Source organism: Tachyglossus aculeatus, chromosome X1, assembly GCF_015852505.1.
Source record: "Tachyglossus aculeatus isolate mTacAcu1 chromosome X1, mTacAcu1.pri, whole genome shotgun sequence".
In the NCBI taxonomy this organism is placed as follows: domain Eukaryota; kingdom Metazoa; phylum Chordata; class Mammalia; order Monotremata; family Tachyglossidae; genus Tachyglossus; species Tachyglossus aculeatus.
Genome location: NC_052101.1, coordinates 121,033,278 through 121,303,413, shown reverse-complemented (window position 1 = coordinate 121,303,413; position 270,136 = coordinate 121,033,278). Strand labels below are relative to the sequence as shown.

General features: G+C 49.3%; 5 protein-coding genes and 1 pseudogene across 13 annotated transcripts; 3 read left to right on the top strand and 3 right to left on the bottom strand.

The window, feature by feature from the left end:
• Nucleotides 1–23,223: 23,223 nt before the first annotated feature.
• CERS1 (ceramide synthase 1) lies at nt 23,224–32,283 on the top strand. 2 transcript variants are annotated; one of them, XM_038740662.1, is made up of 8 exons: nt 23,224–23,508; nt 28,005–28,164; nt 28,416–28,596; nt 28,915–29,076; nt 29,291–29,438; nt 30,070–30,206; nt 30,327–31,130; nt 31,447–32,283. In XM_038740662.1, the coding sequence occupies exons 1-7, from the start codon at nt 23,284–23,286 to the stop codon at nt 30,367–30,369; spliced, it is 1,056 nt and encodes a 351-aa protein (XP_038596590.1). In that variant the 5' UTR covers nt 23,224–23,283; the 3' UTR covers nt 30,370–31,130; nt 31,447–32,283. The 2 variants fall into 2 exon arrangements, with proteins under 2 accessions (XP_038596590.1, XP_038596588.1); XM_038740660.1 differs by having other exon boundaries at nt 30,327–31,593; nt 32,024–32,283.
• A 115-nt stretch (nt 32,284–32,398) lies between these two features.
• Nucleotides 32,399–32,970, top strand: LOC119919754 (annotated as a pseudogene).
• A 1,545-nt stretch (nt 32,971–34,515) lies between these two features.
• LOC119949948 (embryonic growth/differentiation factor 1-like) lies at nt 34,516–37,592 on the bottom strand. The gene is made up of 3 exons (XM_038771805.1): nt 37,542–37,592; nt 36,107–36,547; nt 34,516–35,421 (listed from the first exon to the last, which is right to left on the bottom strand). Exons 1-3 carry the CDS (start codon nt 37,590–37,592, stop codon nt 34,516–34,518), a joined length of 1,398 nt encoding a protein of 465 aa, XP_038627733.1.
• A 5,843-nt stretch (nt 37,593–43,435) lies between these two features.
• On the bottom strand, nt 43,436–77,107 carry UPF1 (UPF1 RNA helicase and ATPase). The gene is made up of 24 exons (XM_038740588.1): nt 76,687–77,107; nt 63,743–63,885; nt 61,784–61,873; nt 59,375–59,542; nt 58,503–58,683; nt 57,671–57,832; nt 56,613–56,697; nt 56,302–56,400; nt 55,033–55,141; nt 54,607–54,766; nt 54,363–54,481; nt 53,223–53,387; nt 52,926–53,040; nt 52,117–52,260; nt 51,488–51,701; nt 50,966–51,083; nt 50,511–50,667; nt 49,974–50,116; nt 48,475–48,649; nt 46,778–46,859; nt 46,384–46,545; nt 45,859–46,073; nt 45,079–45,198; nt 43,436–43,496 (listed from the first exon to the last, which is right to left on the bottom strand). The coding sequence occupies exons 1-23, from the start codon at nt 76,903–76,905 to the stop codon at nt 45,082–45,084; spliced, it is 3,342 nt and encodes a 1,113-aa protein (XP_038596516.1). The 5' UTR covers nt 76,906–77,107; the 3' UTR covers nt 43,436–43,496; nt 45,079–45,081.
• Nucleotides 77,108–142,167: 65,060 nt separating this feature from the next.
• On the top strand, nt 142,168–155,883 carry LOC119950049 (cartilage oligomeric matrix protein). The gene is made up of 19 exons (XM_038771971.1): nt 142,168–142,445; nt 144,069–144,154; nt 144,392–144,443; nt 144,657–144,829; nt 144,956–145,093; nt 145,656–145,730; nt 145,982–146,140; nt 146,894–146,998; nt 150,815–150,922; nt 151,209–151,368; nt 151,656–151,774; nt 151,943–151,995; nt 152,358–152,551; nt 153,470–153,648; nt 153,847–153,895; nt 154,058–154,254; nt 154,539–154,711; nt 155,013–155,152; nt 155,372–155,883. Exons 1-19 carry the CDS (start codon nt 142,376–142,378, stop codon nt 155,416–155,418), a joined length of 2,277 nt encoding a protein of 758 aa, XP_038627899.1. The 5' UTR covers nt 142,168–142,375; the 3' UTR covers nt 155,419–155,883.
• CRTC1 (CREB regulated transcription coactivator 1) lies at nt 154,249–256,587 on the bottom strand. Of its 8 annotated transcripts, none has more exons than XR_005457331.1 (16): nt 256,447–256,587; nt 208,424–208,540; nt 206,857–206,904; nt 204,413–204,550; nt 203,392–203,453; nt 202,398–202,492; nt 199,826–199,911; nt 197,769–197,812; nt 196,190–196,410; nt 188,009–188,145; nt 186,119–186,391; nt 183,251–183,352; nt 173,745–173,831; nt 172,213–172,393; nt 156,880–157,096; nt 154,249–154,313 (listed from the first exon to the last, which is right to left on the bottom strand). XR_005457331.1 is itself a non-coding variant. In XM_038771972.1 (15 exons), the coding sequence occupies exons 1-15, from the start codon at nt 256,570–256,572 to the stop codon at nt 168,956–168,958; spliced, it is 1,929 nt and encodes a 642-aa protein (XP_038627900.1). In that variant the 5' UTR covers nt 256,573–256,587; the 3' UTR covers nt 168,778–168,955. The 8 variants fall into 8 exon arrangements, 6 of the variants coding, with proteins under 6 accessions (XP_038627900.1, XP_038627904.1, XP_038627901.1 ...); XR_005457330.1 differs by lacking the exon at nt 154,249–154,313 and adding an exon at nt 155,706–155,767; XM_038771972.1 differs by lacking the exons at nt 154,249–154,313; nt 156,880–157,096 and adding an exon at nt 168,778–169,167.
• Nucleotides 256,588–270,136: the final 13,549 nt, after the last annotated feature.

The following is a 270,136-nucleotide window of genomic DNA, read 5'->3' as shown; positions in this document are numbered from 1 at the left end:
ATTCCATCGATTGACTGACAGGTTATGGGCCTGGGATGCTGGTTGCTGGTGGGAAGGGGGGCTCCGCGTCCTGGAGATCCAGGGCTCCCCGGGCTCTGAGCGAACTGAGCACCTCAGGTAGGAGGCTGCAACTCCTGGCAAAGTACCACTCGTGGAGTTTTTATTGGCCTGTCGACTGGGTGAACTCAAGGAAACGAGGCAGCCGAGCGGTGGGGCACGCTCTCCTTGCCAAAAAGTCAACCCAGAAAGAGGAGCGGTGTCTGCGACTGGGCCTGCCATTAGCCGCTCTGTGCCACAGGCCTCAGCTGGGCCATTATGGAACGAAAGTGCTTTTGTGAGAGAACACCACGGGGGAGAGGGTGCTTCCTGCTTCTCGGATGGAACTGCATATTAGCCGAGGTGCCCATTTAAAGCTACTGGTTGGGCAGGGGGGTGCCGGGCGGGATACAGTAAGGGAGCACTGCTCTCCCCCAGAACCCGGCCTTGGCAAACATTTCCTTTCACGATAGCCTCCGGCAGCGATAGCCACAACGCCACTCGCTGGGTTGTTGCCGCACTGTTTATGGCAAATAAGTCTTTCGCAGTCCAGTGGGGTTTGAGGCTCTGTCCTCAGTGAATGTTTGGCTTTGTGAGGTTGCCCGAGGGGGATGTGAAAGAGGCTAGTGTGGCGGAAGCATCCATCACTGACCGTCCGGCCCCGGGAGAGAAGGCCAGCTCGCAGAAACACAAAAAGCCCATGGACCCAGGCCTCCTTAAAGCCAAGAAAGCCGGGACATCCTGGGTCGGGGGCCAGAACGAGACGCCACCGTTCCTTGAAAGATCAACTGGCTACGGTGAAGCTGAAAAGCAGAAATTGCACATCTTGCCCACTCGGGACCAAAGTCTCTCTGCTCAATCACCTTTGCTCTGGGCCGTTCGGACCTCACTGTCCTGCAAAGCGAGTCGAGCTGTCACCCACGGCTAGCGGGTCCCCAGAGAGTCGGTTTTCCGCTTCCTCCAGATGCAGGAGGGAGGCTGCCGTTCCGACAGGCCCGGATCAGGAACGGTCGGAGCTGGCTAAATAGAAATTTGAGGAGAACCTGCTTGACCCCACTCTGGTTACCAGTTAGAGTCCCAATGATCAGATATAGGGAGGCCATTCATTCACCGCTAAGGCAACACTACTTGCACAACTCTGGGGAATGGGTCTGGCAGGGGGTGGGGCTCCATCTGCACCTGGGAAAGACCCACTCAATTATAGGGCTAAAATGAGGGAAATGGAACAAAAGCTTAAGGGACGATGCTCTGATGCAAAACGGGGAAAGAGAGAATGAGAATGTGTGTCACTTTTAAAAGATAAGCCCACTGACCCCATTCTCCCCACCTTCAAAGCCTTATTAAGGTCACATCTCCAAGAGACCTTTCCCGATTAAGCCCTCTTTTTCCCAGCTCCTCTCCCTTCTGTGTCATCTGTGCAACTGCACACAGTGCTCTGCACACAGTAAGCGCTCAATAAATACGATTGATGAAATACGATTGATGATCTGTGCAATTGGATCTGTGACCTTTGGGCATTTGATATTTGCCCTACCTTCAACCCCACAGCTCTTAGGTACATATTTATATTAATGTCTGTCTCCCCCTCTAGACTGAAAGCTCACTGTGGGCACGGAATGGGTTTACCAAGGGAAGCAACGTGGCCTAGTGGATAGAGCACAGGCTTGGGAGTCAGAAGGATCTGGGCTCTGATCCCAGTTCCGCCACTTGCTTGCTGTGTGACCTTCGGCAAGTCACGTCACTTCTCTGTGCCTCAGCTCCCTCATCTGTAAACTGGGGATTAAGACTGAGCCGTATGTGGGACATGGACTGTGTCCAACCTGATTGGCTTGTTTCTACCCCAGTGCTTAGTACAGTGCCTGGCACATAGTAAGCACTTAACAAATACCGTAAAAAAAACAACAAAAACCCCCTGTTGTACTCTCCCAAGCACTTAGTACAATGTTCTGCACACAGTAAGTGCTCAATAAATACCATTGATGATTGGTATTGGTATCCTTTTGTCTTCGAGACATCTCTAGTTGGATGTCCTCCCATCACCTCAAGCTTAACATGTCCAAACAGAACTCAATCAATCAATCAATCAATCAATCGTATTTATTGAGCGCTTACTATGTGCAGAGCACTGTACTAAGTGCTTGGGAAGTAAAAATTGGCAACACATAGAGACAGTCCCTACCCAACAGTGGGCTCACAGTCTAAAAGGGGGAGACAGAGAACAAAACCAAACATACCAACAAAATAAAATAAATAGGATAGAAATGTACAAGTAAAATAAATAAATAAATAAATAAATAGAGTAATAAATATGTACAACCATATATACATATATACAGGTGCTGTGGGGAAGGGAAGGAGGTACCCTAACCCTAACCCTAACTCCTTATCTTCCCACCCAAACCTGGCCCTCTGGTGACTTTCCAATTACTGTAGACGGTACCACCATCCTTCCTGTCTCACAAGCCTGTAACCTTGGCATTATTTTTGACTCTTCCCATTCAACCCACAAATTCAATCCATCACTAGATCCTGTCGATCCCACCTTCGCAACATCGCTAAAATTGCCCTTTCCTCTCCATCCAAACTGCTACCACATTAATACAGTCACTCATCCTATCCCTCCTGGATTACTGCATCAGCCTCCTTGCTGACCTCCCAGCCTCCTGTCTCTCCCCACTCCAGTCCATACTTCATTCTGCTGCCCGGATCATTTTTCTTCAACAACGTTCAGGACACGTCTCCCCACTCCTCAAACACCTCCAGTGGTTGCCCATCCACCTCAGCATCAAAAACTCCTCACCTTAAAGTACTCCATCACCTTGCCCCCTCCTACTTCATCTTGCTTCGCTACAACCCAGCCTGCACACTTCGCCCCTCTAATGCCAACCTTCTCACTGTGCCTCGATCTCATTTATATCGCCGCCAACCCCTCACCCGCGTCCTGCCTCTGGCCTGGAATGTCCTCCCTCCTCTCATCCTGCAGACAATTACTTTCCCCCAACCTTCAAAGCCTTATTGAAGGCACATCTCCAAGAGGCCTTCCCAGACTAAGCCCCCCTTTCCTTTTCTCCCACTTCCTTTTGTGTTGCCCTGACTTGCTCCCTTTTCTCTTCCCCCAGCCCAGCCCCACAGTACTTATATACTTATCTGTAATTTATTTATATTAATGTCTGTCCCCGTCACCCCTCCCACCCCGTAGACTGAAAACTCGTGGTCAGGGAATGTGTCCATCTATTGTTGTACTCTCCCAAGCTCCTTCCCCTCCCCAGAGCACCCATATATGTGTATATATGTTTGTACATATTTATTACTCTATTTATTTTACTTGTACATATTCTATTTATTTTACTTTGTTAATGTGTTTTATTTTGTTGTCTGTCTCCCCCTTCTAGACTGTGAGCCCGCTGTTGGGTAGGGACTGTCTCTATATGTTGCCAACTTGTACTTCCCAAGCGCTTAGCACAGTGCTCTGCACACAGTAAGCGCTCAATAAATATGATTGAATGAATGAATGAATGAATAGTAACAGTCCTCTGCATGCAGTAAGCGCTCAATAAATACGATCGAATGAATGAATGATGATGATGATGATAATAAAAGGGCCTGGTTTGGCTCTGCTTCCATGGTGGCGAATTGCTTGGGATGGTGCCATCCACCTCCAATAACACACTGTGGATTATTCGCAGCAGGGTGTCAATCAGTCAAATCATGTATATACTGAGTGCCTTTTGCGGGCAGATCTTGGGTGGACTCAGCGCTTGGGACTGTATAATACAATTAGAAGGCATAGTTCCTGTCCTCAAAGAATGTACAATCTAGCAGGAAAGATGCAAAAATAGATTCAAGTTGAGGAGCAGCGTGGCTCAGTGGAAAGAGCCCAGGCTTTGGAGGCAGAGGTCATGGGTTCAAATCCCAGCTCCGCCAATTGTCAGCTGTGTGACTTTGGGCAAGTCACTTCTCTGTGCCTCAGTTACCTCATCTGTAAAATGAGGATTAAGACTGTGACCCCCCCGTGGGACAACCTGATCACCTTGTAACCTCCCCAGCGCTTAGAACAATGCTTTGCACATAGTAAGCACTTAATAAATGCCATTATTATTATTATTATTAAGGAAAAGGCGGCACGTATTTGAGAAGCAGCACGGCATAGTGGATAGAGCATGGGCCTGAGAATCAGAAGGTCATGGGTTCTAATACCGGCTCGGCCACTTGTCTGCTGTGTGACCTTGGGCAAGTCACTTCATTTCTCTGGGCCTCAGTTACCTCATCTGTAAAATGGCGATTGAGACTAAGCCCCACATGGGACAGTGCTCTGCACACAGTAAGCATTCAATAAATACGATTGATTGATTGATTGACAGGGACTGTGTCCAGCCCGATTTGCTTGTATCAACCCCAGCGCTTAGTACAGTACCTGGCACATAGTTAAACGCTTAACAAATACCATCATTCTTATATGAGTTTGTGCTTAAGAAGTAGGGCAAGTTATTTACAAAAGTTTTACAAAAGGGTGTAGTAGTAATAATAGTATTTATTAAGCACTTAATCTGTGAAGAGCACTGTACTAAGGAAAGAAGACAGGTTGCAATTCCTTATCCTTCAGAATTCCTTATCTTCCCACTCAAACACTGTCCTCCCCTTGACTTTCCCATCGCTGTTGACAGTACCACCATCCTTCCATCTCACAATCCCATAACTTTGGTGTTATCCTCGACTCATCTCTCTCATTCAACCAGTATATTCAATCTGTCACTAACTCCTGCGGGTTCAACCTTCACAACATCACTAAAATCCACCCTTTCCTCCCCATCCAAACTGCTCTCCTGTTAATCCAAGCACTTATCCAGCGTGGCTCAGTGGAAAGAGCCCGGGCTTTGGAGTCAGAGGTCATGGGTTCAAATCCCGGCTCCGCCGCTTGTCTGCTGTGTGACTTTGGGCAAGTCACTTCTCTGCGCCTCAGTTACCTCATCTGTAAAATGGGGATTAAGTCTGTGAGCCCCACGTGGGACAACTTGATTACCTTGTATCCACTCCAGCACCTAGAACAGTGCTTTGCACATAGTAAGCACTTAATAAATGCCATCATTCCAGCGCTTGGAACAGTGCTTTGCACATAGTAAGCACTTAATAAATGCCATCATTATTATTATTATTATCCTGCCCCGCCTTGGTTAATGTGTCAGCCTCCTTGCTGACCTCCCTGCTTCCTGCCTTTCCCCACTCTAGTCCATACTTCATTCTGCTGCCCGGCTCATTTTTCTTCAAAAATGTCGAGTCCATGTTTCCCCACTCCTTAAGAACCTCCAGTGGTTGCCCGTCCACCTCCTCATCAAACAAAAACTCCTCACCATTGGCTCGTGGCTCAGTGAGAAGAGCCCGGACTTTGGAGTCAGAGGTCATGGGTTCCAATCCCAGCTCCGCCACTTGTCAGCTGTGTGACTTTGGGCAAGTCACTTCACTTCTCTATGCCTCAGCTCCCTCGTCTGTAAAATGGGGATGAAGACTGTGAGCCCCCCGTGGGACAACCTGATCACCTTGTAACCTCCCCAGCGTTTAGAACAGTGCTTTGCACATAGTAAGTGCTTAATAAATGCCATTATTTTTTTTTTTTAAAGCAGTGATGACCTTGCCCCTTCCTACCTCACCTCTCTACTCTCCTACTACAACCCAGTCCACACACTTGGTTCTTCTAACTCCAGCCTTCTCACTGTACCTTGATCTCATCTATCTCGTCACCGACCTCTTGCCCACGTCCTGCCTCTGGCCTGGAACACCCTCCCTCTTCATATCTGACAGATGATCACTCTCCCCACCTTCAAAGCCTTACCGAAGACACATCTCCTCCAGGAAGCCTTCCCCGATTAAGCCCTCATTTCCTCTTCTCCCACTCCCTTCTGCACCACCCTTGCACTTGGACTTGCTCCCTTTCTTCATCCCTCCCCCAGCCCCGTGGCACTTATGTACATATCCGTAATTCATTTATATTTTAATGTCTATCTTCCCTCTAGACTGTAACCTCGGTGTGGGCAAGGAACATGTCTACCATCTCTGTTATATTGTACTTTCAAGTGCTTAGTACAGTGCTGTGCACACAGTAAGCGCTCAATAAATACAATTGATTGATTAATTGATTAGACATGGTCCTTGGCCCTCAGGGCTCTCAATCAATCAATCAATGGTATTTATTGAGTGCTATGTGCAGAGCACTGTACTAAGCACTTCATTCAATGGTATTTACTGAGCACTTACAGAGCTCTGAACTAAGCACGTGGGAGAGTACAATATAATAATAGACACACTCCCTGCCCACAGTGAGCTTACAATCTAGATGGGGGAGACAGACATTAATATAAAGAAATAAATTACAGATATGCATAAGTGCTGTGGGGCTGGGAGGGGGTACAAATAAAGGGAGCAAGTCAGGGCAACGCAGAAAGGAGTGGGAGAAGAGGAAAGGAGGGTTTAGTCAGGGAAGGCCTCTTGGAGGAGATGTGCCTTCAGTAAGGCTTTGAAGCGGGGAGAGTCATTGTCTTGGGACAATTGTACTATTGTGCTCTTACTTGGGAGAATTAGAATTAGCGATACAACAGAAGTAGCAGAAACGTTCCTCGTCCGTAACTTGCTTACAGTCTAGAGGAGGAGACAGACATTAATATAAATATAAAATAAATAATTTAGAATGCATAATGTAAGGATATACAAATAAGAATAAAATAAAATAAAAATAAGAAGGGGAAGACAGACAAGTTACAGAAGGAGAGGTATATGTTTGTACAGATTTATTACTCTATTTTACTTGTACATATTTACTATTCTATTTATTTTGTTAATGATGTGCATCTAGCTTTACTTCTATTTATTCTGATGACTTGAAGCCTGTCCACACGTTTTGTTTTGTTGTCTGTCTCCCCCTTCTAGACTGTGAGCCCGTTGTTGGGTAGGGACCGTCTCTATATGTTGCCAACTTGTACTTCCCGAGCGCTTAGTACAGTGCTCTGCACACAGTAAGCGCTCAATAAATATGATTGAGTGAATGAATGAATACTGAAGTGACGAAGAGGCAGTAGGGAAGATTAGAAATGAATCAAGGAAGGCCTCCTGGAGGAGATGTGATTTCAAAAGGGCTTTGAAACTGGGAAGAGTCGTAGCCTGCTGAATTTGAGAGGCGAGGGAGCTCCAGGCAGAGTGAGAGGGGTATAAGTAAGGAGCTGAAGATGAGAGATGAGAACAAGGCCCAGTGAGTAGATGAACTTGAGAGGAATGGACAGTGTGAGCTGGGGCAAAGTGAGAGAAGGGAGTGGATCAGTAGGAGGGAGAGTGCTGATTAGGTACCCTAAAGCTGATGGGCAGAAGTTTCTGCAGAGGCTAACACAGATTTTTGAGGAATGGGGAAGATGTGCGCCAAACAACTTTTGAGAAAAATGATCCAGGTAGCAGAGTGAAGTAGGGACTAGAGGGAGAGACTAGAGTTGGAGAGACCAGGGAAGAGATTGATATGAGAGTCAAGCCAAGGCATGCCAAGCTCCTGGACCAGTGCGGTGGCTGTTTGGATGGAGAGGAAGGGTCAGATTCTGGAAATGTTGCCGAGGAAAAAATCAACAGGATTTCATAACAGACTGAATGTAGGGATGGAGAGAGAAGGAGGAGCCAAGGATAACACCTTGGTTAAGGACATAAGAGATGGTGGTAGTGGTGTCAGCTGTAATGGGAAAGTTAGGAAGAGAAGATTTGGGAGGGAAGATGAGTTCAGTTTTGGACCTATTGACCTTGGGGTGTCGGTGGAGATGTCCCAGAGGTGCGAAATTGCAGAGAAGAGAGGCCCCGGGCTGGCGTGGTAGATTTAAGAAGCAGCAGTGTGGCTTCGTGGAAAGAGCCCGGGCTTGGGAGTCAGAGGTCATGGGTTCTAATCCCGGCTCTGCCACTTGTCAGCTGTGTGACTTTGGGCAAGGCACTTAACTTCTCTGGGCCTCAGTTACCTCATCTGTAAAATGGGGATTAAGACTACGAGCCCCATGTAGGACAACCTGATCACCTTGTATCCCCCCAGCGCTTAGAACTGTGCTTCACATGTAGTAAGCGCTTAACAAATGCCATTATTATTATTATTATTATGAGTCAACCATGTAGAGAGATACAGTGGTTGTCACGAGAGTGTATGAGCTCCCCAAAGATGTAAGCAAGAAAAGGAGAGCAAGGAGCCTCCTCTCCTCACCCTGAAAGCCTCATTAAAAATCACATCTCCTCCAAAAGGCCTGCCCTGACTAAGCCCTCATTTCCCCTACTGTCTCTCTCTCTCTCGCACTTGAATACCTCATCTTCAGCCCCGCAGTCCTTATAAACATATCCATAATTTATTTATTTGTATTCATGTCTGTCTCCCCCTCTAGACTGTAAGCTCATTGTGGGCAGGGGAAGTGTCTACCAATTCTGTTGTACTCTCCCAAGCACTTAGTACAGTGCTCTGTACCCAGCAAGTGCTCAATAAATACCATTGATTGATTGCCCTCCAACCTTATCCTCCACAGTCCACAACAGCAGTCCCGGCTAGGCTGTAATATTTTAGACAAGCCCCATCGATCCAGGACCCATTCTCCTGTCACTAGCCAGATCCTAGGATGGTCCACCCCAACCCTCCCAACCTTCCCTGTTGTTTAATCTACCCTGATGAGAGGACAGGTAGGTATCCCTGTGCTATAGATGGGTTGCCAATCAGTGGTATTTATTGAATGCTTTCTGTGGACAGAGCACTCTACTAAGCCCTTGGGAGGCTACACAGTACAATAGAGTTGGTAGACCAGATCCCTGCCCTTCAGGAGTTTCCAGTCTAGTGAGAGTCTGAGTGTGGGGGAGGCCAGAAGAGACCCAAGGCAGTCTCCTTCCAGTCACTCCTGAGTGGCAAAGGCAGGTGAGCCAAGGCAGATTTTTCAGGAAGCCTTGTTTTTCACGGAGTGGCGGTGGAAACTCTCCAACTTGGTCCCCCCCACAGCTGGCTAAGCTGATTTGAGTTAATGACCTTAAAATGGTGCATTTAGCCAAGTCCCTGCAAGCTAGATTACCTCCTCTGGTTTAAATACAACTCTGCATTTCCTTGGGTAATCATCTGCTATTCTGGAGCCCTCAATAACTTAATTGCTCCTTTCAGCGTGCTGGTTTGGCTGGACCTCCTTTCAGTTCCCGGGGAGGTTTGGGAGCCATAGATTTCGCCTGATTTCCCTTTAATAACTTCTCAGCTGCTGCCCATTAGTCGTGGGTAAACACGCCTTTGTCTCTTACCAGAGATCTTTGCCTAGATAACTGCTGAAGACAAAATCCCTGGGCAAATGTCCCTTTATTTCCCTGCAGCTTGAACCCTACAGGCAAAGCACCTTAGACCGTGAGCCCCATGTGGGACAGGGACTGTGTCCGACCGGATTATTTTGTATCCTTCTCAGCTCTTGGTTCTGTGCTTGGCACACAGTACGTGCTTAAGAAATACCATCATCATCATCATCACGTTTTGACAGTTGCCCATCTCATTTCCATCTCTGGGGGACTGAGATTGGAAGTCAGAGCTCCTGAATCCCTGGTCTGTTGTAGCCCCTCACAACCACACTACCTGCCTCTCCTGCCCTCTGGAATTCTGTACCCCTCTATCCAGCAGAAGACGCCGGATACATTGTGTCCTGGCTGCCCTTGGAAGTTTGACTTTGTTTTCTCCTGGCTACTCTTGGGTTGTAGTCATTGTAGCAAGCCCCTTTACTGAGCACCCACTGAGTGTGAAGCATTGTAAGAAGCACTTAAGAACAATAATTATGGTATTTGTTGAGCACTTACTATGTGTCAAGCACTATTCTAAGGCTGAGGTAGATATAAGGGAGTCAGATTGGACAGAGTTCACGTTCCACATGGGGCTCACAATCTAAGTCGGAGGGAGGGGGATTTAATCCCCATTTTATGGATGAGGTAACCGAGTCACAGAAAAGTGACTTGCCCAAAGTCACTCAGCAGACAAGTAGCAGAGCTAGAATTAGAACTCAGGTCCTCCGGCTCCCAGGCCCGTGCCCTTTTCACTAGGCCCCCTTTCACAAAATCTATTTACAAAATAGATTTTGTACATATCTATTCTATTTTGTACATATCTATTCTATTTATTTTGTTTTGTTAGTACGTTTGGTTTTGTTCTCTGTCTCCCCCTTTTAGACTGTGAGCCCACTGTTGGGTAGGGACCGTCTCTATATGTTGCCAACTTGTACTTCCCAAGTGCTTAGTACAGTGCTCTGCACACAGTAAGCGCTCAATAAATACGATTGATTGATTGATTGATTGATAGGCCCCGCTACTTCCTGTACAAAAGTATAAAATAAAGAAGTAAAATGTTCCCTGGCCACAAAGAGCTGACACTGGAATGGGGGAGACAGGTAGAGTAGGATTTATAGAGTTATCAAAATGAGTGAACGTGTCTGTTATATTGTACTCTCCCAAGCGCTTAGTACAGTGCTCTGCAAACAGTAAATGCTCAATAAATATGATTGATTGATTGAATAATTGAATGTTCAGCTAAGAGAAGCAGCGTGGCTTAGTGGAAAGAGCACGGGCTTGGGAGTCAGAGGTCGTGGGTTCTAATGCCGGCTCCGCCATTTGTCAGCTGTGTGACTTTGGGCAAGTCACTTAACTTCTCTGGGACTCAGTTCCCTCATCTGTAAAATGGGGATTAAGACTGTGAGCCCCACGTGGGACAACCTAATGACCTGGTATCTACCCCAGCGCTTAGAACAGTGCTTGGCACATAGTAAGCGCTTAACAAATACCGACATTATTATTAATAAATGAAGATATATAAGGGCTGAGGATGGGTATAAAGAAATAGGGAAGTGCTAGGGGATGGCTGAGGGGTTTATGTGACTTGGGGTGCTGGGAATTCATCAAGGAAAACTTGGCGAAGGATTACCCTCTTGGTAAATTCTTCTATGTCCGTCTCCCCAGTAAGAGTGGAAGCTCCTTGTGGGCAGGAAATGTGTCCCTTGCTTGATTTGTACTTCCCAAACAGTGCATTGCACCTAGTGGGTGCTCATTGAATGCTACTACTGCAGAGAAGCTGCAGGGAAGCAGCGTGGCTCAGTGGAAAGAGCCCGGGCTTTGGAGTCAGTGGTCATGGGTTCAAATCCCGGCTCCGCCAATTGTCAGTTGTGTGACTTTGGGCAAGTCACTTAACTTCTCTGTGCCTCAGTTACCTCATCTGTAAAATGGGGATTTACTGTGAGCCCCCCATGGGACAAACTGATCACCTTGTATCCCCCCAGCGCTTAGAACAGTGCTTTGCAAATAGTAAGCGCTTAATAAATGCCATCAAATTAAATTAAATTAAATTAATTACTACTGCTATTACGAGAGGGTTTAGAAGCAGCATAGCATAGCGGCTAAAGCACGGGCATGGGAGTCAAAAGGTCATGGGTTCTAATCCCAGCTACACCACTTGTCTGCTTGGATAAGTTGCTTCACTTCTCAGTGCCTCAGTTACCTCATCTGGAAAATGGGGCTTGAGATTGTGAGCCGCAAGTGGGACAGGGACTGTGTCCAACCCAATTAGTTTGCATCCATCCCAGCGCTTAGTATGGTGTCTAGCACACAGTAAGAGCTTAACAAATACCATAACTACCACTAGAGAAGCAGCGTGGCTCAGTGGAAAGAGCATGGGCTTTGGAGTCAGAGGTCATGGGTTCAAATCCTGGCTCCGGCTCTGCCACTTGTCAGCTGTGTGACTTTGGGCAAGTCACTTAACTTCCCTGGGCCTCCGTTCCCTCATCTGTAAAATGGGGATGAAGACTGTGAGCCCCACATGGGGCAACCTGATCACCTTGTAACCTCCCCAGCGCTTAGAACTGTGCTTTGCACATAGTAAGTGCATAATAAATGCCATTATTAAATACCATAATCACTATTATTTTCAGAAGGCTGGTGAATATGGGGAGGGCTGTGCGGTGTCAGACTCGGGGAGGGACGGAGTTCCAAGCTGAAGGAACAAAGTGATGGAGGGGGTGGAGGGGGGAGAGGGGAGAGTGAGGTACAGCTAGAAGGTAGGCTTGGGAAGAGCAAAGCAAGGAGGTTGGGGAATTGTAAGCAGGGGAAGAGACCAGATCTGTAAGGTGAGGTGAGTTGGGGGAGACCCTTGAAGTCAATTTTGAGGGGCTTTGGCTTGATGTAGAGGGACACGGGAAGCCAGCGAGGATTTTGAGGAGAGGAGGGAGAGATGGGGGCCAAGAGATGCTTCAAGAAGATGACCTTTGCAGCAGCTGGGTGCAGTATAGATTGAAACGGGGAGAGGCTGGAGGTTAGGGGGACCAATGGAGGAGGTTGACACAACAGTCTAGTCACGTTATGACCAGAGCTTGTACCTGAGTGGTAACCGCTGTCTGGGAGGAGAGGCAGGGATAGGATCCAGGAGAGGACGCATAGAAAGAACCGGCAGGATTTGGCAGTAGATCGATCATGGGTGTCGAAGGAGATTGAGGCATCAGTGATGGCACCCGGGCTTCTGGGACAGGGAAGATGGTTACTCAACCTCTCTGACCCAACTAAACCCTCCTCTGGCTATTTCCCAGTAGGGTCTATACAGTTCACGTGACCAAAAATTCCGAGTTTCTGCTGGTCAGGATGCTTGTTCCAAGGAGAAGCAGCGTGGCTCAGTGGAAAGAGCCTGGGCTTTGGAGTCGGAGGTCAGGGGTTCAAATCCCGGCTCCGCCACTTGTCAGCTGTGTGACTTTGGGCAAGTCACTTAACTTCTCTGGGCCTCAGTTACCTCATCTGTAAAATGGGGATTAAGACTGTGAGCCCCCCGTGGGACAACCTGATCACCTTGTATCCCCCCAGCGCTTAGAACAGTGCTTTGCACATAGTAAGCGCTTAATAAGCGCCATTATTATAATAAGGGAAATGGCATCAGCCAGTCTTGGTTCTCACCATGGTTGGTTAGTGTGCTTTAAGATCTAGAACGAAGTAGGAAGAGGAGATGAAGGAGGAAGAGGAGGAGTAATAGTAGATGAAGAAGCAGTAATAGTGTTTGTTGAGTGTCCACTACATTCCACGTACAGTTGGGAAGCCGCACATCCTAGTGGAAAGAGCAGGGCCCTGGGTGTCACAGGACCTGGATTCTAATCCCACCTCTGCCACTTGTCTACTGTGTGACCTTGGGTAAATCCCTCAGTTTCTGTAAAATGGGAAATAAATATCTGTTGTCCCTCTTCTTTAGACTGCGGGTCCCAGGTGGTACGGGATCTATGCCCAACCTGATTATCTTGTAACTACCCCAGTGCTCGGCACGTAGTAAGCGCTTAACAAATACCACCATTATTGTATTATTACAGAACAAACAACTGCTATATTCCCTGTCCAAAGGGGCTTACGCTCTACTGGGGGAGACAGACAAACGTGTATTTACTAACAAGGTAATCAAATAAATAATTGACCGTACACTTGAATAAGCATATGTAAATGCTGAGTAGAAGTACAGAATTGTTAGCCCATTCCTCACCCCCTGGAGACTTTCTGGGGCTGAAGCGGCTTGGCACATAGATGGCTGACTAAACCAGGCCGCCTCTTCCATTCAACCGAATAACACGTCTTAGTGATGTGCCGTTTGAGTGATTAGAACTGACTGCAGCAGCGTCATTCAGGCCGTACCACATGGTCTGAGCACAGGAAACAGAAACTAAATTAACAATTTGCAACTATATTTTTCTTGGCCCTCACCAGAGTAACACAACAGTGGTAACTACATTTTCTTTAGACTATCATGGCAGGGGGAGGCAAGAGGAGAAAAGGTTCCAAGAGTAGCAAAGGTCAAGCTAAAAATGACTTTAGAGCCCAAACAAGAAGTAAAAGGTGAATCGTGTTCTGCAGGGTGACAGGTCGTTTCTGTGGCAGATAGGAAGCCCTTAACAAATACCACGATTAATTACGTGCCAGGCACTGTACGAAGCACTGGGGTAGATCCCAGCTAATCAGGTTGGACACTGAGAGGCTCACAGTCTAAGAGGGAGGGAGAACAGTTGGTAGTTAATCCCCATTTTATGGATGGAGAAACTGAGGCACAGAGAATTGAAGTGACTTGCCCAAGATCACACAGCAGGCAGGTGGCAGAGCCATGACCAGGACCCAGGTCCTCTGATTCTCACGCCCGGGCTCGGTACGGTCGTGGACCAGTTCGGGACGGGCAGATGTGAGATTTTCTTCTCAGAGCTCTCATTCAATTTACAAATTCCACACTCGGAGGCATTAAAAGGACCGTCTGAGGAAAGTAGCTGCTCTCCTTCGGTCTAAGTGTTTTAATGGCTTTTGTGGTGAGGGAGTAACCCTCCACTTAATTCCAACAAGGTGCATTCTGTAAGGGGGAGGGAATCTCACAGGCGCGGGAGGCATTATCCCTATCTTCTGAGTTTTCCTTAAGTTGGGTCTCAGATCCCCGAACCTAATGCACCTTCTCGCTAAGCCTATTCTTAGGAGCGGGAAGGAAGCTGTGGTAGATATTTCCTCTCCAACAAGTCTGAAGTCTACGGGCTCTTTAAAAAACGATTCCTCTTCAGCAGCGGCCTTTCCCAAAGGAGTGAGGTGGAACTAGTTGTATTCCTGGTCTGGCCCTGTCCAGCACAAGGTCCTTAACCTCTTCGCTCTGCCAGGGACAATCCCTAGATGATGATCAATCAATCAATCAATCAATCGTATTTATTGAGCGCTTACTGTGTGCAGAGCACCATACTAAGCGCTTGGGAAGTACAAGTTGGCAACATATAGAGACAGTCCCTACCCAACAGTGGGCTCACAGTCTAAAAGGGGGAGACAGAGAACAAAACCAAACATACTAACAAAATAAAATAAATAGAATAGATATGTACAAGTAAAATAAATAAATAAATAGAGTAATAAATATGTACAAACATATATACATATATACAGGTGCTGTGGGGAAGGGAAGGAGGTAAGATGAGGGGGATGGAGAGGGGTACGAGGGGGAGAGGAAGGAAGGGGCTCAGTCTGGGAAGGCCTCCTGGAGGAGGTGAGCTCTCAGTAGGGCCTTGAAGGGAGGAAGAGAGCTAGCTTGGGTCTCAGATGATGATGATGATAACGGTAATCGAGTGCCCCAAGCACGGTCCTCAGCGCTGGGGTAGATACGAGATAATCGGGTCGGACCCAGACCCTGTTCCTCATGGGGCTCACAGTCTAAGGGGGAGGTTGAACAGCAATTTAAATCTCATTTTACAGCTGAGGAAACTGAGGCCCAGAGCGGTTAAATGAGGATGGAGTTGCCGCTGCCGGACCCTGGGGGGAATCCGCCCGTGTGCCAATCAATCAATCAATCAATCGTATTTATTGAGCGCTTACTGTGTGCAGAGCACTGTACTAAGCGCTTGGGAAGTCCAAGTTGGCAACATATAGAGATGGTCCCTACCCAACAGTGGGCTCACAGTCTAAAAGGGGGAGACAGATCACAAAACCAAACATACCCCCCCTCCCGCAGCCGGGGCAGAGGCCGTGGCTAGCGGGACTGTGAAGGGCGAGTGTTATAGCCCTGCCTCTGCCCATCCGCCAAGCTAGCTCTCTTCCTCCCTTCACGGCCCTAATGAAAGCTCACCTCCTCCAGGAGGCCTCCCCAGACTGAGCCCCTTCCTTCCTCTCCCCCTCTCCATCCCCCCCATCTTACCTCCTTCCCTTCCCCACAGCACCTGTATATATGTATATATGTCTGTACATATTTATTACTCTATTTATTTACTTTACTTGTACATATCTATTCTTTTTATTTTATTTTGTTAGTATGTTTGGTTTCATTCTCTGTCTCCCCCTTTTAGACTGTGAGCCCGCTGGTGGGTAGGGACTGTCTCTATATGCTGCCAGCTTGTACTTCCCAAGTGCTCAATAAATACGATTGATTGATTGATTGATTGATAGGAGGCCGGGCTCCCCGCCCAGGCCACAGTCCCCCCCGGGACGGCAGCCGGGCCCGCCAAGACGCTTCCCAGGCGACTGGAGGCTTTTCGCCGAAATACCTGCATTGAATCTTTTCAATGACTTTTAGACTGTGAGCCCGCTGTTGGGTAGGGACTGTCTCTATATGTTGCCAATTTGTACTTCCCAAGCGCTTAGTCCAGTGCTCTGCACACAGTAAGCGCTCAATAAATACGATTGATGATGATGTATGTATATGTATATATGTTTGTACATATTTATGACTCTGTTTATTTATTTATTTATTTATTTTACTTGTCCATATCTATTCTATTTATTTTATTTTGTTAGTATGTTTGGTTTTGTTCTCTGTCTCCCCCTTTTAGACTGTGAGCCCACTGTTGGGTAGGGACTGTCTCTATATGTTGCCAATTTGTACTTCCCAAGCGCTTAGTCCAGTGCTCTGCACACAGTAAGCGCTCAATAAATACGATTGATGATGATGTATGTATATGTATATATGTTTGTACATATTTATTACTCTATTTATTTATTTATTTATTTATTTTACTTGTCCATATCTATTCTATTTATTTGATTTTGTTAGTATATTTGGTTTTGTTCTCCGTCTCCCCCTTTGAGACTGTGAGCCCACTGTTGGGTATGTTTGGTTTTGTTCTCTGTCTCCCCCTTTTAGACTGTGAGCCCACTGTTGGGTAGGGACTGTCTCTATATGTTGCCAATTTGTATTTCCCAAGCGCTTAGTACAGTGCTGTGCACATAGTAAGCGCTCAATAAATACGATTGATTGATTGATTGATTGACTGTCTCTATATGTTGCCAACTTGTACTTCCCAAGCGCTTAGTCCAGTGCTCTGCACACAGTAAGCGCTCAATAAATACGATTGATGATGATGCATGTATATGTATATGTTTGTACATATTTATTACTCCATTTATTTATTTTACTTGTCCATATCTATTCTATTTATTTTATTTTGTTAGCATGTTTGGTTTTGTTCTCCGTCTCCCCCTTTTAGACTGTGAGCCCACTGTTGGGTAGGGACCATCTCTATATGTTGCCAATTTGTACTTCCCAAGCGCTTAGTCCAGTGCTCTGCACACAGTAAGCGCTCAATAAATACGATTGATGATGATGTATGTATATGTATATATGTTTGTACATATTTATTACTCTATTATTTATTTATTTATTTTCCTTGTCCATACCTATTCTATTTATTTTATTTTGTTAGTACGTTTGGTTTTGTTCTCCGTCTCCCCCTTTTAGACTGTGAGCCCACTGGTGGGTAGGGACCGTCTCTATACGTTGCCAACTTGGACTTCCCAAGCGCTTAGTCCAGTGCTCAGAGCACAGTAAGCGCTCAATAAATACAATTGATGATGACGATGATGATGATCCCCCCGGGCCTGGAATGCCCTCCCTCTGCCCATCCGCCAAGCTAGCTCTCTTCCTCCCTTCAAGGCCCTGCTGAGAGCTCACCTCCTCCAGGAGGCCTTCCCAGACTGAGCCCCTTCCTTCCTCTCCCCCTCGTCCCTCTCTCCATCCCCCCATCTTACCCCCTTCCCTTCCCCACAGCACCTGTGTATATGTATATATGTTTGTACATATTTATTACTCTATTTATTTTACTTGTACATATCTATTCTATTTATTTTATTTTGTTAGTATGTTTGGTTTTGTTCTCCGTCTCCCCCTTTTAGAATGCGAGCCCACTGGTGGGTAGGGACTGTCTCTATATGTTGCCAACTTGGACTTCCCAAGCGCTTAGTCCAGTGCTCTGCGCACAGTAAGCACTCAATAAATACGATTGATGATGATGTATGTATATATGTTTGTACATATTTATTACTCTATTTTACTTGTACCTATCTATTCTATTTATTTGATTTTGTTAGTATGTTTGGTTTTGTTCTCCGTCTCCCCCTTTGAGACTGTGAGCCCACTGGTGGGTAGGGACTGTCTCTAGATGTTGCCAACTTGGACTTCCCAAGCGCTTAGTCCAGTGCTCTGCACACAGTAAGCGCTCAATCAATACGATTGATGATGATGATGATGATGATGATGATGGGCCACTGCTGGGTAGGGACTGTCTCTATATGTTGCCCATTTGTACTTCCCAAGCGCTTAGTCCGGTGCTCTGCACATAGCAAGCGCTCAATCAATACGATTGATGATGATGATGATGATGATGGGCCACTGCTGGGTAGGGACTGTCTCTATATGCTGCCAACTTGGACTTCCCAAGCGCTTAGTCCAGTGCTCTGCACATAGCAAGCGCTCAATCAATACGATTGATGATGATGATGATGATGATGATGGGCCACTGCTGGGTAGGGACTGTCTCTATATGCTGCCAACTTGGACTTCCCAAGCGCTTAGTCCAGGGCTCTGCACATAGCAAGCGCTCAATCAATGCGATTGATGATGATGATGATGGGCCACTGCTGGGTAGGGACTGTCTCTATATGTTGCCAACTTGTACTTCCCAAGCGCTTAGTCCGGTGCTCTGCGCACAGTAAGCGCTCAATCAATACGATTGATGATGATGATGATGATGGGCCACTGCTGGGTAGGGACTGTCTCTATATGTTGCCAACTTGTACTTCCCAAGCGCTTAGTTCAGTGCTCTGCACATAGTAAGCGCTCAATCAGTGTGATTGATTATGATGATGATGATGATGATGGGCCACTGCTGGGTAGGGACTGTCTCTATATGTTGCCAACTTGTACTTCCCAAGCGCTTAGTCCAGTGCTCTGCACATAGTAAGTGCTCAATCAGTGTGATTGATGATGATGATGATGATGGGCCACTGCTGGGTAGGGACTGTCTCTATATGTTGCCAACTTGTACTTCCCAAGCGCTTAGTCCAGTGCTCTGCACATAGTAAGCGCTCAATCAATCCGATTGATGATGATGATGATGGGCCACTGCTGGGTAGGGACTGTCTCTATATGCTGCCAACTTGTACTTCCCAAGCGCTTAGTCCAGTGCTCTGCACATAGCAAGCGCTCAATCAATACGATTGATGATGATGGGCCACTGCTGGGTAGGGACTGTCTCTATATGTTGCCAACTTGTACTTCCCAAGCGCTTAGTCCGGTGCTCTGTGCTACCTCCCAAGCGCTCAATCAATGCGATTGATGATGATGATGATGGGCCACTACTGGGTAGGGATTGTCTCTATATGTTGCCAACTTGTACTTCCCAAGCGCTTAGTCCGGTGCTCTGCACACAGTAAGCGCTCAATCAATGCGATTGATGATGATGATGATGATGATGATGGGCCACTGCTGGGTAGGGGTCATCTCTATATGCTGCCAACTTGTACTTCCCAAGCGCTTAGTCCAGTGCTCTGCACATAGCAAGCGCTCAATCAATACGATTGATGATGATGATGATGGGCCACTGCTGGGAAGGGACTGTCTCTATATGCTGCCAACTTGTACTTCCCAAGCGCTTAGTCCAGTGCTCTGTGCATAGCAAGCACTCAATCAATGCGACTGATGATGATGATGAGCCACTGCTGGGTAGGGACCGCCTCTATATGTTGCCAATTTGTACTTCCCAAGTGCTTAGTCCAGTGCTCTGCACATAGCAAGCGCTCAATCAATACGATTGATGATGATGATGATGGGCCACTGTTGGGTAGGGACTGTCTCTATATGTTGCCAACTTGTACTTCCCAAGCGCTTAGTCCAGTGCTCTGCACATAGCAAGCGCTCAATCAATACGATTGATGATGATGGGCCACTGCTGGGTAGGGACTGTCTCTATATGTTGCCAACTTGTACTTCCCAAGCGCTTAGTCCGGTGCTCTGTGCTACCTCCCAAGCGCTCAATCAATGCGATTGATGATGATGATGATGGGCCACTACTGGGTAGGGATTGTCTCTATATGTTGCCAACTTGTACTTCCCAAGCGCTTAGTCCGGTGCTCTGCACACAGTAAGCGCTCAATCAATGCGATTGATGATGATGATGATGATGATGATGGGCCACTGCTGGGTAGGGGTCATCTCTATATGCTGCCAATTTGTACTTCCCAAGCGCTTAGTCCAGTGCTCTGCACATAGCAAGCGCTCAATCAATACGATTGATGATGATGATGATGGGCCACTGCTGGGAAGGGACTGTCTCTATATGCTGCCAACTTGTACTTCCCAAGCGCTTAGTCCAGTGCTCTGTGCATAGCAAGCACTCAATCAATGCGACTGATGATGATGATGAGCCACTGCTGGGTAGGGACCGCCTCTATATGTTGCCAATTTGTACTTCCCAAGTGCTTAGTCCAGTGCTCTGCACATAGCAAGCGCTCAATCAATACGATTGATGATGATGATGATGGGCCACTGTTGGGTAGGGACTGTCTCTATATGTTGCCAACTTGGACTTCCCAAGCGCTTAGTCCAGTGCTCTGCGCATAGTAAGTGCTCAACCAATGCGATTGATGATGATGATGATGATGGGCCACTGCTGGGTAGGGACTGTCTCTATATGTTGCCAACTTGTACTTCCCAAGCACTTAGTCTGGTGCTCTGCGCACAGTAAGCACTCAATAAATACGATTGATTATGATGATGATGATGATGATGGGCCACTGCTGGGTAGGGACGGTCTCTATATGTTGCCAACTTGTACTTCCCAAGCGCTTAGTCCAGTGCTCTGCACATAGTAAGCACTCAATCAATACGATTGATGATGATGATGATGATGGGCCACTGCTGGGTAGGGACTGTCTCTATATGTTGCCAATTTATACTTCCCAAGCGCTTAGTCCAGTGCTCTGCACATAGTAAGCGCTCAATCAATGTGATTGATGATGATGATGATGATGATGGGCCACTGCTGGGTAGGGACTGTCTCTATATGTTGCCAACTTGTACTTCCCAAGCGCTTAGTCCGGTGCTCTGTACATAGCAAGTGCTCAATCAATACGATTGATGACGATGATGATGATGATGGGCCACTGCTGGGTAGGGACTCTATATGCTGCCAACTTGGACTTCCCAAGCGCTTAGTACAGTGCTCTGCACACAGTAAGCGCTCAATCAATACGATTGATGATGATGGGCCACTGCTGGGTAGGGACTGTCTCTATATGTTGCCAACTTGGACTTCCCAAGCGCTTAGTCCGGTGCTCTGCACATAGCAAGCGCTCAATCAATACGATTGATGATGATGATGATGATGGGCCACTGCTGGGTAGGGACTGTCTCTATATGTTGCCCATTTGTACTTCCCAAGCGCTTAGTCCAGTGCTCTGCACATAGCAAGCGCTCAATCAATGCGATTGATGATGATGATGATGGGCCACTGCTGGGTAGGGACTGTCTCTATATGTTGCCAACTTGGACTTCCCAAGCGCTTAGTCCAGTGCTCTGCACATAGCAAGCGCTCAATCAATGCGATTGATGATGATGATGATGATGATGATGGGCCACTGCTGGGTAGGGACTGTCTCTATATGTTGCCAACTTGTACTTCCCAAGTGCTTAGTCCAGTGCTCTGCACATAGCAAGTGCTCAATCAATACGATTGATGATGATGATGATGGGCCACTGCTGGGTAGGGACTGTCTCTATATGTTGCCAACTTGGACTTCCCAAGCACTTAGTCCAGTGCTCTGCACATAGCAAGCGCTCAATCAATACGATTGATGATGATGATGATGATGGGCCACTGCTGGGTAGGGACCGTCTCTATATGCTGCCAACTTGGACTTCCCAAGCGCTTAGTCCAGTGCTGTGCACATAGCAAGCGCTCAATCAATACAATTGATGATGATGGGCCACTGCTGGGTAGGGACTGTCTCTATATGTTGCCAACTTGTACTTCCCAAGCGCTCAGTCCGGTGCTCTGCACATAGCAAGCGCTCAATCAATACGATTGATGATGATGATGATGATGGGCCACTGCTGGGTAGGGACTGTCTCTATATGTTGCCAACTTGTACTTCCCAAGCGCTTAGTCCGGTGCTCTGCACATAGCAAGCGCTCAATCAATACGATTGATGATGATGATGATGGGCCACTGCTGGGTAGGGACTGTCGCTATATGTTGCCAACTTGTACTTCCCAAGCGCTTAGTCCAGTGCTCTGCACATAGCAAGCGCTCAATCAGTACGATTGATGATGATGATGATGATGGGCCACTGCTGGGTAGGGACTGTCTCTATATGCTGCCAACTTGGACTTCCCAAGCGCTTAGTCCAGTGCTCTGCACATAGTAAGCGCTCAATCAATACGATTGATGATGATGATGATGGGCCACTGCTGGGTAGGGACCGTCTCTATATGTTGCCAACTTGTACTTCCCAAGTGCTTAGTCCGGTGCTCTGCACATAGCAAGCGCTCAATCAATAGGATTGATGATGATGGGCCACTGCTGGGTAGGGACTGTCTCTATATGTTGCCAACTTGTACTTCCCAAGCGCTTAGTCCGGTGCTCTGCACACAGTAAGCACTCAATCAATAGGATTGATGATGATGGGCCACTGCTGGGTAGGGACTGTCTCTATATGTTGCCAACTTGTACTTCCCAAGCGCTTAGTCCGGTGCTCTGCACACAGTAAGCACTCAATCAATACGATTGATGATGATGGGCCACTGCTGGGTAGGGACTGTCTCTATATGTTGCCAACTTGTACTTCCCAAGCGCTTAGTCCAGTGCTCTGTGCATAGTAAGCGCTCAATCAATGCGATTGATGATGATGATGATGATGATGATGGGCCACTGCTGGGTAGGGACTGTCTCTATATGTTGCCAACTTGTACTTCCCAAGTGCTTAGGCCAGTGCTGTGCACATAGCAAGCGCTCAATCAATACGATTGATGATGATGGGCCACTGCTGGGTAGGGACTGTCTCTATATGCTGCCAACTTGTACTTCCCAAGCGCTTAGTCCAGGGCTCTGCGCATAGCAAGCGCTCAATCAATGCGATTGATGATGATGATGATGGGCCACTGCTGGGTAGGGACTGTCGCTATATGTTGCCAACTTGGACTTCCCAAGCGCTTAGTCCGGTGCTCTGCGCACAGTAAGCGCTCAATCAATACGATTGACGATGATGATGATGCTGCTGCTGAATCTGGGCTAGGGGGTGGGGTCAAGTCCCCCTCCGCGCCCCGCCCCGCCCTTCTGTCGTCCCATTTCTCCCGCCCCCGTCCTCCCTCCAGCTGCGGCGGGTGACGCCGGCGCGGGGACCTCCGCAGCTGGAGCGGAGAGGAGGGGAAAAAGCGGGGGGGGGACCGGCCCCCTCCATGCCCGGCTGAAGGCGGAGAGGAGGAGGAGGAGCAGCGGCGGGATGGCGGGGCGGCCGGAGCCCATGCCGGGCTACGCGCAGCTGGTGCGGCTGAGCTACCGGAGCCTGGTGGAGGCTGTGCGGGGCTGCGCGGACTGCGGCTGGGAGCGGGCCCGCCGGACCTGGGCCGAACAGGCAAACCTGGCCGGGCCCGAGCTGCTGCTCTTCGCGCTCGCCGTGCTGGGCTGGACCGCGCTGCGCCGGGCCGCCTCCGCCTGCCTCTTTCGGGTCAGTGGCCGGGCCGCGGGGCGCGGGGGGGGGGGGGGGCACCGGGGAGCCTGGCCCTGCGCGGGGGCTGCCGCACCCCCCCCGCAACACAGCTGAAGGTGACCGCGACCGGAGCCGCCGCAGAAGGGGCTTCGACCCCATCGGGGGAGGGGGAGGCCTTCCCAGACTGACCCCCTTCCTTCCTCTCCCCCTCTCCATCCCCCCATCTTACCTCCCTCCCTTCCCCACAGCACCTGTTTATATGTTTGTTATTTGTACGTATCTATTTCTTTGATTTTGTTAGTATGTTTGGTTTTGGTCTCCGTCTCCCCCTTTTAGACTGGGAGCCCACCGGTGGGTAGGGACTGTCTCTAGATGTTGCCAATTTGGACTTCCCAAGCGCTTAGTCCGGTGCTCTGCACATAGTAAGCGCTCAGTAAATAGGATTGATGATGATGATGGTCCCCCGCCCCCCCGCGCTGGAGCCCTTAGAGCATCGCCTAAAACGGGGGCGGCTAGGAAGAGGAAGGAAGGAAGGAAGAGGGGCATCGGCACCATCCCTCTTCCCTCCCACCCCCCCAAAGATGGACCTGCCTGGGGGGCGTCCCCTCTCTAGAGTTGGGGTCTTCTGGAGGCTGCCCGTTCTGCCACCTCAAGGCACTCCTGACCTTGAAAGACATCCTTCCCCTCCCCAGGCTCGGCTTCCCTTCCTTCACCCCTTGGGCCTAGACCAGGCAGGAGGGACTAGAGAAAGTTCCCGGGGTTCTAGTGCCCAGACCGTGGGCTTATTCGGGAGCCTTGAGGTGGGCCCACTCTGTTCAGCGTCAGAGCCCCCACCCACTTGGAAGGGCAGGACTCGCCCCTTCCCTCCCGCCCGACCAAGGTGATACCCGTTTGTGCCAGCTTCATGAGATGGCAGCCCACTGTTGGGTAGGGACTGTCTCTATATGTTGCCAATTTGTACTTCCCAAGCACGTAGCACAGTGCTCTGCACATAGTAAGCGCTCAATAAATACAATTGATGATGATGATGATGGTGGCAGAGAAGGGAAGGCCTGGGAAGGGGCCTACGGAATCCTAGACCGGGGTACCCTGAGCCACTTGCCGAGATGTTTCCCCCTCCCACTGTCTTGTTGACTTCCCACCCTGGCTGGCAGGACCCCTGGGGCGGTGGTGCTTCGGTGCCCAGCTCTGGAACGGGCTAGGGGGAGGGGGCTCCGGGAAGAGAGAGAGAGGCCCCAACAATGAATCCTTTCTCAGAAGGGAAGAGACTGTCCTTGTGTTCCCGGGACACATCAGTGTCACCCGGCTGGTGAGTGTAGCTGGGGGATGGGGAGAGGGTTGGGTGAGCTGCTCTGTGAGCTTCCCCCAGAGGTGGGGCTTCCGGGTCCATCCGTACCCCCTCCCTCCACAACCCCTCCAGCAACACCCTGCCAAGCCTAAGGGACTCAGCCTCCAAACCTTAGGCCCCTGGTAGGAATGGGGAGGGAAGGAGGTGGGGGAAGAGCCAGTGGATTCCGATGATGGAAATAATGATTTCACTCTCCCCCAGTTTACAATGCAGGGGTCTCTATCAACCCAGGCCCCTACTTGGGGGAAAAAAAAAAAGAAAAAAAAAGATCTGGCTCCTTCTGGGAATTCTGTGGCCATAGGATTCCTGGGGAAATCCACAGCTTCATTTATGGGCAGGAGTTCCCACCTCCATCCCTGCTAAACTTTGGTCCGGGACTGCTCCCAAGCAGCATATCCTGCACCTGCCCAACTCTTGGAAGAGAGGAGGAGCAACAGGAGGCCTGGATAATCTACACTGGACAATGGACACTGGATTGTTTCCAGAGCAGTGTAGGATGGCTGGCTTCAGGGTTAGGTCCTCTTGCCCCTGCCCCCAATTCCGCGCAAGACACCCCCCCCTCCGCCCCCACAATGGGGGGCCAGACCGGGCCCTCAGAGCTGGACAAAGCCCTTGCTCAGCCCTGGTGTGTTGACAAGGTGATGACTGAATTAAACACAGCCTGGGCCACATCCTCTGAGGCCCAGAATAATCAGGATGAGGGACTAGGATGATGGTCTGGGTGACCTTTCCAGTAGCTAGAGGTGCCAATTTTCCCTGGGGGTACAGACTCACCCAGCCCCACCCCTACCCCCTAAAGGCCTAGTGGGTAGCTAATGTCCCTGCTGGGTCTGATTGGGCCCTGGGGAGAGAGGGATAGCCCCCATGGGAGTGGAAGAGTAAACTGCTGCTCCCGTCAGTACCCCCAGTGCCCAGCTAAGCTTCAGAAGCGGGGCAGGGTGCCCCACAGTTTCAGGTTGAGCTTGGCAAAGTTCTAACTGTGCTGGTTTTCTGTGCGGCTGGTGTCTTCCTTGTCTGGTCTAGGAGGCTCCTGGTCCCTAGGGGGCATCTCCTTCTTTCTCCCCTGGCCAATCCCGGGGGTGATGCCCCATTTACCAGATGGGGAAACTGAGGCCCAGAGAGGGGAAGCTCCAGAGAATGGAACCCTGGTGCCCCAGCCTCCAAGGCTGGGCCCTGCTTTGGGTCATTTTTCTCTGTGGGGCCATCTTCCTCTGGACCTCTCCCCTCCCTGTAGGTGGTGGGGTGGATTGGTGGTTGCCCCTCCCAAAGCAGTGGAATTGGGGGCATTGTGACATCTCCCCCAGGCAGACGCCTGTGGCCACTGCTAGACTCACCAAACAAACAGCGCTTAGGTCCTCAACAGGTCCTCGCCCACCAGCCTGGGCCAGGGTTCTGGTGGGCTGGCCCTTGCCCCAGTCCTGGCCGCCCTTTTGGCCTGGGTCAGAGGCCAAGCCCCTCATCTCTTCCCTTGGGGTGAGGCCCAGGCAGGAGAGGAACAGGTGGTGCTGAGGGAACCAAGGCTAGAGGAAGTTGGTGGAATCTGCTGGTGTCTAGGGAAAGACGCTAGGCAGGAGGGGAGAGGCAGGGGAGGCCTGGCAAGGCCTGAGGGCCAGGCTCGGGGGTGGGGGATGTATGTGGCCGAGCGCAGGCCAGTTCAAAGGCCTTTGAGGACACCCCCACCCAACCCTGCACCCCGCCAGTTGGAGAGGGAGCCAGGCTCCTAGCAGAAGCTAGAAGGGGGAATGAGGCGGGTGGGAGCTGGCTGTTCCTAGAGCACCCCCATCCTGGGCATTCAGTTCCACAAATTGAACCCCCCACCCCCACCCAAGGTTTTCAGGAAGTGGGGGAGTCCCTCCTGAGGAGATGGTCTCTCCCTCAGCCAGAGCCAGCTTAGCATATAGCCCCAGTTACTATTGGCAACCGTGGGGAGTCACTCTGCAATTGCCATGGTAACAGTTGCTGGCTTCAGGCTTTAGTCCCGTTTCCTTCCCCCCACTCCCATATCTTTCTGGAAAGGAGAAAAGAGAAGTAGGGGGTGGATAGGAAAAGCAAGGAGGAGAGAAGCTGGGTTGGCAGGGGTTGGCAGCACTGCCCCTGTCCTGGGGGGGAGATGAATTATTCAAGGGACTGCAGAGTGCCTCTCTCCCTCCTTCAGTCTCCTCTCCCTGCAGGCCTGCCCTCCTGCCCTTCCAATCTTTCTAAGAACTGGAGCTGGCTCTCACTGGGAAGGAGCCACTGGGCAGGGCTGGGACAAAGCTCAACCTTCCAAGTACAGGAAAAGGGGGGAATTAGGGTCAGCGTCCCCGAAGGGGCTCTTGACCCCCTTACCAGGGCCTGCAGCTGCCTCCAATCAGACAGAACAGAGTTGGACTCTTCCTTCCAGCTGCTGCCTCCTCCTCACGTTCCCTCTCCGCTTCCCACCCTGTCACTTCTTCCCACTCAGCCCTGGTGACTGAGTTTCTGAGAAGGGTGAGCAGTGACAACCCCCCCCCCCCCATTGCTCCTTCTTCCCATCCCCCCCACCCCCTCTTGAAACCCCAGATAGACAGAGAACCCTGGCCCCTCCCCCTTGCCGGGGAGCCCAGTCAGACAGCTGGGGGCTAAGTTTAGCCCAGTGGGAACTGAGGGGCTAGGCGGGGGTCGGAAAGTGCTGAGTTCAGAGGGCTCTGGTTACTGCTCTGGAGTTTGGTTCTCCAGGGCTCGCCATCCCGCCTGCCCGCCCCCTCCCGCCCCCCTCCCCCCCCCACCGGCCCTCCCTGATGGCGTGTCAGGAGATGGGCAGAGGAAGGAGCCCCAGGGAGGTCCACCTCACAACCTCCCACCTTCCTCTGGACACACAAGGAAGGGACATCAGAGTCCAACCAAATCACCCCCTGGGTGTGTTATATATGTGTGTGAGACACCCAGACACACCCTCCCTGTGCCACAAAGCTTCTGTGCTCCCTCCGGTTTTCCCTGCCTCAGGCTCAGGGCTGCCTCCTGGCCTAAGAGCCGTGCTATCTTGGCTCTCCCCAGGATAGCACCGTCCAGACGCCTCGAACCACGCCACCAGCCTGGCCCAGCCTGGGGTGTAGTCGACTTGATACCCCTCTCCCTCTCCCAGAGGGGCAGGGTCATGGAGGAGCCTGGGGCTCTCTACCAGCCTTGCCATCTTTTCCCTCCGCAGCCCCTAGCTCAGTGGTGCCAGCTGCAGCCCAAGGATGCTGCCAAAATGCCCGAGAGCGCTTGGAAGTTTCTCTTCTACTCGACCGCCTGGTGCTACAGCGCCTACCTGCTCTTCGGCACCGACTACCCTTTCTTCCATGACCCGCCGTCTGTCTTCTACGGTAGGGGCGGGGCCAGGGCAGCCTGTGCCTTCCTGGACATGTGGGACCAGGGCCACAGACGTGGCTCACTGGTAGTCTCAGGACCTCAAGAGTCAATCACATGGGAAGAGGCTCGGGGGTAGGGAGGGGCAACTGGGCAGTAGCCACTGCCAGGGCTCAGGGTTTCCCTGCATGGCTTGAGGGAATGAGGAAAGGGGTGTGGGTTTACGTGGGCATCCCCCCCCCCCCCCCCAACTCCCTCATCCTCCCAGACTGGAAGACAGGCATGGCAGTGCCCAGGGACATCGCAGTGGCCTACCTACTGCAGGGCAGTTTCTACGGGCACTCGATCTATGCCACGCTCTACATGGACTCCTGGCGCAAGGACTCGGTGGTGATGCTGGTCCACCACGTGGTCACCCTTGTTCTCATCGTCTTCTCCTATGCCTTCCGGTGAGCCTGAGGGAGGAGAGAGCCAGGCTCCGCACTGACCGCCGCCGACTCTACCCCCTCCCCGGCCAACCCCGTTGGCCCCTTCCTGCCCAAATTCTCACTCCTCTCCAGGGGACTGACTCCCCTTGGTCCCTTTCTGAGACCACAGCCTCATCCTAACACTAACCCCCTGCGTCCCCAATACTGACCCCTCTGCTCCCATCCCATCCCGCCCCCCACGTCCCCGCTCTCTCCTGACCCTCCATCCCCAACCTGTTCTCTTCCTGCCAATCCCATGTGTACCCTTCCTCCCCCACCCCGCCCCTCGGCCTGGCCTAGGTACCACAATGTGGGCATCCTGGTACTCTTCCTCCATGACATCAACGACGTCCAGCTGGAGTTCACCAAGCTCAACGTCTACTTCAAGCTCCGAGGTGGCGTCTACCACCGGCTCAATGACCTCATCTCTGACCTCGGCTGCCTCAGCTTTAGCTTCAGCTGGTGGGCGCTCGGTCTCTCTCCCTCGCCCCTCTCCCTGGCCTGGCCCCTCCGTGCCCTCTCCAGCAGGGCCGTTCTCCTTGCTCCTGTCCTCTCTGCTTTGGGCTCCTTGAGGAATGAGGGGTGGTGGGGGGGTAGGGGGAGCAGGAAGGAGGCTCCAGGGGCTCCTGGGACTCTGTAACCCGCTTTCCTCTGCCTCCTCCCCTCGCTCTGGCAGGTTCTGGTTTCGCTTGTATTGGTTTCCACTCAAAGTCCTCTATGCCACCTGCTACTCCAGCCTGCGCTCCGTCCCCAACATCCCCTTCTACTTCTTCTTCAACACCCTGCTGCTTGCCCTCACTCTGATGAATATCTACTGGTTCCTGGTGAGTAAGCAGAGGAGGAGGCGGTGGCTTCCAGGGTGGGGCCTGTGTCCCACGTCCCCACAAGCCTCCCTGCCTCCCGGAGAGCCCGGGGCTGGGGCTGACACAGGTCCAAGGGGCTGGCTACTGCGACCGGGCCTTGCTCGGTCTGCCTCCTGATCGGGAGTGCCGGTGGATCTGTCTGTAAGAGTGAGAGGGTGTATGTGAGGGAGAGCATGTAAAGGGTGAGTGTGTCTGGGTGAGTTTGAGTGAGAGTCGGGTGGGGGGGGAGGGCGTGTCTGGGTGTGAGAGGGCAGTCCAGGGCTTCTTCTGGGGAAGAGGTATCGGCAGAGAGGCTTTCTGTGACCTTTATGGGTAATCTGTACTCCAGCCTGCGCCCCCACCTCCATCCTTCCCAGCAAAGAGCTTGCAGAAGGGCCTGCTCTCTTGTGACCTTTGCCCAGTCTTTTATGACTATTGCCCTATCTCCTCTGAGCTCTTTGCCCTGGCTTCTCTGTGATCTTTGCCATGCCCTAAGCCCATAGTTCTTGTTCTGGGAGGGGGAGAGGGCAGAGAGGGGCGAGTCAAAGCTCCAACTGGGAGGGCAGTGAGTACCAGGGTCCTCATCCTCTCCCTCTCCCCTCACCCCACCCAGTACATTGTCGTGTTCGTGGCCAAGGTGTTGACGGGGCAGGTGCAGGAGGTCAATGACGTACGAGAGTACGACGTGGATGAGAGCCCCCCAGCCCTGTCCCTCAGGAAAGAGGGCAGGCTCAAGACCTGGAAAGAAGAGTGAGTGGGAAAGGGATTGAGGGGAAGGGAAGGTAGAAGTTGGAATGTCTCTTCCAGCAGACTGGGCGGGGGGGTTGGCGGCGGCGATGATCCCCTCTCACTGCTTCCCTTCTGCTCCAGGAAACCTCTGAGGAACGGGCTGCTGAAGGAGAAGCACTTCTGAGGGGCTCTGACTCCGTTCCCCCTCCCCACCAGGTCCCCAGGCTCCGCTGGATCCCTTCCGCCAGGACACCTGGCTGGAGCTGGGGACTGGGGGAGTCGATACCGTCCTCAGCATTTCCCACTCCCGGCCCCGGACTGTGCCCTCCCAGTTCTCCTCAGTCCCCACTGCCCACCCCTTCTTCCAGGCCCCCTTCCCTCCCCAGCCCCACTGGACGGGACAGCTTTTCTGGCTTCTGGGGCAGGATTCCCCTGAGCCCCATCTGCCTTCGGGGCTCTGAGGCCCAGATTGGGGATGCAAGAGGAGCCAGAGAAGACCCTGGCTTTTCCTGTGGGAAAGGGGACTGACACTTTGGCTGCCCCCACTTCCCTTCCCCCGGTAGCCAGAGCTATGGCCAAATCAAGAGGGCACCCCGTGGGAGGGGCCTGAGTGGGGGCGGGGGAGGGAAGCGACCTGGGATGGGTCCCCAAAATAACCAGCTCAGAGCAGGGGGCTGGCTCCCCTCACTCTATGAGCCCGGCCCAGCTGAGAGGCAGAGAGAGGGGAGTGAAGATCTTCCCACGGATCCCGCCCACACGTGTCCCACATTCCTGTCCCCATCCTCACCCTTTCTGTAACAGAGCTGGGGACAAACCCAAGAACCTCTATCACCACCGACCCCCCCAACTCCTCCCCAACACCACACAAACACAGCTGGACCAGAGTGGGTGGGGAAGGAGCCTGGGATTGAAGACCATCTCCAGACTGGGGCAAACAGACCTTCGGTCAGTAAAATATTAAGGAGGGAAGGGGGCCCAGACTGGTAAGGGAGGGGGATCACTCTGATCCCTCCCTGCTTCCAACCACCCCCAACACTCCCCAATTAGGGGTGTGTGTGTGTGTGTGATGTATGGAGTATGCACCTTGAGGGCAGGAATCGAGTCTACAAACTCTATTGTATTGTACTCTCCCAAGGGCTTAGTCCAGTGCTCTACACACAGTCAGTGCTCAATAAACACTATTGATTGATGGATTGATTGATTAAAGTAGCTGCTCAGTCCCTGGGAGACTCTCAGGTGCATGGACCCTCCTGCTCCTCAGTTGCCGCCTTCTCGTGACACTGGGTAGCAGCCCCGTCCCCTCCCCCTGCTGCCCCAGCAGAGCGGGCCCCGCCATGGAGAGAGCATCAGCTGAAGCCCTGACCCAGGGAGCTGCTGGGTGTGCCCAGCCTCATCACCTGGCACTGTGGTAACCTTGGTGGCGGGTACGGGCTGAGGGGGAGGAAGTGGAGACAAATCCTCAAATACAATTGCCCCCAGATTCTCAGACAAATAGGCTGGGCCGGCAGACTGAGATAGCCTGGGACACTGTCCTCTGCCACCATCTAAAGCTGAATATAAACTGGGTTCCTGGAAGGCTGGGGTCTGGGACCGAGCGAAAGAGTCCCCGCTCCACCCTAATACTAGGTGGCTTCCTGGGGAGGGGGCGAGAAACGGGCTTTTGGGAAGCAGGGGAAGGCCCCCCCCCCCCCCCCCGGGGTTAGAAGGAGAGAGGCCTGCTGGCCTCAGAGTCGGGGTCCCTGCCGCAGCCCCAGGCCCGTGGACCCCCAAGGCACCGGCTAAGCCCCGGCTGACTGGTAACCGGCCCCCATGGGCCCTGTGTCTCCCTTTCCCCCCAGGTGGCTCGGTTCAGTTCGAGGAGCCGGCCCTGGCCTCCCTGTGCGTGGAGAAGCCCCTCTTCTTCAATCTGTCGACCCTGGCCCCCCAGGAGCAGCCGACCCTGGTCCGGCTGGAGCTGGCCGGCGCCCGGGGACCCCCAGGGCCAGGCTGGGAGTTCAGCCTGTCCCTAGCCCTGGAGTCCCAGCTGTGGGGCCGGCAGGCCCACTGGCACCACCGCCAGCTCCTCCTGAAGCAGCCCCTGCCCCCGGGCCAGGACACCATCCACCTGGACCTGGGGCTCGTGGGGCCTTCTGCCCTCCTGCACAACCTGAGCTTGGTCCTGGAGATCCTGGCTGGCGGCAGGGGCGACGGCAACGGTATGGAGGTGGCCTGCACCAGCCTGGGCCGCTCCCTGGAGGCCTCCCTGCTGGTGGTGACTCTCCACCCCCAGCAGTGCCGGCCTTTGGCCCGGAGGCGGCGGACCGTGGCCCCGGCTGCCCCGGCCCCCGACCGCATCTGCAGGCCCCACCGGCTGTACGTCAGCTTCCGGGATGTGGGCTGGCACGACTGGATCATCACCCTGCGCGGCTTCATGGCCAACTACTGCCGGGGCTCCTGCCCCTTCCCCTTGGCCACCCAGCTCAACAGTGTCAACCACGCCATCCTGCAGTCCCTGATGCACTCCGTGGCCCCTGCCTAGACCGCCCCTCTCCTGCTGCATCCTCCTCGGTCTCTCGCCCATCTCTGTGCTCTTCTACTCAAAGGCGACAACGTGGTCCTGAGGCACTACGAGCATATGGTGGTGGACGCATATGGTGGTGGACGAGTGTGGGTGCAGGTGAGCCCTGGAAGAGAAGGGGGATGGGGGCGGGGGTGCCTTGGCCTGCTCTTGCCGGAGGCAAACTGTAGGTGTAAGCTCTCATGACACAGACCCTGACTAATAAAACGGCTGTTTTGTTTTTTCCTCTGTCGCCTCCACCTGAAATGTTGTTCTTTTATGGAACCCATGTCTTACACCCCCCCCCCCTTCCGGGCCGTATACTGGGCAAGTTCACAGCAGCATAGGGAGCCACACGAACCCCACGGTCAAAGGCTCCCCCCAGGAGTCAGGGGGTTGGAGGGAGAGGAAAAAAATCCATAATTCATAGAGCAGCAGAAGAAACCCTGGCACTGGGGGGACTGGGAGGACTGGAGAGGGGTGGGGGTGATCCATCCCTGCCCCCGGCCCTGATTTTTGAGCAGGTAGGAGCTCTCTTTACCCTCCTGACCCTCCCCTCTCCTGTACTGTCCCCTGCAGGCCCTCAGCCCCAAAGCAGCCAGGATTTTATCTCAATTGAATGGGTGGGTAGATGGGCGGGGTGGTGGGCAGTGGGCAGAGTGACTGTATGAGGGCAGAGAGGGCTGAGGGGAAGAAAGGGCTCAGTGGTCACAATTGAGGGTGAAGTTCAAGTGGCCAAAAGTCAGCCTGGTGCCTACATTTCCACCCGCAACTCTAGGGCAGGATGGAGGAGCTGCGGTACCTCAGGATTAGAGACATTCTGGGCCCCCATTCCCTCCCAGCCCACTCACGTGCTCCTCTCCTGATGGGCCAGGAACTCTATAGCAGGAACTTGCTCCAGACCTATCTCCCTAAGCCATCAAGCCACAGCATCGGAGACTAGGTTTGCTGGAGTGAGGCCTGGATGTTTATTAATATTTTAGGGATGGCCAACAGTTTTGGACACATTTTTAAGCAATCAAAGGAAACACTGGTAGGCACCGATGTTCTCCAAGGAATTGCTACAAAGCAAAAAGCATTAAAAAGACAGTGCACCCCAACCAGTGAAATAAAAAGGGACGAGGCATATCCCGTTGACACACAGGGAAAAGGATTAAGAACCCCTTGATTCCTTTTTCTGTAGCATGTTTATTTTCCAACTGATTTAGTCTTACAAGCCTGGGAGGTAGGAAAAGGCAGGGTTATCAACCTCATTTTACAGATGAGGCAACGGAGGGTCAGAGAGGGGGTCACCCAGTGGACCAGTGGCAGGAGTAAAACTCTTAGCTTCAGATTCCCAGTTCTTTCACTTTACACAGAGGCAGTTTAAAAGGTTTCCCTTCTTTGAAGGGCTTAGAAGGCAAAAGCGCTGGAGGCCTTTTTGAATAGGAAGGTGGAGGCATTGCTTTCTTGAGCTTTGGGAGTGCGGGGCGGGTAGGCCTCTGTATTTTGCAGAACTTGAAAACAAATCAGCTGAAGGATTAGACCAAAAACTAAGGTGGAGTGAGCAATCCTGTGGTTGGGGCAGGGGCCCCCTGAGTATATTGAAGGGTGGGGGGAATAGATAAGCTACTTGAAGCATTGGCGCCGCCCTCAAGCCTTGCCCCCAGCCTAAATCAGCATCCACAACCAGTCACAAACACCTGCCTCTGGAGTGTGGCATCACACAACCTCACACATCCGATGCATGGACATCTACGAGAGAGCGGGCCGGCCTGGGCCCCACCCCCTTTCCGGAGGCCCTGGCCCACCCGCTCACCTGCACCCGCACTCGTCCACCACCATGTCCTCATAGTGCCGCAGGACCACGTTGTCGCCGTTGTCGTAGAAGAGCACAGAGATGGGCGAGAGCCTGACGGGGATGCAGCAGGGGAGGGGGGTCTGGGCAGGGGCCACGGAGTGCATCAGTGACTGCAGGATGGCATGGTTGACGCTGTTGAGCTGGGTGGCCAGGGGGAAGGGGCAGGAGCCCCGGCAGTAGTTGGCCATGAAGCCGCGCGGGGCGATGATCCAGTCGTGCCAACCCACGTCCCGGAAGCTGACGTACAGCTGGTGGGGCCTGCAGATGCGGTCGGGGGCCGGGGCCGCCGGGGCCACGGTCCGCCGCCTCCGGGCCAAAGGCCGGCACTGCTGGGGGTGGAGGGTCACCACCAGCAGGGAGGCCTCCAAGGAGCGGCCCAGGCTGGTGCAGGCCGCCTCTGTGCCGTTGCCGTCGCCCCCGCCGCCAGCCAGGATCTCCAGGACCAAGCTCAGGTTGCGCGGGAGGGCGGAAGGCCCCACGAGCCCCAGGTCCAGCAGGTCCAGGTGGATGGTGTCCTGGCCCGGGAGCAGGGGCTGCGTCAGGAGGAGCTGGCGGTGGTGCCAGTGGGCCTGCCAGCCCCACAGCTGGGGCCCTGGGGCTAGGGACAGGCTGAGCTCCCAGCCTGGCCCTGGGGCCCCCCGGGCGCAGGCCAGCTCCAGCCGGACCAGGGTCGGCTGCTCCTGGGGGGCCAGGGCTGAGAGGTTGAAGAAGAGGGGCTTCTCCACACACAGGGGGGCCAGGGCCGGCTCCTCGAACTGAACCGAGCCACCTGGGGGGAAAGGGAGACACGGGGCCCGGGGGGGGCGGGTTACTGGTCGGCTGGGGTTTAGCCGGTGTCTCGGGGGTCCACGGGCTTGGGGCTGCGGCAGGGACCCCGACTCTCTGAGGCCAGCTGGTCTCTCACCTCCTCCCCAGGAAGCTGCCTAGTGTTAGGGTGGGGTGGGGACTATGACTCAGCCCAGGAACCCCCCCCCGCCCCCCCACCAGAACTGGCTAGACGGGACACCCACAGAGCCAGGTTCAGTAGCTGGTCAGGGGATTTCCCAGCCAACACTGGGATGAACCTAGGGATTTGGCTAAGGTTTTCGACCACTGATGATGTTGGTATTTGTTAAATGCTTACTATGTGCCAAGCACTGTTCTAAGCGCTGGGGGTTACAAGATACAGTGGCAAAGTGGGCAAAGCTCTGGATGAAGGGGGGGACTATGCCTCAGTCAGTTCTGGAAGGAGAGGTGGAACAGCAAGCAACACCGCCCTAGGGTCGGGCAGGAGGGAGAGGGAGAGGAGGGAGAGAGACAATAGTCACTGATTCTCAGCAGGAGATAGACCAGAGCCCCCTGGGGTCCAGCCGGCCATGGCGGGGAAGCCACCAAGGCTCATGGAACGGGTCGAGGAGGAGAGGGGTGAGGAGGGAAGTGGGGGAGCCGCTTCTCTCCTCCCGGGCCCAGGAGCAACTCGCCCCCGTCCCTGCCACGGCCGGGTTTCAGGCGTTGGGGGGAAGGGGGTGATTTGACCCCCCACCCCCGAGCTTTAGTAGGATGCACTGAGTCCGCCCCTCCCCCAGCTCGGGATCCCGACAGCAGCTTCCCCTGGTTCCTCAGTTTACCACGGTCTGGGACAAGCCGGACGATATTTCCGGGGACTCCCAGCTCCTCCACGCGGCAGGGCTGGGCCTGCTGCTCGGGCCCCTGGGGCTCTTGGGTCTCCTTGGCGGCCGCCAGCTTCTCCTGGCTCTTGCGGAAGAGCCGCCAGAGCAGCGGGGGGACGGGTCGGGGTTGCCGAGGCGCTGGGGGTTCGCTCAGCCCCAGGGCTCGGAGCAGGGCCACAGCCTGGGGTGAAAGCGGCCCCGGCTGGGCTCGGCCGAGCCCTGGGGTCAGGGGCAGCAGCAGCAGCAGCAAGAGCAGCAGGCGGAGGGAAAGCATCGTTCCTGAGGTCACCGGGTAGAACCGGGACCGGATGGGGGTCGCAGGGGTCCCTCGGTGGGCCTTATATCCGAGGGTGACCCGGCAGGGGTCACCCCGCGGGTCCCGGCCATTGGGTAGAGAGGTGTGAGACACCCCCCCCTCCCAACACACATATACACCCCGAGGCAGCAGCGCTTCTCCTTGTAACCCTTCGCTTCCCGGTTTAGCTGTAACCCTCCCCTCCGTTCCCCACCCCTACCTACAAACTCATCATCATCATCAATCGTATTTATTGAGTGCTTACTATGTGCAGAGCACTGTACTGTGTGCTTGGGAAGTACAAATTGGCAACATATAGAGACAGTCCTTACTCAACAGTGGGCTCACAGTCTAAAAACTGTGAGCCCCCCTGCCCTAGGCCTCCAGGCCGCGCTTCCCTCCCCGCACTTCAATCAATCGTATTTATTGAGCGCTTACTGTGTGCGGAGCGCTGTACTAAGCGCTTGGGAAGTACAAGTCGGCAACACATAGAGACAGTCCCTACCCAACAGCGGGCTCACAGTTCTACCGGACCAGCTGGGATCGGGAGACCCTTTTGTCGCGAAGAGATCCTCGCTCCCGAGGGCAGGATTTCTCTGAGAAGCCAACTTACTTTGGGGCCCCCAGGCCAACTTGGAGGGGCATCATCATCATCATCAATCGTATTTATTGAGCGCTTACTGTGTGCAGAGCACTGGACTAAGCGCTTGGGAAGTCCAAGTTGGCAACATATAGAGACAGTCCCTACCCAACAGTGGGCTCACAGCCTAAAAGGGGCAGGGAGATGGGCGAGCCAGAGGGGATCTCTCCTTCTCCCCCTGGCTACTAGGAGCGGACGCCTTGCCCGGGGCTTGAGGAAGGGGTGCCCACCCTCCCGCCTCCCCTGAAACCGGTGTCATGGCCCGAATGCCCACCATCACACCGCATGGACCCCGCTGCTCCCGGAAGGCTCATCTCCTCAGAGCGCCAGAGAGGCCCGCCATAGACGCCCGGGACTCCGTTCCCGATTGGCCCGCCCTTCCGCCCGCCATGATACCGCGTGGCCCCCACTGCTCCCGGAAGGATCCGCTTCTCCGAGCATCGCCATAGACGCCCCCTGCTTCCATTCCCCCCCTCCCACTTAAGCGACCTTCCTTATAGTGCCCCGACAATGTCGGGAAGTAACTTGTACTTCCCAAGCGCTTAGTACAGTGCTCTGCACACAGTAAGTGCTCAATAAATACGATTGATGATGATGCCCCCCAACCCCCCTTCCCGGTCGGTCCTGACTGACTCTTCCCCCCCCCCCCCCCACGCCGGGAAAAAGGCCCTTGTTATCACCAAGTTACATTAACGACAACCTCATTCGCACCTACTCAGCCCTCCTGTCCCGCCATCGACCCCCGGCCCACGTCCTCTCCCGGGCCTGGAATGGCCTCCCTCTGCCCATCCGCCAAGCTAGCTCTCTTCCTCCCTTCAAGGCCCTACTGAGAGCTCACCTCCTCCAGGAGGCCTTCCCAGACTGAGCCCCTTCCTTCCTCTCCCCCTCGTCCCCCTCTCCATCCCCCGCATCTTACCTCCTTCCCTTCCCCACAGCACCTGTATATATGTTTGTACATATTTATTACTCTATTTTACTTGTACCTATCTATTCAGTTTATTTTGTTAGTATGTTTTGTTTTGTTCACTGTCTCCCCCTTCTAGACTGTGAGCCCACTGTTGGGTAGGGACTGTCTCTATATGTTGCCAACTTGTACTTCGCAAGCACTTAGTACTGTGCTCTGCACACAGTAAGCACTCAATAAATACGATTGATGATGATGACTGTCTCTAATGTTGTCAGCTTGTACTTCCCAAGCGCTTACTACAGTGCTCTGCACACAGTAAGCGCTCAATAAGTACGATTGGTTGATTGATTGAATGGTCATGGTGGAGGGGGGAGGTGAGAGGCCACGGTGGGCGTATTTCGGCTCGCCCACTCGCGGGCTTAAATCCCCGGGTGGCTCGGTGACTCGGCGCCCCCAGCTTGGGCCAGGGCCTCACTGATCTTTGAGGTCGCTCGGCTCCCTTCCCCCTGCCCCCCGCCCCCCACGCCCCCCCAATAACCCAGCGGGAGTTTCCCCCAGCCGGGGCTCCGAGGATGAACAGCCAGCTTCTCACTTCAAAGGCTTCTTCCTGTGACTCCAAATTCTTGCATTTTAGGCAGTTCTGGGCTAAATTCTTAACCCACCCCCCATCAAACTGGCTGCATCTAAAGAACCCAACCTTCGGCAGCGCGGCTTACTGGAAAGCACTCGGGCTTGGGAGGCAGAGGTTGTGGGTTCTAATTTCGGCTGCCATCAAGTCACAACTTCTGTGCCTCAGTTAGCTCATCTGTAAAATGGGGATTAAGACTGTGAGCCCCACGTGGAACGACCTGATTACCTTATATCCTCCCCCAGCGCTTAGAACAGTGCTTGACACTATATATAGTAATCGCTTAACAAATACCATCATTATTATTTGAGCTCAAGTAAACTCATTCAAGGCCTCAGCTCATATTTTGGAGAAGCAGCATGGCTCAATGGAAAGAGCCCGGGCTTTGGAGTCAGAGGTCACGGGTTCAAAACCCAGCTCTGCCAATTATCAGCTGTGTGACTTTGGGCAAGTCACTTAACTTCTCTGGGCCTCAGTTCCCTCATCTGTAAAGTGGGGATTAAGACTGTGAGCCCCCCGTGGGACAACCTGATCACCTTGTAACCTCCCCAGCGCTTAGAACAGTGCTTTGCACATAGTAAGTGCCTATTAAATGCCATTATTATTATTAGAGCTGGAAAGGGGCCCAGAAGCTCTTCCCCCGGTTACCCCCCGGGCCCCGAACGGGCAGCAAGTCCCCACACAATCAGGGCTAGGATCTCGGAGGTCCCGGGAACCGTGGAAGAATTTTTTGGGAGGTGGGGGCGGGGGGGGGGGGGGGAAGAGAGAGAGGAGCAGATTGTTATCATCCTCACAACCTTGAGGCCGATTTGTTTGTTCAGCCAGCTCTAGATCCGCAGTCCTATCCTTGTTGAAGGCCTTATTGTCTTTCCCACTTTCTCCCTCTCCTAAACTTTGGGGGAGGGCGCGCCTTATGCCGAGAATCACAGCACTTTAGGGGAGCCGGGAATGAAGTGGAGGTTGAGGTTGCCCAACAACGTTTCCTCGGTCTCCGGGAACGCTAGTGCAGTTTGGCTTTGAAGAGAGGGGCCCTGGCACTAGCGTGATTGTGGTGGCCTACCTTGAACATGCCAAACTCTTTCCATGTCATCTCGTGGAAAGGAGGGGGACAAAGCCCTCAGGATCTTCCTCTCCTTTGTACCTTCTCCCCTCACTCGGACCACTTCGTGCCACCTCCCAGAAGTGGGGAGGTGTGTATGGCAGAGGGGATGGCTTAGAACAGTGCTTTGCACATAGTGAGTGCTTAACAAATGCCATTCTTCTTCTTCTTGGGAGCAGCCGCAACTATGAGACGCCTGGGCTGGGCTGAAAGACAACTGGACGCTTCTCACCGGAAAGCAGAGCGTTGAGGAAGGGGTAGTTGGAGGGCATGAAGGGGGCCATAGAAGTCCCGCCAAGAGCGAGCCAAGGAAGCCACGTCTGTTGGAAAGCCCTTGGCTTACTACCTCATACCACAGCTGGGCTTAAAGGCTGGGAGGAGGAAAAAAAAAAAAAAAAAAAAGCAGGTTCTTTCCTCCTTTCCTTCCCTCCTGAAATCGAGAGAATCTGCCTCCCCGAGCCTGGCAGGTTTTGTTTCAGAGCAGCCGACCTCCTCCCTGTCCCTTCCTTTTAAGGTCGCAGCAGATTTCCGAGAACCTGTCCCCAAATCCTGCCGTGTTCTTTGTTCCCAGCCTGGCGGTGAGAACAATGGGGGAGGGGAGGGCTGAAGGAAAGACTGCTAGACGGGGCAGATTGCAAAATGCAGAGTTTGTCACGATCACAATAATGGGCCCTCACAGGAGGGAATCTGGGAGAGTTTACAGAGAGGTCAGAGACAGGAGGGACACCAGTCTAGAAGGGCCTGGGAGCCTCTCTCGCTTCGGGAAAGGTTCCTATTGCCACATGAAGGTTCTCATCCGGGCCCAAAAACAACCAAGCTCAGATAATGTGGGACAGTGATGAGGGAAGGAAGCACCTGGAATACATTTGCCACATAACGCACAAACAGCAAGTCGGTATCCATGTTGGGGTGGGGCTGGCTTGTCTTCAAAAAGGTTGGAGGTGGCAGGAAAATGCAGGGTCAGTGTGAATGCAAGAGCTGTTTATTAATATTTTGATGACAGTTTAAAACAAATTGACAAAAAACTTAAAGTAACACCAAGCTGGTATTGATGTTCATGGATTTATAAATCTCTGAATAACTGCAACAAAGGAAAAACAATAAAACAGCACAAAGCAGAGGCAAAAGCATTCCAACCAGTGAAATATAGGGGCAGATTGGAGGGGAGAGGAGGGGGGAGCAGGGAGAAGAGGGATGGGGGGAGGAAGGAGAGGAGGGAGAGGAGGGAGAGGAGGGAGAAGAGGGGGAGGAGGGGGAGGAGGGGGAGGAGGGGGAGGAGGGAGAGGAGGGGGAGGAGGGGGGAGGAGGGGGAGGAGGGGGAGGAGGGGGAGGAGGGGGAGGAGGGGGAGGAGGGGGAGGAGGGGGAGGGGGCAGAGGGGCATTACTCAATGGATTGCATTGCACAAAGGATTACAGCTTAAACCTATTTCAAAACTCTGCAACTAGGCAGCCTACCCAGAAGGAAAAATTAAAAAAGCCCTTCGGCAATGTTAATAAATAAAACAGTCCATCTTACAGGAAAGAAGGTGGCCTGCGTGTCCCCATTCTTGGTACATTTTAGAAGGTGAAATTCTGGAGGATTTTTAGATTAGGAGGGCTGATGTCTTTGCTTTCTCAAGATTTATGGGGCAAACTGTGTTTTGCAGAACTTGAAATAAAAATTGACAAGCTGAAGGATCGGACAAAAACCTAATGCAGAGTGACCAGCTCTGTCATGAAGTCAAAGTATATCTGTATCTACCTACCCACCCCCATCTCTAAGAGAGAGGAAAAAAAGAAAAGGAAAGAATAAATCAAGTAAAACTGAACCGAAATGCAGGTTTTCTAAGTGGGTGGGCAATTTAGAGGATGGTCTGAAATCAAAGGGGTTTTCAAATGGACTAAAAACAAACATTGCAGTTTGGGCCTTCCTAGTACATTGTGTGAGAGGTAAAGTCTGAGTTCCTCAAAATAACAAATACAAATTTAAAACAAAAACAAACACCCTCCCACACTAGAAATACTTGAAGCCCTTTGATCTTACAGGTAACAGAAAAGTTTAAAAGATATCTACGCTAGCAAATCACACTCTGCTCAACTTAGCCAATTAGAGGCAGAAGTTAGAGTATTTCAAATTTAGGGATCTGATAAAACAGGCAGCTAAGAATGTGAGGTTCTCGATCTCTCTGGATCTCGGCACTCAAGAGTGCTCCTACGAAGGTCTAAAGAACTGTGTCCTCAGTATTCCTGTCTTCTTGCGTCATCCCTTAAGACACGCGGACACCTTGTAAAGATTGGATGGCTCACTTTGAATGTGCTCTTTAACTTCTACCTTTAGTATCTATTTTTCAAATCAACATGAATGCTGATGTGGTGGTCTGTACCCGAAAGGAATCTTCAGGCTTTTCTAGGCTTTGTTTCTTTTTTAAAAATAAAAATAATTAAAAAAAAAAAGACTTCTCCAGCTACCCGCAGTGAGTCCCCAAAGAAGTCACCTAAAAGCCACTCTTTTCTCTCATCGGACCCGCTTGATGGCCACCTTCCAACTGCCTGCTTTGCTGTAATTCGTTTAGCCTGCTTCAGTATTGTTGTAGAGTCTTTACTTCAAATCCATTATAATCCCCAGTGGCCACTACTTCTCCCCAACATTGGCGGGAGTGAATGAAGCAGGTGTACTAGCATCTTTTCCTCCAGGGCTGAAAAGCACAGGAACCCAGCCAGCCCCCTTTTAAGCGCACAATTGATGTGACAGAAAGGCTTGTTTTTGCAGAGTAGAGTCCAGACAGTAGCCAATTAAAGCATATAGAAAACACTTTTAACCCTCCTCCTGCACCAGCACCCGTTCCCCCTCATTAACTGCTATCCATTGTAGGAAGAAGAGGCTGAATGCTACAGCTTTAAAATTCATTTGACATTCTCTTCATTGGTGGTAATTCTAATTTAAGGTTTGCCTGCTTTAAATGTGTGCTTAAGCACCTCATCTTCCAAGTCCACCACTAAGATTCCAGAGACATAACTTCTAAAAGAAAATTTCAGTGCTCCTTTGACTGAACTAACATCTTTAAAACCACCTTTGAAACATAGGCAACATGAGAACACGTAGGGCTCGGAGCCCGTGTGGACAAACGGCATCTCAGAGTGGAGCTCTGGCCATATGCTGCTGGCACCATCCGTGGCTGGATCTGCAGACTTGAAAGTAGGAAGTAGGAATCTCTCCTCTGCTGCTAAAATTTGAACAGTTTCCTGCTAAAATGTCGTACCCTTTAAAAGAACTCTGAGATGAGGGTTTCCCTTCCCTCCTGCTCTGGAAAGCGAGGCCCTGTTCCCAAACAGAAGCATGGAATGAAGTGAGCCCTGCTGAAGGCCCTTCTCTCTAGCACATGGGGCTGGGGGAGCAGGGACTCAGCTGACTATTCATTCGTTCATTTTTGCTGGTTGCGCGAGACCTGAACCCCGCCTTCCCTTTGGGCCGCAGCCAGTACTCTGCTTCTCTCTCCTCTTCGGACATTCTCCTTGTCTCAGTGTGCTAGCAGTGGTCGCTCACTCGCTCCTTCCTCTCTTCTCTCCCCATTGATTGGTTTCCCTCTCTTTCCTCTCTCTCTCCTGTTGCTCTCACACAGTGGTGCTTCAGTTTTAGCAGTGGAAAACAGGTATCCATTTTATTTTATTTTTTTTTATTACCCAGAATAAGATGCTGATGGACTAAGCTCCACATAAGCTTAGCTCTTCTTCCTCAACCTAAGGGAGAGAGGAGGTAGGGAAAGAAGGGGTGGGAGAAAAGATTAAGAGTGATGTTAGGGGGTGGAAAAAAAAAAAAATAAAGGCTTCTCTGTGACCTGACCACCTCATTTTGGGCCAAGGGCCACAGGGGACAAAGTGCCACCACTCAAGAGAGACATTTGCCCTCGTGCATGACCTACTCTCCCACCCTTCCAGCTCCCCAGAAGTGAGTTATAATTGGGGAACCTAAACATCTGGGGCTCAGCTAGGCTCAAGCCCCAAACTTTCCATCAGGTCAAGGATCTATCCCATGCCATAATCTCCACCCTGGTGGGGTCTTGTACAATATGTATGCACGAAGGCTAAAATAAACTCTCAAGCCAAAAGTAGTTCTACCCTGCACAAAACTGGACTTTTTTTTTTTTAACAACTCCCACCACCCCACTCAAAAACTCTCTTCAGGGCCAGGAGTACTTCTGGCCTCTTGCCCGAGGGTATGGATATCGCGTGGCATTATTGAAAGATAGTCCTTCATGAGCACCACCACATATCAAAGCGACTCCCCCTGCAAACTCCAGGGGACCCAGTGGAGATCAGGGTCAAACATTTTTGCCAGAGGGCCCTGCCACATGAATTGGCAACACAGAGCCATATTGTGCCTTTGAATCCAAAGGAAAAAAACAACAACAAAAAAAAAAAACCTTGAAAAAGGTTAGTGAGGCCCTTCCTGGATAAGGAGCACCCTAAAGAACAGGAGAGAATAAAACAGTCAGGCATGTCACATGAAGCACTCCCAAGATTTCCCTCAGATTCCAACTTGGAGATTAAAAAATCCCTGACTTTCCAAGGAGCTCTCCAGGGGGAGTGTACACACGTGGGTGCTAATTTCCTCCTAGGGAAAATTTCATAAAGGAAGTGATTGGGAAACACCAGAAAACTGTCAATGGAATTTACTAAGCGCTTACTGTATGCAAAGCACTGTGCTAAGAGCTTGGGAGAGTACAGAGTTGGCAGACAATTCTCACCATAAGGAGTTTGCAGTCTACAAACATCCGATCGGAAATGAGACAGACCTCCATCAGAATGCCCAGGAATCCAAAGGCTCAGCAAATTAAAGCTTCAATGCATAAAAATGTATTTTAAAAAGTGTTTTAAAGTACTTATTCTTCCAAGTTTCACTGGCTGAATATATTTTGTCTGCCCCCTCCATTATATTGCAAGTTTAAGAGCAGGGATCATGTGCCTCACTCCTGTTGTACTCTCTCAAATGCTACAATGCCTTACACTCTGGAAACACTCAATAAATGCTACTGATAGATTGAAAATAGAAAAATCTGCACCTGAAAGGAGCTTCCCCAAGTGGGAACAGAAAACTAAAAGGCTCCCTGGCACTATTACAGAGTTTTGGATTGGGCAGCCTGTCAGAGGAGGATTCACCTCTGTAATTAAAAGTAGCAGGAATTAGCTTTGTGAAGTCACAGTTGGCGCTCTGAGAGTTGTCTCACAAAGACAAAAATTCCCTGCTTCCACATTATGCGGCCTGGGAAGCCTAAGAGATGAAACAGCAGTCACCATCAAAGCAAAAAACAAGGTGCCTTACACTCTAATACTGTGACAGTCCAGTCACGCCGTGCTGATATGCCCGTTCACCCTGGTATGTAGAATCCTGCGACAGAGCCACATCGATCTGCGATTTAAACTCATCACCAAGGTAACTGTCCTGAAATGAGAAAGTTGCTTTCTTTAATTCCAGCGTGAAGATTTGTACGGTTTGTTTTCCAGAGATGGATTTCCCCCGTCCGTGCCCCACCCCCAATCCTTAATTTCATGCAACTAACTGGATCCAAGTAACACCCAATATGGATTTACACATTCAAACCTCTCACTCCCTCTTTAGGAGCCACAGTGGAATTGCTAGGTGTTTGTACGGCATTCCCAAGCCCCCTCAGCAGAAACACCACCATCGTTCACTTCAAGGGCTTTTCTTGTTAAGCAGTGATTAATTAATTACTCCAGTTATAAATCCAGGTTGCAACTGTGTAGAAAGGCCCTCAAGTTACACAACTAGGGCCACATGTTGCCTGGCAAGAATTCTGACTGGACTGCCAACAGCTTCTTCCAATTTTTCTCCATGGAAATCTGTCAAGGCTAGGAGCTTTCACAGTAACATGCTGGAGAGCCTTAAATGCTGACAGGAAGGAAGGAAGGACGGAAACCGGGACATTTTGCTGCTGGATAGAGGGTGCCTTCTACTGAGGAGCAGGATCACCCTTGTGCGGGGGTGGGGGCAGCTCTCCACACCCCTTCCCCTCCTGCTTTTTTTACGTGACCGGGCTGCAGCAACAGGTTATCAAAAAACAAGGAGGAAAGGTTCTGGTACCTGTGATAATTCTGGTTGGGAGAGTCCTGGCTGACTCATCTGCGATGGTTGACTCATGGAAATATAGCCCTGAGTCAACGGACCCTGGGAGAACGGCTGAGACACCACATCCTGACTCGCTTGACTATTTGGAAGATTCGAACTTGTCCCGGGAATACCAAAACGATTTTTCTGGCGTCCACCACGGCCTGTCTTCCCCTTGGGGGTCCCCCGGCCTGAAGGAGGAGAAGGGAAGGAAAAACGTCATTTCCCACAGAGTGCACAACTAAGGCTCCCCAGCCCCCGGGGCTGCCCATCACGCCCAAGCTTTTTGCAACTGAAGGCTGGCTCCTGGTCCCAGTCAGCCGACTCATCACAGTCGCCGGACTGTGGTCTGGGGGCAGAGGGGGGCAGCTGTGAAGCAATGTGAAGCGCTCGCTCGCCTTTTGAGGTTCAAGCTTTCGATCCTGGCCCACATTGGGCACGGGGGCAAACCCAGTACCATGGGGATTCTTTTTTTCAGGGAGTTTGCAAAGGGCTAGATACCTGCAGCTGGTCCATTAGCTTGTCCGAAATAACCTGGAGGTGGCATCGGTGGCATCATAAGGTTGAATGGGATAGGAATGTTCATAGCAGCGACGTGGCTGGGTCCAGCACTAATCATCCCAATCTGATCATGGGTTTGGAAATACAGATTTGAGGGACGGCCTACGAAAGTTAAAGTTAGATTATTACTCCAGGTATGAAAGCAGCTGGGGCAAAGAATAATCAAGCGCACCTCAACCGATTCTAAGGAAAATTACACACATCCCAAAGCTCCTCCTTATACAACCACTCAGTAATTAAAATGTTCCCAACTATATGGATCATGTGATCCAGAACCACCCAAGTTAATTCCTTTTTACAAGAAGAATCCTTCATGGCTTATATTTAATTTTACCTTGACTACTTCGATCGTAAACAGATCCTGGGATAATAGCTTCACGGGCATCATACATGGCCGTAGTCATGAATCGAGCTCCCTGGAAATACAACAGAAAAATAGGGGGGGAAGTGGGTTGGTGGGGATGGATGGATGGATCGTACTGCCCCACAGACATAGGACTGATATCATCCCAGAGGTTCAGGGGATAATTTCAACTGCTAACACAAAACTGCCACGGTACTGTTAAACCCCACGAGAACAGAAGGAAGTAAAGGAGTCAGTTTTGGCATCACCCAAACCACTTTATTAATCCAATTCCCCTTTTGCATTTTCATGCAGTTTGCTTGGCATTTTCAAGTTTGATTGGAAATGCACAATGGCTAACTGTACTAGGCCTGCAGAGATGATTTTAATCGAACTTAATGCTAATAATCAGATACCAGAAATCTGCTTTGTCCAGATACAAAATTACCACTTCAGAAGGTGGCAAACCTGTGTCAGTACTTCCTAAATGACATTTTAGCTGCTTAATACTAGAACCCTCCGAACTCATTCTTCCTAAGAGGGCCTCCCAAGGCCCAAGAGCAGTAATTACTAGGGGAAAAAAAAGATAGAGAGGAAGGTATAGTTGCATGGGACTGGACCAAGAAGCCTGCCTAAAGACTCCTGACCTGTTCCTCTGAAGAAATGAGTTGGGGTCATGGAAAGGTTTGTATGGAACCAACCCATCTATATCTTGCATTTGAGGAAAAGTGTTGGAGCTAAGATCCCAGAGCTGAAAAGCCTTGGATTCAGAGACATGCTTCTTTATCCTCTGTTTGGATAGGACATTCAAACCACACATTCAATCTGTCACCAAATCCTGTCAGTTCTACCTTCACAGCTCTAGAATCTGTCCTTTCCTCTCCATCTAAACTGCTACCACACTGATCCAAGCACGTCTCCTAACCCTCCTTGACTACTGCAACAGCCTCCACACTGACCTTCCCGCTTCCTGTCTCTCTCCACTCCGGTTCATACTTCACTCTGATGCCCAGATCATTTTTCTGAAAAAATGTTAAGTCCATATCTTCCCCCACTCCTCAAATACCTCCAACAGCTGCCCATTCACTTCTGCATTAAACAGAAACTCCTCAACACTGGCTCTAAGGCACGCAATCAGCTTTCTCCCTCTTACCTTACACCTCACTGATTTCCTACTACAATCCAACCTGCACACTCCGCTCTAAACACCAACCTGTACCTCAATTTTATCTATCCTGCCACCAACCCTGTGCACAGTCTTCCTTGGGCTTAAAACTCCCTCCTACTTCATATCTGACAGTCCACAACTCTCCCTACCTTCTAAACCTTCTTAAAAATCACATCTCCAAGAGGCCTTCCCAGACAAAGCCTTTATTTCCCGTCTGCCCTCCTCCCGACATCGACTGCGGACTTGGCTGTGTACCCCTTAAGCAGTTTAATACCCTACAATTTCTCCTATCCCAAATCTATTTTACTGCCTGTCCTCCTGAAGACTGTAAGCTCCGTGTGGGCAGGGATTGTGCCTCCCCTTTCTATTGTATTGCACTTCAGCAAGTGCTTAGTCCAGTGCTCTGCACACAGTGAACACTCAATGCCTTCTAGAGAGAGAAGAGACAGGCCCCAACTCAACTGACGCTTTTCATCCCTCACACATTTTGCTCAATTGCGTCAAACGAGCGATTGCTTACGGGGTTGATGGTATTGACGAGTTTGCGGGGCTTGCTGAACTGCATTAGGCTCTCGCGGAGGTTGTTCAGGGGCCCCTCTACCAGCACTTTCTGTTCCTTGTAGTAGTTCAATAGGTGATTCCACAGTGGCTGCTTGGACAGGGCCTTTGGGTTGCCAACAATAATTACTCCATATCTGCAAAGTATGGTTGAGAACTCATTTGCTTAGATCAGAGAAGATGAACTTACAGAGCTATTTTCAAACAAACAGACCCATAGTTTGAACACAGAGCTACCCCTGAACAGGTGGCAACACCTTGAATAAATAAAGAGAGTCAGCACAACAGGGCCTTGGGAGTCAGTGGACCTGGGTTCTAATCCTGGCTCTGCCATTTGCTTCTGCTGTACGACCTGGGACAAGTCACTTCACTGGGCCTCGGTTTCCACATCTGAAAAATGGAGATTCGGTACCTGTTCTCCTCTTGACAGACTGTAAACCCCCTGCGGGACAGGGACTGTGCCTGACCTGATTTACCTTGTATCTATTCTAGTGCTTAGAACAGTGCTTGGCACATAGCATTTAAATACCACAATTACTAGGGCACAATTTCTCCAGATCCTGTATAACACCAATTCCCACTATCTTAAGGAAAACAGCACACACCCTTCCACCAACTAAGCGTCTCCAGTTAAAACCCTGGCCTTTGTGATTTCTGCAAAGGATGGCTCTCCATTTAAAATGCAGAATATGTATCTGATTGCAACCTCAGGAATCTAGGGGTTTCGCTCCGGATAGGAACAGGTTGGTATGGCCTCATTTGCTGCCAACAAATAAAAAACATTCTCCCAGAGCAGCGTCCCATTACCTTCTCAACAAACACAGAGGTCCAGAAGAATGACTATTCACTGTATCATTACCAGAAAACGGTGATCTGATTGGCTGAGAGAGCAGAAAGTCGCAGCCACTCGATTTAACTGTAAAAAGCACGGGGTTTGACATGCACTACCCTCTTAACAGAGGTCCCTGCTTTCCGAATACAATTTTTACTTCAAGGGGGAACAGAATTTGGCCAGAATTTCCATTTTCGGTTAATTGAAAACAAGCCCATTAGATTCATGGAAATAAATGTTAAGAGTCAAGGAAGCTATAAATGAGAATCACCTAAGAAATAAGTGATTGTAAACCCCTAGAGACCAATGGTTCAAAGGAATGAGCTGACTGTCTCTGGCTAGGCTTCTAGCTCTTGGCTAGCCATGAATCTTTCTCACCAAAAAAGAAAATGAACCAGCAATATGACCAATTCAATTGCCAGGAAAAGTTTTGGGAAGAATTAACTCCACCTAAGTCAACAAAGGAGCTCCACACTTCTTAAAGCTTCTATGAGCACAAGGGTGAAATCCACTCTCGAGGTTGTGTTAAGGATTTTTTTTTTTGGAAGAAAAGACCCTATTTGATGGCTGAGTCCATTCAACTATAAGTATTGTGCCAATAATACAAAGATTTACAGTTTCTCCAGTACCTCGCTCTGGTGAGAGCCACATTGAGACGCCTGGGATCATTTAAAAAGCCAATTCCTTGATGTTCGTTGGCTCTTACACAAGACAGAATGATAAAGTCCTTTTCTCGACCCTGGAACGCATCAACACTCGCTATTTCCACTTCCTGAAAATGAAAGTCACAATTCGGTCAGCAACTTGATTTTCCGATCCATAATACAAAGAACAGGATAAAACAGCCTGGAATGTCCATCCAATTAAACCCTAGCATTTGCAGCTCATAGCACAACGCTGTCTCCTCTGGGGAGCTCCAAAACACAGAGAAGGAAAACCCCAATCAATGTGCATCTTCAAAATGAGTTTTGTGGTTTATCGTTAGTGTGCTGTGGAAATCTGCTTCATTAATTTCATTCTAATTTTCATGGCACTTGAAAGCAACCCCATCTGTTCAGACTTGAATTTGTTATTCACAAGCACGACTGGAGATGCTCTATGTTCTAGCCATGCGAGGTAATTACATTAGGAGATTCTAATAAAAACTGCACCTCTCAACTCCATACCTGATAGAGCTTTGTATGCAGCGAACCACTGAACTGCATGTACTGCACCAGGTAAGATCGCTGACCTTCATATGGAGTAATAATACCAATTTGATCTGGCTTGGCACCTGCCTTTAACAGCTTTGTAGTTATTTTTTCCACATTTGCAGCTTCAGTCCTGAGAAGAGAAGTTTTAGTTAGTCCACCTTTAGCACACAATACCCATGATTGTCTGTCTCCCTCTCTAGACTGTAAACTCATTATGGGCATGGAACACGTCTGCTAATTCTGTTGTATTATACTTTACCTAGTGCTTAGTAGTGCTCTGCACATAGTAAGCGCTCAATAAACAGAATTGATTGAATAACACCCTCCCACTCTCCATGCTAGGATCTGTTGCATATTTTTAATTTTGAATAAAGTCCATTCCAGAGATCCCCTAGGCCCCAAAGTGTCCTGATGGCGTATTTATTTACCTGTTGAGATAAGAGGTGCCTGAGCTGGCAATTTCTTCTTGGCCCTGAGTCACATAGAAGAACATTGGTTTATCAGGCTGGGGCCACTGGAAATCAAATCCCTTTTTCACACGATCCGCTTTCATTAAAAAACAAAAAGAAAAAACCACACTTTAAAGTCACAGTTACAACTGGAGTCTGTTACTACTAAGGTTACACTAAAAAAAAAACAACAACAAAAAAAACACTGCCTGGAGAATTTACTCGGGATCAATCTATTATGCTGTTAAAGACTCTCCTTCACCATTACCAGCTGTTTTTAAAATGCCATACACAACTGCACTTAAAGAAATTTAGAAAGCAGCACAAACACTAGGTTAGAAGTCTGAACTGACTGTGTGTGTGGATCCTGCGAGATAAGAAGAAAAGGAAACCAAGGGGGAAAAAAAGGAGTATTCTCTAAGGACAAACATATTCTGTAGGATTAAAGAAATCTTCCCCGGCCCCATTCCAATATCTACTATATACAAGGCCCTACTTTACCTGCAGTAACGCCATTTTGAAGTGATCCTTCATAGAAAATGTTGGACGGAAAAGCGCTAAGAGCAGGATGCATACGATACTGCACTTGCAGGCGGATGGGACGGATCCCCAGCACCACGAGCCTCTCAAACAGTGACTGAGATAACCCTGCCTTTGCAGCTTTCTTGCACATCACCACTGGGCCCAGCTGGCAATGATCTCCTACAAGGATCAACTGGGGGGGCGGGGAGGAGAAGAGAAAAACAAAACAAAAAAACACAATGATTTTACAGCTAGGCTTCCTAATGTGTGGGGATATCATTTAACCTATATTAAGGAAGACTTGGCCTGTAGTTCTTACGGCATCCATGCCACAAGCATACAGGTGAGCTCTTTCTTCTAACCCGGTGGCATCCTGGACCCAAGGGGGCTTCCCCGATTAGCCCATGTTCCCCAATGACATTCTAGCTAAAAGGTGTTGCACAAACACAATCTGACAGAATTGGGCACTCTCAAGAATCCAAGTGGGCCATGCTTCTCAAATGCCAAAATATTTCTCAATTCTTGGCATAAGAGCCGGACACATTAAACCGGGCTTGGTTCGAAAATTTTAAGAGCCAGTCTATGGTTGACGCAGAATTTCAGGTTACCTGTTTGGCTCCAAGAACAACTGGTACCATACACTCCGGCTCAGTTGCCTGGGTACTTTCATCAATTAAAATGGAACGAAACTGCATCTTGGCAAGTCTTGGATCACCAGCTCCCACACAGGTGCAGCAGATCACATCGGCATTCTATAAAACGAGAACAAGCTTTTTGACGGCTCTGTATGTTTTTTGGTGCACCTCTGATATCAAGGCCACTAGGACCTGAAAGCTATCTCCTCGCAGTTATGCCCTATTAGTTTTTAAGCTTCAAAATACTTTTCAAAAATCCATTATGCCTCGTGTGAATACAGGTAGCACTATTCCTATGAGAAATTAGTACCAAAAAGCTGGTGCCAGAACCAACTTTCAGACTTTGTTCTCTGAGACCTTTCCCAAGTTCAAAATCACAGCCAGCTCTTCCTTTCTGTGGAACTGAATGCACAGCTGAAAAGGAGGCAGCAGGCACTGGTCGGCTAAGCTACACCCATCTCTTCACATGTTCAACTGTTCAAGTGACTTCCCCCAAATGACATTTCCTGGAGTATGAACTTTCATGTTACCCATGAACTCACAACACAAAGGGTCAAGACACCTGCTAATTCTTTTCTCACTAAATTTGGCTTTTTAAAACATGTCTTGGTAAACAGTAAAATAAGCGTAGCACAGTAACCTAAGAATAAAAGAGTTGCGGAAGCTAAATTTGTTTGGCTTCTCTATGATTTATATCCAGACAATGATAGTCCGAAAAGCTGCCCAAACCCTTCCACTTGGACAAGACAAACAATCCAAAAAAAGTCAAAGACAGCACTTACCATAAGCAGTTCTCGCTCTGCTGTTCGTTTCAATGCACGATATCTCTTTTCATCAGCTGAAGACAGTTCTCCAGTTTCATCTTTCAGCTGTTGTAATTTTTGGAGCTCAGGCATACTGCAAGATAAAACAGTAAGGTTTCCAACAACTCCTTTCCTCAACAACCTCAGCCCCAAATGAGCCCTCGCATGGCCTAAGCAACCCATTAATGGGAAACGGTTTTCCCATTAACGGTTTTCGGAAAGACCAAGGTCTATTAGGGGTGCTGCACTATGCAGTCCATTTGGGCCATTCCTTACCTATCCATGTTTCTGATCTGGTTGTGCAATGCCAGGAAAGACACTGGAGAGTCAATTGCCTCACGACTCTTAGCACACAGACGAACCACTTTCAGCCCAGTTTGATCAATCTTCTCAGTTAACTGATCCACAGCTATGTTACTTGGGGCACAAACTAGCACAGGCCTTAAAAACAACAAAAATCTCAAGGTTCTGAAAGGAATGAGGTGATATTAAAACAGCCTCAGGAATCAATATTCACCGTTCAATATAACCTACATAACCCACTAAAGTGACTCCAAAAAAGCCAGGGGTGGCAGAACAGATGATGGTGAATCAAACCTAGAGAACTGAAAAATCTCACTTAACAGGTTTCAATCACCTTCAGCGTGGCCTAGTGGAAACACGACAAGACCGGGAGTCAGGAGACCTAGCTTCTAGTCCTGGCTCTACCATGTGACCTGGTGTGTGCCCTTGGGCAAGTCATGTAACTTTTCTGTGCTTCAATTTCCTCACTTGCAAAATGGGGATAAAATACCTATTCTCCCTACCCCTTAGGTTCAAGCCCCATGTGGGGCAGGGACTGTACCTGGCCTATAGATGCACACACCTACATTATTTATATCTATCCCAGTATTTAGCACCTCCACCACCATTATTTACTACCCACTCTTCCAGGGACGTCTTATGAGAAGCAAAGTTGATTTAAATTCACTTCTTCCCTCTCACCTCCCCACCGCTGGAGTACAAATGAGTGGTGCAATGAACAAAACCAGAAGAAGATAAGAACACACAACATCTGGTGGAAAAGCTGAGGACTGAAGTACAGAAGCAAAGGCACACTCTACTTTTATCATTTAAAAATTAGCCTGCCTCCTCCCACATGACTTCCAATGAATTCCCAGAATCCCAGGCCATATGAACCCAGTCGCCACCTCTAGCACTTATGTACTTATTTATATCCACCCTCGGCACTTACTGTTATTGCAACTACTAGAACGGTGAAGATCCACAGTAAAAACAATATTTACTTACCAGAGGGTCCCAGATATAATTCTAAATTTCATAAACACACACGCTAATACTCAATAACATCATTTCATACGTTCCATTAGCACAGTATCATTTTACGTTCATATGAATTTAAGCTAAAGCACATACCCATTCCCTTGCCTAGCTAAATGATAGACAATTGTAGCTGATGTTACGGTTTTCCCTGTTCCAGGGGGTCCTTGGATAAGGCTCAGGGGCCGCTGCAGAACAGTCTTTACTGCATAGACCTAAGAGAAGAAGGAAAGATGCTATTAAAATCAGGCAGAAAGCAAGAATTCTACTACATTTTAAATCCTGCCTGGAATGCAGGTATATCAATAATGAATTAAGTTTTTAGTTGGAAAATAGGGACCTGAGAATGATTGAGGTCAGGGAGACCTTGGGCTGTAAATAGTTTTGGCAGCTGACATTTAACAATCACATCTTCTACTTCATGACCCAACAGTTTGTGATAAATATAGCCAGACACTGAAGTTTCATCCACAGCAAATGTTTTTAATGAACTCTGCATTCTAAAGAGAGAAGACACTGAGGATTAGTAGACACATAATGGTTTTGTGTGTGTGTGTGTGTGTGTGTGTGTGTGTGTGTGTGTGTGTGTGTGTGTGTGTGTGTGTGTGTTTAATAGAAGTGGGTGAAGTTACCAGGGCACTAGACCCCAGGCCAAACATCTGATGGTGAGGGGAGTCATTAGCATGGCTGTAAGCTAGAGCACACCAAACCCAGCGCAAATGTATTTTGTGTTGAGAAAAAAAATACCACCTGAAAGCTAACATACCGGTCAAATGAAGTAGACTTCCACACAAAATCCACTTGAAAATTATGAGTAACTTCTACAGGTGCTCCAACACTACTCCTCAATTCAATTGCAATTTCATCGCCGTAATCTGCAAAACTGAGTTAAGCAATTATCCATACCAAATTCTCAAAAAGGAAGAATTTCAGTCAGCGACTACCCTCAATTATCTCCCAAGTGTCTGAACATCTGCATGCAGAGCACTGTACTAGGCCCTTGGGGTGGGGGCACACTGAAGATACATATGACCCCTACCCTCAAGGAGTTTACCACCTAAAGGCTTATAACAGAATGGCTGTCACCAAATCCCGTTGGTTTTTCTTCCACCACATCTCCAAGACTCACCCCTTCCTCTCTATCCAAGCCACCACACTGGTCCAGGCACTTGCCAAAACATAGCTTGACTACTGCATCAGCCTCTTTGCTGACCTCCCCATCTCCAGTCTCTCTTCTCTACTACCCAGATTATTTTTTTCCCCCAAATCGCCATCCTGCACATTTCCCCACACCTCAAAATTCTCAGAGGGTTGTTTATTCCTCTCTGCACCGAACAGAAACTCTTGGCCACTAAGGCATTCCATCCACTCTCTCCCTCCACTTCATCCTGGTTCGCACTTTCAGTTCCTCTTAAGCTAACCTACTCACTGAGTCTATCTCCCCAGCCTAGAAATTTTGCCCCCTTTAAATTGGAAAAACCCCAGCTCTGTTTTCACAGCCTTTCTGAAATTAATCTCTTCACCAGAAGGCACACCAATTCATTTCCAATCTCTTGTTTAAAACCCCTCCTACCACCAGCCATAGCACTTTTGGACATATCTTACATACCTAATTCTCAAATACTAACTCACATACATAACCCCCTTTCCTTCTTCCTGCTAGCTGTAATTTACTCTTTCCTTGCCCCCAAGACTGAACACTCCGTGGCACAGATTATATTTATTGAATTCTCCCAGGTGCTCTGCACACAGTTAGGTGCTCAATAAATACTATCAAACATTAATGGGGCCTTGTTCATTTTTATAGTAACACTAATAATCAAAAAGAAAATCATGCCTTCTCCTCAACATCTATCTCTAATCATTTCTTCTGGGATAAGGCAGGACTGACCATAATATGTACTAAAGTCCTGCAAGTGAAACAAACTGGCCTATTCTCTCAGCCTAGCATTCAACATTTTCAGGTCTAATTCGCTTCTCACTTTTTATAGAGAATTGAGAGAAACTGACCTACGGCTCTGAAAGCAAAGGATACTATCAGGGACTTTAATAACGTGACCAATTCCTTTCCATAGAGGTGCAAGGTCTCCTTTATATCGCAGGCATATCTCATCTCCCTGCATAAGACGCATATCTTAGAAAAGAAAAAAGGGAAAAGATATAGGGAAATTAAAAGCAGTTAATTTTTATACACGGCACACTATCTACCCTGCATTTGCTAAGTCAACTATATTTCAATGGTCCAAACTAGATCTCATTTATGTACATTTCACAACTACGTACAGTAAACAAAAATTTTAAACTCAAAATCACCTCTCAACCAAATTATGACTAAATCCTCATTACCAGAGTCAGTCTTCGGCAAGGTGAAGTAAGCAATTCTCTTCTTGTTGAGGCCCAGGTCCCATCTCACTGTGATGTTATCTTGGGTCTGGTTTCAAAAAGAAAATGATCCTCTATTAACTTTATAATGCCAAACGGGCACCACTGGAACAACCCATTCAGCCCCGTGAATTAGCACAAGGCTAGGACTAAGAAGAAACATGTTTATTTCTCAAAGAGCTCCATTTTAGCACCCTGTTTCTTAGGCATCTGGATTTACGGGGAATTCAGTGCATTTGCTGTAGGCAAATGCTTAAGACGGCCCCGCTAACGATGGCAGGATGGTGTACATTTGGGGTTTCTAGAGATTTAAACAAAAAAACCCAAAACAAAACAAAACTAAGCCAGCATCTCATGTTGTTCCCTTCCTTCTGAAATGCTACTCTGAAAAGCCCCAAAACACCTTATGTTCTCACATGAGCCTGGTGTTTATATGCAGCCCACTAAAACCTGCTGGCTATCCTGGGGTGCCCTGAGCCTTAAAACTTTTCTGAAATGAAATAACAATAATGATAATTGTGATATTTAAGTGCTTACTATGTGCCAGGCACTGTACTAAGCACTGAGACAGATACAAGCTAATCAGGTTGGGCACAGTCCCTGTCCCACATAGGGCTCTCAGTCTTAATCCCCATTTTACAGATGAGGTAACAAGCACACAGATTTACTTGCCACACCACACAGGTCACACAGCAGACAAGTGGTAGGAGCCGGGATTAGAACCCAGGTCCTCTGACTCCCAAGGCCTATGCTCTTTCCACTAGGCCATGCTGCTTCTCACTGCCTGGATGACAATTAGCTCTGAATAAAACAAAGGACCTTGAAGGTTGCTTATGGTAGGTCACTGTAATCTACTCCTCTCTGTGTGTCTCAAAACCTCTAAACATTCTTTACTCTAGGCCCATGGTAGGCCCTTTTGCCTATCACAAAAGGCAGGGTGAGGCCATTATCTACTCCTCCCAACACCAATACCCGCTCTCTCATGCTACACTAACTCACAACACTTCAGAAAGACAAATTACCTGGGATTCTCTGAGTTTCTTATCATAATCTGACTCAAGTTTGACAAGGGGTCCAAATATATTTAGATATTGGTGCGCATCCTCATGTCTGAGTAGGACATGTTGCGGCTCTTCATCAACACCAGCATTTTCAAGATCTTCCAAAGTTCCTAAGGGATTTTCCTTGAAGAAGTTAACAAACCATTAGGTAAATTTTCCCCAGTTCAGATTTTAAGCAACAGTTTTAGAGATTACGAGGCTATCAATCAGTATACCACTGGCAGAACAGGCTTTTGGCTTATATGCCTTTACTCCGAAGTAGAACAGACCATTTCCAAGCCAGGGCAACTGTTTGCTTACTTTACAACATTCCTCGCTTGGACCCCATGCTAATTTTGCCAGTAGCAAATAGCAAGGCATGGACATTTGCCAGTAAGGATTCTGCGGAAGTTAGGGAACAGCTGTCAGGGAGTGATGACCTTTGGCCATCTTCAGCCACTGCCAAATTCATCAAGTGACACCACACCTAATGAATTACAAGACTTTCAGGTTTATGTGAAGCCACTTTAGATCTCATCACTATCCACAGTGGATACAAAAATGTCAAAACCTCACACTTAGGTTGACATTAATCTGCTTCTTTCCTCAAAATTTCATTTTATTGTATTCTTGGTTTTCTCTCAGCAAAAGACTACCAGTGCTATCTGACACTGCACAAAGGCAAACTGAAAATTCACATTAAAAGGCTTACCCCCCGACACTGAATCTAATTGATTTTTCCTCAATATGTAACGTGTACACTCGCGCGCACGCGCACACACACACACACACACACACACAGACACACAGATACCTTCCAGAGCTCTTCCAATTTGTTAATTTGCTGAGCTGTAATCTGACGTGCTCTTAATTGCTCCTGTTCAGAAGGAATCTTTACCAGCCAGGAGAGAAAGCAGCGGTCTTGGATAAGGGGCTGCCACTGTGAGCTGTCCCAATTGATATCCTTTAAACTACTCTGACTGGCACAAGGCTGCCTGCAAAATCCAAAAAGCAGAAAATAAACGTTTACTTGGGTTGATTTTTAATGGGCCAAACACAATAGATGTTTATCCATTTGAGATTTTTGTGCTTTGACCAAAGTTGAACTGATGATTTCCTGGGTTCTATAGAACAGAAAATTTAACAGTAATTCACTCACTAATTGACTAAAAATACATTTCACCCTGAATCTGCAGAATTCATGAGATTTTAGGACATGGGTACATTAGAGAAGTTTTGTGTAGCAGCCTAGAATATATCTAGAATACCTGCTTCTGTTGCTCAGAAAAGGGAGAACAAAAGAATAGTTGTTCGCACCAGAATAAAGCCAGATTAGGTTTCATTTCATTGGCTAAGAGACTTAAAAACAATTATTTGCATGAGTGACAAATGTAAAGCAAAAACAATTTGACACCGCACTAAGCTAAACTCTTGCACTCTTTACAAGGAGTACATTTTAACAGTTCTGGGGGTCCCAGAAGTAGCAATAAAACATCCTAAGCCACCAAAACTGCAGTGAAGTTGGTAAGAAATGCCTGACCCTCACCACCACCCATAAAGAGTCCCAAAAGAATCACAATATTGGCTACTCATATTTCCAGTTAAAGAGAAGTAGAAATTAAGAAAAAAGAACACCCCCAAAGCCCAAGTCTTCCAAAACATTGGAGGTGTTAGTTATTTTCTCACCTGCACAGCAGTACGACTACTGAGTCAGCCTTGGCAGGAATAAAGCCAAGAAGGAACACATTACGGCATCCACAGTTGTAACACTCCAAAACAGTTTCTCCCAGGGGCCCATCTTTGTGGAGGGTCACCTCTTTGCATTTTGCTCGTACCAGATGATTTACAATATGGCTGAAAGAAATAATAATAAAAACAGTTAACCAAACTGAAAATATGGCCTCCTTTCAATAATTCAGTTATGCCAACTTCAATTAGTACAAATACTCGCTACCTAGGTTTACTTCACTGACAAAATTATAAACACATATTTCCTCTACAGAAGTTGGGGATCAATACTTCAAAAGCAAGGTTGTTCAGGTGGGTGGCTACTTTAGAATTTCTTGTTGCCTGAGTCATTTTGAGAGAAAGATATCTGACTGAGAAGAAATCTTTGTTCTGCTGAGAACTCTGGTTTATCAGAGAGAAAAGTTGGGGATGTTAGAAGGTCTATCTATGAGGATGCATGAAAAAGAGGGCAGCCTGCATTGCTCCTCTAAACAGATACAGAGTGTAGATGGGGGAGAATCATTCACCTAACATATCCCGCAACATTTTCTGATCTAACTTCAGGAGTTTTACTCTAACTTGACATTCTGGAGGTGGCTTCTTGCTACCCCAAACCAATACAATCATAACCGCTGCTACTCAACAGGGGATGGATGTGTTTTGGTTATAACTATGGATACCTTTTTTTGAAATCTAGCTCAGATTAATATTTGGTGGCAATACTACATACCAACAAACATTAACTGGTGATGCCTATAAGGGACAAGCCAATTTTTGAAGGATATTTTTTGGTTCAATGATCTACCTGGAATTCAAATCTGCATGGTGATACGCCTACTACTAAGTGTCATTCTAACAACAGTGGGAGAATTGAGCCCTGCAGCCATCCAGACAAGTCTAATAATCGGGGGGGGGGGGGGGGGGGCACAGCTTAGTACAGTGCTCTGCACACAGTAAGTGATCAATAAATACGGCTGAATGAATGAATACATTATTAGTCCCATCTCCACGTCTTCCCTGGAAACTAACATCAGTGGGACCATACAATTAATAGACTCAATTTCAAGTTTCTCCCCAGGTACACCTCTCCCTTTCCCCACCCACTCCTACCCTGCTGCAACTCTCGGTGACCCCAAGGCAGCTGTCAATTGAGTAGGCTTCCAGGCCAATTCAGAGGCACAGGTGAGAACAATCTCAACTGGCTGGCTGGACTCCATTTAAGGTTTCTCAGCCCTTCCATGAAGTTTTGCCTCATAAGAGTCACTGCCCTTGGGAGAAGTGTTTCCTTAGCATAACGGTAGGAACAGGATTTGAAGCTAAAATCCAGAAATTCATCCCTTGAAAAACTAGAATGAGTAAAATTAAAGTCACATGTACTTTATACGCAATTACTAAAGAACAGACAAAAGAAAATATGAATGCACCACACACCAATAAAGCCCATCAAGTGTGTGTGTTTGTGTGTGTGTGTGGGGGGGAGTGGTGGAAGAAGGAAAAGTCAGGCTTGTCAGGCTGATTTTTATATATCTAGCTCTCCTAGAATGTGGAGATTATACTCCTGAAGAGCCTCACACTAGGAAACCCTGTGTTGTAGTACATATCCTGTGCCTGACACTGTATCCATACAGACGTGTTGTATGAAGAACACTCAGTTCTGCCATCTACCCAAAAACGTGTAGTGAAAACACATGTTCTGGCAGAACCAAGTATACCATGCCATTTGCTCAACAGTTCCACAATTCTCACAAATTCAATCATGCCACTTCGATTTGGATTACGGCCTAGGGGGTAGAGCCGTCTCTAGGGACTGTAGGTAGGGACTGTATATGTTGCCAACTTGTACTTCCCAAGCGCTTAGTACAGTGCTCTGCACACAGTAAGCGCTCAATAAACACAATTGATTGATTACTATTCTATTTATTTTATTTTGTTAATATATTTTGTTTTGTTGTCTGTCTCCCCCTTCTAGACTGTGAGCCCGTTGTTGGGCAGGCACCATCTATATATGTTGCCAACTTGTACTTCCCAAGCGCTTAGTACAGTGCTCTGCACACAGTAAGCGCTCAATAAATGTGATTGAATGAATGAATGAGCGAGCCTGGGACTGGGAGTCAGGAGGACCTGGGTTCTAATCCCAGCTCTGCCACTTGTCTGCTGTGTGATCTTGGGCAAGTCACTTAACTTCTCGGTGCCTCAGTTTCCTCATCTGTAAAATGGGGATTAAGACTGTGAGCCCCATGTAGGACATGGACTGGATCCAAACTGATTATCTTATATCTACCCCAGCACTTAGTACGCTGCATGGCACACAGTAAGCGATTAACAAATACCATTCAAAAAAAAAAAAAAAAAGATCAGGCCACCTACCTGCCAGAAGTATTTCCACGTCCATTACAGAACCACTTCTTGCTGGTGTTGCAGTAAACAACACAAGCTGGGTCATGGATACCACAGTAACTAAAATAAAGGAGAGAAGTCCAAAAGTTAACCAATTTGACCTTTATGGAATGTAAAATTATTTCCTCTTCAAACCTCTCCCATTAAAGACAATCGAACAGATCAATCCCAGCAACAGTGACTCTAAAAATTGAAGGAGAACACTAGTACAGCAATACCACATTTAGCCATTTCCCACAGAACCATGCTTGGCCACAGTGCTCTAGCTCTCCCAAACCCAGACTTCTCCTGCCAGGGGTCCAAGCCCCCACTTCCCGGTCCATCGCTGGTCTCCTCTCTACTGGGTACAAAGGAGGAAGAGGGTTTCCAAGTCCCTGACTTCCAGAATCAAGCAGCAGGTGTCCAGTGGTCAGAAGCGTGTCTCCAATGTGGACAATGATTCTGCACAGAGCTGCTTTTGTTAGCGCTCCCTTTTCCAGGAATGCATCCTGAGCACTGAGGTATTGTTATCGGTGTATTCTTGGGAGTAATTCTGCAGCGGATGCACTGGCCAAGTAGCTGGGCTATGTATAAATCTAAACCCCAGCCAACTGAGACCGACAGGATTGTGGGTGAATGCCAGCTAAGCCATTACTGCCTTTTCTGAATTCACTTTAGCAAATACACTGCCATTAAACTCAAAAGCTTTATACCCCAAGGCAGTTTTGGAGGCTATCATTTTTCTTTTAAGGTTTTGCTTATTGGAAGTCAGCCAATAGCAGGGAGTCTTCAGTGTTATGCAGAGACTGTAAGGATTTTCTTTATGTATACATAATCACACCAGAGGGCACTGTATTACTAGCAATGATGCTTTACTAAAGCACTGTGTTGGTAGAGAACAGAATTAAGATACACTACACTGCTCATTTGTTTGAATAGCGTGGCCTAGTGGTACAAGTACAGGTCAGGAACTCAGAGGACCAGGGTTCTAATCCCAGCCCCACCATTTGCCTGTTGCGAGGCTTTGGGCAAATCACTTCTCTGTGCCTCCGTTTCCTCAACTATAAAATGGGAACGAAACACCAGTTCTTTCTTCTTTAGACTATGTGACCATCCCTCTAGACCATATGCTCCTTGTGGGCAGGAAACATCTACCAACTGTTGTGCTGCACTCTCCCAAGAGCTTAGTACAGTGCTCTGCACACTAAGTGCACAATATAGTTATCTTATGTTGACCCTAGTGCTTAATATAATACTTCTCATCGAGTGTTTAATACATTACCATCGATAATTATTGTAGTTAATTGCACCTTTAGTCTGTTACTGCAAACAATCACACCCCAGTCCAAAATGCAGCAATGGTTCTCACTACATACAAGGGAATTAGACACTTTGCTTCAACACAAAACTTAAGGAAATTAGCTCTCAATTTTGAATTGTTCCTTAGCGAGGAACCCTGAAAAGCATCCATCACTTCACTCAGCAACAGAAAGGAGAAACTAGACTGGGCTAAGGAAAATGAAGTCAATAGATGAAGGCAGGGGAAAAAAAATGGCAATGCTTTCCTGAAAAGGCAACCACCTGCAGTTTCCTCTGAAGCTACTTTCCAGAGTCAAAATGTCTTTCCCATATTAGGAGGCTTAGCATAACTTATTTTTCTTCTTCCAAGAATGATGGGATGCCTGGCAAGCATAGCTTACACCCCAGAGAAGTCTCACAGCCCAACATCTCAAATCAGCCTTTAAAAACTAATACTGCAAAAGTATGATTAGGGAAAGATTTTAATACTGTGATGATCACCCTAGATATCCTCTTCACCAGTACCAGTAATGGTATTTTACTGAGTGCCTGCTGAAGGCAACACCTTGTACAAGCACTTTTCACCAGTTTCTATCACCCTAACCATGGGCTTTAAAAATGAATTTTTTTTTTTTTTTTTTTTTTTTTTACCTGCAAGCATGTACAGGAAGATCCTTTGTGTAGTAGGCATCTTCTTCGTCTTCCTCAAAGTTCAATTCTGCCAAGAGCTGGCTAGTTTTGGCTACACTGTTATCTACAGCACCATTCTGTAGGATACCATCAGGCCCATTAACCTAAGGAGGAAAGTTAATGGAGAGTTTAACATTACCTAAGACTCAATTAACGAATACTGTTGGATAATGGGAAATTACTATCCCAAAACAAGCTATCCCAGCTGAATCGATAAATTAAAATGAAAAATGTTCTGCTCTGAAACAACACTGCTTGTGTCAGTTTGTTTTTTCATACATTAGTCTTTACTAATAAGTCTATTTGACTCAAAACAGAATCTTAACTGCTTAGGTCATTTACTCTTGTTGCTCGTTTCTCACAACAAGGGCTAATCCTCTGTCTGGACACCATAATCATTCCCACAGCATACTGTGTTGTTTCGAACACAAAGTTATTAGTTCATGTGAAAAACACTTTAAAAACTGGGGAAAACAGAAAAGGGAAAAAAATAGATTTGAGGTAGACCTAGAACTGAACTATTTGCATCATTGACTCTTCAAAGCTAAAGGCTTGCTTAACTGGACATTACAATGCAGCAAAATATAGACGAATAAAAAAAATGAAAAAAAAAAATCAAATCCCAGTTAAGGTACAGGCCTCTTTCCCCTTTAAGGGAAGGACTGGGTAAAATACATTTTTTAGCCATTATTAAAGTTGAATGAAAAATTTGCCTTCACAACTAAACCTAAATTTTAACTGTGATGGCAGGGGATGTGTCTGCTTATTGTTATATTGTACTCTTCCACACTCTTAGTACAGTGCTTTGCACACAGTAAATGCTCAATAAATACGAGTGATTAAACAGAAGCTGGGTCTACTACTGTTCCACAGAGCACCTAACAATACTCAAATACAAATATTTAACAGTCACCTGTGGGCTGAATTCCCATTGTACTAAATTTTAGAAGAGGACTTTTCGTTGAGGATTAGAGAAGTCTCTCACCCTCAACTTCTACAACCCTTACAGATGTTGATTTCTGCTACAGGTTGACCCTACTTCATAAAACCTGTCCAATTACCACTCCCCACCCTACCACAATGCTAACAGCAGCAATGTGCTCATTCTCAGTGTCTCTCGTGGGCTTCTATCCTCTGCCTCCCATTCCCTAACTGTGGGAGTCCCTCAAGGTTCAGTTCTGGGTCTCCTATTCTCCATCTACACCCCTTTGGAGAACTCACTTGCCCCATGGCTTCAACTACCACCTCTATGTGGATGATTCCCAAATCTACAACTCCAGCCCTGATCTCTCACCCTCTCTGCAGTCTCACACTTCCTCCTGCCTTCAAGATATCTCTATTTGGAGGTCCCACCAACACAAACTTAAAATGTCCAAAACAGAACTCCGTATCTTCCCACACCCTGATTTTCCCATCACCGTAGACAGCACCACCATCCTTCCTGTCTTTCAAGCCCACAACCCTGGTGTTATCCTTGACTCTTCTCTCATTCAATCACTAAATCCCATCGGTTCAACCTTCACATCACTAACATCTGCCCTTTCTTCTCCATCCAAACTGCTACCACATTAATCCAAGCACTTATCCTATCCCACCTTGATTACTGTATCATCCTCCTTGCTGACCTCCCTGTCTCCTGTCTCTCCCCTCTCTAGTCCATACTTAACTCTGCTGCCCATATTTTTCTACAAAAATGCTCAATCCATGATTCTCCACTCAAGAACTTCCAGTGGTTGCCCATCCTACTCCACATCAAACTTCTTTAAAGCACTATTCCGAATTCAAATTCGAAAGCTCTATTAACTCAGCTCACACACTTTGCTCCTCTAATGCCAACCTACTCACTGTACCTTGATCTCGTCTACCTCACTGCTGACCTCTTGCCCATATCCTGCTTCTGGCCTGGAACACTATCCCTCCTCATAACCAACAGACAATTACTCTCCCCACTTTCAAAGCCTTACTGAAGACATCTCCTTCAAGAGGCCTTCCCTGACTCAACCTCTCCCCTCTCCTTCAGCCCCACAGCACTTTTGTACATATCTGTAATATACTTATTGATATTAATGTCTGTCAACCCCCCCCCCCCCCCCTTACACTGTGTACTCTGGGCAGGGAACATATCTACCAATTCTGTTATACTGCACCCTCTCAAAGTGCTCGGCAGTGTTCTGCACACAGTAAGCACTCAGTAAATACGACCGATTGATTAGCAGCCTGACCTAGCTCTTCCACTCAGATCCACTCAGCCCACCAACTTCCTCAGCAGTATTCCTTAGGGCTGCAGAGGGAAGGAAGGAGAGAGGCCATCAACTCAGACATCCTGTTTCTTAATGTCAGATTTCCCTTTCTCTAGATCCCACATTGCTACATGGAAAACATAAAAGAGCTGAGGTTAGGAAAACCATGCATGTCTAGTTAATCTAAAAATTAGCACACGCTGGTTCCAAAGGGAAGCCTAGTGAAGGCAGGCAGACTAACATTCTGTATTTGAGGATGTTTTATCAGCAACACTTAAAGGTTTCAAACCTCAAATTAGGTTTACATAGATTACACTGTACTTGGCCAAATTTGGGGGGGGGGGGGGGGGGAATCAGCAACAAAGTTGAACTTATCTTAAATTCTAGTGGTAGTGACACAGTATGAAATATCATGGGGGGGGGGGGGGGAGTAAAATAAAAAACTGGACTTAGGGTCTCTCCAGAACCTGAAAACTCAATGTGCCAAAATTCTCCTTGTGGGCAGGGAATGTGTCTACCAACTGTTTTGCTTTACTCTCCCAAGCTCTTAATACAACGCTCTGTACACAATAATTGCTCAAAAAATAATTGCTTGATTTACCCACCCCTTCACCTAACTTTCCCATCATGGTTGATAATATTAACCAGCCCCCTTGTAACAATAATAATAATTATGGTACTTGTTAAGTCCTGTTCTAAGGGCTGGAATAGATACAAGTTAATCAGGTTGGACACAGTCCCTGTCCCACATGGGGGCTCACACTCAAACCCCATTTGGCCAAGAGAAGCCAAGTGACTTGCCCAAGGTCAAACAGCAGACACGTGGTGGAGCTGGAATTAGATGACCTTCTGATTCCCAGGAGAAGCAGCATGGCTCAGTGGGAAGAGCCCGGGCTTGGGAGTCAGTGGTTATGGGTTCGAATCCCAGCTCTGCCACATGTCTGCTGTGTGACCTTGGACAAGTCACTTAACTTCTTTGAGCCTCAGTTACCTCATCTGTAAAATGGGGATTAAGATTGTGAGCCCCATGTGGGACAATCAGATCACCCTGTATCCCCCCAGCGCTTAGAACACTGCTCTGCACACAGTAAGCACTTAATAAATGCCATCATTATTATTATTAAGCCACACTGCTTCTCTCCAAGGCTTGCAACCATGGTTCTATCCCTCTTTCAACTGTCAAATTCGGTCTGTCCCAAAATCCTTTTTTGCTTTTCACAAGTCCCTGTCCATATTTCACTCCACTGCTCAAATCATTTTTCTAAAACAGCATTCTGCAAATATCTCTCAATTTCTCAAAAGCCTTCAACAGTTGCCCATTCCATTCCATATAAAGCAGAACAGCTTGACCATTGGTTTTAAGGCTTTTTAATCAGCTCCCTCTTCCTTACCTACTGTCTTCTCCCCCTCCACTCCAGGTAGCACTCTGCCTCCCAAGCTCACCAACTATCCCGCCTCCACCCCTCTTGCTCATACCCTTCCTTCTGCCTGGAATCCTGCTTTCACATCTTCCAATCCTATCTCCTCCAGGAAGCATTCTCCAATTAGCTTTTCTCCTCCCTAGGCCACATCCTCACAATTATCCAATTATCTCAGCACTTGTATCTGCATAATCACCCGATGTACTTATAAACCTATCAATTTATATGACCTATTTAAGCACTTGCATTTCCACAAATCCTTCTTTCTAATCTGTACACTATTTTGTGCATCTTCCCCATTAGACTGTAACCTTCTCGGGGGCAGGGGTAGTGTCTTCTATTGCTAATGTATTCTCCCAAACACTTAGGACAGTGCTCTGTAACACATTTGAGAGATTTTTAATGCTCCAATGTACAGGCAGGCTACAGGCACAGATTCTATGCTAAAGGTGATCTACATGCAATTTGTGGTTATTTTTTGCTAGCAATTTTCCCTAAGAGCTTCAAATGATCATATTCATCATGAGGTACTCATAATAGCTAGATAAGCAGAAAAACTGGAGACCTCGAATTCACCACTAGACCAGGTTCTGCTAAGAATATATAATACTTTAACCATAACAAATTAGATCAATAAAATTCAGACTACCACAACTTCAACTAGAAAGATAAATTATTCAATTTGTATTACCTGAAAACATGCTATATACTTTACTCACATAAAACTGCACTCTTGACTCTTTTCTTAAACCAAACTAATCTTTAACACATTTTAAACAGCACTGATAAGATCAAGTGTTCATCTGGACACAACTAATTTTGACCACGAAACAAAAACAAGACTATCTTCAAACCTCCCACAGCTTATGAATCACCTTATTAAAAATGCTCTCCTCGACCCCTTTCTAAACTGACTCTCCCTTTATACTAAATATGCTCACGAATATGCTCTATCTAGAATATGCTCTTCTAGACTGTGAGCCCACTGTTGGGTAGGGACCGTCTGTATATGTTCCCAACTTGTACTTCCCAAGCGCTTAGTACAGTGCTCTGCACACAGTAAGCGCTCAATAAATATGATTGAATGAATGAAGGTTTGCAATTTCTTCCCCCTTAACTCTTCACCACTTGTCATGAAAGACAATTTTCCTTTCACTGCACTTTATAAAAAAAAGTCACTAGTCATGCTTAACACCCTCAGAAATGTGCGGAAAATCATTTCTTCTAGAGGTCTGACAACCTGACCCAAGCACAGTTGTCAATATGCTTAACAGGTTCCAGAGATGAGGTTAGTGCTAGTCTAACCACATTCAACTTCAATGGCCCCTTAGGAAGCAGAAACCAGGGCCAGGTTCTTACCAGTCTGCTAAATCTTTCAAGCTATCAAGAGTATTCAGGGTCTTCACTTACTTCTTTGATCAACTCTCTCTTGGATTTGCTTTAGAACCTCCCCCCTCAAGGCCATCTATAAGGATAAGGTGTTTTCTTTCCCAGCAGATAATCTTCTTACACTTAGAAACTCTCCCTACCAAGCAACCTTGATTCCATTCCTAGCCTACTCCTTCCTCCCTAAATCCACAGTAAGCTGAACCTTCAGCCAGATTTTCATGTACATCATTTCACCACTGTACACTGAAAACAGAGTGTAGTGTAGGGTGGCCTGCAAGCTAGCCCAAACTAAACACTGGTGCTTTAGGTGAGGAGGCTGGTTTGCTTTAGGACCAATGGCTGTTGCTGCACCAAAATGAATCAGGTGCAGCCACAATCACCAGCCAAAGAGCAAGCCAGTTTCAAGTGGGGGCTGAGAGCAACCTTGGCTACTTCAAGGCTATGCCAATGTTGGAATGAGGTACCTGTCTTAGGAGGAGAGAGGCAGGCAAGTTGGCAGATTGGGGCCAAAAGAGCCCCTAAGGGAGATTTAGAAGAGAGGGGAGGCAGAGGGGCAGGGGATGGGATGAGGGCAGAATGATGATAAGCCAGTGGGTAGGTTGTCCACAGGGCTTCTTCCCCACCAATGTGGTCCACAGATCCAACTCTGTGCCACAGAGTTCACCGCCATAAAACTGCAGTAGTGCTTGTCCCTATAGGGATGTTGTGGAAAAAAATACACACGACCACTCTCCTGAAGGGAGCTAGGAAAAATAAATAAAAAATAAGAGAAAAATGTGTTATCTCCACAGGCCCACTGCCAGAGGCAACCTCTTGGCAAACAAATGAGGAGTCCTGTAACGACGGATGAACTTCAGTCCAGTCTCAAAGACTTGGGGACCAAGAACCTGTGAGAAGGAACTGATTACAGCGCTAAGTGCCTTATTCAGTGCCACCTGCGCTCACTCTTCCGTGCCAGACATGCTCCCACTGGGGCATGATGTACAATGAGTGGGCAGAAGTGCAGCACATTGTGAAGTGCACACAAGGATTTTAGCTACGAACCCATTTGTAGCCAATGGGACTGCAGGATAATGCTGATACTGGGCCAAAGCGCCAAAGACCAGCAGGCAGTTTCTTCGGTAACCGCTGCCATCTTCGCTGCATATTAGCCAGCTATTTTCACACAAGCAAATTCTATTCATTTAATATGTAAAGCAAAAAAATCAAGTCTTAAAACTCTCTACACTTATCATTTTATCACCTGGTTATGAAGAGACACATTTGGATTTGTGCTTCTATTATAGCTCGTCTCCAATATTTCTTGAGGAGCACCCGCCTGCCTTGTAGTTAAATAGCTGAAGACCTGTCAGAAGAATTAGCAAGCAGGAAATACTCAATGTACTAGCAATATTGAACACCACTCTCTAGTTGAGAATTCCGTGATACTGATGAGCTGTGAAGAAATCCCGGTTCTGCTCTCCACAACCAGAGGACGGTGTAGCCCACACTTCTGCTGGTGGAAATGGTTAACACATCAAACACTGGAGAAAATGGTGAATGGTTGTCAGAACTGTCCTCTGATTTCTTTTTTTATACGCAATGGAGCTTCAGTTGTAGGACAGTATATCTCCGGAAGAAGCTCACAGCAATATAGCATCGGGCTTCAGACCTCAAACCTTCTACGTGGCTCAGAGTCCTGAACCCACCACAAATGCCATTCGTGATTCCTCAAAAGAGGCCGCCAGCAACCTTTACGGGTCATACTCAACATCAAGTGGAAAGAGGATCAAGAGCAGTCAGGTGTTGGAACCAAGTCAGTATCCTAGCATGGAAGCTCTACTCACCTCAACCCACTTCAATGCATGGGACACGTGAGAAGATTAAATGACAGTAAGATACTCGAACAGTGATGGGTGGGCTGAAACACTGCAACCAAAGGGGTTGCGAGGGCAGAGGAAATGTTTTCAGGACATACTAAAAGCAAAGCCTCAGATGATATGACACCACAGCTAAAAAAGCTGGGTGTCAACTGTAGGAAAGAGCCTGGCATGGTACACTGCAACCAAGAACAGGATGGCTCTTTTTGAGCAGAAGCTTCAAGAGGATTTTGAGACGGGGGCAAAATGAAAACTCTAGGCGTTGCAAACTAAAACAGCACAAAGTACAATCTTTGTGTGCACACGTTGTGGTCAAAACTGTCAGCAGCACATTGGCCTTTTCCACCTTGTTCGTGTTCATAGGTAAACTTGACCGTAAGTGGTGTGCTCTTCAAGTATGAAGGATGTGTGTGTGTGTGTGTGTGTGTGTGTGTGTGTACACACATATTTTATATATATATATATATGTACACACACACACACGTAATATATGAATAAAAAATCTTCATTAGCAACTTAAGAGCTCTCACATTTTATCATTTCTGGTGCTAGCCTGCAAAAAGAGATTTTGCATTTTGGGATCCAGGTCTCCTTCAGCTTAATTTCTACACTCTACAGCAAATATAATTTTCAAATTTACCTTCGTATACCTGTTAGACATCCCAAACGGGCTTGGTTCTTCAGCTCAAAAAACACAGCCTTGTGACAATGTATTTTCTCATATAGTCTGCTATCTTACATATGCTACAGGCACTGTCCAACAGTGCTGCTGGAGTAGACAGCATATAAAAAGGGTATGTGTACATGAATTAGTTGCTACATAAAAAATACTAAAGTCTTAGAAGTTTGCCATTCAGGTATGTAATTTTACACAATCTCAAGATGATAATTTGTACAGCCACTACTAGTTTAATATCAAAAGCTTTATATATATACCTCTCCTTTTCTCTGCTCCAATCTGAGCTCTAAATGCCATTAAAAATAAACAGGATGTACCACTTGTACTTCCAAACTTTAACAACAAAAATCACCTATAATATAGCTTTCACCCCTGAAAAGACTAGAGCTTAGAATTTCAGGTTTGGCCTGAAAGACCTCATAACCAACCAAAAAAAAAAAAAAAAATGCCACCACCTTCCTCTGTTTTGAGGGATTAATGCAGTCAAAGACTATTTGAAAGAAATCCAAGAAACCCAACTCGGGTATTGGCAGGAATAAAAATGACTTATCTGCTTTAAAAATGTAATTTAAATCACTATTTATAGAACTTTGAGGCATTAGACTTGTTTTTAGAAGCTGTATTATTTGCTGTTTAATAAGTGCCAAGTTTCACAACTCCACAGCAGAAGATAGTAAGAAAATTCTGGCACCATGTTTGACTGACCTCAGCATTCTTAGCTTTTTCTTGGAGGGGGTGGGGGGGCAAAAATGAAAGATCAGCAAATGAAGCTAGGGGAGTTCTATAACAAATTAGTGCCAGACTGATTAACAAAAATAGTGTTGATTAAACTTTTTCTAGCAAAAAACCATTTTTAGATGCTGACACCTTTCTGATAAGCACACATTTCATTTTGCATGAAGTACTTTACTGCTATTGGCAGGAAGTAGTTTACTGCTATTGGCAGAAAGTACAGAGGGGCGATATTTATTCTGTTTCTAGAAGGCAATGTCTACCACTGCCTGGCAACCCCTGGGAATTGGTAGATACACAGGCATTATTAATACAGCAGCAACCAGTTCTAACTATCAAGCTGGTGTCATGCTAACAGCATACGTTCTAAGAATCCTTTCCCTACTGTGGGTCCCTTTGATTCTCACATAAATTTAATTTCAGGGAGTGGGATTATTCACTGAAGGCCCAGCCCAAGGACAGAGGCATAATAGGATTTACTCCCCATGCCGGGAAATGATTTGAAAAGCAGTAGCATTACTCGCGCTTGTACCTTAAAGGCTACAAACCTGGAGCAGTGGTCAGGCACACCACCTGAACCGGGTGCTAAAGATTCAGAGAGCAAACTGCCAACGGGAGACGAGTTAAGAGAAAGGCAGTCAATTATCAAAGAATAGGAAAGGTCAAATAAATAAACTGGAAGGGTGACTAAGAAAAAATGCTCTCCATTATGAACACCCAGGTCTTTCTAGCCAAATAAAGTAGCACATGTTGAGGAGACCACCCCCCCCCCAAAAAAAAGGAAAAAACAACAACAAAAAAAACACAAAACCCCAAACTGAAAAACCATAGGAAGTGGCAAAAGCAATAGGGGAAGACCAAGTTACCTCACACAGCCTAATAAAATTAATTGGGGCATAACCTTGTTTTAAAAGTTATGATCCCCTTTTCAGTCACTGGTAAGATTCTAAAGAAACTATACTAGTACATTAAACATTAGGGGGGGGAAAAATCTTGTACAAACTGAATATAGACAATATACTTTCCCAAGAGTTAACCCAAAGTTTAACAGTCTTTTAAGACACTTAAAAAAGTATACAAAATTGCAGTTGCACAATATGGCAGTAAATGCAGTAGAAAAATATTTCAAGACAACAGCATCAACAGTATTTATTGAGCACCTACTATATGCAAAGCTTCTAGGCGCTGAGGGAATTTACAAAGGAAGAAAAGACAGGGTCCCTGACTTCGAGGAGCTTAGAATCTAATGGGGGAGACAAGAAAACATAAGATGAACATACAATTAGAGTGCCCGAGCATAAACAAAAGTAACAGAAATTTATGCATAAAATGATCGATGAGAAAGTGGTTGTGGATGGTGTGGCCTGGGGTTGCAAAGAGGTTAACAGGGAAAGAAATTTGAAAATATAAATACCCACCATTTGCAGGCCAATTGTGAACATCTTAAGTTATTCTCTCACAAAAGAAAAAAAAACACATAAGCCTGTATCACCTAAATCAAAACAGATTATACATCAATTATAGAGCCCACTGATTTGTTATCATAGAGGAGGCAGTTTTCCACATGAATCCTAGGTTTCTGAGATGACATCAACAGCCCTTTACCTGTTCTGAAGTCTACATAGCAATTGTGAGCCTGTATCACCTAAATCAAAACAGATTATACATCAATTATAGAGCCCACTGATTTGTTATCATAGAGGAGGCAGTTTTCCACATGAATCCTAGGTTTCTGAGATGACGTCAACAGCCCTTTACCTGTTCTGAAGTCTACATAGCAATTGTGACATCGACAAAATTCTTACAAAACCGATTGAGAGTATCCAAGCAATGTTTTTGCAATAAACCCAACGTTTTCATTGTTGCTTTATTGTGATTCAAATGATCTTTATCTCAAATGGGATCTGGAAAGAGACACCTGTGAGGTTTTAAAAGAAAAGCACATGGCTAAAGGGAGTTTACGTAGGAGTCAAAAACAAGTAAACCTCAGGAGCGTTAAATTGGCAAAGATAATACACACCATTAGTAAACGCCTAAACATTTTTGAATTTTCGTTGAACATCTCTTGAAAGGAAAACACATTAGCAGGCACAGTAAGAGAAAAATAGCACCCAAGTAAACCAAATTATTTGTATCAGATATTTTACACACTAACTTTAAAAAGAAGAAAAATTTCAAAGTAGAGAAACCATTTCTACTGCGTCTTTCTGATGCACTCCTATGGAAGTTTTATCCAAGAGTACCAAGTAATTTAATTACAATAGGTACCGTTTTGAGGAGGAAATAGGGAAGAAACATAGAGGCTATGTTTCATCAATCCTTCCAGATCTCAAATCATTAAAAAAAAAAAATAATCCACGCCAGTTCTTGGATAATTATCTAAAAGAACTGGCCTACACCTGTCTTTCCTGCCTTACAGTTTATTATATTACAATCCTATAATTCAAATATGGAGAATAGCTCTCAGATGTTTGAGGTGCCTGATGGTATCATCTGCTACAGGAGAAATACTGATTATTTGTGTTAGGTCACATTTTTTCTGTTTTCTCTTGCAGTGAGGAAACAAAGCCCCCAACCCCACCAATGTAACTATTACCGCTAATCAGTCAAAATTTAGAACAAAAGAGCTTTTGCATAGGTCAACTGATAAAGACAATTCCTATAAAATGTGCTCGACTAACTTAAGAAAAAAATTAAATAACGACAAATCAGTCTAGTTTACTTTATGGTTACCAGAACAGTGAAATCCCTTGCTTTACACTCATATCTCAGTTGCTTGTGGGGTACTCAGGAATATGGAAACAGACAATTCAGCTAAAGAATGGCAGATAGCTGATCACAAACCAAACAGGAGCTTTCAATGCAACCGCAGTAATATGCAGCAGGAACTTGGACAAAGCTGTCACCAAAAAGTTTCCTCTCATATTCGGAGCAGTAAAGTCTAGGTAAAGAAGGTTCATGTTATGCAAGGTAATTAATTTCTATAGGCATTGGCAATATTTTGACCTCAAGCATTCAGGCATCATTACATACAATATCCTTCTGTGCTTTACATAAACATTAAATCTTCACAATTCCTCACAGGAAGTCAAAACATCGATTTCATTACCTGTAGAAAGAGCCCCACTGCACGAACAGTAGGCAACAAATCTTATTTCCCGAAATTAATAAGTGTGATGAGCCTGCTACCCGTGAAGATTTTTTTTAATGGCCTAGCTCATTTGATTCTAAAAAACACTGAACCTATCATTATAACTTTGTCCACCCATATCACCTCTCCCTTTTCTTTCCCATTTCCTTCAACCTCTGTAAAACCCGGAAAATGTTTGCTATGTACACACCTGTTTTCACTCATTTTTCACCCCCCCCCTCCCCCCCCAGCATGTCACATGTAAAGGAACAATGATAGGGTCAAACATCTCAACTGTTTCTTGGCCAGCGATTATGAAAGATCAGAGGTGAGAGAACAGACAGAAATACTCAGCAAGGAAGTCCTTTAATTTCAAGCTTCCTCAGAGTTTCGCAAACTTGAGAAAAATCAGACAGGAGAGGTTTACTGTGTGTGTTGTAACCAAAAGTGAAAGTTAAAGTAGCAGTCACTTCAAGTTTTAAGTGTAAAAAGAGTTAAACGTGGCGGTTAATAAGTAAAATGCAATAGACCGGCTTCATCCCTGCAATAGATTTATGCAGGGATAATAAATTTCCATCTTCAATTTAAAATGCATCACGCTGTCTCATTATCAGAGTTTCAGCAACTAACTTGATCCTGTACTGTCCGGAATTCAAAACAAAACAAAAAGGAACCATTGAGGTTTTAGCTCTTAACTGCGTATCTTTCCACATTCCTCTTTTGTATCTGAGGTCTGGTGAAATTTAATTTCCTGTGAGACGGAGTAACGAGGTCTGGAGCGAAGCCAGCACACTTGCTGGGCTACCATTGCGAAGGGCAACAGCTCCTACAGGTGGGATGGCTGGACAGGTGGGGGGGGGGGGAGGAGGGGACAGGGGCAGGAAGCTGATAATTAACAGTCCGTGCGGCCAGCTTTTTCAGGAGAAAAACGCGAGCTTTACCTCTTGCCTAGGAAGCCCTCATGCCAGCTTTCGCTTCCTTATGGTGTCGTTTTAAAGGCCTGGAATGGGGCGCTCCAATTCCCCCAGTCCCCAGTTTGAACAGGGAGAAGGGCTGAACTCGGAGGCCAGCCTCACAAATGTCTTCCTTTTTGTGTGTGTGTGTGGGGGGGGAGGGGGAGAGAAAGGGTGAGCGGGCGGGGGATTCTGTGGGGGGGGGGGGGAGCAGGGAGAAGAGTAACTGCGGTTGAGGCCTTCTTCGCTGTGGCGAGCCCTGGCTATTGAGTGGGCAGTTTGGAGCCCGCCCGCCCCCCCCCATCAAGACTCATCTTCCTCCCCGCCACCGCCCCCCCCCCCCCCCCCCCCCCCCCCCCCCCCCCCGTCCAGGCCTCCTTCTCCACTGCCGGGATTCCCCCTCCCCATGAGGCCCGCAGGCCGCGCCCGTGGGGCCCGGCGGGGCGGCCGAGCTAGGCGCCCGTTGGGCCTTCCCTCAGCCAACCCCCTCAGCCCCCCTCACCTGAATATCGAGTTGCCCGGGGGGCCCCCCGACGCCCGGGCCTCCGGGCCCGCCGGGGACGATTCCGAGCGCCCCGGGAGGAGTCTGGGTCTGACTGGGAAGGGTGAAGTCAGTGAACTCGAACTCGGATCCCTGGGTGTCGGCTCCAAGTAGCTCGGCCTCCTCGGTGTCGAGGAAGGTGAGAGTCTGCGAACTGGGCCCGTACGCCTCCACACTCATGGCGGCGGGGAGCGGCCTGTTCTGCCTGCCCGGCCTCGCCTCACGGGCCCCGGCCTCGCCTCGCACCCGAGACCCCGGCTCCGGCCGCACGCCTAAGGCCTGGCCGCCCCACTTACTCGACCGAAGCGCACTCAACCTCGCCGCCACAGACAGTAACGAGACCCCTGCTCTTCCCCGTCGCCTCTTCTAGAAGCACACACTACCACAGCCGCCGCCGCGCGCCCAACCGCCACTCGCTCCCTCCGCTCGCGCCCTCCCCTCGCCAGACGTCGGCGACGTGCTGACGAGGCACGTACGACGCACGGACGACGCACGTACGGCGCACGAGGCGCTGCGCGCGGCCGCGGAGAGGGGCGGGGCGACGAAGGAGAAGGAGAAGGAGAAGGAGAAGGAGAAGGAGGAAGGGCGGGGCCTCCCTGAGCAGGGCCGCCACCGACTTCTTTCCCTAACTGCTGGCTCGCCAGACTCCCTTTAATAATCATAATAATAATAATAATGTTGGTATTGGGCAAGTCACTTAACTTCTCTGGACCTCAGTTACCACATCTGTAAAATGGGGATTAAGGCTGTGAGCCCCACATGGGACAACCTGATCACCCTGTATCCTCCCCAGCGCTTAGAACGGTGCTTTGCACATAGTAAGCGCTTAACAAATGCCAATTATTATTATTATTATTGTTATTATTATTATTATTAAGCACTTACTATGTGCAAAGCACTGTTCTAAGCGCTTTAACTGCCCCCACGATCAGTCAAGACTATTTATTGAACGCTTACTATGTACTATGTCACTTAACTTCTCTGGGCCTCAGTTACCTCATCTGTAAAATGGGGATTCAGATTGGGAGCCCCACGTGGGACAACCTGATCACTTTGTATCCTCCCCAGCGCTTAGAACAGTGCTTTGCACATAGTAAGCGCTTAACAAATGCCAATTATTATTATTATTATTATTATTATTATTTGTTAAGCACTTACTATGGGCAAAGCACTGTTCTAAGCGCTTTAACTGCCCCTACGATCAGTCAAGACTATTGAACGCTCTGGACCTCAGTTACCTCATCTGTAAAATGGGGATTCAGATTGGGAGCCCCACGTGGGACAACCTGATCACTTTGTATCCTCCCCAGCGCTTAGAACAGTGCTTTGCACATAGTAAGCGCTTAACAAATACCAAAATTATTATTATTATTACCGGACATCGCACTAAGCACTTGGGAGAGTACAATACAACAGCATTCATTCATTCATTCAATCATATTTATTGAGCGCTTACTGTGTGCAGAGCACTGTACTAAGCGCTTGGGACAGTTACCTCATCTGTAAAATGGGGATTCAGATTGTGAGCCCCACGTGGGACAACCTCATCACTTTGTATCCTCCCCAGCGCTTAGAACAGTGCTTTGCACATAGTAAGCGCTTAACAAATACCAAAATTATTATTATTATTACCGGACACTGCACTAAGCACTTGGGAGAGTACAGTACAACAGCATTCATTCATTCATTCAATCGTATTTATTGAGCACTTACTGTGTGCAGAGCACTGTACTAAGCGCTTGGGACAGTTACCTCATCTGCAAAATGGGGATTCAGATTGTGAGCCCCACATGGGACAACCTGATCACTTTGTATCCTCCCCAGCTCTTAGAACAGTGCTTTGCACATAGTAAGCGCTTAACAAATACCAAAATTATTGTTATTACCGGACACTGCACTAAGCACTTGGGAAAGTACAGTACAACAGCATTCATTCAATCGTATTTATTGAGCGCTTACTGTGTGCAGAGCACTGTACTAAGCGATTGGGACAGTTACCTCATCTGTAAAATGGAGATTCAGATTGTGAGCCCCACGTGGGACAACCTGATCACTTTGTATCCTCCCCAGCGCTTAGAACAGTGCTTTGCACATAGTAAGCGCTTAACAAATACCAAAATTATTATTATTATTACCAGACACTGCACTAAGCACTTGGGAGAGTACAATACAACAGCATTCATTCAATCGTATTTATTGAGCACTTACTGTGTGCAGAGCACTGTACTAAGCGCTTGGGACAGTTACCTCATCTGTAAAATGGGGATTCAGATTGGGAGCCCCACATGGGACAACCTGATCACTTTGTATCCTCCCCAGCGCTTAGAACAGTGCTTTTGCGCTTAACAAATACCAAAATTATTATTATTATTACCGGACACTGCACTAAGCACTTGGGAGAGTACAGTACAACAGCATTCATTCAATCGTATTTATTGAGCGCTTACTGTGTGCAGAGCACTGTACTAAGCGCTTGGGACAGTTACCTCATCTGTAAAATGGGGATTCAGATTGTGAGCCCCCCGTGGGACAACCTGATCACTTTGTATCCTCCCCAGCGCTTAGAACAGTGCTTTGCACATAGTAAGCGCTTAACAAATACCAAAATTATTATTGTTATTACCGGACACTGCACTAAGCACTTGGGAGAGTACAGTACAACAGCATTCATTCAATCGTATTTATTGAGCGCTTACTGTGTGCAGAGCACTGTACTAAGTGCTTGGGACAGTTACCTCATCTGTAAAATGGGGATTCAGATTGGGAACCCCACGTGGGACAACCTGATCACTTTGTATCCTCCCCAGCGCTTAGAACAGTGCTTTGCACATAGTAAGCGCTTAACAAATACCAAAATTATTATTATTATTACCGGACACTGCACTAAGCACTTGGGAGAGTACAGTACAACAGCATTCATTCATTCATTCAATCGTATTTATTGAGCACTTACTGTGTGCAGAGCACTGTACTAAGCGCTTGGGAAGTACAAGCTGGCAACTGGCAACATATAGAGATGGTTCCTACCCAACAGCGGGCTCACAGTCTACAAGGGGGAGACAGACAACAAAACAAGATGTATTAACAAAATAAAATAAATAGAATAGTAAATATGTACAAATAAAATAGAGTAATAAATCTGTCCAAACATCTATACAGGTGCTGTGGGCAGGGGAAGGAGCACTAGCGGACACGTCCTTTCCCCACAACGAGCTTACAGTCTAGGAGCGACAGACGTTAATCCAAAGAAATAAGTTGTAATATATAATTTAAAGATACGTGCGTAAGTGCGGGTCTCCTCCAGGGACGAAATGCACAACGTTTCGTACCCCCATACCCTGACTCCTAGGGAAACTGATTTAGACTGTGAGCCCACTGTTGGGTAGGGACTGTATATGTTGCCAACTTGTACTTCCCAAGTGCTTAGTACAGTGCTCTGCACACAGTAAGCGCTCAATAAATACGACTGATTGATTAATTCATTCCTAATTCTTTAAAGAGTTGATGAGCCTAGTCGAACACAAGCCTAATGAATTAGCGAAATAGTACTGTGGTTTTAAAAAAGCCACCCTGATTCCAGAAGGCATTATCAGGAGCAGCATGCCTAGTGGAAAGCAGGGGCCTGCGAGTCAGAATACGGGTTTTAATTACCTCTCGGCCGATTGCTAGCTCTGTGACCTTAGGCAAGTCGCTTAACTTCTCTGTGCTTCAGTTACCTCATCTGTAAAATGGGGATTAAAATTCTACTCCCTCCAATTTAGACTGTGAGCCCCATGTGGAGCCTGTTAAACTTGCATTTACCCCAGTGCTTAGAATAATGCTGGACACATAGTAGGCACTTAAATACCATTAAATAAAATCAAGTCCATTAGCTATATTCTGCACTGGCCCACCCTATATCAGTGACCTGGGGCACTGCACTTTAAAAGAATTTGGAGAAGCAAAAGGGTCCAGGAAAGTGACAAAAGTGATGAAAGAGATGGAAAAAATCAAGTCTTATGAGGAAAGGTTAAAGGAAAAAGGGTTATTTGTCTCAGAGAAGAGTACAGGTGATTCTTGATTTAAGACATTTCACATTTCAGAGGGCATAATGTTGCTACGTTTACTCCCTATTTCAACTTTACAACCCATGGGGTTTGACTTTGTAAAGTGTAGTTTTTATGGTACTAATCCATTCATCAATCAGTCAATCAGTGATAGTTAATCAGCACTTACTGTGCACAGAGCATTGTACTAAGCACTTAGCACAACCTTAATACTAGCTCTGGGGTGCCCAGGAGCAGAGGGGAGATAGGGAAATAATTTTAAAAGCTGCTATGTGGAGGGAAGAAGAGATGGAGTGGGGAGAGGAAACATCAGGAAGGGTGGACATATCAATTTTACTTCAAATGAAGTAAAAGTTAGTTACCTTATGATGGAACCTCACTGACTCAATATAGTATGGCTATATTTCTCACTGACAATTGATCGAGTATCCAATTCTGGGAAATTTTGGTAAAAATAGGGTACTTGACCTTGGTTCAGAAACCAATCTCCCATTTATCACATTTTTCCTATGAGAAAATTGGTTCCAACTTACGTTTCAACTTAAGACAGTTTTAAGGAGCAATTGGGTCGTAAATCTAAGGATTGCCTGTAGGCTGAAATGACTTAAGAACTGTCTTCAAGTACTATATATCAAGGATTTTTATGAAAAGAAAGCTGACCAATCCATATCCATATCTTTTATCTACAGAGGATGAACAAGAGGAAATGGGCTTAAATTGCAACAGGTCCCAGAGGGCAGGGATCACAACTTCTTCAATTGGCCTTCCCAAATGTTTAGTATAGTACTCTGCAATCAATCAATCAATGGGATTTATTGAGCGCTTACTGTTTGCAGAGCACTGTACTAAGCGCTTGAGAGGGTACAATATAACAGCTGGTAGACATGTTCCCTGCTCACAAGGAGCTTACAATCTTGAGAGTTGGTAGACACAATGCCTGCCCATAGGGAGCTCACAGTCTACAGTGGGACACAGACATTAAAATAAATTACAGCTAGACACACAGCAGACACTTAATAAATGCAACTGAATGATTGATTGAATGAGAGAGTTTGGTTGGACAGAAGGAAGAACTTCCTGAAAGGCTTCCAAGAGAGATTGTGGCACTTCCATCCCACTTTACAGATGAGGTAACTGAGGCCCAGAGAAGTGAAGTGACTTGCCCAAGGTCATGCAGCAGACAAGTGGCAGAGCTGGGATTAGAACCCAGGTCCTTCTGACTAGCTAGAAAGAATAGATATTCATTTGCCAGGAGGCAGGATCAGGTGGACTTCTTGAGGTCACTACCAGGTCTGATTCTAAGATTGTATTTTGGAAGAGGGAAGGAGGAAGTAGGGGCAAGGCCAGATTAAATATGGAGTAAGCTTGGGGCAATAAAAGCTTGGTGGTCCCTTGAGACCCAAAATTGTCATGCCCTTCCTCTCGCTAGCATAAGTATGCAATTCCCAACCACCTCTGTTTGCAGGCTTTTCTCCCCAACACAGCTGCTACAAATTCCAAGCCAGCAACAGCTGTGGTGGAGATTCATTCATTCAATCAATCATATTTATTGAGCGCTTACTGTGTGCAGAGCACTGTACTAAGTGCTTGGGAAGTACAAGTTGGCAACATTTAGAAACGGTCCCTACCCAACAATGGGCTCACAATCTAGAAGGGAGAGACAGACAACAAAACAAAACATGTGGACAGGTGTCAAGTCATCAGAATAAATAGAAGTAAAGCTAGATGCACATCATTAACAAAATAAATAGAAAGTAAATATGTACAAGTAAAATAAATAGAGTAATAAATCTGTACAAACATATATACAGGTGCTGTGGGGAGGGGAAGGAGGTAGGGCAGGGAGGATGGGGAGGAGGAGAGGAAAAAAGGGGCTCAGTCTGGGAAGGCTTCTTGAAGGAGGTGAGCTCTCAGTAGGGCTTTGAAGGGAGGAAGAGAGCTAGCTTGGCAGATGTGTGGAGGTAGGGCATTCCAGGCCAGGATAATATTGGAAAAGCTGTGATGAGCCCCCTGAGGGTAGTGAACCCTTTTGATAAAACTGTTTTGGTCAGAAGCAGCATGGTGTAGTGGATGGAGGACCGGCTGCGGAGTCAAAAGGCCATGGGTTCTAATCCCTGCTCTGCCACTTGTCTGCTGTATGGCTTCAGACAAGTCACTTCACTTTTCTGTACTTCAGTTACCTCATCTGTAAAAGGGGGATCAAGACTGTGAGCCCCATGCAGGACAGGGACTGTGTCCAACCCGATTTCCTTCTATCCACCCCAGTGCTTAGTACAGTGCCTGGCACATAGTAAGTGTTTAACAAATACCAGAATTATTATTGTTACTGAACCTTTTCTGGTCACTTTTGAAATCAGATGCCCAGTTTCTATCATTAGGCTCTTAGTGTCCATGCCAGTTTACAGCCAGGGTAAGGACTCCTTGGGCCTCCCTGCTAGTGCACCCTGAAAGTGCCCTAGTGGGTTGCTCCCAGCATCCCATGACTCTTAGATTTGGTACCCTCCAGAGGCACGGGAAGTATTTGGGGTTCAGCTGGCCAATCCTGCACCCTAAAGCCTGGCTGCAGAGGTTTGGAAGAATGCAAAATGTCCCACTCCTTTCTTTTGATAGTGAGTTTCTGAATTTGCAGTTCCATACACGAAGACTTCTCCGACACTCTGTTTAGTTACGATCAAGAAACTCCTTCATTAAAGGTTTCAGCGGCAGCAGTGGTTGTGCAATAATAGTGGTATTTGTTAAGCACTAACTGTGGGGGTTCCGGGGTCGCAGAATTCAGGGGCTGGGGGTTGCCAGAGTTGCAGAATTCAGGGGCTGGAGGTTCCAGGTTCGCAGAATTCAGGGACTGGGGGGTCCTAGGGTCACAGTATTCAGGGGCTGGGGGTCCTGGGGTTGCAGAATTCAGGGGCTGGGAGGGTCCTTGGGTCACAGAATTCAGGGGCTGGGGGGTCCTTGGGTCACAGAATTCAGGGGCTGGGGGGGGTCCTTTGGTCACAGAATTCAGGGGCTGGGGGGGTCCTCGGATCACATAATTCAGGGGCTGGGGTTCTCAGGGTTGCAGAATTCAGGGGCTGTGGGGTCCTTGGGTCTCAGAATTCAGAAGCTGGGGGTCCTGGGGGTCGCATAATTCAGGGGCTTGGGGGTCCTTGGGTTTCAGAATTCAGGGGCTGGGGGTCCCGGGTTTGCGAAATTTAGGGGCTGGAGGGTCTCGGGGCCACAGAAGTCAGGGACTGGGTGGTCCCAGAGTCACAGAATTCAGGGGCTGCAGGATCATGGAGTCACAGAATTGTCTCCCCCCTTCTAGACTGTAAGCCTGGTGTTGGGCAGGGATTCTCTCTTTGTTGCTGAATTGTACTTTCTAAGCACTTAGTACAGTGCTCTGCACAAAGTAAGTGCTCAATAAGTATGATTGAGTGAGTGAATGAGTGAGTGAATGAGTGTGTGCCAGGCACTGTACTAAGCTCTGGGGTGGTTACAAGTAAATCAGGTTGGACACACTCCCTCTCCCATATAGGGCTCCTAGTCTTGATTCCCCCTTTTACAGATGAGGTAACTGAGGTACAGAGAAGTGAAGTGACTTGCCCAACATCCCACAGCAGACAAGTGGCAGCATGGCTCAGTGGAAAGAGCATGGGCTTGGGAGTCAGAGGTTACGGGTTCTAATCCCGTCTCTGACACATCTGCTGTGTGACCTTGGGCAAGTCACTTAACTTCTCTGAGCCTCATTTACCTCATCTGTAAAATGGGGATTAAGACTGTGAGCCCCACGTGGGGCAACCTGATCACCTTGTATCCCCCAGCGCTTCGAATAGTGTTTTGCACATAGTAAGTGCTTAACAAATGCCATCATTATTATTATTAAGTAGCAGAGGCGGGATTAGATCCTACGACATTTCTGACTCGTAGGCCCGTGCTCTATCCACTATGCCATGCTGCCTCTCAGTCTTAAACTAGAACCTGGGATGACTAAAGATCTTGCCTAACTTAAACCGGGGGTCCACTGTTATACTTCCTTTAGCCGCTCCTGTGCCGGCCTTGCCTAGTAATTCACCCTGCTGATCCCACCTTCCTGGCAAACACCTGACACACAGTTTCTTCCCCATCCTAGAAGGGACTCACTCTCCTCATGACTGAGATATTCCCCCCCACACAAAACTTTCCTAGATCCGCCTCTTCTTTGCCCAATTCCTCCTTGTGATTGACTAGGACTATTTATGGATGATTGTACACTAGTAGCCAGCAGTCTTGGAGACCTGCAGTCCCTCATTAAATGCTTCTCAAACCACTCTCCCCAAGGTCGCTCTCCTCCTTGTCAAATCTAACAGAGTCTATCCTAATCTTTCTCAACCTCTTGTCTGCCTTTGACGCTGTGGACCACTCCCTTCTCCCAGATACACTATCAAACCTTGGTTTTAAGATGCAGTTCTCTTCTGGTTTGACCTATATCTCTCAGATGGCTCCTTCTCTGTTTCTTTGCCAGCTCTCCCTCTCGCCCCCCCAAAATGTGGATGCCCCCCAAAACTTTATTCTAGGTCATCTGCTCTTTTCACTTATGTACATGCATTTCACACTCTTTTACTGAAACACTAACTCATCTGTCAAATGGGGATGAAGACTGTGAGCCCCAACGTGGGACAACCTGATTACCTCGTATCTACCCCAGCGCTTAGAACAGTGCTTGGCACATAGTAAGCGCTTAACAAATACCAACATTATTATCATTATTGCTACACCATCACTACAGTGTCCATGCCTCATGGTCATATAGCTCTCGACTCTCATTCATTCATTCAATAGTATTTATTAAGCGCTTATGGTGTGCAGAGCACTGTACTAAGCGCTTGGGAGAGTACAATGCAACAATAAGCGGACATATTCCCTGCCCACAACGAGCTTCCAGTCTACAGTCTCCCACCACCATTCCCTCAGTCACGCCGTTCCCCCAGCTTGGAACTCCCTCTCCCTCTCTCCCCATTTCAGACCATAGATCTTTCCACATTCAAAGCCCTACTAAAATCCCTCCTCACAGCAATGGTGGTATTTGTTAAACTCTTACTCTGTACCAAGCACTGTACAAAGCGCTGGGGTAGATACAAGATGATCACATTGGACACAGTCCCTGTCCCTCATGGGACTCACAGTTTAAGTAGGAGGGAGAACAGGTTTTTTTTTATGGCATTTGTTAAGCACTTACTATGTGCCAAGCACTGTTGTAAGTGCTGGGGTAGATACAAGGTAATCAAGTTGTCCCACATGGGGCTCATAGTCTTCATCCCCATTTTCCAGTTGAAGTAACTGAGGCACAGAGAAGTTAAGTGATTCACCCAAGGTCACACAGCAGACAAGTGGCAGAGCCAGGATTAGAACCCACGTCTTCTGACTTCCAAGCCTGTGCTCTTTCCACTGTCACGCTGCTTCTACATAGCTTCTAAAATGGGGTATTGAATTCCCATTTTATAGAGGAGGGAACGGAGGCACAGAGAAGTGAAGTGACTAGCCCAAGGTCATACAGCAGGTAAGCATACAGAGCCAGGATTAATAATGGTGGTATACTTTAAACACTTACTATGTGCCAAGCATTGTACTAGATATAAGATAGTCAGGTCCCACATGGGGCCTACAGTCTAAATAAGAGGGAGAACAAGCATTGAATCTCCATTTCACAAAGGAGGAAACTGAGTCACAGAGAAGTGAAATGACTTGCCCAAGGTCACACACCAAGCAAGTGGAGGAGCTGGGATTAATAATGGTGGTATTTTTTAATAGTATTCGTTAAGTGCCTACTATGTGCCAAGCACTATACTAAGCACAGCGGTAGATACAAGCTAATCAGGTTGGACACAGTCCCTGTCCCAAATGGGGCTCCCAGGCTCACTCCCCATTTTACAGATGAGGTAACTGAGGCACAGAGAAGTGAAATGACTTCCCCAAGGTCACACAGCAGACTAGTGTAGGAGCTGGGATTAGAACCCAGGTCCTTCTGACTCCCAGGCCCATACTCTGTTCATGAGGCCACGCTACGTCTACTTAAGGGCTTAGTATGTGCCAAGCACTGTAATAGATACAAGACAGTCAGGCCCCACATGGGGCTTACAATCTAATTAGGAGGGAAAACAGGTATTGAATCCCCATTTTACAGAGGCACAGGGAAGTAAAGTGACTTGCCCACAGTCATACAGCAGACAAGTATGTGGCTCAGTGGAAAGGGGCTTTGGAATCAGAGGTGATGGGTTCAAATCCCAGCACTGCCAATTGTCAGCTGTGTGACTTTGGGCAAGTCACCTGACTTCTTTGTGCCTCAGTTCCCTCATCTGTACAATGGGGATGAAGACTGTGAGCCCCCTGTGGGACAACCTGATTGCCTTGTAACCTCCCCAGCACTTAGAACAGTGCTTTGCAAAGAGTAAGTGCTTAATAAATGCCATTATTATTATTATTATTAAGTAGCAGACTCAGGATTAGAGCCCAAGTCCTCTGACTACAAAGCCCATACTTTTTCCACTAGGCCATGCTTTTTCTCCTCTGCCAACAAGCTCTCCTGACTGGTTTCCCAGTCACATCATCCCTTCAGCCGACTAAAGCACCTAGGAATTTATTTATTCCCTTCCTCAGGATTCACATATGTACGGGTACTCATTTATTTTAGCTGTTCCAGTTGTGAATATTTTTATGTTTGCGGGAATAATCAGGTCCCACATGGGGCTTACAATCTAAGTAGGAAGGAGAACAGGTATTGAATCTCCATTTTACAGATGAGGTCATTGAGACCCAAAGAAATGAAGTGACTTGACCAAGGTCACACAGCAAGCAAGTGGCAAAGTTGGGATTAAAACCCAGCTGCTCTGACTCCCAAACCCATGTTCTTTCCACTAGGCCATGTTCCTTCTCAAAAAAAAAAAAGCAATCAATCAATCCAGCAATGGTATTTATTTTGTACCGAGCACTAAACTCCTGAGAAGTGAGTGTTCTCAAAGGCTCTGGGCCTTTCAGCCTTATCTACATGAGGAGCTAGTTGGCTGGAAAGTCATGAGTATTAAACTCTCTTTTCCCCAACTCCCTCTCCCTTCTGCGTCATCTATGCCCTTGGATCTTTACCCTTTAAATACTTGATATTCACTCCACCCCACAGGACTTATGCCCATACTAAAGGCACATCTCCTCCACCTCCAGGAAGCCTTCCCTGACGAAGCTTTCTTCTCCTACTCCCTTCTGCATCGCCCTGACTTGCTCCCTTCATTCATCCCGCTCTCTCATTCACCCCTCACATCCAAGCTGTCACCAAAACCTGCCGGTCTCAGCTCCGCAACATTTCCAAGATCCGCCCTTTCCTTTCCATCCATACTGCTACCCTGCTTGTTCAAGCTCTCATCCTATCCCGTCTGGACTACTGCATCAGCCTTCTCTCTGATCTCCCATCCTCGTGTCTCTCCCTACTTCAATCCATACTTCATGCTGCTGCCTGGATTGTCTTTGTCCAGAAACGCTCTGGGCATGTTACTCCCCTCCTCAAAAATCTCCAGTGGCTACCAATCAATCTGCGCATCAGGCAGAAACTCCTCACCCTGGGCTTCAAGGCTCTCCATCACCTCGCCCCCTCCTACCTCACCTCCCTTCTCTCCTTCTACAGCCCAGCCCGCACCCTCCGCTCCTCTGCCACTAATCTCCTCACCGTACCTCGCTCTCGCCTGTCCCGCCATCGACCCTCGGCCCACGTCATCCCCTGGGCCTGGAATGCCCTCCCTCTGCCCATCCGCCAAGCTAGCTCTCTTCCTCCCTTCAAGGCCCTGCTGAGAGCTCACCTCCTTCAGGAGGCCTTCCCAGACTGAGCCCCTTCCTTCCTCTCCCCCATCTTACCTCCTTCCCTTCCCCACAGCACCTGTATATATGTATATATGTTTGTACATATTTATTACTCTATTTATTTATTTATTTATTTTACTTGTACATATCTATTCTATTTATTTTATTTTGTTAGTATGTTTGGTTTTGTTCTCTGTCTCCCCCTTTTAGACTGTGAGCCCACTGTTGGGTAGGGACTGTCTCTATATGTTGCCAACTTGTATTTCCCAAGCGCTTAGTACAGTGCTCGGCACACAGTAAGCACTCAATAAATACGATTGATTGATTGATTGATTGATCCCCCCTCCCAGTTGCACGACACTTACATATGTACATGTAGCAGCATGGCATAGTGGAAAGAGCATGGGCCTGGGAGTCAGAAGGTCATGGGTTCTCATCCTGGCTCTGCCACTTGTTTGCTGTGTGATCTTGGGCAAGTCATTTTACCTCTCTGTACCTCAGTTACCTCATCTGTAAAATGAGGATTGAGACTGTGAGCCCTACAACGGGACAGGGACCGTGCCCAGCCCGATTTGCTTGTATCCACCACAGCACTTAGTACAGTGTCTCGCACATAGTAAATGCTTAACAAATGCCATTATTATTAATTAATGTATATTGACGTCTGTAACTCCCCCTCTAGACTGTGAGCTCATTGTGGGCAGGGAATGTGGCTGTTAATTGTTATATTGTACTCTTCCAAGTGCTTAGTACAGTGCTTTCCACACAGTAAGCATTCAATAAATACTACTGAATGAATGAATGTATGAAAGAAGTCCATATCCATAATTTATTTCAATGTCTGGCTCCCCCTCTAGACTGTAATAACCACCTTGTGGGCAGGGACTGTGTCTACCAACTCTGTTAAAAGTGTACTTTCCTAAGTACTTAGCACAGTGCTTTGCATACAATAAGGACTCAATAAATACCACAGATTGATTAATCGATTGATTACTTTCAGATTAATGATCCCCCTGGGATAAAATATTATGCATTACAGACACTCTGGCCCTGGACCTTTCTCCAGGGAGAAGCCATGGCTTCCTAGAGGAAGAAGAGAAAAGGACTGTAGTACAATTTGGTACAATTCAACTTTTTTTTCTACAGAATTTCTTTCCACTCCTCCCCAAAGCCTGAAATATTTAGGCGATGGAGAAAGACAGGAAAAGACTGTTTGGCACAGGAGAAATTACTGCCAAGCAGACTCTTACCGCAGGGTCTGAGAGATATGCTGCAGTTAGAGAAGCAGAGTGTTTAAAAAAGGCAAAGATGACATCTCTGGAAAGTACAATGGTATCAGAAGAATGCCTCACCACCAGCATCATCATTTTGAAAAAGTTTTTTGACGTCACCTGGGCATGGTGCAAACTAGGGGTTCCCCAAGGCAAGTTAGCTAGACCCAATTTCTGACCTCAGTGGTCCAGCATGGAATAGAATTTAGGAACAAGAGCACAGGCCTGAGAGTCAGAAGACCTGGGTTCAAATCCCGGCTCTGCCCTTGTCTGCTGTGTGACCCCGGGCAATTCACTCAACATCTCTGAGTCTCAGTTTCCTCATCTGTAAAATAGGGATTAAATGCCTGTTCTCCCTCCTACTTAGACTGCAAGCCCTATGTGGGGCAGGGACTGTGTCTGAACTGATTACGTCACCTGTCTACTTGTTTTGTTGTCTGTCTCCCCCTTCTAGACTGTAAGCCCATTGTTGGGTATGGACCATCTCTGTATGTTGCCGATTTGTACTTCCAAAGTGCTTAGTACAGTGCTCTGCACACAGTAAGCGCTTAATAAATCCGATTGAATGAATACCCACCTCAGCACTTATTATTAATTCATGAAGCAGCATAGCACAGTGGATAGAGCAGGGGCCTGGGATTCAAAAGGTCATGGGTTCTAATCCCACTCCACCACTTGCCTGCTGTATGATTTTGGGCAAGTCACTTCACTTCTCTGTGCTTCGGTTACCTTATAATAATAATAATGATGGCATTTGTTAAGCGCTTACTATGTGCAAAGCACTGTTCTAAGTGCTGGGGTAGATAAAGGGTAATCAGGTTGTTCCACGTGGGGCTCACAGTCTTAACCCCCATTTTACAGATGAGGTAACTGAGGTACAGAGAAGTGAAGTGACTTGCCCAAAGTCACACAGCTGATGACTGGCAGAGCCGGGATTTGAACCCATGACCTCTGACTCCCAAGCCCGTGCTCTTTCCACTGAGCCACGCTGCTTCTCTGTATTACACCTTATCTGTAAAATGGGGATTGAGACTGTGAGCCTCGACAGGGACCGTGTCCAATTTGATTTGCTTGTACCCACCCCAGCGCTTAGTACAGTGCCTACCCACCTCAGTGCTTAGTACAGTGCCTGGCACATAGTAAGTGCTTAACAAATACTATCATCATCATCATCACCAACCCAGACCTAGGCCAGCCACTCCCAGCAACTGAGGCACAGAGAACGGAAGTGACTTTTCCAAGTTCACACAGCAGACAAGTGGATGAGCCAGGATTAGAACCCAAGTCCTTCTGACTCCCCGGCCTGTGCCTTATCCACTAGGTAATGCTGCTTCTCCATCAGCACCTACTGATCTCTAAAGATATACAATCTACCTTTAAATTATTTATTATAAATTACTTATTTATTCATATTAATGTCTGCCTCCCCCTCTAGACTGTAAGCTCATTATGGGTGGACAACATGTCTGCTATTTCTGTTGTACTGTACTTTCCCAAGTGCTTAGGACAGTGCTCTGCACACAATAAATGCTCAGTAAATACCATTGATAGATTGATTGATTGATTGATTGAGACAGCATTTAATGATAATACACATGAAAAGGACATTCAAAGACAACAGTACAGACATTTAAAAAGCATATTTGTGAAGTATTTACATGATACGCAAGCAGTGGTCCAAGTGTATTTGAGTAGTTGAGAGTGAAGTGTAGGCTGTGAGAATATCCTTACCACACAGGGCAGCTAGGCCCAGTGGAAAGACCACTGGCCTGAGTCAGAGGGCCTACATTCTAATCAAGCCTCTGCCACGTGTCTGTTGTGTGACCTTAGGTAAGTCACTTAACATATCTGTTCCTTAGTTACCTCGTCTGCAAAATGGGGATTCACTACCTGTTCTACCTCCTATTTAGACTGTAAGCCCCATGTGGGACAGGGACTGTGTCTGACCTGACTAACGTATATCTGCCCCAGCATTTAGAACAGTGTTTAACACATGGTAAGCACTTACAAATATTATTATTATCATTATTATTACCAGAAGTGGTAGAAATCATCACCATCAGTAGATATTGCCTAAGTGTCTGTCTTCAGGACACTGTACAAGTGCTAAAATGACACAAGATGGATTGAAAAATCTTGGTGTGAACATGTGTACTGATTTATCCAGACCACACACATACAGTGCTCTGCACACATTAAGCGCTCAATAAATATGATTGAATGAATGAATGAGTATATGTACCCACATAAATAGTGAAGGAGAAGCTTGCAGGGATTGGTGTTGTTTGAGTCTATACTTTGCTGTGGGAAGACTTCAAAGAGAAGATATTGGATTTATTAAATGTTGCCTCAGTGTCAAAGCATTGTACCAAGCACTGGATAGATACAGGATAATCAGATCAGACACGGTTCCTGTCCTGAGTGTGGGGCTCACAGTCAAAAAGGGAGAGGAGAGTAGATATTTTATCCCCATTTTACAGATAAGGAAACTGAAATCCAGAGAGGTTAACCTACTTGCCCAGGGTCACACAGCAGGCCAGCGGCAGAGCTGGGAGTTGAACCCCAGTCTTCTGACTCCCAGTCCCATGGTCTTTCCCCAAGGGCCACGCTGCCTCACAGAAGGTGAATTGTTCCAGGTGGCTGTAAGTCAATATTTTGACTTTTCCGGGCAGTAGGATCAAAAGAATATTGCCATCCGTGATGTGCCATTTTCTCTTGCAACTCGCTTCGTCAAATCAGCCCTTCCGGAGCGGTTGAAACCCAGTTTGATGGGTGAGATCGGCGAGACAAGGCCACCAGTTCAAGCTCAGACCTGCCCCATTCTGGAAATCCCTCTCCCTCAGGGTGGTTCAGTTGTTCCTGTGGGTTATGAGTCTTGGGTTTTCATCAGTTTCTAAGCGGATGGTGTCCAAACCTCAAATTCCACCACAATGAACACAAACTAGCCCCTCTGGGAGTCGGGAGTCCAACAAGACTGAATTCTCCTCTTATACCAAGAGGGGTCTCTCCAGGGCAAGGGGCCTGCAGGACTGCTGTTTAGGCTGGGCTTTTTTTATTGCTAGAGGACATGGGTTTCTAGGGCTGCTGTTGCTTTTTCAAAAAATGCTCCGTCGGGATCCTACCTAGAAATTTTTCGGCAGGACCCTCCCCTCGCCCAGTTGTGGCGAACCAGGGGTGGAATGCTGGCTACTCAAAACACTTTTTGTTTTCTTTTTTCCTCTCCCTCCACTAAATACTGGCATTTACAGTTGCCAAAAAGTGAGCTCTAACTTCCCTGTATTACCTTCACTGTGTCCCTGTTCTTGCTTAAAAGAAGCCTCTTATAAGAAACATGAGTTACACCTTTCAACCAAAGCCCAAAGTCACACCCTAATTGGTGCTGGGTGGAAAAATCATTCCTTCTCTCCCTTTGAAACTCCTCTTTGAAAATGCAAACTCCCATCGATGCAGGGAATCTATAAACAGAAGTTAGGAAGATCTGGGGTGGATAAAATGGTCAGCTAGTACAACTTCAATTAAAACCCTGACTTCATTTCTCCTCCCGCTTTGCTTTTAGAATAAGCTTAGTTTTGTTCCGGACCCTAAACCATTCAAAGTCCCTTTGAGGTAGCTGGGTTATGGAGAGGTTTCAGGTAAAGATGTTGGATTCCTTCTTTTAGAAATTGGTGTGGAGGATGGCCAATGGAGGCCCTCAAAAATCGCGTACCCCGCTTTGCGGAAATGACAGACACAACATTTCAACATGTACATTACATAGGTTATGGAATGTAATGCAACAGAAGCTTAGTACAGTGCTCTGCACCCAGTAAGCGCTTAATAAATACGATTGAATGAATGAATGACCTACTGGTGTCATGAGGACACCCTTTCGAAAGGACTCGTTTGAGGCACGGAACTTGGCAGCAAAAGCTGAGCTAGAGAGAGGCTGGGTGTTTCCAGATAAAAAATTCTGAACATAAAAGCATCCGGTGCGGTATCTGCACCAGCCAGGGGACGGACCAGCTGAAAACTGGACAAATGGGCCACCCTATTTTTTTGGTGGAACAGTTCCAGTGAAAGGGGTAGTGATGGGCCTCAGAACAAGAGGCAGAGGGCTTGAATTGGGTGGAATTTTACTGAAGGATGATTAGTGAATTCAGGGAGAGAGAAAATGTCCTCTCAACTGGCCTGAAGGGAAAGGGAAGTGGGAAAGCCCTCCCCTCTTGAACAAATGATGTGCTGAATTGAACGTATTCAGCAGCTTTCTTCAGGAGAGGAGGACCCTAGAACTTTGATAATCTACCTAATATAAAAAAACATTAAGTACAGTGTATGCATATGCCGAGTTCCATGCCATTATTATTATTATTATTATTATTATTATTACAGAGGAGCAGCATGGTGTGGTGGATAGAGCATGGCCTGCAAGTCAGAAGGTCTTGGGTTCTAATTCTGACTCTGCCACTTTCCTGGGTGGTCTTGGGCAAATCACTTCACTTCTCTGTGCCTTAGTTACCTCATCTGTAAAATGGGGTTTGAGACTATGAGCCCCATGCGGGAAAGGGACTGTGTCCAACCCGATTTGCTTTTATCCACCCCAGGGCTTAGTACAGTGTCTGGCACATATTAAGTGCTAAACAAATACCATAATTATCATTATTATTATCTGTGATATATTTCCATGATACTGTATGCTACAGAGGAGCAGCATGGTGTGGCACATAGAGCATGGACTTGGGAGTCAAACGGTCATGGTTTCTAATACCAGCTCCACCACTTGTCTGCTGTGTGACCTTGGGCAAGTCACTTCACTTCTCTGGGCCTGTTACCTCATCTGTAAAATAGGTATTAAGACTGTGAACCCCATGCGGGACAGGAACTGTGTCCAACCCAATTTGCTTGTATCCACTCCAGCGCTTAGCACAGTGCCTGGCACATAGAGCTTAACAAATGCCAGAATAATAATAATAATTATTATTATTATTATGCTAGACACCTCTTAAGACATTGGACACAGCCAAGCGAAGTCTCCGGAACTGGTTCAGTGTAAACGACTCAGAGATATTACAATTCAGTAGATTTCTAGACCTGATCCCTGCCCATAAGGAGCCAGTAGACTGTAAGCTTATTGTGGCAAGAAACCTGTCTACCAACTCTGTTGTATAGAACTAGGAGCTCAGTACAGTAAGTGCTCAATAAATAACACTGATTGACTGATTGATTGAATAGGTCTCCACACAGGCTGAATGGGCACTAGTCTGAGGTGCCATGATGGCATGAACAGGCTCATAAAATGTCTTTAAGTGCATCAAAACATCTACTGCACACACACAGTGCCTTGCGGAACAGAACTCAGACAGCAGTGAGGTTTACAGATGTGCCAACATAGTTAAGGACCACGTGCTACTTCTGTGTGACCTTGAGCAAATCACATAACTTCTCTGGGTCTCAGTTACCTCATCTGTAAAATGGGGATTAAGAGTGTCAGCCCCATGTGGGACAGGGACTGTGTCCAACCTGATTAACTTGTATCTAACCCAGAGCTTAGAACAGTGCTTGGTACACAGTAAACACTTAACAAGTACTATTATTATTATTATTATTATTATTGTTCTGAAGCAGAAAAGGTCCAGGCCACGAAATGAAGAACTTCTACAGGTTGTTAAAGACATTTTATGGTTTTGTTAAGCACTTACTATGTTCCAGGCACTTTACTAAGTGCTGGGGTGAATACAAGCAAATCAGGTTGGACACAGTCCCTGTCCCACATGGGGCTCACAGTCTTGATGCCCATTTTAAAGATGAGGTAACTGAGGCATGGAGAAGATAGGTGGCTTGCCCAAGGTCACGCAACAGACAAGCGGCAGAGCTGGGATTAGAACCCATGACCTTCTGATTCCCAGGCCCGTGCCTTATCCATTACGCCATGTTTATGACCTTGTACAAGCCATCATGGCACTAACTTTGAGACAAGGAGTCAAATTCTCTCCAGTGCCCTGAGGACTCACTCGGCCAATCAGTGGAATTTATTGTGTGCTGATTCTGGGCAGAGTACTGTACTAAACATTTGAGAGAGTAATAATAATGATAATGGGGAATCTGTTAAGTGCTTACTATGTGCCAAGCACTGTACTGGGCTCTGGGGTAGATTCAAGAGTGCAATACAATAGAGTTGGTAGACAGGATCCATGCCCACAGGGAGCTTACCCTTGCCAGTAGAGGTCCACACCTGAATCTATATTCAAACAGTATAGGGCAGAGCCGATGAGACAATCAGGAGGGCTGAGTCTAACCTGAATAACCCATGGCCCAAATTGGCTTAATCAAACTTAAAAAACCCACAGCTGACTTGAGTCCAGACAGGGCTCTACCTGATAGTTAGTCGCTGAAATGTATCCACACTTTCAAGCCACTAGAAATCATTTATAGCACTCCAACAGTGCCCCATTTAGTACCCTAAAAAGAGCTCTTGTGCCTCTTCAGAGGCAGGGTGGTCTAGCGGAAGGAGCATGGGACTGGAAGTCAGGAGTCCTCATTTCTAATCCAAGTCCTGTCACTGGCCCGTTGTGTTACCCTAAGTCACTTTCCCTCTCTTTGCCTTGGATTCCTCATCTATAAAAGTCACATCTCCAAGAGGCTTTCCCCAATCAAGCCCTACTTTCCCCAGCTCCCTCTCCCTTCTGTGTCATCTATGCCCTTGGATCTGTGACCTTTGGGCATTTGATCTTCGCCTCACTATCAAGTCCACAGCACTTGTGTACCTACCTATAAATGATTTATTATAAATTATTTATTTGCATCAGTCCATCTCCCCCTCTAGGCTGTAAGCTCATTGTGGGCTCTGTGGTATTGTACTCTCCCAAGCACTTAATACAGTGCTCTGCACACAGTAAGCACTCAATAAATACCATTGATGATTAATGATACAAAGTGGGAATAAAAAGCCTGCCTCTCTCCACCTCTTAGATTGGGATTCCATGTGGGAAGGGCCTGTGTCTGATCGGATGCTCAGTGCTTTGTGCTTGATAAGTAATGATTGCGTACATCCCTAAGGACTAATTTGACCACAGCTCCATGATAAGGTGAAAGTGTTGTGGGAAGTTACAAAGGAAGAACATTGTGGAAGGCAGTTCTCAGAGGATGGATGTTTTAAACACATAATTGTGTACAAAACTAAATGGAGCCATAGGAAAGGATACAGGCAATGCTAAGGAGTTAGGAGGTGAGAAGGAGGAAGATGGTTAACTGGAGTGGGTGGAGAGGGGGAGTTAGGTAGAGCTTCTCTGGGGAAAGCTTTCTGGAGGAGGTGAGTCTTGAACAGGTTTTTGAAGGCAGGGGAGGATGTGGTTCAGTCTGGGGGGAAGTGGGGAGTGCTTAGTTCAGTGCTTTGCACATAGTAAACACTCAATAAATGCCATTGACTGGTTGATTGACTGATTGGGGTGAGCCTTCCAGTTGGGATCCCACTGGCTGAAGACTAATAATCTTCATCTCTCCCTTCTCCTTCCCCCAAACCAGGCCTACTCCTAACCCACATTTTTTAATGGGTTGCATTCAGAGCTTCTGCTATAGGAGTACCTAAGCCCATCACCAACTCATTGGAGCAGATATCTTGCAGAAAAAAGCACCCTGGGGCTTGTAGCTGGAGCTGGGGCAATAAACTCTTCCACTAAGCCCCTGAATCCCAGACACCTTCCTGGAGGAGGTGGATTTTAAGAGCTTGGAAAAGGAATAATCCCATCTAGCACATACATGGTCACCACAGAGCTATATTTTTCAAAATTCATCTCTGAATGAAAAATTCAGGAAATTAAAGTATGAGAATCATTTTCTTATGGTTATTTCCTTTTTCACTGAAACAATAGACTGAATGGTAGGATTTGGGGAGAAAAGAAAGAAGTGAGAATAAAGCAGGAGGATTGGAAGGGGTCATTATTATTATTATTATATTTGTTAAGCCCTTACTATGTTACAAACTCTGTGCCAAGTGCTGGGGTGGCTACAGAATCACCAGCTCGGACTTGGTTCTGCTGGGAAGGGTAGGAAAAGTCGGGGAGGGGAGAAAGGAAGATTTTCCCCACTAGAGTGTAAGCTCCTGGAGAGCAGGGATTGTGACTAATTGTGTCTATTGTACTCTCCCAAACACTTAGTATGGTGCACCACACACAGTAAATGCCCAATAAATATCACTGATTGATTAATTGATTAGGGAGAAGATAGATGGGAGGGAAGAGAACTGAAGGGGAGACGAGGGAGGAATCCAGAAGGGATTGTAATAGTGGAAATAAGCAAGAGTAGCTTCAAGTGACAAAAATAACAGGCTAAGTCCTGGCTTGAGAGAAACCACCAGGATGGTTGTTGGGGCAAGACATGAGGTAGAGCCAGAGAAGAGAACCTGTCTCCCACAGGCCAACTCAGTGGTCTTTGTTTCTGGGTTCTCTTGCGTTAGGGAAGCAGTGTGGTCCAGTGGATGGATCACAGGCTTGGGAGTCAGAGGACCTGGATTCTAGTCCTGGCTCTACCACTTGCCTGCTGTATGACCTTATGCAAGTCACTTAATTTCTCTGTGCCTCTGGTTCATCTTCTGTAAAATTAATTACCCATTCTTCCTCCTATTTAATAATAATAATGATGGTATTTGTTAAGCACTTACTATATGTAAAGCACTGTTCTAAGCGCTGGGGGGGATACAAGGTGATCAGATTGCCCCACGTGGGGCTCACAGTCTTAGTCCCTATTTTACAGATGAGGTGACTGAGGCACAGAGAAGTTAAGTGACCTGCCCAAAGTCAGACAGCTGACAAGTGGCAGAGCTGGGAATAGAAGCCATGACCTCTGACTCCCAAGCCCATGCTCGTTCCACTGAGCCGCCCGATGTGAGACAAAGACTGTGTCCGACCCGATTATCTTGTATCTACCCCAGCACTCAGTATTGTGCTTGGCATGTAGTAAGTGCTTAACAAATACCACCATTATTATTATTATCGCATCTGCCTATCCCCAAACTTGATGGAAATTGCAATCCAAAGCACCTTTTTCCCCACAGTTATCTCAGACCAACAGTACATGAAAAAAACAGAATTCACGAAATGCAAAATACAAAATGACATGGATGGCGCAATCATGGAATTTCTATCTTCCAATACCAGGATATCGAAACATAGCATCATAACCAAGGCCATATTGGGTCAGACCAGAGGGTAATCCAGCCCACTATTCAGTCTCTGTCACTGGCAACAGGACAAGGAACCATGTCCTGACTGCCTTCTTGGACATCCGTCCTCAGGGTTAAGGATGCACAATCTAACAATTCTAACTTTTCCCCTCTACACACCTAACTTTCCCTCTAGGCACACATTATGGACCACTCACAAATAAGTTCTCCAAACCTCTTGAACCTACTGGTATTTTCAGCCTACTCAATCTCCTATAGCATACTCTATGCAGGGTAAAAAAGGGCTTCCTTTTGTTTGTTTTGAACTGATCATCTTGAAACGTCATTAAGGGGCCTCTTCATCCTGGTGGGGTGGGAACTGGTGAACAGCAATTCTGGGATTTGCTGTTTACACTTTTCAAGATTTTGTAAACTCCGGCTGGGTCTCCATTCAGCCTTCATCTTTCGAGACTGAGGAATCCATAGCATTTACAGTCCATCTTCATATGGAAGCTTCTCCATCACCCTGACCATCTTGGTTGCTCTACTCTGTACCTTCTCTAGCTCCATTATGTCCTTCTTAAGATGGCAGTGACCAGAATTTCACCCAGTATTCCAAATGGGGGCACCCACTGAGGCTTGAAGGTGGAAGTTTCAAAACAAAGAAAAGCTCAATTTAGGCAGGAATTGGGTCTACCAATTCCTTTGTATTGTACTTTCCCAAGCGCTTGGTACAGTGCTCTCCACGCAGTAAATGCTCAAATACTTGATGGTGATAAAGATGAAGATGGAAAGCACAGCATGGCCTAGTGGAAGAGGCCTAATGAAGTCAGAGGACCTAGATTTTAATCACATCTTTGTCACTTGCCTACTGGGTGATCTTTGGCAAGTCACTTAATTTCTGTGTGCCTCAGTTTCCTCATCTGTAAAATGAGAACTCAATAAGTGTTATCCCTCTCTCTTTCACTGTGAGCCTCACATGGGAAAGGGATTGTGTTCAACCCCTTTATCTTGTTTCTACCCCAGCGCTTAGTACCTAGTGCTTAGTACAGTGCCTGGCACACAGTAAGCACTTAACAAACACCTCAATTATTATTATTATTATTGCAGTCCTTGGCACATCATAAGTGCTGAACAAATACCATCATTAATACTATTATTAAATTTGTTACCACAAGAATTGAGCATATCCAAAATATTATTAGACTCAAGAAAGCTTTGGAAAAACTCACGTCTAGAGGTCCATGGATCACTAGAGGGCTTAGAGATGTTAGAAGATAGACGTTAGATGGGTCAAGAAGGGTTTAGATAGATTAATGGTAGATGGGTCCACGAAGGGTTTTTAGAGGAAAAAGTTAAGGATGTGAGGAGAAATAGTCCTAACCAAGAAAATGGCTGCAAGGAGAGCAACTGGTCCTTCAGGCAGTGGTTGGTTTCACCGTCAGAGACAGAATTCTGGACTGAATGCACCATTGTTCTGACATGGGGCTGGGGGGGGGGGCCCTCCCGTGTTCTTTGTATGAGTGCAGCTAGCCACATTTTCCTCCTTTGACTGTGTTTGACCACACCCATAAAGCAGGCCCCTCTGAAATACAACAGATCCGTGGTCGAGAAGGAGGAGTAGAATCAACGATCCACCATTGCAATCATAGCAAGCGATACGCGTTTTTTCCGAACACCTACTCGTGATTCATACCAACGCCACACACACACATGCTAAGCAACATCAGTCCCATGGGGCTTCCTGGAGTTCATTGGTGGGTCCCAGACCTGTTGATTCACTGAATCAAGCTCTGGGAAGTCATGACTCAAGTTATTCACAGTCTTTGATCCTAAATGATCTTTTTCAGGACCAAGAGTCCCGTTCTGTGTTCATTAACTCACAATGTGTCCAGCATCCCAAGATTAAGGATATAAAAATGATGTTATTTTGTGATTTGGGACTTTTAAGTCATTGTTTATTCCATGACCACAAGGGGAGGGGTTTAGGAAAGATCAACCTATAATCCATTTCTCATGTTTACGACATCTTTGGGGATAGATCTGCCTCGATTGGGTGATGAAGAATGGCAGATCATGATTATCTGTGTCCTGAAATTCCTCGGAGCATCAAGCCAGCCCTAATTCAGTCATCAATCAATCCATGGTATTTATTGAGTGCTTATTGTGTGAGCCCTTGTGGGACAGCACTTAGAACAGTGCTTGGGCCATAGTAAGCACTTAACAAATGAGAAGCATTCATTCATTCATTCAGTCGTATTTATTGAGTGTTTACTGTGTGCAGAGCACTGTACTAAGCGCTTGGGAAGTACAAATTGGCAACATGTAGAGACGGTCCCTACCCAACAATGGGCTCACAGTCTAGAAGGGGGAGACAGACAAGAAAACAAAACAAGTAGACAAGTGTCAATACAATAATGCTCAATAATGTGGCTCAGTGGAAAGAGCAAGGGCTTGGGAGTCAGAGGTCATGGGTTCTAATCCTGGCTCCGCCACTTGTCAGCTGTGTGACTTTGGGTGAGTCACTTCACTTCTTTGGGCCTCAGTCCCCTCAGCTGAGCCAGGTAGCAGAAGGGGAAGAGGGTTAGGAGTCTCTGTCTCCCACGTGTCCCCCGTCACTGTGTGTGACGCCACGAGCCAGGGGTCAGCCGCCAGGCCCAGACTCCATACGGGCTGCAGTCGGATGCAGTCCGCATGGCTGGGGATGGGGGCTGGGACGGGGGGCTCAGCCGGGATGGGAGGCCTAGGGGTCACAAACGTAGGGAAGAGGCTGGATGGGAAATCCATGGCGAAGGGGCGGCGGGACCACGCTTCCCCAGGGCCGGAGAGCCAGTAGACTGACCGGATCCCAGCGGTTGGGTGCCCAGGGGCGGACACTTCAGCCCCGCCGGGTTCCACCCGAATCTGGGGAACCGCAGGTCAGAGGTCAGAGGTCAGCAGGAGACCGGGCCCACGTGGGGCGTGGGCGTGCGGCCAAGCCGCCTGTGCTTCGCCCGCCTCTCGTCTTCCGAGCGGCCAATCCCGTGGGCCCCGGACCGAACTACTGGAAAGAGCACGGGCCCTGGAGTCAGAGGATGTGGGTTCCAATTCCGGCTCTGCCAAAAGTTTACTGTGTGACCTAGGGCAAGTCACCTAACTTCTCTGTGCCTCAGGTCTCCTGGTCTCCCTCCTAACTTAGACTGGAGCCTCCCGCAGGACAGGGACAGTGTCCAACCTAATTAACTTGTATCTACCCCAGCGCTTAGATCAGTTTTTGACACATAGTAAGTGCTTAACAAATACCATAAACACCACTATTATTATTATAGTAATAGTATTAATTATATTATAGTATATATTATAGTTATATTATAATTATAGATTATATTATATTATAGTACTATTATTGTAGTAATAATAATAATAGTAATGCAGGTTTAAGAAGCAGATACCATATCAAAGAGCAGCCCAAACCACAGGAAGTTGTGCAGGTAGAAAATATCAGTGGGTCTAAGAAAGCTTTGGATCAATTCATGGACAACAGATCTCTAATGGGTTACTAGAAGGAGAGTTAAGGGTGAGGAGGGAAAAAAGACTGGGAAGTTAGATGCTTCATCTAGCAGCATGGCTTAGTGAATAGAGCATAGGTCTGAGAGTCAGAGAGACATGGGTTCTATTCCTAACTCTGCCACTTGTCATCTGTGTGACCTTGGGCAAGTCATTTCACTTCTTTGTGCCTCAGTTACCGCACCTGTAAAATGGGGATTAAGGCTGTGAGCCCATAACCTTGGCATTATCCTTGACTCTGCTCTCTCATTCAACCCATATATGCACTCCGTCACCTAATCCCGTCAGTTTCACCTTCACAACATCCCTAAAATCCGCCCTTTCCTCTCCATCCAAACTGCTACCATGTACAATCACTCATCCTATCCTATCCTTTCTGACCTCCCAACCTCCTGCCTCTTCCCACTCCAGTCCATACTTCATTCGGCTGCCCAGATTATCTTTCTACAGAAACATTCAGGGCATATCACCCCCCTCCTCAAAAGTCTCCAGTGATTGCCTATCCACCTCTGTAACAAACAAAAACTCCTCACCATTGGCTTTAAAGCACTCCATCACCTTGCCCCCTCCTACCTCACCTCGCTTCTCTCCTTCTACAACCCAGCCCGCACACTTCACTCCTCTGGTGCTAACCTTCTCACTGTACCTCGATCTCGCCTGTCTCGCTGCCAACCCCTGGCCCACACCCCCTGCCTTTGGCTTGGAACATCCTCCCTCCTTAAATCCACCAGACTCTCCCCACCCTTAAAAGCCTTTCTGAAGGCACATCTCCTCCAAGAGGCCTTCCCAGACTAAGCTCCACTATTCCTCATCTCCCACTCCCTTCTGCATCACCCTGACGTGCTCCCTTTGCTCTTCCCCCCTTCCCTGCCCCATAGCACTTATGTATATTTCTCTAATTTTATTTATTTATATTGATGTCTGTTCAGTTGTACTGATGTCTGTCTCCCGCCGCGACCCTGCCCCCAGACTGTGAGCTCATTGTGGGCAGGGATTGTCTCTCTTTGTTGCTGTATTATACTTTCCAAAGTGCTTAGTACAGTGCTCTGTACACAGTAGGCGCTCAATGAATATGATTGAATGAATGAATGAATGAACCTGATTTGCTTGTTTCCTCCCCAGTACCTAAGCAGTGTCTGGCACATAATAAGCACTTAACAAATACCACAATTACTATTATTATTATTATTTTTCATCCATAACCATGCGGTTGGCTGCCAAGGAGGACAACTATTACATTGTTCCTTCAAACATCGTTTGGTATCACTGTAGGAGACAGAATAATGGGCTGGGTGGACTTGCTCCATGTCAGCATTTAATGGGGGAAGAGATGAGGAGAAAACATTGGAAGCTCTAGAGAAAATCCGCTGGCAGTGGTTTCTTCTCCAAATCTCCAGTCTCCACCAGTTGTAACTTTGCCAGAAATAAGGGCAGCAAAAGGCCATGTGGTAAAACTGTGCTGTGTCTACTGCTGATTTAGATGGATGCTGATGACTATTTGGAAATCAGAAGTTAGTCTTTCAGACCAGTGGTTGCCCAGGGGGAGGGTGTGCCCGGTGCTTGTCAAGTCTCTGGGCAGTCTTAGTAGAAGCCTGTTATATAATGGAAAATTAAGTCAGACGCAGCCCCCCTCACCCCACAATCCCCCGTACAAAAAAGCCCCCCTCTTCCAAACAGAGCACAGCCTCAGAAGCAAGGACACTCATTTACCATTGATGAGTGTAATTTCACTTGAACTCATTTTTACATTAGGCTGCTTAGCAACCAAGAACTGTGTAGGAAACAAAGCACGGAAGCGTTTCTTTTGGCAGAGAATTAATTGATGCTAGCAATTTGCTTATTTACATGTATATTGTAAGCTCATTCTTTCATCAGTAGACTTAATGTTGCTTGCTTTTCTCGAATGATGCCCCAAATACATGACTCCAAAGGAGCCAGAACCTGCTTTTTGTAGGTGAAAAATATATCTGTTCACCTGTTGTTCAAACGGCTCCGAAGAATTACTGTTGTGCTCAGAATTTCTAAGCTAGTAAAGCAACTCTCTCCAAAACTCCTCCTAGGTTCAAGAAACACAAACGCTGAGACTTTGCTAGAATCTCCTGTTCAGAACTGCATGTCAGAGAGGAAAAGAGATTGCTTGTTAAAAGGGACTGAAAAAAGACTGGAGGAATCTGATTGGGTCCCTAAAAGCTCCAAGCCGTGGAGACAGAACTGCTATGACGTTGCATCTTCGTGGCCAATAGAAATTATTCCAAGAATTTTTTTTCCCACAAGAAGTGATTTTTTTCTTTTTTTTTTTTTTAGCTGCAGCATCTCGTCCTCCCTCAGTAAATGTATCTAGAAATAAAATACCCCAGGGGGAGAGGACTAAAAAACTGCATTGGGAAGAGCCGGCACCTGCCCATCTTACCTCATAAAATACTCAGAAAGGGAACTGGATTTCCAAAAGCTGAAGTCAACAGGGAAAGGAACGAGACAGTTCAAGGAGCACCAAGCGTAGTTATGAGACCTGCAGAGAAATCTAAAGGACGTTGGGTCAGGGGACATGCTGTGAGGTAGAAAATATAGAAGGTTGAGAGAACCATTGGATAAACCAGCTTTCTTCATAGCCAGTGGCCAAGTTAGCACAAACACTTTGTAAAGATTAGCATAGTTTGGATGTAGCTTATTTTTAAAATGTAGGAAGACAGCAGGAGCCACAGGGAGAAAGCTGTCAGAAAAGTCTCTCCCTTTGGGGTTAGAAATATCGTCAAAAGAGTCAAGTTTGGGGTGGGACTAGGATTCCCTGTCCCAAACCTCTAGACTGTAAACTCACTGTGGGCTGGGAACATGTCTACCAACTCTCTTATATTGTATTCTCTCTAGTGCTACATCCAGTGCTCTGCACACAGTAAGCGCTCAATAAATATGATTGATTGTTTACTGGAAATAGTCCTCACATTTAAAGCAGCGACTCTCCCTGATAACCTTCCTAAATGGCTATATTATTGGGGAATCCTTCATTCCTTCTGCACCTCTTTTCCCAAGAGATTCCCTCTAGACTGTAAGATCGTTTTGAGCAGGGAATGTGTCTACCAACTCTGTACTCTCCCAAATGCTTATTACAGTGCTATGCACATGGTAAGCACTTAATAATATGATTAATTGATTGATTAATTGGGATTAGCAAGAGAAAGTGGGTCAAGCAGGTAATTGTTCTTTACAAATTATATAAAGTTTAGGAGCAAGTTTACACTCAGGGTTCCAAATATCTGGCTTACTCAGCCATCACCCAAATTCTCTTTTGGTATCAATATAGACAGTGAGCTCGTTATGGGCAGGGATTGTCACTCTTTATTGCTGTATTGTACTTTCCCAAGCACTTAGTACAGTGCTCTGCACACGAGTAGTGCTTAATAAATACGATTGAATGAATGAACCTAGGGAGAGGAAGGGAAAAGAAAGACAGTGAGAGGTGGATTTTAGGGGAACGAAAGATGCTGAATAAATGAGGTCTTTACTTGTAACTCTCCTAAATTTGCCAATTTGGGGTAGTGCCAACAGAATTAGCTGTCCATTTTTGCATGTGATGCTTCCCTAGCAAAGTTGCCTAGCAACACCACACTGTCAAAGAGACATTTACCATCGATTGAAGTTGCTCATGATAGGAGGTTAGGAATGGTAATTTGCTGGAGATTATGCCAGAGTTTGTTCTAATTCTTAGCAACAGTTCTACATTCCCTTTCCCTTCATTCATTCAATCGTATTGAGCGCTTACCATGTGCAGAGCACTGTACTAAGCACTTGGGAAGTACAACACAGAAGGCAATTATTCTGAACTTTGCCTCAGCAGAGTGGAATACACAGGATCCCCAAAGAAACTACCCAGATCCTGTCAAACCAGATCATTTGATTTCCCCCAGCCCTCTTGGGATGTATGCCACATTTACTGGGCTTCCAGATAGGTTCTGACTTGCCCTTTTGACTTTGTTGAAGTTTCCTTCTCTGATAAGATTAGTAGCAGGACAATGTGAGTTCACTGACCATTGAGTAGAATGGTTTCTGGCTCCACTCTGATCCCCTCCCACCCACCCACTGCAAACCCACTAGAGTGTGGGTTTGGGGATTTGGTTAGATGTTTTCCTTACTCTCCAAAGCTTGACCTACTGTTTGTTGATCATTTCCTCTAGACTGTCAGCTCCTCATGGGCAGGGATCTACCAACTCTGTCGTACTGTATTCTCCCAAGCCCTTAGTACAATGTTCTGCAAACAGGAAGTGCACAATAAATACCATTGTTAGATTCTTCCTCCTCCTCACTCTATTTTTCTCTCTCCAACTTTGTTTTCATCATGATTTTACCAAAGAATGGAGCATGGGGTCTGCTTTAGAAACATTAGAGGTGGAAGTCTTCCTAAATCTCCTCCTCTTTCCCCTCCTCCTCTTCCTCCTCTTTCCCCTCCTCCTCCTCCTTCTTCCCCTCCTCCTTTTCCTCCTTCCCCTCCTCCTCCTCCTCCTCTTCCTTATCCTCCTTCTGTTCCACTTCCTCCTCCTCCTCCTTCTCCTCTTCCTTATTCTCCTTCTCCTCTTCCTTCTCCTCCTCTTCCACTTCTTCCTCTCCTCCTCCTTCTCTTCCTCCTTCTCCTCCTCCTCCCTCTCATACTGAGAGTGTGGCAAGAATGGCCCTGCCCTCTCCCTGACTTTCCCATCACTGTAGACGCCACTACCATCCTTTCCATCTCACAAGCCCGCAACCTTGCTGTCATCATCGACTCTGCTCTCTCATTCACCCCTCACATCCAATCCGTCACCAAAACCTGCTGGTCTCACCTCCGCAACATCACCGAGATCCACCCTTTCCTCTCCATCCAAACCGCCACCTTGCTGTTTCAATCTCTCATCCTATCCCGACTGGATTACTGTATCAGCCTCCTCTCTGATCTCCCATCCTCCTATCTCTCCCCACTTCAGTCTGTACTTCGCGCTGCTGCCCGGATCATCTTTGTGCAGAAACGCTATGGACATGTTACTCCCCTCCTCAAAAATCTCCAGTGGCTGCCAGTCAACCTACACATCAAGCAAAAACTCCTCACTCTCAGCTTCAAGGCTCTCCATCACCTCGCCCCCTCCTACCTCACCTCCCTTCTCTCCTTCTACAGCTCAGCCCGCACCCTCCGCTCCTCTGCCACTAACCTCCTCACTATACCTCGTTCTCACCTGTCCCGCCATCGACCCCTGTCCTCCCCCTGGCCTGGAATGCTCTCCCTCCACTCATCCACCAAGCTAGCTCTCTTCCTCCCTTCAAAGCCCTACTGAGAGCTCATTTCCTCCAAGAGGCCTTCCCAGACTGAGCTCCCTTTTTCCTCTCCTTCTCCCCATCCCCCCACCCCACCTCCTTCCCCTCCCCACAGCACCTGTATATATGTTTGTACAGATTCATTACTCTATTTATTTTACTTGTACATATTTACTATTTTATTTATTTTGTTAATGCAGTGCATCTAACTTTATTTCTGTTTGTTCTGATGACTTGACACCTGTCCACATGTTTTGTTTTATTGTCTATCTCCCCCTTCTAGACTGTGAGCCCATTGTTGGGTAGGGACCGGCTCTATATGTTGCCAACTTGTACTTCCCAAGCACTTAGTACCGTGCGCTGCACACAGTAAGCACTCAATAAATAAGATTGAATGTGCGCTGCACACAGTAAGCACTCAATAAATAAGATTGAATGAATGAATGAATAAATATGACTGAATGAATGAATGAATGAATGCCATGGGTACAGCACCTCAGGAGGTATAGTCATGGAGCTCCCTACCCTGCTACTAGGGTGGAAAGGGCACAGCACATTTCTCTTTCTCTCTCTCTGTCTCTCTGTGTCTCTGTCTCTCTCTGTGTCTCTGCCTCTCCCTCAGACTGCTGTTCAGCCGGGAGGCAGAGGGCAGAGATTGTGCCGCAGCAACAAAGGAAAACAGTTGGGTCACGGCGTGTGGTGAGATAGTGTGGGGAAAGACATTGCAGAAGCAACTAATCACAGCTCATCTCCTTTTGGCCCTTTGCTTCTCCTCAGGCCAAGCCATGGTGTGGTTTCCTGGGACAAATGGACAGGGGTCCCCCGGTGCATTCCCCTCCCCCTCCCCCATTAATCAGGGTGGTCTTGGCACCAGCCTCAGTATCTGCCAGCACAGGAAGGGAGGGCCCGGGCCTCATTTCAGACACGATTGCCTGTGTGGCTTGCCCCACGCCCTGGCAGCTGGGCTGGTCCTCCACTGACTTCAGGATGCCGGAGACATAGACCAGCTCAGTGGTGGTTGAATTCCCTGAGTGGAAGTGGTGTCCCAGCTAGCATGCAGCCCTGCTGGGTTTGAAAACAGCTTTTTAAAATGGGAGCAGAGAGAGGAAATACTTTCTTAGGCAGTGTGTAATTAAGCCAGAGAACTTGCTGGCATGGTATGTCATGGAGGAAAACAGCTTAGTGAAGTTTCCAGGAAGGCCTAATGTCGCTATTCAAAGGGGATATCAGTCAATCAGATGGCAGTCTGTAGTGGGCTCCCACCGAGGGCAGAGCCTGGTATTAGATGCCAAGGGGGGCTCTAAAGGAAGAACAAGACATCATCCCTGCCCTTGAGGAGCTTACTGTTGAATGGAGAGACAGGACAGACCCAAATGCACAAGCAGGTGTGTGTGGCACGTTTCTAGGGAAGCCACGTGGATAGAGCACAGGCCTGGGAGCCAGAGGACCTGGGTTCTAATCCAGGCTCTGCCATTTGCCTGCCGTGTGCCCTTGGGCCGGTCACTTAATTTCTCTATGTCTCAGTTTCCTCAACTGTAAAACGTCCCTCCTACTTAGGCTGGCAGCCCCATGTGGGACAGACACTGTATCCAGCCTGATTAACTTGTATCTTACCCCAGTGCTTAGAACAGTTCTTGGCACGTAAACAAATACCATTAAAAAAGCAGGTAGATGGAAAACAGAAAACAGAACATAAAACCCAAGAAAAGATTGGTAAGGTAAGAAACAGGTCAGCGTTCAATTTACAGAGACCCAGATATGTGCCAAAGAGTTACTGGAGTGATTAGAGAAATCACTGGCAGGTGGGTGTCATTTGGCCCAGCTCCCTGGAAGAGGTGGGCTTTCAGGGGACTTTTGGAGGAGGGGAAGGAGGTAGTTAGGAGAAGAGGATGGGAGAGAGCATTCCATTTGGGAGAAAGGCACAGGTGATGGTGGTCAGTAAAACAACCTATTTTTTGTATCCACTTTGGGCTGAGAACTGGAGTCAGTGCTGTCCAGGGCAAAATAATAAAGGCTGTTGATCCTCTGGTGGACCTGCTTGACGTCAGAGGGCCAGGGTGGGCTCGGAGGCAGGACTGGAAGTATACAGCTCCACAAATATCAGTCTTGTCTGCGTGGAGCAATCTCTCCTCACATTAGCTTGGCACTCAAAGTTAGCCTGGCCCTGGGCAGAGCTGGGTGAAATAAAGGAACTTTTCACTAGAAAATTCCTTTCAGAATCTACACCTGGACATGGACAGACATGTTTGGTATCTCTGACAATTGCCAAGAATTCAAGATAACATTTCCTGCTACTCCTCGCTCTTGACACTCTCGCCCCTGACCCTTTCCCCTTCCCCTTATCACCCTCTCTCCTCCCCATTCACTTTGTCAAACCCTCCACTCCTTCAAAACCCTTCCAAGAAGTCCCTTCTTCCAGGAGTTAGTCTGTGATCCTTCTCTGCAGCTTTCCAGTCACACCAGCCCTGCCTCCTCCAGCCACCTCAGCACTCCTTCAAACTTATCTGTTTATTTACTTGCTGATTTATTGATCAACCTGCACTTACTATTTGCCTTTACACCTGCTATGCCTGGGCACATCACTTTCCCTTCTCTGTACCTCAATTACCTCATCTGTAAAATGGAGATAAATATCATTTCTTCCTCCCTCATAGACCACGAGTGCCTTGTGGGACAGGGACTGGGTCTCATCTGCTGATATCACATCAATCCTAGCACTTAGTACAGTGCTTTGCACACAGTTGGCCCTCAACAAATACCATTAATATTACAACTGCAGCTTTGTCCATTTATGTCCATTCGTCTTTCCCCATTTGAATGCAAGCCCCTCAAGGGCAGGAACTGAACCTTATATTTCTTCTGCATGTTGCTCAAATGACCGGTACAGTGCTCTGCACTCAATACTGTTGAAATTGCCCTTGAAAAGAGTGACCCAAGATAAAAGCATTCAAAAACACACTGAAACAGAAATCATGAATAAGTCTAGATCATAAAATCTTCCTGGTTTTAAATTTTTGCCAGGGCTTGTGGGGAGCAACCTGGTACCTTTGGCATTGACAGCCATTGCTCTGGTACCTTCGGCTCATCATCATCCACGGTATCTATTAAGGGTTTACTATGTGCAGAGCACTGTACGAAGCGCTTGTACTAAGCTCATGGGACATAAAAAATTCAAAGCTGCACCCAGTTGCTGGAGCCCACCGCTGCTGGCCTTACAAACTAAGTGCCGGCTATCTTAATGATAATAATAATAACGATGATGATGGTAATAATAATAATGGTAATTGTGGTATCTGTGAAGCGCTCACTGTGTGCCCAGCACTGTACTAAGCACAGGGGAAGATACAAGACAATCAAGTTGAGCACAGTCCCTATCCCACATGAGGCTCACATTCTGAGGAAGAGAGAGATCAGGTAGTAACCCCCATTTCACAGATTATTTTTTCCCTATGGTATTTGTTAAGCACTTACTCTGAGCCAGGCACTGTTCTAAGTGTGGGGTTAGATCAGGTTGGACACAGCCCATATCTCTCATAAGGCTCACAGTTTTAGCCTAGCATAGTGGGCCTGGGAGTCAGAAGGTCATGGGTTCTAATCCCAGCTCCACCACTTGTCTGCTGTGTGACCTTAGGCAAGTCACTTAACTTCTCTGTGCCTCAGTTACCTCATCTGGAAAATGGGGATTGAGACTGTGAGTCCCACGTGGGACAGGGACTGGGTCCAACCTGATTTGCTTGTAACCACCCCAGCACTTGGTACAGTGTCCGGCACACACAATTATTATTCATCCCCATTTTACAGATGAGGAAACGGAGGCCGGAAGGAGTAAAGTGACCTTCCCAAGGTCACACAGAAGGTAAAAGTCACGGTCCCCCAGTAAGTAAGTGCAAAGCCAGGATGAGAACTCAGGTCAGGCATTTCCTCTGGGATTTCCAGAGGAAGACATCTGTGAGAAGCAGCCTCCGCCATGACTCCCTGCCATGACTGCAGCTCCCTGGCTGAAGGGGGTGGCGGGGTGGGTGATGGAGGGGAAGTTGGCCCCTTCCCCATTAACTGGCCGGCTGGCCGGCCCCATTCTGGTGCCGAACGCAGCAGGCTCAGGTCTCCAGGGCTGGCGGCCGGGCCTCTTCCTCCGGCCCGGGAGTTTCCATTTAAACAGAGGGCTTGAAAACGGAATGTTTTCCCGGTCGCAAGCCAAGCGGAGTTGTGTTTTCACACTTCCCCTTCCGTGGAAGCCTAACCGGCACTCGGAGCCATGGACACGGACCTCCCAGACCGGAGCCATGAGGGCAGTTGTGGCAGGGATCACGTTTCCCTCGCCAAATCCCGGGGAGGAGAGGGGAAAGAGCAAGAGCCGTTTGAAATGGAAACTTTAGCCGAAAAAATTGGGAGTGAAGTAACGGGAGTGCATTCTTTCGGCTCCACCACAAGAGGGACAGGATAGACGTTCCATCCATCATAACTAAGGTCCGATGGCAAAAGCATAAAAGCGGCCTTGTGTATGGAGCTACATAGCAACCTGTATTTTTGTTTTTTTGTTTTGGGAGCTTCCTCTGGGATAATAAATAATAATAATGCACATTTCTCTGGTGCCCCGGGTTCCAAAATCACTTCCTAAGCTTTACTCACTATGTTACGATTCAGAGCAAACGAGACATGGCCATTAATTAAGACATCTGGATCATAAAATGTGTGCACAGCATGGTCAGGGGAAGTCTCACACACACGCACACACACACGCAGGCAAACACAATCATCTCCCTCCTCTGCCTCCTCCCCCTCTGCCTCTTCCCCCTTCCTGTTCATGTTCCTCAGTGGGGAAGGGGAGAGGGCTGTGGGGTGGCTGCAGCTCATTCCGAGTCTGACACTCAGGGGCCAATTGGGGTGGTGGGTCTGCTGATGCGAAACCGTGAGCGACCAGCACCTGGACTGAGGCTTGCCAACTCAACACCCAGGGGGGAAACGGAATAGGCCTGGATGAGGCTCAAACTAGCAAGCCAGGAGTCTGTATGTGAATGGGAGTTGGGGCGGGTGGGCGGGGGTGGAGGGGAGGGGGGCGGTGGTGAGGGTGATTGTTTAATTTTGCTCCTCAGTGGAGTGGGATGGAGATGTGACCCAACCTGGATGCCTTGGGCTAGCTGGAGGGGGAGGTCGGGTCCCAGATCTAAGGCTATTAGAAGAACTCCCCTCCTTGCATTTTCTTTCTGCCTTTCATCATGGGGGCTCAGGGCACGAACGGAGCTAAAAAGGTCATTGAGCTCAGTCCCCTGCCTTCAATTGAGGGATTGCCCAAACTACCTATTTTTACAGGTCTCCGGGGGTGATGGTCTTGAAGGTCTTCCCCATGTTCAACCCAACTCTAGCTTGCTTCTATTCCAGCCTGTTTCACTTTGCTGCATCCCCAGTGGACAGGAACACCTCGGACTAACCTCGCCCATGCTTCGGGGTATTGATTCAGTCACTCGGCAATCTTCTCTTCTCCAGACCAAACAGTCCCAAATCCTTTCTCCTCTCCCCCCCTCCACCCCCACAGGTCCCATTCCCCAGAACTTTAATCATTTTTGTTGCTCATCTCTGGACCCCCCAGCCCCCGGACGTTACACCCATGTGGGTCTCGGTCCTGCTCTCCTGGTATGAAGGGCCTTCTGCAGTCTTCCCATCCAAGTGTTTCATGAATGGACGGCGATCCGCTTCTCAATTAATTTCCCACGCACAGTGCAAACTATCCCCCAAGCGTATCGCGCTGAATCAAATCCAAACGCCGCCTGCAGTTGTAAAGTGCCTTTTGAGAGGCAACACGTATTCTTTTTTATTTTAAATGGCAAGTGAATTTCCTTTATATCCCTGTTCACAGGAATGCACTGTTCAATTACCCAAGTACTAAACTAATGTCCTCTTTCCCATGCATGTGGAAGGCTCCTTTTATCACCACAGAGCAAGAAAACTTTTGGGGCTCTTTCTCTGTTTTTTTTTCAGGTTTGGATGGAATCAAAGGAAAAGAAGTGTTTCATTTCATGTTAGCAGTTCATATTCATTTGTTCATTCAAGGGTATTTATTGAGCATCTCCTGTGTGCAGACTGTTCTAAGTGCTTGAGAGAGCACAATAGAGGTAACAATAGAGGTAACATGGTCCCTGACCTTGAAGAGCTTAATATTACTACTACTACTAATAATAATTATGGTATTTGTTAAGCGCTTAGTATGGGCCAAGCACTGTTCTAAGCACTGGGGTAGATACAAGATTATCAGGTTGTCCCACCTGGGGCTCGCTATTACTACTAGTAATAATACTACTAGTAATAATAATAATCACTGTGGGATGCCAGGCTCTGGGATAGATACAAAATCATCAGATCAGATACAGTTTCTGTCCTACATGAGAAAGCTCCGCTATTTATCTGCTGGGTGACCTTGAGCAAGTCACTTAACTTGTCTGTACCTCAGTTCTCTCATCTGTAAAATAGGGATTAAGACTGTGAGCCCCATGTGGGACATAGAATATGTCCTACCTGATTATCTTGTATCTACCCCAGTGCTTAATTCAGTGCCTGGCATATAGTAAGGGCTTAACAAATGCCATGTAAAAAAAAAACCCCACAGGTATTGAATCCCCATTTGACAGATGAGAAAACTGGGACACTGAGAGGCCCAAGGTATACAGCAAACAGGTGGCAGGGGGTGTTTAGAACCCGGGTCCCCTGTCTCCCAGGCTCGGACTCTGTTCACTAAGCCATGCGATATATGGTACTTGTTTGGAATTTGTTAAGCATTTACTATGTGCCAGGCACTGTACTAAGCACTGGGATAGATACAAGCTTGTTAGGTCGGGCATAGTCCCTGTCCCACATGGGGCTCAAAGCCTTAATCCCAGTTTTACAGATGAGGTACCTGAGGCCCAGAGAAATGAAGTGACTTGCCCAAGGTCACACAGCAGACCAGTGGCGGGGCTGGGATTAGAACCCAGGACCTTCAGACTCCCAGGCTCGTGCTCTATCCACTAGGCCACACTGCTTCTAGTAAATGTAAAAGGAAATGTAAATCATTATAGGGCCAAATGGCATCATTTTCAGCATGCTTTAGACTTTTCATATCAAAGATTTCAGGCAAATATAAGGATCCCATGGGTACTACAGAACTGATTATGGATAGGTAGGTTTTCATGGAAATGATCCTCAATAAAGTGAGAGCCAAGCTGAGCTTAATTAAGTGGGTGCTTAAGGGCTGGAGGTGAATCAGGTCCACCCTAATTTTCATGTCACAGCTGAGATGAGCACAGAAATCTAGTAACCTGCATCATGGTAAATGAAAACTATCTCAGTTCTAAGGACAGGGGCCTTGTTATCTGTATGGTGTCCAGGCTCTGTGGCCTGTTGGTAGCTGTTCACTGATAATAATAATAGTAATTGTGCTATTAAGTGCTTTATAGATGAGAAGCAGTGTGGCTTAGTGGAAAGATCACAGGCCTGGGAGACAGAGGATCTGCGTTGTAATCCCGGATCTGCCAAATGTTTGCTGTGTGACCTTGAGTAAGTCACTTAACTTCTTTGTGCCTCAGTTTCCTCAACTGTAAAATGGGAATTTATTATCTGTTCTCCCTCCTATTTAGACTGTGAATCCCACTTGGGACAGAGACTATGTCCAACCTGATTGACTTATATCTGCCCCAACACTTAGAATGGTGCTCGACACACCATAAATGCTTAACAAAAATAAGAATAATAAGATAAATACATCAGACACCCTCTCTCTCCTACAAAGGGCTCCCATTCAAAGCAATCAGTCAAACAATCAATCATATTTATTGCATGCTTACTGTTGCAAAACACTGTAGTAAGTGCCTGAGAGAGTATAATATGACAGAGTTAGTAGACACGTTCCCTTCCTGTGAGCTTACAGTCTAGAGAGGGAGACAGACTTTAGTATAAATAAATTACAGATATATACACAACTGCCATGGGGCTGAGGGAGGGGTGAATAAAGGGTGCAAATCCAAGTGCAAGGGTGACACAGAAGGGAATGGGAGAAGAGGAAATGAGGGCCTACTTGGGTAAGAACTCTTGGAGGAGATATGCCTTTAATAAGACTTTGAAGGGGGAGAAATTGATTGTTGAATATGAGGAGGGAGGGCATTCCAGGCTAGAGGCAGGATGTGGGTGAGAGGTAGGTGATGAGATAGATAAGATTGAGGACCGGTATTGAATCCCCACTTTACAGTTATGGAAACTGAGGCACAGAGATGTTAAGTGCCTTCCTTAAGGTCATACAGCAGGTAAGTGATGGAGCAAGGATTTGAACCCTGATCCTCTGGACTCCTGGCCTATGCTTTTTTCACTAGGCCAAACTCCTTTCTCTGATGAATGACACGGATGAATACCAATCATCAACAGTATTTAATGAGCTCCTACTATTATTAAAATTGTGGTATATTTGTGGTATTTGTTAAGCGCTTACTATGTTTAAGCACTGGGGTAGATACAAAATAATCAGGCTCACAGTCTTAATTCCCATTTTACAGATGAAGGAACTGAGGCACAGAGAAGTGAAGTGACTTGCCCAAGGTCACACAGCAGACAAGTGGTGGAGCTGTGGGATTAAATCTGTGAGCCACATGTGGGGCATGGATTGTGTCCAACCTGATTAGCTTGTATCTACCCCAGTGTTTAGTATAGTGCCTGGCACAGAGTAAGCGCTTAACAAATACCATATATATAAATAAATCCCCATTTTACAGATTAGGAAACTGAAGTCTAGAGAAAATTAGTGATTTGCCCAAGCTCACACAGTCGACAAGCAGCAGAGCTGAGATTAAAATGCAAGTCCTCTGACATCCTGCCTGGTGCTCTTTCCACTAGGCCAGACTGACATGACAAGGGAGCTTGGGTGTAGGGAGAGGGTAATCGTGGAAGCCCCTTTGGAGGAGGTGAGTTTTTAAGGTGGCTCTGATAAGTACAATTGATTGATAGGACTGAGGGGTGGGGCATGGTTTAGTGAAGCTGAGCCAGGAAGGAGTCTCAGGCTGGGGAAAAGGCATGATCAGTGGGTTACAGGTGAGAGTTGGGAACGAGGGACAGTGAGAAGCAGCATGGCCTAGTGGAAAGAACAAGGACTTGGGAGTCAGAGGATGTGGGTTCTAATTCTGGCTCTGCCACTTGTCTGCTGTGTGACCTGGGGCAAGTTGCTTTAACTTCTCTGTACCTCAGTTCTCTCATCTGCAAAATGGGGATTCAGTACCTGTTCTCCCTCCTACTGAGACTGTGAGCCCCATGTGGGACCTGATTACGTTGTACCTACCCCGGCACTTCGTACAGTACTTGGCACATAGCAAGCATTTAACAAATCTCACTATTATTATTATTAGTAATAGTAGTAGTAGTAAGGAGGTTGGTTTAAGAGGAATGAAAAGCACAAGCTGAGAGGTCACAGGAGAAGAGAGCAGATAGGTAAGTGGGAGCTGGCTGAAATAAGCAGCATGACATAGTGGAGCACAGGCCTGGGAGTCGGAAGGTCATGTGTTCTAATCCCAGTTCCACCTCTTGTCTGCTGTGTGACCTTGGGCAAGTCACTTCTCTGTGCCTTAGTTACCTCATCTGTAAAATGGGGAGCGAGATTGTGAACCTCACTTGGGACAGGGTCTGTGTCCAACCCAATTTGCTTGTATCCACACCAACATTTAATACAGTGCCTGGCACATAGTAAGTGCTTAATGTACACCATTATTATTATTATTAATAAAGTAAGCATTAACAGAAAAGGAGGATTGCTGCTCCTGATAACCCCTTCTCCTTCGCCTCTGCCCCTCAGCCGAAAGGTCAGGGAAATCACACGGGGAAGCTCAGTTCCCAGCAACGTTGCGAACTTAGTGGTAATGACACCATTTGAAGGAGGATCTCCTGCCTTGAGTACCTATCCCAGTGCTTAGAACAGTGCTTGACACATAGTAAGTACCTAAGAAATAGCATTATCATTATTATTATTATGTTTGCATTCTTCTTTTCCCAAGCAGGAGCCCTGGAGCAGATCCTGGAGGGACAGGGCAGAAAAGACATCAGATTGGGTCTACAGAATAATAATATTAATTGTGGTATTTGTTAGGTGCTTACTATGTGCCAGGCACTATACTAAGTGCTGGGGTAGACACAAGATAATCAGGTTGGACACAGTCCTTGTCCCACATAGGGTTCACAGTCTTAATCCTCATTTTACAGATGAGGTAACTGAGGTACAGAGAAGTGAAGTGACTTCATTCAATCGTTCATTCATTCAATCATATTTATTGAGTGCTGTGTGCACAGCACTGTACTAAGCACTTGGTAGAGTACACTATAACAATAAACAGACACATTCTTGTCCATGGTCACACAGAAGACAAGTGACAGAGCAGGGATTAGAACTCAAGTCCTTCTGATTTCCAGGCCCATGCTCTATCCACTAGGTCACACTGCTTCTATGCTTTTCTGTCACACAAGCAACAAAACAGAGGAAAATGCAATGATCTGGTTCATTCATTCAATTGTATTTATTGAGCACTTTCTGTGTGCAGAGCACTGTACTAAGCGCTTGGAAAGTACAATTCAGCAACAAATAGAGGCAATCCCTACACAACAACGGGTGGTTTATTCAGGAAATCCACTGGGGCTGGAATAAATGAGATGGCTAGATTCAGCTTTCTGGGTTCCCTATCCCACTGTTTCTTTTGGTCTGAGGAGACTTGGCTTCTGAGTGAATCCCTAGCATGCCCCTCCCAAGGCCCCCTGAGGGAAAGTGACCAAGGGGTGGGGAGTAAGTGATCTTACAGTCAAATTGCCAATATTCAGGAGCTGGTTAGTCACTTTGTGGATTTTCCCAACTCCTGCTTTTTTGTTTTCTCTTCTATTGGTCTCACCTTTCAGTTGTTTAGATACCTCATTATTCATTCATTCATTCAATCAATCGTATTTATTGAGTGCTTACTGTGTGCAGAGCACTGTGCTAAGCGCTTATTAGCTCATTAGCACCACCCCCACTCCCCCTCCTCATCTGCCAAAGGTAAGAAGATGCAAGGCCAACGGGTCTATCTGGCTACCTCCTGGAAGCTCAAGCAATAGGATTGGTGGGAGGGGAAATAAAGTTTGGGATTATTTGTAGATTTCAATTATCCATACTATCTTTGGGGTCCTCGTTCACAGATAATTGAGAGTAGGCCAAAGAGTGACCAATTAATCAGTCAGTGGTATTTCCTGAGCCCTTGGGAGAGGACTGTACAACAGCGTTGGAAGACACTATCCTTGCTGTCAAGGAGCTTACAGTCTAATGGGGGTGACAGACACTAAAATTAACTACAGTTAGGGGAAGCAACTGAGCTTAAGGATATATACATAAATGAGGGAATACCTAAGTGCTTAGGGAGTGGGACTAAGTGCATAGGTGAAGCCACCTCCTCATCCTCTCCTTCCTGCTCCTTAGGATTGCTCCTTCTTCTCCCCTCACTTTATCTCCTGAGTCTTTCTCCCACTGGGAGACATCACTACCCCCAACCTTTTTGCATCTCTATGGCACTGGTTAAGAATTTTGCCCAAATGGATTTGGCCTACTGAAATGGTGATGCTTAGTGATTAAACAACTCAAGGCTGAAGCCTTGGCTACACAATCTGGGAGGCCGAGATAAGATCGCCTTAACAGAAATGAGTCCAGAAGACAAGGGTTGATTGAGGCTCAAAGGCTTCTCCCTGTTGACAGTGCTTAACTCTCAGCTGTCAGATACCCCAGAAAATTCCAGCCGCCCAGGGCCTTTGGTTGTCATGTTGCTTCTACCTCTAGACTGTGAGCTCATAGTGGACGGGGAACAAGTCTGCTAACTCTGTTGTACTGTACTCTCCCAAGCTCTTAGTACAGTGTTCTGCTCATAGTAAGTGCTCAATAAATACCATTGATTGATTGATGTCTTGGGTCTCTGACTTGGGCACTGAACCAGCGCATGGATCCACTGCGAGTGACTATAGGGTCTCCCGCTAGACTGGAAGCTCCTTGTGGGAAGGAAACATATCTACCAACTCTGTTATATAGTACTCTCCCAAGTGCTTAGTACAGTGCTCTGCACACAGTAAGCGCTCAATGAATGCCACTGCTTGCTTGATTGATTGTTGGGCCCGAGCTGGCTCAGGCTAGATACAAGGGTCTCCGAGAACTGAATACGCAGCTGAGGGGCTGTGGAAGAGAGATGTGGTTGTCATGTACGTGCCCGTTGGCCACAAATGGTAAGAGAGAAAAAGAGACAGAAAGCCAGGATGGAGATAGGAGGAGAATTTTTCCAAGTGTTTTCCTCAACAAGGGGAAAAATGCGTAACGCAAGAGAAAAGGTATTGTTGTGTTTCATTTCAAGTTGGTGGTCAAGGTCCTGGGGGAGGCTTGGTCATAAAATATCCATTGCTCTAACTGGAAAAACTCTCTTTTAACATTTTCCTGAAGGCGCTGGCAGCTACTTGAAGGAAAATTCCAGCCTAATATAAAAGAAATTTCAATCAGTTCATCCAATTACTGACAAGAGTAAGTCAGTTAAAGTGTTTTCTATGGTTTCTTTAACCCTGATGGAAATAACAGTCCTGGTCAGGCAGTTTCCTGACAGTCGGACCGAGCTGCCGTCAAATGATTTTGTTTATTTGGAAATTTGTTTATAATAAAGCTCCTGTGGACTGGGAGATTGAGAAATTTTGGGGGCTGAGGAGGTTAAGCCCATTGGGTTTGCCATAGTTATTTTTCTAAGTTCCCATAAAGTGGGTCTACATGGACTAGCTGGGTAGGAATGATCTCTGGAACAAGCTGTCTTCTTGGGGAGATCCACCCAAACTTCTATCTCACCACAGACCCCTCGCCCTCATCTTCCCTCTGGCCTGGAACTCCTGCCCCCTTCATATCTTAGAGCCCACCACTCTCCCCACCTTCAAAGCCCTGCTAAAATCACATCTCTTCCAAAAGGCTTTCCTCATCTAAGCCCTCATTTCCCCTACCTTCCCTCCCTTCTGAGGTGCCTGTATGCTTGGATTCACTCCACCCTCAGCCCCCCAATGCTAATATACCTATCCAAACTTATTTTAATGTCCGCCTCCTCCTCCAGACTGTAAGTCCATTATGGGCAGGGAACGTGTCCACTAACTCTCTTGCACGCTGCCAAGTGCTTAGAACAGTGTACATAGTAAGCGCTCAATAAATACCACTGATTGATTGATTGATTGATGGACTTTAAGCTCCTTGTGGGCAGGGATCGTGTCCATCAATTCTATTGTACTTTCCCAAGTGCTCTGCATACAGTAAATGCTCAATAAATGCAAATGATTGACTGATTGATAGCAAAAGGGAAAATGGGCCTATTCCTCTATTATTCTCCAAAGGCCCAACCAGCACCAGCAGGATTTAGGACTCGATGGCTTCTGTCCATGTTTCCTTAGCCCACAAGGAGCTGGAAGACTCTGTGTTGCCAAACCTACTTGCCCAAAAATGGCCTTGCTTTATCTTTCCCGAGCATTGACTAACCCTGCTCAACCCTTGCCGTCAATCCCTGCTGCATCTGCCCTGACCGTGAAGCCCCTCTTCTCCTCCCCCACCATCAGGATCAGAACACATTTGAGGGGCTCCTATAAGTGGGGATTGTCAAGGAGATTGGCAGCCATATGTTTTCAAATCCCCTTCCTTGGGAAACAATGGGATCATTTCCCACCCTCCAAACCCCACAGGCAAATAAAATATCCAGAGGTGGATCAAATCAATAAGTACCATTTACTGAGTGCCTACTGTAGGCAGAGCACTGTAGTAAGCACTTGGAGGATGCAATAGAGTTATTAGAGACAATCCCTTCCCTCAAGGAGTTTACAATCTAGCAAGGAAGACAGACAGGAGGAAGAAGGAAAGTGGATATATAGGTTAGTGAGGGCTTAGCAATAATAGGGTATGTACACAGAAGTGGCATAGCTGGTTTTGAGTACATAAGTGCATAGTTGGGACAAAGTGTCGGGGTGGTAGTTGGGGGACATAAAACCAAGGGAAAGGAGAAATTCCTTGGGGAATGTCTCCTGGAAGAGGTGAGATTTTGGGAAGGGCTTTGAAGATGGGGAGAGCTGTGTTCTGTCGGATATGAAGAGGGAGGGAGGCGGAGGGGTCACACCAGAAATGTTGGAGATCCAGATCATACTGGTGATATAGACTCACCTGAAAATCCATCTCCCCTGGTAGTTTCCAGACCAGGGTTCAAACCTGGGGGCCACACCCCCACTCATCATCCTCAACAGCGGCAGCCACAGTAGAGGCAGTATTGCCTGGCTTCTACTACTAATGATAATTATTAATAATTATGGTATTTGTTAAGTGCTTACTATGGGCCAAGCACTGTTCTAAGCACTGGGGTAGATACAAGGTAATCAGGTTGGACACAGTCCCTGACCCACATGGGGCTCACACTCTTAATCCCCATTTTACAGATGAGGCACTAAGAAGTTAAATGACTTCCAAGGTCACGCAACAGACAAGTGGTGGTGGATTCGGGATTAGAACCCATATCCTTTTGACTCCTAGGCCCATGCTCTATCCACTAGGCCACGTTGCTTCTCCACCTGTCTCACATTTCCTCCAGGACATTTCCATATGGATGTCCCACTGGCACTTTAAACTCGACATGTCTGAAACTGAATCTTTATCTTCTCTCCCAAATCCACTCCCTCCACCTAATTTTCCCATCCCACTTGACAACACTACCATCTTCTATGTCCCCGAAACTCATGACCTTGGTATCAGTCTCAACTTCTTAATTCCTCGGTCTCTTTCTGTTCTCATATTCAGCCTGTCGCTAAATCCTGTTTTTTCTCCACAACATTTCCTGGACCTGCTGCTTCCTCTTCTCTCAAGAGGCTACCACCCTGGTACAGGCTGTCCTCCTATTCCCACCAGACTCTGACTCAGCCTCCTGACTGGTCTCGCTGTTTCCAGCCTCTTTCCCCTTCAGTCTACATTACACTCTGCAGTCAGATCATCTTTCTGCCTTTGGCAGAAATTCCTGACCGTTGGTTTCAGGACACTCCACCAGATTTCTCCTTCTTCCTTTTCCTTTTTTTTTTGTTTTAAAAAAAATTTATTAAGCACTTACTATGTGTCAAGTGCTGTTCTAAGTGATAGGATAGACACAATCAGGTTGGATACGGTCCCTGTCTTGCATTGGGCTCACAGTCTAATCGGGAGGGAGAACAGATTTTGAATTCCCATTTTACAGGCAAGAAAACTGAGGCACAGAGAAGTTGAGTTGCCTCAGGTCAGATAGCAAGCATCTGGCAGAATCAGGATTAGAACCCAGCGCCTCTGACTCCCAGATCTATGCTTTTTCTATTAGGCCATGCCGCTTATCAGCTCTCTTCTCCATTTAACAGCTGCCCTCTTCACTCCTCCCAAGCTCACCTTCTTACTGCACCTCACCTTCGACTCTCCTGCTTCCTATCCTGTGCTTTTGCGCTTAGAACAGTGCTTGGCACATAGTAAGCACTTAACAAATACCATCATTATTATTATTATGCTGTTCCCCGGACCCCAAGTTCCTTCCCTATGCAAGTCTTCCACACCCCAGCTCTCCCCAACCTCAAAGAACTCCCACATTCTCCAGAAGGCCTTTCCTAATGCATCTCTTCTTTCCCAGTGTCTGAGGGGTCCGTGGTGCAGATAAGGGATCTCCCTCCCACTCTGCTGTGGAGTGTGTGGAGAGAGAGAGTGAGCGAGTGAGAGAGAGAGAGAGAGAGGGAGAGGGAGAGGGAGAGAGAACGAATGAACCTGCCCAAGATGGGGAGGAGAACATACTTCAGTTAGCCAGGCCCAAATCGCTGCCTCAGCCTACGCTCTGCTTTCAACTGCACTGAGAACATCACCACCCAGTTGAAAACCCAAAAATTACAGCAGGGAGGACGGGGTATGGGTGAGCCAGAAGGCACACATATTAGGAGTGTCAGGTGCAAGACACCTTTCAGGTCAGCCCCCCTAAGCTAAGCACAGTGAATTGGTAGAGACAGTAAAGCAGATTTTGGCCCCACTATGAGTCCTCATCTACCTGGGCTTGACGCTGCCTATCACCACTGGGACAAACAGATTTTATTTCCCTACTAGATGTAAGCTCCCAATCAACTGTAAGCTCCTTGAGGGCATGATCACATCTACCAACTCTATTTGTATTGTACCCTCCCAAGCACTTAGTATAGTGTGTAGAGACACACAATAAACGCTCAATAAAGGGAAGCATCATGGCCTACTGGATAAATAAATACGATTGAATGAATGAGTGAATGAATAAAGCCCTGGCTTGGGAGCCACAGGACCTGGGTTCTAATCCTGGTTCCCTCACTTGCCTGCTATGTGACCCTAGGCAAGTCATTTAACTTCTCTGTGCCTCAATTTCCTCAACTGCAAAATGGGGATTTAAATGCCTGTTCTCCCTCCTACTTAGCTGGCGAGCCCGTGTGGGTCAGAGACTGTATGGGGTAATAAACTTGTATCTACCCCAGCACTTAGAACAGTGATTAACATTAAAAAAACCATTTTCTGATTGATTGACTCCTCCCCATTCCAAGGGAATGTCTCACCCATCCCTACCTCACTGCAACCCTGAGTCCTTTGTTTTTGCAGATGTTAACAGTTCAACTTAAAAATCTGAAGCATCTGCTAGGTCCTTAGTCTGTAAACCCTCAGGGGCAGGGCCCAGCTCCAATCTGGTCCCTGTACCTTCCCAAGCACTTATCAGTCAATCATATTTACTGAATGCTTATTTTGTGCAGAGCACTGTACTAAGCTCTCAGCACAAAGTGGATCATCAATGAGGAACTGCTTGAAAGACTGGTTTCTAATAATAATAATCGTGGTATTTGTTAAGCGCTTACTATGTGCCAAGCACTGTACTGAGCCCTGGAATAGATACAAGTTAATCGGGTTGGACACAATCCCTGTCATTCAATCGTATTTATTGAGCGCTTACTGTGTGCAGAGTACTGTCTCACGTGAGGCTCACAGTCTTAATCCCCATTTTACAGATGAGGTAACTGAAGCCCAGAGAAATGAAGTGACTTGTCCCAGGTCACACAGCAGACAAGTGGTGGAGCTGGGATTAGAACCCAGTTCCTCTGACTCCTAGGCCTGTGCTCTTTCCATTATGCCACACTGCTTCTCTAGAAACCCCCAAGATCCATTAGTCTCAAGAGGCTCAGGAAGACCTGGTGGAGGGTCGCCATGTCGGCTCTGAGGCCTACTACCAGAACCCAGCTCAAGCCAAGGCCTCATCTGGGGCCAAATGGCCTCAGAAGTCATGGAGCAGTCTGATCAGGAAACATGCCACAGGGTTTCCTGCTCTAAACCCGACCATTTTCCCAACTTGAATTTGATGTGGAGCGACTTCTCGTATCAAGGCGAAATCCCACCCTTTCTTCTGGCAAATGACGTCGGGGAACTGAATTTGATTTGAAAATAATGTTTCTGGCTTTCCCCTCCCAAATGGATTGTTCATAAGTTGTTGTTCTTTTTCCTCTTTCCCCAGGGTGGATGCAAAAGGTAAAAGTATGTTCCTGTTTAGTCCACGAGGTTGCCTAATTTGGCAGATTGGCAATAAACAATGAAGTAATGGGACTCTACCGCTAATGATGTACCCTCTGGATTGGGTTTGAGAGGCCGAAATCATCCTTGTGGAGCACAGCTTTGCAATTAAGTTTTCCAAAACGTACCAGCCCACAAAAATATTTGACAAACCCTCCCTTTCCCTTTGGAGACCTCCCGCTTTCACTCAAAATGGGGAAATGGGAAAAATAATGAAATATTCTTTACCACTCACCTACCATAGGAAAGTGGATGGGGAGGTGAGGAAATGGTGTATGTAAGTGTGGGTGTGTGTGCGTGGGGGTGTGTAGGGTGAGGGGAAAGAGTAAATAAGGACCTAGTTTTCCAGCCATTTCACCTTTCCAACCTTCCCCCTCTCCCCGCTGGAAGTGACCCTGGGAATAGACTGAATGAATATCAGCTGTCTTTCAAGCTGTCCCCAGGGGCGGGAGAGTAGGCAAGTGGCAAGATCCCAGGCCAAATGACCTGTCCGGTGTGACAGCTGACGTGATCCTGGAGGAGAAAACATTGTACCAGTCACCTTGGTGTAAGGAGTTGGCGACTTCTGAATGAGGAAGCTGAAGAGAGAATGTCTTTCAACTGCCAACCATCCAGATGGTATTTAGGTGAATCCAGCCTTGGACGTTTTCAATGAGCAAACCGTTCATCTCTTTTTCCACTCCGTGCAGACAAATGTTCTCTCCGGGCCTGGCGACACAGCCCTCGGAGGTGTCTCCGTCGGTTTAGGGCTGGCTCCCGCAGGACCTGGAAGATGTTTCCAGAGCTTACGTACAGACACATCTGGCTTCGGACCGGGCTGCTCTTCCCCAAGGAGCTCAGCTCCAGCTCTGCTCCTAGCCCCTCACTCAACATCGTGCATCAGCCTGCCCCCCAGCCTGCCTGGGGTCACTGGGCTGAAGGCCACGTGGACTCGAGCAAAGGATGAGTCCCGGGAACCCAGATGCAACATCTCCCCCTTTACCTCTCTACGCCCACACACTCCCTCACCCCGCCCTTCACCTGACTGTGGCACAAGGCCCTGTCAGCCAAAGTCAAGCCATCTAGAGTCTGGTGCTGTTCTTAATTAGGATCTTTTGCTCAGAGCATTTAATGAAGGAGCCATTTCTGGATTCCCAGTTTGGGCAGCAGCAGCTGTGGCTGGTTACTTAGGTTTGGAATAAATAAATAAATAATGATGGCATTTATTAAGCACTTACCATGTGCAAAGCACTGTTCTAAGCACTGGGGAGGTTACAAGGTGATCAGGTTGTCCCACAGGGGGCTCACAGTCTTCATCCCCATTTTACAGATGAGGTAACTGAGGCACAGAGAAGTTAAGTGACTTGCCCAAAGTCACACAGCTGACAAGTGGCGGAAGCAGGAGTCAAATGCCTCTATGTTACTTGAGCTTCTTCCACATGATGGGCTGGAGGGGGCCCCAAGATGGCACTGAGCCGTGGCCTTGGCTGGGCTGTGTCTTCCTTCCTCAGGCTGGGTCCCGCTTTCTGTTGCTCAAAAGGGGTGCAGAGAGGAAAGGCAAGGCTGAACCCAGAGATGGGGAGACTCACTGTGGGCAGGGAATGGGTCTGTTTATTGCTGCAGTATACTCTCCCAAGCGCTTAGTACAGTGCTCTGCACACAGTAAGAGCTCAATAAATACGATTGAGTGACTCCACTCCCTAAACGACTCGTGAGCCGTTCTGTTGTCCCTACCGCAGGAAGGCTGGCGGTGGGTGGCGGGGGAGTTGAAAAGGGGGTGGCGAGGAGAGGGCTGAGTCTTTAGATCCTGGTTTCTCTGGCATCAGACCATTGACTCATCCTGGATCATCTTACAAGGCCATAGTGGAGACTCAAGACTATCGACGCCAGTCTGAGAAAGTGACTCGTGAGTCCAGGACTACCTGGATCTTTCAGGCCTAAAAATACTCCTGGATACTTCAGTGAAAAGGATTTTGTGCCCCAAATATTCCAACTGGGAGACCGGCCTATGGGTTCTAGTCTCAGCTTGGCCCTTTGGCCTGTTGGGTGATACCGGGTCCCCGGGCAAACCCCATAATCTCTCTGGGCCACAGTTTCCTCCACTGTTAACGGATCCCTGTCTCTCTGCCTCTCAGCCTCTCTACATCGCCTGACCTCGCAGGTCTGCTGTGAGGGTGAAATGAGAAGCAGCGTGGCCTAGTGGAAAGAGCCAGAATCTGGGAGTCAGAGGATCTGGGTTCTAATCCCAGCTCCACCATGTCTGCTGTGCAACCTTGGGCAAGTCACTTCACTTCTCTGGGCCTCAGTTACCTCATCTGTAAAATAGGGATTAAGACTGTGAGCCCTATGTGGGACGGGGACTGCGTCCAACCCAATTACCTTGTGCCTACCCAAGCGCTTAGAACAGTGCCTGGCACATAGTAAGCACTTAACAAATATCACAATTATTGTTATTATTAGATCATTGATGTGAAAAGTTTTGGAGGAATTGAAAGCGCTTTACAGGTGATGAATTAGCCCCAGAGCATTTTGCGGAGGATTAGACTGCTTTTCAACATTGTAGGTGCAGTAAGCATGTTGATGCTTGGCTGTTAATTGTTTGATTTTTTACAATTTCTCCCCGAGCCAATCTCAGGCCCTCATATGGAGACCGGTGGATGCAGGTTCTGAACAGTGCTTAGCTCAAGGTGGCAGTTCGATGTATGTGAAACAGCCCCTTTGTCCCCACTCTGCTCCTCCTCCCCCTCCCATCCCCTAACTGTAGGGGTTCCTCAAGGGTCAGATCTTGGTCCCCTTCTATTTTGCATCTACACTCATTCCCTTAGTGAACTCATTCGCTCCCATAGCTTCAACTATCATCTCTATGCGGATGATACCTAAATCTATATCTCCTACCCTGTTCTCCCTCCCTCTCTTCAGACTCGCATCTCCTCCTGCCTTCAGGACATCTCTACTTGGATGTCCTCCAGCCACCTAAAACTCAACATGTCCAAGATAGAGCTCCTTATCTTCCCTCCCAAACCCTGTCCTCTCCCTGACTTTCCCATTACTGTGGATGGTACTACCATCCTTCCTGTCTCATAAACCCACAACCTTGGTGTCATCCTTGACTCTGCTCTCTCATTCATCCCACATATTCAATCTGTCACCAAAGCCTGCCGGTCTCACCTTCACAATATTGCCAAGATCCACCCTTCTCTCTCCATCCAAACGGCTACGACAGTACAATCACTCATCCTGTCCCGACTGGATTACTGCACCAGCATCCTTTCTGACCTCCCAACCTCCTGTCACCCCCCATTTCAGTCTTACTTCACTCTACTGTCCAGATTATCTTTCTACAGAAACGTTCTGGGCACATCACCCCCCTCCTCAAAAGTCTCCAGTGGCCTATCAACCTTCATATCAAGCAAAAGCTCCTCACTATTGGCTTCAAAGCTCTCCGTCACCTTGCCCCCTCCTGCCTCACCTCCCTTCTCTCCTTCTACTTCCCAGCCCACACATTCTGCTCCTCTGATGCCAACCTTCTCACTGTGCCTCGTCTCTCCTGTCCCACCATTGAACCCGGCCCACATCCTACCTCTAGCCTGGAATGCCCTCCCTCCTCAAATTGGCCAATCATACTCCCCCCCCCTTCGAAGCCCTACTGAAGGCTCACCTCCTCCAAGAGACCTTCCCAGACTAAGCCCCCTTTTTCTCAGTTCCCCCTCCCCTCCCCATCACCCCTACTTGCTCCCTTTGCTCTGCCCTCCCTCCCCACAACAGTACTTGTACATATATGTACATATCTATAATTCTATTTATTTATATTAATGCCTTTTTACTTGCTTTGATGTTTATATATCTATAATTCTATTTATTTATATTGATGCTATTGATGCCTGTTTACTTGGTTTTCTGTCTGTCTCCCCCTTCTAGACTGTAAGCCCATTGTGGGCAGGAATTGTCTCTATTTGTGGCTGAATTGTACTTTCCAAGCACTTAGTACAGTACTGCATACACAGTATGCACTCAATAAATACAATTGAATGAATGAATGAATGAATGAAGTCAGACTGGGGCCTCGATCAGGGGTTGCTCAGATCTCCCCATCCCCTCCACCCTTCTTCACAGGCTGCTCTCGGTGACTCCTTCCGAGACGGTTCCTGGGCCCCAGGGGCTCACCTGTCTCCCATCAGCCGCGCCAGGAGAGGAAGAGTACGGGACAGTAAGCAAACAGCTGGAGAGCCAGCTTAGACCCAGTGAAGAAATGGAAAGATAAGCAGGAGATCGCCCTCTCCCCAGCCAGCCCAGCCCAGCCGGCCTGCAGCACAAGGGGAGACTTGTGAACCTCTCTCAGCCGCCAGCCGCACTCGCTCCTTCCTGTGGCAGGAATCTGCTCCCGTGTCCTGGCTCTGGACAGGGCCCCGTGGCCACGGCGCAAACCCGACTCTGAGACGCAAGGGTTCCCGCCCAAAGAGAATCACAGGATTGAATTAACGGCTGGAGAGCGTCATCGCTCAGACCAGGAGTCTGGGAGCCCTTGGTTCTGCTCCTTGGAAAAAATAAGGAGACGGCAGAGGACTCATTAGGCAATGGCTGGAAGGCATTGGTTTCAGTGGCCAACCGACTAGATCCCTGACCCTGGGATCTTGGCCGGCAGGCCCGCCGCTTGCCGGGAAGCCCACCGGAGCAGTCAAAAACAGCAGCTGCCTGAAACAGGGTGTTCTGTCTCCAGGGCTCCTTGTGGGGGGCCGGGAGGCAGGAGGGAAGGGGAAAGGGGAACAGGAGCCAGAAATGAACGCACCCTCTCATCTGAGAGAGCCAATTGGCTGCATGGGCAGGTGCTTTCTGGTCACTTCTCCGTTCTCACTCCCGGCTCTGGGCTCCTACTGCATTCCCCTCCTCCAAGGGGACGTGGTTGGAGAGAGAGAAAAGCCATATGCAGCATCCACCTGTGGAGGGGAGAGGAGAGGAAGATCAAGGCTGTAAGTTCGATGTGGGCAGGGAATGTGTTCTAACAACTCCGTTGTATTGTCCTCATCCAAGAGCTTAGTACTGTGCTCCGCAGTACAGCATGGCCAGGGCTCAATTGATACCACTGAGGATGATGATGATCAAGATAGGGTCCCTCCCCATAAGGCTCTGCCAGTCAGATGGGGAAGACAGATACACGGGAAAGACCCTGTAGAAAGAGCACTGGCCTGGTCTGGGAATCGGCAGACCCGTAGTTCCAGGTTTGGCTCTGCCCCGGGGCCTGCTGTGTGTGACCTTGGGCAAGTTATTGAACGTCCCTGGGCCTCAGTGTCCCCACCTGTAAAATGGGATGAGAGAGATGGTGAGCTCTGCGTGGGGTGGGGACTGTGTCCGATCTTATCATCTAGGATCTACCCTAGCACTTAGACTAGAGTAAGTGCTTAATAAATGCCATAATTGTTACATGGAACATTTATGTTTCAGCAGAAGCCCAGACCTAGATATATATACATTGAAGGGTTCTTCTCCAGAGGCAAGTTCTATGGGGTCGCTGGGATGATTTGAGTGACTACAGTCAGGTGGGGTTAATCTGGGAAGGCTTCCTGGAGAAGGTGGATTTTGGTAGTTAGTAGGAGGAGAAAGAATCACACACATGGGTGGAGAGGTGGTGACTGGTGGATTCCAGATCTGCCTGACCTAGCTTGAGCTGCTGCTCCTTCCACTGGCATCTCCTAGACCACCGCATTTGGGTTGTTTTCTGAGTGGGGGACAAGACCTTTTTGCTTTTGCTTTGAATTGGGTAAGGCTTTGATTTTTCTAAGGTGCTTTCACATCAGTGGCTATATCCCAGTTGCCAGGGAGGCAGTGGAAAGAGCCATCGGTCTGGTAATCAGAAGAGCTGGGTTCTAGTTCCAGTTTGGCAACACATCTGCTACGTGACCTTGGGCAATTCACTTAACCTTTCTGGGTCTCAGTTCCCTCCTCTTTGAAATGGGGATTATGATAACACCAGTCTCTCCCTATCTCACAGGGATATTGTGCAGCTACAATGAGATGATTTGTGGTGAAAGCACTTTGGGAAAATCAAAGGGCTCTACAGGCTCAAGGTGTTATTATCTGCACAGTATCCCTGGGAGGTAAGAAGAGTCTAGTGTTATTATCCCCTTTTTTAGGGTCCTGGGAGGAAGTTTGGTTCTTGAGAAAAGTTAACAGACCAGCCAACAAGGTTATTAAGGGTCACAGGGGTATAGCACTGTTCTGGGCACTTGGGCTCCATGTTAGAAAACAAACCCAGCCCTTGCCCTCAGGAAGCTTATTGTCTAATAGGAGAGACAAGACACCCAGACAATCAGCAGTAAGATTCAGAAATGGAAAGAATGAGTTGAAGGAGAAAATGATAATAATATTAAATAATAATAGTTAAGCGCTTACTATGTGCCAAGCACTGTACTAAGCTCTGGGGTAGATACAAGATAACCCGGTCCTACATGGGGCTCACAATCTAAACAGAAAGAGAACAGGAATTATACCCCCATTTTACCGATGAGGTAATTGAGGCACAGACAAGTGAAGTGACCTGCCCATGGTCAGACCGCAGACAAGTGGCAGATCTAGGATTAGAACCCAGGTCCTCTGTCTCCCAGGCAGAAAAGTGGGTCATACACTGTGCTGGAAGGTTAGAGAGTGGGTGAAGCTAATCAGGGAAGAAATTTGAGGACGAGGAGGAGGAGAAGGAGGAGAAGGAGGAGGAAATGGAAGAGGAAGAGAAGGAGGAGGAGGAGAAGGAGAAGAAGGAGGAGGAAGAAGGGGAAGAGAAAGAGGAAGAGAACGAGGAGGAGAGGAGGCAGTTTTTAGATGAAATTTAAAAGAGGGAGGGGGCAGACCCAGGATTGCTGTAACCATTGGACAAAAGAAACAGCTTCCCCAGGCCTGTCCCCCCTCAGGGGAGCTCACATTGGCCATCAGGACAGCACCTTTCCCCTCTGCCCTCCCCACATCTCCTCTGGTGCCACTCGGTGCCTCAGTTTCCTTACCTGTAAAATGGGGATTCAATACCTGTTCTCCCTCTCTCTTAGACTGTGAACCCCACGTGGAACAGAGACTGTGTCAGACCGGATTATCTTGTATCTTTCCCAGTGCTTGGTGCCGTGCTTGACGCGTAGAAAGCACTTAACAAATTTATTACTATTATTGTTAATCCTCTCAGCGATGCACCTGGAGAGTTTCCAGTACTCTCAACTTTAGGTGGGGGAGTCAAGCAGAGGCATATCCATTCCATTCTTAGTTTGGGTAGTGGCTAGAGAGTGGAAGGCAATCGGCTACAAGTCAAAACTCCCCTGTGCCGGGCAGCAGCGGCATGGGAGAGAGTCGAGGACAGAGACTCAGGTTTATTAATAATAATAATAATAATGGCATTTATTAAGTGCTTACTATGTGCAAAGCACTATTCTAAGCACCGGGGGGGATACAAAGTGATCGGGTTGTCCCACGGGGGGCTCACAGTCTTAGTCTCCATTTTACAGATGAGGTAACTGAGGCACAGAGAAGTGAAGTGACTAGCCCAAAGTCACACAGCTGACAATTGGCGGAGCTGGGATTTGAACCCATGACCTCTGACTCCCAAGCCCGGACTCTTTCCACTGAGCCACACTGCTTCTCTACTTCTGCATGGAAGGAAGCAATGGCAAACCGCTTCCATATTTTTACCAAGAAAACTCTTTGGATACACTACCAGAACGATTGCAGATGGAGACAGGGTGTTCATGGCGTCACTATGGGTCAGACACGACCCAACGGCATAAGACAACAATTATCATTATTATCAATATTATCATTATTAGAAATAACATGTGCCCCAAAGGAGGACTGCACTGCTCTTGGGAGGGCAGGAGAGGGTGAACTTTGGCTTAGTGTTCTCCCCACATGCTCAGCAGAGCCTTGACCTGACCTGAGAAGGACACTGAAAGCAGAAGAGAAGTGCTTTAGCTGAAAAGAGACCCCACCAACTGATGCCACCGGAAGGCCTCCTAGAGGCAGTGTGGCTCAGTGGAAAGAGCACGGGCTTGGGAGTCAGAGGTCATGGGTTCTAATCCCAGCTCCCCCATATGTCTGCTGTGTGACCTTGGGCAAGTCACTTAACTTCTCTGAGCCTCAGTTACCTCATCTGTAAAATGGGGATTAAGACTGTGAGCCCCATGTGGGACAACCTGGTAACCTTGTATCTACCCCAGAGTTTAGAACAGTGCTTTGCACATAGTAAGTGCTTAACAAATGCCATCGTTATTATTATTATTATTACCCCTTCCCCAACCCCCCATCCCCCGACTCCCCTAGCCCTGAGGACCAAGCAGAGCAGCAAAGAGCAATCCAGATGGAAACCCCAAGATTTGGCCTTCACATTGCCCCCCGAGAAGATCAGCTCAGGCAGCTAGGGCTAATGTTAGCTGCAGCATGGGCCTACCCCTTTGCCTGGGACATCGGAACTGGGCCATTTGGTCAACATTTCCCAGCCATCTATAAAACTCAAAATAATCCCAGCTCCCCCCAGTCTCTCCCCCATCTCCAGCTGGCTCAAAGCTGCTGTTACTGTTTTAAACTCTTGCCAAGTCCACGGTGGTTTGGGGAGTGGCCACGGCTGCTTGGAGAAAGCCAAACTGGGAGGGGAGAGGGAGTCTGGTTGTGGCTCCACTCCTGGGGAGGCGGGGGGCGGGTGGGAGATCAGCATCCCAATGAGATGCCTCAGCCAAATGGGGTTCCAGGGCCTTCCTGGAAGTGAGGGCTGAGCTTGGGCTTCGGAGGCAGGCTGCCCGGGGACCTGAACGGTCCAGGGCTGGGTCCCTCCTGGCCTTCCAGCCGACTGCTTTTTATTCCTCTTCTTTCTTCTTCTTCTCCTTCTTCTTCTCCTCCTCCTCCTCTCTCTTGTTCAGGTAGCCTCCAGGTCCGGCTTTAGCAGGAGCCACAGCGGCCCTAAGTTGCCCGGAGCCAGCTGTCTCCTCAACACCAACAGGCATGAATAGCGAAGGAAAAAATGTCAGATGTTTCCTGTCGGGTCGTTTTACAGTTCCCCAAAGGGCAGATTGCACCACAGACTCAGGATCGCAGAGCTGGCCGCGGTGGTGGTGCTGGTTGGGGGGGGGAGAGAGAGAGAGAGAGAGAGAGAGAGAAGGAGCCCTGGAAGGCCTTCTTGGACCCCATCTGCAAACCTCATCACAACGAACTCCTGAAAGGAAACAGTCAAGCCACCAACCAACCCATTCTCCACTGCCAAAGCATGTCTCAGCCCTGTCTCCAGCCCCTCAGACCCCTCCAAAAGGGAAGGTTGCCCATGAACTGTCAGGGTTGGTGTGGGGCACCAACCAGAGAAAGTGAGGATCTGGGTCCTGGGGGGTAGAGGCAAGGTGGTTGGGGGGGAGTTCTTCAGGGAATGGGTCACACCTGCCCCTGGGAGCCCAGGTGCTGCCCCTCCACCCAGTTTCATCTGCAAAGTGGGTGGGTCTCACGGTCTTGGTCCCCATTTTGCAGACGGGGTGGCTGAGGCCCAGAGAGGCAAGGTGGCTTGCCCAGGGCCACACAGCAGTTGGGTGGGAAAGCCTTCTGACTCTACTATGCCACGATGCTTCCCCACACTGGCCCCCGGGGAATGGCTACTGAGGGGGTGAAACCAGAAGCACATGGCAAGGGGTCATCACTGAAAGAGGCCTTCCCAGACTGAGCCCCCTTTTTCCTCTCCTCCTCCCCATCCCCCTGCCCTACCTTCTTCCCCTCCCCACAGCACCTGTATATATGTTTGTACAGATTTATTACTCTATTTATTTTACTTGTACATATTTACTATTCTATTTATTTTGTCAATGATGTGCATCTAGCTTTATTTCTATTTATTCTGATGACTTGACACCTGTCCCCATGTTTTGTCTTGTTGTCTGTCTCCCCCTTCTAGATTGTGAGCCCGTTGTTGGGTAGGGACCGTCTCTATATGTTGCCGACTTGCACTTCCCAAGCGCTTAGTACAGTGCTCTGCACACAGTAAGTGCTCAATAAATGTGAATGAGTGAATGAATGAACAGAAGCTCAGTCTCTGGATCTTTATTCATGGGGACCTAGCCTGGCCTCCATTGGACTTGCCCAGGAACGAGGCCTTCCGGCTAGAGTTGGATAGGAGGGTATATGCTGACTCTCCCTCACTGAATAGGGGCATCTCCCACAGCATACCCCCACACTTCCAAGCTAAGCATGCCCAGGAAGCAGCCACCTAGGCAGTCCAGTGCTGAGAATGTGTTTGGAGGGGGGGTGTCTTCCACCCACTTTGGAGAACATCATTTCTGTAAACGTCCATCCCTTTCCTGGCACCTTCCAAGTCCTGCCCGCCCCTCGTGGGGCACAGCTCACCAGTGGCACTTCCCCAAGAGGTATCTCTGGGCCACCACTGGCCATGCCTGAGCAGGAAGCACCTTGCATTGGCCAGGGGCAGCATCGGCATTGGGCTTTCCCAGGTGCCACAGACCACGCCCCAGGTCTACCCCTTGAGACCCGTAGAAACTGCCCCCTACCATGGGAAGCCACCAAACCCACCGAGCTGGGCCATTCCTTGCCCCTTGCTCCTCCCTCCCACCCCATAGCTCCTACACTATCTCTGTTCCTGAACCCTCAGTTTGGGTCAGACACCTAGGAGGGCAACAAGAACCACAAGCAAGGAGATGATGATAATGATATGGTATTTGTTAAATGCTTACTATGTGCAAAGCACTGTTCTAAGAGCTGGGGAGGATACAGAGTGATCAGGTTGTCCCACGTGGGGCTCACAGTCTCCATCCCCACTTTACAGATGAGATAACTGAGGCACAGAGAAGTGAAGTGACTTGCCCAGGGTCACACAGCAGACATGTGGCAGAGATAATAATAATGGCATTTTGCTAAGCGCTTACTATGTGCAAAGCACTGTTCTAAGCGCTGGGGAGGGTACAAGGTGAGCAGGTTGTCCCACGTAGGGCTCACAGTCTCCATCCCTATTTTACAGATGAGGGAACTGAGGTACAGAGAAATGAAGTGACTTGCGCAAAGTCACACAGCTGAGAAGCGGCGGAGTCGGGATTAGAACCCATGACCCCTGACTCCCAAGCCTGGGCTCTTTCCACTGAGCCATGGCACACTGGCAACCCACTTGGTTCCCACACCCTCACTGGGAACTTGCCCCTTCTCTGGCAGGGAGACTTCGAGACCTCCTGATGGGGCCCCTCCCTTGCCCGAAAGTGCACGCATGTTTGTACATATTTATTACTCTATTTATTTATTTATTTTACTTGTACATATCTATTCAATTTATTTTATTTTGTTAGTATGTTTGGTTTTGTTCTCTGTCTCCCCCTTTTAGACTGTGAGCCCACTGCTGGGTAGGGACTGTCTCTATATGTTGCCAACTTGTACTTCCCAAGCGCTTAGTAGAGTGCTCTGCACACAGTAAGCGCTCAATAAATACGACTGATGATGATGTGTGTTCGTGTGCACGCCCGCGCGCGTGCATGTGTGTATGCACACGTCTACGTGCAAGCACACCACCCTGTCTGGTGGTATTTTAGCTGCGGTGGAACGGCGGTTTTGCAGAGAATTTGAGCTCCCTGAGCAGAGGAGCAGCAGGTGAAGGTCGAGTCCAAGGAAAACAGGGACAGGGATGTGACCTCACCTGGCCGGGGACCCTCCGTGCTCACTCACCTCTCAGGGTCGTCACGGAACTTGGGACATTTTTCCCCCTTGGAAGCCGTCCCCACCAACCCCCGACCCCTGACTCCAGGAATCCCCAAGGGACCAGGCAGGAGAAGTCCCCTCTCTGAACTGAAACCGTTTAAGAGCAGGAAAGCCGGGCTTCCTGGCCATCACTCTGCTGCTATGGTTGTACATATTTATTATGGTTGTACATATTTATTACTCTATTTATTTATTTATTTATTTATTTTACTTGTACATTTCTTTCCTATTTATTTTATTTTGTTGGTATGTTTGGTTCTGTTCTCTGTCTCCCCCTTTTAGACTGTGAGCCCACTGTTGGGTAGGGACTGTCTCTATGTGTTGCCAATTTGTACTTCCCAAGCGCTTAGTACAGTGCTCTGCACATAGTAAGCGCTCAATAAATACGATTGATTGATTGATTGATTGCGCTGGTCCCTCCCCTCCTCTTCTCCTTCCCCACCTTGGCAGGGCTCAGGTTTCTAGCTCTGCCCAGCCCACTGCTCTGCTCTACGGCGGGACAGTTTGCTCTGGGCGGGGAAGGACTTTGACTGCCATCTCCCTTCCAAGTCAAACTCAAGACTCCCCCTTTTTCAGTTGGCTGAGTTGTTCTTGTTCTACAAATTCCCACCATCCCCCACTCTTGCGCCAGTCGGCAAATCCCAGGTCTTGGATGGTATTAATAGCCCTTTGTAGAGTATAGCATGCTTTATTCTCTTCCCACGTAATAGTATCAATAATAATAATCATAGTAATTGTGGTATTTGTTAAGTGCTTACTATGTGCCAGTAAGTCTTTTAGACTGTGAGCCCACTGTTGGGTAGGGACTGTCTCTATATGTTGCCAATTTGTACTTCCCAAGCGCTTAGTACAGTGCTCTGCACATAGTAAGCGCTCAATAAATACGATTGATGATGATGATGTGCCAAGCACTGTACTAAGCACCAGGGTAGATGCAGGCTAATCAGGTCAGACACAGTTCCTGTCCCTCATGGGGGCTCACAGTCTAAGGGAGGGGGTCCCCATTTTGCAGTTGAGGAAACTGAGGCCTAGAGAAGTTAAGTGGCTTGCTCAAGATCACACAGCAGACACGGGATGGCCCTGCCCCCGGGTCCGTATTGTTTTCGCTAGGCCATAGTGCTTCCCTTCACATCATAATCATCATCATCATCATCATAATGGCATTTATTAAGCGCTTACTACGTGCAAAGCACTGTTCTAAGCGCTGGGGAGGTTACAAGGTAATCAGGTTATCCCACGGGGGGCTCACAGTCTTAACCCCCATTTTACAGATGAAGGAACTGAGGCCCAGAGAAGTGACTTGCCCAAGGCCACACAGCAGACAATTGGCGGAGCCGGGATTTGAACCCGTGACCTCTGACTCCAAAGCCCGGGCTCTTTCCACTGAGCCACACTGCTTCTCTACAATAATCTCATTTTACAGATGAGAAGACTGAGGTCCAGAGAGAGTAAGTGATCTGCCCAGGATGACCCAGAAAGTCTGTGGCAGAGGTAGGACTACAACCCAGATCTCTTGACTTCCAGTTTGGTTCCCTGTGTTCACTTTTTAGCAGGGACTGTCCCGCCCAGTCACGCAACACTGAACCAGCCCCCAAACAGTGCCCGTGTAAGAGTGTACAGACCTCTGGCTGCTCCCTTGCCCACCTTTCTCCCCACCTTCCGAGTAGGAACACGAAGTCCATTGTAACAGTGGGCCCCCGGGGAACTCTGACTGGCCACCCAGGAGCTGAGAAGGGGGCACAGTTTGGAGGCTTCTGGGCGGGAGCTGACTACTGCTTCACATGGAGGTTGCAAAGCAGCGTGAGAAGCAGCATGGCTCAGTGGAAAGAGCCCGGGCTTGGGAGTCAGAGGTCATGGGTTCGAATCCAGGCTCCGCCACTTATTAGTTGTGTGACCTTGGGCAAGTCACTTAACTTCTCTGAGTCTCGGTTACCTCATCTGTAAAGTGGGGATTAAGACTGTGAGCCCCTGGATCACTCAGTGTTTAGAACAGTGCTTTGCACATAGTAAGTGCTTAATAAATGCCATTATTATTATTATTATTAAAGGGGATCAATCTTGTGGCTGCCTTTGTGGGGGGGGGGGGTCCAAGGAAAACAGGGACAGAGACCTCACCTGTCAAGTGACCCTGTGTACTCGCTCACTTCTCTGGGTCACTGACCCAGGGGAGAGACTGCAGTGGGCCTCCCCCTCTGCCCCTCTCATTCCCTCAGAGATACCTGCTGCAGGGTTGCTATTGGGAGCAAAAGAGGAGAGAGGAGAGAGGGAGTGAGTGGGAAAAAGGCAATAATAATATTCTGACTGTATGTGGAGTTTTGATTGTTCCCAAAATTATCACATTTTATCCTCATGCCATTCCTGTGAGGTAGGGATCAGTCTCCAATTTTACGTCAAGTCATTCTGTGGGAAGAATCTTTGGGTCAGAAATTGGAAACGTGGTCATGATGAATGAGCTGGAAACAGAAACCCAGGGCCTGGATGGAAGGCAATAGAGTGAAGTTCTGGAAAGGGGCTGGACCAACACAGGGAAACACAGGGGACTGTGACTAGGTATGGGAGCTGCTGCCATTTAAGAGAGGCCCCCAGGAGGATTCGAAGAGGCAGTCAGGAAAAAAGGAGACCTAGCCAGGAAAAATGTACGTGTGAACCGACATCTGCGTATGCAAGAATGTGTGCTCCTGTGTATTTCTAACCAAAGATGTCTGTGTATGTGTGTATACAAGGATGAGTGCTCATGTGCGTGTGAACCTAAATATGTCTCTGTGTGTGTGTGTGTGTGTGTGTGTGTGTGTGTGTGAGAGAGAGAGAGAGAGAGAGAGAGAGAGACCAATCCCAAACCTGGACTCTGGTTGTTGAAATATGACAGAAGCATCATTGAGCAAGGATGAGAAATTTGATATCTTTCAGAGGTCCAGGATGGCCAGGGTGGGGAGGTGGGAGTGGAGAACCCAGATGTCCCAGGTTCCTGGACCAGAGAGAGTCTCCAGGAAAATGACATTGGAACAGCAAATGCAGAGGGCCTACTGGTGGGCGGAGCACCAGACTCAGCGCTTGGGCAGCAGAGCTAGTAGACATGATTCCTGCCCCCTCTTCCTTCCAAGAGAGACCCCAAAGAGGCAGGCAGAATTCAAAAAGAAGAATCTCTGGGAATTGGCTCCAGAGCTTCTGGGCTGGGCAAGAAGTGAGGAAGAAAGAGTAGGATGAAAGGGGCTCCAGATCACAGGCAGGTGAGCAGTGCCTCAGAGGGAAAGGAATACAGGCTTAGTCCTTAGCGATCAAACACAGGATGGAGCAGAGGCAGAGAGAGAGAGACAAGCAGTTACCAAGCCTAGGAAAAGCTCCCTACTCCCACACAAGGAGAGGAGGTAGTGGGTGGCGAAGAGACCCAGGGATTGGGACAAGCACAGTGCAGAACCCTTCTGAAATCCCATTCTTCCCCAAGATCTTCCCCAGTTGATTTGTAATCTCCCCATTTGATACTTCCCAACTGTCATTTCAGGACTTTTGAGCCCCCAAGCACTTATATCTGCTGTGTGACCTTGGGCAAGTCACTTAACTTCTCTGAGCCTCAGTTCCCTCATCTGTAAAATGGGGATTAAGACTGTGAGCCCCACGTGGGACAACCTGATCACCTTGTACCCCCCCCAGCGCTTAGAACAGTGCTTTGCACATAGTAAGTGCTTAACAAATGCCATTATTATTATTATTGTTATATACTCACCAGCCCCCCAGTACCACACATGTACAAATCTTTACTCTGTATCATATCCTCCTAGCTGTAACTTATTAGAATGTCTGTCTCCCCCCCACTAGAGTATAAGCTCCTTGAGGGTAGGGATTGCATCTACCAACTCTGTTGCACTGTCCTTTCCTAAGTGCTTAGGATAGTGATCTGCCGACAGCAGGCACTCAATAAATACCATTGATGATGATGGTCCAGGGTGGAGAAGGCTTGCAGCTCCAGTTCTTCCTCTTCCTGCTTCCCAGTTCTGGACTGTGCAGGAAAGAGGAGTAGGCAGGGCACATTTTGGAGGGCCACCTTGGGGAGAAAACTTGGAGCTTTTAATTCCTCCCCTCTGGGTACTGGCTTGGAGGTACTCCCTCCCCACAGTGGCCCAGGCCCTTGTTATTTGCTTGGCCGTTCGGGTTTTCAGGGGGCTCGTTTTCCCGGTGAGGGCCCCAAACTCTGTGACATCCCTCTCATCCCCCACCCGCAACAGTGATAGCGGGCTCTGGCGTGGGCTGCTCCCAGTTTCCCCCTGAGGCCTTGCCTGTGTCTGGCCAGGCAGGGAAGGAAGATGGGGACGGTGTAAACCAAAGGTCTCAGGACGGGAAGGCGCAGGACGACCCCACTCATTTCCTTCCAGTGTCCGGTGGTGATCTTCCAGTGTCTACGTAGTGGGGGAGAACTAGGGAGAAGGCACTGATGTGGGGTGACGGGGTCCCACGAGCCGGGCCCCTCCTCGAGGGGCACTTTTTGTGGACGGAGTGAGGGGTGGGGGGTCCCGGCGGCCGCGCCGTCCAAGAAGGGCTCGACCTCATCATCAATCATATTTATTGAGCGCTTACTATGTGCAGAGCACTGTACTAAGCGCTTGGGAAGTACAAATTGGCACCATATAGAGACAGTCCCTACCCAACAGTGGGCTCCCAGTCTAAAAGGGGGAGACAGAGAACAAAACCAAACATACTAACAAAATAGAATAGATACGTACAAGTAAAATATGTACAAACATATATACATATATACAGGTGCTGTGGGGAAGGGAAGGAGGTAAGATGGGGGGGATGGGGAGAGGAAGGAAGGGGCTCAGTCTGGGAAGGCCTCCTGGAGGAGGTGAGCTCTCAGTAGGGCCTTGAAGAAAAATATGGAACGCTTCACGAATTTGCCCGTCCGTCCCGTGTCCCCGAGGCCCCCAGGCCCGGAAAGGCGCGGGGCCCGTGGAGGGGAAAATGCCCGGGGGGCCAAAGAGGCGGCGCCCCCCCGTCCCCCGCCCCGCTCCCCGGCTCCGTGCCCGCGCCTTCCTGCGGCCGGCGGGGCGGGGAGCCGGGAGCCGGGAGCCGGCGCAGATGACTGCATTTCCCGACTGTTTACTTTTTGCTACTTTGCTGGATCTGCGGGCTGGGCAAGCCAGCTGTGACGTCCCGCGCCCGGGCCCGGGGCGCCGAGGGGAAGGCAGGGACGCGCCTTCATAAATAGCAAACCGCAGCCACCGATGGGGAGCAGAGACAGCGCCGCCGCCGAAGCCGCCGTCTAACGGTATCCTCGCCCGGAGCGGCAGCTGCAGCCCAGCCGGCCCCGTCTGAGCCCTGGGAGGCCACCATGCTCCCGGCCCCCGCCTGCGCCCTTCTCTTCAGCCTCGCCTGGCACCTGGCCTCCGGCCAGGCCATAGGTAAGAGGCGCCCAGGGCAACGGCCGGCCACGCGTGGCGAGCCCGCTTCTCATCATCAATCAATCGTATCTATTGAGCGCTTACCGGGTGCAGAGCACTGGACCAAGCGCTTGGGAAGTACAAGTTGGTCTCGCCAACCGAACCTCTGCTCGCTTTGCGCCCCTCACGTCGCTCCTCTCCCCGCACCCACCTGGAGGCCATCACCTGCCCGGCCCTGGCCTAGTGGAGCGGGAGCTTGCGGGGCTGCGGGAAAGGAGGGTGGGGCGAGGGGGTTCGGATGGGAGTCGGACTACTGAGGCCCGAGAGTACGGGCCAGCCGCACCGCGCGTGGCCCCGGCTCTACTCCGCCTCTGGATGAAGGGACCTGCGTCCCGGCACAGAGAGACCTCTTCCTTCCTCCCTTCCTTCCCCACTCCCTTCCCCCTTCCCCTCGCCCGCTGTGGGGCGGAGCGATGACCTCTGGGGACCGGGAGGACCTCTGGGACCCGGGCCTCAGTTTCCCTTACTCTCTGCGCGCCTCAATTTTTCCGCTTGGGCCGGGAGGGAGGGAAAGGGCTTGACGCGGCTTGGGCCGGGGGGCCTGAGGGCTCCTCTTTCCCTTAAACGGGCCAATATCTGCTGGCCTGAGGGCTCCTCTTTCCCCTAAACGGGCCAATCTGCGGGCCTGAGGGCTCCTCTTTCCCTTAAACGGGCCAATATCTGCGGGCCTGAGGGCTCCTCTTTCCCCTAAACGGGCCAATCTGCGGGCCTGAGGGCTCCTCTTTCCCCTAAACGGGCCAATCTGCGGGCCTGAGGGCTCCTTTTTCCCCTAAACGGGCCAATCTGCGGGCCTGAGGGCTCCTCTTTCCCCTAAACGGGCCAATATCTGCGGGCCTGAGGGCTCCTCTTTCCCCTAAACGGGCCAATCTGCGGGCCTGAGGGCTCCTCTTTCCCCTAAACGGGCCAATCTGCGGGCCTGAGGGCTCCTCTTTCCCCTAAACGGGCCAATCTGCGGGACTTCGGCCGGGGCTCACGCCGCCGTACCTCCTCCCCACCACGGAGAAAGGGGCTTCCCAGCTGAAAGTGTCAGGACCACCCCCACCGCCCAGGTCCGAGCCACTCGGGGCTCCCCCTCCTCTCGAGCCTCAGCATACTTGAGGAGCTGGCACAGCATCCCACCCCGTTCCCTACTCACCCTCTGCCCCCTCCCAACTTCCCGGCAGCAGGGTTGCAAAAAGCCTCACCTTCCCCCATTCAATCAATCAATCGTATTTATTGAGCGCTTACTGTGTGCAGAGCACTGTACTAAGCGCCTGGGAAGTACAAGCTGGCAACATATAGAGACAGTCCCTACCCAACAGTGGGCTCACAGTCTAGAAGGGGGAGACAGAGAAACCAGGAGCCAGGACTTCTTCCCGGCTCCGGCCCAGTCACTCCCGGATGTGGGAGCTGAAGCTTCGGGGCTCCCCTTGGGGAGCAATGCTCCCGAAAGTTTGGAAATTTGGGCGCTGGGTCAGGGGCTGAATGATGGTCGCGTAGTGGGGAACCGGGTGGGCAAGTAACCCTGGACTCCGGGCAACCCCGACGGCCGCTGCCACCCCCTGGGACTGGCCTGCCTCACCGCTTTTTCCTGCTCCGCCGCAGGTGGAGAAGTAGCTTCCCAGATGCTTAAGGAGATGAAGGAAACGAACTTCGTGCTCCAGGAGGTGCGGGAGCTGCTGAGGCAGCAGGTGAGGAGTCGTTCGACTGTCGGACCCCGGGGTAGGGACCGCGGAGGAGGAAGGGCCGGGGAGCGGATGGCCAAACCCTCCTTAAGGGTCGGGGGAGCGCTACTCCTTCTTACGGGGTTGGGGGAAAGGGTCTTAAATCAATAAATCTTGATCATCCCTGTCCCTTCCAGGCCCCCTGAATCGATCCGAGCTTCCCCCCCCCCCCGTCTCTCCCCCCTCCCCCGTTTCTTTTCCTAGGTCAAAGAGATCACTTTCCTGAAAAACACCGTGATGGAGTGTGACGCCTGCGGTTAGGACCGGACCCCGGGGGCCCGTGGGGGAGGACGGCGACCCAAGGGTGGCAATAGGGAGGGGCCCATGTTGGGTAACGGACGGGGACTGAGAGAGACAACGGGACGCGGGTGTCGACACTGGGGGGCGAGGAGGTCCCAGCGGGAATCCCGGTCTCTGACGGCCCCACATTCAATCAATCAATCAATCAATCACTGGTTTTTCGGACCAGGAATGCATCCGGACGCCTCAGTGTCCTCGATCAGCGTGAGACCACTGCAGCGCTGCGACCTCAACCCTTGCTTCCCGGGTGTGGCCTGCACGGAGAATGCCAGCGGTGTCCGCTGCGGGCCCTGTCCACCAGGCTACAGCGGGAACGGCTCCCACTGCGTCGACGTGAACGAGGTCCGGGCGGAGGGCGAAGGGGGTAGGGTGGAGCCCGCTCGTGACCGGAGAAGCGGCGGCTCGCCACCCTTCTCTCCCCCCTCGGCCTGATCTAAAGCTCAGGATGTCCTCCATTTCTGCCCCTAGTGTAACGCGCATCCCTGCTTCCCCCGGGTCCGTTGCATCAACACCAGCCCGGGTTTTCGCTGCGAGGCCTGTCCCCCCGGCTTCAGCGGGCCTGCCCACGAGGGCGTCGGGCTGGCCTTCGCCAAGGCCAACAAGCAGGTGAGGGAGCAGGGCGCGAGGGTGTGGAAGTGATGGCGGCGGTTGTTCCGGATGGCCACCAAGTCGCCGGGCGACTAAAGAATTAGTCAGACAGCATGTGACTGCCGAAAGTTTTAATAAAGTTTTTATTGGTAAGGCCGAAGACCGAATAGGGGGTAATGCACCCGGCGGGCTCATTTCCTTAAGGGAAAAGGCCCCGAGTGCCCGATACAATGGGCTTATATACTGCTGTTGCTGATCACAGTGTTTGGTAGATTTGAAAACAGTGGGGACTGGATTAGTGCAGATTTGGTACAGAGCTGGGCGGAGTCTGCCTCCTTACTTGGTTTGGTTCCTGCACCCAGCCAGTGGGCTGCAGGGTCTAAGGCCCGTACCAGATATGGCAACAGAACCACGTACATTCAAACAATATCTGCAACCCTTCCATGGTGCATGAGGGACCCCCATCAGAAGGGCCAGCGTGGGGCTGTTGAGGGTGTGCGTCCGGCAGGTGCCCCAGATGCCTGTTGGCTTGGGAGCGTGTGTGCGTGCGCTTCAACTGTTCCCCTATTTTCCCACGCAGGTCTGCACCGACATCAACGAGTGTGAGACGGGCGAACATAACTGCGTCCCCAACTCCTTATGCATCAACACGCGGGTGAGTGGCGCCGGAGAAGTCGGGGTCGGGAGCCTAAGCCCAGATGGCTTATGTTGCCAATTTGTACTTCCCAAGCGCTTAGTACAGTGCTCTGCACATAATAAGCGCTCAATAAATACGATTGATGATGATGATGACCCCCGTGGCCCAACGTGGAAACTGTTGCCCGAGGGAGCTTGGGAGGGAGGAGGGAGGAGAGCGGGCCCTGAGCCCGGCCGCTCCTGACCACTTTCCCGTCCCCGGACCCGCAGGGCTCCTTCCAGTGCGGGGCCTGCAAGCCGGGCTTCGTCGGGGACCAGGCTTCTGGCTGCCGGCGGCGGGTGCAACGACTCTGCCCTAACGGGGAGCCCAGCCCCTGCCACGAGAAAGCTGAGTGCATCCTGGAGAGGGACGGCTCCACCTCGTGCGTGGTAAGAGAGCGTGGGGGTTGTAGGCCCGGGGCGAAGAGGCAGGGGAGGGAGCTTGCACAAGCTCCGCCGAGCGCCTCCGAGTACCCCGGGAGCCTGTGTTCTCTATTCGGGATCTGGGGCCACGTGGGCAAGCAACAGGGTGTTCAGGTGGGAGTAGCTTCGACATATGTGGTCATGCGTGTCCCCTTTTAGACTGTGAGCCCACTGTTGGGTAGGGACTGTCTCTATATGTTGCCAACTTGGACTTCCCAAGCGCTTAGTACAGTGCTCTGCACACAGTAAGCACTCAATAAATACGGATGATGATGATGATGCGTGTGCAAGGGGATATTGCACATGAGAAGCAGCGTGGCTCAGTGGAAAGAGCCCGGGCTTTGGAGTCAGAGTTCATGGGTTCGAATCCCGGCTCCACCTGCTGTGTGACCTTGGGCAAGTCACTTAACTTCTCGGAGCCTCAGTTCCCTCATCTGTAAAATGGGGATGATGACTGTGAGCCCCACGTGGGACAACCTGATCACCTTGTATCCCCCCCAGTGCTTAGAACAGTGCTTTGCACATAGTAAGCGCTTAACAAATGCCATCATCATCATCATCATCATCATATAGAGGTGTACAAGCATGGGCCTGTTTAGAGGGGAAGGGAGGGTACCAGGTGGGGGCTGGGCCCTTCAAGGGTGCCTTGGGAGGGTTTGGGGCAGTGCCGCCCATCCAACCCGACCCCATGACGCTTCCCTTGGACACTCTCCCTCGCAGTGCTCCGTGGGCTGGGCCGGCAACGGGCTCGTGTGCGGCCGGGACACAGACCTGGACGGCTTCCCGGATGAGAAACTGCGATGCCCGGACCGCAAGTGCCGTAAGGTGAGGGGGACACTCAGAGGAGGGCTCAGCCTGGATCGGAGGACACTGGGGTAGGAAGGAAGAAGGGTGGGGATTGGGGGGAGCCTGCCTCACCCCCATGATTATATAGAGGGGATGGATTTTTAAGGTTTGATCCAATTTCACCTCATCTTATCCCACCCTTCTTTTCGAGAATTAAGCGTAAGACTCTCAACCTCTCCAGGTGAATTTATAAAAAAATTTCAAGTATTTCTAAAACACATTCACTGCCCTAATGGACTTACGTCGATTTACCTTACTTCTGCCAGGTTGACAAGTCCATTTACTATATCTGTGGGTTGAATGTTACTGTCTCCACGGTCCTTTTCTAATGAGAAGAATCGGCAAATATTTTGGAAGAGGACAGGGCCAGATGAACGCAGGAACTTTCGGAGCAGCAGTCCCAGGGCCTTGGGTTTAGGGAGGGCCTAGATGCCCCCTCAGGATGCTGTTACACCTCCTCTTGACCCGACCAACATGTCAACTGTTTGGGACATTATGAAGATGGCATCCAAAGTAGACCTTCCCCAAATGGCCACCATGCATGTAGCAACGTCAGAAAGGGCTGGGTGGAGGTGGTGTCCGTCTGCAGTATCGCTGCCCGACTACCCCTCTGACACTGCTTGTGGGTGCTGGCCATTTTTTATTTCTCCGTTCTGTAAAGGAGAAGGCTGCCGAGGGAGGAATGATACCAATGGTGGAGACCGTGTGAGACACTATGAGCTGCTCCGGCTGCCCCTCATTTCCTCCCGCACCTTTGCCACCCTGTCCTGACGTTACCACGTGGGGCTGGTCTAGGGTCGTGGGTTGTTGCTTTAAAAGCCCCCATCCCTTGGCTGCTGCTTCTGCCTCCTCCTCCCTCCCGCCTCCTCCCGATTTTCTAGGTTGAGAGAGGTTTATTAAGCAGACCGTGAATAGAGAAAAAGAGCATTTGATGTCGTTAAGAGAGTGCTTGGAGATCAAGTGGGATGTAAGGGGAAGTCAAAACTCGCCCACTACACTATCTACTTTGGCTATTGTATCGCTCATTAGTGGGTGAGAGGGCTGCAGACTGGAGGCCCCGAGTTGCCTCCCTGCTCATAACCGGCCTGGCGGTGGGATGTGAGTGGGTTGACAAGCCCTGCTTTCTTGCTCGGAGACAGCAGCTGCTGCCCTGATCCCTCCCTAAACCGCTTCCGCCTGTCTCTGGCTGCAAGGAAATCAAGTTTCTCCCATCCCCTCCTTGATCCAGGCCCCCTGGCCAGACCCAAAATGCAGGGTCTGGGGCGGTGTTGACTTGTGTGTGTGTGTGTGTGTGTGTGTGTCTGTCTGTCTGTCTGTGGGGGGAGAGGGGAGGGGTGTGTGTCTGTGTGTGTGCGTGGGTGTGGGTGTGTATATTTTCCCATATGTGCGCATGTGTGTGTGGGTGGTGTCTGTGTGTCCCAAGGCATATGTGTGTGTGTGTGTGTGTGTGTGTGTGTGTGTGTGTGTGTGTGCAGCTGCCCGTAGAGTGAGTGCAGATAGTTGTTTGGGCACTCGCTCTGGGGGCAGCAGGACACATATACACACACACATCAGGGCACATGCGTTGGGACACACACACACAAGCACACTCCAGGAGAGCTGCCCTGCTGTGCTGGCTGGGACTGGGAGAGGACTCTCCTGCTGCTCCTCTTCCCTGCCCAGCAGCCTCTTCTGTTTTGTGGGGAGCAAACCACAGGCAAAGCAGGAGGCAGGGGGGGCCGGAGGAGGAGAGGCACACCTGGAAACACCATTTGGTCACGGTCAGGACTGCACTCTCACCCATGCCTAAGCCTCTCCCTTTCCCCATCATGGCCATAGTTTGGGGGCGGGGGAGTCCTCCTGACTCCCGCTCCCATTTGCTGATTCTGCCAGACAAAAGGCTGGTGAGCCCCGGCTGCCCAGCTGGGTATGCACAGAAAACTGAGGCCACCCGCGGTTCTCTTTCGCTCTATCACCACTCTGGCTGGGAGACGCTTGCTACTGTGTAATGATGGCATCAAGTCACATTACATGTGATGTCATCAGCATCATGGATTTTGTGAAGGGCCTTGCAGAAGGGGGCCAAGGCTGGGCCCCAGCTGTGTTGGATTCAGCCCTGGAATAGGATAACTGGAAGGGTTGACAGTTTGTATAGAATTTCCTTTCTCCCCACTCTGTAGAGTCTGATGTTTCCTGTGCTCATCTCACATGCAAGGGCAGATTTAGCATTGTGCTGCCAACAGGCACTAAATCTATTGCCACGCCTTTGTTGATTAGTTAATACATCTAATACATCTTTCTCTTGCTTTTTTCTTTAGCTCATTCTTTTATACTGAGTTGCACTCATCCTTTCTCTTCTGCTATGCTTATTTCAAAAACAAAAGAAAAGTTCTTTGGCACAAGTATGCGACCAGGTCGCTCTGGGGACAAGTGCACTTTTGGGCCACTGCAGTCTTGCCAGGAATCAACTGCAAAGATTATTTTGTTGTAACGTGCTCGTTATTTGGTAGGACGCAAATTGCAATGGAAGAAAGTATGCCGAGGGACATCATTGCTTGCCTGCGTGCTTTGACATTTCCTAAGTGCTTACAATGTGCAGGGCTCTGTAGTAAGTGCTGAAAAAGGTTCAAAGAAATAGATTCACACAGGTCTCTAGCCCACAGGTGAGAGGCAGACGCACAGGGAAAGAGTAACAGGTTAAATTCAGTATTAAAGATCCAAAAGTCCCTAAAACAAAGAATCGTGAAGAACAATAAACAGAACATGAGGCCATCGCTGCTAGGAGGGACTGGTCCTTGGACTCCTTCCCGTTCCAGTCATCCTTGGTGGAAACTACCACAAGCTTCCCCACGTTCTGACAGTGGTAGAGAGACCCTCCTCGCCCCGCTCAGGTGGCAGGCTGAGGAGGGTAACGAGAAATGTTTGTTGGCTGCCCTTCTGCACCTTCCAGCTACAGTTGGGTTTACTAAGCTCTGAGGTCTGGGCCAGTGTAATTCTTCACCCATTCCTCACTCCCATGGAGGGCGGCAAGGGGAGGTGGGGAGCTGCAATGGCGGGTGGCCCGGAGGCGGTGGTTGCGCCTGTGGAACCCTACTCTGTGTAGTCTGAGCCCAGAGGGCTTGACTACTTCCATCCTTCACCCTTCTCTTCTGAAAAAATGGCCACCACCCCCTTTCCCCTCCCCCAAATTTGCGATCTAAACCAGGGCCTTGGGAAATTGCCTCCATGGGTCGGGGCTCACACCCCAGAACCGAAGTTTGGAGATGGTTAAGCTTGGCTCGGTGCTGGAGTCAGATACCCTAAGCTAAGCAGGACACCCGAACGAGGCGGTGAGCATCAATGGGCTGAGATCTCGGTGATTTGGTCGTTTACATCCACTGGGGAAGTCATGTTTCCAAAGAAACACTAGGAATAATAAAAAACATAAAAAGCTAAAATAACCCCCCAAACCTGAAAAGTTTGTCCACATTAAAGTCCTCTGGTAAAATTACTCCCTACATCCGAGAAATATGGTAGTGACAGAGTGGGAAAAGGACCCAGGAGTTTAGCTCCCCCAGCACCCACTCACCCAGGTGTTGGCTCTCTGGATCATCATCAACCATCATCAATCGTATTTATTGAGCGCTTACTGTGTGCAGAGCACTGTACTAAGCGCTTGGATGTTGCTTTGGGAGGAGTTGGCAGCTTGGCGTGCCACCTTCCTCCACACGAAGCCAGGGTCCATGACTGGAGGGCCGGCCTCTGATCCCCAGTGGAGGTCTCCCTGCTTCCTGGCTTCTCTGTCCCAGACAACTCACGGCCTTTCTCCATACTCAGGATAACTGCGTGACAGTGCCCAACTCGGGGCAGGAGGATGTGGACCGGGATGGCATTGGGGATGCTTGTGACCCTGATGCCGATGGAGACGGGATCCTCAATGAGGAGGTATGGACGCGGGGAGGGGGCCGTGTGTGCGCGTGTGTGTGTGTGTGATGGGGAGAACAAGGACTAAGGGTCGCAAGAGCTGGAGAAGCCCTTTCCCCACCTCCCACCTATATAAAGGGAGGGAGGGAGGGGGAGGTGGAAGAGAGGGTGCCTGAGCCAGGGTAAGGGAAGGCCAGACTGAAGGAAGAGGGCAGGGCAGCACAGCTCTCTGGCCCCTGCGTGTCGGCGATGTCCACAATGCCGTCGAGAGCTCTGGGTGATTCCCCGCCCCCTCCCCTGCCACCAGGATAACTGCGTACTGGTGCGGAATGCCGATCAACGCAACGGGGATGGGGACAAGTGGGGAGATGCCTGTGACAACTGCCGAGGGGTGAAGAATGATGATCAGAGGGACAGAGATCACGATGGCAAAGGGGACATCTGTGATGACGATATCGATGGGGATGGTGAGTCCTGGGGGAAAAGGGGTGGGTGGGGCGGGGCTGGGCTGGGCAAGTCAGCACACCTAGGATTTTCTGTGTTCCCTCTCGCCCCCCTTCCCAGGAAATGATCTCTTTCCCCTTATCCCTCTGCTTTCTTTTCTCGGCACCCTTCCCTTCCCCACCCTTTCTTCCCCTTCCCTCCATCCTCACTCCCACCATGATCAACCCCACGATCCCCTTCCACTTGCCCTGCCTCCCTCGGGGCTCCCGGCGTGACCACTCTTCTTTCCGATTCATCCCCCTCCATCCAGGGATTAAGAACGTTGAAGACAACTGCCCATTAGTTTCCAACCTCGACCAGAAAGACACGGACCGGGACAACGTGGGAGATGCCTGTGACAACTGCCCTTCCGTTGACAACCCCGACCAGGTGAGCCCCTCTCAGGCAGAACAGCTCAAGGGAGATTGACTTGGGCTGCCTGAGGGGCCGGTCCTGGGGGAACGGGAGGGGCTGCCTAGTCAGTGGGGATGGGGGAAGAGCTCAGGGGGTCTCCAGGGCCCTGACCGGGCCCCCACTCGGGGGGCTTTGTCTCTTCAGAGTGACGTGGACCATGACCTGGTGGGAGACGCGTGTGACAGTGACCAAGACCAGTAAGGACTCAGTAGGCACCACTGTCTGGGCACATGTGGCCCACAGGGTCCCCATGGCCATGCCATGGGGCACGTGGCTCCCAGCCCGGAGCTGGGGCCAGCTGGCCTGGAGGCGGGGCACCCGACCTAGAGCTCGGCAAAGCCCGCCGCGGGCTTCAGCATTCCTCCCTGCTGCCCCTGCCTCAGAGAGATGGGGCCGAGCCCCTGGGGCAAGAAAGGGGGCAGATCTCTGGGTACCCAGGAAGGCCGGAGGGGGCTCAGCCCTTTGCTTCCTACTCGGATGGACCCTTGATCTTGTCTGGGTCTGCGGGGGCCGGCCCCCCAACCCCCCAGGCTCCTTGACTGCGCTTTCTCTCCGCCAGGGATGGGGACGGACACCAGGACTCGCGAGATAATTGCCCCACAGTGCCGAACAGCTCACAGCAGGACACGGACCAAGATGGGCAGGGGGATGACTGCGATGATGATGATGATGGGGACGGGATCCCAGACAGTGCGGCTCCCGGCCCAGATAACTGCCGCCTGGTCCCCAACCCGGGCCAGGAAGATGCGGACGGTGAGCGGGGCAGATCAGCGGGGATGGGTCCAGGGTGGCAGGGGCTCCCCAGGTCCCACCTGGGGGCAAGGAAGAGGAGGGCGGGGGGCCCCCTCAGGCTCCCCAGCGAAAATCAGACTTCGAGCAAGGCCAACCCAAGTTAGACCCGTGGTCCATCCAGCCCCCAGCCCTGTCTCCATGGCAACAGGAGGAACCGTGGAGGAAGCTTGGGCTGGTTGTGTTCCTGAACATCCATCCTCGCTGTTAGGGGTGGATCATCCAACACCCCATAATTTTTTCTCTCATAGCCCGCTATGACTTTAATAATAATAATGGTATTTGTCAAGCGCTTACTATGTGCCAAGCACTGTTCTAAGCACTGGGGTAGATACAAGGTTACTAGGTTGTCCCACGTGGGGCTCATAGTCTTAATCTCCATTTTACAGATGAGGTAGCTGAGGCACAGAGAAGTGAAGTGACTTGTCCAAAGTCACACAGCTGACAAGTGGTGGAGCCGGGGTTAGAACCCACGACCTCTTAGTCCCAAGCCCGGGCTCTTTCCACTAAGCCACGCAACTCCCAACCTCTCTTTCGAAGCCACTGATATTTTCAGCCTGCAGGAACAAATTCCATATGTTTACCACCTGCTGTGTGAAGTGTTGTCTTTTGTTTGTATTGGTCCTCCCACCTTTAAGCTTCAGTGGGTGGCCCCCCTTCCTGGGGCTGGGGGTCGGGGGGAGGAGATCGGGAGAACAGCAATTCCCTGCCCAGCTGGTCCGCAACCTTCCCCGTTTGGGCTCTTTCAATCACGTTCCCTCTCAGCCAGTGCCTTTGCAGCCCAAGAGTCCTAACTCCTCTTCAGTCTCGCCTCAGAAGGAAGCATCTCCGCCCGCAACCGCCTCAGTGATGCCTCCCCGCTTGCCTTCCCTTCTTCCCTAGGCGATGGAGTCGGGGATGCCTGCCAGGGTGATTTTGACGCAGACAAGGTGGTGGACAAGATCGACGTATGTCCTGAGAACGCCGAGGTGACATTGACCGACTTCCGGGCCTTCCAGACCGTGGTGCTAGACCCTGAGGGTGACGCCCAGATCGATCCCAACTGGGTCGTCCTCAACCAGGTAGGAATGAGGGTTGGCTGGGGTTCCCCGGCATGTGACCCAGAACCCTCGACCCTTCTGTGGGACTGTAGCCTGGGCTTGACAGGTTAGTGGGGTCGGGGTGAGGGGGCAAGGCAGAGGGAAGGGATGCGTTCCATTTCCCCCACCCCCACGCCGCTCTCTGATCTGACTCTTTCTCTCCCTCCCCGCTCTCCCCAGGGAAAGGAAATCGTCCAGACGATGAACAGCGACCCCGGCCTGGCTGTAGGTGAGGTGGGGACCAGGGCACCGGGGGTGGGGACAGCAGGATGGATGGGGACCTGGCGGCCCCATCCTGTGGCGGAGTAATGAAGTGGGGAAGGAAATGGGGTGGGGGCAGCGTCGGCCACTGGTGATGTTTGGAGGCCGGCTCTCATTCCCCTTCCCCCAGGCTATACGGCGTTCAACGGTGTGGACTTTGAGGGCACCTTCCACGTAAACACGGCCACGGACGACGACTACACCGGCTTCATCTTCGGCTACCAGGACAGCTCCAGTTTCTACGTGGTCATGTGGAAGCAGAAGGAGCAGACCTACTGGCAGGCCAACCCCTTCCGGGCTGTGGCGGAGCCAGGCATCCAGCTCAAGGTATGGACCCTCCGTGTTCCTCCTGTTCCTTCCCCCGCCATTTTCCATCCAGGCTCGCCCTGCCAGATAAATCAGGTGAATGGTGAGCTTGAAGCCCCTGGGACTGGCCCTCCCCTCCATTCCTATTCCTGATGCTATCAGTGGAAATGATCCACCCCGCTGCTCTTGTTGGGCTGGGGTCCTCCCCTCTGGGGAGCGAGCCCCCCACCCCCGCAGGCTCCGTGGGGGCATCTTGCCTCCCCAGAGCTAACAGGGGCCTTTCTGGTGGTGGGGAACGGCAACAGGCGGTCAAGTCGCAGACAGGCCCCGGGGAACAGCTGCGCAACGCCCTGTGGCACACGGGGGACACGGCCAAGCAGGTGAAGCTGCTGTGGAAGGACCCACGCAACGTGGGCTGGAAGGACAAGACGTCATACCGCTGGTTCCTGCAGCACAGGCCCCAAGTTGGCTACATCAGGTAGGAGCCCCTCCCTTGGTCTTCTGGGACCCACCCGCTGGTAGGCGAATCTCTGTCTCCTCCTTTCTTCCCCACCTGCTCCCCAATCCTGGGGCCGGCCAAGCCCTAGACCACAGCATTGGCTCAGAATGCACCAGGGTCAGAGAGCCAGGATCGGGATTGGGGCCGGATGGTGGGGAGCCAACTGCTTGCTTCTCTTCCTTCCCCTCTCGGCTGAGGGCGGAAACGGTGGGGAGCCCTTGGCAGAGGAGCAGAAGACTGATCCCGGTGCCCCCTCTCCCCCCTCCCCTCCCGCTACCAGAGTCCGCTTGTACGAAGGGCCTGAGCTGGTGGCCGACAGCAACGTGGTGCTGGACACAACCATGCGAGGGGGCCGGTTGGGTGTCTTCTGCTTCTCCCAGGAGAATATCATCTGGGCCAATCTGCGTTACCGCTGCAATGGTGAGGAGTGGGGCTGGGTGGAGCTCAGTGGTAGGCCCGGGTACCTGTGGGGCCTGGACGGGCAGCTCCCTTGGGCCATTTTTGAGGTGGTCCCAGAACCTGGAGCCCCAGCTTCCTTCCTGCTCCTGAGACCCTACGCTGGGTGGGGGAGAGGTAGTCTGGGGGGCAGGGTGGGGGGCAGGCCCAGTTCCTAGCCCTTACCAACTCCTCTCTCTTTAGACACCATCCCTGCGGACTACACATCTTTTCGCCAGCAGCAGAACTAGCCGGGGGCCCCAGCGGCAGAACCGGCTTCAGCCCAGTGAAATAAAAGGCCCACCTCACCTGCTCCCCTCCACAAACACACACTGCTCTCCACTCTCCCAACCACCCCTCGTGTAAACACCCGTATGTACCACACCACTAGATCCCTCCACACCACGCTGCCTCTGCCGCCGCCAAGCGCTGCAGGATGCACACAAGCTGGGACGACTGGAGGGTGCGGGGTCCTCTGGCCATGTTGGTCGGCATCCCAGAGCGGCCATCCCCTGCTCCGCCCTGAGTGGAGCAAACAGGCCGTTCGGCTTGTTCACCAGCTGCAGGGAAGGGGCTCTGTGGGACAGGGGGCCAGATACCCTAACCCCAATACAGGGAACCGGCCGGGAGCAGGAGAGAGAGAGAGACAGAGAGAGAGAGAGAGAGAGAGAGAGAGAGAGAGAGAGAGAAAACAATAAAGGCCTTGGTGCGTGGGACCTGGCTGGACCTGTCATTGTTGCCCCTGGACCCCAGTTCGAGAGCCACCAGGAAAACTGTTGGGAGAGCTGCCACAGGAGATGGGAGTGAGAGGGGGCATCCCTCCCATGCCCTGCCATACCTGCCTCCTCTCCCACACGGTTGGAGGAGCTCTGATTCAAGGGCCTTTCCCTGCTGTTGGCCCCTGACATTGCTCTGCTCCTCCATGGCAGCGAGTAGCAGTCAAATCTATCTTCTCCCAAGCTCCATCACAAAGAACACCTGCCACCCCCTTCTGCGCAGCTCCTGGATTGGGTCTGAAAGGAGGGACTGATGCGGGGAAGAGCATAGAGGAAGGGAAGGGAAAGCCCGCTCCTCCAGAATTCCTCTGTCTGGGCCCAATTCTGGCTCTGAACAATGGGAAGAGCAAGCAGGGAAAGGGCAGGTGCTGGTAGCTCCCTGATGGGGCTCAGAAGCCAATAATGGTGCAGCTTTTCCTCCTTCCTCTCCCTCAGCGGGGCCCAGGTATCTCCCTCCTGGTCCCCTTGCCTCTCTCTTTCATTCATTCAATCATTTATTGAGCGCTTACTGTGTGCACAGCACTGTACTAAGCGCTTGGGAAGTACAAGTCAGCAACATAAAGAGACGGTCCCTACCCAACAACGGGCTCACAGTCTAGAAGGGGGAGACATGGGCTTTTACCCAGGCAGCTCCCAGTTCCCCAGCTCTGGTCCCTCCCCCAACCCAAGGAGGGCGGGGACAGGTATCCGGACCAGAGCAGATGTCTCCGAAGCAGATAACCTTCGGTTCCCCTTTGGAAAGAGGCTGAAATAGCAATTTATATTTGACCATCAAGATCCAGATCCTATAAGCACCCATCAGTCCCCACAGGGTGGCGCAATCCCTCCTGAGATCACGAGGGGCAGGATCACTGATTGATCGGTTCTCAGTGGCGGGATGGGTGAGAGTGGAGAGAGCTAGATACCCCTGGAGGTGATGTGAGTGTCTGGTATTACCTTCATCTGTCAGTCTCCTGGTGCCAGGTGAAGGGATGGGAGGTACAGGGAGGAGAGACGAGCTTCCATTTTCCTTTAGTGCTGTCAGGAAAAGGCCTCAGGGGCTCTTCACTCCTTGTGCCTCCTGGGGGCCTGGTGGCTCACAGTAGCAGGGAAGAGGTACAGCCCACTCAACGCCCCTTCTTCTGCCCGTAGGCTGGCCCCTTCCCAGCAGCCACTGAAAAAACAAAGAAGTAAAGGGCCCAGTTCTGAACTCCGGAGGGAAATCCTGGGGCTGGAAAGAGCCCAGGCAGGGTGGGTGACGAAATCCTGGGGCTGGAAAGAGCCCAGGCAGGGTGGGTGACGCAGCAATAGAGCAGCAGGTCTGGAAATGTGGATTGGGCCAGCCATTCCCCCTTCCCGACACACCCCCAGCCCTTCCAGCCCCAGAGCACATCCCACTGGACCACCTCTCCTGAAGCACCCCTCCACCCCATCGACGCTCCTCCGCCCCACCCATGGTTCCTTCGGGGCAGCCCCCCCTCTCAAAGGCTCAGTAAGGCCCCAGGGCCATGGGTAGACTGGGAGGGCCCTGGAAGCCAGAGCTGGATTCCAGAAAGTCCACACTGCTCCCAGGGTTAAAAAGCAACCAGACCCAATCCTATCCCTCCCACCATGGCGACCGCTTGGTCCGCAGCCCCTCATCCTTGAGGGGACCTGGAACCCCTGTAGGCTCTCGGTGGTTCCATGTGGCCTGACCCTCCCTCCCCCGCTGGAGTCAACCACACTCCCCCCCTCTCGGGAGTGGCTCAGAGCCACGTTCCCACTAGGGGCTGCCCAGGGAACTGGCGCCATTCCTGGCAGCGTGGGCGCAGCAGGGGGCAACTGGCCAGGGACCAGCTCTGAGCCAACTTGGCTCCAGGAGGAGAAAATCCAGAAATTCTCCTTGGCGCCCCCTCCTCCTCCCCGCCCCCTAACCCCAGCCCAGCGGGACTCCCACCCTCCTCCAAGGGGAGACTGGGAGCTGAGGTGGAGAAGAGAACTGACCAGACAAAAGACGAAAACATTTTAATTTTATTACATTTCATTTACAAATAATGCAAAGGTACAAAGACAAAGCCTCCACACGAAAAAGGAAAAGAGATCGAAAAGAATGTACAGTACATTGAATTGGCTGCTCGTTTCACATGTCTCAGGTTGCAAACATTGAAAGCCAACTTCAAAAATTTCCACTTCTACCTATCGAAAAGCACAATCTAGAAACCTCTAGGCTGAAGGGAAGTTGTCCTTCCCGGGCGCAGCAGGGGGCCCGGGGCGGGGGCGGCATACAGGATTTGCATATATCAGTGAGATCATCCACAAGTCGTTATTGGAATAGAAAAGTTGAGCTTTGAAAGAACAGTAGAGACTTCCTATCAAAATGCATAAATCCACTAGGCTCAACCTCCAGTAAAGCGACAGAGAGGTCTTCATTAGCTGCCATGTCTGTGAGAAGCTGCCTCCCCTGGCCGCACCACTGAACTGGTTTGGAAACTCGTTTTTTGTTTTTTTTTTGTTTTTAATTTTCAACGTTTTGTTTTTTCATCCCTCTCTCCAGGACTGCCCCCTGTCGCCCTAGGGCCCAGCCAGAACAGACCAGAGAGAAAGGATTCTGTAAGGCAGCCGCCCCCAACCCCCATCTCAACCCCCGCCTGCCCCATTCCATCCCATTTCCCAGGGCCTGACTGTGAGGGCTTAAGGGGGGTTGGTGCCGGGGTGAAACTCTAGGGGAGAGCAAGGGGTTCAGGCCCCAGAGACCATCTTGGCTCTGGGTCCCTTTCCCAGACCCAGAGATTAGAATACTTGAGCGGATGTGCTGTGGGGGACAGGCAGCAAAAGGAGCCCTGATTCCCTGGAGGGCAGCTCTGAGGAAAGGATCCCCAGGAGTCCCCAGATTGAAAGGGATGGGGGTGCCCTTGACCCTATGGAGGAGACCCAGCTCCTCTCTCTCCACTTCCTAGTTCGCCTCAGAATCAATACCCTCTTCCTCCCCCTCAAGATCAGGCTGTGTCTAACACTCCTCCCTGCCACGGAGACAACTGTACCCCCGACTCCGGTCCTGGATCGCCCTTTCTTCAAGCGACAGCTTTCCAGCAGGTCCCATGGCAGCACAGAGGGTATCTAAATTACCGCCCAAGCTGAAGTGGGAGGCAGAAAAACCACCCCCTCACCTCCGGGTCGGGCCCGTGGAGATGGCCAGGGCTCTCCTGCTTGGGACCCGACAGGGGCAGGCTCCCTCTGTCACCTTACTCCCGGCCCCTCCTGCCCCCCGGGAGAGTAGTGGTAAAGAGGCAATCCCTTCGCTGTGCTCTGCTCTTCCCTTAACTCAGGAATATCCCACTTTGGGAGCATCCCAGTTTGTCCATCACCAATTGCGGGACCTTTCTCTTCCTCCCTCCAGCTCCCCTTGTCACTTCTCTGCTAGTTAGCACCACCTTGCTAAAGAGGGTGAGCAAGGGAAGAGAGAGAAGATCAAACTCTAACTGGTTTACTCCTTAGGAAAATGGTTGGTAGGGAAGTTGAAAGGATTAGCTAAAAAAGGAGGGCTTGGGATTCTCTGTGGATTCCAATTACCCACGCTGGCTCCGGAGCTGGAGCTGGGGAGAATCCAGGGCTGGCTTTCTTTGAAGTTAAAGGAGGTGGGGCCAACGACTGAACTCCCTCAACGGCAGAACAATAGCTGGGGTGAGAGTTTCACCAGAGCCAACTGCAGCCTGCCTCCCGAGACCACCCCGCCCCCCCTCCCCTTGGTCCGCTCAATAGTCAGCAGCTGAACCCTGCCGATCCCCAAGGAAATGGGGGCCCCAAGCCCGGCTATCCCTTCCTAGCTCAGTCCCCCTGCTCTGGCAGGGCTGAGTCGATGGCCAGGCCAGCCGGCCTACAGGCCTACACCTTCACTGCCAAGCTCTGGCTCCGACAGCTGCCTGGGAGACCGGGCATCCCCTCTGACCGGGGGCTCGGTAGAGCCCCACGCCACCCGGGAAGGGCAGAGCATTCAAGCTATCGGGGTGCTGGCAGGGGGATCTGGAGGGGGTCAAGCCTGGACGCCTGCCCTCCAGCCCACCTGGGGAGATGGACGGGATGGTTGCCCAGGTCCCCTCCACCGTGCCAAGCCCTGGGGACCAGGCGCCTCTGCAGCCTGGCAGCAAGTCCCTGGTAGGCTGCTGCGGGGGAGTTTTTGCTTTTAACTCGGTAACCAGCTCTTCGTGCTGTTCCAGGGGATTATGATAATGTCCCCAACTCAGCAGCCCACTCCTGACTCCAAGCAGGCAGCGTGTGGGAGAAGCCCAGATAATGGGAAAACAAGTGCTCCCCCCTCGGTGCCGACAAACGTGAGCCCAGGGAGGGAGTCGAGCACCACCCCCTTGTCTCAATGGGGCGAAACGGTCACAGTTCCAGGGAGGGGAGGTCACCCTGTCCTGGCTCCCTGTGTCTCCCCCGACCGGTCACCACCTCCCGGAGCCATTGGCCGGGGCGGGTGCGGCTCCCAGACCCCCAGCCCAGCGCGAAGGGCGCCATCCTCTTCCCTGAGATCACTGTCACTTCGTTCGGCTACTGCCTGCTTTCTCTGCCTCTCGATCCCAGAGACGAGCTGCCGAGCTAACTAGCTAACACACCGCCGACACAAAGAGAAGACAGAGGGAGAGAGGGCGGGGGGGGTGGAGAGAGCTGGGGGAGGGAAGGAGATGCACAGAAGGGGCAGGGAAGCCAAACCAAGAACTAGATTCTTGCAGCCCCTGCTCTCGCCTCATCTGCCATCCCCCATGCTGGGAGGCCCAGACCCAAGGCACGGAGCCTTCAAATAAGGCAGCAAGGTAAGTGAGAACAGTGCCCATGTTGGGATGGAAGAAGTGGTGGGCTGATTCCTGCCATGAACACAACAGGGTTGGATTTTCGCAACTGCCCCCTTCAGATGTTGAGTTAACCCCGAACCCAAACCCAAAGGGGGGGGGTGGGCAGGGGGGAGGCTGGGTGCCTGCGGGGAACAGGAGTGATGGAGGAGAGTGGAAGAGTGAGAAAACTCCTCAGGAGATGGAAAGCCCAGAGATACCATCTGGTTTCCTGGTAGGGGAGAAAGTGTGAACCAAGGGAAATGCAAACAGGTTGACACTGCCTAGGGAGCCTCCCCTTGCTTCTTCCAAGGGCTTAGAGGGAAGAAGGTTGGCCAAATGTCCAGAGTCCAGCTCTAGGCCACAGAAATACAGGGTTGAACTATGGGGTTCGGCTTCCCCCAACCCCACAGTCACGAGGAGAAAGAGGCTCGAGTGATGAGTCTGGGCAGAGCCAGCCCAACACCGACACCAGAAGTTGGGTTGGGTCCCTCGATCCAGCGGGGCCAGGAAGAGGAGGAACAGGCCTGCCCACCCACCTGCTCGCCTCTTGAGGACTTGGGAGATCCAATGCCCTTGTCTGACCTAGAGAGCTCACCTGCTGAGTCTCCAGGGAAGGGGCTGCAGATCAGGAGCAGGAGCCGGGGCCATGGGGTAAGAAGTCAGATATGCCAGGCCAACGCAGCGGACTAAGCCCCCCCTCCTCAGGGAGCAGGGCTACTGTCGGAGAACCACCAGCCCCTATCTGAGGGCCCAAGATGGGCCTGGATGCCAGGTGCTGGCCGTGGGGAGGGGGAGGGAAATTTCCTCCTCTTCCCACAAAACCATCCTTCCCTCTCCCCCACCCCTCCCCCCACCCTCCAGGCCTGGCCTCATGGTGCCACATTCACATCAGGGATTTATACAGGACCAGGGGGTCCCTTAAGTAGGAATCAGAGAGCCTGGCCTCACTCCAACATGGTGTCTCTCAGCAGAGACTCTCCATGAGACACAGAACTCATAGTAGGGCCTGTGTCTTCGCTAGCCCCAAACTGGACGGTGCCCCACAGGACAGCCCACCTTGCAGTGCCTGGGCCTCAGCTGCCCCGGTAGATGGCAGAGGCTCCTTCTCTCCCCCCGCCTTTGTCTCTGTCTCTCTCTCTCTCTCACATACACACACACACTCACTCTCTCTCTCTCTGTACAGAGAAGCCCTGGGGAGCCCTCCCTGCCCCTCAAGACAAGTGCCCAAGGTGAACAGCCTGCACTCTCACACCCTCAATCCCCACAATCCAAAATCCCCCAAAGGTTGGGTGGTCTCTGGGCCTGGGAACACCTTCCAGGGAAGAGGGTGGGACATGATCTAGGTCTCCCACCCCCGTTCCACAGGCCCTTGGCCCTTCCAGGATCAACTTGGGGCTGGTCCCCCCAGAGATCTGGTGGCAGTGGAGGCCAAAGGGAGGTGATAGATAGCCCAACCTCCCACTGGGCCCAGAGGCCAATAAATCAGACAGACCTGGGGGTGGGGCGGCACCGCCCAGCCTGGCCCACACATCCCAAAAGGAACATCCAAGACTTACCGTGGGGGAGCCCGGATAGTAGGCTGGAATAGCAGCTGGTCTTGAAAGGGAAAAAGAGCAGGAATAGGAGAGTCAAGTCATCTGGGGGAGAGGAGGGAGAAGGTCTGTAGAAAGGGGCAACGGACGGGGGAGGGGCTCTGCTAGGGGCAGGCGCTAGGGCCGCGAGGTTGGCACGCCACACCCGGACAGGACTCACTGCTGCCGCCGCCGCCGCCACCGCCACCCAAACAGAAGAGAGCTAGGGGAGCCCCGGGGACCCTCTAGCACCAACCAGCCAGCCAGCATCTGATAGCGAGGCAGGGACCGGCACCAAGGCCACAAGACCATCGGCCCGACGACGAAAGCCCACAAACCAATAAACAGCCCTTCTGGCTTTCAAGTGACAAGGGGGCCTGCAAACCTGGGCCAGTGGCTGCCTGAGTCTAGACCGAAGCCTGCTCCTCTGGGCTCTCAGCCTCTCAGAGACTTTCCCTAACCCTCCCTGGACATTCTGGTTTCAGCTCTGCTCTCACCCCCATATCTTCCCGGGACCGACGGCCAAACAAACAAGGAGCAGTTACCATCATATATACATACCTACATATGTATAAATATATGTATGCATATATGTACAGATGTACAAACACACACACATGCGCACACATGTATTATGGATTCGCCTAGCCTGTTTCCTGGATCCTCTTCAGCAAGGCATCTGTTCAGAGGCTCCCTCAGCCCTAACCCCCACCTGCCCTCAGAGGAAAGGGGGAGGGGTATATCCTAGGCCGCAGGGACGGTTCTCGGGTGCTCAGAACTCCCAAGAAAATCCTCCCTAGATCTCCTGCCGCGATACCTACTGTATTCGCTCTATTTTTCTCATATATATTTATATGTTTATGCATATATTAGATATACAGATATTTCCTATACTCTCTAAAATACACTTTGCTGCAGATACTTCTGCAACTGACCAGAGCCACGTTCCGAGTGAACACAGAGAATAGCTAGTCCTCCCCTGGGTGACTTCGTCTTGCTTAAACCTGCTCAACCTACACAGTAAGGCAACATTAACCACAGATAGAACCACGGGCCCGCCCACCCTCCCTCCCTGCCCCCACCCCCACCCCACAGAGACTCCAAATAAATAACACCCAAATGGAGATAGTACTGAATGGAGCGCTTTGAGTTGCGGCATAGAAATCTCAGCGGATGGTCTGGATTGAAAGGTGAAAAAAGAAAAAAACACAACCAAAAATCCTAGCCCCAAGGTATCGCGAGGGCACCCCCTGCTGGTAGAGTAAGGCTCCACCTGGGCCCCAGAGGATCAATAAAATGCAGCAGAAGATACAAGAAACGGTATCACCAGTCTTTTTGCTCCCCTTTTCCTTTTTTTTTAAAGGAACAGAGCAGAGAGTACGTGCACTCTTGAATATTAATCAACACTAATTGCTGCCTCATGGAGTTGTCACAGTGAACAAGGGTTCATTTGCCAGAATTCATTATCTCCTTCTCATGTCACCTTGCCCTTTTGAACCTCCAGCAAGGGACATCTCTCTTTCCCTCCCCCTCCTTCTCCCCACCCCCAAACACACATTTTATAAAGCTGGGTCTGCTGAGACCCGTGCTGGTGAGGGGCAGGGCCCACGGCAAAAACTGGTGCAGAAGAAAGCAATTTTTGTCAAAGGGATGCCAGCGGGGCCCATAGTACTGGACATGGGAATCCAACAGAAAAAGATTCTGGGCCTCAAGTCCTGTGACCTCCACCCACAAGCATGGCTTTCTCTCACCTAGCCGACTGGCCAAGGTCCTGCTGGAAAGAGCTCAGGACCACTATTCTCAGGCACGTGTGCACGCACACACACACTCACTCACTCTGGTTTCAGTTTGGAAGGGGGCCGGGGTCGATTTTTTTTGCAGAAAACAAAGGGCAGGGAGGAAGGAAACCCAAGAGCCTTGGAAACATGGCCGACGCTCTCCAGAGGAGAGCGGTGGTGATGTTTCTCTCGGGCTTTCCCTGGAAGTTCTTTCTGGACAGGAAAAGGTTTTGCACAGTTAAAGAACATTGGCAAGGACTTCACGAACATGCAGAAGCAGCGACGCTGCCTCCGGTTCCCATGCAGGTTCTTTCATGCAGGCAGCATACAGAACTACTGCAATTCAGCCTGTGCGGATCCGGGTTAAAAGAAAATGCAGATGTCAGTACATGTGTATCACACACGCACACACACGATGCAAGATAGCTCCCCCCCATTCCCCAAACGGCAATAAATAGCAAAAATTGGTATGTCTCCATTCAAATCACAGTATTTTCTACACATAACGAGAGTTTAATTGTCATTATTATTATTATTATAATTTTGTTTTTCCCCAAAGTCTTGGCAAATGCAACAGTCTTTCTTGGGAAAATGCTATAAAAGCCAACTCTACAGAAGTCAGTTAGCAGGCAGCAGTTTGGGCACTAACCCTTTGAGACTGAGTCGATGATGTCTAAAGAGATTCATCACTACGACACCCTCCAGCACCAAAATGAACACTGATGGTTTTGTCTGACTTTTTCATCTCTGGCTGTTTCCTTCAAGATTTTGGCCACTCGGGTTCCTGCCTCCAACCTCCACAAGCCCCTCGCTTCTTCTGGCAGCCACAAACGGTGCCCCCTGGCCAGCCCAGCGGCCCCTACTGCCCCTGACCACGCAGTCGACCCATGCTCATCTCTCCGCTCCCAAGAGATCCATGCTGATTTTTAAGCCTCACACACACGACAAAAATAAAAAGAACACATCAGTTGGATTCACTTAAAACCAAGCCCGTCACCCCTGCCGTCAATCAGGCCTACCCCACGCAGGATACTTAGTGCCACGCTCAGTGCCAGTGAGCCCCGCCCATAGAAACCTTGGGTGGGTTCTGGACCTGGGGTCAAAGAGCTGCTCAGATTCTCAAAGTGTTACTTGCTTCTCTGGGGGAACTGGAGACAGAGCAGAATTCCCGACCCCTGCCCTCAGCCCCGTCCCCCTCTCCCCTGGCCACTCACCTCCTGCAAAAGAAGAAACGCAAAGAAGGTGTTGGCTAAACTATATGGTCCCCAATCTTTGTCTGAGAATTGCATCCAGGTGGGTTGTCTTTATTTTTATTAAGGCCATTTTTTTTTAAAGTTCTACTTACAAGTCTGATAATAAACAAACTCTCCTATATACACGTGTATTTTTTTTTTTTTAGAAAAAAAAATTTTTTTTGAAGGTAGCATTGAGCGATGTCACGTCCCCATAAAACTATCCACAGCACGATCTGGGTAGTGAATTTAACAGACAAACACCTTCCAAACTGGATGCTTCATTCTTTTCAGTGACACAGGTTTAAAAAAATAGAGTATCACAAACAAAGCGTTTTCGTGCACAAGATCCGGCTGTACAAGAGGGTGGTGACAACTAGTCAGTGAACTAACAGTACTGTTAGAGAGCAAAGAAACTGCAGAGAGTACAGGAAATTTGCACGGTACCTTTGGTTGCTTTGAAGGAAAGGATTGTGACCCATCTTTATGAAAATAATTCAATCGCTTACAGGTGTTTTCTCCCATCTGAAACTACCATTTTAGTAGGGTGGAGAGGGTAGGGAGGAGGAAGAGGTGATGGCGGTGGAGGTTGGGAAGGAGGAAAAAACAAAACAAAACAAAGCGTTAGCAGAAGAAGAAAACAAGCAGACACCAGGAGCCACACAGAGTCAAGCTAGATTTTCATGAGCGGCGCAGAGTGGAAGTGCGGGAGAACCTCGGAACTCTTCAGAAGGGAATGGGAAGAAGGGAAAAAAACATGTCCTGGGAGAATTTCACATTGCCAACGACTGGACCTAAAAAGGACCCCAAAACACAAGACCTGAACCTCAAACTCCCATGTCCTCTTAGTGCAAACGATCAATAAATGGCACAAAAACGTTAGCCTCCATGCATGCAAGCCTTGAGCGATTCTGAAGGCCCCCGGCTAGGCCGATGCCCTGAACCGGCTCCACAGGTCAGGGCCAGCTGGCCCCAGATTTCTTGAAGCACACAGAAATCTAGCTATAACTCATCACCCACTTCCCTTCTAAAGAAAGGGGTTTGTTTGTTTTTGTTTTTTGTTTTTTTTCCCCTCCTCTCCACCTCATTCTCATTCCAGGCAGCAAAGAAAAGTAATTGTTTGGGGTTTGTTTTCAAAATCGGCCAAAAATGGTGTGTCGACGAAGGGAATCAAGAGGTCACTTAAACCCAACGTCCAATGAGCTGGGAGCAGAGAAGGGAGAGAAGAGGATGGTTTCAAAAACTTCTACTAAAGAAGAGATACAGAACAGAGCATCTAACCAGCATTTCTGAGTGTAGGAAAGTGGTGTGTGTGTAAAACCAAGCAAACATTAATTCTGCCTCTAAATCAGGAAGGCTTTTTAATTAGGGGAAGGGGTTAACGGTGAACCGAGATATTACCTTCGAGTCACTAGCTCTGTACCTGCTCTTGGCAATTCTTTTCATCAGCGCCCCTCCTCCACTATTTGCCAACTGGCAAGATACTACAGTGGGAACAAAGATTGGTTTTTCATTTCTGCTTAAGAGAAAGGGGCCATCACCAATAAGGCATGTCACATTCGAGCGGAGATCCCATTTTAATGGAGGCAAAAGTCCTCGTCACCATCGGACTTCTTGAGCCAGCCATCATTAGAGAGCCCTGGGCCCTTTGGGTTTGTGGTTTCAACCCTAACCCCTCCAGATTCTCACCAGCCCTTTCCTTTTGGGGACCTGAAAGGCCTTTTGGGTTATGGCAGGTTGACATCTCTCACCCAGGACAGTGAAAATACCTGGTTGGAACCTCAAGGTCAGGAGTGGTTCTGGGGCTGCATTCTTTGTAAACCCCTGACTGATGACTGACCCCCTTGGTGATGCTACACCAAAGATCGAGAGCAGTGACTAACGGATGGAATCAGGAGGAAACGAACAGCCCTCCAGCATGCTAGCCCCCGACTGACTCACCCGTTTCCAGAGCTATAAAGGAGGAGCGTGTTGTGTTCCCGCTCGCTGATTCTGAGATACATGTGGGTATAGGTTAAAAAAAAAAAACCAAACCCAAAAAAGGCGAAATGCTTAATTCAGAGCCAGTTTGGATGGGCTAGCTTCTGGTCAGCATTTGTTTAAAATTCCAGTGAGTTCAAAACTATATAACATTATATAATTTCTGGAATGAAAACACAAGATGTACTGTACAGGCATTACAGAGCTTTCAATGGCTTTATGTAGCTCAACTACTCTAACCAAATACTTAAATACAAAAAAAAAACCCAAGAGCCTCCCTCCCCCTCGACAAATTCCTTAAATAACAGTAGGTAAGTTAACTGAGAACACACAACAGGTAATGAACACTAAGAAGAAAAAAATGCCATAGAAATCACCAATGAAAATTCCCATCTCTCCCTGGGCTCCTCACAGGAAAGAGAACCCCTCTGTCCCTGCCCAGGAATTTCACGTACGAGGTGGAACCGAAAGTGGATGGGGGTGGGGGTAGGAAAATAGAAAAAAGTCTCTTCAACTTGGCCACAGAAGTCATTTTAGCTGCTTTAAAATGTTCTGTTTGCTCCTTCATTTTCACGAGGAAATGAATTATAGTACTTTTTGTGTGCTCAGAAATATATATATGTGTGTATATATATATGTGTACAATATATATATGTGTGTGCGTGTATGTATATATATGCATATGCATACATATATACATACATACATATATATATACACACACATATATATATAAGCTCTCAAAATAGTGTTATATTTTTGCTCCCCTCCTTTTTTCCTTTTTTTTTGGGGGGGGGGGGGTGTTGTGGGGGAGGAGATAACCATCGACCCACCAAATGGGGCGGTGGTGTCTGTGATGCAGCCCTGCTGCTCCCTGCGTCCCAGAGAACATGGCTTTACTAAGGGCACAAGAAGAGGCAGTGAGTGCTGGACAACAGTCAGAAAACAACCCTGAAAACGCACATGGCATATATCCACAAAGGAATAAGCGCTTTATACTACGAAGCGGCTGTCACAAAGCAATCGGGGGAGTCAGAATGGCAAAAAGCTTTCCTCGCCCTCCTCTTCATGAGGAGGGTGGGGAGGGGGTGGAGGGGGGGAAAAAGAGTTATTTGCTTAGAGACTGAGAGCCTGTGGCCTCAGGTGGATGACAGCGAGATGGGTACTTCGGGCAACACATCAACAGACAATGCTTTTTACCAGCCAATGATTTTGGTATCTTACAAAGAGAGATTTCTTAGACCTTGGGCCTTTGAACCTTCAGGACCACATACACACCTCCTAGTGCAAAGTACAAACTCACAACCTTACGTGGGAACTTGGGGGAAGGGAGGAAGCCGGGGAGATGGGGGGGGAGGTTGGGGGAGGGCTGGATGCAAAAATCCTTACTCATTAATTGGCAAGTGGATTATGAGCAAAGGATCCCAAATGGTGGAGGGGTGAGGGTCAGAGGAAGGTGGGCGGGGGGGGGGGGGGGGGGGGTTGGGGGAGGGGGGAGGTCTGCAGCACTGCAAGCTTAGAACAACAAGCTTTACTCATTGAACAGGGCAGAGCAGCTGCCCTCAATAACTCTGGGAATCTGACACAACTGACCCATTGGATTATTTCAGTTCGGCTGGGCCCCAGGATGCCTTTTTACTCCTAGGTGCACAGGGGTCCTTGCTCTACAGCCGGTCCATTCGGAAAGTGTCCTCTGTGGCGGGGTCGGTGAGGACCATATCGGGGTCATTGAGCATGTGAAGTCCATCTAAGGTTAAAGGGTCAATCTTGAGTTCATCCAGGGGAAACTGGGAATCGGAATCAAAACTGACGTCGCCGACTCCTGCCAAAGTGCTGGTCAGTTCTTTTGATAAACTGGGAGGGGATTCGCCTGTCACTAGAGGTGCGAGAGGAGACACAAAAACGGGATCAGTGTGGGGGTTGGCTGCTGCGCTACCCAGGGAACCTGAATAACCGTGTTCGCTGCCTGCCTGATGGTCTGCATCTGGATAATAATGGTAAATGGCTCTGGAACGAGATGAGCTTAGTTTACAGGATTAGCCAGGATCAAGTTGAAAAAGAAAAAGTCAATCTTAATTGGATGAAATGCAGGTTTCTCAAACTGCACACCCTGAAGCCTCAGGGAAAGTTTTACCATTATCAATTCAGGCATCTCGGGGCTGGACGAGGCCCCTCCGCCCCCACCCCCCTGGGGGTGGGTCCTGTGTGGGGCTGACTCACAGACAATAACCCAAACCCGCTTTGTGACATGAGTTTCAAATCAAGCTAGAGCATGTGTGCGAGTGTAGCATTATTATTAGTTTTTAAACTATCCAGGTTCAAGGGAGCAGGGTAGACCTCCCCCCGCCAACATACACACACACCCTTAAGCCTCTTCTTACAGAGGTGTGTTGGAGTGGTACTTTTTTGCCGCCTGGGAAAATATTTCAGCTGTCTGGGACCCACTCCCTACTCTCCTTGTCTGTGGTGTGTGAGGGGAAAGACCAAAAGCAGAATACTTCAGACAACTCAGGTACATGCCCTCCTGGCGACTTGGCCAGTGACTTAAGGACCCTTCCCACCTATCCTGGTTCCACCTCCAGTCTGACTCCTCTCCCTCACCTATCCCAGCCCCAGGCCACCTCCCACTTGGCAGGACTGGTGCGCTGCAGAATTGCCCCACCGCTGAGTTCCCCCCTCCTAGACCGACCCATTGCTCCCGGGGTTTTACGGAAACTTGGTTTTCCAATCTGCTGCTGTGTCCCTCCAGCCCCTTAGGGACCAGGACAAGAGCATGGTTCCCAAGTCCATTGGAACTGGGGAATCCAGAAAAGTTCAAGACTGGGGCAGGGGCCTGCTGCAAGACTTGGCTTTGGTTGGGATACACTTATCAGTTGCTATTTCTGAGCCATAAAGACCTCAGTTCCTCAAGGGAGAATGAACTCCCATGCCTGCTGCCTTCCCAACTCGGATGCATAGGCATCAGTCCCCAAATTATCTGGTTCTGCAGAGCGCAATGCCAACCACACCTCCTCCATGAAGCCTCCAGGACTTAGGGAAATCAGCTTCCTACCTGCCTTTTTAATCCACACTGCTTCCCATATTCCCCCATTCTTTTCCTTTTCTCCCCTTCTGCAGTGGCTCAACCCTCCACTCGGGTCCTTCCTTCCTTACTCTCTTTCTCCTCCTTCCCCTTCCCTGAGGAGCCTACCCTGACCCTTGAGTGGTAACACTGCACCCACCCACTCTGTAGTCAAGTGGTTCATGCTTTGCACATGCTCACAAACTGGAGGAGGGTCCTATGAATCCTGCACCTATCATGTGGTTTATATATATACGCTAATCTATATTACCTATAAGTAAAAGAATCTGTAATATCTATATATAGTAGATAATATATAGATATGCCATCGAGACTCTGGGATCTGGGGGTGGGGATGATGTCTGCCTGTTTCCCACCAACCACAGTGCTCGAGCGTCCTCCCTAACCTTTAGAGAATGCTGGGAAGTCTCAAGCAATTTAATCAGGGACAGCTGCCCAGAGCAGCAAAGAGCCTGAGGACTCTTCAGCAAAGCAACATGGCCTAATGGAAAGAGCACGGGCCTGAGAGTAAGAAGGACCTGGGTTCTAATCCCGGCCCTGCCACTTGTCTGCTGTGTGATCTTGGACAAGTCACTGGGCCTCAGTCACTGGGCCTCAGTTCCCTCATCTGTAAAATGGGGATTAAGACTGTGAGCCCCCTGTGGGAGAGGGACTGTGTCCAACCTGATTAGCCTGTATGTACCCCAGAGCTTAGTACAGTGCCTGGCACATAGTAAGCACTTAACAAATACCATTAAAAAAAGGAAAAAAAAAAGACTGACTGCCCCCTGCAAGGACCTGTTTCAGTTGTTACTCTTCAGGCCTTTTACATTCATAACCTATTGTAGCTCTTAACTCTGTTACTGTTCTCTCTAGCTGTCTTTCCCCACTTGGCCTGGGACTCCGTCTGAATCGTTTTGTGCTTACCTCAGGGCTCAGCACCAAGAAAAATGCCACCATGAACTAATCCAGTTGGAGGCATTAATGGGAACCCCCGCTGCTACAGATGGACATAGGTCTAGTTTTACATTGAGGCTAACTGTTGGACAACAATTCTTTCCTGCGCACCTCCCAGGGGGTCCAATTCTAAATGATTCCTGGGACAACTAAGTTCATCTAACTTGTTTCACTCTCCGGACCATCAACTCCTCGTGGTCAGGGATGGCGTCTTGTCTGAGATCTGTAACTGTAGTATTTAGGACAGTGCCAGGCCCGCCCAAAGTGGACGGTTAATGGATACTCATTACTGAGGACAAAGATGGTGTTAGAACACACTTTTGGCGAGAGCTGAGGGGCACGTCAACGGTAACTCTTGAGTCCGGTCTCTTTCCCAAAGAGGCAGTCGCTCACTTACCCAGTGGGGTAATGAAGGGAGCTAGGGCTCCTGGCGCCATAGTGCGACCCCTCTTCCACCCTCTCCCTACCCGACACTGTGACTTGGCCCTGACATTAGCTCGTGCCCCTTGGCCTTGCCCTGCACCCCAGTGCCCAGTGCCCTCTCTTGGGGTGGGAGAAAATGGGGGGCTAGGACCCGGGATGGCAGAGATCCAGGGGCACCCCAGCTGGCACTGGCTGACCCTCTGGCCACCACTGCTCCGGGATGGTTCCTTGGAGACGGGGAGGGCAAGAAGCCAGAGGCTCAGCATGATGTTCGGGGCCAAGGGCCCCACTGGAAGCAGTGCTCCCTAACTGCCACTGGCCCAGAGGCTTCCCCAAATCTGGGGGGAAGGGGGGAGGAGGGGAGAGGCGGGGAGTGGGCACGTGCTGGTGCCAGGGGGCAAGGGGGGGTCGGGACAGGGGATGCAAAACTGGCACCTTCACCCCAGGTGTGAAGGTGGGAGTTTTTCCCCCTGGCCTTACCTGTAAGGATGATGTTGGGGATGTTTCCGTGGCTCGAATAGTTTAGCTGCTGAGAGTCCTGCAGGTTGCCATGACTCCCCGTCAGACCCATCATGGCGGCCTGGGAGTAGTTAAGCGTGGAGCACGGGCTGTACAGGCTGTTGGAGCTGATGGCATTTTCTATCATATTAAACTGTTCCAGCTAAAGATCAAAGCATAGACAAACGATTACTGCGACCATTCTCTCTGGCCTGAGAATTAGTTTGTGAACATCTGGCTAATAAATATACAATCCAAAAAGGGGATTTTGGATGGGCCAAAAATGTTCAGCCTGACCCCGGCCCGCTCCAAGAGGAGCTCCAGGCCTGCGAAGGGCTGGCCCAGCTCGGCAACTGGGAGGGCCTGAGGCACCCGGGGTGGCGGGGGAGAAGAGAGGGCTCCCTCTGTGGGCTCCTGGGACTACAGCTCAGGAAACTACAAAAGTTCATGGCCACTTCCCGCACTTCCCAGAACACACAGCATCACTGCCATTGGGCCCCAGCTCCCGGGGTTCCCAGTGGCCCAAAATTGGTTTGGGAGGGGTGAGGGGAGAAAGCCAAAGGGATAGCAGGGGGAGGAGGGCTCTCTTGAGCCACCCCACCTCACCCCAAATGCTTCTTGAATCATTGGGGGACAAGCGAGCCTGAGGCCGGGAAGGAGACTCCAGAGAGGCACTTCCTGGATGTGGAAACAGACACTGAGCTTCCTCAGAAGCCAATGGGGGCAAACCCCATGCCAATCTCTCATTACTTGGGGTGGTGTGAAAGTGGTCCCTGGCCTCCCATGGTACCTGTGCCTACTCTAGGATGGGGGGTGGGAGCTCTGAACAACAACTCCGAAAGAGATGCCCCGAAAACCTCTTCCAAGGGGGCAAAGCAGATGGTGACATCAGCACATCTCGCCCCAGCAAAAGTCCTCTCTCTGCCAAGGCCTCATCTGCTCTCTCGGATTGTTCCAAGGCAGCAATGACCGACGGGAGGTACACCGACGGTGGTGCCCTGCTGTTGGGCCACCAGCTATTCTCATCTTTCTCAACCGAGGGTCTGGCGTTTTGTCTTCCTTTCTTACTTTTCCCTTCTTTCCATTTATTTTGCGGGGGGTTTGGTGGGGGGGAGCGGCGCAGAGCATGAGCGGGTTACCAGCCCTTGCCTTAGGGGGGTGGGCTTGGGAGAAGTGAGGGAGGATGATACCCTTCCCCACGTGACTGAGACCCCACAGTTGGGATCCCAACCAAAGAGGTGAAAGAGTGAACCGGAGAATCTGGCCTGGCCCCTTGAACCCACTGACCTGCCTTAAAGCGGTGCCAACTCCCCCAGATGAAATGCAGGAATGAAGAGCAAAATAGACAGACTGAAAAGAAACCAGGGGCTGGGGGCAATGTGATGCCGGGACCTCCAGCTGGGGGTCAGGAATGGGATGGGGGAGGGAAAAGGGAAGGAGGGGAGGCCCTTACTACTGAATAACTGTAGAGAGTGGCTAACCCGCTATTCAAAATAGGAGCTGGAGGGGCTCACCTGATGGGACAGGGCATTGGCCTGCCTCGCTGTCATCTGCTGATCATAAAAGGAATCACCAAATACGCTGCCCAGAATGGAAGAATGCTGAAAACAAAACAAAATTCTGATGCTGTGAGATTCTCACACACCTGAAGGGGCAGCGTATGGTCTTGGGGCGGGAGTTGGGGGTGGGGGTGGAAGGGTGACTATGCTTCTTTCGTCATCTCAGCTTAATGGTCCAATACCAGATCCCAGCCCCAATTCCCTTAAGTCTGTCGAGAAAGGAAAAAACCCCAAAAAACAGAAACCAGAGGCTCCCGATTCTAAAACGGCACATCCTGTGGGGCCGGATCCCGTCTGGGCAGAGCCTTAGCTCCCCACCAGAGCCATACCCCTCCGCAGCAAAGAGCTCCTTGAAAAATCACCGGCAAAACAGGCAACACACCAGGGACTGAGTTTTCCTCCAGTGTGGGCCGAAGACAAGAACTCCAGCTTCTCTCTGGGGCCGCATCCAAACACAGAACCTGAACCAATTTCCGGGGAAATGTTCTAGTCTCCATCTGCCCCAAGCCCATCCAACAACAGTTTGGCAAACTTGCACCACACCTGGATCCCAGAATGTCAGGCAGTTAATTGGTCCTTTCTTTGGGCTGGCTCGTTGGCAGCCAATGCTCCCCGCCTACCCTGGCGGAGGAGGGGTCCGGAGACCCGTGGCCTCCCAGCACATTCCTCTGGGGGCAGAGATTCAGCCTTTGGGGATTTAAATCTAAGCACAAGAGGTCTGTATCCTAAATTAACTGGTGTTGACCGAGACACTTCAAGGATGTATTAGAAGAGATGGCTTTATCTACGTAACTGCCAGGAAGGTTGAATCCCAGAGGGAACACACTTTCAGGAGAAAACCTATGGTCATTTCTTTCTTACTTGGCCACCCAATTTGCAATTAAAACTGCAGCTGTGGCCATCTTACTAGCAGGGTACTTCTCCTTCCATCTAGTCCATCCTTAGCTTTCAAAACTCTCCTGAAAAATGAAGAAAGTCCCTGTCCCAAGTCTTCTGCAGCTCTGTCGAATCCAGATCCACTTTCTGTAGGAGAGTAGAGCTTAATGATTACTTCCTTCAGACAGATCTGAAGTGTCCTTGTAGCGCTAGACATCATGCTCAAATGCCTCCAAATCATAGCTCATCAAGCGTAACCAAGGTACCGAACGAACACTCCTCCCTTCAACTTCAGGCTCGGACGTAAATCACCTTCGGCAAACCTCCACCTGGTGGGACCAGATGTAGAAACTGGCCAACTCGGTCTCAACCACAGACAACAGCACTATGTGGCTAAGTTACAAAAATGTCAAGCGCAGGCCTAAAGCACATAGCCGGAAACCATGGAATCGTTTCGGCAAACAAGGTACGGGAGGGCGAGGGGTAAAAAAATCTCTTGCAAAAGCCTCTTCTCTAGTGCACTAAGCATACACACCTTTGTGTCAAGGCCGAGCCCTTTCTGAGTCTCTTTCACAAACCTTTCAACAGAGCCTGGTGAGAGCGAACCAATGTAAAGCAAACAGGACATTGCTTTTCAAAACAACTAAAGCAAGAGAAAGGAAAGCTGTCTACTAGTAAGCAGAGCTTACTGAAGGAAGTATTCTCTGCAGGCGCCCACACTCCTGGGACACTGTGCTCTGTGATCCCTGGTTTAGGTCGAACAATTCAAACTCGGATTTTCTTTGCTTTCTTGGGCCGTAGGGGTGTGGGGCTGTGACTGAGGGGAGAACATTGCCCTGGAGCTAGAGCCTGTTCGCTTGAGGTCCTGGAAATAACCAAGCAAGCTGTGTGGGGGTCCTCATCAAATCATTTCAGAGTTGAAGATGGGGTTTTTTTTGTTGTTGTTTTTAAAAACAGTATTTGTTAAGAGTCTACTATGTGCCAGGCCCTGTACTAAGCACTGGGGTAGATACAAGCTAATCAGGTTGGGCACGGTCCATGTACCACATGGGTCTCACAGTTTCAATCCCCTTTTTATAGATGAGATAACTGAGGCCCAAAAAAGTTAGCTGACTTGTCCATGGTCACACAGCAGACAAGTGGTGGAGCTGGGATTAGAACCCAGGTTCTTCCAACTCCCAGGCCCAGGCTCTATTCACTACGCCACACTGCTTCTCGAGCAGGGATTGGCCCAGTGAGGTTGGAAATGAGCCTCTCAGCAGCATAGATCCATCAACAGGCTCCAGCAAACGAAGATTCAACTTGGTACTGGACCTCCATGAACCACTTCGGGGGCCGAGGGGGCCACCGCTCCTCATCCCCACCCTGCCTGCCAGGGTTGGGCGACCCTGTCCCAAGGCTAGCCTACTTGGGCTTCCTGAGAAGGGCGGGGGACTTCCGTGGGAAAGATTCCTTCAAATCCACATCTTAATCCAAAATACAGGTCTCGGGCTTCCATCTGAACGACCCCGTTCACTAGACATTGTGGGGTGGGGAGGGGAGAGAGAAACTATTTTAACCTTGGCCCAGTTAAGGAAACCAGCAAAGCCCTAGCTCAATTGTAACAATTGTAACAATTGCTTGTAACAATTCTGAACGAGGCTCCAGAGCACCTTCGAAGCTTCCCAATCAGGTATCAGCGACCCCTCTCTCCAACTACCCGTTTGTTCAGGAGGCATCTATATGCAGGACAGTGACCGTGAACTGGAACGAAAGCCAACAGCCCTACTGCCACGGGGGTTCCAGAAAGCAGGAAGTCAAGGCAGGAACGCAAAAGCTTCTTGCACACATCAGGATGCATTTTTTTTTAACCCTTCAGAGAGGTGGGACTCTGGGAATATTTGATAGTGGAATTTTCTCACATCATTCAAAAGTCTGGAAAAGGCAATGTCCGAACCGAACAATAGCAGTAACTATATTCCACTACAGACAATATGGAAAAGTGGAGAGAGAAGGAAGGCAAAAACAGAGTTTGGGGATTTGCAAAAAGGCAAGGCAGGAAGATGGCTGCAACATTAATCACATAAAGCAGGGAGCGGACGCCTGAAAGAGACAACCCACCAGGCCATTTGTGCTTTCCCCAAACTAAGCCGGGAAACAGCGGAAACGATCGGGGCCCCCAAACAGGGTGCGGAGACAGGACCCTCTCGCGGCTGGCCATGCTCCCTGCCCACCTTCCCCCAAGCTTCATTCCATAGGAACCCAGGACCCAGCCTCAGGTGGTTCAGCACCGGCCCTTCAGGCAGCTGTGGAAGTTTCCCTGAGGGTGGCGGCTGGCACCCCCAGTTCGCAATCTGGACCCGCAGGAGCCCGGGTCAGAGCTGGGCCCTCGAGGCAAGTATCGCCTGGATGTGGCTGATGGGCACTGTGGCCTGAGAGGGAGCCTCCCCATCGTCAAGAGAGGAAGAAAGCCAGCTTCTGCCTTCTCCGGGGACCAGCTCGCTCCAGAAAGGGGAGCCTGGAGCTAGTGAGCAGCTGTGGCTAAATAGCCTAGGCTGAATTTGGCTCCGCTGAAAGAGTGAGAGGCCCTTGGAGTGCAGAACTGTAATGCCCCTTGAGCGCGCGCGCACACACACACACACACACACCTTCCCTCGTGGCCCTGCCTAAACTTGGTCCCGCACTCTTCACATTGGCAGGGACCCCAACCTCTCATCTGGTACCCCAGGAGGGTGGGGTATCGGGCCCCTAGGCTATACAGTGCATTAGAGAGGCTGGGTGGCAGCTCCGCTGGGAGAGATGAGGGGGCCCGAGCCAGCCCCCACGGTGGCTCAGGAATGCTGACGGGATGCAAGGAGATCAGTGGGTGGGAGTCAAGTCTGGGGGTGGGGTTCGCTGCGGCAAAATGCTCTTTCCTCTCGGTTATGTTGTCCCACACACATCCCGGGTCCTTCCCCGGTTCCGAGAGAGCCTAGGTTTGTTTTGTTTTGTTTATAAATCCTATCGACATTTCCTAGCTGGGCCAGGGCATTTGATCTGTAAACTTCTCTAGCACACGCTCATCAGAATCCAAACCACAGCCAGCCACACACACACCACCTTCCACACCACAGGGTAAACATGAGTGTCAACTGGTCCCAGATAGCTTCTTTTCTTAGCAAGAAGCTACTGCATAACTCCCCCAGTTGAAAAGCGATATACTGCAGGGGCCCAGAAAATTGACTGAACAAAGAGGAAGTTTCTAGAGTAAGACGCCACACAATTCTCCTAATTAGGACTGGCTTGGCAGGTCAGAGCAAGGCACTGCAGGCAGTATTCACAATCTCCACCCCCGACCCCCACCCCCAAAGAAATAAGCACTGAAAAACAAACCCCAAACCCCAAAGCCAGCCTGGGAGTCTAGGTTATTTCGCTCAGAAACTAGTACCGTGGTTTTTCAAGCAGGTTTTTCCCCTCACCAAAAAGGCGAGAGAGAAAATCCCTCCCCTGAGGTCAAACCAACATAGGGCCAGGGCCTCCCGAGGGGCCTGGCAGCCCCAGTTGGAAAGGAGGGAAGCTGGAAATGGAACCCTGACCCCCACACATCGTTTCTTCCAAGGAAACCTGGGGCGCATCTCAGAAACCCAAATTGTTTTGTTTTTCTGAGAAACGGTAACTGCGCCATTGAATCATTCGACTTAATGGGAAAGAGCCCAAGGGAAATCAACCGGAAATCTCGTTACTGCAACACTTCGGGGTCCAAGAATAATTAATCAACTGGCCCGCAAGACTCTCCCGCTACCCTGACTCCCACTGAAATTCCATCCTAAATCTGTCTGGTCAAGGGCCTGTCGTCATTCGGTAACAACGTGCAACTCTCTTGCCTAACGTCACCGGGCTGAACATAACCTACCGTGTTTTCCGGTTTTCGCCTTGGAGATCCCCCTCTCCCCCACCGCCAAACCTCTCCCACCCAAAAAAGGCACCTTTACCTCTGACTTAGATAACGGCACTGAGAGTTCAAAAAAGGGTGGGAACCGAAACACAAAGGAGTTGGTGTTAATGGAGAGCCATGCAGACACCGGCATGCAGAGTTTTTCAATCGTTTGGGATGAAGCCTTCTGGTTTAGAAGAGAGCATTAGGTGCTACCGAGGCCGGCAAAGCAGATGGAGGAAGGACCTGGGGATCCCGCAGAACCGAAAGTTAAAGCCTCCAACTGATGGTTCCATTCAGAGGTGGGGTGGGGACGGTAGTGGGAGGAATGGACACACAGATGGGATGGGAATGACTCCCAGGTGCTATCACCTGCTGCGAAGGAAGGTGAAACAGAGACAAGGTCAGACGGGGACCAGCTAAGAAAGTTTCCCTGAGAACCATTTAGTCTGATGGTGATGGCGTATCCACATTTTCCCTGGGGAGTTTCTGATGTTGTTTAATTGAGCATGGCACTCACGTGCGCGCGTGTACACACACTCTCTCTCTCTCTCTCTCTCTCTCGGACTCGGGAATTCTTCTGCTGACTTGCAGGCAAAAATGTACCTTCTCTGAATGCCACCTGGACCACCCCCAATACCACCTTGAAATTTCTGCCTTACAGAATTCAGCCTCATCTTGATAATCACTAGCCTTGGGACACAAGGAGAGCAAGTAGAAATGAAATCAAAAGGAAACCCCCAAACCTTCATTTCAGCCAATCATCTCTACCTCCTCCTCACCAAATCCTTTGCCAGAGCTTCTAACAAGAAGTGAAACAACTGGTTTCCGTTTCCTTTACTTCCTCCCCTGTCCACCCTCCAGGGTATATGCTAATGAACAGAGGTGATCGGAAGGCAGATAGCAAGAGGGAGGAAAAGGAGAAGCAAAGGGCCTGGATCAATGTGACACCTCCCACCCCCAACCCCTCCACACACACAACACCAACCTCCATCCCCAAACTGGATAACCAGTCCCCAAATAAGCAAGAGTTGACTGTATGACCCTTTAGTTGTCCAGGGTGGGGGTTGGATGGAGGGTGAATAATACTCTACTCCAATCTCTTCTAGTGGCAGAGCACTCTCTTCTGAGCCTTCGAGGTTCTTTGGGAAAATAAATCCAGGCTCCTGTTTCTGAGGCAAATGTAACTAACTAATTGAGGGCCTAAAATCCAAGCCCAAAGCATTCAGCTCAGCCTCCAGGCCCCACAACCCCACACTGAATTTGGAATCCCGTCTGGGCGGGCCACCAGGTCAAACCCAGGCACTTCCCGTAAAACCCAGGGTGGGGGGAGGAAAGATGGGAGTGTGGACATGGCGCCCGGGTTAAAGACAGACAGGCCCTGCCGGGTTTCTAGGTCCGCCTACCTCTCAAAGCTAACCTCTTTTAACCGAACTCTCGGGCTAGGGCCAACAACGTAAACAAATCTTGGCCTCCTCCCTGCATCACCCCCACCCCGGCTGACCTGGCAAAGCCATGACTTTGACTCCTCAGACTGAGAAACTGCAGTTAATCCAGATGGCAAACAAAAGAAAGGGAAATAGCTGAGTCTGTAACAAGCCCAACCAAGAGCCAGAGTGTTACAAGGCTCTTGGCTGTAAATCAGAGCAGAGATAACTAGGCCGGGGGGACTCTTGAGGAGTTACTGTACAGTTGTGGGGCAACCCCTAAAATGGATTTCTGGAACTTCACAACCTAGGGAACTTGGAGGGAAGGGGGGGGGCGGGGTGATCAATAGGACCCTGGGGAGACAGGAAGATGATACCCCTCTTCCGCTATAAAGATCCTGGAAATGAAGTCTTTTGTGCTGAAGTCACTGAGGCCTCATCCTCACAGATCAGAATTGTCTGGACCCCACATCCACCACTAACCCAAACAGGTTTGCAGCTGCATTAGAGAACCAGGCTTCTCTTGAGTGGTGGAAGGGGGAAATCAGAGTGCAAGTCCCTCTTACCCACAAGACTATAAAAATCCTACCTACATCAGGCAAGAAAACCAGATCCAAAGAGTCCCCCATCTGAGAAACCAATGGGTCTAGTGACCAGGTCACTGAATGGGAGAGTGGATGTCTAATGTTCTTATTATGATTATAGTGGTATTTGTTAAGTGCTTACTATGTGTCAAGCATTGTTCTAAGTGCTGAGGTAGATACAAGATAATCAGGTCAGACAGTCTCTGCCCCACTTGGGACTCATTGTCTAAGTAGGAGGGAGAAGGCTAATTGAATCCCCATCTTACAGATAAGGCAACTGACACCCAGTGAAGTGACTTCCCCAAGGTCACCAAGTAGGCCAACTGATGGAGCTGGGATTAGAACCCAGGTCCTCTGACTTCCAGGCCTGGGCTAGGCTACACTGGCTGCTCCTCTTGCCAGGATTACCGCTTCTCTGGGATGGCACCGAAAGTGTGAACTTCTCTTCTTTGTCGTTATCGCTAGGATGAGGATGGTAGCGCTTGCTTTTTGCCCATCCCGCCAGAGGGCTCTGCAATTCCTTGGAAGCTCCCGGATGCTGTTTGGCTGGCTGAGAGGTTGCAGCACTCTCATTTGAGAATCAAGGGAAAAGAGCCCACAGGGGGCTGTTTCCAACTGCCCTCATTAGCCAGGGTCCCACTTCTCAAATTGAGGAGGATTAAGCCAGAGGAAATTTCATTTCCACATCTACAGCAGAGGAGAAGCTGACAATTTGGGTCAGTGGCTTTGGCCAAGCTCAGTAATACTAAGTCAAATGTAGTGACCCATCTGGCCCGTGAACCAACAGATCTGCTAGTCGCCATGAATTACAAGCACCCCGCTGAACCACCTCTCCACCCCAACACACACACACACACACCACCACCCCCGGCTCCAGAGTTGTGTTTATGTAAGACACTGTGTCTATGAAACATGCCTTCTGAATCATTGGAAATAGGAGGCTAGCTTTTCATGGGCTCAGATTTTTCCTGAATTTTTTGACAAATTATTAGGGACAAAAACAGGACTTAAAATGCAGGAGGAGAGGTTGGGTGAGTTCTTCTGCCTTCTCTCTTCCCCTCACCTACTCCTGTTCTCCTACCCACCGGGCCAGCGCCCCACTCTTCTCTCCCTGACTCCCTCTGCAGCACGAGGCCCCAGATAACCTCGGGTGAGCTAGTGGCTGAGGCCCTGGATATACCGTGACTCTGAATCAGGAGGAGCCTGAAATTCTGCTCCTCTAGTGACGGCTCCCTACTGACTTTTTGTTTTGTGTATTGTATATCTGTCCTTGTCTCTTTATGCTGTTTTAGAGTTTGTTTCATTGTTCTTGATATGTCTGCCCCCAGTCTGGCCCCCACCCCACTTATATTCACAGATTGGTGGCCCCTTGAGGGACAGAGTCCATGTCTAATTCCCACTTGGGTACTCTTTCCCACCACTTAGTACAGTGCTCTGCCCAAAGCAGGCACTTAATAAATACTCTTACTACTACTACTCCCCTTTTTCTCCTGCCCTGTCCCCGATCAGCACAGACTGCACCTTTTGGGGATGCTGCTGCTGGGGACAGCCCAAACGGTGAGCTACCTGGGCAATGTCCCAGCCCCATCCCCAGCTAGGGACTGGTGGGACTCCCAAATCCTCTCCTCAGCTTCCTGGAGTTTGAGAAACTGGCCCAGGGACTGGCCCCAGCGAGGTTTCAGGCCCGGGATTTCAGCAGGCCACCGACCAAATTCCAATTTAGATTACCCTGTGACAATACTTCATCTTTTTCCAAAGTAAATGTTTTTTTTTCCCCTCCACCTTCTGGTCCTAGTCATCTGAGGCTCTACTACTGAAATATCTCTCACAATAAAGCTTTAAAGCACTTGTTGAAATGGTGGCTGTTTTACATGCACACACACAGACGCACACACAAATACTCACTCACATATATAAATTTGTGCCTTTCTCCCAAACTAACCTCTCACTGAGTTTGGCTTAAATTGGGTTTGTCACGGGGAGAACGTTCTAGGCTTGGTAGACATGAATAATCGGGGCCGTGGGGAATTCCCACATCGGGTTTTACTTGCCCTCTCACAGGCTCAGTGCCATGGAACTCGTCTAGCCAGCCTCCTTGCCCCTTGAACTGTTACGTGTCTTCTTTTCGGGGATGGTTGCCAGGAGGGCTGGGGAGTTGTTGGCTATTAGGTGGGGAGATAACTCGGGAGATTTTGGGGCTGTTAATGGCCAAAGAGTTAGTCTGAAGTCAGAAATGCTTTGGCTTCTTGTTCTGGGAGAAGTTAAGTGCTCACCATGCATTAGACCCTCTGGGTACCATAAGTGAGTTTGCTCTCTCTCTCTCTCGCTCTCCCCATGTCCTCCTTACTGACTCCCCCAACTCCCCCCAACCCCCTACCCTTTACAACTGCCAACTTTGACCTTCCTACGCTAATTGTTTTCTCCTCAGAAGATGACTTTTGGGGAGGCCTGATCATCAAAAGCTCTCCCAAAGGGCTAAACGAGCCCAATTCTTCTCCGGGAGCCTGAAAGGGAGTGAAGTGCGTGACTACCGAAAAACTCTGAACCTGGATGGAACTACACACAAGATGGGACATCGCTGGTGAGCAATGAGGCACAGACAATTACAGTGAGAGATCATGGGTCAGTGATGGAAAAACTAAAAACGAGAAGCAAGGCTTGTGGAAGCACAGAGTCCCTTACTTGAGGGGAGCTGCCAGGAGAGAAGCCTTGATTGGAGACAGGAGAGGTGGGAGACTGGTTGGCTGGGGATCCAGCATTACTGCGGTACTGCTGGAGTGAAGCCTACAGAACAACACAGAATTAAAGACCATGGGATAGATGGAAGGTTGAAAGATCATATTCTTATTGCGGTACAGCTGGGGACGCATCGACAATCCTAGGCTATGAGGATGAGGAGGCGGTCGCTGGGAACAATACCCCACGCACCACAAAAAGCCACCCAGAGACACTCACCCAGCATGCCCTGGGCCATGACCAGATACCGCACACCGGTGGCCAGTCACTGAGAGTCGATGACAACTCACACATACTTTGACATGGGTTTCGAATCTCTGTCCCCTGGTAGGCAACCCGAGAACTGAGCACGTCCCAGGGGCCCCGGCTACTTGGCCAACCCGTCTGCCCAAGAGACGCTCTGATCCCTGCTTCTCCTACCGATCCTACTGAAACGGTGCTTTCATTTCAAGGTCGGCTCAGGCGCTATCCGGAGGTCCTAACATATAGACAAGGAGCTGCTTTTAAAGTACACCAAACGGGGAAAAAGGGGAGGGTTCCCAACCTGTCCCCACTGCCAGGCCGGACTGTGCCAGCCAGACCGAATTGGGGGTGGGGGAGAGAAACGCAGTCTTTGATACTGGGCAGCATTTCACCCTGAACCCTCAGTTGATTCCTCAAACCAAGGCTCACCCTGCTCCCGGCCAAAGCAAGGCCGGCCTAAATGGGCCCGGATACAAGGACAGTCTCCCTCAATTTACAATAAGGTCCAATTCCTTTACAGGGCAGTCCTGAGCAGGTGCAGTCGAATGACTTGAACCTGGAGCCAGGTGGGATGGAGAGCAAGTCCATCTGAAGGGGGTCTCATCATAAGGCAACCTCTTCCTGAGAGCACTAAACTGATGTCTCTAGAAGAACTGGTTTTCAATGGATCATTTGAGAAGGGAATTTAGGCACAGGGGCACCTATGTACCTGGGGGTTCAGAGCTCAGCAGAACAGAGGCACTTAATCAACAAGGGCTAATCCAGGGTCCTGATTAAATCTATAAGGCAGCCTCAGGAAGCCTCTCTTCTAGGTCCCACAGAACATAGGAGTCCATGGGGATGGGCTGGAGTCAGCCCGGGAGTTAAATGATCTCTCGGGCGGGAATAGGGGAGGAAGGGGGCAGGGAGGCGACCAGGAAGACTCTCACCTGTGCGAAGTGGGACTGTATTTCACATGCTGCTATTTTTGGAAGGAGCTTGGAAGGCAGCAGATTTACCCACGAATCATTTTAGGCACCTGAAATGTAAAACTCGGAACACCCTGAATTTTCGCTGCTTAGAGCTCTTTGAGTTCAAAGAGAGGAAAGGGTGGATGTGAAAAGCAGAAGGAAGATGCGATCCTTTGGGTTCGTTTTTGCCGAAGAACTGCAGTCAGCAGAGTGTCGGGCACCTCAGATCGCAGTCTAGTTTTCACATCCAAAAATCCATTGTCCTTTTGGGTGAGGGATTCCTCCACCCGCCCCTCCACCCCCCCACCCCCCACCTTCCCTGAGGTTTGGTTTTGCAGGGCTGGGCGGGGACTCAGTGTCTCAAGGAAGAGGATTGTGACCCTGTAGCCTCCCCAACTTGGTTGGGTCACAGCCCCCAAAGGTCAACCCAGCCTCCCGGCCGGCAGCGTTATACTCCCAAACTGCCAGTCCTCTCCGGGGCTGATGGGACCGGACAACTGAGAGTAGAACCTTGCAAGAAACGGGACCCACTTAAGAGCCGGTCTGGCACCCTAAGTGCTTTGCCCCGGCCTGGATTCCCAATGGAGGGTTTCCTGCTCCCAACCCACACCAATGGGAAGAACCGCCACCTTTCCTCATTTCGTTGTCTGTCACGGGAGCTGCTTTCAATGGGGTGTTCCAAAAGGGGCCCGAGCGCCTGCAGGAGCACCTACCTAGCTCTTTCCTACTGGCCCTCAGAATTCCACCCTCCCACCCCTGCCTCCCCCCGGAAGGATCAACCCATCTCATCGGGCTGATCCCAGTGGTAGGTTGGAAAGGCCTCAAGCGCATCTCCATCACGTCCCATCCGGGTCATTGTCCCACTCGTCCCGGGAGGTCAGTGAATCCCTGGATATACACTGGCAAGCCAAGAACCCGGCCAATTTAGTGGCGATTCAATGACATTATCATCAACCTGCCCAGTAGCTCGGGGAGATGACCAGCCCCGACGCTCATTTCTGACAACCGCCGAGAAGTGCCCTGGGGTTCATTTTAAGAAACTGCCATTTTATCGGGTGCATAGCAGAGACACAACCCTTGTGCAAAATTAGGAACTCGCCAAATTGAAATAGCCACCCCTCACTCTGCCGTCCCAACCGATTACAGTGTTGCAGATTCTAATGAGCTCTGAGTTTGGGTGCCTCTGCTGATGCAGCCAAAGCCAACTGCAGGGGGAGGATGGTATTTGGCAGCACATATATCCAGGGACTCCCAAGGAGCTGAGGTGGGTGTCAGTGACGCAGCTGCAGGTGCCGTCTAAATCGACTTGGCATCTTCCTTCCCACAATTCACCTCTGGCTAACTACTTTATATGGTGCCCATACGCCTGGACCACCAACACCTGGGGACCAATCACCGCTCCCTTCTTGCAATCCACCCCGAGAGGTGAGGTGGTCTTCACAACCCACTCAGGCTCGGAGGGAGAAGGATTTGTGTGGCAGGTCCCTCGAGAGAGGGCCCTGCATCTTTCAAACAAGCAGAGCTTGCTCAGAAGCTCTGACTCCTCTTCCTGCCCCATTTTCAGACATTAGTGGCCCTTTTCTAAGTCTATGATCTTCAGCCCATGGCAGTGCACGCTTACCGAGGTGATGTCTATTCCCATCGAAGGCTGAGTCTGGTTGCCTGGAGGGGACTGGGGGATAGTAGATGGTACCGTGACTGAGAGTGGGGGAAGCTCCGTCCCCCGCTGTAAACCAGAGCTCTGCAATAAGGGGGTGTTCTGGGACAGGCCGCTTGGCACCTGGGTCTGCTGCTGAGATTGCTGTTGCTGCTGCTGTTGCGAACTCGTCTGGGTGAAAAATGAGTAGGGAAGCTGCTGCTGCTGCTCAAGGGACAACGCATCCATAGCCACAGCCTGAGAACAGGAAAGACAAACCAAAAAGAATGAAAAACATTCACTGACAAACATTTGTGAACCCTAAGAACGTTTTGGAGCAACAGGTTTGGGTCTTCAAAACAACCATTGCCACACATGATTCAGGGCTGATTAGCTCATCAGCCACAGACTATCATGAACCTTGTACCGCCTACCTAATGTTAGCACTCTGCCTGCCTGCCACTTGCTTTGGCGCCAGGAAAAGCATGGAGCAGGGGAGGAGGTCAGCCAGAGAGCAATCAGAGCTCACTCCTTGGGCATTTCCAATCCCATTCTCCCTTGTCAATGACAACCCCTATGGGAAGCATGAAACCCAAGGTCTGGTTCTTTGACCCAGGCCTCCTATCCCCTCCACTGTTCGCAGAAGCGTTAGCTTTTCTCCGGGGAGGGCCAGGGAGGTCCTCGGTCTGGGTGTCTGCTTGCCTAATCAACCCAAGTTTGGGGTGGGCCCAGGACTCCCTGCCCTAAGCCTGAGAGCCTTCCAGGAGACGACTAAACACATCTTTGCCTTCCACGCCAACCCGGAGACAAGGATGCTCTCTCTGCCTGCCAAGGCCAACCCCGGCTGTTGGTTTCCGGTAGGTGCCCGCTGTCGCCCTTGAAGACAGACTGCTGGATGCAGGGGGACCAATTCCCAGGCTTGAGAGGATTAGGAGACCTCTGATAGCAACACGCAAGGAAAAGCCACATGAAACCAAGGATCTGGGTTGCCTTCATGGTGAAGCAGAAAAATTATCAGGGCTGCCGGGACATCCGTCCCATGGTTCTGGACATGGCAGAGCCCCCACTATAAAGAAGGCTCCATAGATCCAGGGTCTTCAGCTTGGGAGCCCTGAAGCCTGGGCTTTGGGAGGTGACGGAGTTCCCACAGCTCATGTCCTCAGCCACCCTGTGCCCCAGTGCTCAGGGTGAGAGAGGGCAGGGGACACAGGCCCTGCCCTAGGGAGGGGGAAACTCGTTCCATCCCCCATTGCCGCTAACATAAGAGGCAGTGTGGCCTAGTGGAGAGAGCCCGGGCCAGTGAGTCAGAAGGACCTGGGTTCTAATCCCAGCTCTGCCACTTTGCTGCAAGGCATTTCACTTCTCTGGGCCTCAGTTTCCTCAACTTTAAAAATGGGGATTCAATACCTGTTCTCCCTTCTACTTAGACTGTGAGCCCCAGGTGGGACAGGGACTGGGTCTGGCCTGATTAACTTGTATCTACCCCAACGCTCAGGAGAGCGTTAGACACATAGGAGGGGCTTAACAAACACCATAAAAAAAGAGAAAAAAACAATAACAACAACAACAAAAAAAACCAAGACATAGCCGAACCGGCTCAGAGCCTACCAGTACAAGAGAACAACAACCTAAAGCTCTCTGAACTTATCTATAATGGATTTTAATGTTTCTCTCGCCCTCTAGTCTGTGAGCTTCTTGTGGGCTCACGGTCTGGACTGTCCTCTCCCGAGTGCTTAGTACACTGTGTGGCGCACAGTCGCTGCTCAGTGAGTACCACAGACTGACTGATGGATTGACTGAAGTGGTTTGGGTCTCCATCATCGCCTCCCTACCCCCATCCAGGCGCTCCCTCCAGAGTCCCGGGCTACCCCGCACCTGAGTAATTGGCGACAGAGGTGACAGCGTGGGAGACATCTGCTGGGTCTGTTGGCGTCTCGCCTCCGCATTCAAGGACAGGGGACTGACGGCGGGCTGGCGATGCTGTGGTGAGGACCCTTGAGTTGTTGTCATCCCTGCAATTAGAGAGGCAGAAGGGCGGCTCACAGGAATGCAGGACTGGCAACCGGTCCTCCCTGGGAGCTGCTCACGATTTGCTATCAACCCAATGTTGTGTGAACAGAACAACCACCCACTTGCCCCTCCAGCCCCACGAATCCCTCTAGGGTGCTGACTAGGAGCAACCCCAGGGTCCAAGAAGGTACCAGCCCAACAGTTTACCAACCCAAATTCAGCTGCCCCAGGAAAGCTGCTGTGGCCCAGTTTCTAACAACGGCGGGTCAATTCCGTTTTCTGCTCAAAAGGATTTGCTCGATTAATGCAGAGCAAGAGGAAGGAACCATGTTGACAAGCCCTGGGAATGGGGTTTTTTTTTGGGTTTTTTGTGTGTGTTTTTTTAAACATTTGTCTACCAAGTGTATCCGAATATCAGCTCCTGGAGAGTTGGGATCGCCACTGCTGTGTTTTGTGCCTACCCCCACCCAAAGACACCTTGTAAAGGGGGCCCGCTGCCCTGTGAGGGCCCAGCAATGTTGACAAGCTGAAACGGATGGTGAAAATTCTTCTCTATTGCCGTAATTACAGGGCGCTTTTGGGCTTGAGTCAACAGGATGGTGTCCGTCCAAGGCAAGTCAGACCGATACAATGTGTGTCTGGGCTCTCCTCCTCAGTGTTGTGTCTGGGCTCTATCAGAGTCCCAAGGGAAGGGAATTTCACAACCCAAGACATAGGATCGAGAAAGCCTTCCCCTCCTTCAACCGAAAGGCAGGCCGTGTGTCGAGGCCTCTCTCGTCACAGCTGTCTCTTGCTGTAGTGCCACTACCACCCCAGCTTTAGACTCCTCACTCTTGATTAATCGATCTCCCAACTCCTCTCAAGAACCTCCAGTGATTGCCCATCTACTTATGTGCCAAACAGAGACTCCTTACCATCGGCTTTAGGGTACTCAATCAGCTTGCCCTCTCCTACCTTACCTCACTGATCTAATACAGCCCAGCCTGCACACTTCACTCTAGTGCCAGCTTGCTCCCTGTGCCCCAATCTTGGCTATCTCGCTGCCGACACCTTTCCTGTGTCCTCCCTCTGGCTTGGAACTTCTTCCCCCCTCCACATACGCCAATCATCTCCTCAGGATTTCCCTGGACACTGAATTCTTCTCTCTCAAGCCCTCTAGGACAGTTCAATCTTCTCAGGAATGCCCTGAACACAGGACTCTTCACTCTCCACACCCCAGGGACAATTCAACTACCACCTCAGGGCTCCCCTAGTCACTGGCCTTTCCATAATCAATGGCCCAAGGACATTCAACCATCTCCTCTGGGTATCACCAGAGCTGTCATTTATTAAGTTGTAATTGCTCTCATTTACCTCACCAACCTCACCATGACCCTTCAATCCCCCCTCACCTCCCATCTACCCACCCCAGTCCTCTCTTCCCCCACCCCGTCACCCAACCCCTCCCCTCCCCTTGCGCCACCCCCACCCCTCCTCCCCACCCCATCACTGTCCTCCTGTCCCAGCGCCACCCCTTGTCCCTCTCCCCCTGCACTGGCCCCCATCAACTCACATCCAAACCTTCTCCACCCTTCCCCCACTACCCCGTCCACGGGTGCTGCCAAGTGTGGCTTGTGGAATCCCCATGCCATCATGGGGAAACTCCCCATCATCCTTGATCTGTTCCTATCCCAATCTCTCCTCCTCCTCGCCATCACTGAAAACTGGCTCTCCCCAGACGACACGGTCTCCCCTGTTGCTCTATCCAGAGGGGGCCTCCATCTTCTGCCACTCCCCCAGACTCACTGGGAAAGGAGGAGGTGTTGGCTTCCTTCTCACACCCCAATGGCACTTTCGCACCATTCCACCCCCCCATCCCTTTCTTTCCCTTCCTTTGAAGCCCATATCATCCACCTCTACCAGCCACTCCGGATTCTAGTAGCTGTCATCTACCAACCCCCAGGTCCCACCTCTAACTTCTTTAACCATTTTGACCCCTTTCTCACATTCCTCCTCTCCTTCTCTATGCCCACTTTGATCCCTGGGGACTTCACTATCCACAAAAATGTTCCTGATGACCCTTCTACTGCCCGCCTTCTATCACTCAACTCCGCTGACCTCCTGGCTCCACCCCACCTCGCCCACTCACCAACTTGGACACACACTCGATCTCATCGTCTTTAACCATCGCACAATCTCTACCCTCACCAACTCTGAAATCCCTCTATCTGACCACAACCTCCTCACTTGCCTCCTCTCCTACACACCTCCTCCCCATAAATCTGTACTTTTCCCCCATAGAGACCTCCGATCCCTGGACCCCATCCAATTTTCTCAACTCATCATTTCCCCACTTAGCCTCCATACCCAAACTACCCACCCTTGATGATTAAACGGATGTTCTCAACACCACCCTCGCTACTAAGCTCAACTCACTCGCTCCCTTATCCCTTCGTTGATCTCATACCACTAACTCACAGCCCGCCTCCTTTGCTCTTGGGTTCAAGCGCAGAATGCTTTTGGCAGAAATCTAAATATCAAGCCAACTCTGTCCACTTCAAGTTTATCCTTGCATGATTTAACTCTGCCCGGCAAAACTATTTCGCTACCCTTACTGACACCCATGCCCTTCACCCGCACCAGTTCAAGAAATTTAATTCCCTCCTCAGGCTCCTTGTCCCCCCACCTCTCCCCTCTCTTGCTCTCAGTGACCTGGCCACCTACTTTATTATGAAAATTGACACCATCAGGTGTGACCTCCCCAAAATTGCCCCTCTCCCTCCTCAGTCCCTCCCCCATCTGGCCCCCTCTTCATCTCTCCCAGCCTGCCCAGCAGTATCTCTAGAGGAGATCTCCTGCCTCCTCTCAAAAGCCACCCCCTCCATATATGCATCAGACCTCATTCCTTTGCGCCTTATAAAAACTCTAACCCCCTCCCTTCTTCCCTCCCTAACAGCCATTTTCAACCGTTCACTCTTCAATGGATTCTTCCCCACTGACTGCAAACATGCCCCTATCTCTCCATCCTAAAAAAAACCCTCCCTTGACCCCACGGCTCCCTCCAGTTATCGACCCATCTCCCTCCTATGATTCCTCTCCAAACTGCTTGAGTGAGTTGTCTTCACCCGCTGTCTCAAATTCCTCTCCTCCCATTTTCTCCTTGACCCCTTCCAATCTGGCTTCTGTCCCCTTCACTCCACAGAAACCTCCCTCTCAAAGGTCACCAATGATCTACTTCTTGCCAAATCCAATGGCTTCTAATCCATCCTAATCCTCCTCGACCTCTCAACTGCCTTCGACACTGTGGGCCACCCCCACCTCCTGGAAACGATATCCAACCTTGGCTTCACTGACTCTGTCCTCTCCTGGTTCTCCTCTTATCTCTCTGGCCATTCATTCTCAGTCTCCTGCGCAGGCTCCTCCTCTGCTTCCCACCTCCTAACTGTGGGGGTCCCTCACGGTTCAGTTCTGGGTCCTCTTCTATTTTCCCATCTACGCCCACTCCCTTGGAGAACTCATTCGCTCCCATGGCTTCAACTACCATTTTAATGCAGATGATCTACATCTCCAGCTCTGATCTCTTACTCTCTCTCTCCAGACTCGCATCTCCTCCTGACCTCCAGACATCTCTACTTGGAAGTCCTCCCGTCACCTCAAACTTAACACGTCCAAAACAGAGCTCCTTATCTTCCCACCCAAACCCTGTCCTCCCGGTGACTTTCCCATCACTGTAGACGGCACCATCATCCTTCCTGTCTCATAAGCCCGTAAGCTTGGTGTTATCCTTGACTCCTCTTTCTCATTCAACCCACATATTCAATCCGTCACCAAATCCTGTCAGTCCCACCTTCACATCGCTAAAATGTGCCCTTTCCTCTCCATCCGAACTGCTACCACATTAATACAATCACTCATCCTATCTTGCCTGGATTACAGCATCAGACTCCTTGCTGACCTCCCGGCTTCCTGTCTCTCTCCATTCCAGTCCATACTTCACTCTGCTGCCCAGATCATTTTTGTACAAAAAAGTTCAGGACATGTCACTCCCTTCCTCAAAAAACTCCAGTGGTTGCCCATCCACCTCTGTCTCAAACAAAAACTTCTCACTATTGGCTTTAAAACACTCCATCACCTTGCCCCCTCCCACCTCACCTCACTTCTCTCCTTTCACAACCCAGTCCGCACACTTCTCTCCTCTAGTGCCAGCCCTCTCACTGCGCCTCAACCTCACCTGTCTCGCTGCCAACCCCTAGCCCACTTCCTGCCTCTAGCCTGGAATGAGCTCCCTCCTCAAATCTGACAGACAATTACTCTCCCCCCCCCACTTCAAAGCCTTATTGAAGGCACATCTCCTCCAAGAGGCCTTCCCAGACCAAGCCCCGCTTTTCCTTCATCTCCCACTCCCTTCTGGGTCCCCCTGACTTGCTCCCTTTGCTCTTTCCCCCTCCCAGCCCCACGGCACTTATGTACATATCTGTAATTTTATTTTTTTGTATTGATGTCTGTCTTCCCCCACTCTAGACTGTAAGCTCGTTGTGGGCAGGGAATGTTACTGTTTACTGTTCATTCATTCATTCAATCACATTTATTGAGCGCTGTGTGCAGAGCACTGTACTAAGCTCTTGGGAAGTACAAGTTGGCAACATATAGAGACGGTCTCTACCCAACAACGGGCTCAGTCTAGAAGGGGGAGACAGACAACAAAACAAAACATGTGGACAGTTGTCAAGTTGTATTGTACTTTCCCAAGCACTTAGTACAGTACTTTGCACACGGTAAGTGCTGAAGAAATGCAACTGAATGAATGAACCATGACTCTCCCCACTTTCAAAGCCTTATTAAGGTCACATCTCCTCTATGAGGACTTCTTCAATTAAGCCCTCATTTTCCCGACTCCCTCTCCTTTCTGCGTCATCTATTCATTTGGATCTGTACCTTTTAAACACTTGATATTCACCCCACCTTTCAGCCTCACAACACTTAGGTCCAAATCCACAATTATTTATATTAATGTCTGTCTCCCCGCCTAGACTGGAAGCTCGTTGGGGGCAGGGAATGCGTCTACCAGTGCTGTTGTAGTGTACTTTCCCAGGCGCTTAGTACAGTGCTCTTCACACAGTGGATGTCCAATAAATACCATCGATTAATTGATTTTTATCCTGAAACCGGTGGCACCTCCCTTCCAGGCAAATGAGTCAGACTGGACCTCCTTCGCCGAATCAAGGATCATGCGCCCGTCCTGCACCAGAGTGGGCTTGCTCAACAAATAATAATAATAATAATAGTAATAGCAATAATGGCGGCATTTATTAAGCGCTTACTATGTGCAAAGCACTGCTCTAAGCGCTGGGGGGGTTACTAGGTGATCAGGTTGTCCCACGTGGGGCTCACAGTCTTCATCCCCATTTTTACGGATGAGGTAACTGAGGCACAGAGAAGTTAAGTGACTTTCTCAAAGTCACACAGCTGACAATTGGCGGAGCCGGGATTTGAACCCATGACCTCTGTCTCCAAAGCCCGTGCTCTTTCCACTGAGCCACGCTGCTTCTTTCGGGAGCGGGACACCGTGACAAGAAGAAACGAGTGCTACAGATGTGAAAGGGAGCGGCCCAGCGCTGAGGGTGACCCATTTGAAATGAGCCCCATTTACTGGAGAGCAGATTTCAGTAAGCCATCCTATGCACCGAATCCCCGGGTGGAAAGGGAAGGGAGAGCCCCAGGGTGTGAGCTGCTCTCTCTTCCACAGATAAGCACATCATTTCTCCCGTTTCCCACCCCAGCCCAATTTTGCCCGTAGTAGCAGCAGCGGCGGCACAACACCATCACCACCACCGGCCTTTGGGATTCCCTTTCGGTCAGGGGCAGCCGACAATGCTACACTTCTGTCTCCCCTCCGGGTCAAGCGGGAGAAGACTCCACCCCCGCTGGGGAGGAGAAAGGGTCACGACTGATTGAAATCAAGTGAGTCTGAGGGGATGGGAAGGGAAGCTTGGATTTGAAGATGGCCAGTCTTCCTCACATTCCCAAACGCATGGAAGCCGAGAGCCTGCCTGCAGATTGAACCAGCAAACCTTTGGAAAGCCCGGAGCTGCAGTCTGCAGCAATGAAAAGAAAGCGTGGGTCTCAGGGGGAATCATTCCAACCTCCAGTTCACATCAGCAACCTCAGATCACTGTGGAGAGAGGGACGGGGGCCAGCCCAAAGAGGAGTTCCGATCACGGCAGGAAGGGGAGTCCGAGGGAGAGGCTTGACTCCTCCCAGCTGCACGCAAACATTTGCTCGAGTTGGATGACCAGAAACATTGTCGGCCAGAGAAAATGCTCCCCGCCCCATGTTCCGCAGGTTCATGTTCCTAACTGTTCTAATTAGGAGCCCAACCATGGATTTCATCCAGTGGGGGACGGACACCAGAGAGGAGGCACCAAGCCCCTTTCTTCTTGCTCTCGACCGGGGTCCGAGTGGGCTTGTCTGGACGGCAATCACAATGTGTGCTAGAGGCCAGCAGCTTTTGCTTGATTTAAAATGTAAAAATCCTTGCCAAGTGACCTGTTCTCCCTGGCAAACTCACAAACAATCAAGCATATGTCAAACATTACTGGATTTTATGCTTCTTACGCTAACAAGCGGGCAGCACTTCAGTGTATGAGTACTCCTGCTAGGTACAGCACAGCATTCTCAAGTCTATTGTTTTCATATGTGTATATTCTACTTCATTTGTTTAGACTCAGTCCGGTTTCGAGGTACATTATCCTTGGGAGAGCTTTGAAACAGCTGCCAAGGACACTCTGGCAGAGGCACTGAACTTGTGTTGTTGGATGCTGCAGCACGATTCTAGCCGATAAAACGACCAACAGAAAATGGAAGGTGTCTGCAGAAGAGGATCAGAGCTGCGCTGAACCCCCATCTGATTACCAGACCTCACGCACAGCAACTCCACAGGGAGCTGGCTGGCCTACACGGGAATGTTCAGATCCCATCTCTTGGCCTGAAAGTGCAGGGTGTTCTTTTCCATTGAAGCGCCGCTCGCCTCATTAGGGGAGCCCTTCCTGGAGGGAGTACGCCACCGCGCCATTGAGTCTGGCACTGCTACTGCCTGCAGGCCAAACCTGTGCCCTCGGAGCCCAGCATCGACAACCCCCACCCCCAACCCCAGGGACAGGGTACCATACTCTGGAAGATCCACTAAACTGTCCCCTCCTCGAGGGCAGGGATCCTGTTTTACTGCCTCTACGGTACTGAACTCTCCCAAGCAACTACTACTGTGTTCTGCACATGGTAAATGCTCAGTACACATACCTCTGATGGGTTAACTGCCTGGAAGCTCCTTGTGGGCAGGGCTTTATTGTCCTCTCCCAAGCACTTAGTACAGTGCTCTGCACACAGTAAGCACTCAATAAATACCATTGATCGGTCTAGGCAAGAAGAGGGCTGCTTTGAGACCCGGTCGTGCCGGCTGGGCTCAGGGGAAGGCTGTACGAAGCCACACTTGGGGGTGGGGGTAGGGGGGGCCACACATAGTGCATCTTGAGGGAAAGAGAGGAAGCCTGAAAATCTGAGGGAACCCAAAGGAAGGAGACAGAGTCTCGTGGCTCGGCCACTCCGCAGCCCACACAGGCTCAGTCACAAAAGAAACCCCCAATCCACCTTCGGGGACTTGTCTCCTCGACTGACCCTCCACTAAGAAAAGGCTGGAGAAATTCCACGGGCTCCAGGCCGAGAGGCCAACGTCAGAGGACTCTTAAAGCTTTGTGAGAATTCTGGGCCAGTGCCCCCTCTCAACAGGTTCCCGGGGATGATATATTCACCTGCCTAATGGTCTGAATTTGGTCCAAATAAGTGAAAAATGTCTAAATGACTACATCCAGATGCATATTACATAATATCCCCCACATCTGTAGAACACCCTTCATCCTCAAAGACCCTGCAAGCCCTGCAAATGCTCTCGTACGCAGACTCAAATCCCGCCCCCAACAGCATTAACCAAGTGACCCTGGCGTTTCACACCTGTAACCTGGCATGCTACCCTGCCCGCACTCTAGTCATCTGCCCCCGGGGTGGTCCTCTTACCCTGATTGGCAGTGCTGATGCCCAGGTGGGTCAAGTTGGCGGCAAGATTACCAGTGCTGTTGGAGCTGCTCAGGGCCGGGAACGTGGACTCCTCGGGATCCAGGGGTGTTGGGAGAGGGGAGGGGAAATGGATGTTTGTCAGGTCGGGCAGAGAGCCTCCTGTGTTATGAGCCGCGGGAATCAGGGTTGTAGTGTTCTCCTGGTCAGCTGATGGAAAGATGCTGCAGAAGGAGTGGGAGAAGGATGGCAAAACACAAACAGAAACTGTCAGTCTCCAGCTCCGTCTACATGGGCTTTCTGTCAATCAATCGTATTTATTGAGTGCTTACTATGTGCAGAGCACTGTACTAAGCGCTTGGGAAGTACAAATTGGCAACACATAGAGACAGTCCCTACCCAACAGTGGGCTCACAGTCTAAAAGGGGGAGACAGAGAACAGAATCAAACATACCAACAAAATAAAATAAATAGGATAGAAATGTACAAGTAAAATAAATAAATAAATAAATAGAGTAATAAATATGTACAACCATATATACATATATACAGGTGCTGTGGGGAAGGGAAGGATGAAACCGGCAAGGGAGAGAGAGAGAGAGAGAGAGATACAATGCGAGTGAGGGACAGAGAGAGAGAGAGAGAGCTAGATATCTGGATCGGGCCCTGGGTGAGTCCACAAAAGTATCGAGTGTCAAATTCCGCCAATCCTATTTGATATCATCTAGCTGGCGGCAGTGCTAAAGAGGACCCCAGCAGAGTTGAAACCTTACCTGAAAAGTAAGGAAGCAACGTGGCCTAGTGGAAAGAGCCCGGGCCTGGAAGTCAGAGGACCTGGGTTCTAATCCCAGCTTTGCCACTTAATTGCTGTGTGACCTTAGGCAAGTTGCTTCACTTCTCTGGGCCCTAGTTTCCTCATCCATAAAACAGGGATTCCTTCTTCTCCTCCTACTTGGGCTGTGAGCCCATGCAGGCCAGGGGCTGTGTCCGACCTGATTATCCTCTATCTACCCCAGTGCACAGAATAGTGCTTAACACATAGCTTAACAAATACCACAATAATAATAATATTATTATTAAATAATGATAAAAGGCTCACTCCTCCCTCTGAAATGACTGCATTATTAATGTTTACACTGCCGGTTAGGACCAGGCAACGGCCCCTTTTGCTCTGGCTCTCACTGACGTTGCAATCGAGCTTCTAATGACCCAAGCTGTCCTTCTCATGGCGGTGACAGGACACCCCACCCCACCCGAGTGTGTGTGGGAGGGGGGAGAGCCTGCGAGGGCCACTGCTCTGCATCTCCGGAGCTGCGGTTTTCAGCTCTGGGCCATCAGCCGTTCACCCAGGCAGACCAACATTGCTGACCAGGGCCTTCTGCTTTCTAATCAGGCCTCTACACGGTCAGACTCTCAAGTGAGGGCAAAGCAAAAGGACTCCCACCAATCCAGCCAGTCAACAGGGTTGAGGGGGCACAGGGGGTATAGCCCCCTCCCTGGACTTCCAGAATCCCCTTGCCACCCATGCACTGCAGGACTGTGCAGGGGCTGAGGGGCACAGAGCCAGATATCTGGGACTTACTTGATTCCTGGGACTTCACAGGACTTAGGCCTTGATGATCCTGTCTGAAATAGAATATAAACAGGTCGAAAAGGCAGTTGCTGGGGTCTGCCGGCGGGCATCATTCCCCATCTCCCACCATGGCCCCCCCGCCCCCTGCCCATCCCCCAAGCTCCATCACATTCCTGGACTGGTGTGTTGCTTTCAAGTGTCCCAAACTGGAGAAGCAGCATGACCTAGAGGAAAGAGCCTGGGCCTTGGAGTTGGAGGACCTGGGTTCTACTCCCAGTTCTGCCACGTGTCTGCTGTGTGACCTTGGCCAAATCCCTTCACTTCTCTGGACCTCAGTTCCCTCACCTGTAAAGTGGGGATTTAATCCTACTCCCTCCTACTTGGACTGTGAGCCCCGTGTGAGAAAGGGACTGTGTCCAACTTGATGAACAGTGCTTGGAACATACTAAGCATTTCACAAGTACCGTAAGTATTATTCTAAAAGGCTCTGTTTGGTCCTGAAGCCCCCAAAGTCCCCGCCTTCACTGTCCCTCCCCAACCCGAGATGCAGGGCACAGCTTCTTGAACCCAGGGAGGGGGAGGAGAGATCCACACTCCTGCTAGCTCTTCCCTTCCGGAAGCCCAACTCTGACTTGTCCACAACTCTGTTCATCTTGCCCACCCAGACAGAGAGCCTGCAATCTCCAGAAAGAGCCACCCTGCTGTCTCTACGGTCCACATTCTGGAGGGCCCACTGGGCAGCAGATGGTACAGAAAGATTGGGATGCTGACACTACCCACTTGCCAAGCAGTGGAGCACGGAGAACAGGGACTAGAACAAATCGACCTAGGATCATATCAGCCAAATGAAGGCACATGGCTGAGCTCTGTAAATTTAAGAGCCACTAGGGACACCGCCACCTCAGTCAAAACCACAGAGTCCTTCCAAAGAGTGTGGGGGCAGGTATGGTGGAGGCCTGATGACAAGTGACAGCCCAGGCCTCAGAAACCAGCTTCAAGGTCGGGAAAGGCCCTCGTAAAATTACTACAAACTTGGTTTTGATTGTGACCGGTTTTGCTGAAGGAGCAAGCTCCCTGCCCAAATGGTCTGCCAAAATCTTCCCGTAAACTAGCAATTGATAATTCAGCATCAGTTCTACGTCTTGGGCTTTAAAACAAACACACAAACACACACAAAAAAATCATACCCCCACCAAAAAAAAAAAGGCCATTTAGATTGGCTACATCTGCTGCAGCAGTGAGTGCTTGGTAAACCCCACTGGTGGAACTGTAAAGTGTCCCACCTGGCACTGCCAAAGTCACATGAGCAGAGAACCTGAAGGATAGAACGGCCGCTACAGCAGGGGGATGCTTTGGCAGGGCCAAGCAGAAAGAAGAAAGGCTGGGGAAAGTTTTGCTCCCAAAGCCAGGAAAATGCTCCTGACCAAGACAACTGGGAGATTTTGGAACAATCCTCTTGGAGAAGGCCCAACCATTCAAATTCCAGAATCCACTTTCTGGTTTGCTCCTTTGGGTGAAGGGCACAGCTGAGAATTCAGCAAGATGAGTCAAGCCAACACCTTCTTCAATAAACTCCTTTCCCCAATCAAATATCCCCATTCCCTAATGCTTCCTCAGGGCCAGAGGCAGCGGGGCCTACTGGATAGAGCACAGGCCTGGGAGTCAGAGGACCTGGGTTCTAATCCCACCTCCACCACTTGTCTGCTGTGTGACCGTGGGTAAATCTCTTCACTTCTCTGGGCCTCAGTTTCCTCATCTGTAAAATGGAGATTAAATCCTACTCCCTTCTACTAAAGTCTGTGAGCCCCATGTGTGTCCAACCTGATTTACCTGGTATCTACCCCAGTGCTTAGTACAGTGCTTGGCACATAGTAAGCACTTAAGTACCATAATAATTATTATTATTATTATTTTATTATTATTATCATCATTAGGAATGAAGTCCTGGGTTGGGGTAATTTGACAGCTACTGAAAAACTGATGTTTCCCCTATCTCCAAACACACTTCAAGAAGAAATTCCCAAAGAAGCCGAAGAATCCCTTAAGAACGCTTAAAAAAGACTTACCTTCTTCGTGTCCCATGCTTGTTTCGAGAGATTTTTGTCTGTGTCCGATGTGGTTTCTTCCATTCCTGGGACTGTTAACAATAGGACTAGGAGGAATAAAGACAGAATTGAGAGGATCAAAAATCTGGTAAATATCACACCAAAAAAAGGCCCGGGTGCTTTAACATGGACTAGCAAGGAGAGATGGTTCTTAATTAGGATTAGGGGAATATTGTGATTGGCATCGCTACAGTCATGTCTCTCAGCTGGGCACAGGGTGGAAAAATGGATTTAAGATAGGAAAAAAAACCCAAAGAAGCCAGAGAGAAAGCCCTGAAAGTAGAAATGAAGAGCCTGAGATTCGAGTATGGGTGGGTGTCCTGCCTTCCAGCCAAACACTCAAACCCCAGAATGATGGATGGGCTGAGTCTGGTGACTGAGATGATCTTTGGCTTCATTCTTCAGAGCCGACAGACTCACCCCTGGGCAGGTTGTGAGCACTCACTTACAGGAAGGGGAGAACGCAATCTGTGATCTCCACTACAACCTGCCACCACCATCAGGATTGGGCACAAACAAGCGACCTCATACATTTAAGAGCCCGGGCCTGGGAGTCAGAAGCCCTGGGTTCTAATCCTGACTCAACTTGTCTGCTGTGGGATCTTGGGCAAGTCACTTCACTTCTCTGTGCCTCAGTTACCGCATCTGTAAAATGGGGATTAAAACTGTGAGCCCTACATGGGACAGGGACTGTGTTCAACCTAATTTGCTTCTATCTACCCTAGTGCTTAGTAACATGTCTGGCACATAGTAAGTGCTTAACAAATACCACAACTATTATTATTACTAAGCACCTGGGAGAGTACCAGACAACAGAGTTAGTAGACACATTCCTCTTTAGACTGTGAACTCCATTTGGGACAGAGACTTTGGCTGACTTGATTACCTTGTACCTGCCCCAGAGCTCAGTACACTGCTTAGCACAGAATAAGTGCCTCGGTGTCAAAAAAAAAAAAAGGGGGGGGGGGGCAGGTAGGACCTGGGCCAGGGGGCTTTGAAAAAGGTTTCTCCATTTCCCTCGCCCAAAACTGCTGTCTCTCACGGTTTTCTGGAGCTAGAATGGTTACACGATTGCTTTTCACCACTACTCTTGGCTGAGCCCTGCAGCCCTCCTTCCGTGTGGGTCCCCTCTTTTCAGTCTGGATCACAGGACTCATCCTTAAGAGCCAGACTGAGCTGTGCTTGACTGCACGGAAGAACCTCTTCTGCTCTGGGAGTCGGGATGAGGTGATAGAAGTGCCTTGGCACCCCAGGGGAAGACTCTCTCATCTGAGCCCCACCCCCTCAAGTGGAGGAGCAGCAGCATGGACCACTGGAAAAAGCACGGACCCAGGGACCTGGGTTCTAATCACAGCTCCGCCACTTGGCCTGCTTCTGTGGCCTTGGGCAAGTCACTTCACGAGGCCTCAGTTTCCTCATCTGTACAGCTTCTTCTCCCTCCCGCTTGGAACTTGAGCCCCACTGAGGGATAGGAACTGCATCCAATCTGAACATCTTATACCTACCTTAGTGCTTGGCACATAGTAAGCGCCTAACACACAGCCACTATTATTAGGAGAGGCTGTTCTGAATCGGTATGGCCCCCACCCCCGCGGTGGAGGGAGCCGAACCCACTGATCACTTTACCGTTGACAACGGGTACCTTCTCCGGAGACTGAACCGCTACTGACTGAACCTAGGCTGTTGATCTGTTTGTTGACCGTTGACATTTAGGCATTTCATTTTCAAGGGCTTGTTGTGCTGACTGCCCACGTACAGGCACACACACACAATCAAATCTCTTCCCAACTATTGCTCTTCAGCTGCAGCCTCTAAAAAGGGCCACTATCTAGGATTTATTTTGCCCTGAGGAAGTTCTCCTCCCACTGCCTGTTCCCAGGCAGGCTGGCTCTGAAGCTTCCAGATCAGAGGCAGCTGGAGCCATTGTTTTCATTTCTCCTTTCGGCTGACTTCAATGCCCAAACAGTTAAGTGGGAAATCGGTTGAAATGGCAGCCTAGAAGCTTAACTGATGAGGGCTTGGAGGAAACTACTCGATCTTGGGAAACTAGCATAGGAAAACCGCTGGTCAGTGGCTGCTACAAACGCTGGTCAGTGGCTGCTACAAACGTCAGAAGAATTAGGGAGAAAAACCACACAAGGCTCTTAATCCACACTAATTGCTGTAAAATATGTAAAATGTCTTGCTTCCATAATAGAGGGTTTTTTAAATGTTTTATTGCAACCTTTGCCCTTTGCTGAGTAAATAATATGGGACAGCACAGCAAAAACAGCACTGGAAGAACGTTCCTATCTCTAGGACGAATTCTTACCGCTGAAGACCGTGGTTCTTGCTTTGAATCCTTTTTGCCAGTGCAAATTCACTTCCTAACACATAGCCTTCAACTGGCCGGGAAAGAAAACCCAGGACACTAGGTGCTAAATAAGGACCCAGCGGGTAGATTTAGAACGGTGACCATCTCTATCTCTCAGGCTAAGCAAGTGCCCTTATTTGGATCTGGACAATGAGTCCTCTGCTCCTCCTCTCTTTTTACCTCGTTTTTGCTGCATATCCTGGGACCCTCCTGCAAAGGACTCTTGCTGCGTGGGGGTCATCGTGCTCTGATGCAGGGCAGAATCAGAATTGGTCCTGGCGGGAGGTGAAACAGGCTGTTAGCTCTTGAAACCAGAAAGGCGGAGGGGGGTGGTTCCCAACAGGCCCCTTCCCCTAGTACCAACCCCAGGACAACATCTCCAGCGAATAAAAACGCAGGAAACACATCAACTCATAACCCACGGGAATTTAGCATTTTAATAAGCTGCTTCTTGGGGTCTGCTTAATGCTGTTGTTCGGGGGGGCGGGGGGGAGCCATAAGACAATTTTTCTAAAAAACAGCCCCACAAAGGCATAGTGGGTTATGCTGCTTTTTCCAAAACGGAGCCTGAGCCTGGGAACAGGACTCCCTCCCTCCCTCCCCTCCCCTTTATCCCTGTGGGTCTCTGGGTCTGGTCGGGATGAACGCCAGCCTCCAGGATAGCGTGTAAAACCAGATTGGACCTGAAGGCGCCCAGATAAATGTTGCCGATAAAGGGCTGAAAAATCAATCTCCACAAATAAAATGGACTCGATCCGTCCCAGGACATACTTCTGAGGTTGGAAGTGGAGGGAGAGGATGCCCTCCAATCACAGGTCCCTCCCCTGGGGTAAAATCTCAAACAGCCAGCATCGTCAGAGAAGACGATGACGCGTTTCTCAGAAGTGGCCCAAATCTGCTGTCCTGGGTGTAATAGCGAGGTCAACAGAACAGTTCTCTGCATGACTAACCGCTCAGGTCCACTCTCGAGTTCAACTCATAAATGAAAGCTCACCCCGGAGGCCAGGCCTGACTACCAAGATATCCAATTCAAGGCTAAAGACCGGCTTTTGGGGCCAAGCAGAGGACAGTGAAGGCCGCCAATTCCTCTGATAAAGCAACTCCTGCCCGATCTGTCGCTCTGGGCCAAACCCCAAGCCGGAGACCAACCCCCAGAGGGGTTCACGCCACTAACCTTCTCCAGCTGGTATCCGACGGAGGCGACAGATACACGGTGCCATAGGGACAGCTGTCCACGTGACGGGATGATTTAAGGGGGAAAAAACCCAACTGCCAAGAGCTTTGTATTTAAACAACAGGCCTAGCTAGCTGCAACCTCGCTCTCTGGGGACAAATCAGGTTTCCTCATCTGATCCAATGTGTTCTCGCCCGGAAGGACAGAAAGACACGTTCCAGGGAGGACGCACTTGTCCCAGGATGGGGTGCAGACAAGGGCAGGGTGGCGGGGGGCAGGAAGAGATGGGTGAGGACGGGGCCGGGGCAGGCTGGGCACTGCATCCCAGCACCATGTCAGTTCCCAATCTAGGACTTGCAGGCCACTTAGTACCCAGCTGGGAGAGTGTAGGAGTTCCTCGGAATATTCCGCCTTTTCCTCCTAACCCTCTCATTTTGGCTCCCTGCCCCTTCTCCCCGGCCACTGCTACAATATGTTTTCCCCGGTGGTACAACTCGGTCCCGCCCACCTCTCAACACTCGCCTCCTGTGAACGCACATGTGTGGGCCGCAGTCTTTCCAGGCAAGGGGAACACGGTCGTGAAATCTGGGGCCGTGACAGCGGGGAGTCTGGGTTCAGCCGACACCTTCCTAGAGGCCTTAACCTCCTCCCCGTTTCTGAACTCAGACTGTCGGGTCAGTCCCCGGGGTGGGGGAGGACTGTTCGGAGTCCAGCTATTATTGCTGCTCAGAACTGGCCGGGAGCAGTAACTGCTGAGTGGTAGGCAGCTTCCTCTGGCCCTCACCTCCGTGGCTCAGAGGGGGGTCCCTCAAGCCCCCCGCCCCAGAGCAGGAGCCTTCAGGTCTGGCGCTCCCATCAGCCCAGAAGGAAGACCGGGCGGGCCTTGGCCGGCGCAGCACAGCCATCCTAACAGGGGAAAGCGGGATGGGATGAGAGGTGGGCCGTGGAGCCGGCGCGGGTGCTCCGCGCGATGGGGGCCAGGCTTGCTGACTGCTCCCCGATCCCACAGGGAAAAGGATATCTGCCTCCCGTGCTTATCCACCGACAAGGGGCGGCGGTGGGGGGAGCCGAGCCTGTTGCGATCCCGGTACACTCTGTCCACCAGCCCGTGATGACGAGTCGTCCGACTTGTGTCCAATCCCGATGACTGAAAGGGAGTCTGAGAGGAAGGAAGACAGAAAGATACAGACACGGCCGACACAGTTACCATCCGCAGGGTTCCGGCGGGAGAGAGCCTCCCTCCACCCCAAATCAACTGCCTGAGGTCAATTTGGTTTCCGCTCCCGGGTGAAATGAGGAGATGACATTTTTCTGTCCCGTAATAGGCACCGTGGGGACAGAAGCCCCCAGATACACCAGTTCTACTTCAGGACAGAACTGGTTTGGGGATTTATGCCAGAGCCCGGAGCCAAATCAACCCTAAGCAGGGAGAGGGAAGCGAACACGGTAACGTTCCAGCTTCTCCCGAGTGGATTGATTCCTTCTGCAAGCCGAGTTTCCCAACCCCTCTAAACAGCCCTGAAACAACAGAAATGGGGGGAGGGGGAAACGGAGAGAGGGTCCCAAAGAGGCCCGCTGAGAATCGGTGTGGGGGCGGAGAGGGAGTGAGGCCATGCAACATGCATTTAGGTGGGACAAGCTTCCAAACAGAGCTGAGATCGAGAGACAACAGTGAGAGGTGCAGGAGGGCAACACAAACAGTGCACTGAAGGATTCTGCTTCCTCCAAACATTCACCAACCCTCAAAAATCTCTCTCTCTTTCACTCTTCAGTTGAGCCACTCGCCCCCGCCCCCCACCCGGGGCACCTTTGACATCTTTAAAAGGACACTGCCAAGACAGCGCAGCGTATGCATTCGGACTGGTCGGTTTGGCAGCCTCCTTCCGGGGAACTGCTTGGGGGCTGCAATTCGAGGCTCGAGTGCTGCAGAGGAAGGATTAGGGCCCGGCCCAGCGCCCCCCCTCCCCCAGCCCCACAACCCGTTCTACCGACTGGACAGAATTCTTCATTTCGGAAGATAGCTCCATTTGGAGGGGTTGGGTTACTGAACCTCCTCTTTCTCTGCCCGGCAAATGGATCGGGACTTAAGCGTGCCCGGCTAGGAGGAGTCTGGGATTTGCCTAAGGCAGGGTTGGGTCACTGTGACTCAATCTACCTGGCAAGAGCAGGCTCTCGGGCTGGGGGCGGGGGGGGGCTTCTGAGGATCGGGCTTGCCACCTTTTCCCGGTGGGCATTCCGGCTCTCGGTTATCCCGGTTCTCGTCACGATGCGCCACAGAGGGAAAGGGAGGCGGAGCAGAGCACCCGGCCTCCGCTTAAACCGCTCTCTGCTGGAGGGTCATGTGACCTGCCCTCCCTCCCAATGCCAAGTGCAACAGCTTTGCCGAGGCCCTGGTCTCCATCTGTCTGGGAATCCTAAATTCGCTCCTTCATTCAAGCCCCAAATGTGGCAAATATACGATCTGGAACCATCTGGCCACTGTGCTCTGCTTGCTTTTAAAAAGAGCCGGAGAAAATCCATTTTGATATTAATAAAAAGGTTTGGCCGTTCTACGGAGCCACTTAGTTCTTTTCTCCCTCTCCCCTGTTTGGAGTTGAAATATAAGTTCCTTGCCTGCACAGCAACTGACCCTGGCTCTCCCCTTCACCTCATCACTACGACAACTGCAGTAGCCGAAGCAGCTCCCCTCTTATTTATGTCTTTCTTTGCTCCCCAGCCCCCCGGCGGGTTTTCCAGCAGGAATCCATTTGGTACTCTGCCCCCGGAGAGGCTCCTGGCACATCCCCAGCCTATTTTCGGGGTCACCTTCTCCCCTCCCAGAAGAGAGGTGGATCTCTGGTTTAATTCCACTGGGTTCTCAGGCCCCCTCTCAACAGGAGTCGATGGCAGATGAAATGATAGCCTTTCTCTTTAAGAGACTGCTCGAGCCATTCAGGCAACCATTTGCACCAGAGATACAAAGTTTAGGGGAAGGGGCCCCAAGGGGAAGGATACCCCCCCTGCCCCCGAAAACCCCAAGGCAGCTGAAGGGCTGTCACCAGCTGACTGCCCCAGGGTCACCGGAAAAGAGTTTCAGATCCCTCGCCTCTTTCTGATAAAACATGCAGATTTGGTGCACATGCTTGGATTCCATTGGAAAGCACAGGCCAGCTCAGGATGAGCCACCGTTGCCCATCAAGGAAGGAGGGGGTGTGGGGTAGACCGTAACAGTTCCGAAGAGTCTACTGACTCGACGATGCATGTTTTCACAGCTGGGACGCAGAGCGAGTCCGACGTCCACTCAACAGACCAGGACAGCTCTTCTGGAGCTGAAAAGGGGCGTCAGTTGGATGGGGGCTAGGGGGCGGGGGCGGTGGTGAGCATATCAAAATATCAAGAAAAGTAAGTGCCCGAATACATATCTGCCCGGGAAACCTCCCGCCAGTCCCAAATACGTATCAGCACCAGCCTAAAGTGCACGTTTACCAAAGAGACAGAAGTTGCTCCCAAGGTCTCTCCCAGAACTCCGCCGCGCTGAAAATGCAAAGAACCGAGACTTTCAGAGAGCCCAATCTCCCTACCCCCGCCTCTCACCTCACCCACACGCCTCCGGTGACCTTCCCCTGGGACTTGTGTAGCCAAAAGCTGAGAAAGTGGGAGAAGTCGCTCCCCACTCTCACCCCCCACCCCTTCCCCTCCTTTCAGTCTGCCTTGGTTCACAGGACGGCAGCCTTTCTGACTCCCCTATGTAAAGATAACCAGGGAGGTGGCTCCAGCAGGGATTCTCAACCTGGTGTTCTGGCGGGGAAAGCGAGGAAGACCAAGAGAACCCAACAGCAGAAACGGGCAGGTTTGGGTATCAAAATGATTTGGTCTCAATCCCCGTGAAGGGTGATAACGTATGCAGAGAGAGAAGCAAATGATTAGCAAGGTGAAATGAGATGGGCTTGGGGAGAGGAGGCGGGGGGTTGCCCTTAGAAACAACCCTTGCCCTTCCCCAAGCTCCAAAACAGTCATTAATGCCCATCTTGTGCTTCCTGCTAGAAGAGGGGCGAGAATTCCTGAAGGAATCTCCTTCAGGCTGGCTTTGCCTGCACTCCATGATGGATCTTTGGATTTCAAGATGAAAACATTTATACTGCATAAGCTGGTGCCGTTTTCCAGAAATGGAAACAAGCTGTGGTTCAAAAAGGGAACGACTTCTTTTACTATCGGTTGAGATCGCCTACCAGCCCGGCCAAAAACCCCCTTTTGCAAATCAGCAAATGAGAAACAGGGGTGAAATCCAAGATGCTGCATTAGAAAATAGGCTGCTCCTTCGCTCAGATGAGTGGAATTTATTTTTAATTATTTATGTTAATACAGAATAAGGTGCCTGTGCATGCGCTGTGGAGTGATTTGTTAGAGCCATGAAATCTTAGGAAATGTGAGACCTCGCTATAGGTCTCTGCCAGGAAACATTTGCAGAAAAGAGGGGTCAGGCTACCGGGTTTTCTTCGGAGAATTCCAGTGCTTGTGGATTAGTCAAGTGCGAAGAAGCCAAGTTCCAAAGCCCCCGAACTGTTACCACTGCTGGTAGAGACTGACCAACAGGTGGAGTGACTGCTGAAAATACTCTTATTCAAACAGCACTGTCATCGTGGAGTCTGTTGACAGGGAAAGGACCCAAAGAGGATACAAGCAGAGACACCCTCTGCCTGGCTGTGGCTCCTTTCCTCCCGTCCCGAGAGTGTGTGTGCGTGTGCTTGCGTGTGTGCAGCCAGGTGGGGGAGAACCCTCTCTGGCAACTGTCTGGCAGCCCCCATTTCTCCAGCACGCCTTATCACACCGTGTTTAGATACAGGAGTTCAACTGCAACACACCAGGGCCTGCCACTACCACAGTGCAGCGATCTTGGATTATGCAAGTCTATGAAGGAAATCCCAGCTTGGAGGGAGAAGCAGGGAATCTGAGGAGAGAGTCTCACATTATTGGTCCACCTGGGAATGTTTTCTGAGGGGGAAAGGGAGGGGAAGCCCAGACCAGAATGTAGCAAACCAGAGAGGAGACTTACCTGGAAGGGCAGGTCCATGGAACTATTCCCAATCTGGTTCACGTTGGGCAGGGACCCTCCATAATACTGGCCACGGCTTTGTCCCAACTGCAGATACTGTGTTTTCTGTAACTGTAACTAGAAGAAAGACACACACTGCAGCCACAGCCAGGGAAACGCACCCCAAACAAAATGCAAGTTGGGAAAGGAAGCAAAACAAAATCAGCTTAACGACGATTTGTTTTAAAAGGATGGAGTGACCCATTCTCCCAAACTGGATCTCTGAGAAGGAAAATGGCAACCAGCCAGGAGCGGTGGGGTGCGGAGAGAGTGCTGGGGGGAAAGAGGGTCACAAGGGGGATTTTCCCAATCCCACGCCACACTAGTGAAATCCTGCCTTGCCTTTGGGGGGTGGGGGAAGGACCACATTTCAGCTGGCATTCCAAGGATGGCTGGGTCTTGCTGCAAAATGGTTCTCGCGTGCTTTACACTGCACCACGCCGTTTGCAGAGCGGAAATTAACTGACCAAGCAGCTGATCAAGGATGGCCAGGAATAACAGCACACTGAGGTTCAGATGCCCATCGGCCTTTGGGAACACGGCTTCGCTTACTTAACCTGGATGCTTGTAAATGAATGTAAGATGTAATCAGTCTGACCTGGATACAATAAAGAAGCCCCTGGATCACCAGGGACCCATTTCTAAATACTGCCAAAGGTTCACTCCTTTAGCCAAATATGGAGTGCGATCCAGAGGGACAGTTGGAAAAATGGCTTTTTTAATGGCCCAAATCAGGCTTTACACTTGAGCTCAGAGGCAGTATTGTTTCAGGAGGACACGCAATTTCACTTTGAAAGTATTAAAATACACTCACCTGAGAGAGAGAGAGAGAGAGAGAGAGAGAGAGAGAGAGAGACCTGACCAGTTATGTGAATTGGCTCAAAGAACTTCTCTATCCAGAAAAATCTCTGCTTTCCAGTCAATTTCCTTTATCTCCCCTCCTACCCCTCAAGATCCACATGGCATCGCCTTCACTTGCTTCCCATGACATCCCTCCTGCTGTTGAGAAGTAAGCTGCTGCCTTTATTTCCCCCAACTCACAGAAAGAACATCATGCCCTTTAACGGGTAGCTTTAACTTACCACTTTCTCTTCCAGAGCAGATAACCTCCTGTTCAATCTGCCATAGGCACAGCCAGTTTTGACTATCATCGGAGACACTGTACTACATACAAGTCAGCCTATGAATTGCTGCTTCAGTACCCAGGTCAACAGTGGCCTGTTTGGGTGGACGCTCAAAGCCGACTTTCTCCTCTTTGGGATAGTTCACTAGCCTCTCTTCCCAGGGAACCACAAAAGGTGTGCATAAACAAACTACAATAACCACAGAATACCCTTTTCCCCTCTTTGGACGCACATTTCCTTACGCATGCTGCATTATTCCTTACTACTAACTGGCAGGTTATTTTTACTTTCTAAACAACATGCAGGGCATTCTGTGATGGGTAGCAATCAGCTGCTTGGAGTCTGAATGTTCAATTCTTGGACTCTATGCAGATTTGGTTGCTAAGGTACAACACTGTGTATATCAACAAAACTGTCTCAATTTCACTCACAAACAGATCCTGGCAGTGCATGCTACATGCAGACTCAGGATTTCAACAAACAAGGCTCAGAAGCCGTGTACTTTAGAAATGAGACCTCTCCTTTGCTGGCTATTTGCACTGTTCCAAACCCTATAAAACGTCTTTTTCTAGTTCCCGTAGTACCGTGGAAATGATCGAAGGGGATCTCTTGGAGATAGGCATTTTTCCGCAGCAAGTACATGGGATTAAGTGAGGCGAGGAAACGGTCCGCTGTTTCCCGAGGCCAAGTGTTTCAGCGGAGGGCAGGCTCTGATAAAACAGGACTGGCTTTGTGGGTTTTTCCACCCTTTGGATTTATAAGAAATTTCCACATCGAGAAGAATCACTAACATGGGATTAGAAAAAACAGGGCTTTGCCTGCATCAGGCGGAGCCGTAGAGAATGCTTGTTCCAACTCTCTTTCATGAACAGTAAAGAATTCGAGGAGGGAGGGGGAGAGCAGGCTGGGACGGAGCTAAGGAAGGGGCAGCAAGGAGGGACCCTGTGTATTCATGTGAACATAATTCCATCTTCCCGGATCTGTTCTCGGCTTAGGTAATTCATTCAATTGTATTTATTGAGTGCTTACCGTGTACAGAACACTGTACTAAGCACTTGGGAGAGTACAGTACAACAATAAATGGACACATTCCCTGCCCACAACGAGCTTACAGTCTAGAGTGGGGGAGACAGCATTCTGCAGTGTGGCACAAGCACAGGAGTGGATGAAGCAGTGTGGCTTAGTGGGTAGAGGACGGGAGTCAGAAAGATCTGGGTTCTAATTCCGGTTCCACCACACGGCTGCTGTGTGACCTTGGGCAAGTACCATCTTTGACTGGAGGCTCTGACTACAGCATGGTAGGCCACCCAATTTGCCACCTTGGGAAGATCCGCTCAGGCAACCCATCGGCTGGATTTGGAGGATTTTTGTGGGGAAAACGGGGCTGTTCCCAGATGCCACCCCCTGGGGCCAGTGATAATAAGAATAATGATGGCATTTGTTAAGTGCTTACTGTGTGTCTAAACGCTGTAGCATATACAAGGTGATCGGGTTGGACACAGTCCCTGTCCCATATGGGGCTCACAGTCTTCATCTCCATTTTTCAGATGAAGTAACTGAGGCACAGGGATGCTAAGTGACTTGCCCAAGGTCCCAGCAGACACATGACAAAGCTGGGACACAGGTCCTTCTGACTCCCGAGCCCGTGCTCTATCCACTAGGCCACGCTAGCTGCAGATTGCCCCCAACACAACATTATTGTTTATTATCCTCTTAAGGCTTCCAGCTGTCCCTCAAATGCCAGCACACTTAAGTGAAGTCCTCCTGGGCTGAGATGCTTTATCAAAAGGCTGTCTTTCAAAAAATCCCCCACCCCACCACAGGAGCCAAAATAAGATCTGACTGTACCTGATCTTCTGACACCTGACAGGTATAGTAGTTAATAAGCCAAGAGAGCTGGAGGGAAATGCTCAAGTTGGGCTACTGGAAACAGCTGATGCTCCATTGTGACAAAGGAACAGAAAGATGAAAGCTACTGTGACTTGTGGCATTAAATAACCTGCAGAAGTCACCTCTGTTTGAAATTTATATGTATATAATTTTCCTCTCAGTTTATGTTTAAGCACACGCATAATATCAGTAGTGACTGCACAAGGAGTTGGGAGAAAATTATCCACCATCAGGAGAGTTGAAGAAAATGAGAGAGAGTGAAAAGAGTTTTCCTCATTCCCCCTCAATAAAAAATTCTCAATAATAATAATTTGTTAAGTGCTTACTATGAGACAAGCGCTGTACTGAGCGTTGGGTTAGATACAAGAAAATCAGGTCCCACATGGGACTCACAATGAAAGTAGGAGGGAAAACAGGTACTGAATCCTCATTTTGCACGAGGGAACTGAGGCCCAGAAGTGAAATGACTTGCCCGAAGTCACACAGCAGACAAGTGGTGGAGCTGGGATTAGAACCCAGGTCCTCTACCTCCCAGGCACATGGTTCTATCCACTAGGCCATGCTGCTCAACAGAATCCCAAACCAGGATGCATATTTACCGCATCCAGCACATTTAATAAAAAAAAAAAATCAGGAACGGCACAGTCTCCGAACCATCAAAAACTGCTGTTCCCCTCACTGGCAGTCAGCAATGAAGGAATTCCAATTCTGCCAGTCTTTCTTGGCTACTAAATTGTCAGTAGATTGGGTGCCACTCCAATCTTCCTGACACTGCCCTGTATAAAAGAACCAATCATTTGATTGCAAAAACAGAACAAGGGCAGAGATCGTTTTTCTATTTTACTGTATGCTCCCGAGAACTTAGTCCTATGTTCTGCACTGCACAGGTGCTCAATAAATGTGGACAACAATGACATGCCAGCAAATCAATCCATCAATAGTATTTATTAAGCACTTACTGTGGGCAAAGCACCATACTAAGTGCTTGGGGGAGTACAATCCAACAGACCTGGCAGACCCAATTTCCTGCCCTCGAGAAGCTTACGGTCTAGAGGCAGAGGCAGACATTACAATATTACAGATTGGGGAAGGGGCAGAGGAGAGAGATATGTACAACAGTGCTGTGGGGCTGGGGCAAACTGCTTGAGAGGTACAGACTCAAGCACTTAGGCGAAGCAGAAGGGAGGGCAACTAGGGTGGGGAAAAGAGAGGTTAGGTAGGGAAGGCTTCCTGGAAGAGACAGGACTGTAGTGGGGCTTTGAAGATGGGGAAACTGGTGGTCGGTTGGATATAAGCAACAGGTCAGTGGTGAGATGAGATCAAGGCCCAGTAAGTAGGCTGGTATTAAGGAGCAAAGTATGCGGGCTGGTCGTAGTGGGAGAGCAGCGAGGTTAGGTAGGAGGGGGAGAGCCGATTGAGTACCTTAAAGGCCAAGACAAGGAGTTCCTGTTTGATGCGGACAGGGCCGGGCAGCCCCTGGAGGTTTCTGGGGGGCGAGGGGGTGATGTGCACAAGTAAAATTTCAGCTGCTCCAAGTTTTCATTCATGGAGCACTGACAAGGCTTGCAATTGTATACTGGGATATATGCTGTGTAGTTTGGAACTGATTGTAATTGATTGAGGTCTGCTGTGTAGTTTGAAACTGCCTGCTGGGCTTGGGGGGGTGGGGGGGAGGTGGTCAAACAGCTAGAGTCCTTCAAGGCTCTAGATAAGCAGGGTGGATTTATAGCATAAGGGAGGGGCAGCAATGGGGCGAGACCGGCTAGAGACTTACCGAGGCAACAAAGAAGTGAGCGTGTTGCGGGACGGAGGCCAGTACCGTCACCTACTGGATTGGCAGGGGGGCGGCACGAGGACAGCACAACCCAACCAACCAATCACAGAGGGACACAGATGGCACAGAGGACCCACGGCCACCCAGTGGAAACCCTGTCAGCCCTCACGGACATGAGGATGTGCTTAGGGAGGTGGGTGGATTGTACCAATCGATGGGCATTGTCTAGTAGTTCCCAAGGGCGTGCCCATCAGGCCCGCGACCCAACTGGCGCCCTTCCTTCTTAGGAGACAACAATAAAGCTGCTTTTTTCTTTTTTTGTTGTTTTAATATGGTATTTAAGTGCTTACTATGTGTCAAACGCTCTTCCAAGGGCTGGAATAGGTACAGGTTTTTCTGCTTCTGAGGACCTCCTCAGTGGCTTTGCAACGTCAACCCACTGGGGCTAACGGTTCAACAGAATTTCGTCCCCAGTCTGTGCAGGGCACTGTACAGACAGTGGTCCTGAAACACGAAGGTGGCATTCTTGCGAAACCCTAGGTTAAGAGAAACTCAAATGCAGTACTACTAACAACAATGATTTGGGTATTTATTAAGTGTTTACTATGTGCAAAGCACTGTACTAAGCACTGGGGTGGATACAAGCTAACCAGGTTGGACACAGTCGCTCCTGTCCTATATGGGGCTTAGAGTCCAAGTAGGAGGGAGAACAGAAATTGAATTTTCATTTTACAGAGGAGGAAACTGAGGCCCAGAGAATTCATTTATTCATTCAATCACAATAACTGAGAGCTTACTGTGTGCGGAGTACTGTACTAAGTGCTTGGAAAGTACAATTTGGCAACAAATAGAGACAAATGCAACCTAACAACGGGCTCACAGTCTAGAAGAGGGGAGACAGACAACAAAACAAGTAGAAAGGCACCAATAGCATCAATATAAGTAAATAGAATTATAAATACATACACATCATTAATAAAGTAAATAGAATAATAAATATGTACATATATACACAAGTGCTGTGGGGCAGGGAGGGGGTAAAGAAGAGGGAGGGAGTCAGGGCGATGGGAAGGGGAGGAGAAGCAGAGGAAAAGGGGGGCTCAGTCTGGGAAGGCCTCCTGGAGGAGGTGAGCTAGTGACTTGCCCTAAGGTCACACAACAGGCAAGTGGCAAGTGGCGGAATTGGAACCCAGGTCCTCTGACTCCCAGCCCCTCTCCACTAGGTTTCCACTAAACAGGGACATGACTGTTTCTTCTTACACTGTAAGAAGTGTCATTCACGTCCATCCAGACAGACAACCAGACACTTCCCTGGTCGGGCAGACACGCATGGTCTGTAGACTGTACACCCGTTGTGGACGGGGAATGTGTCTGTTTCTTGTTGGATTGTACTCTTCCACGCACTTAGTATAGTGCTCTGCACACAGTAAGCATTTAATAAATACGAATGAATGAAGAGAGGTCCCGAATTCTGAAGTCACATCCTATCCAAAACGCGAATGGAAAACACGTGTTTAGTGAGAACTGAGCGAACCGAGTGTCGGATTGAGTTACGGAGACACCAGAAGACCTACTCTCTGTCCCTGAAATGGTTACAATCAAATGGGGACCATGGGCAGGGAATGTTAAGAGGCAGAGAAGCAGGGTGGCCTAATAGAAAGAGCAAGGGCCTGGGTTCTAATCCTGGCTCCACCACATGCCTGCTGTGTGACCTTGGGCAAGTCACTTCACTTCTCTGGGCCTCAGTTCTCTCATCTGTAAAATGAAGATTAAGACCGTGAGCCCCATGTGGGACATGGACTGTGTCCAGCCTGATTAACTTGATCTACCCCAGGGCCTAGTACAGTGCCTGGCACTTAGTAAGCACTTAAATATCTTTAAAAAACAAAACAAACTTGTTCACTAATTTTGTTGCAGTGTACTCTCCCAAGTGCATAGTACAGTATTCTGTACATAGTAAGCACTCAGTGAATACCACTGATTGATTGATTGATTTCCACCTATTGTCTCTTCTCTTTTAGCTCAGGCAGGCCCAGAATTCACTCTTGCCCACCCCTTTCTGTGAACCTGTGTGGGGCAGAGGCAGTTTAACATTCATTCAATCATATTTATTGAGCGCTTACTGACATCACTAGAGGTGGCAGATCAATCACTAGAATGGAAATTTGGTGAAGGCAAGGATCTTTGATTTCTTTTGGATGCTGCCCAGGTACCTACCAATGCTGTGCACACAACACTCAATTATTCCTGTTGCTACTAATATTGTTTACCCTGTCAGAAACAAATCCAATCTTAGATTTTCTTCTTTTCGTTAGCACTGCTGTGCCTGTGCAGCTAACCAGAGAGCTGCAAAGGCACCCACATTTACACTACAGGCACTAGTTGCCTAATAATATTAATAAATCAATGGTATTTATTCATCACCACCATCATCATCAATAGTATTTATTGAGTGCTTACTGTGTGAAGAGCACTGTATTAAGGGTTTAAGAGAGTACAATACAGAGTTGGCAGACACATTCCCTGCCTACAATAAGCTCAGAGTCCAGAGGGGGAGACAATGTAAATACATAATTTATAATATGCAATTTATAGATATGTACCTAAGTGCTGTGGGGTTGAGGGTGGGGCAAATACCAAATTCCCAAGGGCATAGATCCAAGTGCACAGACAACATAAAAGGGGGGGGGGGGGGGGGCGGGGGGAAAGAGGGCTTAAACTGGGAAGGCTTTGTGGAGGAGTTGGGACCTTAATAAGGCTTTGAAGATGGGGAGAGTGGTGGTCTAGTGTGTACGGAGGGAAAGGGAGTTCCAGGTCAGAGGGAGGACACGGGAAAGGGGTTGGCGGAGAAATAGCTGAGATTGGGGCACAGTGAGCAATCTGGTACTAGAGACGTCCTGAAGGCAGGCGGAAATACGAGACTGCAGAGAAGGCAAGAGCTTGGGGCTGGAGATGTAGATTTGGGAATCATCCGCACAGAGATGGGAGTTGAAGCCGTGTTCTCTGAGGGAGTGGGTATAGATGGAGAACAGAAGGGGACCCAGAGCTGAGTCTTGAGGGACTCCCACAGTTAGGGGGTGGGAGGCAGAGGCAGAGTCCGCGGACATAACAGAGAAGGAGCAGCCAGAGAGATAGTAGGAGAATCAGGAGAGGACATCATCAGCGAAGCCAAGGTTGGATAACGTTTTCAGGAAGAGGGGGTGGTTGAGAGTGTTGAAGGCAGCTGAGAGGTCGAGGAGGATCAGGATGTAGTAGAGGCCACTGGATTTGGTAAGGAGGAGATCACTGGTGACCTCTGAAAGGGCAGTTTCCATGGAGTGAAATGGGCAGAAGCCAGATTGGATGGGGTCAAGGAGAGAAGTGAAAGAGAGGAAGTGGAGGCAGAATGGTGGGAGGAAGATGGGGTGGTAACCAGAGGGAGCCATGGAGTCAAGAGAGGGTTTTTGTTGTTTGTTTTTTAGGCTGGAGGTGACTGAGCATGTTAGAGAGCAGTGGGGAAGAAGCCATTGGAAAATGAACAGTTGGAGACAGATCCCATCAAAACTCCTGCGACTGGAGAGACTTCCCAACCTAGAGGCAAAACTCCAAGAGGCTCTGAGGAGCTCACCAGATTCTCGGAAACACTCTGAGCCTCTGTTTGCTGGAGGAATCTTGCTTTTGATATTGTGCATGATTATTGTCAAGTCCCTTAACAATTTCCATGGCAACAGCAGCTTTGCTTTCTAATGAGATTAGAGGAAATTAATGACAGGCTCTCTCTGTGGCTGGATTCGGCCAAACCAATTCTTGGAACTTCCCTGCTCGGAGCCCTAAAAGAAGAACACTGATCGGGTCGGCTTCCTTCCTTAGCCTGAGTATGAGATGGGGGCTTCTTGGTTAGATCTGACTGGACTGGTGCAAGAAAGGCCCTACTACCCGCTACATCCTGCTGGCTTCTTCAAGAAGCTCTCAAAGCATGGGGCTCCACATTTGGGTTCTTCCTCTCTCAAAATAACATGTTCTCAGTGGGCCAGTAACACTTTCCCCAAAAAAACAGTTTTTTGTACTTCTTGCAAAAGGAGACTGATCTCAAAGGTAGAAATATAGTGCTGTTTCAAAACAAAGCCCTAAAAGCCAAAAATTACTTGGCAGATAGCAAGAACAGCAAGATGGCGACCTCCAAAGCCTCCTAAGGGGTTGATGGGCTATCCGAAATTGTGTTTTCTCTCTCATTACGAAGACATTGTAGGCTATAAAATTCTGCTAACCAGTGCTTCTCTTCTTCCTCTACCACGCATATGCAGGGGGTGAAGTCTCCTCATTCAGCACCTATGTTGAATTCCCAGGGAGATGACAGTCAGCTCACCTCACAGCTCACTCAGAATCCCCAAGCGTATTCTCAGGGGATTCTTATTATTATGGACCAATAATAACCAAAACAACAATAATAACTGTAGCATTTGTTAATCACTCACTCTGGGCCAAGCAGAAGCAGTGTGATCTAGTGGCTAGAGCATGGGCCTGAGAGTCAGAAGGACCTGGGTTCTAATCCTGGTTCTTCCACTTGTCTTCTGTGTGATCTTGGGCAAGTAACTTCACTTCCCTGTGCCTCAGTTACCTCATCTATACAATGGGGATTAAGACTGTGAGCCCTATGTGGGACAGGGACTGTGTCCAACCCAACTAACTTGTATCTACCCCAGCACTTAGCAGACTGCCTGGCACACAGTAAGCACTTAACAAATACCACAATTATTGTTATTATTATCACTAATAATATGATTGATTGATATGCTGCCACCTGCCTACATCAATACCTTAACTTGCAATTACTTGGCTCAAAAGGTCTGCTGGTCCAGATGGATGTAAGGTCCATCAATCAACACCTCTGATTGGGAACCCACTGGGTGTGGAGTACCATGATGAGGAGCAGTGTGGCTGAGTGGCTAGAGCACGGGCCAGAGAGTCAGCAGGACCTTGGTTCTAATCCCAGTTCCCCCATGTTTCTGCTGTGTACCTTGGGCAAGTCACTTCACTTCTCCGGGCCTCAGTTACCTCATCTGTAAGATGGGGATTAAGAGTGTGAGCCCCATGTGGGACAGGGACTGTGTCCAACCTGATTAACTTGTACCTACCCCAGCACATAGAACATTGCTAGGCACTAGGCACTAAGTAAGTGCTTAGCAAGTACCATAATTATTTAAGGAGTTGTGCAAAGTTGCCAACGAAGTCCCTGCCCTCCTGGAGTTTAACAATCTAGCTGGGGGGCGGGAAGGGGGAAGGCACCTTAATTAATCAGTAGTATTTATGGAGTGCTTACTGTGTGCCCGGTCTAGTACCTGTTCTTGGTGGGCAGGAAACGTGTTTACCAACTCTGTTCTATTGTACTCTCCCAGCTGCTCAGACTAGTGCTCTGCACATATTAAGCACTCAATACATGCCATTGATTGATTGATTGTACTTAGCGCTTGGAAGAGTACAGTACAATGGAGTTCTCTGGTTGTTTTTTTGGCATGTTAAGCGCTTACTAGGTGCCAGGCACTGGGGTAGATGCAAGGTACTCAGATTGGGCACAGTCCCTGTCCCACATGGGGCTTACAGTCTTAATCCCCATTTCCCAGATGAGGGAACTGAGGCACAGACAAGTGTTAAATTAAGACAAGGAAGCAGCGTGGCTCAGTGGAAAGAGCACGGGCTTTGGAGTCAGAGGTCATGGGTTCGAATCCCAGCTCCACCAATTGTCAGCTGTGTGACTTTGGGCAAGTCACTTAACTTCTCTGTGCCTCAGTTACCTCATCTGTAAAATGGGGATTAAGACTGTGAGCCCCACGTGGGACAACCTGATCACCTTGTAACCTCCCCAGCGCTTAGAATAGTGCTTTGCACATAGTAAGTGCTTAATAAATGCCATTATTATTATCATTATTATTATTATTAAGTGACTTGCCTAAGATCACAGCAGATACATGACAGAGCCAGGATTGGAACTCAGGTCCTTCTGACTCCCAGGCCCATGCTTTATCCACTAGGAGTTGGTAAACACAATCCCTGCCCTCAAGGAGCTTACAGTCTAGTTAACAATCACAGACACAGAGGTATGCAAAAGGACTATGAATCCAGAGGAGAGGGAGTATAGCTAGGCAGGGCTAAATCTGTAGAAAACCAGGACCCAAATAGGGCTAAACTTGTGGAGATGGCACCTTGAGCTGAGTTTTGATGGAGAAGAAGGATAATAGATGGATGGAAGATCCAGTCAGCGGCTTGGCAAGAGTATTCCACAGAGGAAGCTTCAAAGCAAGGGAGGGTCCATAAGCATTGCCATTACCGGGTCAGAGGTCAGACCCAAGGTCCCACCCAATCCAGCATTCCGTCTTCAACAGTGGGAACGGGATACTTGGAGGAACCATGTGGTGACTGCCCTACTGACACATCCATCCCTCATTTTGGGATGGACTACCTCACATCTCTAACTTTTCCCTCTCCATCCTCCAGTTTTCTTCTCAAACTCCATTACGGTTCTCTTCTTCATGAAGACCCCTCTTGCCCCCTCCCCCCCAGACTGCAAACTTGTTGTGGACAGGGAATGCTTCTGTTGTACTGGTCTCTCCTCCGTGCTTAGTGCAGTGCTCGGGCACATGATAAGCGCTCAATAAATGCGACTGACTGACTACGGATGATCTGGACCTGCACAAATTCCTTATATTCACCACTTGGGGGCACAGGGTCCCCAGCTGTGCTAGAGGAGAGGGTGGTGTGCCCAGTGCCCCTGCCATGGGTGAGGACAGGATAAAGGAGGGGACCTACCCAAGATCAATCAATGTACCGTATTTACTTAATGCTTACTGTGTGCAGCGCACTGTACTAAGCACTTGGGAAAATACAATCCAATGGCATTGGTAGACACTTTTCCTGCCCACAAGGCTAGTCTAAAGGGGGAGCAAGACATGAAAAGAAATTATGAATATGGATCCATGCTGTGGAGCTCAGGGTGGGGTGAATATCAAATTTTTAAAAGGTACAGATCCCCCCTCTAGACCGTAAGCTCGTTGCGGGCAGGGAATGTGTCTGTTATATTGTTCTATTGTAATAATAATAATAATAATGGTATTTGTTAAGTGCTTACTATGTGCCAAGCACTGTTCTAAGCACTGGGGTAGATACAAAGTAATCAGGTTGTCCCACGTGGGGCTCACAGTCTTAATCCCCATTTTACAGATGAGGTAACTGAAGCACAGATAAGTCAAGTGACTTGCCCAAAGTCACACAGTTGATAGGTGGCGGAGCCGGGATTAGAACCCATGACTTCTGACTCCCAAGCCTGGGCTCTTTCCACTAAACCACGCTGCTTCTCTACTGTACTCTCCAAAGCAATTAGTACAGTGCCCTGCTCACAGTAACCACTCAATAAATACGACAGACTGACTGGCTGACTACAGATCCGAGTGCATGGGCGACGCAGACGGGAGAGGGAATAGGGGAAATGAGGGCTTAGTCGGGGAGTAGTAGTGGGGTTGGCTGGCAGGGGACCAGGGCAAGTCCCAGTCGGAGGAGGGCAGCAAACTCGCCAAACTGGAAAAATCCGGAAAACATTGGCTCCGGCCAGCAGAGATGCGGGAAACCAGCCCGAGACCAGAGCCGAGGCGGTGTTCGTCCCATGTTCCGATCTGGCAGCTTCTGGAGAAGTGTGTCCTGTGGTTTGCTTTGAACCTACACCCTCAAGCTTCAGCTAACTCTGTGCTGGAGGAATTTGGTGAATACATATCTGTAATTTATTTAGAGTAATGCCTGTCTCCCCACCTCTAGACTGTAAGCTCGTTGTGGGCAGGGAATGTGTCTTTTTATTATTGCTCCGTAAATACGACAATGACTGACTGAATACAATTTCGATTTCGCCCCATCCACTCCCTTCACCATTTTGTAGCCTTCCACCAAATCCCCTCGAGGCCTTCGCCCTTCCAGACTGAAGAGTCCTAACCCTTTCGGTCTAACCCAGACTGTAAGCTCGTTGTGGGCAGGGAATGTGCCTATTTATCATTATATTGTACTCTCCCAAGCGCTTAGTACAGTGCTCTGTACACAGTAAGCACTCAATAAATACGACTGAATGAAAGGAAGCTCCTCCCTTCCCCCCGACCATCATGGTTGCCCATCTCGATCCCTGCTTCCAGCTCTACTACTGTAGATCCTTTTCAAAAAGATGACGACGAGGAAAGGCACGCAGAACTCCAGGGGCAGACACAGCTTGGTTTTTATATACAGTAGAGGCAATACTATGGGATCTTTCCTGAGTCATGATGAACAGCTCAGAGCCCGTCATCATCTAATTGTAGTTTGGATTATTCTTTGCATGAACAGAATAGCAAGTAGGTTTGACTGCCTGGAGAGAAAGCCATGATCTGGGGAGTGGCAAGAGATGAAGGGAGAGAAGTAAAGAGGGAGGCACCCAGGAACTAGTGCAATATTCCATGGGAGAGAAACATTCAAAGGGGTGCCCGGGGGGAGGCGATTTTTGATGCCGTGTTTCGGAAAAAATGGGGGGCGGTGGTCCCATTTGAGTTCCCTGAGGGGGAAGAAGTACTTGTTCAGTAGGTAATACCTTATCCCCACAAGGGAACTTCCCTGTCAGAGGCATTGTCTCTGCACACAGAGGACAACTACATATATTAACACTTCGTCATCCACGGGGGTTACACTGAAACCGCAAAACCGCAAATGGCAAGCAGTTCAACGAGACCTTCAAAACAGGGCTAGGCCTCTGTCACCACCATCTGCCACTCCCAGCTACAGACACAGAAGGCGACCCACGGTTAATTAAGGGGAGTGGGAAACTCGGGGTGAGCAGGAAAAGGAAGTGCTCCAGACAGAATGTAATTGTGCCAACTACAAAGCGACCCAAAGTGGTGGAAGTGAAGGGGGGGCGGGGCGCAGAAAGTGAGTGAGGCACAGGAATCAACAGCAGAGGACTGGAAGTCAGGAGACCTGGGTTCTAATCCCAGCTCTGCTAGTGACCTGCTGGGTGACCTTGGGCAAGTCACTTAACCTCTCTGAGCCTCAGCTTCCTCATCTGTAAATGGGTATACGACCCCTGTTCTCGGGAGCCCCGGCAAGGAAAGGGATCGTGTCCCATCTGAATAGGTCCTATCTACTCCAGCGCTTAGCACGGTGCTTTTGGCGCATTGGAAGTGCTTAATAAATATCATTATTATTACTATTATTGGGAAATCTTTCTCCTCTGATAAGCTGTGGGAGAATCCTACAGACTTTCCCGATCAGTTCTGTCCACAGCCAAGTGGAGAGCTGCAGCATCATCAGGCCAGATGGGAGCAGCAACTGAATCTGAGGACAGGGAAGTCTCCCAGCTCCCCTCCGTGACAGGATTACACAAATGGTCATGTGGAATCTACACCTTTCCATCACCACCTGGGGCCCAACAGGGTTCAGAATTCATTCATTCATTCAATAGTATTTATTGAGCTCTTACTGTGTGCCGAGCACTGTACTAAGAATCCAACTCCCTCTCACAACAGGGCGCAGTGTCTTGTCTTTCGAAGGTATGGGGTTCGCTCATGCCAAGACCCATAAACCAAGTGCCCCGAAAGATAACCACAAATGAGTCACCAAGTCGCAAACTAGGAGATTTACCGAGTGTCCATGAACATGGAAATACACTGCCAATTGGCAACCTCACTTCCCTAAATGTCCGGCTGGGTTCTGAGCGGAATGGTCTTGAGAAATTGTGTGGCTGATAATAATAATAATAATGATAGTATTTGTTAAGCACTTACTTTGTGCCAAGCACTGTTTTAAGCACTGGGGTAGATACAAGGTAATCAGGTTGTCCCACGTGGGGCTCACAGTCTTAATCCCCATTCTACAGATGAGGTAACAGACACATAGAGAAGTTAAGTGACTTGCCCAAAGTCACACAGCTGACAAGTGGCAGAGCCAGGATTAGAACCCATGACCTCTGACTCCCAAGCTCATGCTCTTTCTACTGAGCCACACTGTTTCTCTTAATCCACAGGATCCTTCGGTTTTCAGTTTAAGGCCATTTCTACAGAAAAAATTCCTGGGTTTTACAAAAAAAAGGGCTCATTCTGATTTCCGTGAGAGTTTTGTTTCGCTTTTAATCTTGTTAAGAAAACTGAATACATTAGGCGAAATGTCCCCAGCAAACACTCTGGTATTCAAAATATTTGGGACCAAATCTATTTTGGCTATCCACACATTTTGCATAACCGAGGAGAGGGAAGACAAAGCCTGCCTGGATCCTATTTCTGACCCTGTATCGGGTGGACCAGGGTGGGGGTGGGGGGGACACGACGACACGCGGTCAGGGAGATGCCCTGAGTCACAGAGGGAACTCCAGAATCCTCTCCCCAACCAGAAGCTCCCAAAGTGGCAGAGAGGTTGGAGCACTGTAAGCCCTATCACTTACTGTCTTCCCCAACATGAAAATTAATTCATATGCTTGTTTGCCCAAGAATAGTACACATTATTATTTTCACTGATCTTCACCTGCTTTTACCATAGCACTAAAGTGTGGCTCAGTGGAAAGAGCACAGGCTTGGGAGTCAGAGGTCATAGGTTCAAATCCCGGCTCCGCCGCTTGTCAGCTGTGTGACTTTGGGCAAATCACCTAACTTCTCTGTGTCTCAGTTACCTCATCTGTAAAATGGGGATTAAAACTGTGAGCCCCACGTGAGACAACCTGATCACCTTGTATCCTCCCCAGGGCTTAGAACAGTGCTTTGCACATAGTAAGCGCTTAACATGCCATCATTATTACCAAAACACACAGAAGTGGAAACCCAAACCAAAGGGTCCTGTAGATACAGAAGGAAACTAAAAAGGAGCCTATGCCCTCTCCTCCAAGGGACCCTTCCTTTATCCAGGGAACCAGCAGCTTGGAACTCTCAGCTTCCCTACGATTGGCAAGACAGTTCCAAACCCGATGTCGTCGGGAGGAGAGAAGTCTCTCTCGTGCCCACCCCAACGGCTCTAATCCCCGTTAAAGGTTACAATCACTTTTGGCCAAAAACGCCCCTTTCCATACACACAAACAGCTTGAGTCCTCAAAATCACTTGGGGTGGAGTGTACTTTTCATGAGATCACAGAGATAGGCCTCTGGTGAATCAGAGGAACACAGGAAGTCATCATTTTCATAATAGTTGCTGGTTTGGCAGTTTCCATAATATATACATATATTTTTTGAACATGTATATGACATTTGGGTTTTTAAATTCTAGAATAATCAGCTTGACTTGGTTGCGAATAAGGAGAATAAAAAAGACCCAAGGGAATGCTTAGTCTAAAGAGATCTCTTTCCTTTAAGGTACTAGAAGAACCTGGCTTTGGAGTCAATGCACCAGTAAACAGACCCTAAAAATCCTTTTAGAACAACCAGTCACTGACCTGCCAGAAACCTCATCTGGGACTGTGTCTGACCTGATCATTTTATACCTACCCCAGGGCTGAGTACTTTTTTTTTCTTTTGAACAATGAGTGCTTTTGGCATGCACTAACGAATACCACAATGATTATTCTGATTAGGGAAGCTGTCGCTCAGAGTGATACCCAGAAGTCTCTGAGTCCACATGGCCCCTGATGGAACCTGCTCTTCAGTCACACTCTGCAATGAGGAGCCCTAGTTAACGTATCGATCCAAGTCTCAGACATCCTCGACTCTCATCTGGATCAGCAAAACAAAGAAGTTGGGGGGGGAGGTTGGGGGGTTTTTTCCCCCTTTTTTGATGTCTTTTTCGTTGTTGCTGTTTGGTTGAATTTTTGGGGGGTTCTGTTTTACTTTTTAAAGAGCGAACACAATCTCCCAAAAGAGGAAACAGGTGAAGGCCGACATTTGTGGACTTGGATCTGCTGACAGCAGAACCCCTAGCAAGAGCCTCATAAAAACCATCAGGCCATTACATAAAACAAAAGCTATCTATGTCATCAAAAATTTAAGTACCTTGACTTTTCTGCTTATGCAAAGATCTTACAAACTTTCCAGCAATTTCTTTAAAGTGCTTTTTTGTAATCAGCCAAGCCACCTTTCAAAATATTAGAAACTAAAGCTTTGCCACGGTATTTTGCCCCCAGAAGAGCTACTGGGATAAATCCCAGCAAAATGATAATAACCACAATGGCAACCCCCTCCTCACCACTTCCCCTACCCCCCAAAAGCCAACTTGGCTAATGAACCATCTCCACCTCCCTGAAACCTAGTGAAGCTTTTCACAGCCAAACAGATCATGCTTGCTTCAACTGGGAACACAAAGGCGTCAGCAGCAAAACCACTCCACTCCTCTGTCTGAGAGCAAAGTTTTACCCTCAGCTGAACACACAGACCTTTCCCCCCACCCTCATCACCATTAGCCTTAAAAATGGTCAAAACCACCCTGAGAAATAAGTCCTTGTCAGTTACCTGTTTAGGAAGAGCTGACAGAGGGATAGATTAGTTGTTACAGCAAGGGGTGGGGGGGACGCGGGACACTCAGGGGCCTTGGGCTTCCTCATGTGATTTAATCCAACAAAGGCGAACCCTGTGTGTGGGCTAAATGCTCTTCTAGAAACCTTCTAGCTTTCCAAGAGAAAACTCTGCTGAAGGGGAGGAAAGGAAAGGAGAAGGAAGAGGAGGGGACATTTTCATTTGAGCAGAATGCCCCAAGCCCAGGTGGGTGGTGTTTTGTCCTTCACCACCACTCCCAGTCGCCCCCAATTCTGAAAAAATGAATTCCCTCTGGATTTTATTTAAACAGCCACATACACTTCTCAGCCTCTGACTTTTAACTCCCAGTTCTGCAACTGATACTGGCTGTTAACACTTGCTCCATCATGTGTGCTGACACCTACCTGTATGTGCTTAGGATTTGAATTTTATTATTCCCCAATTTAAAGAGTTTCTTAAGGGGCAAAAAAATCTCCTGAGGCAGTACAGCCCCCCTCATCATCATCATCATCATCAATCGTATTTATTGAGCGCTTACTATGTGCAGAGCACTGTACTAATCGCTTGGGAAGTACAAATTGGCAACATATAGAGACAGTCCCTACCCAACAGTGGGCTCACAGTCTAAAAGGGGGAGACAGAGAACAAAACCAAACATACTAACACAATAAAATAAATAAAATAGATATGTACAAGTAAAATAAATAAATAGAGTAATAAATATGTACAAACATATACATATATACATATATATACACATATATATATATAATCCACAGGCCTCAGAGGGTTAATTCATAAGAATAATAATAAATGTGATATTTAAGTGCTTACCTAACCCTCAAACTACTGGTCTCCTACAGTCCAACACTCCATCCCCAGATAATGGCAGGATATCTTACAAGCATTTGGAAAAGGAGGAAGAGGGCTTTCACCTAAAAATAAGGCTTATTTTTCTTCCAAATTGGAAAGGAAACCACAAGTTGGGCTCACAGTAACTACTTTCTTCTTCTCCTCCTTCTTTCCAAAGGAAAAAACAATCCTCCATTTTCTATCTTTGTTCTCTGCATAGGTACCCAAAGCTATTCACTGGTGCTTTCAAGTGTAAAAACCAGATCAAGGAACAAACAAGAAGGCAGCCGCCCTGCAGTCATAGAGCTAGCTCTTCCTTATCTTCAGACGAGCCATCTCCATGTAACACCGCAGTCACTGTGGCAGTTGACTCCTCAAAGAGATAGATGTAAATGGCCCCAGTCCCAAATGCCCAATTTCTATCTCGACTTACCTAAACTGCCCAGGGGGTCAATTATAACAGTATACATTTTGAGGTCCTTCAACACCATATCTGGGCTGGGAGGAATGGAGACGGGTCCTCCACTTTACAAAAGGTCTCGCTTAAAGTCACGTGTGGCTATATTAAATGGGGTCTGTGCGTGGGTATGGGCAGGGTATATGAGACTGCCCCCAGCCCAGTATCTTGTCTCAATCGGCCAATCAATCAATCAGTGGCATTCACTGAGCCCTTACTCATTATATCGTATTTACTGAGCATTTACTGTGTGCAGAGTATTGTACAAAGACACGTTCCCTGCCCACAAGGAGCACTCAGTCGGGGGTGGGGGGTGGGGTGCAGGGGAGAAACATCAAATCAATCACCGAACAGGTACAGGAAGTGCTGTGGGGCTGAGGATGGGGTCTCTGACAAGAGGATGCTTGGAAGAAGTGTGTTAGTCGACCTCTTGGACAGCCATCTACATGACCAAACAAACCTTAAATATGCAAATCAGCAATCACCCGCTCTAAACCAACAAACACTCACCTTAAATATGCAGAAAACACCCATTCTAAAGGGAGCTAAAGTTTTTTTGGGGGGGAGGTGTTTGCTGATAACTTTTCAGTATCGGGAAAGGCCACTTACCCCTAGACACTTGGGTGAGATTGCCCCTGGGATCAATAAGGAGCTGCTGCCTCTCGAAATCAAATCCTCTGATTCTCTCCAAACCGCCTAAGAAGCAAGGTACTTTTTTTTTCTCCTTTAATGGCTTTTGTTAACCGCTTACTATGTGTCAGGCACTGTACTTAGTGCTGGGATAGATACAAGATAATCAGATTGGACACAGTCCTCTAGCATTCAAACACATTAGCCCGGACCCTCTGGCCTGAAAGAAATAGGGCTTGGCCTAAAAAGAAATGAGTCAATAGGCAAATACAACCCATAATCAAAATTACACACATAACAACCCCCACTCCCCCCGGCACCAATAGTGTACTTCTCAGATTCCTGCTGCTCTCTGCCATCAGATGCATTCATCTCCGTAATTGGAAAGAGGGGGAAGGTTGATGGAGACAGGCTGGTAAACATTTTGGAGCGGACAGCTTTTTCTTTTTTTAAACCCATCTCAAGGCTGCATGGGGGGTGGGAGGGAGTGGGGGGTGGCAGAGGAGAGGCGAGACTCCGAAGCCCATGGTGGGGAGGGTTCCCTCCAAGGACACGGAACAACACAGAACAGAGATCTCGTCCTGCCAGCTGATTTGCAACAGTGTTTTGGGCAGTTTGGCAAAACCTCAAATGCTCTGCAGACTTCGTCTGCTCTTCTGCCCAGAATACCCGACCCGCCGGAGCCTATGACGGCCCCTGGCTCTTTATCGAAAACAAGGGAATCGGGCAGTGCAGATAGATGGAGCTGAGGTGGCCTGCTGCCCACACAAAGCTGCCCCCTTCCAAATGCAACCGAAACCACCTGCTGCAACAGAAAGACCTCTCACCACCCATGAAGCAGAGGAGGCTTTTGCTAAAAAAGCTTACTGCAGAACAACTCGATAACCCAGCGCACACATCCAGCGGTCAAAGACTGGCTGCAGGAAAAAAGCCAAACGTTTCCAACTTTGGAGGGTCGGCCCAACGTGATAAGAAAACAGCAGTGTTCTGCTTTCACAGGCCTGGGGTGTTGGGAGCTGGCAGAGATGAAATGCCTTGTTCTTTTCTGCGGGGTGTGGGGGTGCAGACAGAGAGAGAGATAATGGGCAAGCTGCACTGGACACTTTCTCAGGAGAGCAATGGCACCTTAACAATAACCACAGTGATGGGGAAGCACTTGCTAAGTTTTGGGGTGGATAGGATCTGATAAAATACAGATCCTTTGTCCTACTGGGGCTCATGATCTGGGGAGGGGTGGAGGGGAGAAAGAATAGGTATCTGATCCTCTTTGTTAGCCAATAGAGAGTAGCCGGGGAGGTACAGAGGTTCACATTAAAATGACCTAGTGGAAAGAGCCCAGGCTTGAGAGTCAAAGGACTTGTGTTCTAATCCTAACTCTGAAATTTGACTGTGTTGTGACCTAGATCAAGTCATTTCATTCACTGGGCCTCAGTTTCCTCACGTGTAATATGGGGATTCAATATTTGTTCTCCCTCCTACTGAGAATTTGAGCCCCTTGTGGGCCATGGACTATGTCCAACCTGATTTGCTTGTACTTAGCACAAACCCAGTGTTTACTTAGTACAGTGCTTGGCACATAGTAAGCGCTTAAATACCATAATTATTATTATTATATGAAATAGGAGGCAGCCCACAGAGGTTCTTACCCATTATGATCAATCTCCCAGGCTTGAATTGCCTGAGAGCCACAATTCTGAATTCCAGCCCTGACGTCAGGCTCCTTTCTGTCCTTGTAGCCCTGCATGTGGAATCTGGGATGGTACTGCTAGGCCTAAAAATAATAATAATAATAATAATAATAATAATAATAATAATGGTATTTAGTCAATCACTGGCATTTACTGAGCACTTCCCCTTTGCAGAGCACTGTATTAAGCACTCAGCAGAGTTAGAAGCAGCATGGCTCAGTGGAAAGAGTGCGGGCTTTGGAGTAAGAGGTCATGGGTTCAAATCCCGGCTCTGCCAATTGTCAGCTGTGTGACTTTGGGCAAGTCACTTAACTTCTCTGTGCCTCAGTTACCTCATCTGTAAAATGGGGATTAAAACTGTGAGCCCCCATGGGACAACCTGATCACCTTGTAACCTCCCCAGCACTTAGAACAGTGCTTTGCACACAGTAAGCGCTTAATAAATGTCTTTATTATTATTATTATTATTACAGTGCCTGGCACCAAGTAAGTGCTTAACCAATACCATAATTATTATTATTATTACAAAAGAATCAGTAGTCAGGATCCCTATCCTCACAGAGCCTATAGTCTCTCCTGTTGGGGAAGGGCTCAGGAAACCTGTGGAATGAAAAGCTTCAACACAGGTTGTTCCCCTTGTATACTTTTCACACCTGTTAAAAAAAAAAAAAACAGGCACAAGTTCTACAGAATTATTACCAGTTCTATGATGTGTATCCTGTGGGGGTGTGGGGAGGTGAAGTAGTCGGGAAAGAAAGAGAGGAGACAGTCACAGCTGGGATTTCCCCAGCCCGGCCTTAATACAGTGGATCCACCCCTAAATCCAACCACATCAAACAGAAGAGCTGGGCAGGGAATAAGCAACAAGTGTCTGATCAGCCTTGCGGTTCCTATGCGTCAAAATCATACATCAAGGAAAACACACGCCTGTCGCAGTCAAGAACAAATGTTTGCTTTTCCCTAGCCTCCGTAGTCCCCTCCATTAACAGCCAAGAGAAGAGCCCAAAACAACGCTGACATGGCGAGCCTCCCTTTTAATTCTTATTTGCTGCCGAGAAGGGAGGTGATGATTTGCAGGGGTCACCGAAAGGATCTTGGGTAAAGCCTCCCTCTCCCTCCCCTAAATTCAATCAGCAAGTCTGGGTTAAGAGTAATGTAGTTCCATTTCCAGCAATAATCCAATGAGTACTAGAGTTGACCCTGGATCCTTGATCTGTCTTTTTAAATTTAATACACCCTCTTCAATTCAGGAAAATTACATTTGTACTTTCAGAGCAGCTAATGCCAACCCACAAAGACCAAAATGGAGGCATTTCCAAAAAGCCTCAAATGACTAGCACCTGAATCTTCCAACTGTACCTCAAATCCACTAAGAATGAACTCAAATTCTGGCTGCTATGGATTCAATTACAGTATAAAGCCAATTTTCTGAAAGCCCATTATCTGAATTGACCAGTTAATCAAACAAAGACTGGCTCAGATAATTTTTTAAAAGAATGGCTTAGATGACCAAAGAAAATTGGGCAAATGCCTGTCTGAGATGGCCAAACCCAATTTTGTTTAGTTCGCTGAACTTTTCAATAATCAGAACTAGCCCAGACCCCAATTACTTTGGCTAATCAGCTTTTACTGCCTACTTTGTAGCCTAGTTTACCACTAAAGAGGCGAGTCTGTTCTTATTCTCTAAGCAGGTAATATCATCTGAGACACCAGAAAATCTGAAATCTCATTTGAGAAGACATTTTGGCATTAGCCAGGTGACGTGAAGCATCTGTATTTTAGTCGTAAACCTAGTTACTGGAGTTCTGAGAAGGGGAAGCGCCATCTAAGCCCCGAGCTACACCGTTTCTTCTAGAAAGCTCCAGGGGCTGGAGTTCTTGTCAGCAGAGGAAAAAGAAAAAAAAAAGAATGAAAAAAAACAAACCGAGGGGGGAAAGAAAGAAAAAAGCAAAACACAGACGTGACTACGTGAGAGTTTTCCTCCGGCTTTACTCAGCCTATTTAGTGTTTCTGACTGATGCTTAGAGAGCCCCAATGGCAGGGCTGGAATAGCAACAGCCTTGCCAGCTCCCTTCCAACTGCTCTCTGGGAATGTGGGCAACAAGGGCAGAATAGCAATCTGTAGCACTGTTGTGGGGATGGGGAAAGGTGTGTGTGTGAGGGGAGGGAGGAGGTTTCACCCGCATCACCAAATCCTCCCTCTGCTCCCCAGTTTTTCCTGCAGTCCCTGGCAGGAAGCCGCTCGTGCAAGTAGAAATTTCGAAAGTCACTGATTGTGCTGCAGTTACTAATGCTGATCAGACAGCAGAGCCTGGATTCAAATCCACAGCTGTTCTTCCAATGGGACTGGCACAGGAAATGAAATCCTGAAGTACAGAGCAAAGCTCTAACCTGCAGTGACAGCAGCTGCTCCCTCCAGGGCAATCTGGGGATATAACACATTATGCTTCCCACTCCCACCCCATCCATATACTGAGATGCTTTGGTCCAAGTGAACTTTTTCCTGGAGAAGATCTGAGCCCTTTATTTTGGAGGCCAGTTAGAGGCAACAGCTGAAAACCATCCGGTTGAACCCATGCCCATGGCTCAGGACTGCCTCGATGGCTCTGAGCGTGACTTTCTGGCTGCCTAGCCGGGAGCAGGTGAAGATTCCTCTCCCCTCCCGAGTCCCGGGGTCCAGGGTAGTAGCCAAACTGGCAGCTGAGCTCGGGATGCCACTGCATCAGAATCCACCTCTCTCCCAACGGCAATGTCAGTAGCTGATCAACCAGTGGCATTTATTGAGCGCTTACCCCATGCAGAGCACTGTCTACTAAGCACTTGGGCAGCGTGGCTCAGTGGAAGGGGCCCGGGGTTTGGAGTCAGAGGTCATGAGTTCAAATCCCGCCTCCGCCACGTCATCTGTGTGACTTTGGGCAAGTCACTTCACTTCTCTGTGCCTCAGTTACCTCATCTGTAAAATGGGGGTGAGGACTGGGAGCCCCCCATGGGACAACCTGATCACCTTGTAACCTTCCCAGCACTTAGAACAGTGCTTGGCACATAGTAAGTGCTTAATAAATGCCATCATCAAGACCGCTGTTGGGTAGGGACCATCTGTATATGTTGCCAACCTGTACTTCCCAAGCGCTTAGTACAGTGCTCTGCACACAGTAAGTGCTCAATAAATACAACTGAATGAATGAATATTATTATTGGGGGAGGGCAAGCGAGTAAATGCCCTTGAGGAGCTTACAGACCAGAACCTCACGGATGTCCTTTGGCTTCGGAAGTAAGTGGGCTTTGGGAGCTCCCCTCCTGGGGATGTAGTTCGTTTTGCCACAGATATGGAATGGGAAAAGTTCTCCCTGGCTGCCCCAGCCTGACATATATGGCAAGTGCCCCCTGCGAGAGAGAGAGACAGACACACACACACACACACACACACACACACACACACACACTCCTGCCAGCCAGTGAGGGAGTAACAACAATCCTACAATCAGCCATCCTAAACCAACCTCTCTGGTACTTGCTCTGATATGTTTCTCCAGAGCAGAGACGACCTGCTCCAGGGGCTTGGGGACTGGGAAATGGTGGCTGGCCCCTCGACCTCACCTGCAGAGCTGCCGCTCCTGGAATCTCTGGGGCCAGAGCTTCCCTGACCATGAGGGGAGGCTTTTCCCAAGTAACTCGCCATGGCTCTTGGCCACTAATCCACCAAAATCACTCAGGACATGAATGGTGCTCTTGCTGTACCGCTTCGCCCTACCAGATCCAGGAAATCCTTGAGCAAACTGGAATGTGGCAAAAGCAGCATAGCCTAGCGGATGGAGTACAGGCCTGGGAGTCAGAAGGACGTGGTTTCTAATCCCGGCTCCTCCACTTGTCAGCTGTGTGACCTTGGGCAAGTCACTTAAGTCCTCTGTGCCTCAGTTCCCCAATCTGTAAAATGGGGATGAAGACTGTGAGCTCCACGTGGGACAACCTGATTACCTTCTATCAACCCAAGATGAACTGTGAGCCTGTTGTTGGGTAGGGTTGGTCTCTGTTGTAGAATTGTACTTTCCAAGCACTCAGTACAGTGCTCTGCACACAGTAAGTGCTCAATAAATACGACTGAATGAATACACCAGCACTTAGAACAATGCTTGGCACACAGTAAGCACTTAACAAATACCATCATCATCATCTGTAAAATGGGGATTAAGACTGTGAGCTCCATGTGGGATAGTGACTGTGTCCAACCTGATTATCTAGTATCCACCCCAGCAAACAGTACCTGGCACATAGTAGGTGCTTAACAAATACCATGTTAAAAAAAAATAGCCACAACAATGCCAAAAGAACTGGGGGAAACAATTCACAGAGTACATTCCAAAGCCCCAACACCTACATCTTGGTGAAGGGACAAAGGAGTAGGAAGGCAATAAAGGAAGAATGTGACTGGCTAAAAGCCCTGAGCAAATACAAAAACCCCAAGGGAATCACTGAGGGCAATGTGGAGAGGTCTGTCAAACCAAAAGGAAAATTTGGTTTCCTTTTCAGTACAGGAAACTCTTCTGAGTAGGGGCTATCAGAGAGCTGAAGTCGAAGAGCCCCATTTTCCAAAAGAACTCAAACAGAGGACACAATGGCAGGGGCAATCCGGATCCAGAAAAGAAGGAACAAGGTTCCTGGGTCTTTTCCCACTCTGCTTCCTTGGTTGGGCAGCCATCTTGGCAAGAAAGGAAAGCATTATAACATTGTAGACTGTAAGCTTGTTGTGGGGAAGGGACATGTCTACTCACTCTGTTATACTGTACTCACCCAAGTGCTTAGCACAGGACTCTGCATGCACTAAGTGCTCAATAAATACCATTGACTGATTTCCAACCAGTTGCGTAGACTGGGTTGTTCCTGCTCCCTGACTGTTGTGAAGGCTTTTGGCAGGAGATAAGAGGAGCGTTTTTTTCCCCGCTGAAAGCTGGGCCCGCCAAACTACAACTGACCAGCCAGGAGGCCTGTCCCCCAGGTCATGCTGGGTGTGGAACAAATGAAGACCAGGAGACCAAGCATAATACCATTAACAGGTCAGGTCAACGACCTGACTGGGCCAATATTCGGGCTCTGACAATGATCCCCGAGAGCTGCTTGGGGCTCATTGCTTGGGGGATTTTTTTTTTGTGGTATTTGTTAAGCATTAACTATGTGCCAGGTACTGTACTAAGCACTGGGGTAGATATAAGTTAATCAAGTTGGCCACAATCCATGTCCAACATGGGGCTCACAGTCTTAATCCCCGTTTTACAGATGAGGGAACTGAGGCATAGAGAAGTTAAGTGACTTGCCCAAGGTCACACAGCAGATAAGTGACAGAGCTGGGATAAGAACCCAGGTTCTTCCGACTTCCAGCCCCCTGCTCTATCCACTAGGCAACATTGCCACCCTTTTGCCTCTGACTTACGGCTAGCAAGGGACCTCCTGACAACCTTACCTTTTCCCGTGAGGACCTCTCAGCCTTGAATTGAGCAAAATCCTTCTCGAAGCTAGTGATTTTTTCTGGTTGTCCAACTTCGTGGGGAAACAGGTTCCCTATGCTTACCACCTTTCTGCATGAAAAACGTTTTCCTTTAGCTTTCTCTGAACTTACCATCTTCAACCGTGTGTGTATATAAATATGGTTGTGTAAACAATTGTACAGATGATGACTTATTTCTGTTGACCCTATTGGGAAATTTTTTTATGTCTGTCTCTTCCCATTAGAATGCAAGCTCCCTGTGGGCAAGAAATGTATCTCATGATTCTGTTGTACTTTCCCATGTGCTTACCCAGTGCACTGCAACCAGCGGGGCACTCAAACACCATTACCACCACCTTCAATGGCTGCCTCCTAGTTCTAGCATAGAGGGTCATGGTAATCAGCAATTCCTTATTCACCTTGTCCACAGCCTTCGAGTTCCTGGTGAGTCAATCAACCCAGGTCAGGAGAGAAGACCGCCTTTATTATTATGGTATTTGTTAGGCACTTACTATACATCAAACACTGTTCTAAGCGCTAGGGTAGATACAAGTTAATCAAGGTGGACCCAGTCCCTGCCCCATGTAGGGCTCACAGTCCAAGTAAGAGAACTGGTACTGAAGCCTCATTTTACAGTTGAGGAAACTGAGGCCCAGGAAGTGAAGTGACTTATCTAAGGTCATACAGCAGGCAAGTGGCAGACTTAGAAACAGAACCCAGATCCTCTGACTCTCAGGCCCGGGTTCTTTCCACTGCACCACGCTGCTCCTCAGGCTGACCTTTTAGTCCACATGATCCCATCGCAGCCCCCTAAACCAATTTTGGAAAGCTAAGTGGGGAAAATTTCCCCACACTTCTTTACAATCTACTCACTCATTCTTAAGTTCCTGGAGTCCAAATTGGTGCAGCCGGAGAAAGGAGGCAAATCAGGGTATTTATTGATCAGAAAAGTTGAGCCAGTTGAATCTACTTCACTGACTATGACGCCTTCCTGAATCCAGGGAGGAAATCACCTCTCTCCCGAAACCAATGCCTGTTGCCTACATTTGTGAATTGGAAGCAAAGCATTTAACTGCTCCCTTTTCCCATGCCTGCGTTCAGCTGAGTCTCTGGATCATTTGCTAACTTTTCTATCTTCTCATCTGTTCTACCCCACCCCATAGCGGTTCGGCAAAACTTTTTCTTGGGGGAGTAAAACCAAGTCTTTTACAGAGAAGCAGAGTGCCCTAGTGGACAGAGCACAGGCCTGGAAGTCAGAAGGACCTGAGTTCTAATCCCAGCTCCGTCACTCATCTACTGTGTGACCCTGGCCAAGTCACTTGGCTTCTCTGTGCCTCAGTTACCTCATCTGTAAAAGGGGGATTGAGACTGTGAGCCCTATCTGGGACAGGGACTATGTCCGCCCAAGCTGATTATCTCGTATCTACCCCAGCACTTTGAACAGTGCCTGGCATAGTAAGAACTTAGCAAATACCATTATTTTTTTTTTTAAAAAAAAAAAAAGGTCTTGGGTCCTTTGGACATCAAGCTACATTTCGGGTCCCCTTAGGTAGGATGAGGAATGAGGGGGATATGAAAGTGGAAGACGGAAGGAGGGTGTTGGAGGAAAGAAGGAGGGTGTGTGAGGGGGAGGAAAGGGAAGGAAGTAGGAAAGAAGGGGCCATCAGGCATGCTCTGCTGTGCGCTGCTGTCTGGGCTGTGGCAGGAGCCCCCCTGCCCCCCCCCAACACTCTCTGAACAACACGGTCCCACTACTGCACCCCAGATGACACACTCGCTGCCCAAAGGGCAGTGAAGGATAGGCTCCCACTGCCCTGGCCCAGTGGGTGGCAGGACCTTCCAGGGCGTGAGCCCCCAGGCCTAGAATCCCACCATCCAGGCAGGACTCGGGCAGTCGCGATGGTCCTAAGTGCCGGACGGGCAGTGTCCAGGGTTCGGGCGGCTGCAGCATCCTCTCCCCTCTCTTCCACCTCAACCCCTCTTCCACCCCATCTCCAGACACAGGGAGGGGCTTCTAGGCACCTGGCTGGGACGGGCACTTTAACAGTTATGATCTTTATTCCCTTACCCACCCCCACCTGAGGTTTTTCAGGACACAAATACATCTTGAAGAACCCAGGTAGCAGGAGACAGTCCAGAGCCTGAAATTTCAGTACCATCTGGCCTAAATCAGGACACCTGGTCACCTGACTCCAACCCCTCCGTTTTCCTTCTCCCCTCTCCCTCCGACCCTAGAAGCAGAATGTGTCTTTCCCTCACGGTATCTCCAAGTCCTGCTCGCCTTCCTCCTCCTGGCCCCAGTCATTTGCCCCTTCAAATCTCTGGGCTTGTGGCCCACCCTTCTTTGGCTGGCTCTATGGGGGTGAAATCTTTCGGCTGCAATTGAAACCTGGCGGCGCTGCCCTAGTGCAGGTGAACGGGAAAGGGAAACCAGATGAAGCTACGGGGAAGCTGTTTAATCTGTCTGCGATTACAGGCAACCATCGACAGCACAAACGGTGATGGGGAAATTAGGTTCAAAACCTTTCATTTGTATCACCGTGATATGATTTACAGGGCATGTTAAGAAAACTCTGGGCCACTAGGGTAGGCCTGGGAAGAATTTTTAAAATACAGACCGGCATTCAACGGCCACGTTTTTCAGTTCGGTGCCATCCCCTTTGATCCCAGGGTTATCATCTCCGGCGGCAGGGAAACTGAGCCGGCATCAAACCTCCAACTTGAAAAATTCATGAGACCACACCTTCTGGTCTTCATTCCAAACACACATCCGTTTAACTCACAGTTGGTTTTTCTAATATTTGATCCATTTGACTGTTTCTAGTGGGAGGGAAGGATCCTTTGGAGTTTAATTTTAAACCCAGTCACAACTGAATAACTCCAGGATACACTACTACCAGCCACTTAAAATAGAGACTGTTCTTAAGCGTGCTGCTCTGCCACTGGGCACGGGGCCAGCCTCAGATACAAACCAAACCTGATTTGTATTGTTTTTTTCAACCAAATCAGATCCGGTGCCAGTCGTGCAAATGCCAGCCTGTGTTTTGGACCCGTGTACGACCAAACCAGACAACACCCGCCCAGAACTAATGAAACGCAGAACCTTTACACTGGACTCCAAGGGTCGAGACCTCCCGATTCCTCGGACTTAGTCCGTAGGCTTCGGAAAGCCAAAGTGCTGTAACGTGATTTGCCAGAAGCTACCTTGGGCCAAAAGTCTGAACAAACGATTCTGGAAACACGTCCGCTTGCTGACACACAATTGCACGTGGCTTCCAGAATGAAATACGCCGTGCCAAATACCTGGTCTATGCCCCCTGCTCCGCTCCTAAGATGGAAGAGCCGAAGGAAAGACAAAACAAAAGCGGAGATGCCCTCATTAGGCAAGGTAAAAATAGCCGTTATGCTCCATTTCTGTATTTTTAGACAAAGAATGAGTATTCAGTTATATAACAATGAAAACGTTTCGTAACATACGAGGCACCCTCGACCAGCCGCTCCTGGGTGCATCCTGTGCTTTCCGAGTTATCCCTTCTGGGAAGGGACATCTACCCCCACAGAGTGCCCAGGCCACTGATGGTTATCGTTCCAAATCCAACCAACTGGAGGGCTCGGCTGCCTAACTCGCAGGCAGAGTTCCTCACCTGACCGATAGCCAGCCTTCTGCTGCCTGTGTTGACTGGCCTGACCTGCGGAGCGTCACCCACCATCCGCTCTGAGCAGTAGGCCCCAAATCAGGATTTCCAGTTACTTCTCCCCATCCATTCTTGGCCAAGAGAGGCTTTAATATGACAAAGCTCACACCCGCAGAGCCTCCTGGCACGCGAGCCGGGAATTTCCCTAGGGGCTGAGCTCTCGGATCAGCCAGCCAGTCGGTCAGTCCGTCAGTCAGCGGGTAGAAAGCCCAGACCTGATGATACCCAGGGATTTGTATTCAGGTAGTAGTGGAAGCTGGGCCTGCTCCGGGCTCGGTGCTCCTCCCTCTCCCCCCCCCGCACCCCCCCCCCCCCACAATTAGATTTCACTCCCCCGGCCCAGCAGGGGAATCCTGGCACCACACTGCAGAGTCCCACTCCACGGAGCCTTTTCAGCCAATCAGCGAGCCTCGCAGGCATCTGGGGAAGCAGCTTGAGAACCTGTCTCTCCCACCCCCGTCAAAGGAGCCGCTCATGCTGCAGCACTGCTGGCAGAGGAGCTTTCTGTGCTGAACTGGGAAACAGTCACTGCACCTCCCTCGGCCCGTTTCTCCGGCCAGAAAACCAAGGTGCCCACGGGGAGCCTGGTGGGGGGCGCTGAGGGAAGGGAGGATCAGGGTCGAAATGGGTAGGTCAACTAAGGAAAGGCCAGGTTCCTACGAATGGAGGCTCGAACCCTAGAAAGAGCAAAGCAGCGTAGCCTAGTGGAAAAAGCGTGGGCTTGGGAGTCAGGGGACCTGGGTTGCAATCCCGGCTCTACCACGTGTCTGCTGTGTCACTCCGGGCAAGTCACTTTGCTTCTCTGTGCCTCAGTTTCCTCAACAGCAAAATTGGGATTCAATCCTACTCCCTCCTACTTGGACTGTGGGACAGGGACTGTGTCCAAGGCTGATTAACTTGTATCTACCCCAGGGCTTAGCATGGCGCTTGCCTTATAGTACATGCTTAACCAATAAGAAGAAGAATAGCAGGTAAAAAGCACTCAGCAGGACCTAGGGGATTCAGATTTCCTTCCAGGCCTCTAGCATCAGGGGTGTGATAGACTTTGACCTCATCACGGAGCATTATCTTAATGGTTGGTTCCCCGAGAACCAGCGATTCCCACCCCGGTCCCTTCGTCACACGGCGGGTAATCAGAGGGATTTCCAGTGAGGAAAACTGAGCTGAAGACGGGGTCAGTTTTGTGTGATCTGGGGAAGTTGGGGGGTTCACGAGAGGGTTCACATGCCCCATTCCCAGGAGAGGCAGAAGAGCCAGGTGCCTGTCAGGGAAGTCAGGCCCAACCCCCAAAGGGGGAACTCAGGCAACAGAACCAGAAGCAGAGCACAACTCAGAGGGGGAGACGAACAGAAGAACCTGAGGACAGAAGCTCTAGTAATTCCAGAATTGGACACCACACGACAGGCTCTCTCTCTCTCTCTCTCCTCTCTCTCTTTCCCCGTCCTGACCTCCCCCCACCCACCCCAGGGCCCAGCCCCCAACCAGACCCGGATGCACCGGCTGGTCCCTGAAGACCACGTCACTTCCTCTTAACTTGCCTCAAGCTATGAAAAGAGGTTTTTGGGATGTGGATGCCTCTCTAGGAAAATGCTCAGCAAAATCCACTGCACTTTGCTCGCGACAGCCACGAAGCATGATCTTCGTCATCATCACTGACCCAGAGAAGCTGCCTGGGCAGATCTGCATTTTGGACCTTTGGGTTCTTAAAACAGAAAACAACCTTCCTCCATTTCTGACCTAAACCAATTCTAAGAGCATCCCACAGGATATCCTGCTTCTAGGAGCAGTTCAGGCCAGAGCTCAGAAAATACCGTGGATTCAGGGAGAGGGAGGGACGGCCCTCGTGTCCAAGCGGGAACTGGGAAACCAAAGAGATCCTACTGTTCACTTCCTTCTTTGGTCGACGAGTTTGGGGGAGTCAAAAGGATTGAACTAGTCACCTCACAGAGTAGCAAACTCATGACTATACCTGGGCAAAGGGGTCAGCTGTCAGAGTGGGAAGAGGTGAAGTTCATATGTATTTAGGGATTCCAGCTCTTCCTGACGAAACCTGACCTTCTCCAGGAGAGGGTGAGGAATGATGGAAAATAGCTAAAGAAATGAGAGAAACTTTAAGCCCTTGACACACACACACACACACACACACACACACACACACACGTCATCCCCCCCCATCCCCACCCCCACCACCCCGTCCCCCGCAGCACTTAGGTACAGATCTGTACGTGATTTTCACATTTGTCTCCCCATCTGGACTGGAAGCTCCTTCCAGACAGGGAAAGTGTCAACTATTGTACTGGACTCACCCAAGTGCTTAGTACAGTGCTCTGCACACAGCAAGTGCTCAATAAATACCACCGATTGACTGATCGGTTGAAACCCTTCAGCTCTGAGGACCTAAGTTGAACGAAAGGGCCTCCTCCTAGCCCAGTAGCTGGCCAAATGCCTTCCAGCCTCATGGGGAGCTCACCATCCACAAGCAAGTGGGCTTTCTCCTTCCCCCTCCCTCAAGAGAAGCAGCGTGACACAGTGGAAAGAGCACGGGCTTTGGAGTCGGAGGTCATGGGTTCAAATCCTGGCTCCGCCAATTGTCAGCTGCGTGACTTTGGGCAAGTCACTTAACTTCTCTGTGCCTCAGTTACCTCATCTGTAAAATGGGGATGAAGACTGTGAGCCCCACGTGGGACAACCTGATCACCTTGCAACTTCCCCAGCGCTTAGAACAGTGCTTTGCACATAGTAAGCACTTAATAAATGCAATTATTATTATTATTATTAGTTGGGATGGAGAACCTCCCCAGGGCTGGCTTCAGTAGACAGCACAGCAAGCAAGAGAACCCCGGACTCTAGTACCCCTCACCAGCGGTAACAATGTTCTGGACTCTCCAATGCTTCCTGACAAAAAACAGTTTTTTATCATTAATTCAGCCTCATGAGCCGAAGCTTCCTCCCCAGAGCGAAGCCCTAGTGTGAAATTTGGGACAACTGAGGGAGAGAGGTGCCATAACTCACACCTCCCTCGATCCCTCCACATATCTCCCAGCCCATCAAAAGGACCAGAACCCAGGAACCTCAACTTTTGGTGCCATTCTCTACAACCTGGATGTTCCCTCCAGACAGCAGAACTGATGGGCTGAGGAGGTGAACCCTCCAACTTCCCCAGATGACACAAAACTGACCTCATCTTCGGCTCGGTTTCCTGCACCGGAAATCCCTCCCACTTCCCCGCAGTGTGAGGAAGGGACCGCGGTGGGAATCTCTGGTTCTCGGGGAACTAACCATTAAGATAATGCTCCATGACAGGTTGAAAACATAGAACCCTGGAGTGTTTGCCCAAATGTCTGACCGGCACAACACGTTCAATCTTCCACCCCATCCCCCCGCCAAGTCCGGTAGCCCCTTTGAACCCACGCACCTGAGAAGCCCCCACAAGCACCCTGGGCCAGAGCTTCCTACAGAGAAACCATTAGGGCCAAGGGGGAGTAGTTTCCCTTAAGCCAAGCCACATGGCCCAACTAGTTAAACAAACCCGTCCCTACTTTCTGCCATCACCTGTGATTAATCGTCAGTTTGTCCTCTCGCCTTTAGGGAGTTGATCTCTTTTAATTAAACAAAACTAAAGGAGTGTGACAGGCACTCTGAGGACAGGTTATAAACAATGCTGAGCAGGCCAGGGGAACACAGACTACTTACTGCTTATCAGCGAGTTTGCATTAGAGATCAGGTGATCCAGGCCAGTCTCTTTCAACTCCCCAGTTATGAAATCGGAATAGTGGATAAGCCCTTAATCCCCCTTCTTCAGCCCAACTACCACATGTAAACCACAGACCCACTTTTACCTGAGCCACACACTCAATCAGCGGGGCCTTTTGCGGCTCCTGATTTCAAGCCAGCTTCAAAACGGGTTCTTCAGTGTACCAATTCCCTTGTAGATCTGGGAAGAGAATTTGGTCCTTGCTACACAGAGGACAAATCAGATGTTTGAGTTCTTTGGGTTTCAGAGACTATGAAGAGGAACCTCGAATTAAGTGGTCAGTGTTGGGACTTTCTCCATTTCTACCTGGGTGAGCAGAGCCAGGCAGAGAGAAAGGCAGAACTTGGATGAAATCCACCCGCCCCCCCCACCAGGGCTTCTTGGCCATAGCTCCATTTATTAAGGCGAGGGGTGAAGAGGGGGCAGAAGTGTCATGAGCACAAGGGGAGGGGAGGGGGGTGGCCTACCCAAGGCTTCTGAAAAAGGGGTGTCCTTGCCCAAGGGGGCAGCTCCTCCTCTCTTTAATCGGGCAATGAGTACCGGGGGGGGGGGGGGGGGGGGGGGGGGGCATGGGCACTGCCACCTCCCTCCATGGCAGAGAGGTTCCCAAGGGGCACCTCAGAACCAGAGCAGTCCTCTCCCAGCCCTGGAGGAGGTCATGATAGGCACAATAATAATAATTGTGGTATTTGTTATGCACTTACTGTGTGCCGGGCACCGTGCTAAGCACTGGGGTGGATACAAGTAAATTGGGGTGGGACACAGTCCCTGTCCCATATGGGGCTCCCAGTCTCAATCCCCATTTTACAGATGAGGTAACTGAGGCCCAGAGAAGTGAAGTGACTTGCCCAAAGTCGCAGCAGATAAGTGGTGGAACCGGAATTAGAACCCATGACCTTCTGACTCCCAGGCCCATGCTCTATCCACTGCGCCACGCTGTTTCTCAAGGCCTTAGAACGCCAGAAAAGTTGTGGTAGCTTCTCCCCCAAAGACCATCGCTGATGGCAACATCCACTGTCCTCCCTGTCACAAGCCCACAACTTTGGCATTAGCCTTGACTCATCACTCTCCTTTAAGTCATAGATTCAGTCAAGTCACTAAATCCTGTGGATTCTAGCTCCACAACATCTCCTGAATTCCCTCTTTCCTCTCCATCCAAACTGCTTCCACGCTGGTCCCAAGCACATACCATTTCCCATCTTGACTACCGCATCAGCCTCTTTGCTGATCTGCCTCCGACCTCTCCAGGCCACACTTCACTCTCCTACCCAGATCATTTTTCTAAAAAAATTGTTCCGGGCCCCTTTCCCCATTGCTCAGGAATCGCCAACGGTTGCTATCCATCTCCACATCACATAGAAACTCCTGACTGTCGGCTTTGAGGCCCTCGTTCATCATCATCATCATCATCAATGGTATTTACTGAGCACTTACTGTGTGCGGAGCACTGTACTAAGCGCTTGGGAGAGTGAGATACAACAGAGTTGGTAGACACGTTCCCTGCCCACAACTATCTCATAGTCTAGAGGAGATGACAGACATTAATATAAACAAATTCCACTGTCTTCCCCTCCCCCCCATCCTTGCTCAGCCCACACAGTTCGCTCTTCTAATGCCAACCTACTCATTGTGCCTCGATCTCATCTCTCTCTCGCTGTCGACCACCTGCTCACACCTTCCCTCCTCCCTAAAACTCCTTCCACCTTCATGTGTGACAGACCAGCACTCTTCCCATTTTCAAATGATAATGGTGGTATTTGTTAAGTGCTTGCTAAAATCATACCTCCTCTGGGAAGCCCTCCCTAAACTCCCCTCACCCTATTTCCCCTCCTGACAGTCTCACTCATGAACTCAATCCCACCCCTTAGGCACTCAGGTTCTCACCCTAATCCCACAGCACTGATGCACATACCCTTTATACTCCCTGTTGCTTCCTTTATCTGTACTTTATTTTAATGGCTGTATGCTAGACTGTAAGCTCCCTGAAAGCAGGGCTTGTATCTAATTTCTCTAGTGTGCTCTCCCAACCGCACAGTACAGTGCTCTGCACAGAGTGAGCGCTCAATCAATACCACTGATTGATCTGGAGCAGTGAGATACCCAAGCGCTGCCCCATACAAATGGTAATGAACAGGGCGGGGAGGTTGTTTGTTGGGGGTGTGGGGGGTTTGCTGTTGTTTGTTTTGTTTTTTGAAACTTTTCAGTGATTAACCTTACCTGTTTCTCACTGATTCAGATTCACTCTATGTTGACTTTTCCGTCTGTGCCCATGTGTTTTCCTCAGGCTTTAGTACATTGCTTTGCTTCCTGTAAGCATTTAATAAATGAGCAGGTGGAAGGATTCGGTAGTAAATGTATTTGTAGAGCACCCATTAGGTGCAATGCACTGAACTACACATTTGGGAATGCACAACTGAAGCATGAGGCACATTCCCTGCCCACGGGAGCTTACACTCTGCTGGGGAGGGAGCCCGACATACAATAAATACTTACCAAGAGGATAATCAGAATAAAAACTGTACAATGGACTGTAGATATGTACACAACTGCTGAGGAAGGGTACAGATAAACATGTAAGTGCTCTACCCCCCCCCTTCTCGCCCCCCCCAGCACTTGTGTATATATGTACATATTTATAATACTATTTATTTATATTAATGATGTGTACATATATAAAATTCTATTTATTTATATTGATGCCTGTTTACTTGTTTTCATGACTGTCTTCCCCCTTCTACACTGTGAGCCCATTGTGGGCGGGGACTGTCTCTATTTGTCGCTAATTGTACTTTCCAAGTGCTTAGTACACAGTAAGCGCTCAGTGCTTTGCACATAGTGCTTAATAAATACCATTTTAAAAAATAATAATAAAATAAATACAACTGAATGAATGAATGAGTGAATGATGGGTTGATGTGACAGTACAGGTGGTAGGAGAAGAGAACTAGAGATCCATTTTCAAGCTTGAACACAGAATTGTGGGGTCAGCTGGCTAGGGCCTAAGTGAAAAATCCATTTTTCTTGGACAGGAAAAACCCAGTCTCCCTGGACAGGAAAAACCCAGTCTCCTTGGCTCCAGCCGGCAGGGAAGCTGGAAAGCAGCCAGAGATAAGAGCTCAGGCAGTGCTCATCCCATGCTTTGCAGAACAACTATTACAGGTGAGTAACTTGTTTGCACTACCATTGCTGACATTTGTTGAACGTGACCGAGTTAACACCACTACCACCAGCCATCAGCATCGGTTAATATTTACCGCATGCTTGTGAGGGAATAGCACTCTTCTGTGACCCGGAAGATGGGTGGAGATCAGTTAAGACAGATTCCACTCTGGCCCGCAAGGAGCTTATGATCTAAGATCGACTACTTTACCACAGAAACACATTAGACGGAAGGCAAACGATCAGAACCAAAGCCACACGACCATTAAGTCCAACAACATACCCCGCAGATCCAAAGGGAGGATGTACTTCAGTTTTCCAACTTTTTTGTGTTCCTCCTCCCAATGTTGCCAGGAGGTAGAAAAGTGAGGAGTACTGTTATCCTTGGCTTACAGGTGAGGAAACTAACTGAGCCATCCGACTACGACAGCACTCGAAAACAGAACTTGGGTTCCCTACCTCCTTTCCCAGAATCTACCCCACACACACCCAATAGACCGTGCCAAACAATAGGCCTATATTATGACTCCCTCCTTCCTGAGAAGGGGAAGGGCTTCGGTGTGAGGAACTATAATCCACCAGGAAGGGGACCAACAGGATATGAATGTGCTCTTTATAAGCCTCCCAGACGGCCCGTTCCCCATCACACCCTGGCTCCTGAGAAGCAGCATGGTATAGCAGGGAATGTGTCTGTTTATAAGAATAATAAATAATAATGGTATTTAAGTGCTTACTATGTGCCAAGCACTGTTCTAAGCGTTGAGGTCGATACAAGGTAATCAGGTTGTCCCACGTGGGGCTCACAGTCTTCATCCCCGTTTTACAGATGAGGGAACTAAGACACAGAGAAGTGAAGTGACCTGCCCAAGGTCACACGGGACAAGTGGCAGAGCCGGAATTAGAACCCAGGACCTTCTGACTCCCAGCCCGGGCTCTTTCCACTAAGCCACGTTGCTTCTCTAATTATGGTTGTATTGTACTCTCCCAGGCGCTTAGTACAGTGTTCCGCACACAGCAAGCACTCAATAATTACAACAATGAATGACTGGTTGGATCACGGGCCTGGGAAATCAGAAGGTCAAGGGTTCTAATCCCTATGAACCCCACGTGGGACAGGAACTGTGTCCAACCCAATTTGCTTGTATCCGCTCTAGTGCTTAGTACGGTGCCTGGCACATGGTAAGCACTTAATACCATAATCGTTACTATTATTATGGGAAGCAGCATGGCCTGGTGGCAAGAGCATGGGCTGGGGAGTCGGAGGTCATGGGTTCTAATCCCAGTCCCGCCACTTGTCTGCTTTGTGACCTTGGGCAAGTCACTTCATTTCTCTGGGCCTCATTTCCCTCATCTGTAAAATGGGGATTAAGAGTGTGAGCCTCATGTGGGACAGGAACTGTATTCAACCTAATTACCTTGTATCTATCCCAGGGCTTAGAACAGTGCTTGGCAAATAGTAAGCGCTTAACAAATACCATAATAATAGTAATTATTACTACTACTAATAAACAATAATAAATACCATGATCATTACTAATAATACCATAATAATTATTATTATCCTGAACAGTTCACCATGATAAAGAGTTCCCTTTTCCCCTCTTCCAGAAGCCACCTCCAAAGCTCTTGCAGGGGTAGGTACTCCAGGAGAGCAGAGCAACTCAGCAGGTGATTTCATCCTGGCAGGGGCTTTCTTGAAAGGCTGACACCAACCCACTGCTGCTCCCCTTCTCCACAGTGACTCTTCAGGGAACGGCGTAACCACCTCCCCCATGCTCCTGCAGCCCCCACACAGTTGCGGGAACAACTAAACATAGCCACTGCCACCCACTGCTGGGGGTGGAGCATGGGCCTCAGCTCCTTTCTTCTTCCAGCAGCCCTAGAAAAATCCACATTCCCCAGTAAACCAGTCTCACTCAGACTGCCACCAGGCCATCCCCAGTCCTCTGAGGGGCGGCTTGTCAGCAAACCCACCTTCTCCAGGTCTTCTTCATGGGAGGAACCTCCTGATGGGGGTCTATCGGCCCCTACCAAGGGCAACGCACACCACTAAGTGCTTGGGAAAGAACGACAGAAGTCAAAAGAGACAGGTTTACTGCCCACGAGGAGCTTGCAATCTGCCCAGCAGACCTAGCCTGAGCTGAGGCCCAGTCCAATCCCAAAAGACACCACGAAACTGGGGTCCTGACCAGCCCAGAGATGGCTAGGGAGGGCAACCATCGCATGGTTCCTCCCCAAGCATCTCTGGTTGAATCAGAGAGTTCCAAGGTTGGATGGGTCACTGGTTGGACCCAGGAACGGCACTGCTTGTGGTCTTCTGAACCCCACAATTTAAAAGATTGGCCCCGGCAACTCCAATGGTTAAACAGGGGCCTTAGAAATCTGCATTAGCGGCTACTCATGTTCAGAATTCCGTGATCTTTTTGTTGGTTTGTTTTGTTTTTGTGGCATTTGTTAAATGCTTATTATGTGCCAGGCAGTGTCCTAAGCCCTGGGGTAGATATGAACTAATCAGGTTGGACATGGTCCATGTCCCTCATGGGGCTCACAGACTTAATCCCCATTTTACAGTTGACGTAACAGGCACAGAGAGGTGCCCAAGCTCACACAGCAGGCAAGTGGCAGAGCAGAGATTAGAACCCAGGTCCTTTTTGCCCACTCTTCAGTACACATCATGATACGGACTCTCAATCCCACCAGTCACAATCCTGCTGCTTCCTCTGCCTTGAAATAACCCAATTCTTGATTTCTGGTCCGGGTGGGGGGGGGTACAACCCAAGCCCAGCTCGGCCTGTTAGTTTTTGGGTTGTTTTGTTTTCGGGGGGGGGGTGGGGGGGGGGGGTTGTGAGGGAGGGGCGAAGGTTGTACCCCAGCCTGCAAGCTGACATAAATCCATCCAGGCTTCTTTAGCCAAATACTGGACCCACATGGTGAAGCTTTCGGTCAGATTGCAAATGAGGGACCTCTGTGCACTTGTAGCTAATAATAATAATAATTATGGTAATTGTTAAGCCCTTACTATGTGCCAAGCACTGTTCTAAGCGCTGGGGTAGATACAAGTTAATCGGGTTGGCTGTGCAGTGCTCCTGTACTCATCTCAAGAGACCTTCTCCCAAGAGCCAAACAACATGAGTCAATGCTCTTTTGCAAGCAGGAATTAACAGTTGGTGTTGCTGAATCTTGAACCAAGGAAGAGCATTGGGTGACACTCTTAAATGGCTAAAGTGCCAGATATTCAGGATCTCGAAAAAATCCATTTAGGTATTAGCACCAGCTAAATTCAATCATGGAGAAGCCCAGAACACAGAGCAATGCCTGGACTCAGGCTGCCAGGGGGCAGGGGCGGGGCTGCTCAGGAACATTTTGTCCCCTGAACCCCCGGTCAGCTGAGAGACCAAATAAGGCCCAATCAGAGCTGAGAGGGAAGCTCATCCCCCACAGTAATGATAAAACCTCCAGTGGTTGCCCATCCACCCCCGCACAGAACAGAAACTCCTCACCACCGGCTTAAAGGCACTCGATCAGCTCCCCGCCTCCTACAGTACCTCACTACTAGTAACAACCCTGCCCACACACTCCGCTCTTCTAACACCCAATCTACTCTCTGTACCTCGATCTCGTCTGTCTTGACACCGACCCCTTGCCCACGTCCTCCCTCAAGCCTGGAGCTCCCTCCCCGTGCATAGCTGACAGTCCACCACTCTCCCCACCTTCAAAACCCTCTTAAAATCACCTCTTCTCCAGGAGCCCTTCCCAGACTAAGCCCTTTCGTTCCCTTATCCGCCCGCCCCTGTGTCGCCTACGTGCTTGGCAGTGTAGCCCTGAAGCACTTTGATACCGCAGCCCCACGATATTTATGTAAATACTCTCATACTCTATGATTTCCCCTATCCCTAATCTAGTTTAATGTCCATCTCCCTCTGGAGACTGTAAACTGCGTGTGGGCAGCTACTGCGTCTACCAACTCCATCGTACTGTACTTTCCCAAGTGCTCGGCACGGCACTCTGCATACAGCAAGTGCTCAGTAAGTTCCATGGATTGATTGATTCTGACTGCCCACTTCTGAAGAAGCTTTATCTCCCAAGACGCCCGTCCTATGCACTGCCCTGCCACCGCCCGGCACCCCCCCATACCAGGGCACAACCAATTCCCAGTGGAAAGTACTATGTAAAAGGTGCCAGGGGAACCCACACTCTTAGTTCTCCAACAAGACACTGGTGTGAAATCTCCCTCAGTCAAGGCTTTAAAAAGCCTGTACAAAGCACATGCCGCCCTTCTCTAGAGCAGTCCCAAGCCCAGTCCCCATTTAAAGCGCTAAAGGCTCCAATGAACACAACTGCCACACCTGGCATTTTCCCCTAAAAACAAATGATTAAAGGAAAAATGGTGAATATTTACTTCCTCTGAATATGGAAAAAAATTCCAAATGTGCCCAGAATTTACTTACCCAGCAGAATACTTGAAAATTTATTTTTGTGCTAACTGAATAACGTATGAGGGTCTGGCAACACATCATCTCTCCTCCTCCTCCCCCCGCAACTCCCCGCACACAGAGACATATGCGCGCACGCACGCGCATACACATACACACACACACACAAACCTGCAAACTACTGCCTGCACTAAGCAGAGATCCCAGTTTCCCAAGGCTTATTTGGGCCAGGGAGGTGGTTTTTCCTGAATGTTCTCTCACTCCAACAATGGGGCAAACCCAACCCTTTCCCCTCTCCACCACCAAACCCACTTCCATACATTCCCCCACCTGTATGAACCCCAGGAAGCCAAGGTCTCCCTGCCCGCTGGCCCCCAGCCCCTCCCACCCTCCCAGGTGACGTTCGGCAGATAGTCGGCGGCAAAGGAGGGCGATGCCTTGTCATGGACTCCTTGGCTTTATATAGTGCTTTTTTCTGCTACGAATTCAAAGTGTTCCTGTACTAGAACTGAACGACTCACTGAATTCTCCAACACTTGAATTATGAAACACTTCGAAAATAACATCAGGCCACTCGCTAATGTGTTCCTCTCAACAGTTTAAAGAGTCTGCCCTCTGCCAAAGGGTTGGGTGTTTTTGGGTGGTGTTTTGATTTTTAAATCATCAACAAATGGAATTTCTCATTTATTCTATGATGATTAATGAACCATTCTCATCCTAATTATAGCCGCCAAACCCAGTCTGTTTATGAAAATTGATTCCGTACAAAGCAATTTTCACAAAAAGGCTTATAAATGCAAAAGCAAGAAAACAGTGGCTGCTTTCCTCTGAAACAAACAAACAACAACAACAAAAAAAAATCACATGGCACCAAACTCAAGAGACTCACCAGGACGACTTGAGTAAGCCATGTCATGTCATAAACAAAGCCGCACCAACAATACCGAATTGTGGGGCATGCCTTCACTGGCCGTTTCCCTCCGAAGACTAACCCCGTCCGTCGGACAACTAAGTTAGGCACCGAAACTGTAACGCCGCTCTTGTGGGCAACGTATTTTCCGGGGATTGGGTGCCATGGTCGATTCCTCAGACCCTAAAGAGTGAATAATCTTTTCCCGATTCTTGATGCACTTTCAACCTAGCGAGATGGGCTCCATGCCGATGGGTCAGGTTGAACCCTGCAAAGCAATTCCCCGGCCCCCGGGGCTCTGCAGTCCTGATACTTCCTTTCACTCCCACAGCCTTTCTTGGCACTTGCCCACCAGGGCCTCTCTGGGCCCAGGTAAGGTGTGCCAATTGGGAGGAGAAAACTTCAAAGCTTTTTCTTTTTCAATTGTACGTTGGAGTAGATTTTTTTTTTTCTTCTTTTAGCAAGGAAGGGAGGGAAGTGGGCCTTTCTGGAACCTCGATCAAACTGAGTGCTTACATTTGAAGGGGGAAGGAGTAAGAGAGGTGATTTCCAGGAGTTTTTAATAACTTTTCTTCCTCTGTAACATGACACCCATGACGACTCAGAGCAGCAGCTTCAAACACACAAGCAAAAATACCTGTAAACCCACTCAGTATGTTAGACAAACAATAGAAAGTTCCGCTAATACATCCCATTTAGTTACGTGACGCTGGGCAAAACAGCAATTTCTAAATACGCATTTCTCCGCTCCAATGTGGCCCAGTGTTCAATCTTGAGAGACACACCACCATTTTTTAGGTTGCCGTGAGGGTAATGGTACTTACTGAGTGCCTCCTGAGTGCAGAGCATTGTACTAAGTGCTTGGGAGCTACAACAGAAGCACAAGAGGTACAATTCCAATGATCAACAAGCTAGATGTGGGATTTGCCCCACCTTCAGCCCCTCGGCACTTACGTTCATATTCATAATTTATTCTCATTAATGTCTGTCTCCCCGTCTAGACTGTACGCTCCTTGTGGGCAGGGAATGTGTCTGCCAACTCTGTTGAACTGTCCTCTCCCAAGTGCTTAGTATAGTATTCTGCCCACAGTAAGCTCTCAATGAATACCACTGGTTGACTGATAGGCAATTTTGGTCATTTCATTTATGAGATGAACTAAAATCTCTCACTCCATTTACAGAAATCAGTTCAAGCAGTTTGCATCGTTGCTGAATCAGAGGTCAGATTTTCAATAAAAAAGAGATCACTTTCACTCCAGTCCCTAGAATCGGCTAGGTAATAGACTCCCCTCGATTCTTTAAACAACTTTTGCAGAGGATTAACCAATACCACTTAAAATGAATACTTCCAATCCATTACCCCATAACACAAAATTCTGTCCCTTTATTGTATTTTAAACCCTAAGTGGGTGAGGATCATCTCTCAAGCCGACATCCACACTGAGTAACTTTCCCAATTATTCTCAACAGGCTTTTCGGGTTAACAGCGGCAGGTACTGATGCAATGGCTAATCTCAGACCAGATGCCATCTGACGAAGCAGAGCTTTTCCATGCCCCAAAGTCTTAAAATAAAGATAAATACGAATTGGAGTAACTGACGCTTCACGTTGGCTTCACTTTTGCTCCTCTGCCCTGGGGTTTTCTACTACTGACAAGGTGGTCCCCTGCGGTGCAGGCTGATCCTGAGAAACCACTCAGTCTCTGGGACACACCTGACGTCACCACCCCTAGAGCAACCTGGGGTTCTCAGACTGGGAGGGGGAAGTAGGCAGGGAGGGGGCGAGACAAAGAGCGGGACAGTCATTCTGGCCTGTCCCGGAATGCTTCGGAATCCCATCGGGGATTTGTTCTCCCCCTCCACCTCTAGGTACCCGAGAAGCCTCAAGATGTTGCCCTAACGGCTCTTCTTTTCCATTTGGAAAATAATAAACATTGATTTTCTTCAGGCCTCAAATGAGCAAGGCTTTTTGTTTGCTTCTTTGTTTGTGCACCTGCATCATCAGCCCAGCTGGAGGAACGGCAGCAGTGGCTCGGCGTTAGCGTGGTGGAGCCGGTCCAGGGCGCCCGTCTCTGCCCTGGTCCCCACGCCTTAAGCACAGATTCAAAAAAAAAGAACCACCACCAAGAACAGATAACTAGAGGACACTCTTAGCCTCGAGGCGTTGGATTGGCGCCTGAGTCAAGAATGGGGCACATTCAGAGCCTAACCTGGATCTGAGTTCTTTTTCTCTTTTTTTTTTATGGTATTTGTTAAGCACTTTTTATATGCCAGGCACTGTACTAAGCACAGGGGCAGGTACAAGCTAATCAGATTGGACACATTCCATGTCCCACAAGGAGCTCATGGTCTTAATTCCCATTTTACAGATGAAGTAACTGAAGCCCAGAGAAGTGAAGTGATTTGCCCAAGGTCCCACAGCAGACAAGCGGCAGAGCTGGGATTAGAACCCAGGTCCTTTTTCATCCTGAAGAGGCCGTGTGTGACTTTTTCCTGTCACCGGGGGCATCAGGTGGCCTGTACCGCTAACCTTTCAATGCATCTCATCAATATCTTCTAGACCGTAAGCTCCTTGTGCAAAGGGAAAAGAGCGCTTAGTACGGTGCCCTGCACACGGTAAGCGCTCAATAAACACTATTGATTGATCTATCCATCTAATTACGTCCTAATTGAAAGCTGCCGAAGCGGCAGCCCCCTTATTCCTCAAGTCCCTCGAAAACCAGACGATGTCCCAGGCCTCTACCACTGAAGGCACATCATGGTCAGCATCGTGGGGTCAGGTCTTTTAATCCACCCAGAGACCACTGGGTGGAAAAGCAACACAATGCCATCCTACGGAGTGAAGCTCCGGAATCTCAATAGATGCGCCCTCAAAATCTGCAACCTAGCCCTCCTCTCCAAAAACTGTACCCTCCCATCACGCCCCAGCTCCCGCCACTCTGCCCAACCACTCAGACGGAGAAGCAGCAGAGAACGTAGTAGGGCCTTTAGCCATGGCCTAGACCTTTCCTCCATCTTCAGAAGGAGTCTGAGCCGCCATCTGAACTCAAATCATTTCAGGTGAGGATGTAATTCTGTTTCTTGTTTCCAGTGTGATTTAGCACCCTACGTTCAGGCTGCTCAAATGTGAGGGAGAGCCACAGGTTTGAAAGGGACTCGCAACATACCCGTCCGGGCTGCTCCTGTCACAGCGGTTAATGTTGCAAGACAACCATTAGCGATAACGTGGATGCAGGATAAATTTTGGTTTGGCTCAAAAAAAAACTAAAAAAAAAACTGAGTAATATATTACAAAAACAAAAGCTCAGCTGCCAAATGGAATTTGCAGCACCAATGGAAAGTTCTGGTTCGGGTTTAACCCCTTTTTGTTTCTAAACTGCAACTGCAGTCAAGTTGGAGACACACAAACACTTTTTCCATTGGACACACAGCTACTGCCGGGCTATTGGTCACACCACCCCTTTATCCTCCCCCTTACCCACTGGTCCCCAAAGTCCAGGTGCCACAGTCACCTCTGGCTAAAGCTACAAACCAGCATTTCAATGATGGTAAACTGCAGAAAAGTTGTCGCTTTTTGGATAGGCAAACTCCATGGGCTGGTTTCACTGAGGGTACTGTGGATGTACTGTCTGGACATTTACACTGAAAACGACTATGAAATCAACTCCTATTAAACGAATCACAACTTACTTGGATAACACTATTCCAAGTAGCTCAGTACTTACTAGGTACACTGGCTACAGAAGCATTCCAATGACTGCAGATAGTACCAAACTGCCTCACCTAAGCCAAGACATACTTTACGCCAGCATCTTTGATGGCTCTTCTACAGACTCTCCCCTGAACACAGCTTTCTGCAATGCCATGTCTTAGTTAACTAAAGTGACCTAAGAGATTGTTTTATACTCAGCTTGTAATAAAACCAGTACAAAATAGAACAAATATTTACCTTATGCTACTGGGGAAAGAATACAAGAGAACATATTCCCACCACATTCAACTACAAAGTCTGTCCTTCCTATCCAGGCTGAAATCAAGCTATAAACTGGTTTGCATATTCCTTTCTTTCTAAGCTAATGCAGCAGCAAGACAAATGTTGACACTCATTCATTGAGGTGAGCTGGCGGCTGAGAAATGAAATCTCCCACACCCACTAAATCTAAACTAGCACATCCATAAGTAATTTAAACACACACTTGCCAGGCGCAGGCACGCGCACGGGCACGCGCGCACACACCCCTCTGACATCCCTTTTCAGCAGTGAAAGTGGTATGGATTTATTCTTTACACTGAAATGTCTAATTACATGTTTCCTTAGGCTAGAAGGAACTGTAGGTACACTAATTAGCACAGATAACAATTAACAGAACATATCAGCGCTTCTGGTTCTATGAGTTCACTTGGTTTGTACCCATTTTGGGCAACTGGATCTGAACTGACATGTTTACAGCACACTTCGTGATGGAAAGATAAGATGTTTGAAATCTCTCCCCACCAGCTTTGCCTCCCAGAGCCTGACCACGGCTCTCTCGCATCAGATCCCAGAATCACAGAGATGCCTGAAAAAGCGAGGTAGCCTAGCAGTAGCCCCCTGACTTTCAACCCTGGCTCTGTAAACTCACTCCGGCCGCCTCATCTCTCTCGTTCCCCAGTTTCCCCTGTGGGCACAGTGGAGGCCCACCAAGGGAGTGGGGAAGATCGGGTAATGGGGATAATTGGTGGTAAGTGGCCTTGCCGCTACTGTTTATCTTTCCCGCAGTATTAATTCACTTTCACCCACTGGGCAGCAATCGAAGCATCACTGAAGACAGGGCAGACCAGGCGAGCTACCCGATTCAGGGCATGGACCCCGCACGCCCGTACTTCCCTCTAGGGCACGGCGAGGACCTTCGGGTTCACGCTTGGAAGAGTGCTGGCCAGAACGATCCCTTCTGCAGCCAAACGCAAGACAAACCTGAGGAAATTGAGCTCCCAAACCCTCACTCACCCTGAAGCCATGAAGGGGAGAAGGAAATGGGGTGGAATCCGGCTGTCCTACAAAAAAGGGCTGTTAAATTGGTCAGGGTTACCAAGCAATCAATCGTATTTATTGAGCGCTTACTGTGTGCAGGGCACTGTACTAAGCGCTTGGGAAGTACAGGGAACTTGACCTTCTGGGGCAAGCCGGGAGAAGGTACTTTTTTCCCCTCCACACCTCGTTTCGGCAGCCGATGGGTGCAAGCATCCTGACTCCCCTCCCCCGTCCCCAATGGGGGAGGATGCACCTGCTCCCCTCTCCCTCCGACCCAATGGGCAAGGGAACACCTGCTCTCCGCACCCCGGCCCCCAAAGGAAGAGGATGTCCCCGCTCCCCTCTGCCCGGGACCCAAGTAGGGGAGGAGCATCATCATCATCATCAATCGTATTTATCGAGCGCTCACTGTGTGCAGAGCACTGTACTAAGCGCTTGGGAAGTCCAAGTTGGCAACATATAGAGACGGTCCCTACCCAACAGTGGGCTCACAGTCTAAAAGGGGAGGATGTACCTGCTCCCCTCTCTCCCCAGGACCCAGTGGGGGAGGATGAACCTGCTCCGCCTCCCCTAGACCGAGACCGGAGGCGGTGTAGGCTGCTACCCCCGTCCTCTTGGCGGGGGCGCGCCCGCTCCCCACGGGAGCGCGCCGGCTCCGCGCCCGCCCCCGTTCGGGAGCGCGCCGCGTCCCGGTCTCTTACCCGTGCGGCCCGCGTCAGGCTCAGGTCCTTCATCACCTCCTCGAAGGCGGCCGTCTCCTCCGCCTGCTTCTGGTTGTGCAGCGCGATCTTCTCACTGAATTTCCGCGGATTGTTCGAAGTCGCCATCTTCTCCCCTCCCCTCCCGTCTCCTCCTCCTCCGCCGCCGCCTCCTCCTCCTCCTCCTCGCCTCTCCTCCTCCTCCTCCTCCGGGGGACACCGCGCAGGCGCCGGCCGGGCCGCGGGAGGCCACACGGCGCAGGCGCTGGCCCCGCGCGCAGGAGGGGACGAAGGCGCCTGCGCACCCCGGGCCCGCTTGAAAGCCGCTGTGGGGGCGAGGAGACGAAGGGAGCGAAGTAGGGCCCGGGCGCAAGCGCAGGTAGCGGGGAGAGGGGCGGGACACGAGGGTCGGCCGAGCCAACGGTTGTTCTCCCCTCAGTCTCTCTCCTCCCGCCCCCGCAGCCGAATAAAAATTAGGGCCCCGGAGGAGTAGGGCACGTAAAGCTCTTTACCACCGTGAGGGCTTTCCGGAGTCTGCAGATTCATTCATTCATTCAATCAGTTTTATTGCGCAGAGCGCTTAGGAGAGTACACTCCAACAATAAACAGATACATCCCCTCCCCACAACGAACTTACGGTCTACAAGGCGGGGGGGGCTTCATTCATTCATTCAATCGTACTTATTGAGCGCTCAGTGTGCACAGAGCACTGTACTACGCGCTTAGAATCCCGCCTCCCCCACATGTCTGCTGTGTGACCCTGGGCAAGCCACTTAACTTCTCTGTGCCTCAGTTCCCTCATCTGTAAAATGGGGATTAAGACTGTAAGCCTCACATGGGACAACCTCATCTCCTGGTATTCCCCCCAGCGCTTAGAACAGTGCTTTGCACATAGTAAGCGTTTAACAAATACCAACATTATTATTATTAAAGTACAATTCGGCAACAGAGACAATCCCTACCCAACAACGGGCTCACAGTCCAGAAGGGGGGAGACAGACAACAAAACAAGAAGGCACCAAGATAGATAATTTGCACACAGTAAGCGCTTAACAAATGCCATCGTTATTATTATTGCAAATAGAATTATAGATATAGAGCGGCTGCCCCAATTCTAGGGCACTGCATCCTTTCGCTGAAGTATCAGTCAAGCAGTGGTGCTCATTGAGCACTTACTGTGTGCAGAGCACAATACTAAGTGCTTGGGGGAGTACAACAGAGTTGATAGACATGATCCCTATCCACAAGGAGCTTACTGTCTACACGGAGAGATAAACATTAAAATAAATTACAGCTATGTACATAAGTGCATGAGAAGTACATAAGTAATCTTGTCTTGTCTTATGCTGTTGCATCATCTCTGACCCATAGCGACACCATGGACACAACTCTCCCTGAACACCCCACCTCCAACTTGCGATGGTTCTGGTAGCATATCCATAGAGTTTTCTTGGTCAAAATCCGGAAGTGGTTTACCACTGCCTCCTTCCGCGCAGTGAACTCGAGTCTCCGCCCTCGGCTCTCTCCTGTGCCGCTGCTGCCCAGCACGGGTGATTAAGTGTAATTATTTAAGTACTTGCACACTCCCAGTGCTCCGTACTTCAATCTGGAAGTGGGCAAGGGTTACTTCCTGAATTCCGTAACAAGGATACAGTACCAGGGAATGGAGAGGCGTACAGTGTGTGGCATACAATGTCTCCGGGCAAGCCTGTGGTACAAATAATAGAACCCACGTTGCCTTGTCCCCCAAATGTTATGATCAGAAGACTGCCTAAAGAATAAAAGGCCAGGGCTCAAATCCAGTGACACCCCCCTACACACACGAAATCCTTTCTCTTCCAAAGAGATAGGAAAGATTGTACCCCTGGAAATATGAGCCTCAACCAGCAACTCCTCGACATGCTTCCACCACATCCCAGCCGTCTTGGAAAGGGGGTTGAGACTAAACTGCAGTTTGTCACTGCCACCATGAATAAGCTATGTGTATTGTATGTACAGGTGGAACTCTGGGGGACTGTGCACAAATCATTCCATATGCACATGTACAAATACACACAAGGAACACATAACATCCTAGATGACTTGATCAAAAGCCACCCGGCAATAGGGGGGCAACCAAAGGCTGAAAAAGTAAAAATAATAATTGCGGTGTTTGTTAAGTGCTTACTATGTGTCAGGCACTGTACTAAGCACTGAGGGGGTGGGGATACAAGCAAAAAATCGGGTTGGACACATTCCCTGTCACGGGCTCACAGTCTCAATCCCCATTTTACAGGTGAGGTAATTGAGAAGTTCAGTGACTTACCCAAGGCCACATAGCAAGTAAGTGGTGGAGTCAGGGTCAGAACCCATGACCTTTCTGATTCCCAGGCCCATACTCTATCCAATATGCCATGCTGCTTTGTCCAAGTAGGGCTTGGACAAACTTACTCCAGGCCAATCAAACTTAGAGCACACAAACCTCATCTTTGGCACAAGGCGAAAGCGCCTAGTACAGTGCTCTGCACACAGTAGGCACTCAATAAATACGATTGAATGAATTTTGCCACTGTAACAGTACAGTCTGCAGCAACACCCAATTAGAAAATCAAGAAAGCAATCAGTTTGAGAGACTGGCAGGATCTGCCCAGTTAAAGGAAAACGGAGAATTAGTGCCCTCCATGTAGACAGCCCAACCAAATCATGAAGTTCAAAAAATCCACTTGGAGGTCAGAATTATCCCCAAAACAAGAACACATATGAGCTGGGTAACAACCTAATCTTCCAACTGGGAGAGTGTGCAGCCCCAGCCTGTTTGTCATTCAGTAAACTGTCAAGTGGGGGATGGTGACAATAAGGTATTAAAGTCTACCCAGCTGCAGTGCTGGCCCCGTGTGTTCATGGACAAGAGTTTTGAACCTGCTGACACGTACAAACGACTACTGCGAGACTGTCACCGAGAATCCCGCATACGATAGTGAACAACAAATGACAAGGCCATCTCAAACATCAGCGCGGTTTCTTCTTGAGGACTGAATCCACAATTAGAAAAGTTAAGCTCCACTAGACAGGGTTCGGGAGGATAATGGAAGGCAGCAGGATACGAACACAGCTGCTGTCCAGGCAGCTGAAAGAAGAGAAGTCACTCAACACAGGTAAGGTCAGGCATAAGGCTTCAAGGATACACCGATGCAGAGCCCGAAGCCATGTAACGGGACAGCTAGACAACTGAAAAACAACGGCAGCTTGACAGATAACACCAGCATGCTGCTGTCAGGGACAGAATAGCTCAGTATGAATTGAAGTGACACAGGGCCACCAAGGGGACAGAGGATGCTAATGCCCCAATCCCCAAGCAAGTGAGAGGTCTTCAGCAGGAATCCCTATGCTCAACAGGAGTCTTTTTTCCCCAAGAAGCAGCATGGCCTAGTGGAAAGAGCATGGGCTGGGGCGTTAGAGGCCTTGGGTTCTAATCCCAGCTCTGCCACTTGCTTGCTGTATGATCTTGGACAAATCACGTAACTTCTCTGTGCCTCAGTTCTCTTGTTCTCCCTCCTATTTAGACTGCGAGCCCCATGTGGAACAGGGACTGTGTCCAACCTAATTGACTTATATCTATCCCAGCACTTAGAACAATGATTGATGCACTGTAAGCACTTAATAAAGGAAGGAGCATGGTGTAAAGGATAGAGCACAGGCCCGGGAGTCGGAAGGTCACGGGTTCTAATTCCGGCTTTGCCACTTATCTGCTGTGTGACCTTGGGCAAATCACTTCACTGTGCCTCAGTTACCTCATCTGTAAAATGGGAATTGAGACCGTGAGCCCCACGTGGGACAGGGACCGAGTCCAAACCGATTTGCTTGTAATAATAACAATAATGATGATGGCATTTGTTAAGTGCTTACTATGTGCAGAGCACTGTTCTAAGCGCTGGGGAGGTTACAAGGTGATCAGGTTGTCCCACGGGGGGCTCACAGTCTTAATCCCCATTTTACAGATGAGGGAACTGAGGCACAGAGAAGTTAAGTGGCTTGCCCAAAGTCACACAGCTGACAATTGGTGGAGCCAGGATTTGAACCCATGACCTCTGACTCCCAAGCCTGTGCTCTTGAGATGGAGGTAAAATCAATCAATCAATCAATCAATGGTACGTATTAAGAGCTTACTGTGTGCAGAACACTGTACTAAGCACTTGGGAGAGTACAACAGAGTTGGTAGGCACCTTCCCTGTCCACAATGAGTTTACGGTCTACAGAAGGAGCTAGACATTGATATAAATTAATAAATTACAGATATGTACATAAGTGCTGTGGGGCTGAGTGTGGGGCGAATACCAAATGTCCAAAGGTCCCAGATCCAATGCATAGATGATGCAGAAGGCAGAGGGAGCCGGAGAAAAGAGAGCTTAATCAGTGAAGGCCTCTTGGAGGAGATGTGACCTAATAAGGCTTTGAAGATGTCCACATGTTTTGTTTTGTTGTCTGTCTCCCCCTTCTAGACAGTGAGCCCGTTGTTGGGTAGGGACTGTCTCTATATGTTGCCAACTTGTACTTCCCAAGCACTTAGTACAGTGCCCTGCACACAGTAAGCGCTCAATAAATACGATTGAATGAATGAAAGATGGAGATAGTGGTCTGGCATATATGGAGGGAGAGTATCCACTCCAGTGGTTAGTACAGTGCCTGGCACATAGCAAGCATTTACCAAGTACCATCATTATTAAATACTATCAAAAAGGAGTGGGGGGGAAGGTGTAGGGGCAAGAGGAGGCACACTGAACTTTGCTCCTCCGCCAAATCCCATTCACTGGCGTAGTGGCTCGGACCCGAACTGCAACGCCCCGAACTGCAGGTTCAGCCCGGACATGTCCGCTGAGCCCGGCATCTCCACCGCCAGCGTGGGAATCTGGGGGGGCACCCACCGGGGTCACGCAAGCCCACCTCCCCCAGGTGGCCTGGATCACCCACCCCCTGCCCAGCCCTCGCGTCTCTCCGCTTTTCCCTTCTCATCCCAGCCCTTGACTGTTCTGAGTTGACTTGTTTTGATGTGTATATATCTGTAATTCTATTTATTTATATTGGTGCTATTGATGCCTATTTACTTGTTTTGATGTCTGTCTCCCCCGCCCGTCTAGACTGTAAACCCGTTGTGGGCAGGGATTGTCTCTATTGCTGAACTGTACTTTCCAAGTGCTTAGTACAGTTCTCTGCATGCAGTAAGCACTCAATAAATATGATTGAATGAATACTTATTCCAGGCCAGCATGCCCCATTTGGACTCCCTCCTCACAAATCCATGCACTCCAACTCTTCCCTCTCTGTGGAACTCAACTCCCTCCACTGTCCTGTCCCTCCACTGATCCCACACCGCATCCCAACTCCCAGGCCTGTGTCACCTCCACACTGCACTTCACAAAAATAATAACTTTTATTATTATTATGGTACGTGCCAAGCACTGTTCTAAGTGCTGGGGTAGATACAGGTTAATCAGGTTGGACACAGTCCCTGTCCCCCATGGGGCTCGCAGTCTTAATCCCCATTTTCCAGATGAGGCAACTGAGGCCCAGAGAAGCTAAGTGACTTGTCCGAAGTCACAGAGCAGACCTGAGGCAGAGCCAGGATTAGAAAGAACACAGGTCTGACTCCCAGGCCAGTGATCTATCCACTAAGCCACATTTGCTTCATCCGCTCCTGTGCTTGTACCACACCACAGAGTGCCATTGGCAGAAATCCAAGCACAATCAATCAATGGTATTTATTGAGTGCTTACTCCGTGCAGGACACTGTACTTAGCACTTGAGAGAGTATAATACAACAAGAGTTGGAAGACACATTCCCTGTCCACCAGGCGAGTTTGACTTTGGCCATCTTCAAATTCATCTTCACGCACTAAATCTCTGACCTGTCTTCTGTTCAGCAACATTACTTCTCCCTCATCCACTCCCATGTCCATTGCCCTCACCAACTATTCATTCATTCATTGAATCGTATTTATTGAGCGCTTACTGTGTGCAGAGCACTGTACTAACAGAGAAGCAGCGTGGCTCAGTGGAAAGAGCACGGGCTTGGGAGTCAGAGGTCATGGGTTCAAACCCCGGATCCTCCAATTGTCAGCTGTGTGACTCTGGGCAAGTCACTTAACTTCTCTGGGCCTCAGTTCCCTCATCTGTAAAATGGGGATTAAAACTGTGAGCCCCCCGTGGGACAACCTGATCACCTTGTAACCTCCCCAGCGCTTAGAACAGTGCTTTGCACATAGTAAGCGCTTAATAAATACCATCATTATTATTATTATTATTATTACTAAGCGCTTGGGAAGTACAAGTCAGCAACATATAGAGACGGTCCCTACCCAACAACGGGCTCACAGTTTGGAAGGGGAAGACAGACAACAGAACAAAACATATAGACAGGTAGTCTATTCCAGACATTTAATTCCCTCCTCAAACTCCCACTACCCATCTTGCCTCTGCTGACCTTGCAGACTGCTTTGTTGACAAAATCAAAAGCATTAGGTGTGAGCTCCCCTAAATCTGTCCTCCAACTCCCTAGCTCCCACTCTTTCATCCACTGGCTCATCTTTCTCGGTGTTTCTGCCTGCTTCCAAAATCTGCCTCCTCCAAATCTGCCTCCGACTCCATCTCTTCTCACCTTCCAAAAACACGTGTCCATTCTTCTTTCCTCCCTGATCACCCTCTCCGACTGCTTGCTCTCCACTGGCTTCTTACCCTTAGTCTTCAAATACTGTCATGCCTCTCCAATCCTAAAAAAACATTCTCTGGATCCCACTCGGCCATCCAGCTATAGCCCCATATCCCTCCTTACATTCCTGTCTAAATTCCTGGAATGGATTGTATACACTTGCTGCCTCCACCTCCTCTCCTCCAATTCCCTTCTTGACCCTCTACAATCCGGTTTCTGCCCCCTTCAATCTACTGAGACTGCACTCTCCAAGGTCACCAAGGTTACTTCTTGTCAAACTAAACAATCCTACTCCATCCTAATCCTCCTCAATCTTTTAGCTGCCTTTGACACCGTGGGCCAATCCCGTCTCCTGAAGATGTCTGTCTCCCCCCCTCTAATAACAATAATAATAATTACCATATTTGTTAAGGGCTTACTATGTGCCTGGCACTGTTCTAAGCACTAGGATAGATACAAGATAATCAGGTTGGACACAGTCCCTGTCCCACAAAGGGCTCACGGTCTTAATCCCCATTTTACAGATGAGGGAACTGAGGCCCAGAGAAGTAAAGTGACTTGCCCAAGATCAAAAAGCAGACAAGTGGCAGAGCCAGGATTAGAACCCATGACCTTCAGACTCCTGGGCCCGTGCTGTAGCCACTACACCTCGCTGCTTCCCATCTAGACTGTAAGATCGTTGTGGGCAGGAAATGTCACCATTTATTGTTGTATTGTACTTTCCCAAGCGCTTAATACAGTGCTCTGCACACAGTAAGTGCTCAATAAATAGGACTGAATGAAGACCCTATCTAACTTGGTTTTTCTGACTTGGTACTCTCAATCAGTCAATCAATCGTATTTATTGAGCACTTACTGTGTGCAGAGCATAGTACTAAGACCTGTACTAACTACTCTCCTAGTTCTCCCCTTACTTCTCTGGCCAGTAGTTCTCCAGATCTTTTGCTGCCTCTTCCCCTTCTTCCCACTCTCAAACCATGGGTGTCTTTCAAGGCTCAGTTCTGGGTCCCCTTCACTTCTCCATCTATACTCACTCCTCTGGGGAACTCCTCCCACTCCCACAGCTTCAACTATCATCTCTGTGTGGATGACTCCCAAATCCGCCTTGTCAGTTCTAACCTCAAGCCTTCTTTGCAATCTTTCATTTCCTTCTGTCTCCAGGACCCCTCTATTCGGATGTCCTACTGGCATTCTCAATCTCAACATGTCCAAAACTCCATTCCTCATCTTCTATCCCAAATTCTCTCCTCCACCTAACATGGTCATTGCAGCTGACAGCCCCACCTTCCTCCCTGTCTCTCTCGAGCCTGCAGCCTCGGCATGATTTTTGATTCTTCCCTCTCTTTCGACTGCCATATTCAGTCTGTCACCAAGTCCCGCCCATTCTTCCACCACTTGTCTTGTGCTGTCGAGTCATCTCCGACCCACAGTGACTCCACGGACACATCTCTCCCAGAACACCCCGCCTCCATCTGCAATCGTTCTAGTAGTGGATACATAGAGTTTTCTTGGTAAAAATACAGAAGTGGTTTAGCCTCTTTCCTTGCAGTAAACTTGAGTCTCTACCCTCAACTCTCTCCCATGCCGCTGCTGCCCAGCATGGGTGAGTTTTGACTTGCAGCGGATTGCCTTCCACTCGCTAGCCACTGTCCAAGCTAGGAATGGAATGGGTATGCCTCTGCTTGACTCTTCCTCCTGTAGCCAAAACGGGTAGAGTACAGGAAACTCTCCAAGTGCAATCCTGAGCAGGGTCTTCCACCACAGTATCTCCATAATCCATCTCTTCCTTTCCATCCAGACTGACACCATGCGGGTCCAAGGCATTTGCCAATTCCCAACTTGATAAGCTCATTATGGGCAGAGAACGTGCCTGCTAATTCTGTTGTGCTGTACTCTGCCAAGCACTTAGTACAGTGCTCTGCACAAAGTGCTCAATAAATACCATTGATTGATTGATCCCTCTATCAGCCTCATCACTGATTTCCCTGCCTCCAGTCTCTCCCTTCTAGTCCAAAATTCACTGCTGCCCTGATTGTCTTTCTAAAACATCATTCCGCACATGTTTCCCCACTTCACAAAAACCTCCAATAGCTGCCATTCCACTCAGTAGCCAGTAGAAACTACTGACCATTAGCTTAAAGGCACTCAATCTTGTTCTCTCCGTTACCTTACTTAGTGCTTTGCACATAGTAAGCGTTTAACAAGTACCATCATTATTATTATCAGACCTCACTTGGCCGTCTAAGCCGGCCCTTCTATGTCCCCTCTGTCCTTGGGTCTGCTCTGGGTTCTAATCCCAGCTTCACCGCTTTTTAGCTGTGTGACCTTGGGCAAGTCACTTCACTTCTCTGTGCCTTAGGTACCTCATCTGGAAAATGGGGATTGAGACTGTGAGCCCCATTGGGGACAGGGACTGTGTCCAGCCTGATTTGCTTGTATCTAACCCAGCATTTAGTACAGTGCCTGGCACACAGTAAGCGCTTAACAGATACCATAATTATTATTACTTTTTTGTATTGTGCGCTCCCAAGTGCTTACAACAGAGCTCTGCACACAGAAAGCACTCAATAAATACCACTGATAGATGGATTACCTATCCACTCTCTTCTTCCACTGCACATCAGCTACCATGCTTAGTTCCTCTCAAACTATCCTACTCTGTGGGCCCTGTTCTCATCTCTTCTGCCTCCAACCTCTTCCTCCCATCCTTCCCACTGCCTGAAACTTCCTCACCCTTCATCTGACACATATAATAATAATAATCATAATTGTGGTATTTGTTAAGTGCTTACTATGTGCAAAGCACTGTTCTAAGCGCTGGGGAGGATACAAGGTGATCAGGTTGTCCCATGTGGGGTTCACAATCTTAATCCCCATTTTACAGATGAGGTAACTGAGGCACAGAGAAGTGAAGTGACTTGCCTAAAGTCACACACCACAGCTCTCCCCATCTTCAAACCCCTTCTGAAATCACATCTCCTCCAGAAATTCTTCCTCGACTAATCTCTCCATGGCCATTTCAGCACTTACCACTACTTACTCACTTGGGGTACTCACAGTCTGGTCCTCAGCCCCACCGTAGCACTTACGTATGTATCTTTATTCTCTATTATTTCCTATTTGTAATTTATTTTAATGTCTGTCCTCCCCAAACTTTAGCACTTCAAAATAATAGTAATTGCGGTATTTGTTAAGCACTTACTACATGCCAAGCACTGTCTAAGCACTGGAGTAGATACACAGTAATCAGGTTGGAAGCAGTCCCTGTCCCACAGGGGCTCAAAGTACAGATTTATTTACACTCGTTTTAGCACGAACGTATTATGTCTTGTCTGCTCAATTCATTTTGTTTTGCTCAGCCTTGTAAAGATTTTTACGTCTGTCTCCCTCTTTAGAGGATAAGTGCCTTGTGGGTCATGAATGTGTCACTTTATAATTTTCTAAGTGTCTAATACAGTGCACTGTACCAAGTGAGAACTCAGTAAATGGTACTACTACTACTTGAAGGCAGGCATCATATCTACTAACCATATCGCACTTTCCCAAGTACTTAGTACAGCGCTCTGCACACGATAGGTGCTCAATAAATACTTTCAAAAAAAATTATGGTACTTGTTAAGCACTTTCCATGTGTCAGGCACTGTACTAAGCACCGGGGTAGATACAAGAGAATCAGGTTGGAAACAGTCCCTGTCCCGCATGGGTTCACAATCTAAAAGTAGGAGGAAGGAGGATTTAATCCCCACTTTCCAGATGAGGCAACTGAGGCCCAGAGAAGTGAAATGACTTGCTCAAGGTCCCAAAGCAAGCAAGTGGCGGCTTGTTGTGGGCAGGGATTGTTTCTCCCTATTGCTGAATTGTACTTTCCAAGCGCTTAGTACAGTGCGCTGCACACAGTAAGCGCTCAATAAATACAACTAAATGAATGAATACATTCACTGATTGTTACTGAGAGCCAGACCCCAGGCCGAAGCTTCATCACACCCATCTCCCCCACCCAGCATTCCAGTTGCAATGGAGCTTTCCCCCTGGATTTAGTTCAAAGTGATCAACTCTTGCTCTTGGCTTTTCAGTCTCACTCTATGGCCCACAGTTTCCCTGGGAAAAAAAAATCTGCAAATGACACTTCCAAGCCAAATGAAAATGCTGAGCAGTGTTTCCACACTCACTACTACATGAACCCAGGGTGGGGTCGGTCTATCCTGGAGATGCCAGTTGCACCTTTGCCCTGATATTTGCCAAGCAGAAACAGCAAACCGTATTCCCATTGTAAACCGGAGCATGAAGTGCCGCTCACTGCATTGCAGACAGCCTACCCTCCCGGTCTACTCAGGATTAAATAAAATTGCCCCTCCGGTTCTGTAAGTGGAAAAGCAGCATGACCTAGGGAAGGAGCCCAGGCCTAGGAGTCACAGAGGACCCAAGTTCTAATCACAGCTCCGCCACTTGCCTGTGTGACCTTGGACAAGTCACTTCACTGCTCTGTGCCTCAGTTTCCTCATCTGGAAATGGGGACTAAATACCTATTCTCCCTCATCCTCAGGCAGTGAGCCCTACATAGGACAGGGACTGGGTCTGATCTGACTACCTTGAGTCTACCTCAGTGCTTAGTGTTTGGCACAAAGGAAGTACTTAAACCGATATCGCTAAACCAATATTGCTTAACCAATATCATTATTATTATTATTATTATTATCACTAGGAAGGAATGCAATTCCTTCTGCTAGATCAATCGATAGTATTTTTTGAGTGCTTAACTATGTGCAGAGCACTGTACTAAGCACTTGGGAGAGTACAACAGAATTAGCAGACACGTTCCCTGCCCATAACAAGCTTACAGTCTAAAGGGGGAGACAGACAGTAATATGAATACTTTATAAAATATAATTTAAAGACATGTACATAAATGCTGTGGGGATGGGGGTGGGGTAAATATCAAATGTCCTAAACAGGAAAATTTCTTCTTGGGATCAAAGGGACACACAGGCCTGAGAGGAGAGCCCCTTCTACTTCACTTCTGCTTCTATCGAGTAAAAGGCAGAACCCAAATTCCCAGATTCACTCTCTGATAAGCGGGTGGATGGACCTGAGGTTCAGTTACTTATCAGCAGGTCTCCTATGTGTCCCAGAGGGAACTCAAACAGCATTCACCGTCTTCTTCCCCTCGGTGGGGTCAATCCCATCACTGCATGGGAGTAAGCTGGCCAGACTTTCTAGACCTCAAGGTGGGACAGGGGATGGGGCTTAAAAAAGGGGGAGAGGGCAGAAAGGGAGTGGAGGTGGGCAGAGGGAAGGGTTGAATGAAAGGAAAATAGAAGAGGGAGAGATAGTAGAGAGCAGGGAGGCAGAGAGAGTACAGGGCCCCTACTGGTGGTGCTGCCTGCTGTTTCTGCCACCTACTGCTTAGTCCCTGCAGTTCTGTTTGGGTCAGGAGGCAGCTGGAAACCAGTGCTCACCGTGGTCGTTGAATGCGGCAAACCGGCTCCTCTGAACCACTGATACAAGTTTCTCAGTTGGCCAGGTGACACGTTTCCAACCAGGCCACAGATTCCCAAGCATGGCTCAGAAGGGCCCACTCTGCTACGGTCCCAGCCGCCCCCATCCCCACCCCCACCCCAGCCTAAAGCAACCCCACCAGGTAAAAGTTACTCCCAAACGGCAGGCCAGTTTTCCCAGGGGAGATGGAGCTCTCCTGTAGCTTTAAACTTCACACACACACACACACACACTTGCACGTTGTACTCTCTCAAATGCTTAGTACAGTGCTCTGCACACCGTAAGCACTCAATAAATGTGATTGAATGAACAGACTCCCTTGGGACCTAACTAGCGCTCGACTCCTGCTCAGCTGCTCCCACGCAGCTCTGCCCCAAGGATGCTGCAAGGGGTCAAACAGCAGCATTGCAGGGGGAAGGTAGGGGTTGCAGTTGGTCTCAGGGTGCACTCTTTGGATGACACCCAGGCCTGGCAAAGAACCAAAAATCTCAAGTCTCCTGGATTCTTTGGCCAAGAGATGATGTCACATTAATGCCAGCTCCTCCTCTCCTCCCTCATCAACTGATAAGCCAAACATTTGACAGAATAATGACCCGTTGCCAAGGACTGTTGATCCTAAACTTCCCATGTTCCCCCTCCAAGCCCCCCAGGGCTGCTGCAAACCCTGCACCGTCTCTGGCTGTGGATCAGTGAGGGGGAGGTGGTGGAGGGGGTGGGGGGGTGGGGTGTGTGTGTGTGTGTGTGTTGGGGGGGGCTTCTCTGACAGAGCCGGCAGCGGCTGCAGCTGCTGGGAGGCGGAGGAGATAGGGCTGTGGATTATTTCACACATGTACTCTCAGTGGCCACAATCCCAGGGGGTAGCCTCATGGCGTGGTGGCCTGAAGGAAAGACCAGAGAGCCAATGGCAGCAGCAGCAGCAGCAATGCTCTGCCTACCGGAGACAAAACTCCAGTTCACTCCCAGTGAAGAGGAGCAGAAGCATTCCAGGGGAGAGTTCGTCTCCACCATCTAACCCTTCGCCCCATCCCCTCAGGCCCGCAGCAGCAGTTCTCCCGCACCCTTTTCTCTTGACAGCTGGTTTGCTAGTTGCTAATTTGTCAGCACGAGCGTTACCAGCAGCAAAGATGTCTCAGACACTGTCTGTAAGCTCTGGGACTACAGTTTTGAGTCCCACTGCTGGTTACACATGGAATTAGCCTGGTGGTTTCTCTGTCCAAGGGCTGTGTCAGGGTCCTGGAGCTGAGTTCAATACATCTGAGAGATTCAGGGGGAGTTGCCATGACCTAGACTTCTAATCCCCGACTCAGTGGAGGCTGCTCTCCAGACAGGGGCCCAGGGAGACCTAATTAAAACCACATCAGCCCCAAGCGTATAGGGCCAGGAAAGACCTAGGCTCCTCTTCAATGGCCAGAAGGCTCCCCCTTCCTGCAGGGGGAGGGGAAATGAAGCCAGACCATGTGAAGGGCTTGGGAGAAAGGGGAGGGAGCGGAACTCCACTCCAGGCAGGATTGAATA

Excerpts from the sequence above, each read along its gene's own strand:
- CERS1 (XM_038740662.1), top strand. The coding sequence starts at position 23,284 with ATGGCGGGGCGGCCGGAGCCCATGCCGGGCTACGCGCAGCTGGTGCGG. Across the intron at positions 23,509-28,004 it reads CCTCCGCCTGCCTCTTTCGG|CCCCTAGCTCAGTGGTGCCA; the intron begins GTCAGTGGCCGG and ends TTCCCTCCGCAG. Across the intron at positions 28,165-28,415 it reads CCCGCCGTCTGTCTTCTACG|ACTGGAAGACAGGCATGGCA; the intron begins GTAGGGGCGGGG and ends TCATCCTCCCAG.
- LOC119949948 (XM_038771805.1), bottom strand. The coding sequence starts at position 37,592 with ATGGCGATGCTCGGAGAAGCGGATCCTTCCGGGAGCAGTGGGGGCCAC. Across the intron at positions 36,548-37,541 it reads GGAGCAGTGGGGGCCACGCG|GCCCACCGAGGGACCCCTGC; the intron begins GTATCATGGCGG and ends CTCGGATATAAG. Across the intron at positions 35,422-36,106 it reads CTGGGGGAGGGGCGGACTCA|CCCCAAGCCCGTGGACCCCC; the intron begins GTGCATCCTACT and ends TCCCTGCCGCAG.
- UPF1 (XM_038740588.1), bottom strand. The coding sequence starts at position 76,905 with ATGAGTGTGGAGGCGTACGGGCCCAGTTCGCAGACTCTCACCTTCCTC. Across the intron at positions 58,684-59,374 it reads GTAGTCGTACTGCTGTGCAG|GCAGCCTTGTGCCAGTCAGA; the intron begins GTGAGAAAATAA and ends TGGATTTTGCAG. Across the intron at positions 46,860-48,474 it reads TCGTCAATACCATCAACCCC|GGAGCTCGATTCATGACTAC; the intron begins GTAAGCAATCGC and ends TTGTATTTCCAG.
- LOC119950049 (XM_038771971.1), top strand. The coding sequence starts at position 142,376 with ATGCTCCCGGCCCCCGCCTGCGCCCTTCTCTTCAGCCTCGCCTGGCAC. Across the intron at positions 144,155-144,391 it reads GGGAGCTGCTGAGGCAGCAG|GTCAAAGAGATCACTTTCCT; the intron begins GTGAGGAGTCGT and ends TTCTTTTCCTAG. Across the intron at positions 154,712-155,012 it reads CCCCAAGTTGGCTACATCAG|AGTCCGCTTGTACGAAGGGC; the intron begins GTAGGAGCCCCT and ends TCCCGCTACCAG.
- CRTC1 (XM_038771972.1), bottom strand. The coding sequence starts at position 256,572 with ATGGCGACTTCGAACAATCCGCGGAAATTCAGTGAGAAGATCGCGCTG. Across the intron at positions 202,493-203,391 it reads TCGGATACCAGCTGGAGAAG|GACCAATTCTGATTCTGCCC; the intron begins GTTAGTGGCGTG and ends ACCTCCCGCCAG. Across the intron at positions 188,146-196,189 it reads CATCAGCACTGCCAATCAGG|GGATGACAACAACTCAAGGG; the intron begins GTAAGAGGACCA and ends CTCTAATTGCAG.